Raw genomic sequence first — 249930 nt, 5'->3', positions numbered from 1 at the left:
CCATCCCTAGCCCCAGAGTCTGGGATACTCTGCCGCAGCTCCGAGACCAGCCTCCCAGCTTCCTGGCCTGGCCCTGCGCCTGAGCACTTGGCCACACTAGCCACTCCCTTGGCAGGCTTTTGCCAACTCCAGCTGCCACAGCCCTTCCCTCCCTGGCCCAGCCTCAGAAAATGCGAGCGTTCAGGCAGCTGCCCGAGCTCCCGGGAGAGGCCTGACAGCTGATGAAGTGCCTGCCGCTGGGCCTGCTGGGAACTAAGAATGTGGGCAGCTGTAATTAGGGCGCATGGGGGTCGGGGGGCTCTGGGTCTTTCTGGAAGTGTCTAGACACTGCCCCTCCAGGAGTCCATTTCCAAAAGCCCATCTCCTAGGCCTTCGGCTTCTGGCTGGCCTTGGGGTCACCTCGCCTCCATCACTGCTGAAGAGGTGCCAAGGAGGGGCCAGGTGGGAGGGCTGGGGACCCATCCTCCTACCCCTCCCACCCTGCTGTCCAGTAGAAAGAATCTATCTAGCTTGGGAGTCTGGGGACGTATATGTCTCTAACTCTGTGACCTTGGCCAACAGCCGGCCTCCGTGACTCATTTTCTTCATCTGTGCGATGAGACCATCGGACTGGATGTTCTCGAAGGCTCCTTCCAGCACTGGTGAATCAACAGTTTCTCCTCCACTCTCTACTCTCCCCCATCCTCCCACGACCCCCCACCCCACCCCAGGGATGTGTATATGGTGAGTCGACGCAGAGGATGAGGGGGGACGTGGAGACGGGGCATCCCCTGTGGTGGCCGTGGAGGTGGGAGGCCCTGTGGCTGGAGCACTCCGGTGCTGGGTGTCCTGAGAGCCTTTCTCAGGTGGAGGGGGGCTTGGCAAAGGAAGGGCAGGTGCCTGGTGATAAGGCCGGTTTGCTGAATATGCCCTCGGCTGAGAGAGGCGGGGGTGGGAGGGTCGGGGGAGTAGGCCAGGGGGCTTCCAAGAGCGCCTCAGAGAGGCAGGGGAGGGGGGTAGTCAGCTGGGACCCCCAAATTGGGCATGTGCATTTGTGACTTGCTACCCTGGGTCTGGGGCTGTAGGAAACGGATTAAGAAAAAGGGGCGAATTTGCCAGGACACGGGAAAGCCTTGTCCAGCCTCCTGGCTGCTGTGTGTGCGGGGAGGGGAAGGATGGAGGGGTCCCTGAGGCCCCAAGTGCAGAGAGAGAGGTGAGGAGAGGATGTCCTACACCCCAAATGCCACATCTTGCTAAGGTTCCCCCATCCCTGCCCCTGTCTCCCCCTCCTTGTTACCCGACATAGAATTGGAATTTCCTGTTTTCCTGCCTGCCTTCCAGTGTTTTTCCCTTTTCCCAAGGTAAGAGCAGAAGAGTTCAGTCTGAACCCTCCGTCTGCGGGAGGGACAGGGGCCTGGTTCCCTCCCTGTCCTTCTCAGCGGAACAGGCGCCAAGTAGCCAGGGAGGTGCTGAGGAAAAGAGCTTCGGGCTTCCAGGCTGCCATGGATCCTCCCCCAGGGATCTCTCCTCTCTGTCCAGGCCTGTTTTGTATCCCTTCTGGCGCGCCGCCAACCAGCAGTTTTTTTTCCTCTCTCTCTCTCTCTCTGTCGCCCTCTAGGGTCTTCCTGCTGCCACCATGCCTTTGGTCTCCACCCTCCCCCCACGGTTGCTGGAACCCCTCACGCCATAGTTGCCTCGTTCACTCCTTCACTCATTCAAAAAACATCTCAAGGGTGTCTGTTTGGGGAATGCAGAGATAAGAAGGGATGGCCTGGGCTCCAGAAGCTCACAGATTTAGGGAGAGAGAGACCCGCCAACAAATAACTGGATCAAGAGCTTGATACCCTAAAGGCAGGAACAGACCTAGGGCTGGAGGAATCCAGAGGCGGGAGTGGCCACCGCAGCTGGGGATCGGGAAGGCTCCTAGGAGTAGGAGGCAGCTGAGCTGCGCCTGGAACCACGAGCTCTCGGGAACCTGTGGAGGTGGAGAGGGGCCAAGGGGGGCCCGGGAGGAGGGTCCGCTGGAGTCAAGGACAGTGATGGGAGCGGAGGTTGGAGGGTGGCGGCGGGAGAGGATGGCAATTCCAGGTGGAGCCATTCGCCATTCGGAAGCCCTTCCAAGTGCTACAAGCTGGTGGACATGGTCATGGGATCCTCATGGTGGGGCGTTCTGTTTCCTTAATTCAATACTGTGTCCTCAGAGCCAGGAACTGGGCATGGCACATAGTAGGTGTTGAGTAAGCATGTATGGAAAGAGGGAGGGAATGGTCAGGTTTGAATTTTAGTTATGGTGGGAGGGACTGGAGGGGGCCAGACCCAAGCAGGCCAGCTGGTGAGCAGGTGGGCCTAGGAGGGGTTGTGGTTAGAGGCCAGGAGCGGGGGTGGGGCAGAAAAGGAAGTGGCACTGCCTGGTCACCTGGCTGCAGCCTGGCTGTGGGGTGCAGATGAGGAAGGCGGTCCGGCTGGGCAGTGAGGGAGTGGAAGGGGGGAAGGGGAAGGGGCAGCTTTGGGCTCGTGTGAGACAGGCTGAACTTTCATGCCCACCTTGGGGTATGTTTCATGCCCCCATCCCCTCCAAGAGGTGGCATCTCCAGAGCAGGGCCAAGTTTGCTTTCCCTATAGCCCCAAACCCTACCTGAGGCCCAGATGAGGACCTTCTGCCTTCTCCACACTCCCCAGGTACCCAAATCCACAGAGGCCTGGTCTCACCACCTGCCATCCGGGCACCAAGTGTTTTATTAGAGTCCAATTTTTATCCGCACCGCGGAGAAGGAGGGGGAAACAGAGGGGGGAACCCGGACCAGACCCCAGACCCCTCCCCCCACCGGAGCCCAGGGCATCTGCCCTGTTGGGCCGAGGAAGACTTCGTGAGATCCCTGAGGGCCCCGGGAGGAGGGGGCTGGGAGCAGCAGCAGAGGGCTGGGGGCCGCTGCTTCCCCATCCATGCCCCAGGCCAAGGCCCTCAGTCTAGATTCTACCCTTTCTTCGAAGGGGTGTAGCACCCCTCTCTGGAAGAGGAGGAGGAAGTGCTCCCTTTGGCTCCCTGCTCCCTTGGGCAGCCCCAAAGGGCACGTCATCCTAGGCCTGCTGCCATCCGGCCCAGGTCCCAGCCACTGGGCACACCGGGACCCCGAGGCCTGCTCAGTCCGCCGACTGCATTGCTCTTCCCCTCCCAGGCTCCTCCTCCATCTACCGCTTCTCTCTTCCACCTCCTGACCCGAACCCCTTTTGATCTCAGGGTCAGATGCAGCTGTGGTCTGTATATCCCACCTCTTGTCATGCAGAAGGCCTGGCTGGCGTGGCCTTGGCCCAGGGCATGGGGCGAGGGCTGGAGGGAAGAGCCTGGCCTGGAGAGGTGCGACCGAGGGTGAGCTCCCTGGCCCCTCAGGCTGGGGCTTAGGGGCCCACCCAGTCAGGGCACTCTTGGGCCAGGGAAGGGGTCTGGGGAGGCTCTGGGGCCAGCCTCCAGCCCTCAGCCAGGGTCCTCCTGCAGCCGGCTCAAAGGAAGTGGTTCCTCAGCCTGGATGGTGGTGCACCAAGGGTTAGGCCATTCTTCCTCCTGTCTAACTTAGCTCCGGCTTGCTGTCCCATCTCCGTGTCCGCCCAGTGGTAGAGAGGAGCTGAGGGTCCTATGGAGTGGCAGGGGAGGCTCCCAGGTCTGGCACCGTCAAAGGTGTCCCTGGGTCCACTGAGCTGAGGTCCCCAGCCTGGTGAGCTGGCATCAAGCAGGAAGCGGGGCAAGGTGATCCCTGTGTTCGAAACGGCTCTTTGTTCCCTGGACGTGGTGGGTGAGCAGGAGGTGAGGGCGGGGGCCCTCCAGAAGCAGCAGAATCCAGCTCCTCTTTGTCTTCAGGGCCCCCACCCTCAAGGTCTTCCCTGGACCCGGGACCTCTTTGCAGGCCCCCTGCAGCTCCTGGGTCCTGACCCCTCGCCTCTCCCTGTGCCAGGGGGCACGAAACTGGGTCGGCTGGGCTCAGAAGCCCCCGCTCTCTGAGCTGCTCCGGCTGTGGTAGCTGGGACTGGGGGTCCGGGAGGGGCTGCGAGTGCGGCTGCGGGTCCGACTGCGGCTGCTGTAGCTTCCATGGCTGTGGCCTGGGCTGGGGCTCCGGCTTGAGTAGTCGCTGCTCAGGCAGCTGGAGGAGGACGAGGGGCTGGGCCGGTAGTAGGGGATGGGACGTTTTCGGGCACTGCCGGGAGGGAAGAGCTGATTACAGGCCATCCAAGGCCCTGAGCTCTGCCAGTCCTGGGCCCTCACTCAGGCCCTGAGCCCCTCCCCAGCAGTGGCCAGGGCTTCCCTGCCTCAGTTTCCCCTGAGCCTTGACCTTGGAATTCTCCCTGCCTCCACCCCTGCCCCAGCAAGACTGGACATGCAGTGGTCCAATTTTATGTTGACCACTTTGTTTTTCCTCATTGTCTGCAGGGAAAGGGGACCAAGTCTTTGCTTGACTGGAGTAGGTGCTCAATAAAAATCTGTTGAATAAATGCAACTTTTAAGTGTAGACAACTCACATCAGCCAAGCTAAGCAGTGGCTTCTGTGCATGGGAGGGTTTGTGAATATGGCCCACTCCTGCTTCTTTGTTCTCCACAGGATGGAGGATTTTGGTTCTCAGGTCACTCAGAGGGAACAAGAGGAGCCCCCTGGCCACTGCTGCCCATGCCCAAGGCCCTGGCCCAGGCCTGCCGGCCCCCACTCCTTACTCAGCTACCTCCCGCTGGCCCGGAGTTAGTTTGAAGCCAGGAGACTGTGACCCAGAGAAAAGAAAAGAGAGTTAAGGGGGCGACAATGCCCCATTGCGTGGGGTTAATTCTGAGGAAGAAAACAGGTGTATGTTAGTGGGAGGAGGAGGAGGCAGCCTGGGAGGGGGCTGAAGGGGGTGCCAGGTGGAAGGTGTGGAGGCTGTCTTAGGACCCCCTGCTTACGGGGGTATCTGGGGGGGGGGGTGTCCCAAGTCTGGCAGCCTGGCCTCCAGCTCTGATGTGAGAACTGAGGCCCGGAGAGGCACGCTGACCTCCCGTGGCTGCCCAGCGAGGCCAGGGCAGAGCGGGGCTCAGGATTTTGCCTGTGGCGCTCTACCCCGTGTCGGGGGTCTAGGGCTGCAGGGTGACTTCCACAAATGCAGACCATCATCTCACCTGGAGACCCAGGCCCAGACCCTCCAGTCCCGGCAGACTGTGTGGGCAGAGTGGGAGGGACCGGTTCCCCTCACAGCTGCCCCAGAGACCAGACTGCCGGTGCCCCCTCCTCCAAATCCCCCAGGGGGCTGGGAAGTGAGCAGAGAGCTTAGTGAGAAAAGGAGAGGCAGACAGACAGCCGGACAGAGCCAGTCAGCTCACATGGGCATCTCCCCTGCAGCCTGTGGAGAGGGGGTCCACCCGGCCCCCAGGCTGGCCACAGGCCACTCAGCAGGCTGGACCTTGAGATGAAGGAGAAAAGGACACATCATTGCCAGGAGATGAATGTGGGGAGGGAAGGAGGAGGGAGGGGCTCCGAGAGGGATGGCTGGAATCTTCCAGAGCTGAACTCCTTGCCTGCTGCTGTACCCAGACCCCAGAACCGGGCCCCTCCCCTCCATGGCCCTCAGGACGCTTCCCTTCTGGAGGCCTCCCTCCCTCCCCGAAGTGAGCCTGCACCTCTGTCTCTCGGGTCCCAACCCCTCCCCAGCACCTCAGTCCTAGCCTGAGCGCCCTCTTCCCTCTCCCAACCCTCACCTTCTCTCCTTCGGCGCCCTCCCCTCCCCGCACCAGGTGCGCTTGGTCGAGGACCCCCCAAGGTCCCCGCGGCCCGGCCCCGGCCCCTCCGTACCTGGTGATGCGCCGCGGTTCCATGAAGCTGGGCGAGTCCCGGCGCCGCTTGCGGATGGGCGAGTAGCTGCGGGAGCGGCGCCGGGCGCGGGCGGCCTCGGCCTCGGCGTGCCTCGCGCGGCCCTCGCCGTCCTTGTCCCTGCGGGGCCCGGCCCGAGATGAGCGACGCGGCCCGGCAGCCCCGGCCGGTCCCGCCGCCACCCCTGGGCCCGCACTTACCGGCCCAGGGTTTTCTTGGGCGACGGCGAGCGGCTGGGGCTGCGGGCCCTCTTCTCCGCGGAGCGCGAGCGGGATTTGGAGGGCGAGCGGCTGGAGCCCCACGAGCGAGGGTGCGGGTCCGGGCTGCGCGACGAGCTCTTCCCCTCCGGGCCGCCGTGCCTGCCGTGCGCGCCCGGGGACGGGGAGGTGCTGGCGGGCCGGGCGCGCGGGGGCCGCTCCTTGGCCCTGGAGGAGGGGCACGGCGACAGGCTCAGCTGGGAGACAGTGGGCCCCGGGCAGGGGAGGAGCGGGGGGTGGGGGTCCCGGTGACAGGGAAGGGCTCACTTAGGCAGAGAGTGGGCGCCCCGGGGGGGAAAGGACTCAGGAGGGGAAGGGGTTCTATGGGGTTAGTGCGGAGGAGGAGGTTGTTGTGTTGGGGGTCGGGGAGAAGTTCCCGGAGGAGGGAAGGGGGCCCTGGTGGGGGGGAGAGGAATCGGTGAGGAAGACGCTGTTCCGTGCTGTCGAGGGAGAGTGATCATGGCGGGGGGGGGGGGCGAGTACGGGAGGAGGGCGCTCTGTTGTGGGAGGAGGATCTGGATCTTAGCGCGGGGGCGGGTGGACAGGTCGGCTGCGGGGAGAGGGGTCGGTGCTGGGGCGCTCAGTGCGCGGGGAGGGGGTATGACCGGGGAGGGGAGAGGGCTCGGGGGGGGGCGGGGAGGGGAGCCTGGTGCGGGTCCCAGGGGCCGAGCCCGCTCACCGTTTCCCGTGCCCGCCGTGACCTCGCTCGGAGCCGGGCTCGGGCCCGGGGCCGGGGTCGCCGCCGCCCGAGTCGCTGCTGGAGCGGGCCCTGCTGAGCGAGCGCGACGAGCCCCGGGGCGGCGCGGGCCGGGCGCGCCGGCGGCCCCTGCGGCGGGGCGCGGACGCCGAGGACCGCGAGCGCCGCCGCCTCCGCCTCCGCCTCCGCCTCCGCCGCCGCCGCCGCCTGGCCGCCCCGCCGGCCGCGCGGCCTCCTCTGCCCTGCGACGACGGCGCCGAGCGCGGGCTCGGGCTCTCCTTCCCACGCGCGGGCGGCGTGGCTACGCCGGCCTCCGCCTGGTCGCGGGCCCTGGGCGAGGGCGAGCTGGGCTTCTGACGGGGAGAGAGGCAGAGAGGGCACGTAGGGGGTGGAGAGGGGACGGAGAGGGCGACAGAGGCGGGCAGAGACGGAGAGACAGAGGAGACGGAGAATCCAGAGGGGGAGAGGCAGAGGCAGAGCCGAGAGGAAAGAGACGGGGAGAGGTTAGAGAAGCAGAGAGACAGAGCGGAGACAGGAAAGGAGAGACAGAGAGAGAGGACAGATCCAGAGAAGGAGCGAGAGGCCGAGGGGGAGAGAGCGGGCGGGCGGGGTGGGGGGAGAGAAGGAGAGGGGGCTTTCACCGGGCCCAGGCCGGGGGCTGCCAGTCCCGGAGCATCGCACACACGGTTCCCCGCGCCTGCCCTGCCTCTGCCTCTCCTGAGTGTCCACCTTCTGGCCTCAACAGTGCAGCTCATGCAAGGTTCTTGGCATGCAAAACACAAGAGGGACGGAGCGGTGGGGGGGGGGGAGTTGGGCTGTCAGGGAGGGGGAATCCAGGACGGGCACGGGGGCTGGCATTGCCCCCCCCTCGACGGGACGGAGGATCCCGGCAGAGAGAAGAGAGAGGGCGGGCACCGGGAGGCCGGGCCAGGGCCAGCCCACCAGGCCAGGCCGCCCAGCGCTTGGGGGTGGGTGAGGGGATGGAGGGGGCACACGGCACACAGATGGGGGTGGGGGCGAGGCGGGACAACTGAACTCAAAACTGAACCGAAGAAAGGGAGGAAAAACGAAATAAAAAACAAAATCCACAAATGTCATTAGATACCGAAATCAAAAACAATGTCTGAACTCCTGGGGAACTGACATTTTTCTGTTAACATTTTTTCTTTCTTTGTTTTCCGGCCCTGCAGAGATCTGTGGAGCTGTCAGTAGCACCCGACTGTCTTTCTGTTTCTCTCTTTTCTTTTTCTTTCTTTTTCTTTTTCTTTTTTTTTTTTAAGTTCTGATTTTTTAAGTCCCTCTTGGTTAACGTCCACTTACCAATAAAGTGGCACTTCCTCCTTTAGTAGGTAAGATGTGTAAGAGAAGGGAAAAGTGTGGTAGCGTAAGTTCATCATTAGATTCACAAAAATGCAAGAGAGATAGAGAGAGAGAGAGAAAAACGCAACCACCCCATTCTAGGCCGAGAGGAGGCCATGCCACCTCTGGAGGAAGGATTAGCAGTGCCCGGCTCCTCGGGCCTGAGCAGGCACCTCTTGGGTGACCACTGGATAGAGATGTCGAATGTTTTTCCGAAAGTGGAGTCAGGACACAAGCATCGGGCTACAGAAAACCAGAAAGGGCACCTGGTACCGTCAAAAGGGCCCTCCCTGGCTGGGAAGCAGGGGTCTGAGAGTCTGCCACAATCTCACTGAGTGACCCTGGCCAAGTCACTTCCCTAGTCTGGGCCTTAGTTTCCCCATCCACCAAATGAGACGGTCAGGGTCAGGCTTTGCTTCTGGATGTCCCTTCCAGAGCAAATATTCCAGGATTCCCTGACCACCCTCTCCATCCCCCTCCCTCCACAGAACTGACCCTTCCTCCTGTCCTTGGGCTTCCATCCAGTAACAGTTGACTGCCCTTGTCTGTCTGTAAGTCTGTCCCCCATCCCTCCCCACCCCCCAATCACCAGCACCAACTTGACTTTGAGCACCTCCAGGGCCAATGTGGTGTTGGATTCAGCTTTGTAACCTCAGTTTTTATCACAGAACTTGGCATCTAGTAGGGCCTCAGTGCGGTTTGCTGAGGAAGGAAGAAATGCCCTTACAAGGGCCAGGGCCAAACCAGGGAGTCCTAGGAAAGGGGCAGGGTCTGGGTCAAGCTCTTTTGGCAGCCTTTTTGGAGGAGAGAGCAAAACCAGCTGCCACGCCTCAGGGCACGTTGCTGCCAGGGACTGGAAAGAGTGTGGCTTCCTTGGCATGGCCCTGGGTGCTTCCTGGAGGGGGTGGGGGTGTGGCGTTAAGACCTCTCTGTGCTAAGCCTGAATCCCTAGACGAAGAAGTCAGCTCCTCCGCGGCAGGGCACACCTAGCTCTCGATTGGTGGCTGCAGGAGCCAGTGAACACCAGCCATAGCAGGGAGAGCAGCTGTCCAGAGCCAAATGGGCCATGAAGACCTGGGAGAGCCTTCTGTTTAGGGCAGCGGCAGAGGGAGACACAGGCAGGCAGAATGGATATCACTGGGTACCGAGGTGCCCCTTGAGTCCTCTGGCCTTCCTGATCACCAGCTCACCTCTGCTAGGAGAGATGGACGCTGGGCTGTTCCGCCATGGCCCCTCTGAAATGGCAATCCATTCTCAGTAGACCAGGAGACGCTTGTTCTCCCTAACACATAACCCCCTCCACCCCAGCAGGTGGCCAGTGCCTCACAGCGCCCAAGCCCCCAGAACTAGTTTCTGTCATCCAGCATCCTTTTCCCTCCAGAGGAGGCAAATGAGAAAGAAGTCTCCAGGATCCTGAGCACTGAGATCCAAGCCCCTGGGCCAGACTCCTTGTGCTGAGCCGGGTGCTTCCTGCCTAGCATGTCTTGAAGTGCAAGCTCTTCCCCACTTCCCTCTCACCTCCTTCAAGCCAAATGGCTGCTAGAGCCCCAGATGATAGTAATTGGCAAAGTGGACCACCCTGGGATTAGCTCTGATATGAGTTTGCTGTGAAACCTTAAGGAAGTGACCAACTCTGGGAAGCTCAGTTTCCCCACTGGTAAAGTGGGGGATAGCTGGGTCTCTGCTAGGTGGGCCTGTATAGGGGCTGAGAGGTTCGTTTCAGAGAACAACTCTTACTCATGGTCCCCTTACAGATGAATAGGGTCAGAGCAAGGCAGGAAGGCCTGGGGCCCCATGGGTATCTCCCAAGTGCCAGGATGGAGGAGGATGGGAGGATGGCTATGCCGGGTAGGGTGGCAGATAGCACCTCCCTGGGGAGACTTCTAGAGCCAATCTCACCCTTATCCACACATCCCTCCAGAAGCCCTGGAGAAAGAGTCGCTGTGATCCTGCCAGAGGGTGAGCCTCTTCCCCAGCTTGGGTCTCATTCTTCCCAGGAACTGAGGGAGATCCAAGTCCAGACACCATGGAACTTCATGGACGGACAGGCCTGTGGTGGCCAGGGACCCCCAAACATCCCCAGAAGCCTGCTCTTTGTGACTCTTGTCCCTCTTGCCTCTTTCCCCTGGATAATGCCTATCACCCCCCTACCCTAGCAAGAGGTCACCACCTCCAGGAAGCCTCTCCTGATCCTCACCCTGAGTCAGGTGCTCTCTTCTATGATCCCACAGACCCTTGTTCCTTCCCTTAGTATGGACTGTGCCATATGGTTCCTTCCCTTAGTATGGACTGTGCCCTGTGCCAGGGCTGGGGCTACCGTGACCAGCAGGAGCTCCCCATCCATGGTTCAGCTCTTCCCTCTCATCGTTCTGAGTGATCTTCATCAGTCCTCCAGCCTGACAGGCGGGGACTGTGAACCCAGGTCTGCCTGCCTCTCCCCTGGCATGGACACCAAGATGGGGCCTGGTACGGAGGAGTGCCAGCATGTGCTGGCCTAGTGTGTGCATGTATGAATGAATGAGTGAGTGAATGAAGGACCTCGCCTGCCTCTGAGCCCTGCTCCCAGGAGCCCCTCTGCTCCTTGGTACCACCTGCTACCTGACATCTTCTGCTTATGTAAGACATTTTTGAGGGGAAAGATAAGAGTAGCAAGGGACAGGGTGCTTGCCCAGTCCTGGTATCCTTAAGGACAAGAACAAGTGAGCATCTGGAACAGCTACACCCTCTAACTTAGCATGTGAAAATCCTATTTTGGGGGCCCTGGTCACATCAGGTACTCCTTGAAGGTGAGGCCTCCACTCCCGCATCAGGCTGGGACGGAGTCTCCTCCCTCAGACCGGCAGCACTTTCTCCCTCCCTGAACAATTTCCTTGTCTGCCCTCCAGCACCACCCAGGGATGAGGGATACTCTGGTGGGTGAGCTCCCCAGGACCTGCCCCTGGGACCAGCATGGGGGGAGGAGAGCATGAATAGCCAGGCTTTCTCTTTTCAAAGCTGAGGATGGAGGCCCACTGAGGCCTCACGAGGGTTGGGGTGTCAAACTTCTGCAGCGGCTCCCAGGTGGGACAGGAAACAGTTTAAAGGGCAAGTATGGGGAGATGGGGTCCCTGAGGACCTACTCCTGATGTGTACCCTCAGTGTGGCTGGATGAGCTCTGGGCTGGGAGTCACAAGTCTCAGGATCTAGGCCTGGTTCTCCATCAACATCTTGAGGGACCCTGGCCCCTACTGACTGTCCCTTCTGGACCATCTGCACTGAGGGACCCCATTTAGCCCACATTTGGAAGATGGAAGGATGCTGGGGGACTGAGGGAGCCCCTGACTGGGTTGGGTTGTGGTCCAGGCAGGGGGTGGGAGAGCTGAGTATCCCCTCCATCTCTTAAATTGCCCCCACAGAGACTTTACTAAGTAGGTCATCTACATCCGGTAGCTGTTCCTGGCCAGCTCACGTCACCCCTGAAGTTCAACTACCATTACGCCCAAAAGATGGAGCGGTGGGGTTCAGTCCTGGTGCCAGCTGCTGCACCTGCCACCAGGGCAGGACCGTGGGAGCCCAGCAGGCCCTGGAGGGTGGGACAGAGCTCTTTCCTCAGGCCTGACCTCAGCCAGAACTTCTTCCAAGATCTGGAGGCCAAGAGGCCCAGCACAGGCCCTTCCACCATTGCTTGTTGCCCAAGGTGACCCCGGGGACCGGCAGGCGTGAGGGTGAGGGGCTTAGCAGCTACTCCAGAAGACAGAAATCAAATTGGCTTCACCGCAGCATACAGTCCAGGAAGGGAACACAAACTCGGAATGCTAAACCACACAGAAATGCATTCGGACAACAAAATGAGAAAGAGAGGGCGTGAGGGAGGCTTGGGGGATGGGGGCGGGGATGGAGAGGAAGAAGAAGGAGAAGGGGAAGGTGGGAAAGGGGGGAAGAATGAACCAGAAAAGTTGTCAGGAAAAGTCAAGAAAACTAAAGGACAAACCAGGAAACACAGCTTTGTAGCTCATTTGGAGAAAATGCAAGTTACAAATGAGTAGTCATTAAAATAAAGAAAGAAAAAGGGAGGGGGAGAAAACCAACCAGAGCGAGATTGAGAGATTGAGAGAGAAAGAAAACCACATTCAAACCAAGCAGAGTGGCGGGGCTTATCTGGAGATGGGAGCGGCGCACAGCGGAGCTGGGATACCTACCTTCTCAGTGGTCAGGGACGGGAATGCAATAATAAAAAAGAAAAGAAGGTCTCCGCATTGGGAATGCAGAATCGGGGGAAGACAGTGTCTCTAAGCTGCGCTCCCCCTCTGAGTCAGCACAGGGCAGCCATGCGGCTTTCGGCCTAGTCCCCGGGATGGGAGGGGGCTCCTGCCCAGCCATTTCTGTTTGCTTCTTTTTTTTTTTTTTAAACCCACAGGCTCCAAGAGCCAACCTTTCCTTAACCTTCAAACAACAGAAAACCTCCAGAGGGCATGCAGGAAGCAGCTGATGGAAACAGAACCACAGCATGGGTGAAGGAGGGGCTGGCAGCAGGGGGAGAGAGGCCCAAGTCAGGGGAGAGAGATGGCCAGGAAGAGAGAGAGAGACACGGGGAGAGAGACAGACAGACGACAGAGAAACAAACAGAGGCAGAAGGAAACAAAGAGAGAGGCAGGAAGACAGAGGGGAAGGTGGACCCAGACAGAAGAGAGAAAAGCTGTTTAAACAAGGGCAATCAGAGTGGACAGATGGGGTGAAAGGGAATCATGCATTTAAAAGGGAAGGCAACCACAGATTGAATTTGGAGGATTGGCTCAGCCTCAAGTCAACTCCCCTTTCCCCCTGGCTTCAGCATCATTTTAGCAAAATTTATCCCTCCTGTCTTCTGGCTTCATCCTGGAAGAAATGCCAAGATGTCCCTTCCTGTCCTGACTGCCCCACCGCAGCCGTGGTCACTGCTCTTTCCTGGGGGTCGAGAGGGGGGAGGCTGGGATGAGGCAGGTCAGGGAGAGTCACGGGCACCTCTTCTTGGGGTCATTCTAGGCTCCCCATTAAGTGATGAGATTTGAGCCCAAGGCAGCTGCCAGAGAGAGCCCGGGGGCCTTGCTCGGGAACCTCGTCTGCCATCCTCACCAAACAACGAGGCTTCCTTCAACACTTCGGATGCTAGGGGCAGCTGCAGCCAAGCAGGTGCAAACCCTGCACAGCCTTTCTGGCCTATGTGCTGGGAGGGCAAAGCTAGCACCAGTCTGTGTTCTTGGGGGTGGGGGGAGGCAGGTGAGACAGGATGGAAGGGCTTGTTCCGTGAGGTCATCTTACTCTTCCGTCCCACGTTGTGTGACTTTGAGCCACTCCCTTTCCTCTCTGTGCCTCACTATTTATTTCCCTACATGTGTGTGAACTGTGAGGGCGCAGGGCTCCCTGGGTCTCTGAGGCAGCAATTGTGTAGAATCGGGAGAGTTGGGAGCATGCCATTGACATCTGGCGGGGTCATCAGGGGGAACCTAGGAGCTGAGACAACCAGCAGCCACCTCCCACGTCCTCCTCCCCTTGCTCAGGGCTCCTGGAGTGTGTTTTCTATTGACAACCCTCCCACATCTTGGGATCTACCTCTAAAAAGCTGTGTGACCTTGAGCTTGTCACTTGACCTCTCTGAGCCACAGACAGCAGTAAGCAGCAGAACCCAGAAATCCCTCTGGGGCTCGGCCCTGGCCTGGGATGGGACATCTAAGAGATGTGTTGGGAGCTAGCACCCCGCTGGCCTCAGTCTCAAGCCCAGGATGGACTTTTTCTCTTGCCCGGGAGTATCTGGCTTTGAAGCCCTCACCTGAGTTAAACTCTAATCAGGTGCCTTCAGCTCCCTGCTTTGGGGCCTCCCAAGGATCCGAGGCCTGGCAGGAAGGGGCTGAGCAGCCATCTTATTCTAGATGGAACTGAGGAAGTTCAGGGCTCTGGGAAGCAACCTGGGTGACCTGGGAAAAGTCTCTCCCCTTCCCTGGGTCTCCCAGCTTCTCTCCAAGGTTCCTCATAGACTGAGACACAGAATCACCATCTGCACCACTTTTGTTAATTTAAAAGCTGAAGCAGTCCCAGCTCGTGCCCCGGTGTTGAGGAGAGGGCTGGCTGCTGCTGAAGATTTGGCAGGAGCTATTGGTGTGGGAGTCGTGTTTTTAAAGTTATCTTCCCTTTTAAATTCTGATTACAAAGGGAAAAAAATATAGAGAGACATGTATATGACTAATGTTCACTTGAGATTCAAAAACCATCTCTGCATTAGGAGAAGTTCCCACAGTAACACGCACAAAAGCAAAATTCTAGAACAACATAGAAGATAGAAAAAACAAAAAACAGAGAGATACTTTGCATTTCTGTACGTTACAAAAGGGAATAAAAAAAGAAAAGAAAGGAAAAAAAAGGGAATACAAACAGAAACAAAATAACAGGAAAAGTTACATAAACTTCCCCACCCTCTTCCCTTCCGGCTAAACAAGAAATGGAATCACAATATTACCACGTTTCAAATGGGAGGCTAAAAAAAACAAACAAAAACATAGACGGGGTTAAAAAACGGTGAGCTTTTTCTTTTCCCGTTTGTTTCTCTCTCTCTTTTTCTTTTTTTAATGGTAGCGTCCAAGAATACCACCCCACCCTCCAGTACTTTTTCCCAAAGACATTTTTGGTTAATGGCCAAGTCTGTGACCCCAGCCCCTATCTCACCTCCCTGGAATGAGAACTAGTCTCATTTTGCTCCTCAGAAGGGATCTGCAGGCCAAGAGGGGATCAGGTGCGGGTGAGAGGCCTGGGATGTTCTGAAGTCCCAGACCTCTAAGGGCCCAAAGGGTAGGGAGAGGATTTGGGGAGCATGCTTTGTGAGAAGAGTAACAAAGTGCTGTCTTCTAGAAAACTCCCAGGGCGATGCCCAATTTGGTCCCATTTTTTGGGAGGGAGACAAGATGGCTGCCGAGGCTTCCTCCCCGAGGCCAGAAGCTAGGCCGCCTTCCCTGGCTGCTCTCTCCTGCGGTTTAGTTAGTCGCTATGCCATTTTGTCTGCGCAGGCCCTGGGCAGAGGCGGGGTTTCGGGGGGAGGGCCCTGACGGAGAGAACCTGCATTTCTGTGCCTCTCAGAGGATGTGGAGTTCCCACGAGAAGGTGTTTGGGGCATTGTGCTCTTCCCGCTCTGTGCCCATGGGGTTGGGGTTGGGGACGATGTCTTCTAGGTTTGCCCAGATTGGGCATCATCTCTGTGGCCTGTGGCACCAGTCCCTGTCCGGGCCGCCCTCAGCTACCTCTGTGAGCCCTCTCCCACTCCCAAGACAGGGCCAGGGGTATGGGAGGGATCCTCCCCATGTGGCCCAACGAGGTCCCTTGGAGCTCAGGTGCCTGGCGCGCTGTCCAGGTGGGGCAGTCTCAAGACAGGTAATGTCGTTAAACAAAAATTGATCTTGAGACTCAGAGCTTTTTGTCAGCTGCCCTTGACTTTCCTCCCTGAGGCCTTGAGAGTTAGGGTGTTTGAGAAAAGAAAGGGAGTGAAAGGAAACAGCCAGAAATCAAAATGAAACTGACCAACACGTACATGTTTGCTGCTGAGACCTGAGGTCTGGGGAGGGGCAGACTCCCCCCTTTCTGCTGAGGCTCCTGGGGCAGCCTGGAGGTCTGGGGGGGACCTGCAGGCCTGCTCACCCCCATTCCCCTGTGCCCATCCAGTGCCCCTGCCAGCACTGCAGTCCCCTCTCCCTGAGGGGACTCTACCCTGGACTCTAAGACTGACAGACAAAAGGGGATGTGGGCCACCCCCGCCTCCCACCCTGGCCCAGCTCATCTACCTGGGAAAGGCTCTGCCAGCTCCTACCTTCACCACACCTGCCTGTGGCTCTCCAGGAGTTTGTTCGCCTCCTGGGGCGGGGGTGGGGTGGGGACAGTATCCCTGAGGCAGCAGTGACTGCGCTGGGAGATGCCTTAGGAAGGATGGGCCATGGGAAGTGGAGCCCACGGGTTTGAGACACCTGTCCAAGTGTGGGCAGTGCCCGGGAAAGGACAGATTTTCCTTGGAGCAGGGACTTTAGAAATGCAGCTCTGTGGCAGCAAGGGGACTGAGATGGGGGAGGGATCTGGGAGGGGGAGAGGGGCTATGAGGGGCTTGAGGGAGGGCGGGCTTTCCAGCGAGGTAAAGGACTTTGTGGGGAGAGGGAGGCTCAGGGCCCAAGTGATGCCCCGGGGAGGTCCTGACTCTTGAATCCTGTTCCCGATTGCGACCCCTACCAATGTCCATGCTCCCTCCCACCCCAGTATGCCTGGGGGAAGGGAGGCGGGAGGCCTTGTTTCCTTTCCAGCTCTTTACCCAACTGGCTGAGCGCCCCTGTGGTCAACCTTCTCTGGCCTTCAGTTTGCCAAGGTCAAGGGTGCAGGCCCCCCTCACCCTGACACCAGCATTCCTGGCCGCTCGGGTGCGGGGAGGGCGCCTGGGATGGGGGAGCGGCCGGCCCCGCCCCCGTGACGCACTCACTGGCCCCTGCCCCGCGGCGACCCGGCCCGACCCAGCTCCGCCCCGACCCAGCTCGGCGCAGCACGCGCGGCGCGGGAACCTTCTGCAAAGCCAAGCGTACGTACATCGAGCGAGCTGTGCGCCGAGCCGGGGCGGCCCCCGTGAGCTCCGCTGCGCTGCCTGCTGCCGCCGTTCTGCTGGGGTGACCCCCATCCGCTGCCGCCGGACGGGGAAGGAGACCGGCTCCCGCTGGACCGCTGGCTGCCCGTCTTCCGCCCGTCGTCTCGGTGCTTGGGACTCAGCCTACATGGGGGGAGCCGGCTTGGGACGCCCCGTGTGCAAGCGGCCGGTGCCAGGCTCGAAAGGCAGCCCTACCCCCACCCCCGTCCCCTCACTGCGCCGGGAAACCCTGGCATGGAGAGAGCAAGGCCCCAGCCCGCACACTGCCTCGGTTTCCATTCAGGGCCTGGGGCGCCCTTGGGCGCGGGCAGCAGCTCAGCCCTGGTAAATTTCTACCCGCTGCTGGGCTGCTGTCTGTCAGCCCCGCTCCCCAGCCCTGGGGATGGGGGAGTGTTTAAACTGCAGGTCCCCTCCCTCCAGCGGAAAGGGAGCTCAGACCCACCTGAGCGCTCCCAGTGGCCCGCGGCCTACCTGCTGGGTGATCTGGAATCACTGTAATGGGAGGACAGTGAGGGACTGTGGGGGCTGCCGCTGCTGTGGCGATGGGACCTCCGGCCTGGGGACTCTGCATGTGGCCTGGGAAAGAAATCAGGCTGTACTCGAGTTCTGCCCCACCTCCCCAGGGGGGAACCCTGTGAAGGCCTGATGGAGGCCTCTGCTGACCTCCCTGCCCCCCGCTGCTGCCCCCATAGTCTCCCCCCCAGCCCCTCACAATAGTCTCTTACAAAAATAGCCTCATACAAAAATAACACAAACCCTGCGAGCTAGTCCATGTGGTCATTTGTCAGAATTAGGGAAAAGGCATCCTTTTCTGTAGACAGTTCCGGCCCCCCAAGACCTCACTCGCCCCTCAGTTGGTGTTCTTGTGACTGGGATGGGGGGGGGATGCGGGGGAGTCACAAGGACTGAACTTGAAAGGACCCTGGCCTGGGAGGCCACAGGTCTGGGTTCCACTTCCAGCTCTGCCACCGACTCATGGGGGCTCTTGGCTTCCTCTCTGGGTCTGAATTTTTCCTTCTGGGCAGCGGGGACAACATGAGCTATCTTCAAGGGCCTGATTCTGTGATTGTAGAAGGCCAGGTTTTCTGTGCGGTGTGGGGGAGGGACGGGAGCGGGCTGAGGGGCTGGAGAGGGGTGGAGGGTACTCACCTCTTCCTTTCTTTGTTCTTTTCTTTTCTTTTGCTCTTGGGGCTTCGAGATCTACAGAAAGCAGAGGCTACCGTGACAGCACAGCCTGAGCCCTGAGCTGGCCGGGGGAGGGCGGGGCCTTCGAGCTCTGGAGCTGGCTGTGTCCAGGTGTGGATCTGAGATGTGTTCCTCTCTCGTACCGAGACTCCCTGGCTGGCGTGGGCTTGCCCACCCCACCCCACTGCTTTTGTCCCTTTTACTGTGCCAGGCCTTATTGCCTCCTTCTCCTGTAAGTCCTGGCCTGGATCACCTCCTGCCTGGGCCCCAACTGCTGTTCCCTCTGGCAGTGCCATAGGAGATGTGGCTATGGCCCCAGAAGGAGGGGTGACCTGCCCTTTCCTTCTGGCATTGGTCTTGGGATAGGCCCCTCTGATGAGTTGCCGTGGTGGGGGTGGCCCCTCCACACCTCATTTGCGTCCCCCGTGCCCCAGGTTCCCTCAGATGGGGCTCTCTAGGGTAGGGTCCAGGCCTCCTGCCTCTCTGTCCCCTCAGATTGTGGCCCAGCCTCGGGCCAGCTCACCAGGGGTTTAGGAGAGAAATGCTTTCCCTTGGACAGGATGATCTTCCTGCTTTGGGGTTACTCAAACCCCATCTCATCTCATCCAGCACTCTGGGGCGAGCCCCACAGCCCAGCTCCTTCTGCCTTTGACAGATGGACTGAGAAGTTTCTGATCAGGCTTCTCAGGTCTCGCCCTGTAGGTCTCTCAGCCTCACCCCCCCGATGCCACCAGATTCCTGCTCAGTCCCTCTAGTCCTGAACAGATGTCTCCTTCTGACCAAACAATGAGGTGATGCTAAGAAACGCCAGAATGTGTTTCACACAAGAGCAGAGCTGGGTGGGGGGCAGGCCCAGGAGTCCAGAGGTGTGGGTTCTAGAACTCGTGCTGCCTGCTTCGGGCCTCAGTCTCCCCCTCTGGAGCTGGTCTGGCCCTAGCTCACCTCTAGGTCTTTCCCAGGACCGATGGGAGCGGGACAGAGGATCTGTGCAAGCGGTTGGTGACCACTGGGGGGCGGTAGGGGCCCACACTGACCCTGAAGGACCGGAGCGGGGGCACAATGGGGAGAGACGGGAAATTGGAGGGACAGGAGGAGGTGTTTGTTTAGGCTCCTCCCCCACCTTGCAAGTGGCCGTGGGCAAATTCTCACTGCGGGAATGGGATCGGGGACTCTGCCCCTCCCCAGGGCTGCTGGGAGGGGTTCTGGCTCCAGCGCCAACAGTGGGGATGTGACTGCCCCACATCGTCCTTTCCTCCATGCCAAGTTTTCCACTCCTTTCCACACCCCTACCTCTGCCCGGTTCCGGCCTTACACCTCCTCTCCCCTCTGCAATCCATCCTGAGCAAGCCACTGTCCTGCTCGGAGCCCCCTGCTGGCTCCCAGCCCCACCTGAGTGGAGGCTTCATAGCCTGGCAGCCAGGCTTGTTGGGGGCTGATACCTGCCCCGAAACTCCACCTGTAGGCATAGCCCGCTCACTCCGTCTCCTATCCACTGAGCCTTCCTAGCTCAACGTCCCTCTGCCTGTCATGCCCTTTCCCTGCAAGCTTGGGGTCCTGATGCTTCTGCCTTCCCGACTGGCACCTCCACGGCTGCACCCCTTGCACACTGGACCAGTATACTGTGTTGTCTGGGAATTCTTGGGGCCCCCAAGGCAAGGCTGACTCATGGGGCAGGCAAGGGTTGCAGTTGGCCTTCCTCCGCCCCCCACCCTCCAGTCCCCTGTCTGGCTCTGGGGAGGAGTCCCTGGAGTGGGAAGATGGAGCAGGACGGGACCCTGGCAACACCCCTCCCATCATGGCTTCCTTGGTCCCTGCAGGGGGGCACTGGCCTCTGTCCACATCCTCCTGTCCCGCCTCCAAAGGGCGCCACTCACCTGTGCCGTCTCTTCCTCCGGGACCCAGAATCGGACCTGTAGGGCCATAAAAGTGTTCTCTTGAGCATGCCTGGGGTGGCCTGAGGACAGGCTCTGCACAGCCTTGGTCATGGCAGGGGTGGGGCGGCGGAAGTGAGAGGAGGCCCCTGGGGAGGGAGGGTACCTGTCTCGGCGGTGTTTCTTCACATTCTTCTTCCTCTTGCGCAGGGGTGAGGAGCTCCCACAGCTGCGGACACAGTGGAGGTGGGGGTCTAGTGAACTGGGGCCCTGGGATGAGGGGCGGTGGAAATGGCTGGGGAACCCCGGGTGCCTGGGGCCTCAAAGCTGGAAAGGGGATTCCAGGGCTTGAAGCCAACTGCCATTGTACAGAATGAACCGAGGCCCTGAGGGTCCACAAGGTCCCTAAGGGTAGTTGATGGAGCTGCCTGTGTTGTCCCCTCGTCACCTTTCCAGCCTTCTGGGCATTGTGAGCGAGGACTGTTTCAAACCCAAAGGTTAGAGGCTCCAATGATGGAATTTCTGGCCTCTGTGGGGAAAAGCTGGCATGTTGGCTGTGTCCAGGGTCCAGGCCCTGAGGTGGCAGGTCTCCAGCCTCTGGGGGATGGCCTTGGACTCTCTCCCACCCACAGACATCCTCTCCAGGCCCAGCCCGTCCATCCCTGACCCGCCTTCATTACTGACCTGCACTCGGAGTCTAGTCTCCTCTTTTTGCTGAGGGCCGGGGGAGAAAGAAGGGGAGACAGACAATTGGGCGGTGTTAGCTGGGGCCCCAGACATTGGCCAGGGCCTCACTTAGCACAGGGGAGAAGGCACATAGAGACGGGGAGCCGCAGATGACACCAGCCAAACCCCTCCTCCCCTGGCCACTCAAGCTGGTGGTGGAGGCAGGAGCCCTGGGGAGGGCGCTGGGGGATGAAGAGCAGGTGGACCGAGGCGGGGGGGCTAGGTCAGTGTGTCCAGTTCTGGGGCAGGTGAGTGCCAGTGGTGGGGGTGAGTACTCAGTGGGGGGAGGGGCCTGGTGAAGGGGAGGGGTTCTTGGGGGGGCAGCGCAGTGAAGGGGAGGGATTCAGTAAGGGCAGAGGGATTCAGCGAGGGGCGGGGCCCACAGTGAAGCGTTGGTGCCTTGCCAGCCGAGGGATGGGCACCTGGGGGCCCCACCGTTCTCCTCCCGTCCCCCGCTGGCCGGTGGCAGCTCTCACCGGCTTCTCCGGTGGCCGCCTTTCTTTTTCTTCTTCTTCTTGGGAGGGGGCGACGCCGAGCTGCTGGACCAGTGCTTGGTCCTGGGTGAGAAGGGGCGGGGGGTGGGGGTGGGGCAGAAGTGAGGGGGGAGGGGTGGCCCCATCTGCCCCCCGCCTCCCCCCCGCCGCGGCGGGCGCTGACCTGTACCCCCGGTGCCCCCGGTAGCAGGCGGCCGGGCAGCCGCAGTCCACCGGGCCGTCGTCCTCGTCGAAGGGCGCGTACTCCAGGCCCGGCTCGGTGCCCTCGATCAGCCGCGGGGTCTCCGCCACGCTGCCGGCGACAGGGACGCTCAGCACCCGCCACCGCGGCCCGGCCTTCCGGCGGCCCCTTTCTCCGCGCGGCGCACTGGGGCCTGGCCGGGCGGCAAGGTCGGAATGCGCCGGCACCCGGGTCTGGGGCCCCGACCTTTAGAGGGTAAGGCGGGGATCTGGGGAACCCGACCGGGAGCCTCCCTTACAGGGCCCCAGCCTCAACGATGCTATATTTTGTCCCCATCCTCAACGATGCCATATTTTGCAAAAGAGAAAGAAGAGTACGGAGCCCTGCCCCCTCACTTAGCCCTCCTCCTTCTAAGTTCTCACCCTCTGGGAGCCCCCTCCTCCTTAGTGAGGCCCCTCCCCTCGCCGAGGCCCCTCCCGACACTGATTCTTTGTCCCTCAGTCCCATTCAATGCGCCCCAGTCCCCCCCACTGAGCCCCCTCTTCCCTCGTTGAGCCCCTTTCACTGATCCCTGCAGCCTTAACCCCAGCGTCCTATTTCAGAGCCCCCGTCCCCTCCCCAGCTCCCCTTTTCCCTCACTGAGCCCCGCTTTCTCAGAGAGCCCCTTCCCCCTGTCTTAGCTGCCCCCTCTCTGATATCTGTCCGTCCTTAATCCCGCGGTCCCTGAGCCCCCTCCCCTGCCGGAGTGCCTCCCACCGGCCCCTGCTGCATCTCTGAAATATTCATAGCCTCTCCTCGCCCTCCTCTCTGCAGCCTCCGGAGGCCTGGCGGCTCTTCTCCCGCTGCCAGGCTGTCATCAATCACTGCCCGGTGGCAGTCGGCACAGGCCTCTGCACTCTGCCCGTCCCCCATGCTCCCCATCCATCTTGCCGAGCTCTCCGCTTCGCTCAGCAGGGACCGCGTCATCTCGTCTCCGCTACCGGCTGAGGAGCCCCCAGCCATCTTCTGCCACAGATGTTTGCTCCCTGCGGGCACTTGGAAGAGTGGAGATTCTTCCTAAAGGCCGCTGGGCTTAAGGCAAGAGCAGGAACTTTGAAGCTGCAGATGTGCCCTCATTATGTGCTGTCCCTGAGTCACTGTGTGACCCAGTGCCTGTCACGCTCCCTCTCTGAGCCTCTTCTCCAAGATGAGAATGCTAATTAAGTCATAGCGTTGTTGGGACAGTTCACTGAGGTCCCAGATGCTGTGTAACTTTGTTTTTTATTGAACACGCCCGGACATAACCCTCCAAAGGCCCAGCTCCAGGGTGATGCCCGCCCCCACCCACATCTTCCATTTTTCATTCCGTGCTGGCTCAGACCGTGCCCCTCCCAGATGGCGGCTCAGCCCTGGTTTCACCGGGCTCATCTTTTTCCTGCCCAGAGCGAGGGAGGCCAGGGCTTGGATGGCAGAGCATTAAGAACGTGACATAAGCTTTGGATTCACACAGACAGGTCTGAATTCAGGCATGACCGCGCTCACTGCGCCTCCAGCTCCTTATCTATACAACGAGGAAAAGAATATCCCAGCTTTGAGGAGAGGATTAAGTAAGATTCTATGAAGCTCCTGACATGAGGCCTGGCCCGCGACTGTTGTCCTGCACACACGGTCACCATTGCTAGATGGAGGGACCTCTGTCAGACACTCACACACCAACACCTGCTCTTCCAGGGAGAAAAGCGGTTTTGACACATGAAAGAGAAACAGAGCAAGGAAGGTAGATCACAGCCACAAGGTGAAAGAATTTTCAGGGACACATCTCCAGCAGAGCACCCACTAAGCAGCTCTTTGAAGACTGATTTTTGGATTTGAATAAAAAAGAATGTAACCCATATCTGACAGGGTTCGCTAGCCTTGAGGCTCATGTCAAGAATGTCATTTGGATCCCGAACACTATCCTGGCCCTGGCAGCCTAGAAGTCACACAGGTGTGATGGGAGGTGTTTCTGGGGTGATGGAGGCTCACGTCATTCCCCTGCCCCTGCAGAGCCAAACACCCACACATCCCTTCATTCAAACTTCTCTGCTCTTCCCCGTGCTCCTCTTCCCGAAGCCAGTGGCCTCCTACTTCCTGTCCCTGAAATCTCCAACTCCTGGGCCTGTCCCAGGGCCCATTGCCCACCCCCCCCACAGCCCTCAGCCACACAAACGCCTGACACATAAAACGCAGTCTTTAGCAAAACTGAAGGGCACCACAAACATCGTGTGGGTGAGCCAGTGGGAGGAGGGAGCTTCCGTTTATCCTAACACAAAAATGATGAAGGTTATTTACAAAATAAAACAGCTCAGTTTGGGCCCTGCCTTCTGCAGGAATCCTTCCTTGCCTCCTAATATCCGAGGTGGGTTAGCCACTGAATACAGGCCCTCACTGGGCCCTCCTCATTGTGCTGGCTGCACCCCTAGAGACATCTTTCCTTTCTACCTCTGTCCCAGGGACAGCGCTCCCTCCCCTCTGCCCCATCCTCCCTCCCTGGGACCTTATCATTTGACCTCTCTCACTTTCCAGTCCTTTCTGGGAGGTTGATCTTGTCTGCTGGGAGCACTGGAAGACAGGGGTGGGGAGATCCAGGCTCAGGGAGATGCACAAGGTTTCAGAACCTTCTGGTAAGACTTTGCCTGGCAGTTCCAGGGGTATAAATGGGCCTATGCTGAGGCCTCTCTTGCTGGTTTTATGCAGCTGGTACCGTTATGTCCACTTTGCAGGCTCTCCCAGGGCTAGAACACTGGGTTCTCCTGTCCTGACCTTCCTGGCTGATAATAACACTAATAAGAATGTTCTCTAATGTTTAGATGGCTCTCCACAGTTCAAATCCCACTCAGAACCAGTTCCTGATTTAGAGAAATTTGCACGCCCCCACTTCACAGATGAGAAAACTGAGGCCCAGAAAGGGAAAGGAACATCTCCTATTTTGGGGGACCTTTGATTAAGAATGTAAGTTCACCTATGCAGTTGGCTTTGAGAATTCATGTGCAAACAGGACGGCCCTTGACTCTGCTGGCTGGGCTTCCCTGCTGTGGATGTTAGCTCAGCCGTCCCCTCCCTGCTCTGTAGACACAGTTGTGGGTGTGTGCACTGAATTCTAGATTTGTTTAGCATTTCCTGCTCTTAAGTTCACGTTTGTTAGTTAGTTTACTCCTCACCATGACTGTGGAATAGGCAGGGGAGGCATTCCTCCCCTGTGACAGAACGAACTGAACCCCACAGAGCTGACCAAAGTAAGCCCAGCTGGAGTCCACTGCAGAGGGACCAAGGGCAAATCGAGGTTGAACCCAGCACCGCATGGAACACCTGTTGGACAGGCTTCCCAGGAGGGGCTCCGACCTGGGAAGAGACTGCCAGCCACATGCTCTTCCTCCTGACAGCAGTTTCGCTAATTAACTGGTTCTGTTTCCCATTTGCCAGGAGCCTAATGGCCAATTGACAGATGAATGAATCCAGACAGAAGAGGAGGAGGATTCCAGGCAAAGGGGCTGCCCTCTCCGTTCACTCACTCAGCCTGTGTGCCAGGCCTGCCTGGGGCCGGGGGGAGGGGGCAGGGGTGGCAGGAACAAGGGCCTCTCCTGCCTCATCAGGCCTGGGGCCTCTCCTGTAGCTCCTCACAGCACAGGGCAAAAATATGACAAGTGCATATGATACTAATCTAAGGCAGGTGCCGCGTGCTGTTCTGAACACTTTACATATATTTATCTCATTCAGTCATTTAATACTCAACAAGCCTCTGATGTGGGTATCATCACTGATATCCTCATAGCAAAAATATGAGGCATGGAGAGGTCACACTATGTATAAAATTAGACACATGGAAAAAAAAAAACACTGGCATTTGCTCATTGTTTTAGGAAGTAGCATATGAATGTCGTTTTCCAGAAACCCTCTCTCCCAAACATTTTGTTATATTACATAACTATGAAAACAATTATTCTTTTTTTAAAGTATCCAGAGTAAACTTTAATGGTTCTGCGCTCTTACAAACCAAGATGCAATATAATCTTATGTCCATATATGGGATGTGCATTATATAGTGATGAAAACAATTATTCTTAAAGGTTGTCTATTAAAGTGAAAAAAAGAACAAAGAGCTGATAACAGACATAGAAGTAAAGAAAACATTGTATATATCCCAAAGAGGAGAAGATTTTACTTTTATCCCAGGAATAAAGTGGTTTTTAGAGGCAGCCTTGAATGATGGGGTATATTCGAACCCGTGCACAAGGGTGTTTCCGGCTGAGGGCCCAGGATGAGCAAAGGCGTGGAAGTGAGAATGCGCAGGACATGGCTGCGAGCTGCCAGCAGGTCGGGCTGGCTACTGCGTGATACTGGGAGTGGGAAGCCAGGCTGGGTCTAGAGTGTGGAGAGCCTTGAGTGTCAGGCCAGGGAATCCATATTGGATTGCCTGGAGGGTGGGGAACCACAGAAGTTTTCTGGGGCAAAATAGGACTCCCCACATGAATCAGTTTCCAGACAAAAGCATGTCCTCTCTCAGTGTCTCTGGGACCACACTCTCCATCACTTCTCTCCCAGATTAGAGTGCCAGCTGCCCCACTGTTTTCCTTGTAGTTTCACCCATCTGATCCATCTGCCAAAGGAGAAAGCCCCTGAACACCTGTCTGACCACATCATACCTCTCAAAAACCTTCCACCGGGCTTCCCTGGTGGCGCAGTGGTTAAGGATCTGCCTGCCAATGCAGGGGACACGGGTTCGAGCCCTGGTCTGGGAAGATCCCACATGCTCGTGGAGCGACTAGGCCCATGAGCCACAACTACTGAGCCTGCGCGTCTGGAGCCTGTGCCCTGCAACAAGAGAGGCCGCGACAGTGAGAGGCCCGCGCACCGCGATGAAGAGTGGCCCCTGCTTGCCGCAACCAGAGAAAGCCCTCGCACAGAAACAAAGACCCAACACAGCCAAAAATAAATAAATAAATAAATAAATAAATATTCTTAAAAAAAAAAAAAAAAAAAATCCTTCCACTGGCTCCTACCATCTATGGGATCACACCCAGAACACCGCAGTATGATGTTCTGGTGTCCAGGGTGGAGAGTAGACTGGAGGGGACTACTCCATGATCTCAGACTTCCAGCCTCCAGAACAGTGAAAAATAAGTTTCTGTTGTAGATCAAGGCACCCAGTTTACGGTGCTGTGTTATAGCAGCCCGAGGTGCCTAAGACAGTGGTGGTGATCATCCAGTGGTGATGCACGTCTGCTGTGTGCCAGCCACTACTCCTCACACTTACAGTCACTGTTTCAGTTAATTTCCTCTACAATCCTTTGAGGATGGTACTAATATCTGCATTTTTTAAGTAAAGAACTGAAGGCCCACAGAAATCAAGGACCTACCCAAGTCACACAGCTGGGGTGTGGTGGAGCTGGGATACAGAGCTCAGGGGGTTAATACTGAACTTAGAGGTTAAGACAGGTGGGGTGTCTGATGCCAGAGCACACACTCTCCCTCCACTAGCCTGTACTCTGAACTAAGAACTGAAGACCTGGTCGGATGGCAGGTCCACAAGAAGGCATATGACCAATCTGTTGCTAGCCCTCTGTCACCTCTCTGCCTCTGGCCTTGGGTTCAGCACCACAAACAACTCTTCCCAGCCCGGGAGTAATCCAGGCCACCGTCACTGCTGCAATCACTGTTTGCAACGCTATTTTCATACCATTTTGGCTGCCTGAGCTAGAAGAAGGCTTCTGGTCTCATCCCTTCCCTGTGTAAAGGAGGAAACTGAGGCTTTGGGGGAGATTGGGCAAACCACACTGTTTTAGGCACCAGGGATACAGCAGTAAACAAAACTGATAACGAACTTGTCCTCAATGTCTTCTAATATTCTAGTAGGATCCCAGGACCCTGCCAAGTCTATATTCTCCTCTGCTTCCAGAGCAGGAGTCCTCCTTGACTGTCAAGTCTTCCTGACACTGCCTCTTCCGAGGAACCCTTCCTGACCGACCACCCTAGCCTGTCTCTCTTCCCCCACCAAACATGCACAGAGCTTGAGACTAAGTTGTTCAAGTGGCCACCTTGTTGCTTCTTGTCCGTGGCTACCAGTAATTCCTGGTTTCAGGTTGGAGGTTTGTGTTTCCACCCAGGGAGCAGGGGCACTCTTTCCCTCCCCCCACCCCCGCCCCCCTCATAGCACTAGCGCAGGGTTCGGCATACAGCACAGACCCTCAAGGACATTCCTTCTGATGATGGACACTGCAACCTCTCCATGACATCCTTCCCAATGTGTCCCAGTTCTTAATTGCATCATTCATTCATTCATTCCAGGAAAGAGAAGATCAGGACTTCTGGAAAAGACTTGGGAGTCATCCACTAAGAGGAGAGCGTTCCAGCTGGGGGATGGATGAGATTCCCCAGGAAGAAGAGGGAAGGCAGACCTGGGGAAGAGACCTGAGGACATGACAGATCCTTCGGGGGAGCCAACATCTGAGAAGTGGGCAGGAGTGAGGGAGGAGCAGAAGGCATCAGAGGGGTAGGAGGAAACTCACAAAGAACTGAATCTTGGAAGCCAGGGGGAAAAGCAGGTTTCCACTGGGGAAGTACAGTGGTGGCATGTGCCAGAGAGAGGCCAGGCCTGCAGAGGAGCCCGGACCGTGCTCAGTAGGGCTCAGGCAGCCACAGCCCAAGCAGGTCACCGGAGTCATGGGGGCAAGAAGCCAGAGCTCCATGGCTTGAGGAAGTGGAGACAACGTGTACCACGTGCTCTGCAGAAATGTGGTGGAAAAAGGAGAGAAACATGTGGGCTGGAAGCTGGAGGAGACGGTAGAATTGAGGAAGGACACGGAGTAGATTAAGAAGGCGCCCAGGAGAGGGCAGGCAGGATGGCAGGTTTGGGCTGGAGGAGCGGTTATAGCTGGAAGGGCCCAGAGAAGGTGGCAAAGGTAGCTTCCGGACGAGGCCTCCCGCCCTCACACTGGATGGAAGAGGAAAGCGTGGCTGACTTTCCAGAGGAGCCCTGGGGGGAACTGGGGGGACACAGGTCAGAAAGGCAGGACCTGGTGGGTTTGGAGGTGGTGCGGGCAGCAGCGGGAGCATCTGGTTGTCAGGAGGTTTGAGAAGGGAAGGGAGGGAGGGATTCGCCCTGCTTGGTGGTGGTGGGAACCTTTGGGCATCAGTGAGGTGGGCACAGCAGTTGCTGAGGGGTGCTGTGGGTTCTGGGAAGCTGGAGAGAAGGAGGTGGTGGTGGTATGACTTCTTCCCACCTCCGGGGAGGAGAGAGCAGGCCCGCTGAGCCAGGCTCCCCCAGATCACCCATGAGCCCCCCACAAACCCGAGGCTGCCGTGACTCTGCTTCTTCTTTTTTTCTTTTTTCTTTTTGGCCGTGCTGTGCAGCACGTGGGACCTTAGTTCCCTGACCAGGGATCGAACCCGCGCCCCCTGCAGTGGAAGCGCGGAGTCCTAACCACTGGACCTCCAGGGAAGCCCCCCTGACTGCTTCTGCTCCTACTCCAGCCAGAGAGGTGAGGTTAAGCGGGGTTAGGAGGGGAACCTCCCCACCCCGGGAGCCCCCAGCAGTCTAGAATTTCTGCAGAAAGGGCTTCCCTGCTGCCCATTGAGGTCCATCTACTCCTGCCATGCTGTTTGCCCTCAAGACAACGGCAACAGGAAAATCGCTCAGAAGGTGCTGCTGTCGTTTTACTTTTGTGCCAGTAAAGGTGCACAGGGACTTAGGGACCCAGCAAGAGGCCATCAGCCAGCCATGCCTGGACACTTGCAATCCCCGCCCTCCTACAGCAGCTGCGCCATTTCATATGGTTTTGAGTGGCTGACGGTTCTCCTGTAATCTGAGACAAATTCGGCCTCCCTATAACTTCCCTGTTTGATCCCAAGCCCACCCGGGGGGCCACAGCACCCCGGTGCTCCTCCTGTCCTGTGACAGCTGCAGAGATGTGACTGCCGCAGAGCCCGTGCTCTCTGTACCCGATAAGCCTTTGGCTACGCCAGCAATGGCACTTGGTGCCTTAGTCCTTATTCTCCAGAGTCTGTGCTTGCTCTGGAGGCCACTTCATAGGTGGTAGTAGTTGGGGCAGAGAGACTAGCCTCTCCGCCACTGACAACACTAGGGTGAGAACATTTCTCAAGTTCCTGATCCGCAGCCCAGGATTCCCTGAGCTGAGATCTGGGGTGCCTCCCCTACCGCTGGGCGATAGATAGAACCCAGGACACAGGGGGAGGGCCTCGGGGATGCCCAGGTGCCCAGCGGCTCCGGCTAGCGCCCCGGGCCAGGCCAGAGCTTCCAGTGGACAAGACCCATGCCCTCTCCTCCTCCTCCTCTTTCTCCCCCGCTCCAGCCCCGACCAACTTAGGGAGCCCTGGGAAAGGCCCCTCTGGCCCCCCGCTGCTGCCTGAGCCTGCACTCTCCCTGTGCCCTGCCCCCACCCAGGCAGCACTCACACGTGGCCCCCAGGCCGGTCCTCCCTGGTGAGCATTCCCTCCTTCTCCATCAGCATCTGCCGGAAAGTCCTGACCTTCTGCCGGGTCTCCTCCTCTGAGTACCTGTGGGGCACAGGGAAGATGAGAACTGCTGTCTTGGCTTTGGTTTTCTCCCGACCTGCCCGCCCCCCAGCCCATCCCCCCAGCCCTCAGTCATGTGGGCACTTTCCAGCTTGCAACGACCTGTCCAAGGTCACACCACCACCAAGATTCTCAGTGCTCAAGGCCTACCCGTTTTGCACCAATTCAGCCAACCAATCAACTAAAACAAACTACCAGCCAAACAAACACATAAACTAAAGGAAGTGTTGTTCCCAGAAGTGGGGAGACCCACCAGGGGAGACAGGGCCCTTCCTCCTGGCCCTCCCCCACCCCAGGGCAGGCCTTCCTCCCACGTCCAGGCTGCAGTCATTCTCTGGAGACATTTTAGGGGACAAGTGAGACCCCTGGCCTTGACACATACATGGCCTTTTCTGCTTTCCTGGCCTCAAGGACCTGTGATCCTCACAATAGCCTGGGGAGATTCCCAGCGCATCCCCACCTCTGCAAGGTCTAGGCTGCCCGGTGGCTGGCCCAGGATCCCAGGGGTAGATCCATTGCTTCCCAGCTTGGGATGGGGGGTGGATGAAGTCTGGGCCTTGGATGGAAGCTCTCGACTTCTCTACTCCGCTCTCCTTCCCTCCCTGAGGCTAGGGACCAAAGCCCAGAATTATCTACCCCTCATCCTTGTTCCCACACCCTGGGCTTGGTTGTAACCTCTCTCACACCACCACTGTGACAGCTGCCCTGGTCTCTCAGCCCATGTCCATGCTGCTCCCGGGGTGGGGGGGCTCTGTGCTCACCCAGTCCCCCGCCCTGTGCCCAGCACACGCAGCTGTCCAGTGGATGCTGCTGATTGAGTCTTGGGGTCCCAGGCTCCCACCCTCTCCCCTTCCTGGGCTGCAGGTCGTTGTCCTGGACAGAAAATATGGTGACCAAATAGGAACCGGGGTCCCATCTTCTTTGTCATCTGATCATCCACCCTCTGTGCACACAGCAGGCCCAGCCCTCCCCACTCAGCCGTCCATGAAAATGGTACATTGTTCCCTCTCAGGGACCCCATCTCTTTTCTCCTTCCTTCCTCTCCTTCAGCAAGCATTTGGGATTGACCCCGCCTTTTTGGAGAGCAATTTGGCAATTCTTTTCAAAAGGCTTAAAGAAAAATGAATACAGCTTTTGACTCATAAATTAACTTCCAGGTTTACTCTGCGGAGGTAACCGTGGCTAAGCACAAAGATGTGACACACGGCATGTTTACAGCAGGATGGATTCCCACCCTCCCACCAGGTTAGGTGTCAGCGTTTGTGTTTCCATAGCAAACCGAGCTTCCCGGTTCTTGGCAGGTGGTTCGTGTGCTACTCATCATCCGTTGACTCCTCTGCAGCTTGCACTGGCCTGGGAGTTCCCTGAGGGCAGGGACCTTGTCTGTCTGAATTGCTGTTGTGTCCCCAGCACCTGGCACCTTGCCTGCCCCATGTGGCATCCAAAAATGTTTGATAAATGAGTAGATGGTGATGGAGAGGATTGAAGAGTTCGAAGGTGGAATTTTCATTTCGGGAAGATGGCTCTGGTGGCCATGTGGCTGGAGGAGAGGGAGGCTGGCCCTGGCCTACGGCAGGGGTTCAGGGGGCAGGTGCTGAGGTCAGAGCTAGAGAGTGGGCGTGAGGATGGAGGGGGAGACGTGGACGAAATACCATCTGGTAGGGAGAATGGCTGGGGCTCGAGAACCGATTGAATATGTCGGGGGTGGGGCGGTTAGGAGGGGAGCAATACCTACTTCTTAACCATGTGTTCCCTGACCCCCAGCTGGGGTGTCACCCTCTATAGGTTTGGCCACCTCTGTGGCCCACTATAGGGAGGATTTTTTTTTCACCATTTTAACCATTTTTTTCTTTTCTTATTTTTAATTGACGTGTTGTTGATTTACAATGTTGTGTTAGTTTCAGGTGTACAGAAAAGTGATTCAGTTATATGTACACATATATATATTCTTTTTCAGCTTCTTTTCCCTTATAGGTTATTACAAAATATTGAGTCGAGTTCCCTGTGCTATACAGCAGGTCCTTCTTGGTTATCTATTTTATATATAGTAGTGTGTATATGTTAATCCCAATCTCCTAATTTACCCCTCCCCATAGGGAGGATGGAGTCCGGCCTGGCAGGGGGAGGAACCCGTCTCTTCCAACCCCCCACCGTTTCCGCAGGAGTGTGTGTGTCTCAGGTCCTGCTGTGCTGACACCACTGACCCAGCTTCACCAGCCCTGGGCCTTGGCTTGTAAGTGTCCACCTTGGTCCCTGTTGAGCATTCAGCCGGAGGTCCCTAGGCCTTGCTTGCTGAGCAGGACAGAGCCCTCGGTCACCGGGCTCTGAAGGAGGGAATCCCTCCTGCTGTAAACATCCCCTGAGTCATATCCTTGGTCCTTTTCTGATCAGTGGAGGCTCAGAGGAACTGCTTCCATCTCACCTCCTCCTCAGGAGAACAGCTTGTCATTGTCACCAGCACAGAGAAAAACAGTACCGGCCCTTCAGCACTGCCGAGCCCCCAACTCAGAGACCCCTGGGAGGGAGACACCAGCTGGCTGGGCCATCAGCAGGGGGCCTGGGACCTGGCAGGGTTGGGAAGGAGGTGGACCAAGAGCAAGGCTGGGCCAGACCCCCAGCTGTATGGGAGGGGCTTCAGGCCAGGGTCCAAGCCGCATGCCTGGGGATCTACAGAGCATGTGAAGGCTGGGAGGTGGGAGCGAAGCCCAGGATTTCATGAAGACCTGGAGCAGGATGTGTGCAGGGACTTAGGGCTCATCCCAGAGCCGGCAGGTGTAAGGCGAGGTGACTAACGCCAGCACCTGCTGTTGGGGGGCCGCTATTGCTGGACTGACCTGACTCAGGAAGACCCCTCTATGCGCCGGGGTTTCTTGCTGGGAGAAGCTGGGACCCAGGGAGGACATCTGGTTATCGGGCAAAGTGGTCTCAAGTGTGACCACCACCTGGAGTCTCCTCTCCCCTCACACCTCTCAGCTGAGGCCACAGGCATTACGAGGAGAGGCAGAAGAGCCAGGCCGTCCTGTTTTCGAATCCCAGCACCCCCACTTTCTAGCTCTGTGACCTTGGACAAGTCCGCATACTTCTCTTAGCCTGAGCCTCTACATCTGTGAAACGGGATAGTAACCTGCCTTTCAAGGTCGTCACAGGATTAAGGGAGATGATGCATATAAAGCACTTTGCGCAGTGCCTGGCACGTAGTAGGTGCTCCATAAATGGAGTTGATTGAGGATTATTTGTCCCAGAGCTGTGGGGACAAAGGGTCTAGTCGTCCCAGGCTCCCTGCCTTTTTCTACCCTAGACCCCTCCCAGGTCAGCGTGGTCCCGGGTCAGGAGTCACCTGGGCCTCTCCCCTCTGCTCTCCCAGGAGGCAAAGGCTGAGGAGAGGGAGGCTGGTATCCAAATCATCCACTCCCTGCGGATGTGGCAGCACCTGCCAACTTAAGGCCACGCAGGAGGCCTGGCTGGCTAAAAGTTAAGGGCTTGGACAGGGGAAGCGGGTAGGCAGGGCAAGGCTGCCTTTCTCAGCGCCACAGCCTACTGGCTCCGCTGCTTCCCAAGCCAGTCTGGCTCCCTCATTGCCGCTTCACTCTTCGGGAAGGATGTGCCAAAGTCATTTTTGCTTGGGGACTTCCTGGGTTGCCCTCTGGGGCTGGGGTGGGGGGAGGGGACAATGCATTTCTTTTTTTTTTTTAAATTTGGCTGCGTCGGGTCTTCACTGCTGCACGCAGGCTTTCTCCAGTTGCGCGAGTGGGGGCTACTCTTCGTTGCTGTGCGCGGGCTTCTTATTGCGGTGGCTTCTCTTGTTGCAGAGCACGGGCTCTAGGTGCGCGGGCTTCAGTAGTTGTGGCACTCAGGCTCAGTAGTTGTGGCTCGCGGTCTGTAGAGCGCAGGCGCAGTAGTTGTGGTGCACAGGCTTAGTTGCTCCGCGGCGTGTGGGATCTTCCCGGACCAGGGCTCGAACCCGTGTCCCCTGCATTGGCAGGCGGACGCTTAACCACTGCGCCACCAGGGAAGTCCCGACAATGCATTTTAAAAGAGGGTCCCAGCGTTGAAAATGTTTCATTCTGCCTGTCTTTGCCCAGATCCGGCATTTCCTAGATAATTACTTCCTCGGTCATTAATTTGATCTTCACCACAGCTCTGAGGGGGGTGGGTGGCCTTACTATTCCCATTTTACAGATGAGGAAACAGAACAGGGAGAGGGGAGGATTCAAAGCTCCAGACCCAGCTAGGGGCAGAGCCGTGCTCTGTCCACCTCCAGGGTCCTCATGGGAAGGGGCATGGGTAGGATGTGGGGGGATGTTTGGGGCCGGAGCTGGAGCATCACGTCACAAAGGCTGGGGGCGCTGTCCCCACCGCCAAGGTGGTTGCCGGCTGCACGTGGCGGCTGCCCAGGAAGATGACTCCGAAGGCAGCGTCAATCACCAGTGAATTAGCCGCCATCCATCAACATTAAGGAAGGGATTTCTTTTTAACAGGGCCAAAGAGTGTGTGTTCCTGTGACTAGTGGGAATATTTGTCAAATGCCTGAGAAGCTGGTAAATAAATGCGAATGACCCAGCGTTTCTAGGAATGGATATTAATGGCTGGATTTTATAACAGAGCAAAGGTCTCTAGTGTTTGTGGAGCACTTTCTGGGGATTGGCTCCGCGTGCGGGAGCGCTGCATGTCCCTCAGTCCACAGGACACTCGGAACAAGTCCCCCCCCACCTTAAAAATTTTTTTAAATTCTTATTTATATTTATTTATTTATCCCCCCCCCAACCACCACCCCGCCCCGGCTTGCGGGATCTTAGTTCCCCAACCAGGGATGGAAACCCGGGCCCTCAGCAGTGAAAGCGTGGAGTCCTAACCATTGGACGGCCAAGGAATTCCCAGAACAACTCCCTATTTAACGGGCCAGTAGCTGTGACTTGCCCAAGGTCACAGGCCAGGGCTGGAAGCCCGGGTTGCTGGGCTCCAGAGTAGCTGTGCCCTCTACCGACCGCGCAGCCGCTAAGAGATGGGGAGGGGAGGTGGATGGTAACTTGAGAGCTAGCTTTGTGGGAGACTCCAGTCTAAGGACCACTTGGAGTGAGAGCTTGGGTGGGGGAAGGGCCCCTGACGGAACACCTGGAGGCCTGATGGGTGCTTCCTAGAGAGGCGTAAGTCCTTGATGCCAGGGGACGGACACCAAGGACACGGCCAAATGCCGTCCCCCTCCACCTGAGGCTGCCCTCGTCGGATAATAAGCCTCCCAGTGCAGGGGGAGATGCAACCGGCGGGGTGGGGCGGTAGGGGAGGGAAGGTCCATGAAAGGTTGGGGCTCTGTGAGGGGGAGGGCTTTCCGAAGGGGAAGGTTCAGTGAAGAGGAAGGGGCTTAGGAAGAGGGCGGGGCTCTGTGAGGGGAAGGGTCGGGGCTTCCTGAGAGGGAGGGGGCGGGGCCCTGTGACGAGGAAGGGGCGGGGCTCTGGGAGGGGAAAGGGGTGTTTTCCTAGAATGAAGCACAGAAGGCTGGTTTTCTACTGTCCCAGTCACCCTGTTCCCCAGCCACGCCCACACTCCCTCCACTCCTCGAGTCTCCCAATTCAGCAGGATTTGCAGGTTTAATTAAGGTCTGGGACTCTCTCTGCAGAAGGATACTCCATCCGCACCCGCTACTCCACCCTGCCCCTGTGGAGCTCATTGTCTTTGGCCACATCCACAGCTCCTCAAACCTGTTTTCATTGCCAGCTGGAAGCCTCCTTACTGTCTGTCTTCAGCAGCCTTCCACCCATCCGTCCCTCTCTGCAGGGACCCTCCCCACCCCCACCTGGTCCCCACCTGGAGGTGAACACCAAGTCCCCGTGCCCCTTTCTTTTCCTACAAGCGGCCCTGCCTGGCAGCCTTGGCCCTGCCTTCCTGAGGGCCTTGGGTGGTGGTGACTATCTCTGTCTGAGCCTCAGTGTCTTCTGGGCTCCAACGGGAGAGTGAGCCTTGTCCTGGCTGCCTCTTAGGGAGCCCAGGAGGCCTGGATGAACAGACAAAGATGTGGTTTGGAAGGACTGCTGTACACAGGCTGTCTGTCCCCATGTGGCTCCAGGCCCTAATGCACTGGGCATTTCTGATTTCTCAGCTCACTGACAGTGCAAGCCTGATGGGCAGGCCCTGCTCCCCACTTTGACTCCATCAACAGCCGGCCCAGTAGTTTCAAAGTACTCAGGGCAGATGCAGAAGGGAGGCTTGGGAGTACCAGCTTTCCTTGGAGCTGCACAGATGGGAATGGCTTTGTTCTCTGTTTCTTTGCCTCTAGCTCCACGTGTGAGGGCTGTCCTGTCTCCACTGGATTTTCAGGGGGAGGTCCCTAAATCCTTACTGATTAATGCACAACCCCTCCTTCTCAGCCTGACGAACTCCTACACGTCCTTCAAGGCCCATTCAAATGTCTTCTCTCATAATCTCACCTCTGAGCTCCTGAAGCACTTGACCCTCTCCTGTCCTGTCCTATAACCATGATTCTAATCTGTTTTATGGTGGAGTTGGTTGTTAACATGTTTGTTTCCCTTCTGAGATGGGGAAGGAATAGAGGTCGGGAGGGCGGTCTTTGAGGAAGTGACTCTGATTCGGCTCTGGGGTGCAGCGTTGCCCAGCACAGTGCCTGGCACACTTGTGTGCCCCTGCGACTGGTTCTGAACTAGATAGGGTGAAACCTAAGCTTCCGGGTGTGGCTGCTGGGTGGGATTCCTTTGCTGAAACCACAGGCAGCCCTCACACATAGTAGGGGCCCATTGCGCTTTCTTGCCTGGCTGCAGCATCTGCTTGGCAGAGACGAGGCAGCTCGATCCACCCATTTTATAGAAGGGGAAACTGAGGCCTTGATTTATCATTGATGTTTACAGCCCTCTCTCCTGCACTGGGCTGGATATTTCTGGAAGGCATGGACTGTGTCTCCTTGGCTTCTGCGAATCTGAGCCCAGGTCAGAGCTTGACGTAGAGCAGGAGTTCCGGACGGCTTATTGGTAGAATAAACTAATAAATGAATGAAAGTTCGGCTGGGCTTGCAATGGTTCAGATTCTGACCTTACAGGCTCCCGGGTCCCAACGCTGGCTCCGCCCCGGCGCCGCCCTTGGTTCCCTCCACGCCCCCAGTGCCCCGCCCCGGCCCCGCCCCCTGCCGACTCACCCTTGCTCCTCCATCATCTCCTGCAGCTCCATGCACTTGAGCTCCACGCGCCGCTTGCGCTCGTGGTCCAGAATCTCGCGGTGCGCGCGCTTCACTAGGCCGGGCTCCGCGGCGCGCAGCTCCTCCTCCGCCCGCGGCCAGGCCCCCGACGAAGCGCCCGGCTGCGGAAAGCCGTTCGCCGCGTCGGGCGGGGACGGCATGCTGGCCGCCCCGTTGTTCACTGTGGAGGACATGGTGGCTGCTCCCGGAGCTGCTGGCCTCGGCCCTGCGGGGTAGACACAGACACCCGGCGGGATGGTCACTTCTCGGCCACCTGCTAAGCTCCTCTCGGCGCGGGTTAATCCTGGAGATTTAAAGGACCGCTCACGGCTCTAATCCGCTTCCCCTCATGCTGCAGAGCCGGGCTGGTGGCAGGTTTGCACCTTTGGGTCACACCCCAGGGCATGAGGGGGAATCGGACACTGGGCTTTCCCCGTCTGTAAGGTGGGTGGATTCAGGCCGGACTAGATGGCCCCTAAGGAACCTTCTCATCTCCAGGGACCTAGTAACCACTCAGGACAACCCTCTCTGCCTTGTACCAATGCCTGGGCCTGCCTGCCTGGCCCCTGCCTGCTGGCAGCTCCCCAGGCAACCAAGTCGGTCTCTGGGAAAATTTGTTGGTTTTATTCTTGTTTTTCCTTCAGGCTCAGTTTAACACCCCCTCTCCCTTCCCAGTACCCATTCTCCTGGCTCTGGCCCCTGGAGTCACAGACCACGTGTGCTCCCCCCTCCCAGGCTGCTCTGGGTCAGCCCTGCCGAGACGGGAAGATGGACCCTTCTCCAGGCTCAACTCCATTCCCACCTCAGATGCAGTTTTCAGTTCCTACTTGGATTTGGCTAACTTTTCCAAAGTCCATTCCAGGTAGGCGCCTGATTGAAGCCCACAGGACTGTCCCCTCCTTTGTTCTGGGAACACTGCTTCTGAGGATGTGACCAAAAGTGGCACTGACATTAACTCTCCAGGCAGCCACATCCTCCTGCCGGCTTGGGATGGGGTAGGAGTCAGCATGGCTTGGGAGGTGAGAAGCTGTGGCTTCATGCTAGACCCAAAGTAGAGCATGTGCCTGCATGCACCCTGCGCATGTACACGCGCGTGTGCACACACACACACACACACCAAGGACTTATCTTAGCAGAGGGGAGGCACCTCCTGAGCTATTTCCATTTCATTTCTCCAAGGCTCTGCTAGTTGCTAAGCAACAGGGAGGCCTCCTTCCCAGGGAGTGGGATGGGAGGGAGGGAAGGGGTGGAGGGAGGTGAGAAGAGAAGGAACTGGGCATGTCTGGACATCCCAGATGGGGCCCTCCTTCGGTACAACCCCCCCGCCCAAACACATACTCCCCTCACTGGCCTCAAAGTGATGGGGGGGTGAGGGGTGTTCAGAGCCATGGAGTCTGAAAGGCCGAGAAGAGAGGGGGGCTGTGAAAGGAAAAAGGCTGTGAAGGGGACACTGAAAGGAGGTGACAGTGGTAATGGGAACACAAACTCCTTTCACACGTCCATCCCCCCACATGTCTGAGTTCTAGGTCAGGCTTCTCTACTCCTTGCTTTGTGACCCTGACAATGTCACTGCTCCTCTCTGAGCCTTTGTTCCCAACCTGTGCCTGGGAGCATCATCCAGATTCTTCAAAAGAGGAGGGCTTTTGGGGATTTACAGAACAAAGCTGTTCTTCTAACCCTGCTTCCCGTCTGTCCCTAGCCCAGCCCTGCACCCCAGCTCCACCAGGCCTTCTCCTAGGGTACCCCACAGGCATCACCCACTCACCAAGCGCCACACAAAGCTCTGGGATCCCTGCTTGCTACTTGCCTTGGCTCCGGTGCATAGCTTACGGCCTCCAGCCAGGGACACGCATGGAGCTTGGAGAACCCCATTGTCCTGGCCCACCACAGCTCACCAACATCAAGTTTGGTCCCTCATTCCCTCTTCTCAACTTTGCTCACATTTATCCATCTCCTCCTCTCTCATTACCGCCTCAGTTCAAGCCTCTCCCTCTGGTCCACTCTGGCCTCAGCATCCTGTCTGTCCCCCCATCCCCGACCTCTTTCTGTTCATCTTCCATCAGCAACCTGGGAGATTGGTCCAGGAGCAAATCAGCAAATCATGCCCTGATTAATAGCCTCTAGTGGCTTCCTGTCACTCTGGCTTCAAGTCGTGACATGGCCTGTCTCCTGGACTAGCCGTCCCCCTGCTGCGCCCACACAGATTCTCCATCCCTCTTGCATCCAGGCCTTTCCCCCTGCTGCTCCCTTTCCCTGGGGTGCTCTGCACCTGCCTCCTGCATGACCTCAAAGTCACTGCTCACAGGCCTCCCCACTTTCTGGAAGCCCCCACCCCCTCTCTGGCTAGTGCGACCCTCCTGGAGCTCTAGCCACTCACTGTGTCACTGTGGGCACACAGGTCTGGCTCCCCCTGAGGGCTGAGGGCAGTTTAGCCTCAACTCCTAGGGCCAGCAAAGTGCCTGAAACATGTGAAGCCCAGCGCCCCGGGGTGGAACAAGGAGGAGGCAAAAAGGGAGGTGGGACAGAGGAATGCTGGGCAGTCCTTGATACAGCCTGCAAGATCCCTTTGCATTTTGCCTTACACTATCTTGCAACTTCATCCTGTGCCACACCTCATCCTGTAGCCAACATCCAGCCCCTCAGCCTGGGTCATCTGTCCCCAAACATGTGCTCTCACTCCTTTGTGCCTTTGCCCATGTGGTTCCCCTGTGCTGGAATTCCGTTTCCTCTCCTCTCCACCTGGGGAACTCCGGCACATCCTTCTGGGCCCAGCTCAAATGTCACCTCCTCTGGGAAGCCTTCCCTGCTTTCGAGGAAGGATGAGTCATTCCCTCCTTGTGCCCCCACAGCTTTTGTCCTCACCTCTTTAGATACTGAGGCTCAATTTATTGTCTGCATCTGACCCCTGTACTAGCCCTTTGAGTGGAGGGGACCATCCCTTCATTCTGGCTCCCCAGAGCCTACCCAGCACCTGGCAACTCAGGAGGTGCACTGAGGGTGTGGGGACAAAGTGCTTGGGTCCCAGCGAGAGCCCGTGGAGCCAGGTTCTGAGTAATGCTGCTCTGCATGCTTTCCCTCTGAGGCTCCCCAGCCTAGAACTTGGCCTGAGCTCCTTGGCAGGGGAGGGGAAGCTGGTGGGAGCAGTTCTGAATGCACTCAGATCTCCAGACCCTGAGAAATCCTATCCCTGACACTGGGAGAATGCCTGGGTTAAATGGCTAGGCTGCTGAAGGCAATCTTTCAGGAGTGACTGAAGGAAAGGAGAGGGATGTGAAGACAGAGGGCAGATGCTGTCTGGATTCTCACTAGGACAGACGGTAGATTCTAGCAACTTCACCTGGTGATGGAGGATGCCAGGCAGGAATCAGAGGCACGCTATTGAAAGAATGACCCCTGAACCCCTAGAGGAGAGCCCAGGACCCTAAGAACAAGTCATTGCACACTGAGCCCACTTCTTTCCAAGTCAGGGTTGCTGGACCAGCAGACCAGGGAGTTAGTTACTGCAGGCACCGAGTCTCTCTGTGGGGTATCTGATATTATCTATTACGGAATCCTTGTGAGATTTCATAAGAAGAAAGAGACATTGTGCTGGTGGGAACTAACATTCTGTACTGTTTTATTTGGTGGATAGATTAACCTATGCTCAAAGGGAGCTGATTAATGGGTCGATGTCACATTAGATGGGGGTATCTAGTGGAAGACCACAGGGCTCTGTCCTCACCCATATCTGATCCGATATGTTCACCATTGACTGGATGGAACTCTGATAACCTGATGATCAGATTCACTGAGGACACCACTTGAGAAGGCTCATAAATTCAGAGTCAGAATGTGAAAGGACTCAACAGACTGAAAAGATGGAAGGAGTCTAAGAAGGTGAAACAGCATAGTGAGAAATGCCACATCCTGAAGCTGGATCCCAAATTAACTTTCTAAAATTGGAATGAGGTAGACATACTTTAGAAGCAGCATATTTAGGAAGGATTTAGGGGTTTTCGGCGGTCACAGGCTCAATTTGAGTCAGTATCATGGTGTGGCTGCCAAAAGTACATGGTATCTTAGGCAACATCAACAAAAATATGTCTAGAATGGTGCGGTGATAAGAATATACAAGCGGTCAGAATCCCAGTCTTCAGATACTTGAAGGATTGTAGAGGATTTAGGCCAAACCTGGCCGAATCTGTTGGGAAACTTGTTAGAAGTAGGTTGGGCCGGGCTTCCCTGGTGGTGCAGTGGTTAAGAATCTGCCTGCCAATGCAGGGGACACGGGTTCAAGCCCTGGTCCGGGAAGATCCCACATGCTGCAGAGCAACTAATCCCATGAGCCACAACTACTGAGCCCGTGTGCCACAACTACTGAAGCCCGCGTGCCTACAGCCCGTGCTCCGCAACAAGAGAAGCCACCGCAATGAGAAGCCTGCGCACCACAATGAAAGAGTAGCCCCCGCTCGCCGCAACTAGAGAAAGCCCGCGCACAGCAACAAAGACCCAAAGCAGCCAAAAATAAATAAATAAATAAAGTTATTAAAAAAGAAGTAGGTTGGGTCGCCAGATTTGGCAAATAAAAATACAGGATGCACAGTTAAATTAATTTGAATTTCATGAATTTCATATTTGGGACATCCTTATACTAAAAGAAAATTATTCATTGTTTATCTGAAATTCAAATTAAACTGGGTGTCTTGTATTTTATATGTGATTCCTACCTAGACCTACTGAATCAAAATCTCTGGGGGTGAAATTGTCAGTGTTCCCCAGGTGATTCTTTTTTTTTTTTTTTTAAATTTTATTTATTTATTTATGGCTGTGTTGGGTCTTCGTTGCGTGCGGGGGCTTTCTCTAGTTGCGGCGAGCGGGGGCCACTCTTCATCGCGGTGCGCGGGCCTCTCACTATCGCGGCCTCTCTTGTTGCGGAGCACAGGCTCCAGACGCGCAGGCTCAGTAATTGTGGCTCACGGGCCCAGTTGCTCCGCGGCATGTGGGATCTTCCCAGACCAGGGCTCGAACCCGTGTACCCCTGCATTAGCAGGCAGATTCTCAACCACTGTGCCACCAGGGAAGCCCCCCCAGGTGATTCTGATATAGACCATCTGTGGACGAGCAATTGGGAGCCGGTTCTACAGCAGCAGTTCTCAAATCTTATTTGGCAGCAGAGTCACCTGGAGGGCTTGTTAAACCATAGATGGCTATGGTCTACTCCTGAAATTTCTGATTCGGTAGATCTGGGGTGGGCTCTGAGAATTTGCATTTCTAACAAGTTTCACCTGTGCTGGACCTTGAACCACACTGAGGGGAGCAAGCCCCTAGCCAGTCTGGGTGGTTCCAGAAGACAAAGCCAGGACTCCTGCGGAGAAGTCATCTTGAGTGGACTTCAGCTAAGTCCAAGGTAGGATTTTTTTCCCTAACAATCAAAACTTTTAAAAAACTAAGCAGTTCATCCCAGGATGAGTGAATTCGCCATTACAGGAACTACTCAAATAGGAGATAAACTATTATATTCACTCAACAAACACAACAAACACTCGCCCAGCGTCTACTCGCCCCCTCCCCCAGCAACAAATGCTGGAGATTTGGAGACAAGCAAGACCCCATCCTGACCCTCTGGCAGCTCACAGGCTGGTTTGGGAAACCAGTAGTTATCGCGGTGTAGTGTGATAAAAGAGAATTTGAGGAGTGTCTGCATCTCCGCCTGGTTGGTCAGGGCAGGCTTTCCAGAAGGGGTGAGAGGGGCTGGAGACAGGGACACCAGAGCAGCTGGGGCCTGGCCAGGAGTCAAGAAATAGATGGACAGACTGGGCAGGACTGTTGGCGGACTGGGTGTGGGGTGGAGGGAGGCACCTTGGGTAACACTGGGTCTCTGGCTTGCATGGCCAGGGGGATGGTGCAGCCATTTACTGTGATGGGGAATATGGAGGGCAAACTGGGCTGTGTTAAGGGTGAGGGGCTTTTGGGGGTCAGTCAGGCAGCTATGAGGTCTAGAGCCATAACACTGACCCTGACCCTGACTTGTTAAGGTCCTTGGGGACATTGATGCTGTGTCTCTTTGGAGGCAGGGTGGCACATAGGAAGCCTTTTCTTGACCCCTGATTGGCTGTGAGACCCTGAGCGAGTCTCTTCCCGTCTCTGGACCCTGGTTTCCCCACTGGACAATGAGGGACTGGACTCAAAGACCCCACAGGTCTTCTCCTGCTCTGGAAATCTAGGTAATACTGACTATGTATGTATACCGCCAAGCCTTCAGCCCACCTCCTTCCTGCTGCTGTAGCCAGTGGCCAGGGCCACACCAGTTCCCCCCAGAGCTCAGCCTGAGGCTGTCCCCAGCACTGGGTCAGGTCCCAAGGGCAGGCCCAGATGCTGGGCCAGTCAAACGCATGTGCAGATTAAGTCATGAATTTAATGCTGTCTGACGGGGGCGGGGGAGGGGTGGGGGGGGCACATCTCCCCTTCTGACAGCCAGGAAGTGGTTAAAGGGCCATAGCCCTGACTTCCAAGCCTCACTGCTGAGTCCCTGGGCTTGCCTCCTTCCCTCAGTCCCAAGCCTGGGTCCCCTGAGCAGGCGTGGCTGAGGACAGGATGGAACGCAGTCTGGCTGCCGGTACCTGCAAGTCCAGTCCTGCTGGTGGAGATTAACTGAAGGGGAAATAGCCCATCTGTACTGAAGGGTCCAGCCTGCTGACAGGCACAGAGGCCTCTCAGCTAATGAGATCATCACTCACCCCGGGGCTCAGAGGGGTAGGATGCTAAGGGTGGTAGGGGCTGGACCAGGTCTGGGGAGAGGGAACAGTGGACCACATATGTGTCTGAGAAGGAGACTGGGTCATGCCGCGGGGAACATGGTTTGAGGCGGGGAGACAGGGCCGTGCTCTTTGGGAACTCATGAGCTGAGTGACCTTGATCATGTGGCTTAAACTATGTGCCTGTTTCCTTGCCTGTGAATTGGAACTAATAACAGCACCCTCCTCGTAGGGTCGTGGGAAAGGACTAATGCATGTGAAATGCTAGCACAGTGCCTGGCACACAATGAACGTCTCATAAGTGGTGATGATTATTTGTCAGTGGTGACTGTCCTCTTTTGGACATGGTGGGGGTGAGGAGTCCTTGGACATCCACATGAAGGTGTCTAGAAGGCTGAGCTCTGGGTCTGATTGGGGGATGTCATCACATAGCTGGGGACTGAGACCCAAGGGTAAGCACGGTTGTTGATTGTGGAGGGAGGAGAGGGCAGAGGCCGGAGCCCAGGGCAAGGATGACCTGGGCCACCTTCCCCCATCCCCACGGGCCTCAGCAAACCCCTCCCAACTCACTTTCAGTGTCTCAGCCTCCAGCCCCCATGGCACCAACCCAGGGGCCCCCTTTGCTCCTGGGACTCAGAAGCCTCTCTCCCCCAGGGGCAGCACTCACTCCCCTGGGGGCTCCTTTCCCCACCCCTGCCTGCCAGAGACCCACCTACCCGGTGATGTTGTCAGGACTCGGGGCCTCTGCACCCTCAAAGGTACAGGTTCCTACAATTTCAAGTAAACTCTTGACCTGTGGTCATACACAATTTAACCACCTTCTTGCCACTAAGGTCCTTTTGCTGCTCCCGCTGGCTCAGGAACAAGCAGCACCAGTTTGGAATCAGAAGATTTGAGCTTGAATTCTGGTTATACCAGTTCTCCCTGGGTGATCAGGGAATGTCACCAAACCTCCCCGAGCCTGAGTTTTCTCATCTGTAAAATGGAGCCAATACTCCCTAGCTCATAAGGTGGTGGGATTGTTCATTCTTTCAGTGACAAGCTTGTTATGAAGACAGATCCTGATTACCCCTCACCACCCCCCCCCCCCCCCAATGCTACGGGAGCAAAAAAGAGACCATGGAGGGTCTACCTTTGCCTGCGCTGGTCAGGGAAGGCTTCACAAAGGCAAGGGTGTTTACACTGGTCCTTTGAAGGATGAGTCTAAGGAAGGGGGAGTCCAAGCAGGGGACGGCACAGGCTGAAGGCAAGGGTACGGCGAGGTCCAGGGACCTGGGATTAAGAGGGTCAGGGTGGAGTGGGATGCATGATGGCGAACAGCCTTCCCGTGAAGGTGGGGACCACTAACACAGGGTGAGCCCGCCCAGAGAAAAAGCTCAGTGTGGGGAGAGGGGGTGGGGAGGGACGTGCCTCCGGAGTTTCCTGGAGGAAAGAGTTCTTTGTAACTGTCAGAAACGTGATGCAACTGACAAACACACATGAAACCAGGCACTTCGCTTGTGAAACTAAGTCTGGGTCTTTGTAAAAATAAGTGTGTAACAACAATGGTTTTGTCAAGATATTTTATGAAGCTGGCAAAGAAAACCCACCTCCACTGTGTCCAAGGAATCTGGGTGTGCCCCTTCCCCACCCCAGTCCCTGCCCTGAAGCCAGGCTGTACTCCTGACAACAGAGGATGTGTCCCCAGAGTACCCTGGGGAGGGGGCTCTCCTGTCAACCCCTCCCTTTCCCGGGGGGACCGTTCTCCAGACCTCCAGCCCGTGAACACAAGCGTGGGGAGGTGGCAAAGGTAACCAGGTCATGGCTGGAACAAACTAGAGTCCCTCCCTGTGCTCCCTGCCCAAGCGGGTGCGGCTGGTGAGTAAGGGCCACAGGACTGGGAGATGGCCCCTCAGCTCTAGGGGCGGGTCACTCATTCATGTCACAGCTATTCGGTGAGTGGCCAGTCTGAGGCTCACCAGAGGAGATGCAGGGGGAGAAGCATTGTGAGGTAGCAAGATAAGTGCTGGGATGGGAGACGTGCGGCAGAGACATCAACTGAGCTGCAGTGTGTTCGGGGAGGATCAAAGCTGGGAGGTCTTCCTGGAGGAGGACTCTTGAAGCATAAGTAGGAGCTGGTGGATGTAGAAGGGGAGGAAGGCTGTCTTGCACAGAGTGTGGGGCATGTGGGAAGAAGGCTTGGAGAGGAGAAAAGGAAGAGCATGGGCTCATGCACAGGCAGGCACAGTGGGCCAGGAGGGGCTGGGGGAGCTGGGACCATACCCTGCAGGCAGTCGGGAGCCAGTGAAGGCTGCTGAGCTGGGGAGGTCACAGTCAGCTTTGCATTGCAAAAAGATCTCTCTTGCTGCCTGGTGCCCTCGATTTTGGTGGCCTCTGCCCTGGAGAAAGGTCTGACTCTCAGGGACAGCCCGGTCCACATTAACCAAGACAGATCTGTACGGATCAGCAAGTGACAGAAGAGCCAGGCTGGGTTCAAATCAATTACTATGTGCCCTAAAGTGACTTGACCTCTGTGCTCAGTTTCCTCATTTGTAAAATGGGGTTAATATAAGTACCCCCACCATTAGGGGTGAAGGAATTAACATATGTACAGTGCAGCCGTGCCCAGGAATGTAGTAAGTTCTGTGTATAAGTGTTAACTGTTAGTACTACCCATAAACAATGCCAGCTAGTCTAAACCACTACAGGCATGAGTTAACCAGGAAGACGTATAGATCGGTATAAATCAGAACACAGAAGGTAGATAATGTACCAAATCAGTGCCAACTTGTGAAGACTAGTAGATACCAGCCCACACGGACCCGTAGAGACCAGTATTCGCGGGTCAGAAGATGCTGCGGGGCGAGGCCTGGGAGGAAGGCGCTGGGCAGGCCGGCAGAGAGGGCATTAGCAGAGCCAGCTTCCTCCCTGCCTTCTTGGAGTCTCCCTCAGGAGGCGCTGGCACTGCTGTTTGTTACCCAACCCTCGAGAAGACGCTGCAGTGGGGAGGGAGAAAGCTGAAAGCCTTCTTTTCAATTATTCAGCAGCCGGAGCTTCCTGCCGCCCCGATGGAGCCGGAGCCGGAGGAAGGCCCTTGGCCAGAGCCCCCGGGCTGGGTCTGGCTGGGCTGGGGGGAGGGCTGGTGGCAGGAGGGACAGGCAGCCTGGCCTGCACACAGCCTGGGCCTGCTCCTGCCCTTCCTCCCCGACGCCCCCAGCCCTGGGCTGCGGGGTTTGGCGGGGGGCAGCCGTGCCTGGGCAGGCTTGGAGCTATCCCCTTCCCTGCGGGCTCAGACTGTGCTGTGGAACGGAGGTGGGGGCGGGCTGGCCCAGTTCCCAGAGCCAAGGTGGGGTGTCTGCGGGTAGGCAAGGGAGGGGGGGCCTGTCCGCAGGAGAAAGCCAGGCAGCTTAGCTGCCACCTGCGTCCTGGGCAACCTGTCCAGCCCCCTGTATGTCAGAAACACGGCACTCGGCTCCACCCAAGAACATGCTGGCCCAGACTGCTCCCTTTGCCTGGAATGCCCTTCCCCTTCCGTTCATCTTGTAGTACTCTGCTCAAGCGTCACCTCCTCTGTGAAGCTCTCCCTGACCTCCACTGTGGGATGTGCCTCTACGCTGCTTCCAGAGCCTCACCCTCTGGTTACCACTCTCAGTGTTTACCTTGTTCTGCTGTGACTATTTGCTCCCTAGCCGAGTGAGGGCTCTCCAAGGGCAGCGACTGGGTTGTGTCCATCTTTGTGTCCCTACCGCCTAGCACAGAGCTTGGCACAAAGCAGCCATCTGTGAATATTTATTGAAACCCGGCTTGTGTTGGCACTGACGGGGAGCTCACTACTTATATTTTTAACTACCTCCATCTCTGGGGACCTCAGTGGGAAAGGTCCCTGGTTACCGCTCTCAATATGCCCAGACTTGATGTGTGTTAATATTTGCAAAGGCCACATTGTCATATACTTTGTAAGCCCTGGAGTCCAGCTGTGTCATTGAACGCATAGGAAGGACTCACCTGGCACCTAGGCTCCTGCCCATCAAGCCAGGGCCCTGTCTTTATTCCTGTTGGCTCTGATTTGGGTTCCCAGAGCAGAGGATCTGGATGGCAGGTCCCCAGGGACAAAGAGGCCTCAGCTGTCTGCTCCCTACAGAGGGGCCCACAGTATAGGCAATATAGCCTAAATGAGACCAGTGCAGACCACTGCAGCCCAGGACAGGCCATAGAGGAGCCAGGAATTCAGACTGGATACATCAGGGAACCCACAGACCAATGTAGACCAGTATTCTAGACCAGTGGAATAGAGCAGAACACACAGTACTGGTCATTGAAAATAATACAGACCAGTTTAACTCAGGAGGCAGCCTGTATAGACCAGTACTGACATCAAACAGCAAGCAGTGTTTTAGTCTCCCCTCCCCTGCGTTCTGGTGGAACAAAGGAATCCCTGCACCCACTCAGCCCACTCTGTTCCTTTTTAGGGCCCTCAGTGGCCTTCAGGGAGCTGTAGCCTTCCGGCTAGGGAGCAGGCAGCTTCCCTGTGGTTGCCTGAGCTCCAATGGAGATTTGGGATTGCAGGGAGAAGACGGAGAAAGAACGTTTTCATGGCTGAGCTGCCACTGATGGCCTGGGCTGCCAGGGAGGTGGTGATCTCTGTGTCCTGGGGAGGGTCCAAGCCAGACGGCCTTGGGGAGGTGTCCTAGAGAGAGCCACCGAGGTGTCATGCTCTCTGAGGACTCTCCCAAGCTGGCCTCTAGGGCTGACCCTGGGGTAAAATCAGAGGAGCCCTGTGCTGTCATCAGCTTCATTACGTCCTTTACCCGCTTCTCCTCCCGGAAAAGATCAGACCCGCCCAGGTTCACACCCGGGAGCTGGGCTGAGGAAGGGGAAGATGGGCTAGAAGCTGTATGACCAGATTTCTTTCCCTTTTCAGGCTTCAGTTTCCCCATCTGGACTAAGTGCCAGGGCCTGGATACTAGTGGGGTCAGGGTAGGGCTGGGCTCTGAGTCCCTGGCAGCCCAACACTTGGAAGAATCCAAGTTGGGTGGTGATGTGCCTGCCTTCCCAGGAGCTATCAGCAGGAAGGGTGTGTGCTGGACAGACAGACAAGCCCCTTCCACCCACTGGGGAGGGTGAAGTGGGGAGACAGGGCAGCTGCCTCCACTGCCCACACAATCTCATTATGGAAAATTCCCTCTATTGACTCAGCTTTAATCAGGCAGGCTGCCCTGGGCTTCCCCCCCACCAGGTTTCTGCTGGGCTGGGTGAGATCAAAGAGAGAGCCGGGCTGGGGGCTAGAGCCTCATCTGCCATACCCATCGATCCAGATGCGCCTCTTGTTGCTAGGCAACAGTCTCCAGTCTCTCCTGGTCCTTCCTCCCCCAGGGGCGGCAGGATCGGGCAGTAAAGGGGGAGAGAGACCCCACGTTCATTCTCTAGCTCTCCCCTTGCCTAGCTAGAGATCTCTGTCACCAAGCCGGGAGCCCTCCTCCTGCCCAGGAAGGGCCCCCCATCCTGGGAACTTGACCCTCCCACCGAAACAGACCTCTTTTCTCTTCTCACATTTGTATTCATCTCCAGAATACTCAAAATCCACACCTCCTATGTCCCATGTAAGCACTCTATCAGGAAGACAGGCCAGGGATTCACCAGAGAGGGGAAGGGACCCTTGGGGGTGTGGGGTAGGAGTCAGTGAAAAAGTCCAGATGGGGCTGCAGGCTACCGTCTTCCAGCCCAGCATTGGACCCGATGTGGGAATCATGTAATCTTGAGAGAATGGCACTGAAGACAAATTCACACTCCCAGTTTTGAGTGGGTTGGCTTTTTTTTTTTTCTTTTTCCAAAACGTAGGGTGCATTTCATAGTAGTTTTTTCTTTTTTGTTTCAAGTGCTATAATTTAAAACTGTAAGTTGTATTTTAAAACAGGCATAAAAATGTGCTGTGGGTTTGGGGGGCTGTAATTGACTAAATAATGCAGATCTGAGCATTTTATCACAGTTTAATATTTTGCATATTTGATCTACCCTATACTGCTCATCTTTCTCTTTTTAAAAAACTGAGTATGTGCAAGTCATCCCCACAGTTGTTATGTGGTGACCTACTTATATCGTGGCTTATTTGGGATTTTGAGGTCTCTCCCCTCTCTGAGGTCTTTACAGTCCTTGGGGATGGAAAGTATCTCACTCTTGCCTCTGGTCCCTCATCAGACCTTTTTTAAAAAAATGCAACTAAGGGATAGGAAGAGGTGATGCACTTCCCAAAGTGTAAAGACCCAGAATTCAGGAGTCCGAGGACCCAGCCCTGAGAGCTGCTGGGAGATGCACAGTCCCTGGGCAGCCGTCCTGGTGCCCTCGGTCCTGCCACTGCCTGCCACCTGCTCCCCCCAGCTCCACAGCGCAATGACAATTCCTCCCCGCCTCCTCTGCCCAGACCCAGTCACACACTCCAACTCTGAGAGGCACAGCTTTCTAGGGTCCTTGACAAATGGTAACCAATTAATGTCAATTAATCTGATTAGCCTAAATAGTTAATTAAGCAGTTAATTAACAACATCATTGACAATAACCTATGGCTCCCGAGGGATTGTGGGTGGGAGGTAGGAATGGCAGGGGGCGGGGGCCCTCCTTGCTCTGGGAAGAGGCGAGCCCCTTAAGTTCCGGTTGAGAGTGGGGGGCTACTCGTGCAGCTGTGGCCTCTCTGAGTCTCTGCCTTGCTCTGCCATCAGGCCCAGGATCTTCATCAGGGCGTCCGACCCCACCCCGGCCACAAACCCTTCCCCGGCCCCTGACCAGGTTTGAGAGGGTCTGATTTCTATAAGAAAGGCTGAATCTCAGCACAGCAGAGGAGGGAGAAAGGCCTCCTGTCTGGGAAGTTGTTCCACCCCAAAATCCTAGCGAGGAGTCCCTGCCTCTGCTGCCATCCCAACCCCCAGCCCAGACCGCACACCTCATAGCCTACCACCCCCACCAGGGCCATGGACTTTCCCAAGCTGCAGAGCAGCCCTGGAGGGGACTTGTCATCCTTAAGCCCGGATGGGGAAACTGAGCACCTCCCATATGCCAGGCCCTGTGCTTGCACTGAGCACCTGCAACGATAAACAGCACACGGCGGCTGCCCTCCAGGAGCTCCTCGTCTGCGGCGTCACAGAACAGTGCAGCCTACTGCATCTCAGCTGGGTGATGCTGGCGACGTTAAACACCTCTCTGTGCCTCAATAGCCTCTGCTGTGTCCTGGCTCCGTCATAAGATGTTGTGAGGACTAAATGAGTTAGGACACATGAAGCCCTTGCAGCGGTGCCAGTCACACGGGAGATTCCAAATGTTCGTGATGGTTACCGAGGGAGATGGAAGCGTAAGCAACCATCAGGACAGAGTATAAAAGCGGCTGAGAAAGAGGTGGTCCCAGGCACCTGGGGGCACACAGAGGGAGCTTGGAACGAGGCATCGCACAAAAGACGTGGGAGTAGAGGCTGAAGGTCAAGGAGGTAGAGGAAGAGGGAAGAAGGGCATCTAGGCAAAGGGAACAGCATCTGCAAAGCAATGAGGCACCAATTCTCCCCGCTAGCATGGGTAGTCACTGGGGAGCTTTCAAAAATCCTGACCTCCCAGGTCCTACACTCAGATTCTGAGTGGGTGGGTCCCAGGAACCTGCTGTTCATGGACTGTTTTGGAAATACCAAGGCAGGTAGGTACTCTGCACCTAGAGACCATGGCTGCCGTGGTTTCTGGGTGTCCCAGGCTGGGAGGAGCAGAGCTGCATCAGGGGAGGCCCCGGGCCATGTGACCCATACCGCAGGCCCCCCTGTTCTCTCCATCTGTCCAATCATGCTTGCCCTTCAGGGGTGACCTTCCTGAAACAGCTCTGGCCGTGTGCTTACCTGCTGGAAACATCCCTTGGTTTCTCTGCTGCCTTCAGGAGAAAGGCCAGACTCCCCTGACTGGCATTAAGGCCCCTCACGAGGCCTCCCTCTCCAGCCTGGTCCTCTGTTCCTTGGACTCTCCAGCCACACTATTCCCTAAGTGCCGGGGCTCTTTCCTCCTCCATGACTCTGCTCATGCTGTTCCTTCTGCCAGAAATGCCCTTCCCCTTTTTCTCCCCCTGGCAAACCTGTACTCATCCTATGAGGACCATCTGTGATGTTGGCTCCAAAGTCAATCAGGCAGGCAACTACCCACCCCCAACCACCAGTGCCCAGGCAGCCCCCAGGATGGTGCCACATAACCCATATTCCACCCCTAAATATTCACCAGCTCATGGGCCTTGCTCCCCACTAGACTGAGGGCGGCTCCTCCCTTTCTCCAGTGCTGAGCACAGGGCTTGGGGATGACAAGGATAACTGAGGTTTCAGTTCAGAGGAGCTGCTGAGCAAATGTTTGATGAATGAAGGAATGATCGTCTCTGCTTTCTGATGTATGAGGAGCAGAGGACAGAGGAAGAGAGAATTCGGGAGGCAGATAAGAGAGGTGTTCTGGGGACAGTAATGTATGGGTCACAGGGACCAAGAAGCACGTGCTAGACTATGCCAGGTAGGGAGGGGGGACAGGGCTGCCCGGAGGCAGGACCTGCCGAGTGTCCCAGCTTCCCTTCCATCCCAGAGGCCCCCTCTGGCCCCCTGTTGGGAGAAGAGGAGGCTGGGCCCCTCTGCCCGTCCTGAAGCCCACTTCCCCAACCTGGTTCTCTGGTGCTGACGGCTGTGCCAAAGCTGCCCTACCTCTCACCCTGCCCCTGCCCCGGGTGAGCCCAGCCTGGAGCACGTGCACATCCCCTGTCAAACCTCCCAGCGGTGCATCTCCGGTACCCGTCTCACCTGCAGCTGCGCCATCACCTCCTCCCTGGCCTCTCGCCCTTGGTCTCTTTCTCTTCATCCTCCTCCTCCTCCCAAAGGCAGCCAGAGTAGGCTTCCTTAAGTGCAAATCTGATCATTTCATGACACTGCTCCAAAGGCTACTTGACTCCCATCACTTTCCAAATAGACTCCCAGCGCTTACGGTGGTTTTCGAGGTCCTTCAAGACCTGCCGTGGCTCACGACGCCCCCAGGGCTGCGCTCTATCCTTGGGCACGCCCTCTGTGCCATGGCTCTGTTAGATCACTGACTATCCCCTTAGTTCACTAGGACTTTTCATACCGCTGTGCCATGGCCCACGCTGTTGTCTGGAGTGCCTTGCCTCTACCTTCTCTGTCTGGCACCTTTCCTGTCATTCTCCAAAGCCCAACTTAAAGGTCTCTCTCCCCAGTTTCCTCTGGCTGCCCACGTCACTGTGGACATCTTAGTCCTAGCAGAACATCAATGGTCATCACTGTCAGTTAACTCCCGCCTCCCTTTCCCACTAGTCTGGGAGCTCCTCAAGGTCAGGGTTGGTGTCTGATTCACGTCTATGTCCCCGGTGTTCATACAATGCCCGGAAAATCAGAAGCACTCAATAGATGTTAACGGTGTGGCCTCACACATTCAGATGACCGCCACCTCTGGGCAGTGCACTGGGTTTCATCTCTCCTTGGGTGTCTTCACACTCATTACCTGAATCACTTGTCAGCGCACACCTGGAGGTGGGTATTATTATGCCCATTTCACAGGAGGGAGAAACAGATCTGATTGTGGAGGTTGGGGCCTAGATGTGATCAGAGGCCAGGAGATTGGCAATCGCCTGATTCCCAGCTCTGAGCTCCTTCTTCTAAGGTCTGGGTTCGTCCAAGTTCTCACCCCGCGCAGGGGATGTATGACTCTCTCGTGCTTCCCCTCCCCTGGCAGCCTTGGCCTTCCCCACCTCGGTCCCTGGCAGAGGGGTGTACTGAGGAAGCAGGCCCACCTCAGTCCCCGGCTAACCCTGTCACAGGCCTCAGAGCCATCCTCTCCAAGGGAAACCCACAGCCCACAGCAGATCCCCAAGGTGTGCCCCTCCCAAGAGGGCAGCGGAGGGGCAAGTTCTCCCCCCAGCTCTCACTGGCTCCCTGGGAAGTTGGTCCGCCTGTGCCCAGTGTTCATATGGTCTTGAAAAGTATGCTTTTTGCAGAGTCTTTAAAGACATCAGAGAATTCTCACTATAGAGTAAAAAACAGCATGCCGACTTCCCTCAACAGGGTGTTCCCAGTTATTTAATGCTATGTATCTATGAACGCATGGACGAAATCCTGGTAGGAAATACCCCTCTGTGTTCACAGTGGCTGTCTCTGGGTGGTGGGACCACACATGACTTTTTTCTCCTTGGTTTTCTATTTCTCAAGTCTAGCACAGTGAGGATGTGCCATTCTTAAAAGCAAAAGAATTCAATGACCCTTACTTCTCTCCATCCTAGGGAGTTCTGGGGAATGGTGGTGGGAATGGGGTTCAGTATAGGGAGAGGTCTCAGAACCACGGGCTATTCCGAACACTACAAATAGGCAGGCCAAGAGCGCCCCAGCTCAGTAAGCTGCCAGACCTCAGGGTCTGGTTCCCTGGGCTCAGGCCCCCCTCTAGTCCTCACAGGCCTCGGCAGGATGCTGAGCGAGCTGTGGCCCTGCCCGCCAGCTCCAGCTGGCACAGCAGCCTCTGCAGTGGGCAGGAGGCCAGGGCGGGGGTGGCAGGATGCTGAGGCCAGGCTGACTGCCTAGGAAGCAGCACCACAGACGGATGGGCTGGCGGCTTTTAGCTGTAAGCGGGGAGACCCTGGGGGTTGGGGGCTGCTCTGGAGCGCAGGCACATGTGTCCGCTGAGGCCTTTCTCCCAGATCAGTGGGCAGCCTGGGCAGCCTGGGCCTGGCTCACCTGCCCAGGCCCCCTGAGAGCCCCGTTCTGGATGACACAGAGTCAACAGGGCTTGGCCTCTGGGGATGGAGCTGTCACCCTCCTGTGCTCATGATCCAGAAGAAGGTGAAGAGACAGGAACCCAGAGGTGTCAGCAGGCACTAAGCCACAGCGAAGACCTAGGCTGGGCCAGGCTGGGGCCTATTACTGTTGGTAATGGTCCCTCCCTGTCATGGGCTCCTCTGGGCCTCCCACGCTCTCATGAGCCTCTCTCTCCTCTCTAACGGCCTCGTCCTCTCTGAACTCACTCCCCCCTACTGAGCCCCCATCCCCTCTTCTAACTCCACTCCACTCATCCGTTGCCCTCCCTTCTCTGAGTACCACCTCCCTGAGCTCCCTCCCCTCCCGGAGCCTCCAAGACGCCACGGGGCCCCTTCCTTCAGCGAGTGACCTCTTCCTTTCTTTCCTTAAACGCGTCCCCCTCTCGCTGCGCCCAGGTGTTAGAATTGAGAAGGAACTTCCCCATTTCTTGCCTGGCTGCTCCTCTCCCAATACAGCCTGGACTAGTGTCCATACCGACCCCCTCCCGTGGCAGGGCCCTGATCTTCTCTTTAGAGCGTCAGCTGCAAAAATCCCTCCCTCTCCCCAAGACTCTATGAATAAGCCTCCACCACCTTACCGCTGCTGCTTCCCTGGATGTGGGACCTGAGCATATGTGTCCTGGGGGATTCCTAGACATTGCTGAACAACTCTGGGAGGTGTGTGGAGGGCATCTTCAGTGTCCCTGCAGGTCACCTTAAATCTTGGGCCAGGAGGGCTCAATCCTGGCTCTGCCACAGAGTCCTGGGATCTCTGGGTGAGCCACTGGGCCTCTCCAAGCCATATTTTCCCATTTTGAGTTAAGACCACAAGTTTGTAGTTAGGAGGGATGGGTGAATTTTAAATCTCAGCTGCAATTAATAAACCTAAGCTTCAAACATTGGAGGTGAATTCTATCTCTGCTGATGGAACCACAGGCTTCCTGACGCAGATTTATGGAGCAGAGAGATCTTAAAACCTTAATGCTGGCAGGGCCTTTGGGGGAGTCATCTGGTCAAGCCCCATCATTTTATGGTTGAGGACACTGAGGCCCAGAGACAGGAAGAGACCTGTTCAAGGTTACACAAGGAGCCAGGGTCAGAGATGGGCCCAGAAAGAAGGTCCTTGGACTCCATCACATGCCACCCCCCAACCCCTACTGGCCCACAGTGCCCTGGCTGATCCTCACTCGGGAGAGCCTGGAGAATCGAGGGCAGAGTGGTGCTGTGGAAGCCACACTGGGCCCCTGAGGCAGTGGGCTAGAGTTGCACCAAGACCTTGCTCTGTGACCTTGGGAAAGTCAGGTCACTTTCAGGCCTTGTTTTGCTCCCCTGTGAAAGGGAGACAGTGGCACCTTTGGCACCAGGTTATGTGAGGATGAAATGAGATACTGTATGTGAAGTGACAGGCCCATGGCAGGGGCTCAGAGTGTGTGTAGGAGTTAAGAGAGAGAGGGTGGGCTCTCCGCCGTCACCTCAGCAGCACCCATGGCTGGCTACTGGGACAGGAGGAGATGTGATTCTGCCCCACTGGCAGCAAGAAGCAGGCGGAGGAAAAGTCAGTAGGCAAGGCTGACCCCAGCATTGCTGGCGGTTGCTTGTGACCGTGGCCCCATCACAGGGGGTGAGGGCTAACTGCTCAGAAAGGAACAGGCAGTGACCGGCTTGCCAAGGTCAGCAAGAGGCTGGCAGGCAGAGAAGGTGAGAGTGGGTGTGGAGGTGAGCAGATGGGGCCTGCCAGACCCAGACTCCCCCCCTCTGGCAGGCATGGTGGTGGCGGGGGTGGGTTGTGGTGGGAGCACCCAGCTGGATAATTCAAAGCACATTCCACCTCCAAATATCCCAGTGACCTTGACCTTGGGGGAGTCAGCGCCTCACTGCACGGCACACCCTCACCCATATGCTTCAGGCTCCTCACCTGGAAAGCTGGCCTCATGAATCAAGAAACTGGCATTTAACTGGGTCTTGATATCAAGGGGCCAGGACAGGTTATCAGCTCCACAACTGCCCCAGGGAAGACAGCTTGGGTGGCTTCATGACCTTGGGAAAGTCATTCAAGTCTCATTTCTCAGTTGTGAAATAGGGCCATTGATGGCTTCCTTGTCACGTTTTCGTGAGGATGAACTGAGTTAACTGTAGCCTCATATGTGCCTATCGTGGAGCCTGGTATGAGGCCCTCAGCCAATGTCCACCTCCTCTGGGAAGAGAAAGACGTACTTCAAACAGTGCTGGAAACTTTTCCACCTTTGTCTAGCTCCTCCATAAGAAATTCTTACTTGTGTCTGATTTGCTAACACTTGCTCAGCATTTTACAGCTTACAGCTAGTTTCCTATCTAATAGCTGGATTATTTCTTTGACCACCAAAGTAGATACTGTTAACGCTATACCTGTTTTACAGATTGGGAAACAGGCTCAGAAAGGTTAAGTGGCTTACCTGAAGTCACATAGCTTAGATATGAACCCGTGTCTCTCACACTTCAAAGTCCATGACTCCCTACCCCTTCAACCCCACCTTTTAAAATCCAAACCATTCTTTATTCGCTCTTCAAGAATTCCTCCTCCATCCCTCATGGGAGAGTGGGATGGGGCATAAAGTTAAGGAACCAAAAAGCTGATGTGTGGGAGCAATTTCTTAGCCAGCTTGGTCCTATTTCTGCCTGGGGAAGGATCTGGCACATGCTGGGACCGTGACCTTAAGATGCCCCCTAGACAGAGAAACTCTCCAAACCCTGCCCTGCTCTCCATCAAAGTACCTGCCTTTTCTCTTGTCACAGGATGAAAGACCAGCCCAGGCCCCTTGATGCCAGAAGTGGATGAGTGAGTGAGGTCTTAGGAGAGTGAGAAGTTATGGCTGGGATAGAGCACAGGCATTAGAGTACCAGGTACTCCTGGTACCAGGGACCAGGTACCAGGGTACCAGTACTCCTCTTGCTCCCCCTCCAATCCATCCCCACAGTGGAACTGCTGCCAGGAGCAGGAACTGCAGGAGGCTTCAACACTGTCCAAGCAGGAGCTCTGGGATGGAGGGGGAGGTGGATACAAGAAAGAGGCTGCGTCTCTTCTCTAGCTCTCCTTTTTTTTTTTTTTTTAACCAGGAATTTGCTCTGGGGTTGGTTGGGCCCACTCTGAGCTCCAGAAACTCTCCCTGGGCATCCAGAGAGACCACGGAGAACCCCCCCTAAATTCCTAGTGGCTATCATCTCTTCTGTGCCCTCCATTCTCTCCCCAGTGAGAGAGTAAATGCCATCCTGTGTGAGACCCAGTTCTCGTTGCCAGCTTCTGCCTCCCCAGGGGCATTTGGACAGCTGGGAAAGGGGCCAGACTGTCCCTTATGCTGCCACCCTGTGCTGGACAGAAGCCCAGCATTCAGGTGGGGGCCTGCTCATTTCATCCCTCCCAGTGGCCAGCATCTCCACAGGGTCCTTCATTGGTCTTTCCCTTCCCTCGGGAGCAGGTCCTTCTCCTCAGTTGGGGGAGGGCAATTGGACTGCAGTTGGGTGCCTCTCTAGCATCCTTATGGGCCAGGCCATGGTCATTTATGCTCAGTGGAGTCCTGCCCATGACCCGGCAGGGTTCTCACTTTCTCCATCCCTCTCAGCGAAATGAAAAGCGTTTCTCATCTCTGTTCCCCAGGTGCCTCGCACCCACGACCAAACACACTAACAGTCCCCCAACCTCTACCCTCTGCTCTGGGGTCTGTGGACCGTGGGCCCCGGCCCGTCTGGGGAGGCCCAAGATTCAACCCAGCCGCAGCCCCTCTGGGAAATGCCCCCGCCCCGCCAGGGGCTCTCACCTCCGTGCTGATCGTTGCGCTCCGCCGGGCGCTGGAGCCAGGCCCTCTGGCCCCGCTTGTCTGGGCGGCCTCCGGGCCGCCTCCTCGGCTCGGCTCGGCTCGGCAGGGCAGCTCTGCCGCCCCCGCGGCCCCGCGCCCTCCGTCTCCCCGCGGGCGCCGCCGCCGATTGCTGAAATGCTGGACAGCGCACCACCATGGAGGCGGCCTCCCTGCCCGCTTGCCGGCCAGAGCGGCCCGGCGTCCACAGCGCCCCCCACAGTCCTGGAGGCCGACGGCAGCCAAGCCAAGGGACTGGGCGTCTGTCGGGGGCCGGAGCCTCCACGGCAGTGACCTGCTCCACGACTTACGGGTAGGGGGTGGGGGCAGGCGCCCGGGGCAAGGGATCCCGCTGGGATGCCCTCTTTCATCGTGCATCCTGGTGGCCTGACCGAGGCCAGGCGGGGTGGTGGGAGACATCCCAAAGGGGAGAGGATTTTGAGACTGGAATCGCTGGACCTTCTGTGGTGCTGGGTTGGCCGTCTGGAATCCTGAGTTCAAGTCAGGACCTTGGTAGCCTGTTGTCCCGCGGCTCCCGCCTCCGTTTCCTTGGCTGGACGGTGAGCCGGTGGAGTGAAGGGAGCTCGGCTGGGGCGGGCTCTGCAAGGAGCATTGAAAGCACAGAGACCTTTCTGTCGTAGGAAGGAGGCCAGGAACGACGAGCCCTTTGCTTGGAGCCACCAGTGGTATCCCTGTGCTGTCTCAGGAAGCAGGGCTGAAGTGCCAGAGCAAACCTGAGGCAGGGCAGGGACTAGGATGGGGCAAGCGAGGCACCTGGGGCACAGATTATAAGAAGGACTTTGCACGACCCTGGGAGCCATTCAAATGAATGTTTGTTATGAATCTGCACGTGTTTATGCGTGTGTGCACCCAGCTGTATATACGTGTGTCTGTTTCTATATTCCTGTCTGTGTGTGCCCTCCTCCCCTCCTCTCTCCTTTTCCCCCAAGTTTCTTCACCTACCTGTGTCCTTGGAGTGTATATTGGGGTCTGTGTGTGCGTGGTTGGGATATTGGCACTGCAGGCCCTTTGAGTCTGCAGAACAAAGCTTGGGGTGGGGGGAGAGGGCTGGGCTACAGCTGCTGCTGCCATTACTGCAGCCCCATAGCCCCAGGGGTGAGTCCTCTGCTGGTCTCCTGCCTTCTGGATGCATGAATAGTTCATGTGCTGGGGCCTTGAGCTGGCCTAGCACCAGTGTGTTTGCGCCCCCTGCCTGGGAGGGGCTGCCCCCTTTGCCTGGCTGGGCCTCCAGAGGCAGAGGGGTAGTAGGCAGATCAAGGGCTGGGAGAGGGCCCCCTGGAGGGCCTGTGGCCTCGCCTTGCCTGGGGAGCCTTGGCTGGGTGTGCGGAGGGGAGGGCGGGGGTGGGGGAGGAGGCCAGAGGAGGTGCAGGGAGGCGGCATCCTCCCAGAGTGAAGCCCATGCCTTAAATGAAGTCAAATTAGTTTTTTGAAACCTCACCGCATGATTTGGTTCCTGATCAGCCCCCGCCTCAACTCTGTTTGGGACTAGTGCCTGGGAACACTTTGCCCCGGCTGGGCACACCTCCTCCTGCCCTCCCCTCATCTGCCTCTGCAACCCCTGCTCCCTGGCTTCACAGTGGGAGCTGCTTTAGGGCAGAAGGGGAGAGGGGCCTGCGAGCTGCCTGCAAGCAAACCTCCACAGCTGCCTTGGGCCCTCTCTTCTACCAGACCTGGGACGGGGGAGCCCTGGAAGCCTAGGCAGCCTCTCAGCCCCAGTAGCCCCCTCACCCCTTGCACTCTTGTGCCCTGGCTCAGAGGAATAGACCTCTATCTTGGTTTCCCGACCAGCCTGCTAACTTTCCAAAAAGAGCTCCTTCCTTTGTGTTACTTATTTCAACAAATGGCATCACCATCTGCCCTGGTTTTTCTCCACTTGGCCCTCTGGTCCATTCCCATCCTTCTCGGCCCTTTTCTGGGTCTTGGGAGACTGACCTCTGCAGACTGATTACCCAGGTTCCCTTGTTCTTGGCTTCTGGTTGGGTTCATCCAAGGGGAAGCATCACCAGGAGAATGAAGGGCGGGAGGAGAAAGAAGTTAAGTATTTATTCTCCTGCCGAGTTTCTCTCCAGCTCTGGTCCAGTGTCCCCTCATCCACGGCTCCATTCTTCTAGTCAAGCTCTGGTATTAAGTTTCCTCCCTGTGACACTTCAGGCCCACAGGTGGTAATGGCTCCTGCTGTTATAAGTCTCTGGGTGCTTCTCTATCCCTTGGTGGTCCATTCTCGTATCCCCACCCCATCTCAGTGCATAATCCCTTCATCAGGCTCTCTTCTGTTAAACCTTTGGAGGTGCTGTCGACTTCATTCTGGGTCCCTGGCCCATGCACCCTCCCTCTCAAGTCCAGTCACCAAGCCAGAGCCCTGTGAGTCCTTGAGCCCTACAATTCCCCCTTCTCCCTGCAGACCTTCTACCTACTGGAACTGTGTTTCTTCTTCACTTGGTCCTGGACCCTGGCCTAGTGCCTGCTCCCTCCCCATTCACTCTCCGCTGAAACATACATCTCTGCTTGGATAGCACTCGATCAATGAACCCTTCCAATGAACCTCATAAAATAGCGTCTCCCAGCCCAGCACTCTTGTTCCCTCTTATTCTCCTTTAAAAAAATTTACTGTGGTAAAATATTCATGACATAAATTGGCCGTTTTAACTATTTTAAGTGTTTACAGCTTAGTGGCATTAAGTACATTCACAATGTTGTGCAACCATCACCCAAACCCAAGCTGAAACTCTGTACCCATGAAACTCCCCCAGCCCCTAGTACCCCCCCATTCTACTCTCTATTTCTATGAATCTGACAACTCTGTGAGCCTTGCGTAGGTGGAATCATAGAGTATTTATCTTTTTGTGTCTGGCTTATTTCACTCAGCAGAATGTCCTTAAGTTTCTTCCATGTCATAGCATGCATGTGTCAGAATGTCCTTTTTTAAGACTGAATAATATTCCATTGTATGGAAGGACTACATTTTGTTTATCCATTCATCTATCAACGGACCTTTGGGTTGTTTTCACTTTTTGGCTATTGTAAATAATGCTTCAATGAACATGAGTGTGCAAATGGCTGTCCGAGTCCTGCTTTCAATTCTTTTGGGTAATACCCAGAAGTGGACTTATTGGATTATATGGTAATTCTATGTTTAATTTTTTTGAGGAACTGCCATACTGTTTTCCACAGCAGCTACACCATTATAATTCCCACCGGCAATGCACAAGAGTTCCAATTTCTCCACATTCCTGTCAATACTTATTATTTTCTGTCACTGTTGTTGTTTAGGATAGCCATCCTAATGGGTGTGAAGTGGTGTCTCATTGTGGTTTTGATGCATTTCCCTGATGATCAGTGATGTGATCTTTTTGTGTGCTTATTGGTTATTTGTCTGTCTTCTGTGGGATACCCTCCCTTATTTTTTATCTTATCCCCACCCGTCGTATTACTCATCCACTTGTGTTTTTTCCTGTTGTCACACTCTGGGCCTTGAACTCCACAAGGGCAAGGCCTTTGCTCACTGCTGTCTTCCCAGCTCCAGCACATAGTAGATGCTCAATAAATATCTGTTGATCAAATGTCTAAATTCTCCCCTTGATGCTTTTCTCCATCCATTTCTGCCGAGCCTCACCAGCCAAAATTCTGTCTGTCTTCCATTCTGCCATTTGTATTATGAGAACAATAATGCTGTGAATAAGCTTTTTCAGACACGGGATCCAGGGTCTGATTCAGAGCCCTGCACCTGCAGCAGATTCATATTTTCCCATTCCCCACATAGCCAGACTCCCTGGCCTTCAATCTGTCACTGAATTTGACATTGCCCACCTCCCCATCAACCCTTGCCTCCCCCACTGGCCTTTATACTTGCTGTCCTCCCAACGGTAGCACCTTTCCCTACTTCCTCTGTCCTTCAACAGTCAGCTCCAGGGGGAGCTCCCCTTCCAGGCGCCCACCCTCCTACATGCCTGATCACCCCTCCTAGGGGCCTCATGCCCAGAGGCAAGAGCAGGAAAGACCCTGTGATGAGAGGCCAGGCTGGGCCAGGCTGGGGTGCTTCACTCATCAGAGTTCCCAGGCCCAGAGAGTGGCTTACAGTGGCTTTGACCTCAGAATTGGCCCTTCCCTTTCTCTCTTATTCTGCCCTGTCTCTGACACCCTCTCTCTGTGCCAACCTATGTCTAGAATGTGAATTCTATGACGGCGGGGATGCACTGTGCCTATCTCCCATCTCCCCCCCTAGCACGGAGGAGGCAAGGATCATTGCTTGTTGAGTTGAGTTGTCTGGTTTTCTGCCTGCCTCCAAGCTGTTCTCCGTTCCCCGTCCCCATCTCCCACTTTTTATTTTTTTTGCCTCTCCACTCCTCAAACAATCGACTCCTCCCTTTCTCTCTGGCTCTGTCTCTTTCCACTTATCCTTCTGTATGATGTGATGTAGACATGCACCTTGGGGCACTTGGCCTTGGAGTCAGCCCCTCTCTTCTGGCACTTCTCCAAGTGTTTCCTCTACCCTCTGCATCAGAACCACCTGAAGTGCTTGTTGAATGTGTTGATATCTGAGTCTCTCCAGACCTACTCTAATGGTGATCTACTGCTGCGTAACAGCAACCATTTTACTGTATTTCACGAGTCTGTGGCTCAGAAATGTGGGCTTGACTACGTGATTCTTCTGCTCCACGAGGCATTAAATGGGGTCACTAGGTGCTTTTCAGCTGATGGATGTGTTGTGGTCTGGAAGGTCCAGGATGCCAGGATGCCTTCTTTCCCATGTCTCAGGCCCTGGTGGGGATGGCTGGAGGGCTGGGCTCAGCTCCACTTCTCTCCTTCTCTGGGTCATCTCGGGGCTCTCCACATGGTGTCTCCAGAAGAGTCGTCCGACTTCTTACACAGCAGCTCAGGGCTCTGAGAGCAAGTGTTCCAAAAGAGAGGAAGTAGAAATTACCAAACTCCTAAGGCAGGCCGAGGCTCAGAAGGCACAGCACTTTCCCCGTTTTCTAGCGGTCAAAGCAGTTACGGAGCCCACTCCATTTAAAGTAGTGCTTCCTCACTCATATCCAAAGGTAGGGGACAGAGATGCTCTTGATGGGAGGAGGGGCAAGGAGTTGGTGGCCAATTTTTTTTTTTTAAATAAATTTATTATTTATTTATTTTTGGTTGTGTTGGATCTTTGTTGCTGAGCACAGGCTTTCTCTAGTTGCCACAAGCAGGGGCTACTCTTCATTGCGGTGAGCGGACTTCTCATTGCGGTGGCTTCTCTTGTTGCAGAGCACAGGCTCTAGGCATGTGGGCTTCAGTAGTTGGGGCACGCGGGCTCAGTAGTTGTGGCTTGTGGGCTGTAGAGCACAGGCTCAGTAGCTGTGTCGCACAGGCTTAGTTGCTCCGTGGCATGTGGGGTCTTCCCGGATCAGGGCTCAAACCCGTGTCCACCGCACTGGCAGGCGGATTCTTAACCGCTGCACCACCAGGGAAGTCCTGGTGGCCATATTTAATCAGCCATACCTACTGAGTCACATCTTTGGGGTAGACCCACAATCATGCCCCTGAACTTGAAGAACTTGAAGAATGCTATGGCCCTCATCTGCCCTAGAACTTGTACTCCTCATCCCCTGGGTTGTTCCTTTGCCTCACGGTTACTGGAACAACCTGGGAGGGAGAATCGAGCTGAATCCAAAGGGTGGGGAAGGTATGACTGACCCAGTGGGAGGAGTGGGTTCTGGAGTCAGGACCCAGGTCTGACGCCCAGATGTGCTGCTGACTAACTGTGGATTTGAGAAAGTGATTTAAGCCTCACTGAGCCTCAGTTTCCTCATCTGTAAAATGGGGCTAGTAATACCTGTCTCTGAGGGTTGTGCTCCTTTTCTAATTATTATAGATCATCTCGTGGTCATAGCTTGCAGCAAATTGGTAATGCAGGTGACAGGCCAGTGATGTTCTGCTGTCTTTTATCTGGAAAATGACAAAACCTGGGTGTCGGGGTCCTGATACCTTAGTTATTCACTCCTTTCCCCTGGTCCAGCCCAAAAGCGTTTCCCTACTGTTATCCTGTCTGTCTCCTCACTCCCTTCCCTGTCGCATGGGGGCCCCCTCAGAGCCCAGAACTCTGCTGGGTCCACTCTGCGTTCAAGGACCGCCAGACCTCTTTCTCTCGGTGCCTCTCTGCCTGGCCCACCCCAGGCCTCTTCCTCTCCATTTCCCTCCCCTCCTCGCAGCGCATCACTCTCATTTTCTCTGCAGAGCCTGGGAAGTTGAGGAGTCCCTTGTGGCAGACGGGCAGGGCTGACCTTGAAGCAGATCTTTAATAAAAAATGAGCAGAGACGGCAGCCTCCCCCATTCCTCAGCTTGCCTCCCCTGCCTCCCCTCCTCCCCTCCAGCCTGGGCTCTCCTCTCCTTCGCCTGTAAATCTACCATAAGGGGCCACTGCTCTGGGTTAAGCATCGCCTTTATCAGGGTCCTTTTAGAGGGTGCAAATCCCTGGGCTGTGGGAGTGCGAAGGAAGGAAGTTTTCGTTGGGATGGGGGGCGTGGGAAGAAGTGGTATAGGAGGGGAGGGGGCTATACTCTGAGGCTGTGGGCCCTGCCTGCCTCTGCCTTAGAGCTTTACACAAGAATCCCCCTCCCACCGAGGCCTCACGATTGTCTCAATGGTTCAGCCCCACCCCCCCGGCCCAAAGCCATCCTGGGCTGGAGTTGGGGGGCGTCATCAGCAGCCTAGGCCTCACCCACTTGGGTACTTGGAATCAAGTCCCCCACAGACCCAGGTCCCACTCAGCCTGAGCGCCGGAGTGAGAGGGACCCGCACTTTGAATACTGCCTTATCCCAGCAATTGCATTCAGCCTCATTACCTCTAATTGTCACAATGAGCTCCTGAGCTGGGGGTCACTGTCCCATCTCACAGATGACAACACTGAGGATCAGAGAGGTTCAGCGCTGCCCGAGCCACCCAGCCCATCGGTGACCTGGGCGATGACTTGAGCCACCATCTGTCCGATGCAGAGCCAAGCTTGTCCCCTGAACCACTGACCTCAGAGCTGAGCACAGTCTTATTGCTTCTTCCTGCTCCTGACCAGGGCACACAGCTCCTCCGCTTCCCTGAGGCTGCAACTCACCCTCCAGTGTGGGTCCTGTGGGAGGGACAGACCTCCCAGAGCCAGGTTGCCAATTCCCTGGCTCCTCAATGCGTCCCCCTTTCCCTCTGGACCTTTTGGGAGCCCAGAGCCTAAACCCACCCTGAGCTGTCCACATGGTGGGTGTGACTCTGGCTGGCCCAGCTACTTTGCCCCTTGGGGTCTTACAGGTGTACAGGAGGTGTAGATATGTGTATGGATGTGTGTGAACAGATGGGTGGATACAATGTGTGTCAAGGGCCTGGGGAATAGATGAGTGAGTGAATAACTTAGTGAATAAATTTGCAAATGAGTGAATGAATGAGAAGTCATTCAAATGGATCCGTGAATGAGGCACTGAGTCAGTGAACTCCATCCACCAGGCAAGGTCAGGGCAGGAGCAAAGAGATTGTGTCCTCTCTGGGCTCTGCCTCCCCATGAGGCCCACTGTGACAGAGATGCCCACCAAGCTGTCAATGGGATATGAATGCCCATCCAGGGACTACATCTCCCAGCATTCCCTGCATACAGATAGACTATGTGACCAGTTCTCACCAATGATGTGCAGGCAGAAGTGCCATTTTCCTGGAAGAGGCACCTGAGAAGCAGGTGTGCCCTCTCTTTCCTCTCTCCCCTCTCTTCCCCCATTTGCTGGCAGGTTGTACAGGACTCCAAGGCCCTGGGGGGAGGGGAGAGGGAGCCACAAGATGGAAGGAGCCTGAGTCCCTGTATCATCATGAGGAAGAGAGCTGCCTGCTGACCAGGAACATCAGCCTAGGACTGTTAGAGAATGAGAAATAATACGTAGCAATAAGCTACTGAAATTTTAGAATTTATTTGTTATAGCAGCTAGCGTTTCCTTAAGTGACACACTCACAGAAGCTAATTATTCATTGCCAAGCTATGGAACTCATCCCTGAAACACTTAGGTAGGGGCTGTGGAGACCCTCGACAGGCATCTGTGACAAGGGCCAGTAGGTGCTCCAGCCTTTGCCTGCTGGTGGTGGGGACAGACAGTGTGACCTCACAGCTTTCTTCTCACCTCTCCCATTCAGGGAGGAGTTAACGTTGCTCTGGGGTTGGGGGAGGGACTCAGGCAGGTACTGGGATTAAAAGTGACTATTTAGACAAAACTATAGTATTAGAAGTCAGGATAGCGGTTGTCCTTGGGGAGGGCGTGACTAGAAGGGGTATAGGAGGGCTGGTAATGTTGTTTCTTGATCTGGATGCTGGTCCATGGCTGTGTTCAGTTTGTGAAAATTCATTGAGCTGTGTATGTATGATTTCCATACTTTATGTATTATTGTATTTTAATAAAAAAATTTAAATGCCCAGGAGAAGGGAGGGTTAGGGTGAGGAGACAAAAAGAGTAAAAGAAGACAGGAGAATGTCAGCAGAGGGACAGGAGGGGTGCAGGTGGGCAGAGGGCAGCCCTGCCCCTTCACCCATCACTGTAGCCCGGGATGTACACCTCCCTTCTTTTCTTGGCAGGTCACCATAGACCCTCACCCAACACCAATCATCTCTCCATCCTACACTGGGCACCTACTGCATCCAGGTCCAGGAAGAATCCAGGTTGTCCCAATGGGCAGGTCCCCTGGCCTGGGAACCCCCACCCCAAGGAGTGTGCAGTGAGCTCTTCTTAAAGGCCTTGAGCGCCACACCTGGGTCCATGTGTTCTGATCAGGACAGGGCGGGCAGGGAGGGGATGCAGCTGCAGAGATGGCAGCTGAGGCTGTCTTGGAGGCTGTGACCCAGTTTCATCTCCAACATTCGTCTGCCAGCAGAAGTGATCCCAGTCACCTGAACCCACCATACACTAAGTCCCATACACAGCCCCATACACATGTCATATCCACTCATACACACACACACTCAGGAACATTGTTACATCTCTACACCTGGACGACTCAAACCTCAGACACACACAGCACACACACACTCCCGCATCAACATGGGCCCCACACATGTGCGTCCGTGCATAAATACACCCACCAACACGTCAGACCCTGGGACAGAGATGGCTATAGACGGCTTGTAGGAGGCGAGCACCCACACTGAACCTGACCCCCGAGGCACCAAGAGGCAGGAGGGGATCAACTGAGGGTCTCTTTAGGGGGTTCTTAACCTGGGCGCCATCTCTTTCATGGGGGCTTTCCTGACTGTTCAGTGGCCCAAGAGAAGCCCCCCAGCCCCACCCCAGCTGGAGTGGCAGCCAGAGTGAGCTGGGGCCAGGGCTGGAAGGCAGAGCCAGGTGGGAGCAGCTGGGGAACTCCAGGGTCCTAGACTGGACCAACCTGGGCCTGCCCACTCCGACTGCTCTGGGGAAAGGGCAGCAGGCCTGGGACAGGCTGTCAGGCGGGGATGGCGAAAGAGCAGGCTACTTGGGAGAGGCCTGCACCTGTGTGTGTATACACACGCAGAGATTGGTATAAATGTGATGCATTTAATTGCACACTACCAAAAAGCCTCCCTCTTTCTCTCCCCTGGCCGTGTTTAATGATCCCTCTGGGGACCCCAGCAGGCTAAATTTGCTTCCTGAGCTGAGGCCAGCTCAGACAAAGCCCAGGCTGGCCCAGCCCTGCGGGGTGGGAGGGCCCTGCGCATGTGCTCTGCCTGCGGCTGTCCCCAGGATCCCGGGCTTCCTTATCTCTGGCTCCTGCCTGGCCCCGCCAGAGCCCTCCTCCCAGTAGCCCTTACCCTCAGACCTGGAGCCCCAGCAGGGCCTGACCTCCAAGTGAGGAACATGGAAAGGATGGTCACCATTTATTGAGTACCTACTGTGTGCTGTGGACTTTATTTTTTTAAATTAAAAAAAAATTTTGGCCGCACCACGCGGCATGCGGAATCTTATTTCCCTGACCAGGGATCGAACCTGTGCCCCCTGCAGTGGAAGGGCAGAGTCCCAACCCCTGGACCACCACGGAAGTCCTTACTGTGGACTTTAGACACTAAATCCTCTCAGCAAGCCTGGGAATGGGCATAATTTTACTAGTGAGGAAGCCGAGGCCCAGAGAAGTTAAGTAATTTGCTCAAGGCTCCACAGCCTTGGGGGGTTGGGCATGGGGAGAAGGTCTGGGGTCTGGAGTGAGGTGACCCCTTGCTGGCCCTCAGCAGCCTCACCTCCCAGGCTGTCCTTCTAGACTACTCCAGCCCTGTTGGACTCCCCTTTTGGAAGGTTCTGTTGCACTGGGAAGCATGGAGTCAAATTTGTAACGTAGCACGGTGCCACTGAAACTTCCGCAATTCCTGTCCTGTCTCCACATTTCTGCTCCTCTGAGTACCTTCTGCGCTGCTATTTAACTCTTTCTTGAAATCAGTTCTTGTTTGTACTCAGCCTTGTCTGAGCCATGCTGCCCAGGGTGTGGCAGGCTTGATGAGCTCGTTTCCGACATTGAGACACTCGTCACAATAAACGTCCTAAGTCAGGTCAGGGCCCCTGGGAGAGGCCTGGCCTGGGTGGTGGCCTCCTCCTTCAGCCTCTCCCACACCTGCTGGGACAGTCCCCCCTCCAACAGCTAGCGGACGACCCTGCTCCTCCCCCGTGGAAAGTGCCCCGGGCTGGGGTCTGCTCAGGCCCCATCTGCCAATCACCACCCACAAGGTCACCTGACTCGAGCCTCAGTCTGTTAATTATCCTACACGTACCCGTGCCCAGGAGGTGCCTGGGACAGAGTAGAGGCGGCTGAAGCCGCACTGGGCTCGCATCGGGAGGGGGGAATGGGGGGTGCTCCTGGGCAGCCCCTCCCTGCTTTCCCGTCTGTAACAGCTGTGAGATGTGAAAGGTTCCAGGTGAGGACACGATGCTCTGTGATGCAAACAGGCACTGCCTGGTCCGCTCCAAGCGCTCAGTGGGCGGCGCCTGAGGGTCCCATTGCCCCCCACCCCTTTCCTGAGCCAGAGCTTTCCCCTCAGCCCGGGCCAGGTGCATCTGGCATCGGCCACCGCTTTCAGAGCTTACAGTCCCCCCAAACATACACCCCACATACACACACAGCCCACACATACACAGCCCACACACACACACACATCACGCAGAATCACCCCAGCCCGGGAAAGAAGCACTCCCAATCACCCCTACCCCAGCCGCAACCAGCCGACCTCCATCTCTGGCAGGAAGGGAGTTAACCTAATTACTGGCCTGCGTCTGCCTGGCAAGAGGCTGTCAGCCTGGCTGGGAGAATATTAGCATCAGCAGGAGCCTGGGAGGGAGAGAGCAGGGCGGGGAGGAGTTATTTTTGGGCAACGGAGGTGGGGTTTGTAGTTGAGCTGGGCTGGTGGCTTAGGGAGCAGGGGGCAGTCATCACAGAGTGATGGAGGGCTCAGGTCAGGGGCTGTGGCCTCTCCTAAGGGGGGCCAGGCCAGCTCTTAGGCAGGAGGGGAGGGGACAGAGAGAAGGAAAGAGGGACTTGCCAAGACTTCCTACCAGAGCTGTCCCACTGGGCTGGGTTGCCAGCTGGGAGAATGTGAAATGGCTCTAAAACGGGGAGAAGGCTCAGTGTGAGCTGACAGCCCCTCCTCCCACCCACAGACAGACACACAGGGTGGGAGCAGGGCGGGGCTTCTCCGTCAGGCCTTGAGAGCAGCTGGGCAGTGGCAGGGTCTGTGATTTCCTGAGGGCACACCAGCTCCTTTGGGAATGGCTGGTCCCCTCCATTCAGGCTCCCGATCTGGGGTCAATGTTCGCCCCATCCTCTATGGGGTGCCCCCAAGATCCTGTCTCGCAGTGAGGGGCACACGGGGCAACCCCCCAACTCCCAAAGCACATAAAACATCAGAGCGTGGTGAGCCAAGAACCTAAGAAATCCAAGGGTCTGGTTTCATGGCACAGAACCGCCCCACATTCAGACGGCCTTGCCCTCCCCAAGGCTGCAGGCACCTTGCTGACTGGGGCAGGGGAAGCTCTGCAGCCAGAATGCCTAGGTTCAAATCCCAGCTCCCTTTATCTGCTGTGTGAACTTGGAAAGTTACTCAACCTCTCTGGGCATCACTTCTCTTGCTAATGTAGCCACCTTAGCGGACTGTGATGAGGATAAAAGGGAATATGTGTGCAAAATGCCTAGGAGGGTGTACCAGTTTCCCATGGCTGCTGTAACAAATGACTACAAGCTTAGTGGCTTAAAACAACACACATTTATTATCTAACAGTTCTGGAGGTCAGACTTTCTAAAATCAAGGTGTCAGCAGGGCTGCTTTCCTTCTGGAGGCTCTAGGGGAGAATACTTCCTTGCCTGACTTTCTGGAGGCTGCCTACACTCCTTGGCTTGTGGGCCCGCCCTCCCTCCCTCCCTCCCTCTTCAAGGCTTGAAATGTAGCATCTTCAGATCTCTCTGGCTCTGACCACCTCTGCCATCACAGCCACTGCTTGGATTCTGACTTTGATTCCGCTCTTCCTGCCTCCCTCTTAGGAGGACCATTGTGATTACATTAGGCCCACCCAGATAATCCAGGAGAATCTCCCCATCTTAAAATCTTTAACTTCATCATATCTACAAAGTCCCTTGGAAGGTAACATATTCACAGGTTTCAGGAATAAGGAAATGGACATTTCTTGGGGCCATTATTCTGCCTCTACTAGGAGGCCTGGGAAGTAGTGAGCGCTCAGCAAATGTGAGAGAGGGAAAAGTGCTCACAGCCTGGACAGGGGGACACAGCTTGCACACTTGGGGGATGATTTAGTCGATAGGGGTTTCCAGGGGCTGCCAGGAAAAGTTGGCCCTGGTTCTTGGCTTCCCCCGGCAAAGCCTCAGCCAGCTCATCAAAGTCATTAACACCATCCACTCAGTCCCCGGGTTTTTGTTCCTTGCTGAGGGGGACGGAGTCGTGTGTCAGGAGGCCACCGGAAGGTGGGGATGACAGCCAGTTCACAGACTGGGAGGTGTATAACTGGAGCTTGAAATTCGGGGTGTGGTTAGTTTAACCCACGCTGCCAATGGGCTGATGGACTTCTGGGTGGTAGAGATGGGGCTGGGAGATACTGGTGTTTTCTCCATGTGCCCGTCATCCTTCCCTTCCCACTCACTGCCACCCCGCTTCCGGCCCTTGTCCCTTCTGCTGCCAAAGCGTCCCGAGCAGTCCCTGCTGCCACATCTTTCCTACTTAAGTGTGGCCAGCAGCAAGGACATCACCTGGACCCCTCCCCAGGCTCCTGGGCCACAGTCTGTATGTTAACAAGCCCCCTCCTAGGATCGTGTCACCAGCTTGCTCAGCGCCTTTACCCTCCCTGTTCCCACCACCCACAGGACAAGGTCTGAGCTCTGCAGCCTGCATTCAAGAGCCCCACCCCCCAACCCCAAATGGCCTCACTCCCCTCATCGTGAGAACACTGGCTATTCCTCAAACCCTCTCGAGCCCATTCTCCTAAGCCTAGCCTGATTCTGCTGCCTGCCTGCCTGCCTGCCGTGACCACATTGCCCTCCCGGCCGGCTGGAATCCTACCCCTCCTGCAGGGCCAGCTCAAATGCCATCTCCTCCTCCTCCCTCCTGGCTATCTTGATGGGGCAGTCTTCTCTGATCCTGGCCTCTGCCAAGATGTCCAGAAGTAACCTAGTCCTCTTCTGAGTCCTGTGGTACTTGATCTGCATTTTTCTGATTCTCTCGTCCGTCCCTGACTTATCTGTAAGCCCTGAAAGGCAGGAGGCTTATATAGTGAAAAGAGCTCTGGGGCAGCCAGTGTCCAAAGTGTGGTCACTGACTACCCCAATCCCCCTCAGCATAATCTGGAGGAATCTGGAATATTATAGGTTCTTGGTCCTTCGTCTCAAGACTGCTAGATCAGAACTTCTGAGGGGTGGGCACAGGAACCTGCATTTAAAAAAATTTTTTTTAAAAATTGAAGTATAATTGATTTACAATGTTGTGTTAGTTACTGCTGTACAGCAAAGTGATTCAGTTATACATATGTATACTTTCTTTTTTTAAAATATTCTTTTCCATTATGGTTTATCATAAGACATTGAATATAGTTCTCTGTGCTATACAGTAGGACCTTGTTGTTTATCCATTCTATACATAAAAGCTTACATCTGCTAACTTCAACCTCCCACTCCATCCCTCCCCCAACCCCTCCCCTTTGGCAACCACCAGTCTGTTCTGTTTGTGATTCTGTTTGTTTCATAGATAGCTTCATTTGTGTCATATTTTAGATTCCACATATAAGTGATATCATATGGTACTTATCCTTCTCTTACTTCACTTAGTATGATAATCTCTAGGTCCATCCATGCTGCTGCAAATGGCATTATTTTGTTCTTTTTTATGGCTGAGTAGTATTCCATTGTATATATGTACCACATCTTTATCCATTCCTCTGTTGATGGACATTTAGGCTGTTTCCATGTCTTGGCTATTGTGAATAGTGCTGCTATGAACACAGGGGTGCATGTATCTTTTGAAACTATAGTTTTGTCTGGATATATCCCAGGAGAGGGATCCCTGGATCATATGGTAATTCTATTTTTAGTTTTCTGAGGAACCTCCATACTGTTTTCCACAGTGGCTGCACCAACTTACATTCCCACCAACAGTGTAGGAGGGGGCTGCATTTTAAGCAAACCCCTTGGACGGGCCTTATGTGGTAACCACTGGTGTACGGAGACCGGCACCGACCTGACCACCCTAAACCAAGACCACTTGCGGAGTCATCACACTAGGTCCTGCCTGTCAGGGTTGTGACAAGGAAGCCAGGAGGCAGCAAATGCACCCCGAGCTGGCACAGTGCCTCACGTACAGAACCTCCAGGAGGCGTTAGTCCGACAGCACCGTGCCGTTCAGAGCCATGGTCTTCATAGTAGTGAAAACCTAAACCACCTAATGATCCAACAGTGGAATACGTTTTATAGTACATTCACCCTGAGGATCATCCAGCTATTAAACAAGCGATATGGGAAGACACGGGTACACTTAAAAGAATTGTGCGCGTGTGGTAGAGAATCTCCAGAGTTGGCTCCCAAAGGACCCTTGAGGCCCCTCCCACCATGGACCTGGGCTTGCCTGGTGACTCGCTTTAGCCACGAGGATCTGGCAACAGTGATGCTGTGCTGGTTCTGAGCCTGAGCTTTAACGCCTGGCAGCTTCTGCTTTTGCACTTTTGGGAACCCCAGGCCATCAAGTAAGAAATCTGTGCGCCCTGCTGTAGGGGCCTCGTGGAGCCCAGCTGTCCCACCGTCCCCTCAACAGCAGCCATGCGCCGGAGCCGTCATCTTGAACGTGCCAGACTGGCCAGCCCCCCACACCTGGAGGAGCAGAACCTTCCAGCGGAACCCTGCCAACCACAGAATCGTGAGACGTAATAAAACATTGGCTTAAAAACAACTGAATTGTGTGTGTTACACAGCAATAACCAGAAGGACAGGTTGCAAAATGGCACAAGAAGCTTTATCTCAACTTTTGAAATATGCAAAATTAGGAGCACAAATACTATTATCGGCGATAATTTCCTGCATTATTTGGCTACATTTTAGGTTTTAAACAATGAACATTATCACTTATATAAGAAAATAATGATGTCATACTTGATAAAATCCACTTCAGTTTTAGTTTAAAAGAAAAAAAAGCTGCAGATAAATGGGTCTCTGTCTACTGGGCGTAGCTCGATCACCACCTGCCCTTTCACTGGAAGGTCATCACCTGTTGTCAGAAAGTTCTTTCTCGGGTATTGAGCTCTCAGTTTCCACTTCAGAGGCCACGGCTTCTGGGGAGCAAACTGTACCCGAAGGGAATCAGGTCTCCCTTTAATTCCCCACGTGTATCCTAAGCCCAGCTAATGCAACGAAGTCCCTTCTGGCCACTGATGAAGACACGAAGCCACCTCCCCTGTGTCCTCAGCCCTGCGGCTGTAGCTGGTGTTTTGGTTTGGTTGTTCCTGCCCCTGCCCAGCCCTCCTCACAATTCTGGCTTTGACTAGTCATTGCCACTGAGTATCAGGGCTCGATCAGAAGAAGACGAAATCCAGCCAGTGGTGCTGTTTGCTTGGCCAGGAAAACCACACAGAAAGACCCCGGGACAGAAGACAGCAGCCCAGCGTCGGCCACTGAGCTGCCACCCGCACAGGCGCGAGGACACCGAGGAATCAGACCCAAGCTGGCCCTTCCTTCAGCTCACACACCTGAGGGACACGATGGTGCAAAGAGCAGGGCTGGGAGAAGCACTTACTGATGAAGATTACAGACTTGAAGCTACGGATGAGACCATGACGTTTCAGTCTACTTTTTAAATAACCCCTAGTTCTGACTCGGGGGGAAGAGATGCCCGACACACACTCTGCAGTCAGTTCCAACGGGGTTCTGAAAGCGCAGTATTTAATTGGAGACCTTGAAAAAAGAAAATCAAAGCCTGCTTTTATTGATGCACCGACAGACTGACCCGAGATTTGGAAGGGGTAGTTCGTTAATACAATACTCATCATCAAAGCAAATTGAAAAGACAACGGTGTCTGAAGTGGCTTTACGGTGACATGACGCCTTAATAAGTTACGGAAACGGCCTGCTCGTTAACCAACTTCTCACTTCATGTTCTTTACAAACTCCTCTCCTTTCTTGATGGAGGCTTTCAGCTCAGGAATGGCCTCGGCGATCATCTTCTCTTCGAAAGGGGAGACTTTGCCAATGCCTAGATTCTTCTCGATGCCCTTTTTCTGAAGGAGAGAGGGGAGGTGGTAAGATTTTACAAGGAAGTTTCCATGAATGGGTTTGTTACAGAAAATCCCTCTTGTAACTTCATCAGCCCTGCCTCGCCTGTCTAACCGGTGGCTTCTGGGCAGCCTGCTGAGGGAGCCGCACACCCCGGGGACGGGGCAGGACGGGACAGGATGGGTGTGAGCCGTGCCAGGAGCTCAGCTTCTGTCATTCAGCCCTGGGCTGGGAGCCGGGCTCTGGCACTCACTGTGTGTGCACCTGTCACGCACCCACCAAGTTTGTTTCCTTATCGACCCCACGGGAGGCTGTGAGGACAAATGTGGGTTGCTTGGCACACAAAGAACTCAATAATTAGTAGCGCCTGAGTTATTCTCCCTGACACAGAGTGTACTTTTGGGATCTAGTTTTTTTCCCAAGTTGGTGAAGGACTGAAGAAACACTTTAATAGCCACCTGAATCCAACGTAATTAAGGAGATACAGGTCGGACATTAGGAAAACAGCAGGCTGGCGTCCAGGCCGCCTCCTCGGAGCCTCCCTGACCGGGACCGTCAGCCTCGGGGGCCTCTCCTGCAGGCCGCACCAGGCTGCACACACCTGCACTCAGCTGCTTCTGGAGCTAACCACAGTTAGTTCTGGAGACTAGTGTCGGTCTCAGGGATCTTGGACACCAGGGTGTCTGTGGGAAGGGCTTCTTTCTGGGCATGAGAGGAAGGCGAGCACACATTTGCCTGATTCCAGCAGGTGCCCACAGCTAAGACGTGGAAACCTGCTCACTGAAGACTCGGTAGGAGTCAAGCAGACCAGAGGGCTGCCCAAAACCAGCCTGGCTGAAGCCAGCAAGGTGACTAGAAGGGCCCCGTCCCAGCGCATTTCAAGAAGGAAAACCAGTGGGATGAGGAGCAGGACCCAGGAATGCCTGAACTGGAAAGCCTACCAACTGCACACGCCTCGGCAGGCCCTGAGGTCAGAATGAGAACTAACAAGCACAGCCTAGTGCGGGGAAGCCTCTTCTGTGAGGGCTGTCCGTGGGCCGCCTCGGGACACAACGAGGGTCTCATCGGGGAGCATACCCAGGCGGCCGCTGCTGACCAGCTGCTGGAGCCGTGAGATTCCCGTCAGCCCCACAGACTGAGGTTTCTCCCTGCTCCTGATTCTGTGATGCTTCTACCCTCAAATATCCAAGCACAGGCCAGGCGGTGAGATGCAGTTACTGTACAAGGAAATCTGAATCATGGAGCAAATGCACGGAGCACAGCTGCTGAGTCTCAGCTACAGAAAATGCTCCTCCTTCCGGCCAAGACCTGGCCTCCAGGATACATACCCCCAGCAGCAGCGGTGTGGAGAAATACGGACAGTCCGTTTCTTGAGACTTAATGAAGGAACATTCGATAACTCCTTCCTTTCCGTTCATCGCATCCACGAGGGAGAAGACAAACCGGGCTCCAGCATACGCCATGGACAGGGTGGCAGAGCCTAGGAGGACAAAGGCAGGTCAGCCAAGCTAGCGCGGCGACCGTAAGATCCAGGTGAGCTTCCCCGCCAGCTAAAACCCCATCTGCATAACCTCCAGCTTTCCAGTCTCATCAGGAATTTAGGTCAGCATCCCTTGAAATGACAGACCCGCAAATGGCATGGAATTAGCTCTGCTGACCTCAAACACTACTCCACGGCCCCCAGCAAGCTGCGCTGCCCTCTGACTGGGGGGCTGCTTATCAAGCAGATGGACGTGAAACTTAGAAAAGGACCCGCTCCTTGCTGGGCCCTCATGAGTCTTCGGCTCTGCCTCTAAAAGCCCGGGGCTGTCCGAGAGCCTACCTGCTCCGGCCTTAGCCTTGACCACCTCCGTGCCGGCCTCCTGGATCCGCCCGATGAGGGTGGTCAGCTGGTCCTGGGGGAAGTCCACCTTGGGGGTGCACTGCAAGTGGAAGTCATAGGGATCATGTGAGCAGGGCCAGGATCCGGTCACCTCCCAGCCCCACGCCCGGCGAGGCCCGGCATCGCTGCCACGTGGGAGATCAAGACCTTTTCTTTAAAGAAAAAGCCGACTTTGTTGGGAGGTGTAGTGAGTTCTCTACTCATTTTAAAAAAACTTTCTCTATTTTGGACTAATTTTAGACTTAGAGAAACGTTGTAAAAATAGCAGAAAGATTTTCCTCACCCGGCTTACCCTGGTAACATTTTACATAACCACAGTGCAATTATGAAGAACAGGAAATTAACTAAACCACAGACCTTATTCAACTGTCACCGACTGTTCCACTACCGTCCCTTCTGTTCAGGGTCCTGCCCAGGACCCACCAGCACCCAGAGATCTCGCCTTTGACTGCTTCCGCAGTCCTCCCCTGGCTTTCAGGACATCTGTCAAGGGTACTGAATGCTCGCTTTGTAGGATGTCCACCAACTTAGATTTAAAAGGTGCTTCCTCAGTATTTTCTCCTGAGGTTATGAGGTGATTTATCTTATTCTCAGTGGTGTTTACCTTGTCTCTCCTCATTTTTAAACAAAGCAGCTTTGCCTGCTCTGACCTAATCAGGAAGGCAGTGATGTTTCCACCGGCAGTTTTCACTGTGTAGGAACTGGCCGTTTTGAACACCTTCTGACCACACTCACTCCCACAGCTGTGGACGCTGACCACAGCCCCACAGCAGGAATCCCTTCAAAATACCAACAGACGGTGAGAGCCTTGTCAGCCTGCTCCGAGGGCCCCAAAGTGAACCTCTGAACGGTGCTCGTGGTCTTGAGGCTTCCGGGCAGGGTGACACACACACCTGAGAGATCAGGGGGATGATGGTCTTCCCAGCATGGCCGCCAATGACAGGAACGTTGACGCGAGCCGGGTCCAAACCCTGGTCACCAAAAGTGTAAAGCTTGATTAACTTTTAACAAGCACTTTGAGTGTAACACATGTCATATGCACCTAAAGCACCAATACCGGAAAAATCCACAGAACCCAGAACAAAACCAGGCAAGAGGCCACCTGACTCCAGCCGTGCTCACGTGTCCCACTAGGCCCCCCTGCACGGCCTAACGTCAGTTTCAACACATGCAGTGAGTAACTTGGTGTCTGGTGAGGTCACTCTGAGGCTTTCCCTTCACAATGTGCTGAAAACTGCCTTCTTGAAGGGTCCCAACTGGTCCCCATCAGTCCCATAGCTTCTTGGAATCAGAGGATGACAATCCTCTTTCCCACACCTGATGTCATCCCCACGCATTAGCTCAGACTTATGTACCTACACTTTGTTACAGAGAAAAAATCCCTCGTATCAGAGCAAGATTCCAGAACACCCAGGGGTGAGAAGTCTGTCAACTCAAACAGTGATTCGAACAGAAAGAAGGAAACCAAGTTGAAAGGGGTCACAATGCCACGGTTCATTAAGCGGGGCTTGCTGGGACGGCTGATTCATTTGTTAAACCGGAGGCACGATGCCCCCAAGAATCTGCGAACCAGGTATTTCTTAACACAGTCAAAAAAAGAAGCTGGTGGGAGTAACGGGAGGGGGTGAGCAGCCCCAAAATGCTGCCACCTTCCCCAAATGCTGCAGCTGCTAGAGAGAGACACCGCGTAAGTTAGGAACCAGCCTTGCCTAGGTTGGGGAGCCCAGCCACAAGGGTGGGCAGACCCAGCAGCACAGAGTTAATGGACACGCACGGCAGTGTCTACAGGCCAGGGCACCACGCCGGTCACCAGGGACACAGGCACGAACAGAAAGGGCCCCTGCTTTTGAGAAGCTCATTGTCCAAAATGAGACAGATACAAACAGATGCTCCAATGTGATGGGTGAAGCCAGCCACAGAGTGGCTTTGTAAGGCACCTGGGAGAAGGCCTCCTGGGGCAGACCTAACTTCATCTGGGAAGGAGCAGGACTCCACCAAGGGAAACGTATTCTAGGCAAAAGGGGCAGAAAGAACAAAGACCTGGGGGTTCACAGAACATGTCCCATCAGCAGAGCATGAAGTGCAAAGGGCAAGCCCAGTGGAAGGCGGGGATGGAGACGGCCGAGGGGGGAGCCAGAGGCTGCGAGGTTAAGGTTAAGGGCAGCCTTTCATTCTCTGTGCAATTCAGGAACTTTTCAGAATGCCAGGCAGCCTGAGGTAAAGGGCGCATTCCTTAACTGACGCATCCAGCGCTAGATCCTCCGGCCAGGGCGGAGACATGCTTCCCCGCCTCACATGGCAAAGCTTCGAGGCCAAGCCTCCACGGTCTGACAGAACTCTCTGTGGGATCACAGCGGCCACGTGGGGCTCTGGAGCATCTCAAGTGTGGCTAGTGCAACAGAGGACCACAGTTTCTAATTTAATTATAATTAATTCAAACAGCCACAGGTATCTACTGTTGCAGCAGGATTAGGGGCCCCGGGGAAACGTGTGCTTCCCCCGGAGCTGGCAGCACCACGGGAGCCCTACGAGAACGAGCACTGCTGCTTCCAGGAACCGGGGGTGTATGCCTCGGGAAGCCGGAACCCCCGCCTCCCGGCCTGGGCGCGTTCAAACTCGGCTTCACCGAGACCCGCTCCGCAAAGCCTTTCCTGACTCAAAGACAACCACAGTCTAAACACACGTGCGCTGAAATGGTGATTCAGTTGTCTCTGGAATTAAAGTGTCTCTTTCCGCTTCACTCACAGAGCTCCCAGGCCCCGGGGCCACATCTCAGGGATCTGACCCCACTCGGAGAGCAGATCCTGAGGAACACAGCAGAGCATGAATCACAGCGGGGCACCGTACCGTCCACACCCTAGAAGAGAAGTGCTGGGCGCAGGGGAGGAAGAGGAAGGTCAACGGTCCTGTGTGCGCCCTTCTCACTAAGCTGTGTGCACGACAATTATTCCCAACGTGGGAGGACCCCCTCCTCCATAAGTTCACGAAAAATGGCCTGAAGCTCAGGAGGGACATGTATTTGGGCCAGAGGAAGTGGTTCTGCTGGGCCCATAACCCAACAGACTAGACAGCGAGTTGTGAAAGGTACCGAGGACTCCAGACCTGGCGCTGGTGCCAAACCCCGCCCCGGGACGAGCCTGGCGGCTCAGGAAGAAGCAGGCAGCCAGCGGGAGCAGAACCGAGGTAAGTCACTGCAGGTACCCAGGAAGGGAGTCAGAACACAGACCAGGGACAAGAATTCTGACGTGATTTCAGGGACTTTCCCAAGTTCTTCATGTTTGCTGATTTTATCGTTCGTCTAATGATTAGTGGGTAAAACCTGTTAGGACCAGTTTTCAGAGCCGAGCCGATGAACACGAAGAGCACAACCCAGCCTAGCCAGTGAGAAACCCAGGGAAAGCCGAACCCTTGATGCAGCGGGGAGAAGAGCGAGCTGGTCAACACGGAAGCTGGCCGGTTTCAGCCTGCAGGGGCCTGCTGTCTGCGTTCCCCAAGAAAACGCGCAAGCTGCTTCCCACCAAGGAGGCGAGCTATAAAGACATTTAAACCCTCCAGTTACATGTGACCTGTAAGGGCCCCGGTGTCTTCCATGCCAGTAAATGAGCCAAGAATAGCCAGAAAGGTTCAGAAAGGTAACTTGAAAGATGCCTAATGCAGCTCTTACCTTCAGTTCTGCAACAAAAGTGTTGGCTCGGACGATGTCCAGGGTTGTCACCCCAAATATTTTATTGGGGTTGTACACTCCGTGTTTCTTGAAAACTTCTGCTGTGATTGGGATGGTGGAGTTAACCTAGTAAATCCAAGAGAGAGGGGCACAATTTGCCTGCGTTCGGAGAGCAGAGCCATGCGACAGAAGGAAAAATCTTCTCGTCAGACCATTAACAAGCCCTAAGCTGTCACATTAAATTGCCCTGATAAGCGACCTTCATGATGGAAGGCCCCCTACTCTAAAAGACTGCTTCTTTTCCCCGCCATGAGAAAGAAGAAACCATTCACTGAGGGAGGCACTCTTCCCCTTGGTGGCCTCCGAGCCCAAAGTTCAAACATGCACGTGACCCTTCAACTATCAACTTAAAAATGTGATGAAGGCTCCACAAGGCACCTTCTGCTCCAGCTGGGACTTAGCCCGAATGGCCATTAAAAAAAAAAAGACAGCCTAGCAAGAAGCTACAAGCTACAAGCTCAGTCCCAGCTCTGTCACTCTGTGTCGTAACCCCGGCCAAGTTACCTCAACTCCTTAGAACTCAGTTTCTTAAAACGGGAGACAACTACCTCATGAGGTTGTTGTGAAGATTAAGTGACTTAATACATGGCAAGTGCTTTAACACATTACCTGGTACATAGAAAGAATAAAAACAAGACAAAAACAGCGAGATTTATATTAGGCACCGGTTAATCAGCCCCCCAAGAACTTCTGACCAGTTGCCCCCGAGGAAAGGTGAGCTGGTTGGAAAGGGCAGGATCCTCTTCTCAGAGGCCACGGGCACAAGCTCTGCGTGTTTATCAGCGGCCACGTTCCTGAGTCAACATCAGTGTCACTGCACTTTCACCCAGATCCTTCTTGTACTTGGGAGACCAGAGTCCAGATCAACCAGCAGGGAGGACCGGAGGAGATGCTGTCAAATGCAACCTGAGGCCCTGCTAGGGCGGGCGTGGGAGCCACAGCCGACTTCTCAGGAGGGACACAGCACCTGGAGTTTCTGAACTGGAGAACTAGCTTCCTGCAAAAACCAGCAAGCAGGGCCTGGGGGGCTGCGTACGGGATCATGTGTGAGTGTGAGGAGGGAGGGGACGCCAGGAAGCAGGAATTGCAAACCCCAAGTAGAACACAGTAAAAGGAGGTAACAGGCTACCACAATCAGGGCTGAAGCAGCCTCAGGAATGGGCTTATTTTCCAGGTGGAAAAACTAAGATACTGAGAGGGGAAACGATCTGCCCAAAGGCACACGGTCGATGGGAAAACCAGGTTAAAACTCACTTGGTCTATGCCAGAAGGAATCCTTAGGAAATAAATCTAAGCGCCTTTTATTAGCTCATCCACTTTATCCATTTCAGCACATGAACCTGATTGTTCTCCCTCTAAGCACAGAAGCACACTTTTGCTAACTGTGGACTTTCATGCGGCATCAGCAGCCGGCACTCACCGGATTTGAAATGATGCAGATCATGGCCTCGGGGCAGTGCTGGGCACAGGCAGCAGTCAGGGTGGCCACAATTGTGGCATTGGTGTTGAACAGGTCATCCCGGGTCATGCCTGCGAACGATCCAGTTCAAGGTGTTCATAAAGCACAGGACGAATTTCCAAACGTGTACCAAGTTGTGTGTGTTTGTTGTTATGGGAAATTCAAACATGGGTGAGGCAGGGTCCGTTTCAAGTAAATCCATCTTGTAGGGAAAACGGCCCAGTGTGACAAGTGCCAAGATAGAGGTCTGAGGGTGGAGCGTGGGGAGGGGAATGAGGGGGGTTATACCTGAGGAGGATCACCAAGGATCAGTACAGCTTCCAAGGTGGAGGCAGGTGGAGGGAAGGGCGTTCCATGCAAAAAAAGTGCACACAGAACACAATGAGACTGGGCGAGGGGACCCAGTGACAGGTGGAGGGCTTCATCCGTACCCCACAGGCACTGGGGAGCCTTTGGAATTTTTTCTGCAGCAGAGATCAGACCAGATCCATTTTTCATGGAAAACTACATCCTCAGCTGACTTGTGGGGAGATGCTAGGCAAGGCTTTCAACACACACCTGGTTTTCTTGGGACTCCCGCTGGAATCACCACCACATCACAGCCCTTCAGGCAGTCTGGCAGCTGCTCAGGTCCGAGGTAGCCTGGAAAAAACACCCACGTGAGCAATTTCACCACTTCCGACTTGGAGAGGCCAGCACGTCTGTGGGGACAGAGCCCGGGTAGGACGGGCCCACCTGAGTCCAAGGCCGGCCACAGGCCTCAAGACAGGCTGGAAGGCCCGCCCATGAAGGGGTTCCTCTTCTGGAGAACTACCACTGTGGGCCTGACGACACTGGCTGGCAGGACAGTCTCTTTCACTCCACTTTCCTCCAGCCTCACTGGCCCAGCCCCGATTTGGAACAGAGTAACCGCCCAAGTTCCCACAGAATCAGCCAAGTCGGCTGCTTTTCCTTATCCAACCCAACTCGCCAGCACTTCTAAGTCCTTCTCGGCTCCCAGTAAGGGCTGCTTATTCCACGTCACGGTCATCCTAATAAAAGCTCTGTCTCGGAGTCAGATCAGAAGGCACCGTGGAGGCCAGGAGAGAAAATCCCCGTGCTGATAAACGGGGACTAAATATCAGCATCCATTCTATTTACTCCTATCATCTGAGGAAAAGAAGGTCCACTTTCAAAGATCTCAGGGAAATCGGCCAAAATCTGCTTTGATTTGACTTCTCCCTTATTGCGGGAGCTTTTGGAAACTCAAATATACAGCCCAAAAGAAAATGAGCAAACTAATTCAGAGGGACCACGGAAGGCACACGAACAAATGAGCTGACAGTCAATCTCCTGTGTTGTCTACACCAAATGAAGATACATGCAAACACCATCAAACAGTCTCACACTGACAGCAGAGACAGAAAGCAGTATAAGTTTTCTGCACAGCAATCTGATACTTTATAGTAAAAGCTTTACAATGGTCATACCTACTCATTCTACTTTTAGGATTCTTTTTTTTAAGGATTCTAAGAAACAAGATGTAAAGATAACGATGTTTACACAGCTTACCTATTTACAGTAGAGCAAAACAGGAAACAGCCCAATGGTCAACAGTGTGGGTATAATAATAAATAAGTGATAAATTATAGTACATCTTTAAAAATGATTTTACCAAGAATTTGGTGACATGGAAAAATGCTGCTATAATGTGAAGGTAAAATAAGCAGGATATATATAATTATATGTAATTATGAGTGACTTCTTGGATGACATACCTAGATTTCCCTTGGATTTTCCTAAGGTGGCCCTGTTTTGAGGAAGCTGGCAAAGGAAACCCTGGGGTGGAGGGATGGCCCGGGGTGGGGAGCAACTGGCAGCATTTCTTACTGCCCCCGCACCCCTGCAGGAGGCTGCCTCTTCCCCATCCTCATATTACTTGTTAAATTATAAAAAATTAAAAATGGGAAGATGAGAGCACCGTTGTTATTCTCAAAGACACTATTTAAATTTTTATAGACCCAAGTCAAAAAAGGTGCAATAATTTATAAAATTTAATTGTAAAATGAACATGGAAACCCCAAGTCTCTGAACACCTAGTTTCACTTAAGAATCTCACTCTAAACCTGAATCCTGGCCTACGGGGGAGGAGAGATGTAAGTTCTCCAGGGTCGGCATGCTCAATACCTTTTACCGTCGCTCTGGTCTCTATGTGGCTCAGATCGGCGGCCACTCCGGGTGTATGAGCAATATCGTAGAGGGTCAGGCGGCTCACCAAGGGGCTGTTCTTCAGCAGAAGTGAAAGCGGCTGCCCGATTCCTCCGGAAGCCCCCAGCACAGCTACTTTAGCATTGTTCTAGAAAGAGGCAGAGAGAGAGGACTGTGAAGATGGAATCAGCATTAAAAGGATTCACATGGTAAACTGCAGAGTACTGCACTGGGTCTCTTATTGCAGCAGTACCAAATGAAGAGGCAATCGTATTCCTACCATTCCAAAGATCCCCTTTCCTTCTGAAGTTCAGAGGTTTGCCTCAGGAAAATGGGGGAGAACTCATGTCTCTAGATGCTGTGACAGTCAGGGGCATACTCCTGTACCCTCTGAAAGGGGAGCAAACTTCACTCAATCGCCACTTGGACTGGTTAACAGAAGCCGTTCCTTCAATGTGCAGTTTTATTTTTTTAAATAAATTTATTTATCTTGGGCTGAATTGGGTCTTTGTTGCTGCGCACGGGCTTTCTCTAGTTGCGGTGAGCGGGGGCTACTCTTTGTTGCGGTGCGCAGGCTTCTCATTGCAGTGGCTTCTCTTGTTGCGGAGCACGGGCTCTAGGCGTGCGGGCTTCAGTAGTTGTGGCACGCGGGCTCTAGAACGCAGGCTCAGTAGCTGTGGTGCACAGGCTTAGTTGCTCCGCGGCATGTGGGACCTTCCTGAACCAGGGCTCGAACCCGTGTCCCCTGCACTGGCAGGTGGATTCTTAACCATTGCGAGTGAGGCTGTTTCTAACCTAAACTCACAAATGAGAAGGGGAGCCTATCCCGGCAAGCAGGCAGGGAGCTGCCAGGGAAGAAGACAAGCCGAGAGAAGAGCAGCCACAAGAACTCAAAGCATGGCGTGCGGTCCTCTAGGGCAGCCGTGTACTCTGGGTCTTCACATTATCACTGCACGCTGTGTTCCACAGCAACGGATGCTAGTAATAATGGGCTTCTGTTATCAAAAACAAAAATCAAACCAAACAAACCAAAACTCAAGCCAAAACCAAAACAACCACACAGTGTAATCTGCTCGAGGAAACTAAAACTCTAAAAAGCATATATTACATCTAAGATTGGAATTCAGGTTTTGTTTGTTTGTTTTTAAGTTGGTGCTTTAAAGGTGGACCCTTGACTTCACAGAAAACTAGCTGGACCAACCCAGAACCTGAGGTCTGGCAATCTCACCCACCTCCAGACCTTCAATAATCACTCCCACATCCTGTCCCGAATCCTAGGAACTCCCAAATTGCAACTCCACGTTCCCAGTTCTGTTAGGCAGACCACTGGTCCCACAAACCCAACTGTGTAAATAAATTTGTCCTTACTACCTCTCCCATCCCTGTTCCCAAATGGCACGTGTGTTCAACCAAATTCAAAACTTTAGAGCTATCTTCTGCTTCCTCCCTTATTGGAGACACCCAGTTAGGACACGAAAGGACTTGGCATCTCAAACATCTTCCCAACCTGCCCCTGATTTCCATCCTGATGCCATTATCTAACTTAGGTCCTCAGCTCCACCTCTCAACCACCCTTCCAAAAATTCAAAGTTTTAATCATTTCCTTGAGTAAAAATCTTGTCAAGTTCCTCATGCCCAGATTACTCAGCCTGGCTGCCAAGGCCGACCAGGGCTCCAATGTGGGGCGCATAAGACAGTTCCCCTGGTGTGCAGGATGTCAATGTCAAGGCTGTGTCTTTATTTTTATCTATCAGGTGAAGAATTAAACTCTACCAAGAAACTGACTGACCTGGTGCTCTCAACTAGGGTCCTGAAGTGAATCAGTCCCATGTGACACACAAGATGAACACAACACAGGGAGAGGGAAGAGGGGATTGCTTTCAGTGTGATGAGGTGATGTTATTGTTTGTATATTATAAGGTTTCATCAACTTAGTTAATATTTATAAAAACATAACTTGTAAGTGGTGATATCTTTACAGTGAGATGAGAAGAATCTTTGGTATTGCAGGTTAGCTCATGATCTCTTTGTAAACAAGCTGTTTCCAAACTCCATATCTTTTTCCACGTTGAGGAGTGGCTGTCAACAGCACACTGTTTAGCAACGGGGCTTTGAAAATGGATATATAGTAACACTTCCTTCACTTGTAAGTTTGCTTTTTTTAATCTGTTATGGTTTTTAAATTTCTGTTTTTTGTGTCATACATATTAGCACATTAGTACATACGGAGAGACATAAATACACTGAGGTTGAAGTCTCCCTAGGCCAATGTACCATCTGGCTCAAGCTCATCTTTCTGACTTATACACTTATATACTTCAACAACTCCACCTGTATGTCCAATAGGCATTTTAAACTCAACATATCCAAATCTAAGCTCCTGATACCCACCCCACTACAATCACTCTCTTCTAGCAGTATTTCCCACCTCAGCAAATCTCAGCTCCAAAACCCAAAGCCTTGGTTTTCTCCATGGTCCTCTTTCTCTCCATACACCTCATGAAATCGTTATCAGCAAATCCCAGTCTTACCTGCAGTTAATCCCCCTTCCCCCACTACTCAGCATCAATCTTCATCACCTCCACCTGTCCTAAGTTTGTTTACTCACTGTTGGCTCAAGTGCCACTTCTCACTCATCCTGGTATCACCTGCAGCACCCAGCACAGTTCTGGGCAACACGGATACTCAAATGTACTCATTCGTATATTTATTTTTTCGAATGAACTGAATGCACAGGAAACTGATCTAAAGAACAAAAGCTAAGTAAGAAATGTGGAACCTCATTTAATAATCACCTCCCTTTTGGGGTGTGGTACTCTAAGAGGCAATGTGGGCATCTCCTGGGTTCTAACTTTGGTTGTATTAGAATCACTTGGGGAACTTGGTAAAAAACACGGAGGCCCAGGTCCTACCCTCCTTCAATGAGCCTCGGCCTCTGATCTTTACCAGCTTTCAGGTGATTCTGACACACCAGCGTTTGAGAATCGCTACCCTAGAAGACAGCTAAAAATAGCTTAGGCTTAAGTAGTCCCAGGCCAAGCCGCGCAGTTAACAACACCCGGGGGCAGGCCCAGTCCGCCCACCGCAGGAAGGAGCCTTCAAAAGGTCCTTAAGAGGAAGCAGAGTCTTCAGGTTCTTAGAGCAAAGGCTTGATGATCCAAAAAAGTCACTCACAGTGGTCAGGAGAGCTGAATTTTAATCCTCTGGCCAAAACACTGTGTAACCTTGGACCAGTGCTCTGCCCTCGGTATCTCTGCCTGTCTGCACTATGGAGTTAAAAATTACACAGTGCTTGTACGGACGCTGCAAGAACAAGGTTAGTCTCTCAAAATACTACGGAAAATAAGTTACTTTCGGCCCTAGAGCCCTGGCTTCTCCACCTTGAAGGAGCACAGGTCAAAAGCAGACCCTCTGGGGGGTCCGGGGGCGAACTGGGAGGCTCGGAGAAGCGCCCCGGTCCTGGAGCTGGACTACTTCCCCACCCCCCGACTCCTGGGCTTTCTCCCCCGCACCTCCTGCCCGGTATCAGGGCCGGCCCAGGACGCCACAGCCGAGGACCAGCACTGGGCGGCCCTGCGGTCCAGGCTGGCCCGGGGGTCAAGGCTGCTCGCGAGCCAGGAACACACGTGGCCTAGGTCGGGGAGCCTCCACCTGCAGGCAGCCCCTCGCAGGACCTACCTGGGCCGAGGTGCTGAAGCTGCGGCGGAGAGCGGCGCTGGCAGGCCGGGCGAGGGCGGAGAGCATGGCTGAGACGGGCGGGGCGCGGACTGGCTGGCGAAGGAGCTTGCAGCAGGACACTGTCTCCAACGACCTCCACGCTGCACCGGACCTCCCGGCTCTGCTCCGCCTGGCCTCGCGAGAGTGGCCTGGCTTCCGGCGCCCCACCTCCCAGATCTCGCGGTATCTCGGCCGCGTCCGCGCTGTCGCGGAGGCCGGCGGAGGGACGCTCCCTGTGCGCAGTTTTGGGGTGGGTCGTAGTGCGGTGAGGCTCCGTGCGGCCTGTGGGGGAGACGCGGTCGGAGTGGGAGGGAGAGTCCGCACCCTAGAGGTGGAAGAAGACGAGCTTTAGGCTGGAAGAGCCTTAGAGGAGCGATTTTGCAGGTGGGGGCTCGAGGCTCTGACAGGGAGACCGGCTGAGGTCGCGCCGCAGGCCCGACAGAATGGGTGCGGCCCGAGCCCCCCGAGCTCAGCCCAACTCACCCCTCCTGTCCCTGGAGGCGGGAGGGGCTCCGAGCTGTGGAAAGCTCTGGAAAGGAAAGGGGGAGGGGAGGTTGAGAGTCCCGGGGTTGGGGTGGAGGATGAAGGCTCCTCTAATCAGTCGCTCCCGTGCACCCTCCCCCCCCCACCCCGATCGCACACACCCCGTCCACCCGCCAGTGTCGTCGTCCCTCCTGGTGCCCAGGACCTTCTAGTAGAGTTTACAAAGCTTTAGAGACACCCCTACCAAGAATGGCCGACCCTGAGACACTGTTCTACGAGTTTACAGGAAAGCAGTTCCGCGTTACAGATGAGGAAACAGGTATCCAGGTGATAACCTGCGAAGTCACTCAGTCCCTGCCCCTCAGGTCTGCCCAGCCGTGCTGTGAACCCGGCCACACTGTTTCTGCTTTAGGGACCAAGAAACTATGGCTGAGGTCAGTTAAGTGGATTCGTTCAGAGTCTACCAGAAAGAAAGTAAAGATACGGTTTCTACTCACAAGAAGCTTATTTATCAGTATCCTTATAAGCTTCATTTGCCCCACTGCTGTTTTCTGGGCATACAGAGAATTCCTTGCCCACAAAAAGTTCAGGGTCACGTGGGACAGGTAGGTGTGTTGCAGGTTGTTAACCTTAGAGAAGTGTACAAACCCAGTGGGGGGACCAGTGACCGCCTCCCTGGGAACAGTGGTCGGGGAACCAGCGGTGAAAAGAACAGTTAGCACAGGTGCTGAAGAACCTATCCATAGGAGGGAGTGCATGGTGACTGGCTTACTCTTTCCTCCCTCCTTTTTTTACCTTGTTTATTGAGCTACTAAGATGTGCCAGTCCAATCTTGGAGCTGGGTGTTCAACTATGAACGAGATGCAGACATTTTCTGCCTTCCGGGAGCTCAGAGTCTAGTGGGGAGACAGGTAAACTGCAAGCAGCATGATATGGCCAACACTAGGAGAATTATGAGGGGCTGTGGGAACACAAAGGAGGTCCATCTACCCCAGATTTGGGGTGGAGGTGGGGGCCGTGTGAGAGAGGACTTTGGAGGATGAAACGTCTAAGCTGAGATGTAAAGGAAGAGCAGGAGTTTCTCAGTGGGACCATTCTCCTCCACAGGAGGGAGAGATCCTTGCCTGGGCTTTGGATCTCCCAAAGTGGGGGCACTAGGAGTTGGGCGTTTAACAATGGGAAGTGTCCAGATGAGAAAGAAAGGGAAAAGAGCGCAAAGGAAAACCTGGAGGAAGGGACGGTGAACAGATAATTTCTGTTGGAGAGGGGACATGAGGACAAACAGTGTTCTTTATCTTATCACTGACTGTGTTCTCTCTGATTATTTACCCCTCTATCTTACCACTAGACCTGAAAGCATCTTACAGTCAGGTTCTTTCATCTCTTTATTGTCCAGCACCTGACCAGGCTGAGAGTGGGTTTCTGAATTTTGGGAGAGTTGAGTGGTTTTAGATGCGAGGCTGGAAAACCCAGATTGTGCAGGACTTAACGAATGTTAGCTGAGAAGTTTGTATTTTATTCCTCGGGAAGCAGGTGTTTATCAAAGGCTTTTGTGATGCCACTAGAACTGTGTTTGAGGAAGATTAGACTGACTTTGGTGTGTTAAAGATTCCAAGGGAAAAATGTGCAGGGCAGGGAGATTGTTCAGGAGGCTGTCTAATGAGATGATAAATATCTGAGTTACGGTGATGGTTTTAGAAATGGTGAAGCGGGGCCAAATGAGGGAGAGGGAAGAATTGATAAGCGTTTGTGCCCATCTGGGTTTAAGAAACAAATGGAAGTGATGTGGGAAACCAGCCTGAGAGAAGTATATGTGTACAGAAACAGGGAATTCAGGGGTTGTGTGGAAGGAGAGCTGGCTGGAGAAAAATAAAGAGCTCTGTTTTAGATGGGCTGCATTGGAAGGGATGGGGAGTTGTCCATATAGAAATATCAGTGGACACTTGGGGAATTACTCCAAGAGGAAATACGGGATTGTGAAACCCCCCGAGAGAGGCCAGGGCTGAAGTCATCCCTATAGAGGGGAGAGTTGAGGCCAAGGGAGAGAAGCTAGAGTCACATTCTCATATGCTCACTCCCACATCTGGGGCTGGAACTCCTCCCCATCCCTGCCAAGTCAGTCAGCCCCTGTCAGCATCTCCACAGCCGGGAATCACTACCTCCCAAGTCCTCTACTTGGGCCATCCCAGCCACTTGACTGTTAGAAAAACGTCCTCACATTCAGCTCCTAGTTGCTTCCCTTTAAATCGCAAAATGGTTCATAACGCTCTTAGCAGCTACTGTATCAAGCATTGACTTTGTGCCAGGCACCATGCCCTGCTTTGCAAGTGTAACTGTTACAGTGAACATGCACGGCCTCATTCAGGAAGCCTAGTGCAGTCAGAAAATGGCTGTATGTCTTCATCCCCGTTCCTCCTTTAAATCTTTGCTTGCCCTTGGATTACATCTAGCCACTAGGACAGATTTGTTGCAATAGCCTAAATGTCCTGTTCACGTTAATAGTCAAAACTCTGAACTTTAATTCAATGTTAAGGCTTCTCCCCTTCCCCTCTTGAGCTTGCTTCAGGCTCCCACCTTGGGAGTGGAGAGTGGTTGACTTCTCCATTTCTCCATCTTACTTCCTCACTACCCCTCATCCCTGAAGACTGAGGCTTCAGGCCCATCAGTGTTGGTGGAGGGGGGTTGTGAGAATAAAGATAGGGGTAGGAAAGGTCCATTTGGCATTAGTAAGAATTCTCTGAGCTTGACGGGAGTTTGTGGCTGACACTTCCATGTGGTGCTTTTGTGGGTCTCTCTTACCTGCAGTTCCCTTGACCTGGGTGGTTACACCTCAGCCTTGCTGTTTCCAGTTGCTCCCTCAACCCCTGTTTTCTGGAATCCTCCAGTACCTGGGATTGGTCCATTGTCTGTCCAGTGGCCCTCTTGGGCAAAGTCCCTTTAAGATTGCTTCGGGCTTCCCTGGTGGCGCAGTGGTTGAGAATCTGCCTGCCAATGCAGGGGACATGGGTTTGAGCCCTGGTCTGGGAAGATCCCACATGCCACGGAGCAACTGGGCCTGTGAGCCACAATTACTGAGCCTGTGCGTCTGGAGCCTGTGCTCCGCAACAAGAGAGGCCGCGGTAGTGAGAGGCCCGCGCACCGCGATGAAGAGTGGCCCCCGCTTGCCACAACTAGAGAAAGCCCTCACATAAGAAACGAAGACCCAACACAGACATAAATAAATAAATAAATAAATAAATAAAAAGTTAAAAAAAAAAAAAAAAAGATTGCTTCTAGTTGGCCCTCTCTCCTGCCTGGCCCACATCTGGTCTACAAGAGACACAGGTATCCTTCACCCCAACAAATTCTGGGGGTGTAGGCTGTTTCAAATGCAGCTGCCGCTCTTTGCTAACAGCTAACCAGCCTCCGATTTTTCCAGGCAGGGACCCACCACCAGCCTCTGTGCCTGCACAAGCTTCAGAGGGCACAGGCCAAGCTATTCTAGGGGTTTTCTTTCTGGTTTCGTGAACTGCTTCAAGAAAGCTGAGACTTGTGAATATTTGAAATCAGGGAGAAAGAGGCTGTGATAGAGGTGAAGAGCTTTGAGATGCTAAAAGTCAAGAGAGAAAAGGATTAGGTGGGAAAAGATGAGGTCAGAGGACACTTATCCCTTTGATTTTGGGAAGAAGCTTGAAGGGCACCCAGTGGGCAGTTGGTGAGGTAGGGCAGTTTGCGTCCCGTGGCCTTAGCCTTCCCAGGCAAGACCTAGAAAATGAGAGAAGTTGCTGCATGGTGAGGAGGTTTGGATAACAGTTGTAGTCATTGGGGAAATGCTGGGAAAGTCAGGAACGGTGAGAAAAGGATTCGTTAGCGGCTCTGGGGGCCCAGCTGAAGGTCTGCAGTGTGTCCTTTCTGTGTGCCCAAGCTCATGTGGCTTCTCACAGCCCAGACCCCACACCAAGTTCATGGATGTACAGGTGGGCCACACATCCACACATTTGTATCCTTGAACACATAAACACATGGTTCTATACGGGGGATTAAAAACAATTATTGCCATATAGTTTACATACAGTACAGTATACAGATCTTCAGTGTGCAGTTGGATAGTTTTGACAATTTGCAGTCTTCTAACCACCACCCAAAACAAGCTATAGAAGCATTTTCATTATTCCAGAAAGTTCCCTTATGCCCCAGTCCCCCAGACAGCTACTTCCTGACTTCTTGTCATCATAGATTAATTTCAATAGTTCTTCATTGCATGTTTTTATACACAGTATAGAAATACATCGATGTCCTCCTTGCCACACCCCCATACAAGCCACACACGTGTGCCTATACTGACCATTTTGTTCCTTATAATAGGCTGAGGCCACAGTCGAGCCGTCAGATTTTTGCTCTTAGGTGCACATATTCTATGCTAACCTACCTTCTCTTCAACCCTAAAATCGTACCTCAAAGTGCAGTATTTCAAATCTTTCCTTTCAGATCCCTGGAGATAAAATGAAGAATTAGAAAGGTGGTAATCATCCCACCTGCATGAGAGTTTTCTTTATTTTCCTCTAGGGTCTCTAGAATATCGGGAAATGGGGACATAAAATTTTAAAACAGAACTGTTTAGATATATAGCTTAACTTTCAGTTGTGGCCCCGCTGGAAGTCAAAGGGTGTGGTTTTCCAAGATACGTGCCAGCAGAGCAACTAGGAGATGGTGCACTGGTGACAGCAGAGGCAGCAAGAAGCTGCTGGCAAGGAGCTCCCAAGAGCTGAGAGTCGCCGATGGTGGCAGATCTGAGTCGGGAGCAAAGCCTGCAGTCCTCCAGGCCAGCCAGAGGTCAGGGAAGTGAGAACAAAGCTGAGTCCAGAGGTTGGTCATGTCCAAGAACCCATGTCAGGTGCAGAAGGTGGGGCACTAGCCCAGTTGAGCGGAGGAGAAACAAGTGCTGGAGACAGAGTTGGAGGAGGTGAGACCAGACCTGGTGGCCACACAGCCTTTGTGTAGCAGTTCGCCAGCTGCTACCTTTGACATGTGAATTACTGCATGGGTAGGCCTGTCACCCTCCCAGGACCACTAAGGTACCTCTTGGGGGTGTAGTGGGCCTAGGTTTGGGGCCATGGGAATGAAGGCAAGATAGACAAGGGACAGGGATGTGGTGGCTGGGTCTGGGCCTCTGGAGATACTGGTGCTCACTAGCCACAGGACCTGGAGCTTCTCTGAGCTGAGAAATGGTTTCAGGACCACTTCTGCAGCCTCCACAGCTCTGGGGTGCTGCGGCCTGTGACTGTGTCCTCTGGCTTTGTCAGGGTTCAGGCCACAAGGAAGGTGTCTGGTTGGGATTGAGGAAAGACTATACCAGATCCCTTAGGAGGCTGACCCTCAGGCCGCATCACTGGATCCCCCCTGCTTACAAACTTGGCCAGCTCCCGCTCTGGTCTTTGGCCTGAGATTCTCTGAATGGTGCTTTCTGTCTACTGGACATCCGGAGGCTCCTAGACGAAATTGAAAAGAGAGAGAAAGTAGGAGTAAAGGAACTTGTTTCCTAAGCTCCTGCTCTGTGCTGGGCCCAGTTCTGGGCAATTTATTTTTGTTATTTCAACATAACATTCCTACAGCCTTTGCAGTGTGTATTATTGCCTCAGTTTACAGGTGAGAGCATTGATGCCTGTCACTGTATTTAAGCCTGGGTCATCCTGGCACAGCCTCAGTTTCCCACACAGGACCAGGGCATAGTGGGGTTGGCTGTGGACCCTGACTCATACCTGTGCAGTCCTCTGGTCCCTGCTCAGCCTGAGCCAGGAACCCAGAGTAAAGCTTACGGTCTGACTTCTCCAGGAGCGTTGAGTGATGCCTCTTTTCCACTAGAAGCAAATGCCCATCAATTGTGTCCACCTGGACTGTCTGGGCCTGAGCACTAGACCAAGCTCTCAGTACCCTGGAATGCCTGTGAGAAGGATGGGGTCAGGCCCAGCCTCTGACAGTGACGCCATCAGTCAGAATGGAATTGGTCAGGCACAAGGAGGCAAGAAGGCCTGGATCTGGCCAGTTTCCCCTTAGTCTCAGGCTATGATGACCCCTAATGAAATATCCATTCTCAAAGGTAGACACGGTCTTTCACTGGAGCTGAGCTCGCCAGCCCAGCTGTGTCTGGACCCGGAGAGAGAGCCCCACACAAGCCCCCTAGGTTGAAGTTCAGGCCAGGTCATTACAGGGAGGGTGAAGAACCTTCCTGCTGGTGGGTGTCCAGTGTGCAGAGACGAGGCCTGTGCTGGCACCCTGCTCTTCTGACAGTAGGTGGCTCCTTGCCACCCAAAAATCTGTGTGGATTTCCCAGATGGGTCAGTTCATAGGAAGATTGGTATCCTCTCACCCTATTAAGCCAGATCCCCAGGAGGTGCTCCCTTTGACCTCCCTTCCCACCTGCCTGCCCCATCACCCTTGCAAGAACTATTGCGCTAAATGCCCTGAAAGTGTCTTAAGAGCTGTGCTGTGCTAAAAGAGCCCAAAGGGGGATGTCTTAAACTTGCCATCCTGGCTCCACTGTTTTGAATAGATCACCAGGGAATGAGACTTGGTAGAAATAATCATTACAAATGAAACTCACAGTGGCAGAAACCATACTCGGTAAAATCCGATACAATAAGAATCTGATTAAGGAATCAGATATTTATTGTAAAATTCACAGGGAAACAAGACTTGATCTTGGGAAAAATAATTTTGGCTAAACAAAATTGAAAGTGAAAAAATTGGAATTGGTTAACTGTGAAATATAGAAAATCAATTAAGGGATTAAATTAGCTTAGTGGAATTCATCTAAGAAAAATATTTTTTGCAAAACCTCATCAACATTTGTTTAATGGTTCTATATAAAAGCTCAACATCAAAATATTCTTAGGGCCCAAATGGTGGAGCCAAGAACATCTTACACCTTTTAGAATTTGGAGTAGTGCTGAAAGGGCTGTTAGCTACGTCCAGTCCTCCACCCACCTGGGCTGGTGGCCCTCCTCATCACAGCTCACAGGGATGCGTCTTCTCTCAGAAGTGTGCCATTAGGTTCAGGACTGTACTTACCCTCCTGAAGTTTACCAGCAGGTGAGGCAGCTCTTTTTTTATTTTTTATTTTTTTAAATAAATTTATTTATTTATTTTTGGCTGCGTTGGGTCTTTGTTGCTGCGTGCGAGCTTTTCTCTAGTTGCAGCGAGTGGGGGCTGCTCTTCACTGCGGTGTGCGGGCTTCTCACTGCAGTGGCTTCGCTTGTTGCAGAGCACGGGCTCTAGGCGCGTGGGCTTCAGTAGTTGTGGCACGCGGGCTCAGTAGTTGTGGCGCGTGGGCTTAGTTGCTCCATGGCATGTGGGATCTTCCTGCACCAGGGCTCGAACCTGTGTCCCCTGCATTGGCAGGCGGATTCTTAACCACTGTGCCACCAGGGAAGTCCCAGTGAGGCAGCTCTTGCTTGACAAGGGAGAGTGCCCCCTTTGGGAAGGAGATGTCTGAAGGAGTTGATTGCTGGGGCTGGACTGGGTTTTTTTTTGTTTTTTTGTTTTTTAAATTATTTATTTATTTATTTATTTTTTGGCTGTGTTGGGTCTTCGTTTCTGTGCGAGGGCTTCCTCTAGTTGTGGCAAACGGGGGCCACTCTTCACCGCGGTGCGCGGGCCTCTCACTATCGCGGCCTCTCTTGTTGCGGAGCACAGGCTCCAGACGCGCAGGCTCAGTAGTTGTGGCGCACGGGCTCAGCTGCTCCGCGGCATGTGGGATCCTCCCAGACCAGGGCTTGAACCTGTGTCCCCTGCATTGGCAGGCAGATTCTCAACCACTGCGCCACCAGGGAAGCCCATGGACTGGGTTTTTACCTGAACGCCCAGAGACAATCCCTTGGCTAGTGAATAAAGAGATGGAGGTTGTAATGGGAAAGCGGGTGGGAGTGTGAGGATGGGCTCTGAGCAATAGACCAGATAGTTTAGGAGCCAGCTTTTAGGTTGGCTTAACAAAGTTGTGGGACTAGACACAAAACCCATCCTCTCTCCCCTATGCTCACCACCTCCAGAATGGCCTGAGACCAGGACTTTCAGAGGCAGAGGACCTGGGGGTACGAGTTGGGATGTCCTTAGGAGGGATCTTTATGTAGCATCTAGAAGTATGGCCTCAGGTCAGGATGGCCCCATTGGTGAAGGCAGGAATGGTGACTAGTAATAATGTAGTCATTCAACACATGCTTACTGAGCACTAGTCTGCATCAGAAATCCTGGGCACTGGGTGAGGACACAGCAGTGAACAAGAAGGGCAAGGTCCGCACCCTCAGGAGCCATATATTCCACTGTGGGGAGACTGATGATAAAACAAGCAAACAAATCAGTGCAATAATGCAGGTGAAGATAAACTCATATTTTGCAAAGATCACCCTGACTGCCATGTGAAGATTCGACTGTAGGGAGAAAGCAAGAAGCCCAGTTGGGAAGTATTGCATCCTCAGGAGAGAGATGCTGGTACCTTGGTCTAGGATGCTAGCCCTGGAGTTGGGTTTGGAATATATTTAAGTAGCAGAGCTAATAGATTGGATGTGAGGGACTGAGGGAAAGAGAGATTAGGGATGTGACCTTGAGTAACTAGGTGGCTAAATGGTGCTGTTTACTGAGACAGGGAAGACTAAAAGACATATTGGAGGTATGGGCACGTGTAATTTAAACATTCTCTTTTGACCATGTTTTATTTGAGATGCCCATCAGGCGTCCAAGTGGAGCCTGGAGCTCAGTGGAGAGGTCAAGTAGGGGCCATAGTTGGGGAGTCGTTATTATACAGGGGGTATTCAAGGGACTAGATGAATCACGTAGACTCTAGGTCTTAGATGCTTGTTCTCAACTGACAGTGACTTTGCCCCTCTTCCAGGGGACATTTGGTGAAGTCTGGAAACATTTTTGGTGGTTATAATTGGAGGGTGGGGTTGCTACTGGCATCTACTGGGTGGAGGCCAGGGATCCTGCTGAACATCCTACAATGCACGGGTCGGCCCCACGACAAAGAATTATCTGGCCCCAAATGTCAGTGGTGCTGAGGTTGAGAAGCTCTGTCCCAGGGTGAGAGTGTAGATAGAGAAGAAAAGAGATGACTATGCCCAAGGGCATTATCATGGAGAGAGTTAGAGCAGCAACTGTCTGAGAGGTAGGAGGGAAGCCTGGAGAGTGGGGTGTCCTGGGAGTGGAGAGTGTTTGGGGAAGGAGGAGCGCTCAGCTGGGTTACTGAGGCTGCATGTTTGAGCACAAAGAGAAATGACTAGTGGCTTAGACAAGATAAGTATTTTTGATGACCTTGATAGGAGCAGTTTCTGTGGTTTGGGGTCAGAAGTTCCAGGGGAGAAGGTTGTACCAATAGCTAACAATTACTGAACACTTCCTCCCTGCTCAGAATGTCTTACATGTGTAATTATTCCACACACAACAAGTACTATTATCCTTGTTTTACCGAAATGGCAATACTATTTTTACCCCCATTTTACAGAGGTGGAAACTGAGGCACAGAGAGGCTAATTATTCCCCCAAGTCAGGCAGCCAATAGTAGGTGGCACAGCAGGGGTTTGGACCTAGAGTTTGGAGGTGAGGAAATAGAGGCAGTGTCAATACCACCCTTTTGAGAAGTCTTGGCTGTAAAGGAGAACAGAGACTGGTACAGAGGATGTTTGCGTGCCACTAGGAATGACCTGTATGGAGGGTGAAACTGATGATGCTGGAGGGGAGGCTGAGAGCTGAAGTCCTTGAGGAAGTGAGAAGGATCCAGGGCCCAAGTCCAGGGGTTAGCCTTTCTGGGGAGCATTGTTCTGGTAATTCTGAAGGGAACCCTAACTATTTTGAGCAGGATTACCCCCGGACTTGACTGGCCTTCAGAGGGCTTCTGGCTGCCCCCACCCCAGCTAAAAGGTAGCCTCTGTGCTGGAAGCTGCTGCACAGGCCCAACCTTCCCCCTCAGTGTCCATGGGGCACCAGAGACAGTTGTGCCAAGGAACCAGTGTCCCAAGAGCAGCCCTGTAATCAGGAGCCAGAGCCCAGGCTGGCTGGGCAGTTCTGTCAGTACAAGTGAGCCATTCTCCTCCTTCCACAGACCATCATGATCTTCATCATAACCCTACAGGCCCCTCACAAGGGCACCTGCGTCGGCCTCCCCAGGGTCTTCACTCATTACTCTCTTCCCACTGTTGCCACACCAGGCTCCTTTTGAAATCTCTCAGGTGCTAAGTTCCCTCCTGTTCTCAGTTCCTACCTCCTCCATCCTCTCTCTCTCCTCCACCTGCCTAGGTCTTGCCTAACCTCCTGTCTCAGCTTAGCAATCACATCTCAGACAGCCCTTCTCTGATCCCAGCTAGGTGAGGCCCTCCCATTAGCACCTCCCATGACACTGGATGCTGACTCTTTTATAACGCTTTTCCTACTTACAATGTATTTTTTTGTCCAATTTCTGCCTTCCATGCTAGACTGTAACCTTCATGAGGGTAGGTCTAGTTTACCACAGTTATTTCCAGTGCCTGGCATGTGGTAAGTGCTCAGTAATAATTTACTGAAAGAAAGAGTGAATTGGTGACTATTTTACAGCCTGCTTTGTATTTCTATGGTTCAGATATGTTGTGTGCAATGTTTATCTCCCCTACACACATTTCACTATAAATTTTGGAATTTTCCCTGATCACGTTCATGATTATTTTCACCTTTGTTTGAAGGCATGTTAAGAAAGAGTTTAATTATCTTACTTTGTGATCATTCATCTGAAATAGAAAGATGCACTAAGCTTTTACATGATTGATTCTTCCCTGTAGGATGACTGGTTTGGTTTTGTGTGAACCAACAGAGCTTTACAACATCTTGAATCAGGTCACAAAACTATCCAGATTAACTGAACCCAACTATCTCTGTTTATTGGGTAAGTACTTTCAAAAATGTTGTGAACAGTGTCCTTCAAAGATTATTTTTCATGAATTAACAAACTTTGAAGGGTAATAAATTACTTTAGAAAACTATTAAACTAATTAGGCATAGCTCAAAATGCTACTATTAACTGTAACATGACTTGGAATATTGCCAGATTAAATAAATCTAGAAGAAAAGTTCCCGGAAGACTCATGTTTGAGTCCTCTTACTATTGTTTTTAGTGAAATATTTTAAACATCTAACAAACACATAGTAATACACATAAACACTTATGTACCCACCATTCAGATTTAACATAATAAAAAGTTACACAAATGTACCCCTCTTTTGTACTCCATCCTGATCCTCTTCCTTTCTCTCCCCGAAGATGACTGCTTCTGTATTTTTACACGTTTACTACATAGGCAGGCATCCCAAAGTAATGTATGGTTCAAACATTTACATAAACAGTACCATAATGTACAGTGATTCTGCAACTTACTTATTTTTTAAATGTAATTTTATTTATTTTTTTATACAGCAGGTTCTTATTAGTTATCCATTTTATACACATCAGTGTATACATGTCAATCCCAATCTCCCAATTCATCATACCCCCCCCCCCACCTGCTGCTTTCCCCTCTTGGTGTCCATACGTTTGTTCTCTACATCTGAGTCTCAGTTTCTGCCCTGCAAACTGGTTCATCTGTTTCCCCCATTTCTGTATATGAAGATCTAGTTTATTTTAACTGGTAGTTGCAATATATATCCATTCCTAATTGATTGTGATGTGTTGCTTGCATTGTGTTGCTATTATGAACAGTGCTGCAGTGAACAGTTTGTATCTCTCTCCCTATTCATGTGCAAGAATTTTTTCAGGATATATTCCCAGAAATGGAAGTACCAAGTTGCACATTCACCTTCACTACATTATTGTCAAATTGCCCTCCGAAGACATTGTATCAATTTTATACTCCAATCAGCAGTGAAAGAAACATACCTACCAATACCTGGTTTTGTCACCCTTTAAATTTTTTGCCCTCTGATTGGCGTGAACTTGTATTATGATGTTTTCCCCCACAATTAAAAACATCGTGATTAAAATACACATAAAATTTACCATCTTAACCACTTTTAAATATCCAGTTCGGTGGTACATCATCACCATCATCTCCATAGCTCTTTTCATCTCGTAAAACTGAAACCCTATACCCGTTAAACAATAACTCCCCATTCCCTCCTCCCTGCAACCCTGGCAACCACCATTCTACTTTATGTCTCTGATTTTGACTACTCCAGGTGCCTCATATAAGTGTAATCATACAGTATTTGTCTTTCTGTGACTGGCTTATCTCACTCAGCATAATGTCCTCCAGGTTCATCCATGTTGTAGCATGTGTCAGGATTTCCTTTATTTTATTTTATTTTATTTTTCAAAATTATTTATTTTTGGCTGTGTTGGATCTTCGTTGCTACGCATGGGCTTTCTCTAGTTGTGGCAAGCGGGGGCTGCTCTTCATTGTGGTGCGTGGGCTTCTCATTGTGGTGGCTTCTCTTGTTGCGGAGCACGGGCTCTAGGCGCAGGGGCTTCAGTAGTTGTGGCACGTGGGCTCTGGAGCGCAGGCTCATTAGTTGTGGCGCACGGGCTTAGTTGCTCCATGGCATGTGGGATCTTCCCGGACCGGGGCTCGAACCCGTGTCCCCTGCATTGGCAGACGGATTCTTAACCACTGCGCCACCAGGGAAGCCCTTCCTTTATTTTTAAGGCTGAATAATATTCCATTGTATGTATATACCACATTTTGCTTATCCATTCATCGATCGATGGACACTTGGGTTGCTTCCACCTTTTAGCTGTTGTGAATAATGCTGCTATGAACATGGGTGTACAAAATATCTCTTTGAGACCCTGCTTTCAGTTCTTTTCAGTATATACCCAGAAGTGGAATTGCTGGATCATGTGGTAATTCTATTTTTAATTTTTTGAGGAACCACCATTGTGTTTTCTGTAACAGCTGTACCATTTTACATTTGTACCAGTAGGTACAAGGGTTCCAGTTTTTCGAAATCCTTGTCAACATTGTTATTTTTCTGGGTTTTTATCTTTTTTTAGTAACCATCCTAATGGGTGTGAGGTGGTATCTCATTGTAGTTTTGATTTGCATTTCCCTAATGATTAGTGATGTTGAGCATCTTTTCATGTGCTTATTGGCCATTTGTATATCTTCTTTGGAGAAATGTCTATTCAAGTTCTTTGCCCATTTTTGAATTGGGTTGTTGTTGTTGAGTTTTAGGAGTTCTCTATATATTCTGGGTATTAATTCCTTACAAGATAAATGACTTGTAAATAATTTCTTCCCTTCCGTGGGTTACCTTTTTACTCTGTTGATATTGTCTTTTGATATGCAACATTTAAAATTTTTCACGAAGTTCAATTTGTCTATCTCTTCTTTTGTTGCTTGTCATATCCAGGAAATTGTTGCCAAATCCAATGTCATGAAGCTTTTGCCTTATGTTTTCTTCTACAATTTTTATACTTTTAGGCCTTACATTTAGGTCCTTGATCCATTTTGAGTTGATTTTTGTATGTGATGTTTAGATAAGCATCCAATTTCATTCTTTTGCATGTGGATATCCAGTTTTCCCAGCACCATTTGTTGAAAAGACTGTCTTGTTCATGGTCCCTAGGGAGTCCACATGAATTTTGAATAGATTTTTCTATTTCTGCAAAAAACATCATTGGAATATTGATGGGATGGCATTGAATCTGTAGATTGCTTTGGGTAGTATTGACATCTTAACAATATTAAGTCTTCCAGTTTGTGAACACAGAATTTTTTTTTTGCCTCTAATTTCTTTCAGCAACATTTTGTAGTTTTCAGAATACAAATCTTTCACGTGCTTGGTTAAATTTTATTCCCAAGTATATTATTATTTTTAATGCTATTGAAAATGGAATTGTTAATTTCCTTTTCAGATTGTTCATTGATAGTATATAGAAATACAATTGACCCTTGAACAACGTGGGGATTAACCTGTGTATCACTTATAGTCAGCTCTCCGTGTCTGTGGTTCTTCTGCATTCGTGGATTCAACCAACCATGGACCGTTTAGTATTGTAGTAATTATTATTGAAAAAATATCTGCATGTAAGTGGACCCATGCAGTTCAAACTCATGTTGTTCAAGGGTCAACTGTACAACTGATTTTTCTGTGTTGGTTTTCTGTCCTGCAGCTCTGCTGAATTCATTTATTAGTTCTAACAGGTTTTTTGTGTGCGGAATCTTTAGGATTTTTTTGCATATAAAATCATATCTTCCGTGAACTTAGATGATTTTACTTCTTCCTTTCCAATTTAGATGCCCTTTGTTTCTTTTTCTTGCTTAATTGCTCTGTCTAGGACTTCCACCACTCTGTTGAATAGAAGTAGTGAAAGTGGGCATCCTTGTCTTGTTCCTTAAAGAAAAGCTTTCAGTCTTTCACCATTGAGTATAATGTTTGCTGTGGGTCTTTCATATATGTTTTTTTATTATGTTCAGGTAAGTTCCTTCTATTCCTAGTTTGTCAAGTGTTTTTATCTTGAAAGGGTGTTGAATTTTTTCATACTTTTTCTGCATTGATTGAGATAATCATGTAGTTTTTCTTCCTCCTTCATTCGTTTGAAGTGGTAAATTAAATTGATTTTTGAATGTTGAGCCATTCTTGTCTTCCAGGAATAAATTCCACTTGATCATGATGTATAATCCTGCTGAATGTGGTTTGCTAGCATTTTGTTGAGGATTTTTGCATCAGTGTTTATAAGGAATATGATCTGTATTTTTCTTGCTGTGTCTTTGTCTGACTTTGGTATCAGGGTCGTGCTGGCCTCATACGATGAGTTAGGAAGTGTTCCCTTCTCTTCAATCTTTTGGGAAAAGTTTGAGAAGGATTGATATTAATTCTTCTTTAAATGTTGGGTAGAATTCACCAGTGAATCTATCAGGTTCAGGGCTTTTTTATTTTCAGCCTAAAACATTTATATTTTAGTAAACACATGATAATTCCCTCTGAGAATGAATAGATATCCAGGTCATAAATTTCAAGAAGTTTATTATCATTTTTCAAGACAATAAATGATACACTGAATTCTTAAGTGTTATATTCCCAAGGAGTGGTGGATGAGATCCTTTCCTGAGAGCAGCTATTGGTTAATTAGATGTGGGAAAGGCCCTTTCAGGGTAACAGATTGGGGAGGCTACAGAGAAGGGAAAAGCCTCAGTGCCCATACTATATTTGGCTTATTTTTATTTTATTTTATTTTTTGAATTTTATTTTATTTATTTTTTTATATAGCAGGTTCTTATTAGTTATCCATTTTATACACATCAGTGTATACATGTCAATCCCAATCTCCCAATTCATCACACCCCCACCCCCGCCCCACCACTTTTGTTCTCTACATCTATGTCTCTATTTCTGCCCTGCAAACTGGTTCATCTGTACCATTTTTCTAGGTTCCACATATATGCGTTAACATACGATATTTGTTTTTCTCTTTCTGACTTACTTCACTCTGTATGACAGTCTCTAGATCCGTCCACGTCTCTACAAATGACCCAGTTTCGTTCCTTTTTATGGCTGAGTAATATTCCATTGTATATATGCACCACATCTTCTTTATCCATTCGTCTGTCGATGGGCATTTAGTTTGCTTCCATGACCTTGCCATTGTAAATAGTGCTGCAGTGAACATTGGGGTGCATGTGTCTTTTTGAATTATGGTTTTCTCTGTGTATATGCCCAGTAGTGGGATTGCTGGGTCATATGGTAATTCTATTTTTAGTTTTTTAAGGAACCTCCATGCTGTTCTCCATAGTGGCAGTATCAATTTACATTCCCACCAACAGTGCAAGAGGGTTCCCTTTTCTCCACACCCTCTCCAGCATTTTTTGTTTGTAGATTTTCTGATGATGCCTGTTCTAAATGGTGTGAGGTGATACCTCATTGTAGTTTTGATTTGCATTTCTCTAATAATTAGTGATGTTGAGCAGCTTTTCATGTGCTTCTTGGCCATCTGTATGTCTTCTTTGGAGAAATGTCTATTTAAGTCTTCCGCCCATTTTTGGATTGGGTTGTTTGTTTTTTTAATATTGAGCTGCATGAGCTGTTTATATATTTTGGAGATGAATCCTTTGTCCGTTGATTCATTTGCAAATATTTTCTCCCATTCTGAGGGTTGTCTTTTAGTCTTGTTTGTAGTTTCCTTTGCTTTGCAAAAGCTCTTAAGTTTCATTAGGTCCCGTTTGTTTATTTTTGTTTTTATTTCCATTACTCTAGGAGGTGGATCAAAAAAGATCTTGCTGTGATTTATATCAAAGAGTGTTCTTCCTATGTTTTCCTTTAAGAGTTTTATAGTGTCCGGTCTTACGTTTAGGTCTCTAATCCATTTTGAGTTTATTTTTGTGTATGGTGTTAGGGAGTGTTCTAATTTCATTCTTTTACATGTAGCTGTCCAGTTTTCCCAGCACCACTTATTGAAGAGACTGTCTTTTCTCCATTGTATATCCTTGCCTCCTTTGTCATAGATTAGTTGACCACAGGTGCATGGGTTTATCTCTGGGCTTTCTATCCTGTTCCATTGATCTATATTTCTGTTTTTGTGCCAGTACCATACTGTCTTGATTACTGTAGCTTTGTAATATAGTCTGAAGTCAGGGAGTCTGATTCCTCCAGCTCCTTTTTTTCCCCTCAAGACTGCTTTGGCTATTCGGGGTCTTTTGTGTCTCCATACAAATTTTAAGATTTTTTTTTTCTAGTTCTGTAAAAAATGCTATTGGTAATTTGATAGGGATTGCATTGAATCTGTATATTGCTTTGGGTAGTAGAGTCATTTTCACAATATTGATTCTTCCAATTCAAGAACATGGTATATCTCTCCATCTGTTGGTATCATCTTTAATTTCTTTCATCAGTGTCTTATAGTTTTCTGCATACAGGTCTTTTGTCTCCCTAGGTAGGTTTATTCCTAGGTACTTTATTCTTTTTGTTGCAGTGGTAAATGGGAGCATTTCCTTAATTTCTCTTTCAGATTTTTCATCATTAGTGTATAGGAATGCAAGAGATTTCTGTGCATTAATTTTGTATCCTGCTACTTTACCAAATTCATTGATTAGCTCTAGTAGTTTTCTGGTGGCATCTTTAGGATTCTCTATGTATAGTATCATGTCATCTGCAAACAGTGACAGTTTTACTTCTTCTTTTCCAATTTGTATTCCTTTTATTTCTTTTTCTTCTCTGATTGCCGTGGCTAGGACTTCCAAAACTATGTTGAATAATAGTGACAAGAGTCCTTGTCTTGTTCCTGATCTTAGAGGAAATGCTTTCAGTTTTTCCCCATTGAGAATGATGTTTGCTGTGGGTTTGTCATATATAGCCGTTATTACGTTGAGGTATGCCTCTATGCCCACTTTCTGGAGAGTTTTTATCATAAATGGGTGCTGAATTTTGTCAAAAGCTTTTTCTGCATCTATTGAGATGATCATATGGTTTTTATTCTTCCATTTGTTAATATGGTGTATCACATTGATTGATTTGCATGTATTGAGGAATCCTTGCATCCCTGGGATAAATCCCACTTGATCATGGTGTATGATCCTTTTAATGTGTTGTTGGATTCTGTTTGCTAGTATTTTGTTGAGGATTTTTGAATCTATATTCATCAGTGATATTGGTCTGTAATTTTCTGTTTTTGTAGTATCTTTGTCTGGTTTTGGTATCAGGGTGATGGTGGCCTCATAGAATGAATTTGGGAGTGTTCCTTCCTCTGCAGTTTTTGGGAAGACTTTGAGAAGGATGGGTGTTAACTCTTCTCTAAATGTTTGATAGAATTCACCTGTGAAGCCATCTGGTCCTGGACTTTTGTTTGTTGGAAGATTTTTAATCACAGTTTCAATTTCACTACTTGTGATTGGTCTGTTCATATTTTCTATTTCTTCCTGGTTCAGTCTTGGAAGGTTATACCTTTCTAAGAATTTGTCCATTTCTTCCAGGTTGTCCATTTTATTGGCATAGAGTTGCTTGTAGTAGTCTCTTAGGATGCTTTGTATTTCTGCAGTATCTGTTGTAACTTCTTTCTCATTTCTGATTTTATTGATTTGAGTCCTCTCCCTCTTTTTCTTGATGAGTCTGGCTAAAGGTTTATCAATTTTGTACATCTTCTCAAAGAACCAGCTTTTAGTTTTATTGATCTTTGCTATTGTTTTCTTTGTTTCTATTTCATTTATTTCTGCTCTGATCTTTATGATTTCTTTCCTTCTACTAACTTTGGGTTTTGTTTTTTCTACTTTCTCTAGTTCCTTTAGGTTTAAGGTTAGATAGTTTATTTGAGATTTTTCTTGTTTCTTGAGGTAGGATTGTATTGCTATAAACTTCCCTCTTATTACTGCTTTTGCTGCATCCCATAGGTTTTGGATTGCTGTGTTTTCATTGTAATTTGTCTTTAGGTATTTTTTGATTTCCTCTTTGACTTCCTCAATGATCTCTTGGTTATTTAGTAATGTATTGTTTAGCCTCCATGTGTTTGTGTTTTTTATGTTCTTTTCCCTGTAATTGATTTCTAATCTCATAGTGTTGTGGTCAGAAAAGATGCTTGATATGATTTCAATTTTCTTAAATTTACTGAGGCTTGATTTGTGACCCAAGACGTGATCTATCCTGGAGAATGTTCTGTGTGCACTTGAGAAGAAAGTGTAATCTGCTGTGTTTTGGATGGAATATCCTATAAATAACAATTAAATCTATCTGGTCTATTGTGTCATTTAAAGCTTGTATTTCCTTATTAATATTCTGTCTGGATGATCTGTCCCTTGGTGTAAGTGAGGTGTTAAAGTCCCCCACTATTATTGTGTTTCTGTCAATTTCTTCTTTTATAGCTGTTAGCAGTTGCTTTATGTATTGAGGTGCTCCTATGTTGGGTGCATATATATTTATAATTGTTATATCTTCTTCTTGGATTGATCCCTTGATCATCATGTAGTGTCCTTCCTTGTCTCTTGTAACATTCTTTATTTTAAAGTCTATTTTATCTGATATGAGTATTGCTACTCCAGCTTTCTTTTGATTTCCATTTGCATGGAATATCTTTTTCCATCCCCTCACTTTCAGTCTGTATGTGTCCCTAGGTCTGAAGTGGGTCTCTTGTAGACAGCATATATATGGGTCTTGTTTCTGTATCCATTCAGCGAGCCTGTAGCTTTTGATTGGAGCATTTAATCCATTCACGTTTAAGGTAATTATCAATATGTATGTTCCTATGACCATTTTCTTAATTGTTTTGGGTTTGTTTTTGTAGGTCCTTTTCTTCTCTTGTGTTTCCCACTTAGAGAAATTCCTTTAGCATTTGTTGTAGAGCTGGTTTGGTGGTGCTGAATTCTCTTAGCTTTTGCTTGTCTGTAAAGCTTTTGATTTCTCTGTCAAATCTGAACGATAGCCTTGCTGGGCAGAGTAATCTTGGTTGTAGGTTCTTCCCTTTCATCACTTTAAATATGTCATGCCACTCCCTTCTGGCTTGTAGAGTTTCTGCTGAGAAATCAGCTGTTAACCTTATGGGAGTTCCCTTGTATGTTATTTGTCATTTTTCCCTTGTTGCTTTCAGTAATTTTTCTTTGTCTTTAATTTTTGTCAGTTTGATTACTATGTGTCTGGGCATGTTTCTCCTTGGGTTTATCCTGCCTGGGACTCTCTGTGCTTCCAGGACTTGGGTGGCTATTTCTTTTCCCATGTTAGGGAAGTTTTCGACTATAATCTCTTCAAATATTTTCTCTGGTCCTTTCTCCCTCTCTTCTCCTTCTGGGACCCCTATAATGCGAATGTTGTTGCGTTTAATGTTGTCCCAGAGATCTCTTAGGCTGTCTTCATTTCTTTTCATTCTTTTTTCTATTCCACAGCAGTGAATTCCACCATTCTGTCTTCCAGGTCACTTATCCATTCTTCTGCCTCAGTTATTCTGCTATTGATTCCTTCTAGTGTATTTTTCATTTCAGTTATTGTATTGTTCATCTCTGTTTGTTCTTTAATTCTTCTAGGTGTTTGTTCTTTAATTCTTCTAGGTCTTTGTTAAACATTTCTTGCATCTTCTCGATCTTTGCCTCCATTCTTTTTCTGAGGTCCTGGATCATCTTCACTATCATTATTCTGAATTCTTTTTCTGGAAGGCTGCCTATCTCCACTTCATTTAGTTGTTTTTCTGGGGTTTTATCTTGTTCCTTCATCTGGTACATAGCCCTCTGCCTTTTCATCTTGTCTATCTTTCTGTGAATGTGGTTTTTGTTCCACAGGCTGCAGGATTGTAGTTCTTCTTGCTTCTGCTGTCTGCCCTCCAGTGGATGAGGCTATCTAAGAGGCTTGTGTAAGGTTCCTGATGGGAGGGACTGGTGGTGGGTAGAGCTGGGTGTTGCTCTGGTGGGCAGAGCTCAGTAAAACTTTAATCCGCCTGTCTGCTGATGGGTGGGGCTGGGTTCCCTCCCTGTTGGTTGTTTGGCCTGAGGCAACCCAACACTGGAGCCTACCTGGGCTCTTTGGTGGGGCTAATGACAGACTCTGGGAGGGCTCACGCCAGGAGTACTTCCCAGAACTTCTGCTCCCAGTGTGCTTGTCCTCACGGTGAGCCACAGCCACCCCCCGCCTCTGCAGGAGGCCCTCCAACACTAGCAGATAGGTCTGGTTCAGTCTCCTATGGGGTCACTGCTCCTTCCCCTGGGTCCCAATGCACACACTACTTTGTATGTGCCCTCCGAGAGTGGAGTCTCTGTTTCCCCCAGTCCAGTCGAAGTCCTGCAATCAAATCCCACTAGCCTTCAAAGTCTGACTCTCTAGGTATTCCTCCTCCTGTTGCCGGACCCCCAGGTTGGGAAGCCTGACATGGGGCTCAGAACCTTCACTCCAGTGGGTAGACTTCTGTGGTATAAGTGTTCTCCAGTTTGTGAGTCACCCACCCGGCATTTATGGGATTTGATTTTATTGTGATTGCACCCCTCCTGCTGTCTCATTGTGGCTTCTCCTTTTTCTTTGGATGTGGGGTATCTTTTCTGGTGAGTTCCAGTGTCTTCCTGTCGATGATTGTTCGGCAGTTAGTTGTGATTCCGGTGCTTTTGCAAGAGGGAGTGAGAGCACATATTTCTACTCCGCCATCTTGAACCAATCTTCTATATTTGGCTTATAATTCTGCTTTGTGTCAACTCTGTCAGTAAGAGAGTATATATTTGAATTATAATAATAAGGTGGTCTGCCCGCCCCCTTGTTAGTGCTGTGTGCAGGGTACATGTGTAGCACCCTGCTTTTGCTCCCAACTCCTCAGAAGTGGCAATTGGGTTTTTGGTCTTTTTGTATCTTGTTGTTCATAATTTTCCCCAACTGGGCATGCATGTAGTTATTTTTAGTCCCTTATAGTTTCTTTGTATTTATTGCTGAGGAGACTTTTGTCCAGGTGCAAGTACTGCAGCAAAGGGTCCCAGGTTCCAGCCTGTCTCAATGGGACAACCAGGACACGTACTAGTTTGTGGAGATCCCTGGGAAAGGGTGGATTTTTAATCTAGAATGTACTTGAGTTTCACTAGTCTTTTTTTTTTTTTTTTTTTTAAAGAAATTCACGTTCTTTCTTTCTTTCTTTCTTTCTTTCTTTCTTTCTTTCTTTCTTTCTTTCTTTATTTATTTATGACTGTGTTGGGTCTTCGTTTCTGTGCGAGGGCTTTCTCTAGTTGTGGCAAGTGGGGACCACTCTTCATCGCGGTGCGCGGGCCTCTCACCATCGCGGCCTCTCCTGTTGCGGAGCACAGGCTCCAGACGCGCAGGCTCAGTAATTGTGGCTCACGGGCCCAGTTGCTCCGTGGCATGTGGGATCTTCCCAGACCAGGGCTCGAACCCGTGTCCCCTGCATTGGCAGGCAGATTCTCAACCACTGCGCCACCAGGGAAGCCCCCTCACTAGTCTTTTTTATTGTGTTCAGAGGAAGTTGCAGCTGGTCTGCCAGCAGTCATACTGTCTCTCTTATCCTGAGTTTGTTGTGAAATTCTGAAGCCATAGGTAGCTATTATACAAGTGAGATTCTGTGTAGTTTGAAGGAATAATCATGTCTCATCATTCCAGGTTTGCACTTTCCAAATATCACTTAGAGTTCTTTATTCAGTTGAGTAGCCATATAGACACCAACCATTTTTCTCAAATATATGACTTAACACTGTCATTTAGGAAGTAGCTGTACCAAAACAGGCGAAAAAGAAACAACCAAAAAAAAAAGAAATTACTGATGGCTGGTATTTGAGATGAAAATCCTTTCACTATAGAGCCTAGGGGTTGAGTTATTGCAAAATAAAAGCTGAGAGCTGTGAATTTACTACATCCATTCAAAATAAGTAGCATACAAAATACAGACTCTGGCATAGAGAAAAGATGTGAAAATCAATTCAATGGATTGAACTTGCACATTTCGTGTTTCATTGCTCAAACTTGCACACACTAATATTCTGCAAAAGATAATTGCAGCAAAGAAAAATGACCTTTTGCAAATAAGGCTAAAAGCATTCCTCCAAAGAGACCAGAGTAAACATGTGTATATAGGTATAAAGTGTTACTGTTCAACACATGTTATTTCTAGAAAAAACTACATAGGTTAAAACTATGACAATGTGCGACATCTTAAGCCATTATAGCAGCAACAACAGCAAAAATCTATCAAAATCACTGTTTTTATGATGATTAACGTACCCAAATAAGAAATATTGATCAAAACTCAGGAAGTAAATGCCTAGTCTGATACAATGTCAATTGTTGGAAAAACTTTTTGATGACATATTTAAGATCATTTAAAAGTGAAAATGGAGTATCTATGGTTCAGGCATCCAAAATGGATCTGGGTGGCCACTGTGGATGTGGTTTTAGACATGTTCCTACATCACTGAGAACTTGAGTTTTCTGAACCGTATAAAACTCACGGATACCACCAGCATTTTCAAAACAGTATCTGCTAGCAGCTGCTAGCTTCAACCTTGTAGTGTCAAAGTCTGAGCCCCCTCTTCCCGCACTGAAACTATGTAATCATCTCAATCCCAACCAATCCTTGCTTAACAAGCACCCTTACTTCTTGCCAACTCCAATCCTAATTCTTGACAAACAGTGTATGTAACCTTGTGAAGTTTTTTTGCCCTTTATAAGCCCCCCCCATTTTGTAATCTGGTGGAACACAATTCAAGCGCTTCTTGAATCGGTGTCTCTTGGGCTGCAGTCCTAACAAAGCCCAAATAAACACCTTTTTGTTTCAATCAGGTCTCCATTACTCACATTTTGGTTTACGTTTACTTCAATTTAAATGTCTTATCATCTCTAAAAATTTTTTTAAGTGCTAAAATTATATAAAGCAGGCAAATTCTTCAAATAATTTGCTATTAAGTATGCCAATTTTTATAGAGCTAAACAAGGAACTGAGAATAAGTCAAAGTGAAACAGGAAAAGATAGACATGGGGAAAAACAAGTTGTAGCTGCACAAGGCAATAAAATGCCATCTTGGCCTTCTCATTTCAGTTAAACGCATGAAGCTAACAGATTAGATGTCTGCTGGTTTAGCATACTAACTCCCTTGGATTTGCTAAAATTTATACAACAATCAATAGGTATACATAAAGTCCTAAGGAAAAGAGTACCACTTAAAAATCAACATCGGAAACTATCAAAGCAGTTTTCAAAATAAAAGATTGTCTATTACTGTGAATGAATATAAAATGTAATAGATTTACAAACTAGGAACTAAAGCCTTGTCCAAAGTTTAATTACTTCTCCCTTGAGCTGCTTTTTCAAGGACGTGTACACTAACCAAAGGATGATTGAAATGTTTGCTGTGATCTTTTTCTTTTCTAAAAAAAGGAGCATAAAAGATACAAACAAAATCTCCTTCAGTCCCTTAGACTGCCAAGACCTCCTTTGCATTTCTTCTACTAGTTTCTTGTGGAACTGGCTGAGCCCTGTGCAGTCCAGAATCATCACTACCCTCTGACATGTTGTCATTTAGGTCACTTCCATCATGACTGTGGATGCATGCATCTTCATCAGTATCCTGAGACTCATCTATTGACATGGTAGCAGGAGGTGATGCCAGTGTAGTTCTAGACACTGCTCCACATTTTTCTATTGGTGGGAGAAGAAGCAGTGGTGAAACTGGTTCTCCACCTGCTGAGTTTTTACCTGGGAGGTTCTCTGTTGTGTTCTGATCATTTTCCATTTTACAGCGCATAATGTCAGCCTGATGTTAACTATCTGAAATTTCACCCCCTGGGTGAAATTCAGGTTTTATTCAGAGGATGAAGTACCAGTAGATTCCTTTATACTGGCAGCAAAACCAGCAAGACTCTTATCTGCCCCTTCTGCTGCTATTTTCTGAAGGGGAGCCTGTTTTCTTCCCTTTGAAGAGTAATTTTTGGTCTTTTGACTCCTCCTCTTTTAAGTTTTCCTTTGGCTGCAGTGGTAAGAGATCGTGGTAAGAGATCCTGTGCACCTGCACTTTCCTAGAGATGCTGCATTTTACTTTAGGTTCACTCTGCATGTTGGACTTTTCCTTTTTATTATCTTTTTGGAAAGGAGACATTTTTGGGAATTGGCCCCATGTAAAGAAGAAGATCTGTAGAAGGAGTTGTTTTCACCCGAGTAGGCCCCTTCTGAGCAGTCTTGCTGCTTTTTTAACTTGATTTACTTTCCAGAGTTATCATTTTACTTTTTTTTTCTCATGCAGGTGTTTTTCTTTTTATTTTCCTCTACTTTGCTGTCACCCTTTGGCACTTCCTGACTATTTTGATAGAAACCTTTTCTTTTTCTTTTTTGTCATAGGTTTTTCATCATTCACAGGATCATTTATGGAATGGGCTTCAGCTTCTATTTTCTTGTAACTTTTCTTGGTTTTACAGGATTTCTGAATCATTGCCGGTATGCACATCCATGTCTTTAGTCTCTGTTGCTGATTTGCAAGTTTTGGTAGACACTTGGATCATTGAGACATTACTACAAGCCTTTTTCTCTTTTAAAACATTCTCTTTTTTCTCCACTTTCAGACCATTATTGATTTTTAAAATATATTGTATCTAGCAACCTTGATGTCCTCTCCTACTAATTCTAATTGTTTGTGATTCTCTTGGATTTTATGTAAAACAATCATTTATCTGCTTATAACAAAAGTTTTATTTCTTCTGTTTCAATTCTTATACTTATTTTTTTCTTATCTCACTACATTGCTATACCCTTTGCCCTCCAGTGCAGGGTTAAAAAGGAACAGTGTGTTATAAAGCGGAAACTAACACACCATTGTAAAGCAATTATACTCCAATAAAGATGTTTAAAAAAAAAAAAAAGGAACAGTGATGATACCAAGTCCAAGCTCGTACTGCTCACTGCACCACAAGCCAGTAAATCAAGAGATGAGTTATTGGGGCAAGGAATAGTGACTTTATTTGGAAAGCCAGCAGACTGAGAAGATATTGGACTACTGTCCCAGAGAACCATCCTACTTGAGTTAGAATTCAGGCCCCTTTTATACTAAAAGGGGAGGGCATGTGGCTGGTTATTGCAAACTTCTTGGTGCTGGCCAGACTCCAGAGGGGATAATAATAATAATAGTTATTATTAATAATAATCCTTTCTTCTTGCAGCTGTCCACATAGGTCTGGTCACAATGTTCCTGTAAACCTCCAACAAGGCAAACGTTATACCTTTTAAAGGTCAAGCCTGGGAGTCAGAACCTTGAGAAAGGGCTATTATATATATTTCATGCTATAGGCAACATTCCTTTAGAAAGGTGTAGAGCCAACGTGACTAAGCACAGGCAACAGAGCACAAAGGTTAGAGATAAAGGAATAGATCCAATATGGAGTCAGGTTTGTTCTTCTCTGTTACAGTAATAGCATTTTGTCTTGTTTCTCACTTTATCAATCAGTATGATGTTTACTGTAGATACTGAGTAATTTACCTATCACGTTAAGGAAGTTACCATATATACCTAATGTACTAAGAATTTTTTTCATGACATGAATTGAAAATTTTCTTAATCTGTTAAAATGAACATAGTTTTTCTCCTTTAATATCTTAAAAATAATAATTTATTTATTTATTTATGTTTGGCTGCTTTGGGTCTTTGTTGCTGCACGCAGGCTTTCTCTAGTTGCGGTGAGCAGGGGCTACTCTTCGTTGTGGTGCGTGAGCTTCTCATTGCGGTGGCTTCTCTTGTTGCGGAGCATGGGCTCTAGGCGTGCGGGCTTCAGTAGTTGTGGCACACAGGCTCAGTAGTTGTGGCTCATGGGCTCTAGAGCTCAGGCTCGGTAGTTGTGGCGCACAGGCTTAGTTGCTCCACGGCATGTGGGATCTTCCCGGACCAGGGCTTGAACACGTGTCCCCTGCACTGGCAGGTGGATTCTTTTTTTGTTTTTTTTTAACTTTTTGACAGGCAGATTCTTAACCACTGCACCACCAGGGAAGTCCCTTCTTTAATATCTTAAAGATTTTCTAGTATGATTTTCTAGTATGACAGGGTTCCTACTAGATCATGTTATATTATTTTTTGTGAACACTGTTAGGTTTAGCTTCCTATTCATTTCAGATTTTCCCATCTATATTTATGAGTGAAACAAGCTTATAATATACTATACTCAGTTTCACTTGTTTTTAAGCCATATAGACCATGTCTCTGACTTCCTTTGCTCAAAATTATGATTAAGATTCGCTTATGTTGGGGTATGTAGCTATACTGTAGTTTGTTCATTTTTGTTGTTAAATCATGTTAAAGATAAACAAAGCCAGACACTAGTCAGAGTGGTGAACACAGAGTTTAATCGGTAGTATACTATTGCCCTAGGGAAGAGTCCAGTGTGAATGGAACTCCACCTCAATTTGCACAGAGGCAAGTGGGCCTTTTAAAGGGAGAGTGAGGGAGTAGGGAGGGAGATGAGTGGAACTCAGTCAGGGAAGTGAAAAACTACAAAAAGGGATGGGAGTTGGACCATGTGAAACCCAAGGGGGTTTGCTAACTGGTGCTTATCCGAGTTAGGTTCTTACCCTCCACAGGGCCTGGGAGACAGGGGTCCTATCTTCAGGTGTTGGCTGGAATAAACAGTAAGTTCTTTGGAAGCCTTGAGTTTCCTCAGGCAGGCACTTTACTGGGCTGGAGTCAGCCTAGGGATGTGGTGTTCAGCTGTTTCTAAATGTGTCTCATAATACAGGTATCTTCAAATAAAGATATCTTCAGATGTCTGAATTTTTGTAAGTTCTTTATAAATTCTGGATACGAGATTTTCTTAGTTATTTGTATTAGGGATATTTTCTCTCAGTCTCTGGCTTGCCCTTTTGCTTTCTTAATGTGGTATTTTTAAATTTTTTATTTATTTATTTTTTGGCTGCATTGGGTCTTCGTTGCTGTGTGCGGGTTTTCTCTAGTTGCGGCAAGCGGGGGCTGCTCTTCGTTGCGGTGCGCAGGCTTCTCATTGCGGTGGCTTCTCTTGTTGTGGACTACGGGCTCTAGGCGTGTGGACTTCAGTAGTTGTGGCGCGTGGGCTCAGTAGTTGTGGCTCGTGGGCTCTAGAGTGCAGGCTCAGTAGTTGTGGCGGACGGGCTTAGTTGATCTTCCCGGTCCAGGGATTGAACCTGTGTCCCCTGCATTGGCAGGCGGATTCTTAACCACTGTGCCACCAGGGAAGTCCCCTCAATGTTGTATTTTAATGAAAAGAGAAGTTTTTAATTTTAATAGGATTAGGTTTATCAATGTTTTCTTTTGTGGTTAGTGCTTGCTTATGTCTTTTAAAAAAAATAGACGTTTTTTAGAGAAGTTTTAGGTTCACAGCAAAATTGAACAGAAAGTACAGAGAGTTCCTATATAACTCCTGACTCCCCCCACACCCCATAGGTACAGCCTCCTCAACTATCAGCATCCCAGACCAGAGTGGTATAGTTGTTACAGTTGTTGAACCTACATTGACATCATTATCCCCTAAAGCCCACAGTTTACATTAAGGTTGATGTATTGATACATTCTGTGGGTTTTGACAAACATATAATGACATATGTCCATCATGATAATATCACACAGAATAGTTTTCCTGACCTAAAAATCCTGTATGTTCTGCCTATCCATCCCTCTCTGTCACTAACCCCTGGCAGCCACTGATCTTTACAGTTTTGCCTTTTCTAGAATGTCATATAGTTGGAATCGGACAGTGTGAAATGAAGCCTTTTCAGATTGGCTTCTGTCACATGTATGCATTTAACTTTCCTCCATATCTTTTCATGACTTGATAGGTCTTTTCTTTTCAGTTTCATTAATATTCTATTGTTTGGATGTACCACAGTTTATTTATCCACTCACCTACTTAAGGACATATTGGCTGCTCCCAAGTTTTGGCAGTTATGAAAAAGCTACTATAAGCATCTGTGGTCATACATTTTCCACTCATTTGAGTGAATACCAAGGAGCACAATTGCTGTTAAGAGAATGTTTGGTTTTATTAAAAACTGCCAAACTGTCTTCCAAAACGGCTGTACCATTTTACATCCCCACCGGCAACAAATGACAGTTCCTGTTGCTCTGCATCCTCACCAGCATTTGGTGTTCTGTGTTTTGAATTTTTGCCATTCTCATAGGCATGTAGTGGTATCTCGTGTTTCAGTTTGCATTTCCTTGATGACATATGATGCGGAGCATCTTTCCATATGCTTATTTGCCATTTATCTTTGGTATGCTGTGTCTGTTCATATCTTTTGCCCATTTTAAAATTGAGTTGATTGTTTTCTTGTATTTTAAGAATCCTTGGTGTATTTTGGATAACAGTCCTTTTTAAGATTTATGCTTAACGGTTCTTTTTAGGATTTATGTTCCATGATCCTCCCAACTTAGAGGACATCAATACCACAACTTCTGTCCTCACAGGGGCATTAGAACCTCAACTCCTAGGTTCTAGAGTCTGACTTTGGGTCTAAAATTCCATGGGGCATTTAGTATGAGGCTACCCTGACTTTGATTTCTCTTCTCCCTGCTTTTTTCGACCTCAGAGAGAGCGCCCCCTAAATCATAGATGCAGAGTCTCACTGTTCCTTACGGGGGATATGGGTGTGGATATGAGGGGGTAGGGGAGTTATGTGGGCAGCCTAGAATAGGACAACTACACGCTTTGAATTTTAAATTCGCGACAACTGTTGCCTAACTGCCAAACAAATATACGTTAATGCTGATGTAAGTGCTCTAGTTTGGTCATGTGTTCCTTTGCAAGTGCAGTTATTAGTTAAATACTTTTCCTTTTCAGATGTGCGTTCCAAATGGGAGTATGATGAAAGCCATGTGATTACAGCCCGTCTCGTGAAGAAGGTATATGGGCAGAGTCAGAATCTGGGGCTACCTTACAGGAGGGTGGGGAGAATGGGAGATTGTGTCCGAGGTCCAGGAGGCAGCAGCTACTACTGGACACTGTGGGCGGCAGAGACAGGACTGCCCTTGTGCGTCCACCATGAGGGTCTCCTACACTGTTTCACACTCCTTAAGGTCTCCCCACTGCCCCCCACGGTCAACAGCTTCATTAAGCAAATGTTGCTTTAATTCCTTGACTTGCCAGGCAATGTTCCAGACCCTGGGGATACAACAGAATACAAGATGCCCTTAATTCATTCTCCCTGCCTCATGGAGCATCTCTCCTACTCGGGCAACAGACAACAAGCCGTAGAAATAGTTAGTATAACCCAGAGACGGAAGCCCCTTCCCTCCCCTCCCTTCCATTTCCATCCTGTCTTCCTATTCCCGGTCCAGCTTTTATAATGACTGGGCCCTGCAGGCAGTCACCGGCCTCGCTCCTGCAGGGAAGCCCTTCCCTCCAGCCCCGTGGGGAGTCTTCTCTCTCTGGTCACTGCTGAGACTGGCAGCCTTCACTTGGGCTCCACCTTGACCCCTCCCATCCTGACCCCATTCTCTGCCCTTGACTTCCAGGTTCTCCCTTGCTTCCCTGGTTTCTTCTCTGCCTCTTTGGTTCAGCTTCATTTTCTCCTGCTGCCGCCTGAAGAAACCACTGCTCTGTTCTTGTATATCTGTCGGTCAGTATACTTTCTTCAGAGACTTCATCCAAGCTTACAGCTTCAGCTGTTCACATGCAGTTAGCCATCCTGTCAGTTTTACTGCCAAACTTCTGTCTTGCAATACTTCCGCCTTCTCCCTGTCCCCACTGCCACCGCGCTGCTGTGCGCTCCGCCTCTGGCCCTTTCCCACACAACTTGCCAGGGAGCCTGTGCCCTGCCTCAAGTATTGTTCTGGGATGAGCTTGCTCCTGACACCTCCCTTTCCCCACCCTAGCGTGTCATTATCTGCTTTTTCCTCTCTGGATTTTCAGTTTTCCGGTTCCATACTCTAGCTCTTCATCTCCATTTCAGGCCTTCCTTGGTGTTTTGCAGCTGATTCAGAGCCCCTTCATCCCGTATGGCTTTCCGCTTCCAACTCACCTCTCAAATCTGTGTGTTCCTTTGATTCTGGCAGTACCCCCAGCTCTGGAAAAGAGGCATTCCCTCTGCCTCAGCCCCTCAGCCAGGCTGACACCTCACACCTCCCCTCCCCTACTTTCTGGCCAGGAGGTTACAGGCCTGAAGGCCGGAAGGGAACCCCAGCATCAGCAGGACACACAGCCCCCCCAAGTCGGTGTTCACACACCGGATCTGGTTCCACCTCCCTCTCCAGCCTCATCCGGCATGCTTCCACTCTCCCCTGACACCTCCACAACCTTGTCCTGCCGTTGTTTCCTGGGTTCTAAGATGCTCATTTGTCCTTGTATTTTAACACTTCTGAGGTTGGAATATATCCTACAATTGATTTGCACCTTAAAGTGACAAAGTCTTTTCTCCCAAAAGTGAATGTGGCCAACATCTGTTGGTTTTCTGCCTGGCACTTCCACTTTTTTGAGGGGAACTCCTCCTCTCTCTGCTTAAATCATGGGGGTCTAGTGGTGCTCCCTAGAATAGCATCCAGACCCTGGCCACGGTGATTGGCCTGGGAAGAAAACAGCAAATCAGAATTGGCATTAGGAAAGGCTGCTCCTTCTACTCTGGTGGTGGAGTTTGGAGGATGGGAGTCTGAGCGTCGCTGGTGGTCGTGACTCAGGCTTCAGGACAAAGTGGTCTGAGAAGGTGAACCCAGTGTGCAGGGGACACAGAGAGCAACAGGGCCCAAGAGGGAGGTCTGGGCTTTAGATCACCAGTTCAGGTCTTCCCAGGACCACTTGCTCCCCGCCCTGCCTGAAGTAGCGTTATGTGCCAACACACCTCTCCTTCTGTGTACACTCCTGATTGCAGATGATATGACATTGGTGGTGCATCTTACAACCAATGGTCTCTTACAATCTAGGAAATGACAATATGTGTGGTCCCTCGGACACACTGCTCTCTGTGACCCAGGGACGTGTATGCCTTGTTCATCATTGTATCCCGGGTGCTCACTCTGGTCCCTGGCATCTGGTAGGTGCTTGGGACCTATTTCTTAACTAAAAAATGAATGATGGGTATCTGTCCCTTCAGCCTGGAATGCTCCCCCAGCCCTTGTCCATCTGGCAAACTTCCACCTGCCCTCACAGCCTCATCTCAAATGCCTCCTGTCCCATGAGGCCCTTCTGAGTCCTCCAGGCCAACTCAGGCATTTCCCTTTTTGTTTTTTTTCTCTTTTTTTGTATCTCCGTATTTCAGAACCTAGCACAGTGTAAGTGCAAAGTGAGTCCTCAACGAATGTTTTTTAAGTAAAAATGGATGTTCGGCCACAACTGTCCTGTGCTCCCACCTGCTCAAGCCTCTAGGGGCTGTGCTCACCTTTCCCCTTTTGCTCATGCTCTCCTCCATACCCAGAGCCTTCTACCCCCTCATTATCACCTGTCTAAATCCTGCTCATCCTCTGAGCACCATCTGTCTCCCAATTCTGTTAGACGAATATGATTTCTCTCCTTAGAATCCTGGAGAACGTCCCGGGTCTGTACTTCCAGGGGCCTTACCGCTCTGCCTTGAAGTACAGTAGATGCACACTCGTCCTATCCCACCTGAATGTCCTCTGTCAGGGCCTCTACGACAGTCAGCTCAGGTCACAAGGGACAGAGCCAGGCTCAGTTTCCCCTGAGTAGTGGGGGCTTTCAGGAAGCATTGCGAACAAGTGAAGACTCACCTCTCTGCTGCTACCAGCTGGGCCTTCCCGAGCTCTGGGACAGCCTTTGGAGTCCTGGGCAGTTGTGGTACTGGGAGAGGTCATCACCTCCTTGGCAGAAGGCACCTGTTGTTCCTGCCCTTGTGGTCCAGCATAATGCTGACTCAGCCAGTCCCCAGCTCCTCCTCGCCCATTCCTTCCTTTAACCATATTTATGGCCTACTGTGTGCCAGGCACTGTGCTGGAAGCTCAGGATACATCAGTGGCGATAAAGGGACAAAAGTTCCTGCTCTCTCAGAGCTTCCATTTGAGCTTACAGTCTGCCTCATTATACCTGCTTGCTTATGACTTCTGTCCATTCAAGGCTTCTGCTTACTGCCCTCTTCATGGCAGATTTTGGATTCGGTCCCCAACACCAACACTCTCCCCTAGACAGGAATGTCATTAGTTAAGGTGGCCACGACTGCTCTCAGAGCACTCATGCCAGGGCACCTAATGGGCTGTGGGCTGGTCAATAGACCACTGTTCTTTGGCCAGGCAGTTATCTCTGGCCCAGTGAGCTGTGGTCAGCTTCCCCCAGGAGGGAATATGGGTGTGGCAGATCCTTGGAATTCAGCAGACTCTCTGGTCCACTCAGTGCTTCCGTGCCTGTGTGCAGTCAGGGAGATGGACACCGTCCTGCCTCCGGCTCCTCCCAGTGCTGGTGTACAGGGAATATGGGTTCAGCCGAACCCACCCGCCAATAGCCTTCTTTTGTGGTTTCTTTAGAGGGCAGGTGAATATCTTGTCCCGGAGTCTGTGGATCTGGAGTGTGCGGAATACTGTGTGGTGTATGATAACAGCACCAGCTCCCTGAAGGGAACCCTAAAAGGTGACAGTGGTGATGACAACACTGATGAAGGCGATCAAGGTGGGCTTTTCCAACAGCAGCAAGAATATGAGCTAAGTTATTGAGCACTGTGGTCACAGGCCAGGAGCTCTGCCTGGGTCACCTCATGCCATCTGCAGAGCAACCCGATGAGGATGGCAGTGTCAGGAACTGGGAAGGGTCTGGGATTTTCCCTTCCTTGCAAGATGACAAGTGAGCCTGCCATGGTTTCATGGATACTGGCAAAAGACATGAGGCTCCTGGGTCAGAGACAAAGGGCTTTATTTCTCAGAGCAATAAAAGTAGCCAGAATGCAGTGGGTGGTATTATGGAGAACTCTGAGCTTAGGGGGCCTGAATCTTTTTTAACAAATGGGCAGAAAGCCTGCCCACCCTTGGCTCTGGAGGCAGAAACTGTCTCTATCATCCAAGGCTGTTTGTTATACACATATCCTTGAAAAGCCAGTGCCTTTGTTCAGAGGATATGTAGAAACATGAACGACCATGGAGAATTATGCCCTAATAGGTAACATCCCCACTTTATCGATGAGGAAATTGGGGTCCAGGAAGGTGAAGTAACTCATTCCCCAGGTGTGGGACCATGGGTATCTATTGCTGTGTAACAAATTACCCCAAAACTCAGTAGTTTAATACCGTAAACATTAATTATCTATTTGTTTCTGTGGAATTCAGGAGTAGCTTAGCTGGGAGGTTCTAGCCTGTCCTAAGGTTGTAGTCATGACGTCAGCCAGAACTGCTGTCATGTGAAGGTTTGGCCAGGCCAGGATAATGTGCCTCTGAGATGAGTCACTCACATGGGAATAGCTAGGAGTCCTCAGTTCCTCACTGCATGGACCTCTGCATGGGGCTGCTTAGATGGCCTCACGACAGGGCAGCCGGTGTACCCCAGAGCGAGTGATCCAAGAAAGAGGGAGAGAAAGGGACAGCCGTGTACCCTTTATGACCTAGTCTTGGGACTTAAACAGCCACTCTTGCCACATTCTATTCATTAGAAGCAAGTCACTGAGTACAGCCTACCCTCAAGGAGAGGGGAATTAAAACTCAACTTTTTTTTAAAAAAAATATTTATTTATTTATTTGGTTGCACCATCTTAGTTGTGGCATGCGAACTCTTAGTTGTAGCATGCATGTGGGATCTAGTTCCCTGACCAGGGATCGAACCTGGGCCCCCTGCATTGGGAGCCCCACCAGGGAAGTCCCTAAGCTCAACCTTTTAAAGGGAGGGATTTGAAAGAATTTGTGGAGAGAGTTTTTTTTTTTCTATTCAAACGGAAAGTCACAAAAATTATAATCATCCTCATCAGTTCACTCAGTCCCATGTAATTAATTTTTTTTTCATCTTGATCTTTTGTTAGCACTTTTATGAATTCATCAGTTTTCCATTAGAGTTCTGAAAATGCTTATTCATTCAGTTCAGCAGTATAGTCAGTTACCAGAAACCTGTACTTGTCAGAGTCTTTTCCATGAGTTCCTTGAAGATGAAACCCTTTTATAGGAACAATTTTGCAAAAGCATCAGAGTATACCCAGAACTGTCTGTAAATGACAAAAGACTTAAAAATGACCACGGTTAAAGATTTGATGAAAGTTCATAATAATGCAATTGACAAGGAAATTTAGTTATTTCTGAGATATACATTTTAAAGTAATAACTAGAATTATGACTTATAACATTATACCAGAACATATAAGATTTTTAGGAATTTCATGTAATGTCTGAAACATTTATATTAACATATTTCCATACAAATAACCCAAAGAAAGTTTAGTATTAGTTTTTTTAAAAAATTTTTTTGAATTTTATTTTATTTATTTTTTTATACAGCAGGTTCTTATTAGTCATCAGTTTTATACACATCAGTGTATACATGTCAATCCCAATCGCCCGATTCATCACACCACCATCCCCACCCCCCAACGGCTTTCCCCCCTTGGTGTCCATATGTTTGTTCTCTACATCTGTGTCTCAACTTCTGCCCTGCAAACCAGTTCATGTGTACCATTTTTCTAGGTTTGTGGAGAGAGTTTTTAAACCACCACACCTAGTAAGTGGTGGGGCCAGGATTCAAACCTGGGCAGTTTGGCTCTGTCTGGTCCCTTAAGGCCAGGGTAGTGATGCTGGAGAACAGTGCAGTCACTCCAGCCACACGCTGGAACGTGGTCAGTTCTAATCTGCTTCACTGAGGCTCCACTGCATTCTCCATTCAGCCCCTGCTTTGGGCTGACCACCCCTTGCTGCTGCTTGTGGCTCAGTGACTAATATGTATGGGTGGAGTTCCATGGGTTGGGCATTCACACCAGCGGTCACTGGGTGGCGCTAGGCTTCCACCTTTAATAAAACCAGTCTTCTCAGGAGGTCCTTAGCCAGGAAATTGTCCCCTCCTCCCTAAGCTCATCCTGTTGGGCTCCAGTCTGCAATCCTAGGATTGTCGGCTGGACCCTGAAATCCTAGGAAATGTTGGTCAGTAAAGACAACGCCCTCTACAGTCTATACCTGACCTCACTTTAGTGCTGTGGAGCCCCCATCCTCACTCGGTAAGAAATCACAACCACAGAACAACAAAAACCAAAAACCACACGCGTATAATTTGCCCGCTCATGGCAAATTGCACAGTCGGGGGCAGCTGCAGTGGCTGATGGCTTGATGGCCGCAGCATCCTTTGTTTACTGATATGGCAAGCAACATTCTTTGTCCACAGTATATACCAAGAGAAATTAAACATGTGCACACAAAACCTCGCACGTGGATGTTCATAGCAGCCTTATTCATAATAGCCACAAAATGGAAACATCCAAATATTCATCAATAGATGAATGGGTAAACAAAAGGTGGAGAGCCATGCAGTGGAATATTATTCAGCTATGAAAAAGGATGGAGTGCTGACACTTGCTGCAACATAGATGAACTTTGAAAACTTTATGCTCAGTGAAAGAAACCAGACACAAAACGCCACGTATTGTATAATTCAATTTCTATGCAATGTCCAGAATAGGTCAATCCATAGAAATTAGATTAATGGTTGCCTAGAGCTGGATGTTTGGAGGGAAATGAGGAATGAAACCCTATAACTGGTACATGATTTCTTTTGGGGGTGATTAAAATGTTCTGAAATTGACTGCAGTGATGGTTACACAACTGTGAATATATTAAAAAACATTAATTTATATACTTTAAATAGATGAATTGTATGGTATATAATATGTGATGTTGTATATATACATACACATTCCCCTCATGTTGAATCATCCTTCCTTGCGACAATATGAAAAAGAAAAAAGAAATCTCGGAGTTTACAGAAAAAGATCAGCTTACTTGGTGGTGAATTGCTTTTTAAATTTTAATTGTAACATTCATCTCTATTTATATTTGCTTCAGCTTTCTAGACAATTGCTTTTCAGAATGGAGTGCCTATCCACTGGGCCTTTAGGCAAATGGTGAGCACACAGGGGACATTCATCTCTTTGGTCTCTACTCTTAGGAATTGTGCTTGGAGCTGCCATTGAGTGTGGCAGAACCCTGACTCACTTCACCCGCCACCCCATCCATATCCTGAGAGGAGGCTACGAGAGCTTCTCGGCCATGTACCACTTCTTCCGGACACAGAAGATCATCTGGATGCCTCAGGTAGGGCAGGGTGCTGAGCACAGGCAGGCTTGGATGGGAGCATGGCCTTCCCCTGGGGACTGAGGGGCAGGGAGCAGGGTTGGAGAAAGAGAAGAAGGAGACAGATGACATTGAAAAGATGGAAGAGATGTCAAAGATGGCTTGGGAATGAACCTAGGGCAGCCAGGAGGTCCAGTCCAGTATGATGAATTTATAATCGCCAGGTTCAGGCAAAATCCAGGGCAGTGTTTAATAGATGAAGTTGGTTCAGAGGGCAGGGATCCGGGGCAGGGTGTTCTGGATGGTGGGTCGTAGTCAAAGTCACACGGGCAGGCAGGGCCATCATGATTCGAGGCTGCCTCGCCATCCTTAGCCGTCTGGCCACACAAACCCTGGCTGGGTCCAGAGGATACAGTAAAAAGGGGGAGACAGGGGTTGTAATAAGGTGTGGCCAAGGGATGTACCAGATGTCTGGAGCCCAGAGGAGCACTTACTTCCTGGAGCCAAACCAGAAGGGAATGGGGTGAGGGTAAGGCAAGCACTGGGTGGCAATGATAGGCAGGCAGGGACTGGTCCCTGGGGGCATTTTATAGTATCTGGTTTCTTGAAGGGTCTGAATGTAATGGAATGTGAACCTGCAGAGGTTTCATTCTTTCCAGCAATTGCCTTCAACTGTGATCTCATTCTTGCCCTTTGCAGCATCATGGGCAGATTCCATACTTTCTGGCCACTTCCGGTTATGGAAAATTTCAGTCTAGTCATATTATAAAACAACGGGGGAAATGTGCCTATGAACTGGAATTTGATGATAGTAAGGAATTATTGTTATATATTTCTTAAGGTTGTGATGACATTATTATGGCTATGTTTTTAAAAATATGAGTCACTATCTTTTAGAGATACATAGTGAAATATTTATAATTAAAATGATATGATGTCTGGAATTTCCTTCAAAATAATCTGGGGAAGGTTGGGAAGTCAGGGGTATAGATGAAACAAAATGGGCCATTAGTTGATAATGCTTGCAGAAGGGTGATAGATCCAAGGTTTGTTATACTATTCTCTCTACTTTTGTGTGTTTTTGAAGTAATTTTTTGAAAAGGGCATAAAAACAGTCCAGTACAATCTAGGCTACTTTAACACTCCAATCTCAACTCAAATCTCCTCTCTTCTCATCTTCCAGAGCTGGGCAGCCTTCCATTTGCTGGGGGCTGAGGGCTGGGAGTAGGGAGGGGTGTGGGATAGCTTTATGGACATCTCCTTACGTCCCCTCTTCTGGGTCTGGTCCCTTTGGTGCTGGGGGTCCACTGTGGCCCTGGCTATTTGTCAGTGGTGGGGAAGTGCCGCCTTCTCATTCTGCCCCAGCCAGGTTCTGTGTGCTGCTGCTGGCCTTTGTTGCTGGTTTTCTTGGGGCTGTGTTCAGGGGGCCCTGACTGTTACTGAGCATCCTTCAGAGAGAGCCAGCTGAGAATTCCTGACAGGAGTACCCCCAATGCCCTTCCCTTCCCTTGGTAGCTCATGACCTCCTACCGCGTCCACATTCTTTCACCTGAATCCCAGAATGAGCCACAGGGGAGTGTGACAGTGGGGAAGGAGGCCCCTTCTTGCCTTGCTGGCTTGGCTGCTCCAGTCAGCCTGTGTGAAAAGGTAGGGACCTGTGTCTGGGGTCATACCTGTTCCCAAATGCAGGGTATATATGTCAAGTTCCCCAAAGGCCTTCTTCTCCTTCTTCCACTGAGCTATGATGTTCAGCTCAACAGGTGTACAGCCAGCCTCCCCGTCCTGCCAGGCACGCCTCCTCGCTCCTAGAGGAGCACGCTTACTGGCTTTGCAGTGATGGGAGGGAGTCTTTCTGGTCTGCAGACGTCACATGCTGGTACCTCACCTTCTTTATTTTTCTTTTAAAGCTTCAGGAAGGTGGAATTGGCATAGGGTGAACTTCACCTATTTAAAATGTACAGTTTGGTCAGTTTTGACGTGTATACACCTGAGACTTGTCCTTGCCCCCAGTCTTCTTAAGTAGATTGGGAAGAGGGGTAGGGTGGTGGCTGGTGGTATCTAGCAGGGCCTGGATGGGTGAGTTCTACTCTGCTTGTTCCCTCTTTAGAATGTACGTTCCAAGCATTTGCCACTCCCTACTTTGGGACCTTTGTTACTAATTCAGGGGTAAGAGTGAAAGCCCCCTCCCTTCCTCTTACGTGTTCTGACACAGTGTAAAGCAGGAGTGTCCCTACTGCTCCCCAAGGAACTCCTGCGAGGGGAGGTGGAGGCACAGAATTTGGGCTCTGAGACTGCCCCTCTCCTTTAGGCACAGTAATTTCTAATTTCCCGTTTTATATGTGGCACCCCTTAAATAAGATTTCACTTTGAGCAAAGGGGTTCTGTGACTAGGGCACGTGTGAAGACCACACTAGAGAGAGATGCTGGTGAGCCACCGAGTGCTTTTAAGTCCGGGGAGGGGCACCTGGTTAGATTGCCCTTTAGAAACATCAACTGTGATTGCGGAGCAGAGCCCAGACCAATGCGGGCAAGGTGGGTCTGGGGAGACCTGCCTGGAGGCAGGGATGAAGAGGAGAGGACAGATTCAAGAAATACTTAGGAAACGGCTTTGATTAGACATGGGGCGGGGGGCCTGGGAGAGGGAGGAGTCTAGAATAATGCCACAGTTCAGGTGCGGGTGACAGGTGGCCAGTGGTGTGGCTCATTGAGAAGGGGACACAGGAGGAGGTGGTGGTAGTGTCGGGGGAAGGCAGTGGGCTCGGTTTGGGCATGTTAATTTGTGATACCAGTTTCTTTTACATTTGTCAATGTGGTTGTCAAAATCGTGTCCTCTAGAATTAACAGCAGAGCATGTGTTATCTGTCCCACACCCTCTCCCCCACAGCCATTACAACCACAGGAAAGGAAGCTGGGTCGAAAGCATCAGGAAGAGTTGACACATTTGTGGTGGGTATTGCGTGAGATTTTCCGAATGAAACCAGGAGGATTTCATTTGGCCCCCCGCAAGCTGAGCGTCCTGGGCGGGGTCACCCTGAACCCTGGGGAGTGCTTTGGGTCACATCCGCAAGTAGTGGGCCTGCCTGCATGTAGAAGGGCCGTGTGTCTCACAGACTTGAGGGTTGGCGCAGCGTGGTGTCTGCTCATTGATAAAGGCTTTTGAGGCTAACAGTTTGGGAGGAATGTGGGCTTGTGGTAGGTTCACGGTGAGCGGAGGTGTGCTGAAGCCAGAAGGCTCTGAAAGGCTCAAGTGGACAGCAAAATAGCTTGAGGTACTTAACATGTTATTTCTGAGTCAGGCTTGGAGCCAGAGGCATTTTAGAGCTGGTTTGACCTTTGAAATTATATAGGTTAACATTTCCCATGGAAAACTGATGGGAAAAAAGGGGTCTCTAAACAGATCATATTAGAAACATCAGTTCATACAATGTTAGTGAATTTCTTTTTTTTTTCTTTTGGGGTTATGCCTAGGTTTTATTTTACTAAATGTAACAGGTAAGTTTTCAATCCATGCCAACAACAAATATGTAGCCACTCTTTTATTACAGACATCTGAACTGTAATAGGTCACCCAAGAAACCGTTAGGGGAATTTTCATTAGTTCTCAGTCTCCTGGAGGCATGCTTTGAGAACAGTCTTAGACTGGCATGCTTTTCTGGCTGTTTTCCAACTTGTTTATAAGATTAGTCTTATTATTTGATGATAATTGTTTCTAAACACCTGATTGGTGCTCTAATAATCTTTCCTTGGAAACGATCAAATTTTGTAATTTTCCCCCTGGCTTTGATATATAATTGACATATAACATTGTGTAAATTTAAGGTTTACAACAAGATGACTTGATACACATATGCAGAATGATTACCATAAGATTAACACATCTGTCACCTCACATAATTACCATTTTTTTTGTGTGTGTGAGATGAGAACATTTTTTTTTTTTAACTTTTTTAAAAAAAATTATTTAATTATTTATTTATGGCTGTGTTGGGTCTTCGTTTCTGTGCGAGGGCTTTCTCTAGTTGTGGCAAGTGGGGACCACTCTTCATTGCGGTGTGCGGGCCTCTCACTATCACGGCCTCTCTTGTTGCAGAGCACAGGCTCCAGACGCGCAGGCTCAGTAATTGTGGCTCACGGGCTTAGTTGCTCCATGGCATGTGGGATCTTCCCAGACCAGGGCTCGAACCCGTGTCCCCTGCATTGGCAGGCAGATTCTCAACCACTGCACCACCAGGGAAGCCCATGAGAACATTTAAGATGTACTTTCTTAGCAACTTTCAAGTACATAATACTGTTTGTTTTTTTTTTTAAATAATTTTATTTGTTTATTTATTTGTGGCTGCGTTGGGTCTTCGTTGCTGTGCGTGGGCTTTCTCTAGTTGCGGTGAGCGGGGCCTACTCTTCATTGCGGTGCGCGGGCTTCTCATCGCAGTGGCTTCTCATGTTGCAGAGCATGGGCTCTAGGCGCGCTGGCTTCTGTAGTTGTGGTTTGCGGGCTCTAGAGCGCAGGCTCAGCAGTTGTGGCGCACGGGCTTAGTTGCTCCGCAGCATGTGGGATCTTCCCGGACCAGGGCTCGAACCTGTGTCCCTTGCATTGGCAGGCGGATTCTTAACCACTGCACCACCAGGGAAGCCCTGTGTTGTTAACTGTTGTCACCATGCTGTACGTTAGATCCCCAGAACTTATTTGCCTTATATCTGGAAGTTTATAACCGTGACCAACATCTCCCCATTTCCCTCACCCCCACAGACCCTGGCAACCACCACTCTACTCTTTGTTTCCATGAGTTTCGCTTTTTTATTTTTATTTTATTTTATTATTTTATTATTATTATTATTTTTGGCCACGCCGTGTGGCATGTGGGATCTTAGTTCACTGACCAGGGATAGAACCTGTGCCCCCTGAATTGAGAGTGTGGAGTCTTAACCACTGGACTTCCAGGGAAGTCCCAACTTTCACTTTTTTAGATTCTACATATGAGTGAGATCATGCAATATTTGTTTTTTTCTGACTTATTCTCTTAGCACAATGGCCTCAAGGTCCATTCACGTTGTCACAAATGACAGGATTTCCTTCTTCTTTATGGCTGAACAACATTCCATTGTATATATATGCCATATTTTCTTTATCCATTCATCCATTGATGGACACTTAGGTCATGTCTATGTCTTTTGTGAAAAATGCTCAAATGATCCTGGGCGGGCGGGGGTTGGGGGCGTGTGCAGATATGTCTTCAAGATGGTGATTTCATTTCCTTCAGATATATACCAAAAGTGGGATTGCTGGATCAAAGGGTAGTTTTGTTTTTAATTTTTTAAAAAAGCTTTATTAATTATTAATTAATTTACTTATTTATTTTTGGCTGTGTCGGGTCTTAGTTGTGGCACGTGGGATCTTCGTTGAGGCATGAGGGGTCTTTCGTTGGGGCGTGGGCTGTTCGTTGTGGCGCACGGGCTTCTCTCTAGTTGTGGCATGCAGGCTCCAGGGCGTGTGGGCTCTGTAGTTGTGGTGCGCGGGTTCCAGAGTGCATAAGCTCTGTAGTTTGTGGCACACAGGCTCTCTCATTGAGGTGCGTGAGCTTAGTAGTTGTGGTGCTTGGGCTTAGTTGCCCCGTGGCACGTGGGATCTTAGTTCCCTGACCAGGGATCGAACCCGTGTCCCCTGCATTGGAAGGTGGATTCTTTACCACTGGACCACCAGGGAAGTCCCTGTTTTTAATTTTTTTAATTTAATTTTTATTTTATATTGGGATACAGCTGATTTACAATGCTGTGTTAGTCTCAGGTGTACAGCAAAGTGGTTCAGTTATTCATATACATATATCCATTCTTTTTCAGATTCTTTTCCCATATAGGTTATTACAGAATACTGAGCAGAGTTCTCTGTGCTATTCAGTAGGTCCTTGTTGATTACCTATTTTATATATAGTAGTGTGTATATATTAATCCCACCCTCCTAATTTATCCTTCCCCCCTCTACCTTTCCCCTTTGGTAACCAGAAGTTTGTTTTCTATGTCTGTGAGTCTGTTTCCGTTTTGTAAATAAGTTCATTTGTATCACCTTTTTAGATTCCACATATAAGTGATATCATATGATATTTGTCTTTCTCTGTCTGACTTACTTCACTTAGTATGATAATCTCTATGTCCATCCATGTTGCTGTAAAGGGCATTATTTCATTCTTTTTTATGGCTGAGTAATATTCCATGTGTTATATGTACCACATCTTCTTTATCCGTTCCTCTGTCGATGGACATTTAGGTTGCTTCCATGTCTTGGCTATTATAAATAGTGCCACAATGAACATTGGGTTAGTCTCATTCACTGTCCCAGTTTGTCTTTCTAAGCTTGTTTGCTGAGCCACATTTCAAGAGACGAAACGAAAACAGCTTCTTCTCTGGGGATTATTATCATAGCAGCCTTTCTCCTTCTCCACCTCAGGAACTGGATGCCTTCCAACCGTACCCTGTTGAGATAATGCCAGGCAGGATCTACCTGGGAAATTTCAGGCAAGCCTGCGACCCTAAAATTCAGAAGGATTTGAAAATCAAAGCACATGTCAATGTCTCCATGGAGACAGGGCCGTTGTAAGTAGAAACACCATTTTTTTTTTTTATTAGTATCATTTATTTATATAAGATTCCTAGTGGCATGCATTGACAGAATTGAAAGGGCTTTTAGAAGTCAGCATACACTGGACTAGGGTCTGCATTTATTTTCATCTATTCCTGGCCTGCCCTTCATTGCCTGGCATGGCCATGGCGTCCTCTGCCTGTGACTGAGACCCCACACTTGCCCCATACCCCATACTTAAATCTTACCAAAAGTAATACTTTCTTGGTACTTAACATTCTGATGTAAAATATCCTGGTTTACCCTGCTTTTCCTGTCTCAGGCCCTCTGAGAAGTGACCCCTCTCTTGGTCCATCTGGGCTGCTGTAACAGAATACTGTAGACTGGTGGCTTATGAACAACAGAATTTTTCTCATGGTGTGGAGGCTGGGAAGTCCAAGATTAAGGCACTGGCAGATTCAGGGTTGGATGAAGGCCTGCTTTCTGGTTCATAGATGGCATCCTCACGTGGCAGAAGGGGCAAAGCTCTCTAGGGTCCCTTTTATAAAGGCACTAATCCCACTCATAAGGGTTTCAATTTCTATCCTCATGACCTAATTACCTCCCCAAAGCCCCACCTCCAAATACCATCACTTTGGGGATTAGGTTTCAACATATGAATTTTGAGAGGACAGAAACATTTGATACAGCAACCTTTATGCCTCAGATTTTCCTTGGTGCTAGGAACATACATACACAGACACACACACACCCTCACTCATCATTGTTCAAAGAGCAGGAAAGTTCTGCACAGCCTTGCTTGTCAGCCTGTGTCTTCCCAGCTGTGTCCAGTCATGATCACCAAGGCCCCGCACTGTACAACCTACCTCTTCTAGCTCCTGATCAAAGCTAATAAAATTCAGCTCAGAGAGAATTTATATAAATAACACAAGAATTCAGTAAGGCATCTGGTCATAAAAAATACTATATAAAAATCAGTAAATCTAAAGAAAATCACGTCTAGGCACTTAGTGAGACTGCTGAAAACCAAAGAAAGAGAGAACATATTAAAAGAAGCAGAGGGCTTCCCTGGTGGCGAAGTGGTTAAGAATCCGCCTGCCAATGCAGGGGACACAGGTTTGAGCCCTGGTCCGGGAAGATCCCACATGCTGCGGAGCAACTAAGTCCATGCGCCACAACTACTGAGCCTGCGCTCTAGAGCCCACGAGTGAAAGCTACTGAGCCCGTGTGTCACAACTACTGAAGCCCACGCGCCTAGAGCCCATGCTCCACAACAAGAGAAGCCCCTGCAATGAGAAGCCCACACACCACAACAAAGAGTAGCCCCCACTCGCCGCAACCAGAGAAAAGCCTGCATGCAGCAACGAAGACCCAATGCAGCCAAAAAAAAAAATTAATTAATTTAAAAAAATAAAAATAAAAGAAGCAGAGGGACTTTGCTGGTGGCGCAGTGGTTAAGAATCTGCGTGCCAATGCAGGCGACACGGGTTCGAGCCCTGGTCCGGGAAGATCCCACATGCCACGGAGCAACTAAGCTCGTGTGCCACAACTACTGAGCCCCTGTTCCACAACTACGGAAGCCCGCGCACCTAGAGCCCACGCTCTGCAACAAGAGAAGCCACTGCAATGAGAAGCCCACGCACCGCAATGAAGAGTAGCCCCCGCTTGCCGCAACTAGAGAAAGCCCGCGCTCAGCAACGAAGACCCAACACAGCCAATAAATAAATAAATAAATAAATATTTAAAAAAAAAAAAAGCAGAGAAGTAAGACATTACTTTCAAAGGAGCAATAATTAGACTGACAGCTGACTCATCAACAGAAATCACTGCAACTAGAAGGAAATATGGAATGTGTCTTTGTAGTCGGTAGCCTTTCTGGTGATTCCCCACCTCCTGCCATTCACAGCATTGAATGTGGGCTAGATTTACTGATGTGTGCTAATGGATAGAGTAAAGCAAAAGTGATGGGCTGTCACTTCTGATATTGGGTCACAGAAAGACTGTGACATCAGTATTGCTCACTCTCCCTTGCTCACTCATTCTGAAGGAAGTCAGCTACCATGCAGTGAGCTGTCCTATGGAGAGGTCCACGTGGCAAGGACCTGACAGTCTTCAGCCAACAGCTAGTGATGAACTGAGGCCCTCAGTCAAAAAGCCTTTGAGAAACTGAATCCTGCCAACAGTCATGTGAATTAGCTTCCAATTGAGCCTTCAGATGAGACCAGATGACAACAGCTTGTTATAACTTTATGAGAGATTTTAAGCCAATGGTACCCAGATAAGCTGCTCCCAGATTCCTGATCCATAGAAATTGATAGATAATAAATTTTTTTTGTTTTAAGCCACTGAGTGTTAGGATATTTTGTTATCCAGCAATAAATAATAGAATCTTAAAGCACTGAAAGAAAATAACTGCTAACCCACAATTTTGTACCCAGAGAATATATCCTTCAATAATGTAAGTGAGAGGACTTCCCTGGTGGCACAGTGGTTAAGAATCTGCCTGCCCATGCAGGGGACACGGGTTCGAGCCCTGGTCCAGGAAGATCCCACGTGCCATGGAGCAACTAAGCCTGTGTGCCACAACTACTAAGCCTGCGCTCTACAGCCCGCGAGCCACAACTCCTGAGTCTGCGTGCCATGACTACTGAAGCCCATGCGCCTAGAGCCTGTGCTCCGCAACAAGAGAAACCACTGCAATGAGAAGCCCACACACTGCAATGAAGAGTAGCCCCTGCTCACTGCAACTAGAGAAAGCCCACGTGCAGCAATGAAGCCCCAGTGCAGCCAAAAATAAATTTAAGAAAAAGGATGTAAGTGAGAAGAATTTCCATTTCTGGCCATGATGGAGTAACTGGCACCAGATTTACAACCCCACCTTAAACAACTAAAAATACTCAGACAGAGCATCTAAAACAAGGGTTTTTCAGACAATGGCCAATAGACAGCACAGGACAATGATTCCTGAGAGGAAAAAAAAAAGGTGGGCTCCACAATCGAACCAGCTTATTGCTTGGAGATTGTTTGCAGGTCACAGTACAGGGAAGGGGCCAAAACAGATCCTATTATTCTTTCTGAGTTGAGGGTAGAGTTGAGGACTCAGAGCTGTTGAGTTGGCTAGAATTTGCAGGAGACCTGCATGAAGAATAGAGAGCTGAGTACAAAGAAAGACTCTGGACATCTGCAGAGAGTCCTCCTGTGTCTTCAGCTAAGTACTTATAAGCACATGCATGTGAGAAAACTACTCAAGGCAGGGAGAAAAACCAATAGAAATGAACAGGTGGTACAATCCCCAGAGATTATGTGGGACCAGGAGTAGTTTGTGTTTCCACTCAGATTAAACAAAACTCACAACATACAGTGCATCATACAGAGTACTCAGAAGACTACTGCTTCAGTAGTGAGGAAAAACTTAGCCCTATATTAGGGATGAAAAGTACAGTCTGAGATGAAAAATATACTGGATGGAATTAAAAGATTAGACACTGTGGAAGAAAAGATTGCTGAATTTGGAGACATAGCAATAGAAGTATATAAAATGAAACATAGAGAAGAAAAAGACTTAAAAAAAGAAACTAGAATAGAACTTCAGTAAGACTGAGACAGCTTCAGGTGGCCTAACATGTGTAATTAGAATCTCCAAAGGAAAGGAGAATGGGGAGACAGAAAACACGTTTGAAGAAATAATGGCCAAAATTTTCCAAATTTGATAAAAACTATAAATGATCATCTACACTGATCTCAATAAAATTTTTAATTAAAAATAGAATAATTTGGAAGATTATGAGCAACTTTATGTCAATACATTTGAAAAATTAACAATTTCCTCAGAAGACTCAAGCTACCAATGCTTACTTAAAAAGAAATAGATTTATAAAAACTGACAATATGATAGTCCCTAAAACAAGATTCATCCAATTTCAGGAGATTCAAATCATATAGAGTTGGCCTTTAACCACTGTGGAATTAATGTAGAAAGCAATAATTTGAAAATATAACTAGGAAATTCCTAGAAGCTTAGAAATAAATTTTAAAACAGCTCATGGTTCAAAAAAGAACTCACAATGGAAATTATGAAATAGTTTCAACTATATGATTATGAAAATAGAATATATCAGAACTTGTGGAATGTAGCTAAGCTGTGCTTAGAGGGAAATTTATAGCTTTAAATGCATCTATTAAAAAGAAGAAAAGCTAAAAATCAACTAGTTAAGCATTTATCTCAAGAAATTACCAAAGAAACAGCAAACTAAACTCAAATAAGGAAGGAAGGAATAATAAAAGCAGATAAAATGAACTAGAAACAATAAAATAGGATCTAGAAAGTCAAAATAGTTTTACAAAAATAATAAATTTGATAAACCCTTGGCAAAAAAGAGAGAAAGCACAAATAACCATCTGTAAAAGGGGATTCTACCATATCCTACAGATATAAAAAATATCTTGAGGGTATTATAAAAACTTTATTGTGATAAACATAAAAATTTAGATGTATTGAACAAAAAAATACAACCTATCAAACCTGACATCGGACAAAACAGAAAATTTTATTAGGATCAATAACTAATATAAATTTTTCATAGAGAATACTCCAGGTCTAGATAGTTTCAGTGATGAATTCTACCTAATATTTAAGGAGGAAATAAACCCAATATTAAAATTTTTTTTAAGAATAAAAAGGAGGAATAATTTTCAACTTGTCGTATGAGACCAGCATAAACTCTGATTTCATAACCTGAGAAAGACATTATAATACAGGAAAATTATAGGCTAATTTTCTTCATGAATATAGATGTAAATATCCTAAAGTAAAATATTAGCACATTGACTACAGAGATATATAAGAAGGATAATGCATGATGACTAAATTGGGTTTATTCCAAGGATGCAAGGTGGTTTTAGCACTGAAAAATCCATCCATGTAATTTACCACATCGATAATGTAGAGGAAAAATCAGGATTATCTCAGTAAATGCAGTGAAAGCATTTGATAATATTCACCATACATTCATGATTTAAAAAAATCTTAGCAAACTGGGAATAGAAGGGAACTTTGATCTGAAAATAAAATTCTACAGAAATCTCTGTAGCAAACATCACAATGATGAAATGTTGAAAGTTTTCCCTCTGAGCCCGGGAACAAGACAAAGATGCAACTATCACCACTTCTATTTAACATTGTACTGGAGGTTCTAGTTGGTGAAATATGGCAAGTAAAAGAAATAAAATAGGAATCAAAAGGGAAAATAACCTTTCATTATATACAGACAGTCTAATTGTATACACAGAAAAGCCAAAACAACCTGCAGATAAATTATTGGACTTAAATAAGTTTGCTGAAGTTTTAAAAGCATATAATTTACAATAGGACAAAAATATTAAATATCTAGGATTATACCTATTGAAGGATGTGCAAGATCTCTACACAGAAAAGTATACAGCATTACTGTGAATTACTAAAGATTATCTGAATAGCTAGAGGATGTTAGTAAAGATCACCTGAATAAACAGAGGATGTACCGTAGTTGTGGATTAGAAGAATCAATTTTGTAAAGATGTTGATTCTTGCCCAATTGATCTATAGATTCAATGGAATGCCAATAAAATTCCAATGGATTTGTGGAAATTGATACAGTAATTTTAAATTTTATATGGAAATACAAAGGGCAAAAATAGCTGAATAGTGAATAACAACAAATGGGAAAATTTACTTGACCAGATACCAAGACTTAAAAAAAAACCACAGCAAGTAAGGCATTGTGATACTGGTGCAGGATAGAAAACTAAACCAATGGAGCAAAATGGAGTCCAAACACAGACCCATGCATATACGGACACTTGAATTATGCAAAGATTTTCTCCTATATTTTCTTCTAAAAGTTTTGTAGTTTTAACCTTCACGTTTTGCGATACATTTTTAAAAAAATATTTACTTATTTATTTTGGCTGCTCCGGGTCTTAGTTGTGGCATGTGGACTTCTTAGTTGTGGCATGCATGCAGGATCTAGTTCCCCCACCAGGGATTGAACCTGCGTCCCCTGCAATGGGAGCGCGGAGTCTTACCCACTGGACCACCAGGGAAGTCCCTTGTGATACATTTTGAAATCAGTTTTTGTATATGGTGCCTGATATGGAACAAAGTTCATTGTTTTGCATGTGGAAGTCATCACTGTTGAAAAGGTGATCCTTTTCCTGTTGAATTGCTTTGATACCTTTGTTGAAAATCAGTTGACCATACGTGTACAGGATTATATCTGGATTCTTTGTTCTTTTTCATTGATCTATGTTTTTCTTTATACCAGTTTCCCACACTTGTTTTTCTCTTTTAAAAAAAATTTTTATTAAAGTATAGTTGATTGGGGCTTCCCTGGTGGCGCAGTGGTTGAGAATCCGCCTGCCAGTGCAGGGAACACGGGTTCGATCCCTGGTCCGGAAAGATCCCACATGCCGCGGAGCAAATAAGCCCGTGCACCACAACTACTGAGCCTGTGCTCTAGAGCCCATGAGCCACAACTACTGAGCCCACATGCTGCAACTACTGAAGCCTACGTGCCTAGAGCCCGTGCTCTGCAGCAAGAGAAGCCACCGCAGTGAGAAGCCCGCGCACTGCAATGAAGAGTAGCCCCCGCTTGCCGCAACTAGAGAAAGCCTGCACGCAGCAACGAAGACCCAACACAGCCAAAATAAATAAATAAATTTTTAAAAAAAGGATAGTTGATTTACAATGTTGTGTTAATTTCTGCTGTACAGCAAAGTGACTCAGTTATAGATATACTTTTTCATATTCTTTTCTGTTATGGTTTATCACAGGATATTCAGTATAGTTCCCTGTGCTATACAGTAGGGCCTTATTATCAGTTCCACACTTTTGATTACTGTAGCTTTATAATAAATCTTGAAGTCAGGTAGTGTTAGTCCTCTAATTTTGTTGTTCTTTTTCAAAGTTGTTTCCTTTGAATTTCCATATAAATTTTAGAATCAACTTGTCAGTTTCTATACAGAAGCTTGTTGGAATTTGGACTGGGACTGAATGGATTCCATAGGGCAATTTGTGAAGAATTGACATCTTAAAAATGTTGAATCTCCTGATTCATTAATATGGTCTATCTTTCCGTTTACTTTGCTCTTTGGTTTCTTTCAGCAATGTTTTATAGTCTTCAGTGTACAGTTCTTGCACATCTTGTATCAGATTTCTTCCTAAGTATTTGATATTTTTGATGTGATTATAAATGGTATATTTAAATTATAAATTTCTTGGGAATTCGCTGGTGGTTAGGACTCCGTGCTTTCACTCCTGGGACCTGGATTCAATCCCTAGTCGGGGAACTAAGATCTCGCAAACTGCGCGGCATAGCCAAGAAAAATCAAGTAAAATTTAAATTTCTGATTGTTGCTAGTATATAGAAATCCAGTTGATTTGTATATATTAACCTGTATCCTTCAGTCTTCTCCACCCAGATGTCTCCTCCATTGTAAGGCTTTCCCCAGCTCCCTCGACTTTTCCCTGCCCTTCCTCTTCAGTAGCATGTGCAGGTCTTTATCCTAAAACCTAGCCAGTTGGATTGGGGCCATTTGTTTATGTGTCTGCCTCCCGCATCAGACTGGGAGCTCCTTGAAGCTGGGAGGGGCCCTATTTGATTCATCTTGTGTCCACTAGGGTCCAGCTCAAGGTCTGGCACACAATAGGCATTGAGTGAGTATCTGAGGAAAGAATGAATGGTTGGGGATAGATGGATGAATGGATGGTGGATCGGTGGTCAGGTGGGGAGGGAGAGAGGGATGTGGCGGAAGGGAAGGATGGATGGATGAATGAATGAATGCAGGGTGAATTGCGCTTGTATTTGTCACAGCAAGTGCTCATGCAGAAACTAAACCAGGATATTTTCATTTCTGAATCTACTGCAACTTTCTGCATACCACAGTGAATGAATGTCACCAGTAGGCCATAGTCTTCATAAATAACATTTACCAAGTGCTCACTGCACACTAGACATTGTGCCAAGATCCTTGCGGGCATCTTCTCATTAAACATGCCACATGCCTCATCTCCCTCCTCTTTCCCCCTTGTTCATAAAGCTCTAGCCACTCTGATCTCCCTATTGTTTCTCAAACATATGAAACATACTGCCCTCAGGGCCTTTGCACTTGTATTCTCTACCTGGAACATTCTTTCCTCATATACGTGCCTGGCTTGTTCTGTCACCTCCTTTAAACCTCTGCCCAAATGTTACCTCCTCAGTAAAGCCTTCCATGACCATCCTATCTAAAACAGCAGGCCCACCACTCTCCATCCTTCTCACCTTGCTTTCTCCATTTAACATAGCAGATTCATTCCATATTCCTTTCCACCCTCACTATCTTCACTGTATTCTAGAAAAGCACCAGGTTTGTTTAATAATAATGTCACACTTATTGGGCACTACCGTGTGCCAAGCAGATTGCTGAATGCTTTACATAGATTAATTGACTTAATCTACACAACACCCCTATGAGGTAGGTGCTGTTTTTTTGAGAGGGGTTCATTTATTTGCCCACGTCTCCCTGATGCTAGTTCAGCCTCCTTCCCCTATGACCCCATTGCTGTGGGTGAAGGATGCCACAGTAGGGCTCTGTGTGAGTTTGCCTGATTACCTGTGCTTTTCTTCCGTTTAGTTTTGTAGGTGACGCCGACAAGCTTCTGCACATCCAGATAGAAGATTCCCTGGAAGCCAACATTACACCCTTTTTACGCCACCTCTGTCACTTCATTGGTAAGGAGCATTCTTTAACCAGGCAGCAACTGGTCTGTGCCCAGGGAGCAGAGGGGCTGTGGTACCTCATCCACATGCCTATTGCTGACTGCCACTCCCAGCACTCAGGAGAAAAAGGGCAGGGCCCAGCACATGCCCAGCCAGGCGTGGCCAAGCCCCGGGACAAGCCTGCCTCCCGGGGGGGTCCTTGGCAATATGGGCAGCCACGCGTTTACCTTGGGAGCAGTGGGGACAAATGAGAGCCCCAGACTGTGGATTGAGTGCCCTGTGCTCTGGCCCTGGATGGGTCGCTATGCCCTTTCACGCCTGGCCAAGCTCCAGTCTCGGCATCACTGCCTGTTGTGAAATGAGGGTGCTGGCCCATCCTGGGTGCATATGTTCATGAAGGCCTGCTCCAGGCTAGGCTCTGGTGACCTGCAGGTGAATCTCACTCTGTCCCGGCCCTCCTATCTGGTCAGTGTGGTGGGGTAGAAGGAAGACTCCAGAGCCCTTCCATCTCTGAATTCCATGGTCCCCAGTGTGTGGGCCCAGTGCCCCTTCTGTTCTCCTACCTCACACAGCAGTGCCCACCAGCCGCTTGCCTCACTGAGGGTGGAGTTTTCAGTCATCCTAAGGAGAGCAAGATCGCTGGAGAGAGCAAGGTTGTGTCCGGTTAGAGGCCCACCCCAGGACGGCCTGCTCAGCACCAACACAGCCCCCAGCCCGAGAATGGCATTTTGGCCCAGACTTCCTGTATTTTTCTGGGAGGTTGTAACTATCACTTGCCTAGGACCTGAGACTGAGACTTGCCCTGGGTCCCATCATGGGGTGGCAGAGCCCTGTGGCCCAAAGAAGCCCCCTCTCCAGCCCCACCTCACTGGGTGGCCCTGAGCCAACCCTTAACTTCTCTGTGCCTCAGTTTCCTTATCCATACAATGAGGCAGTTGGCCTTAATCATCTGAGTCCTCCTCCAGCTCTGACAGTCTGTGATTTTGCACTTGGTATATTTATCTTCAGTTCTTGGGGGTTACCAACCAGCCTAAGATGCCAGCTTAGATTTCCTTCCCACCCCTCAATGGGTGAGATTGACAGTCCCAGGGGCGTTATTGAGTGTGGTTAGCTGACATTTGTGTGCCAGGCACTGGGCTAAGCACAGTGCAAAATCTTATCAGGTAGGTAGTATACTGTTATCACATTTTCCAGATGAGGAAACTGTGGGTTAGAGTGCCCAAGCCCGACAGCCAGTACTTACTGGTTGTGATTCACATTCAGGCTACCCTGCCTCTATCAGCACCCAAGTGCCCTTGGGGTACAGTCCTTTTATCCCCACCTGGGGAGGTCAACTGGTAGCAGACCTTCCTGGGATGGAAGGCTGCATAGCCCAGAAAAGGCCTTTGCATGATAATGCTGAATGCCCAGGTGTGATTCTCGTGAACTGCCAGCTAGGTCTGAGGATCCCCGTTTGCCAGGCAATGAAACAGTATCCTAGAGATGTCACGTGACTTGCCTAGACCATGGTGTGCTGGTTCTGAACCTACTCTTTGGACCCACTGAGGCCAGTCATCTTACAGACCCACAAGGAAGGGGGCCACGCACGACCTCACACCTTTCCTTCCATTTGCAGAAGTTCACCTGGAGCTTGGCTCTGTCATCCTGGTCTTTTCCACCATGGGCATCAGTCGCAGCTGTGCGGCCATCTTGGCCTACCTTATGCACCAAAATGAGCAGACCCTGAAGGTATGTATTCCCTGGTCCAGGAGGTGGGGTCAGAGCTGCACCTCAGAGGAATGGGTCTCCAGCACCGACTTGGGGCCTTAATTGGGGGTGGGGGGTTTGGGAGGGAAGGGTCAGGGAGGGGAGCCCCAAGTCCAGGGCTTTACCCAGCATACCACATCCAAGGGAAGGAACCCGAGATCTGGGTTAGAGACCTGAGGCTGGGCACACAGGGCAGGCCCAGGGACTCAGGCTGGGCAAGGCTGTGGCCAGCAGCACCATCTGTGTGTCCCCCAATGCTGTCAGTCTGTGTACCAGTGTTTGTTCAGGGTTCTCCAAGGGAGGTGCATTTTGGCTGTTGCCATGCACCTGTTGGCCATCTGTATGTCTTTGGAAAAATGTCTATTCAGAATCTTGGCCCTTTTAAAAATCAGATTTTTTGTTTGTTTGCTATTGAGTTGTATGAGTTCTTTATATATTTTGGGTATTAATCCATTATCAGTTACATGATTTGCAGATATTCTCTCCCATTTCTTAGGTTGCCTTTTCATTTTTTTTTTTAAATTTTATTTATTTATTTATTTATTTATTTATTTATGGCATGTTGGGTCTTCGTTTTTGTGCGAGGGCTTTCTCTAGTTGTGGCAAGTGGGGGCCACTCTTCATCGTGGTGTGCGGGCCTCTCACTATCGCAGCCTCTCTTGTTGTGGAGCACAGGCTCCAGATGCGCAGGCTCAGCAATTGTGGCTCACGGGCCTAGTCGGTCCGCGGCATGTGGCATCTTCCCAGACCAGGGCTCGAACCCGTGTCCCCTGCATTGGCAGGCAGATTCTCAACCACTGTGCCACCAGGGAAGCCCCTACCTTTTCATTTTGTTGATGGTTTCCTTTGCTGTGCAGAAGCCTTTTAGTTTGATGTAGTCCCACTTGTTTATTTTTGCTTCTGTTGCCTTTGCTTTTGATGTCAAATCCAAAAAATTACCACCAGATTGATGTCAAGGAGTTTACCACCTATGTTTTCTTCTAGTAGTTTTATGGTTTCAGGTCTTCCATTTGTGCCTTTAATCCATTTTGAGTTGATTTTTGTGTATGGTGTAAGATGGTGGTCCAGTTTTTTTTTTTTTGGCTGCACTGTGCGGCTTGCGGGATCTTAGTTCCCCAACCAGAGATTGAACCTGAGCCCCTGGCAGTGGAAGCACGGAGTCCTAACCACTGGACTGCCAGGGAATTCCCACCAATTTCATTCTTTTGCATGTGACTGTCCAGTTTTCCCAGCACTACTTATTGAAGAGACCATTCTTTCATCATTGCATATTATTAGCTCCTTTGTCCTAAATTAATTGACCATATATGTATGGGCTTATTTCTGGGATCTCTATTCTAGTCTATTGATCTATGTGTATATATTTTATGCCAATACCATACTGCTTTGATTACTATAGCTTTGTAATATAGTTTGAAATGAGGAAGCGTGATGCCTCTAGCTTTGCTCTTCTTCCTCAAATTTGCTTTGGCTCTTTGGGGTCTTGTTGTTCCATACAAGTTTTAGGATTGTTTATTCTATTTCTCTGAAAGATACCATCGGGATTTTGATAGGGATTGTGTTCAATCTGTAGATTGCTTCAGGTAGTATGGACATTCTAACAATATTCCTCCAATCCATGAGCATGGAATATCTTTCTATTTATTTGTGTCTTCTTTAATTTCTTTCATCAGTGTCATAGTTTTCAGTGTACAAGTCTTTTGCCTCCTTGGTTAAATTTATTCCTAGGTATTTTACTCTTTTTGATGCAATTGGGATTATTTTCTTAATTTCTATTTCTGATAGTTTGTTATCAGTGTATAGAAACAGCTGATTTTTGTATATTTTGTATCCTGTAACTTTACTGAATTTATTAATTCTAACAGTTTTTTTGTGAAGTCTTTAGGGTTTTCTATATATATGTTGTATGTAAAGAGAGACAGTTTTACTTCTTCCGTTCTGATTTGGATATCTTTTTCTTACTCTGTCTAGGACTTGAAATACTATGTTGAATAAATGTGGTGAGAGTAGGCATTCTTGTCTTGTTCCTGATCTTAGAGGAAAAGCTTCCAGCTTTTCACTGTTGAGTATGATGTTAGCTGTCAGCTTGTCGTATATGGCCTTTATTATGTTGAGGTACATTCCCTCTGTACACACTTAGTTGAGAATTTTTATCATAAATCGATGTTGAATATTGTCATATGCTTTTTCTGCATCTCTTGAGGTGATCATATGGTTTTTATCTTCTCTAATTGTGGTGAGCGGGGGCTACTCTTTGTTGCAGTGCGTGGGCTTCTAATTGCGGTGACTTCTCTTATTGTGGAGCACAGGCTCTAGGCATGTGGTCTTCAGTAGTTGTGGCACAAGGGCTCAGTAGTTGTGGCTCGTGGGCTCTAGAGCTCAGGCTCAGTAGTTGTGGCGCATGGGCTTAGTTGCTCCGTGGCAGGTGGGATCTTCCTGGACCAGGGCTCGAACCCATGTCCCCTGCATTGGCAGGCGGATTCTTAACCACTGCGCCACCAGGGAAGCCCCTGTCTTAACCATTTTTAAGAATATAATTCAGTAGTGTTAAATACATTCATAATGTGCAGCCATCACCACCACCTAGCCCCATGACTCTTTTCATCTTGTAAAACTGAAACTCTATATTTATTAAACAATAACTCCTTATTCTCCCCTCCCCCTAGCCCATGGTAACCACCATTCTTCTTTCTGTCTTTGTAATTTTGACTACACTAAGTACATCATATAAGTGGAATCATAAAATATTTGTTTTTTCATGAATGGCTTATTACACTTAGCATAATGTCCTCAAGGTTTAACCATGTTGTAGCATATGTCAAAATTTCCCTCCTTTTTAAGGCTAATAATATTCCCTTGTATGTATATACCACATTTTGCTTATCCATTTATTCATTGATGGACACTTGGATTGCTTCCATGTTTTAGCCATTATGAATAATGCTGCTGTGAACATGGTTGTGCAAATATCTCTTTGAGACCCTGCCTTCAACTCTTTTGGGTATATACCCAGTAGACGAATTACTGGGTCATATGGTAGTTCTTATTTTAATTTTGGGGGGGGGGATCTCCATACTGTTTTCCACAGAGGCTGTACCATTTAATACATTCCATCAACAGTGCACAAGGGTTCTAATTTCTCCACATCCTTGCCAACAGTTGTTTTCTTCCTTCCTTCCTTTCTTCCTTTCTTTCTTTCCTTTTATAGTACCATCGTAATCAGTTTGAGGAAGTATAGCATTATAGTTTTTTTTTTTAATTATTTTTTTTAAACTTTGGGTTTTTATTTATTTATTTATTTATTTATTTATTTATTTATTTATTTATTTTTATGGCTGTGTTGGGTCTTCGTTTCTGTGTGAGGGCTTTCCCCAGTTGCGGCAAGTGGGGGCCATTCTTCATCGCGATGCGCGGGCCTCTCATTATCGTGGCCTCTCTTGTTGCGGAGCACAGGCTCCAGACGCGCAGGCTCAGTAATTGTGGCTCACGGGCCCAGTTGCTCCGCGGCATATGGGATCTTCCCAGACCAGGGCTCGAACCCGTGTTCCCTGCATTGGCAGGCGGATTCTCAACCACTGCGCCACCAGGGAAGCCCAGCATTATAGTTTTGATTTGCATTTCCCTAATGATTAGTGATGTTGAGCATCTTTTTGCCTGCTTTTTGGCCATTCATATATCTTCTTAGGAGAAATGTCTATTCAAAGTCCTTTGCCCATTTATTAGTTGGGTTGTTTGTTTTTTGTTGTTGAGTTTTAGAAGTTCCTTATATATTCCTCATATTAACACTTTCTGCATTGAATAGTTTTGGCACCCTTGTTGGGATCATTTTACTATATATGTGAGCATTTACTTCTGGGCTGTCTGTTCTATTCCACTGGTCTTAAATGTCTGTCTTTATGCCAGTACCACATTCTTTTATCATAGTTTTGTAATAACTTAAAAGGTTTGAAATAAGGTTGAAACATAAAACAGGTATATGATTTGCAAATGTTTCCTTCCATTCTGTCTTGCCTTTTCACTCTGTTGATTTTGTCTTTTGATGCACAGAAGGTTTTTTTTTTTTTTTGATGTACAGAAGTTTTTTATTTTGATATAAACCAATCTGTTTTTTTTTTTTTATTGCCTGTGCTTTTGGTGTCACATCCAAGAAATAATTGCCAAATCCAATATCATGAAGCTTTTCCCTTATGTTTTCTTTCAAGGGTTTTATAATTTTAGCTCTTACTTTATGCCTTCTATCATCTTGAGTTAATTTTTGTACATGGTGTAAGGTTACACTAGTTTCATTCTTTTACATGTGGATATCCAGTATTCCTAACACCATTTGTTGAAAAGACTCTCCTTTCTCCATTGAATAGTTTTGGCACCATTGTTGAAATCATTTTACTATATATGTGAGCATTTATTTCTGGGCTGTCTATTCTATTCCACTGGTCTAAATGTCTTTATGCCAGTACCACATTCTTTTATCATAGTTTTGTAATAACTTAAAAGGTTTTGAAATAACGAAGTGTGAGACCCCCAACTTTGTCTCTCTTTTTTCACAATTGTTTTGGTTATTCCGGGGTTCCTTGAGATTCAATATGAATTTTAGGATGGATTTTTCTATTTCTGCAAAAAACGCTGTTGGGATTTTGATAGAGATTGCATTAAATCTTTAGATCACTTTGGGTAGTATTTGCATCTTAACAATATTAAATCTTCTATTCCATGTACCTGGGATGTCTTTCCATTTATTTTAGTCTTCCTTAATTTCTTTCAGCAACATTTTGCATTTTTCAGGGTACAAGTCTTTTACCTCCTTGGTTAAGTTTATTGCTAAGTATTTTATTCTCTTGATGCTAGTGTAAATGAAATTTTCTTAATTTCCTTTTTGGATTGTTCATTGTTAGTTAGATACACAACTGATTTTGTATCCTGCAACTTTGTTACATTTGTTTATTCTAACAGTTTTTTTGTGTTTAATCTTTAAGGTTTTCAACATACAAGATCATTAAGTTCATATCATCTGCAAACAGAAATAATTTTACTTCCTCCTTTCCAATTTGGATGCCTTTTCTTTTTTTCCTAATTGCTAGAACTAATTGTTCTAATTTCCTAATTGTCTAGAACTTCCAGTACAGCGTTGAATAGAAGTGGTGGAAGTGGGCATCCTAGCCTTGTTCCTGATCTCAGAGGAAAAGCTTTCAGTCTTTCACCATTATGATGTTACCTGTGTACTTTTCATATATGACCTTTATTATGTTAAGATAGTTTCCTTCTATTCCACAGTTTGTTGAGGAACTGCTTTTGCCTTTTCCTTTTTCCTCTATCCTCAATCCAGATGGAGACCAGCTGGTCACCTTCCTTCATGTAATAACCTTTCCTGCATTTTGGGGTGGGCACCTAAAAGAAGGCAGCTTCAGTTTTTCTTCTTCAGAGAATCTGCCCAAGTTCTCTTCCCCTTTCCATTCATTTATCCACTTACAATGCAAATCTTCGTTGAGGCAGCACTGAGTGCCAGGCATGGGCATAGTGCTTTCCTGTCCACAGGAGGTTTCACATATGTTTTCTCAACCTTCACAGGAGCCATCTGACATAAGAATGATTTCTGTCTCTATATTCAGAATGCAGAGGGGCTTGCCCCAGGCAGAGCCAGCTCCTACAACTCCTTGCCCTAATCTATTAACCCCAAGCTGCTGCTGTTTCTTTGTCCTGCCCTTAAGCTATGTTGCTGACCCCTGGGCAAGTGCCTTCTGTCCCTCCTGAGCTGGCTGTGATCAAGGTGGAAAGGGCCCAGGTCCAATCCTGAAGCCTGCTTTTCTCTCCTTGGGTTCACAGAGGTCCTGGGCCTACGTCAAGAAGTGTAAAACCAACATGCGTCCAAATCGGGCTTTGGTGGCTCAGCTGTCAGAGTGGGAGAAGGTTGTCCTTGGAGACATCGTCACAGACATCTTGGATCCACTCTACTGATTTTCTCTGTGGCTCAGCTATGGGTCCAGAAGAACCTGCCTTGGGAGCTTTTTGTGGGTAGTGGGCCAGGGTGTGTAACCAGTAATGAGAAGGCCTTTGCTGCCTGGAGCCTTGTGTCAGCCTGCCTCAGTGGTTCTTCCCAGGTTCCTCATTTGTGCCAGCACAGGAGGTGCTCAGACTCAGCGAGAACCCCCATCCCTGGGGCATCCTGGACCCACCCCCACTGCACTCCTGAGGCTGCTTCTGGAGGAGCATCTGGCTGCCAGAGCAGCTGCCGCTCATGTCCCCCATAACGTGGAACCTTTGGAGGCTGCCTGGTGGGAGCTCCAAGGGTTCCCCCAGCCTTGTGTTGCTCCACAGGGGATGTCACAATGCCCATCCATGGGTGGAGATCCCCCAGCCCCAGAGATGCCAAGCTCAGCCTTGGCTCAGGCTGCAGGCTTCACAGCTTTGAGAGGCTCCTGGCACAAGGGCATACCCTTGCCTCATCCCCAGTTTCAGCACTCCCTACTGCTCCATCACCTGTACAGATGTCCTTTCCTTGCTCCTCACTCATTTTTGCCTGGCTGTGTTCACCAAGAAGAGATTCTCACCCTCCCATCCCTCACAACCAGGTTTCTAGAAATTCCTCCGGTCTCAAAAGGAATTTTCCTGTGACTGTGCTTCTGAGTGCTGGCAGCGCCCACAGAACGAGCCTGGAGTCAGGAGACAAGGGGACTGATGGAGAATTTAACATGTCGGTCCATGTTCATCCAGCAAACATTCCCTGACACCTGGGCAGGGCTGAGGACATACAGGTGAACGCCATGTTGCCTCCTAGGACTCTTTGCAGAGGGTTAGAGTAGCACTCCCCCGTGCCCCAACAGGAGCCCACGCCCTCAAAGAGTGGGGTTTTGCAGGAGGGGTAAGGGCTTTTCAGGCAGTGCAGGCTTTAGTTGGGACTTGAACCGGGTGAACTGGGGTGGCTGCAGAGCGATGGCTTAGGGACCTCCTGGCCGGAAGGGCAGAGCCATTGGAAAGTTTTCAGCAGGGACATGGTGGGGAGTCGCTTTGTGTTTTAGTCAGGGCAGTCTGGTGGCTGTGGGAAGGGACACTAGCGGTGAACTTGGAGACAGGGAGACAGTAAAGGGGCCCTTGTAAAAATCCAAGCGAGGGCTTCCCTGGTGGCGCAGTGGTTGAGACTCTGCCTGCCAATGCAGGGGACACGGGTTCGAGCCCTGGTCTGGGAAGATCCCGCATGCCGCAGAGCAACTAGGCCCGTGAGCCACAACTACTGAGCCTGCGCGTCTGGAGCCTGTGCTCCGCAACGAAAGGCCACGATAGTGAGGCCCACGCACCGCGATGAAGAGTGGCCCCCACTTGCCGCAGCTAGAGGAAGCCCTCGCACAGAAACGAAGACCCAACACAGCCAAAACTAAATAAATAAATAAATAAATAAATAATAATTTAAAAAAAAAAAAAAAAATCCAAGCGAGATAAGAGGCTCGGAATTCCCTCCCTGCCAAAGAGCAGCTTCCCAAGGGAGAAAGTGAGGCAGGTGGCACCTCCCTGGGCCTTGGTTTATTCCCTGCCTGACAGGCAAGGACACTGCTGGCTGCACCACACAGTTGGCGCCACCGGGAGTGCCCCGGTTGGGGGCTGCCACCGCCCTCCAAGCTGGGAGCAGCCGGGAGAGCGGCCCTCGGAGCACGTGGTCTCGCCCCGGCCCCGCCCCTGTCCCGGATTGGCTCCGACAGGGGGCGGGGCCAGCGCGCTCGCCGCTCCAGGCTTTTCCGCATTGGTGGTCACTGCGGCTCGAGCCCGGAAGCTGACGGGGGCGGAGGCGGCGGAGGCGGCGGAGGCGGAGGCGGAGGCGCCTCGGGCCCGCCGGGGTTGCGGCTCTGTCCTCGACTCTCGGCTCGTCCGGCTCACGGCCCGGCAGCAATGCATCCCCCGCCTCCGGGCCCGTTGGGCGACTGCCTGCGGGACTGGGAGGAGCTCCAGCAGGACTTCCACGGCATCCAGGTAAGTGCTGATGCGGGCCCCCATTGGTTCCGAGCCATGTCTATCTGGCTCTGGGTCAAGGGTCGGGCAGCCCCGGGTCGGGCAGCGGGGAGCTCGGGGTCAGGGGTCGGGGACCCTGGTGTCGCTCCCGACGGCGGCGAGGCCCCGGGTCCTGGTGTCCCCGGTTGGACCCTCCTCTCGGCCTCAAATGAATGTTCGGCGGCGGTACCTCTTCCCCGCGCGGCCGCCGCGACCCCGGAGTGACCCCACTGACCCAGGCGGACCTCCGGCCTCCCTCTGAGGCCTCGGAAAGATGCCCCGACTCCGACCCGGTCCCCTCCCAGGAGAGTCCGAGCTGACCGGGGCCAGTCTTGTGTCAGTCACTGAGCAAATGCGCCGTGGGCGCCGGCCGGGCCGGATCGGCGAGCAGCGCCTTCCCCGCCCTCGGGCCGCGCGGTCTGGGCTGAGTGTGGCTGCGGAGCAGTCCGGGAGGCAGCCTGGCCTAGGTCGGGGGAAGTGGTGTTCAGGTGAAGTCCCTGGATGGGGGCGGGGCCCATCCAGGGTGAAGGACAGCTCCCACCGAGACAGGACCACGTGGCTGCTGCAGAGAGTGAGGGGAGAAGTGGGTGGGCCAGACCCTGCCAGGAGACCTCACGGGCTCGACAGGGATTGGAGTCTCTCTGAGACCAGTGGGAAGCCAAGGGAGGGATCGTCTGGACCTGGCTGGTATGGGCCACTGTGCTGTTCTGTGGAAAGGCAGACGGGAGAGTGTGGTGGCTGGGGGTAGGCTGAGGTGGCCCCTCCTGGGCATGAGAAACAAGACCCACGCAGGGTAGAACCCAGGTCAGCTGGGCACTTGATCAGGACTTTGCCTCTCCTGGACTGGTTCCAGCCCTTTCCTGTCCACGTTGAAGCCTGACTGCCCCTGGCCCGGCCAAGCTGCTACCATTAGTGCTTCCCAGCCTGGTCACCACTGTCCTGGTCTCAGCCCCTGCCTGACCTTCCTCACACTGCCCCTTGCCCCATCTCTAGGCTGTTCCTTCTCAAGACTTAACCCACTGGGGCAAAGTGCTCTGGGAAGCCTTCGGTTAAAGGTGTTGGGGGAAGGGTAGAGGAATGGTCTTATAGCAAGAGGTCCAAGGGCTAAAGCCTGATGACCTTTACTCTGGGAGGAAGATGCTGGGAGTGCCAGAGCAGTAGGCATCTTGGACAGCCTCATTTTCCCCTGCACTTGCAGGCTATCTAGGTAGGAGGATCTGAGAGGGCCAGGGATGGCTTTAGGTAGCCTGCTTGGTCCAGAAGGTAGACCCATGAGCCTAGAATCCAGATTCAGGATAGGCCAGAGAGGGGTGGGAACAACTAGTAGATGGGCTGAAACTAAGAAAACCTTCAGAGAACTCCTGTTTCTGGGAGAGGGGTACTGTGGGGGCTTCTGGGCTTACAGGGAGACCCCTGCCTCCTTGCCTGCCTTGGAGAGAGAGTACCCTCAGGGAGTTCCCTGGGCTGGCACAGCTGGCTGTCTCCTTTCCTGCTGAGACCCTCCCAAGGAGCCCTGGAGGAGTCCATGCCCCACCTCCTTCCCAGCAGGCTCTGGCTCGGGAGCCCCCTAGCCAGCCTGTGCCTTACCCCAACCTGGTTCTCAGGAGACCCACCGGCTGTACCGCCTGAAGCTGGAGGAGCTGACCAAGCTGCAGAACAACTGTACCAGCTCCATCACTCGGCAGAAGAAGCAGCTCCAGGAGCTGGCCCTTGTCCTGAAGAAGTTAGGACCTGTCCCCATATACTCCCTCATGCCCTCCCATACCTCATCATACCCACCCCCCCCATGCCCTGTGGCCTCGGACTGGGGGTGGGTGTCTGACCTGGTGGGGTAGAGAGCTGGCACTGACTCCCAGATGTCCCTGGGCATGGCCTTTCCCCTCTCTGGGTTGCATTTGCTCTCCTGCGGCGCAGGTGTCAGGTGTGATATCACACGTGGGGGTCCCTTGTTCTGACTCTGGCTTCTGTGGCCGCACCTGCAGATGTAAACCCTCCCTCCCGTCAGAGGCCGAGAAAGCTGCGCAGGAGCTGGAAAACCAGATCAAGGAACGACAAGGCCTTTTCTTTGATATGGAGGCCTACTTGCCCAAGCAGAATGGGTGAGATTCCTCCCCCAAGCTCAGTTCACAGCCATTTCTGAGAGGGAGGCCTGAAGCACCGTCTTCCTCTGCTTGGTTTCCTGCACCCACTCTGGGCTGACCAGTCAGACACAGTCCTGTCTCAGGGACAGCCTGAGTGACAGTGACAGCTCACTGCAATGAGTGCTTTGTGGGGGAAGTATAGGGAATGGGGGGAGCACAGTGAGGGGTACCTAACCACTTGGGAGGTCGGAGAAAGCCTCCTGGAGTAGGTGGTGCCTGAGCTGAGTCATAAGGATAAAGAGGAGTGAGCCAGGCAGACATGGGAAGGCAGAAGTAGTAGGTGTCATGGCCATAGCTCACAGTGGGAGGTAAGAGGTTGCAATGAGACCAGAAGGGGAGCCAGCCTGCAGAGCTTCCCTCTGGCCCAGTGGGCAGGGGAGAGTGACAGGTCAATCATGCACTTAGATCAGCTGCAGTCACAGCAGAGGACATGGCAGAAGCCTAGGCTTAGGGAAAACAATCCCGCAGAGACTGCAGGCAGCAAGACAACTGGGAGAGAGCGTGTCCCAGAAGGCAAGGAAGGAAGGACTGGCCAGTAGCCTCAGATCAGTTGGCCCGGGGCAGCGTGGGAGGCAGTCAAATGCAATACAGAAGGGGGAATGTTTCCTGGAAGTCAGGGTGACCTTGGAGAGAACCGCTTCACAGGAGGGTAGGGGTGGAAGTTGATACTGGGGATGACAGAAGAGCTGAGGAGACAGCCAAGTTTAGGCCGTGCTTCAGAAGCTTGGCTGTGAGTGGAAGGAGAAACTGGTAACTAGAAACCAGTGACTAGAACTTGGCATGAGAGTTGAGTAGTGGCTTTTGTTTGGATGTGTGTGTAACTTTGTACATAGGAAAGACTTGAGCATATCTACCTGCTGAGAGGTGGGCCAGCAGAGGGAGAGACCCAGAAGAGGTGCACTAAGCAATGGAGGGAAGTCCCTGGGGAGGTGGGAAAGGGTGGGTGTAGGCCCTTGTTGTCTGGGATGAGGGGGGTTGCAGAGATGAGGGTGAGGAGGCAGCGGAGATGTCACCTGCCCGGAGGGAGACAGGATGGAGGATGTGGGAGAGGGTTGGACAAGGCCACGGCTGAGCACAGGAGAGGGAGCCCGGCCCCAGCCCCAGCTGTGCCCCATAACCTCTTCACTGCCTCCGGCAAGTCCCTGAACCCCTCTGAGCCTGTGCGTACGGCTCGAGTGTGAACAAGGGCCCATATGGGAACAGCTGCTTAATACGACTGTAACCTACAGTCACCTCACGGAGTTCCTCTGGCAGAGGACGAGACAAGCTTAGATGGTGAGGTGATGGCAATGCAAGGATTGGCAAGAAAGTGGTTCCGTGTTAATGGAGGAGGGCTTGGTGACTCAGCTGGCTCGGGAAGGGAGACCAGGGTCAGGAGGGCCTGGGAGCGTCAGTGAGGGAGAGGGTCCTTGTGGGTGGGAGGCTGGGCGCTCGGGGGTCAGAATATAGCCAGGGTTTCCGAGGAGGCCCTTTTGGGTTGGGAGGAGGGTGGTGTGGTCACAGGTGTGGGTTGCTGCAGTGGACCTGGGGCTGAAGGCTACCTCTCCTCACCTGGTGTTCCCTCCCGCAGGTTGTATCTGAGCCTGGTTCTGGGCAATGTCAACGTGACACTCCTGAGCAAGCAGGCTAAGTAATTTGTTGTCGTGGGCGGGGTCTCAACCCTACTCCCCGTCCCCTGCCCCAGGTCCCTTCCAGTCTGCCCCAGCTTCCCTGGCTAAGCTTGGGGTTCAGGGGCTGCTCCCCCATGCTGGCCCCATGCCACAACAGCAGTGTGTCCAGAGGCGTGGGTGGGCCCTGCCAGCATCCCAGCGTGTCCCACGAGTGTGTACCCCTCCCCCCTCCCCCCTCACCAGGTTTGCCTACAAAGACGAGTACGAGAAGTTCAAGCTCTACCTCACCATCATCCTCATCCTCATCTCCTTCACCTGCCGCTTCCTCCTCAACTCCAGGTGGGTGTCCTGCTGCACGGGGCTGGACCCTGTGCCCTCTCCAGGGTCTGGCACCAACCTTCTGTACCCCTCCCTAGGGTGACAGACGCTGCCTTCAACTTCCTGCTGGTCTGGTATTACTGCACTCTGACCATCCGCGAGAGCATCCTCATCAACAACGGCTCCCGGTGGGCGCGGGCCGGAGCCCGGCTCCCGGGGATGGGGGTGGGGGTGGGGTGACACTGGAGCTGCCCTAGAAAGCGGGGGTGGGGGGGCGGTGGGTGCCGTGGCCCTCTGAGAAGCGGGAACTGGCTGGGGTACTGGTTTCTTCCCACCTCCTGTCCCGGAGCACTGATCCTGGGGGCTGAGGGGACAGGAGTGATGGTGGCTTCCTGATGCAGGATCAAAGGCTGGTGGGTTTTCCATCATTACGTGTCCACGTTCCTGTCAGGAGTCATGCTGACCTGGTGAGTGGGCCGGCTTGGTCCCAGGGTCTCCGGGGGAGCCGGGGCAGGGAGAGGTGGCATCCCCGAGCCCCGACCCCTCCCTCTGCTCTCTGCCTTAGGCCCGACGGCCTCATGTACCAGAAGTTTCGGAACCAGTTCCTGTCCTTCTCCATGTACCAGAGTGAGTGTCTCAGAGGTCCTGCTGAGCTTAGGACTGGCCCCCCTCGGGAGGGGCGGGAAAGGGACTTGGGACTCCAGCCCAGTCCTGATGTCCCCCTGCCCTCCAGGCTTTGTGCAGTTCCTCCAGTATTACTACCAGAGCGGCTGTCTGTACCGCCTGCGGGCCCTGGGCGAGAGGCACACCATGGACCTCACTGTGGGTGAGTCGGGCGTGGCCGCCCCTCTCTGGAATCCTGACGGGGGAGCTGGAAGGGCAAAGTCCTTTCCTCTTGACCTGGGTCTGAGTGATGGGGTCGTCTCTGTCCTGGTTGTGCCCCCCGCAGAGGGCTTCCAGTCCTGGATGTGGCGGGGCCTCACCTTCCTGCTGCCCTTCCTCTTCTTTGGACACGTAAGTTGTACCTGTGTCCCTGTCCATCGGGCTGTCCGTCCCCGGCTCTGATTCGAGCAGGGACTGTGTGTAAAAACCGCCCTCCCTCCCAGTTCTGGCAGCTTTTTAATGCGCTGACGTTGTTCAACCTGGCCCGGGACCCCGAGTGCAAGGAGTGGCAGGTGAGCCGGGCCCCTGGAGAGGACGCCGGGAGGGCCGGGCCTGGCTTCTGTCCTGACCGCGATTCCTCCCCCAGGTGCTCATGTGTGGCTTCCCCTTCCTCCTCCTCTTCCTCGGCAATTTCTTCACCACCCTGCGGGTTGTACACCAGAAGTTCCACCACCAGCAGCACGGGAGCAAGAAGGAATGAGGCTGGGCCTTCCCTGCCTGCCGGCACGGCGCTCTACGGCACCCCTGGCCTGGAAGGGGCTTCTGAACGCCGCATGTTAAGGGGGTGGGGGCTCCTCTCGTCTGGGAGGGTCTGTCTGCTCTCCCCTGGGTTTTGTGGGCTCTGTGGGCCCTGAAGGCGGCACTGGAGAGGAAGACCCGGGCCTGTGTCCCCGCCTGCGGGAGCCGGGGGCCAGCGGCCTCAATAAAGGGCGAGAGGCTCAGAGAGGCTTGGTGTGTGTTCTCCTGCTGGTAAGACAGGGGTCTGGGGGTTCCTGAGGTCTCTCTGGGGTCTGAGTTAAGGAGACCCAGGTGGAGGCCCCAGATCTATGCAAGCAATACCAGGCAAATACAGAAAACAACTTTATTCCAAGGGCCAGAGGTTATTTAAAATTATTTACACTCATTGAAAATCACGGGGAGGGGCCAGGCCCCACTCAGCTGAGAGGAGGCGCCCCTTCTGTTCAGCCACCGAGGGCCCGAGGTGTCCGCGGAGCATCGGCCCGGGTCACCCTCAGCCACGCCCCCTGGGGCCGGCGGGTCCGAGGGTACACCTCAGGCCTGGAGCAGTCTCTGTCAGTCGCTGGGCCTGCCTCCTGTGGCAGGGCCCAGCAGAACCCACCCAGGCGACTGGCAGAAGGGAGTGAGGAAAGCGATTACATGGGGGAGTAAGTCTGTAGGGCGTGAGGAGCAAAGCAGGGTGGGCCCGGGTGACTCTAGCTCCACACGTCCAGGGAGTAGCGGCCCTTGGTCATCAGCTTCTTGACATAGTCCACGGCCTGGGCGTGCTCCATGGCCCCCTGCTCGGCCACGATGTCGTAGAAGGTGTTCTGCACGTCCCTCGCCATGTTCCGAGCGTCCCTGTGGGCGGGAAGGAGGTGGCGCTGGGGGCCGGGCAGGGGCCCCCCCCCCCCCCACGGGCAGGTAGGCCCTGTCCCCGCCCCGCCTCTGCCCTCACTCACCCACAGACGTAGATGTGGGCGCCCCCGTCGTGGATCAGCTTCCATAGGTGCTCCCCGTCCCTCTTCAGCAAGTGCTGCACGTAGACCTGGGGGTGGGGGCGCCTGTGAGGAGGGCTGCTCACACCGCCCGCCCTCCGCCCCGCGGGGGCCTGCCCGCGGCCTCACCTTCTGGGGCTGCTCCCGGGAGAAGGCCACGTTGAGCTGGGTGAGGGCGCCGTCCTGGTGGAACTTGGCCAGCTCCGCGCGGTACAGGTAGTCCTCGTCAGAGCGGCGGCAGCCGTAGTAGAGCAGCGTCTCCCCCACCTCCTTGCCTGGGGCGGCAGCAGTCGGGGACGTGGAACCCCAGTCCCAGCCCTGCCGCCCGCCCGCCCGCCCAGGGCCCGTACACTCACCCTGCTGCCTCAGCCAGGCCCGCTCCTGGATGAAGCCTATGAAGGGGGCCACCCCGGTGCCCGGGCCCACCATGATGACAGGCACGGTGGCCTTGAAGGGCAGGCGGAACTGGGACTTGCGCACGAACATGGGCACCAGGGCCCTGCGGCCGTTCTCCCCGGCGGGCTCCTTGGCCCGCAGCCAGCTGGTGGCCACGCCCTTGTTAACGCGGCCCGACTGGGTCTCATACTCCACGGCCACGGCACAGATGTGCACGGAGTTGGGGTGGACCTGGCGGGGCGGCACGGTCGGAGTGAGCGTGGCGGTGCCGGAGGCCCCCTCCCTCCTGCCACCCACCCTGCCGCGGGGGTCCCTGCTCAGCGCCTCTTTACACCCTTCGCGGCACCCAAACCTGTTCAAAGGCCACTTCCTGGCAGCTCTCCTGACTGGCTCTCGGCACTGGGGCCGGAGAGCAGTTTGCAGCTCTGGACACACAGCCCAGGAGTCTCAAGTGAACTGCCCTGGCCACGGGGAGCAGAGCTGGGGCTGTGGCCCAGGGACCCCGGCCCCTCCAAGGAGCCAACACTATGTCTTCTATAAGCGGGCAGGCCTGGAGCCCACACCTTGGAGGACGAGGCGATGGAGTAGTAGCGGGCCTGGAGACGAGGCAGCAGCTCACACAAGTGGTCGATGGGGGGCCGCAGGGACGCGTAGTCCTGCAGGATGGCCAGGATGTGCCTTCGAGCCTCGACCACCCAGCTCAGGTACAGCTCCTGGGGAGAGGCAGACGTAGGTGAGACACGGGGACCTAGGGGACAGGGCTGAAGTTGGGCCCAGGCAGCTTGGGGAATGGCCTGGGGGTGCTGGGGTGCGAGTGGCAGGCCCACCTTGCCCTCGCCCGAGGAGGAGACCATCTTGCGCAGCTGCTCCTGCTCCGAGGGCTCTGAGGCGTACTGGGCCAGCTCGTAGAGCACGTTGGTGCGTGGCGGGTTGGTGATATCCAGGTAGTAGGTGAGGGCCGTGCGGTAGGAGGTGGGGCAGGGGAAGGGGTGCTTCTTGTTGGAGTCTTCTGTAAGGAGAGGGCAGGCAGGGTTCGGGGTCAGTGGCCGCCCCCGGGATGGGCGCGGTGCCACGCGATGGGGTGGGCAAAGCCTCAGGCCTGCTCTCAGGAAGCGGGCAGCCCAGGGAGCACTGGAAGCAAGAGTGGCTCTTTCTGGTCCTTCCCTGACTTCGGGGGCAAAGCCTCAGGCTTCGGCCCCCCTCGCGCGTCACGCTGGACAGGCGGTCTTCATCAGAAGCAGGGCATTGCCGGGGCAGGCCTGGCAGTCGCTGGCCCCACCCAGGAGAATCAGCTCCTTCGGGGCCCCTTCCCCTGCCAAGAGCTGCTCAGAGAGAGGGCTGCAGAGGGGGAGCTCCCCACGTGTGTCCTGCCTGGCTGCGGGCTGGACCTGGTCCACTGTCGGGGGGGCTCCAGGCTCATGACTGTGCGATGCCAACACCGGGCCTTCAGCTGTGACAGCAGAGCCCCCTCCGGGTCAGTTTTTATGCTTGGACACACGTGGAGGTCTGTGCATGGGTCACCCAAGGGCCAAGCTCTGGGGACAGCATCCTGTACACTCAGGGGCAGCTGCTGGCACAGACACCCCGCCAGCCCTTGCCAGGGGCCTTCCATTACCACAGTCAACAGGCTGGCTTTACTGACAGCTCCCCACAAGCAGGCTAGAGCTGGACTGGACCCAGGAGCAACTCCATCTCTTAGAGGCGTGACTGCGGGGGCGTTTATTCCTGTGCACCAATGAGCCCCGTGGCACCGCGAGGCTGCCGAGCCGCATGGAGAGGAGAGGGCCTGGCCCAGGACGGCTCGGCCTGTAGGGGTTTGGGTCTGTTTTTGGGAGGGGTTTGAACTTGGTACTGAAGTATGACCTACGTACCGTGTACAAGTCACAGTGCAATGCTTGATGGGTTTTCATGAACTGAAAGTCCTCGTTACCCAGCACCCACATCAGGCAGCAGGTGTTCCCTGCACCCAGGCACCCTCTTGTGTGAGCCCAGAAAGCAGGGCTCAGGCCTTGCACGACAGGGGCAGGTGCGGCACTTCCTCTGCAGCCCCACTTGTGCCTCTGGTTCTGAGCCTCCGCAGCCCTCTCTCTAAGCAGCTCTTGGCAGTGAACGGCTCTTCACAGGGGCCCGGAGTCTCCTGGGGGAGGGTGAGCACCAACACCCCTCCTGACCCCCAGCAAGGTCCGGCCTCGGATGGCGCAAGAGCCGTGCCCCCCCCGGGGAAGAAAGGCGCACGCGTGCACTCCCGTGCGTCCACTGCCGGCACGATGAATTCTGACAGAAATCAGCCCCCTTTCAGCAGCTCCTCTCAAGGCTGACTCGAGCTGCTGAGAAGGAGCAGCCCAGGCTCAGGTCACTGAGGACAAGAGTGAGTGGGGCAGGGCCAGGCCGAGCTGGGCCCCAGCTCAGTGGACAGTGGGGGCACTGGGGGCATTCACAGGCCGGGCAGCCCTGCCCCACGGTAGTGCCCCTTGCACTCTGAGCACCCTGAATGGACCTGGAGGGCCGTCAGGATTGTTGACTCGGATCCCTGGGTTCACAGGTGAGGAGACCCTGGAGCCAGAGAGGGCCTTCAGTGGCCAGTTGTGGCTCTCTTCCCTGTAGGACACGGGGCTGGCTCTGTCTCCAGGCACCCACTCTCCCTCAAGGGAGTATGGCAGTAAGGGGATGGGGGAACCCCAGAAGGGAGAGCGCCAGCCCCTGCAGCTACCTTTTCCCCTGACCCCGAGTTTGTTCTACAACCTGTAACTGGGGTCTTGGTTATGAGGGCTTCTAGGGCACCAGGCTTTAGCCCTAAGCAGAAGCTCAACCTATGGACCTTGCCAAGGGGCCCATTCCCACCAGCCACCTCAGGCCCAGGTAGGTAGGGAGGCCTGGATCCCAGGACTCACCGTCAAGATTGTTCAGGGACATGATAACGTCCAGGTCGGCACCCAGGATCTCGCCGAGCTGGTTGACCAGGGCAGAGTCGTTGGCTGGGTAAACAGCCACGTGGTCCCCAGATTCATACCTGGGGTAGATGCGAGGCTCAGGAGGAGGGTGGAAGGCAGCTCTGCACCCAAACAGGAGGCCTGAGTGAAAGGTTTGAGGGGGTGGGGGGTGGCAGCAGCTGATACCTGATTTTGGAGTCTGAGATGTCTAATTCCAGGTGCATGAGGTGTCGCTCAGTTCCCTGGTTCAGCTTCCGGTTGGTGGTGACGACAGCCAAGAAGGGGTTCTTGGCGTCGAAGGGGCTGGGTGGGGAGAGCAGCTCAGTGACTGGCCAGGCCTTCAGTCTGAATCTTCCCACCCCAAGGGACACTTCTAGCCACACAGGACACAGGAAACATCAGAGCTGGCCTCCAAGGGTCACGAGGAAACCTCTCCAATTAGGTAATGGGCTTTCCCAGCCTAATGCACAGCGGTGCTCCCGGCACCCCGCAAGGGGGTAGAGCTAGGTTATCAGTGTCGCCATTTACAGACATGGAAACTGAGGCTGGTCCCTAAAAACCTGGGGGACCCTCCACACTCTGTACACGTTGGTGAGCAGAGCACAAGGAGGGCCAGGCCCTTGAAGGTGGCTCCCCAAGACGGACGGGGCCTGGGTTCCGAGTGACGGTGTGGAGCAAAGCCCCCTCCGCCCAGGTGCCCAGGACTGTACGTGAACAGGAGAGACGCTTTCACTCTGTGAAGTCACTGAAATGTCGGGCTTTCCGGCTACAGCTGCAGCAGGGCTGCTGGTCGCAAAGCCTGGTGGTTCTAGGAGGTCTTTCCTGGGCGGCTCCAGCAGGATTCTGGGTGGCACCCACGGGCAAGTCAGGGACCCCAGAGAGGAACACTATGTTTCTGGACAAAACGTCCAGACATCGAGGCAGATTTTAAGGACGCGAGCCCTTTTGCCCAACCAAGTTCCACCTCGACCCAGAGCTGAACTCACCGTCCTGGTCCAGGAACTGGCGGGTACCCCCCTCCCCAGGGTGTCTACAGGGCAAATGAAGTACAAGCTGAGCAAGGGCCAGTCCCCCCGAGGCCACGCCCTGGGCGGAGGGACCGCTGGGAGCGGAGGGGAGGGGTCCCCAGGGCCCCGGGCTCAGAGCAGCCTCCCATCTCTCTCTGCTCCAGGCCTCACCCCCTCCTGTGCGGTGGAGATGGAAACACAGGTGCCCTCACCCAGGCCCACTCCTGGATGTGGGGGTAAGGAAGCCCCACAGGACGGGGCCTGGGAGGACAGGCCCTGCGGGGACGCACGGGACGGCCAGCTGTCCGGCCCCAGCCACGCTCTCTACTCACGGTTTCTGGTTCTCGTAGCTCTTCAGGCGGCCCATTTCGCCCACGTACACCTTGGCCGCGTCTATGTCTGTGTGGACCACAAGCTCATACTGGCGAATGCTGCAAAAGGGAGACACAGGGTGAGGCCGGGGGCCGGGAGGGGGCCGGGTCCCAAGGAGGGAGTGAGGCTGTGAGGCGATGGGACGTGCAGCGAGGGCTGCGGGGCCAGACGTGACCCACGAGGAAGGAGATGCGTGAGCGTGGGAGGCAGGAGGGGCCAGCACGGCACTCGGAGGGCGGGGCGGCCCGTCAGCAGGCCCGAGGCTCTGCCCAGAGGAGGCCAGGAATCCCGCCCTGACCGTCACCTGCAGGCACAGCCCAAGCGCTTGGGCCCGCGCCCCTCCCGCACCCTGATGGAGCCTCCTCCAGCGCCACCACACCCGCCAGGCCAGTCCCCCCATCAGCAGGCAGCACCCAAGGCCCCGGCCCATCTGTGCACACTCACCTGGACTCGTCTCCAGTGGCTTCCACCCCTAAGTGCTCGCACACGGCCGGCCAGAACTGCTCTCGCCACGTGATGAAGTCCTCCTCCAGGCTGGGGACGAGAGGGGATGAGCCAGGCTCCAGATGGGGCTGCCGGCAGAGCTCGGACTCTGTCCCGTCGCCCCTCCGAGCTGGAGGGTTCATTTCACGCCAGCCCGCCCAGTGATGTAACCCAGGGCGTCAGGAAGCGTCCAGAGGGTCTGCAGTAACCACGGGAGGCCCCATCTGAGCCGGGTGAGCCGGGAGGGTGTGGATGAGCAAAGAAGGTGGGGACTGGCGATGGGGGGGTTGGCCTTCCCTCCCCCGTGGTGAGGCGGGTCACGGAGTTGCGCTGACATCATGGCTCTGTCCTCCCCTCCTGTGCCCCGGCCAGCCCTAACCTGTGGCTCCTGACACACGACAGCCGGGGCGGAGGGGGGGTGGGTTGCAAGGGCGTGGGCCCTGGAGGGGTCACTCACTTCCCGTCGTCGTCGCCCAGCCCCAGATCAAAGATCCGCTGGGCCCCGAGCTGCTCCAGCCGCTTGTCCACATACTTGCCCATGGCGTTGAAGTGCTCATAGGTCTTGTTCCCAAGGCCAAACACCTGTGTGGATGAGGGGCCAGTGGTCAGCGGTCCCTGCCAGACCCCTTGCACTGTGAGGCCCCAGAGGCGGCTTTGTTTTGGTGACCTGCAGTCCAGGCCCCTCCTCAACCACCTTGGCCTTGACCCTGGCGGCAGCAGGGGGGTTTCACCCCGCCCATTCAAGATTCTCCTTGCCCAGCAGAATCTTGGTCAGCCCACCGCTCCTTTCTTGCCTTCAGTCTCCAGTAGCAAATGCTCCCGAGCAAAGCGGGGCTGGGGCTGGGGCATGGGAGGGGGAGCTCTTGGGCCAGGCCCGGGCGGAGGACAGGGTCGCCCCATGAGCGGCCTTCCTGGGATTCCCTGCCCTTCGAGCTTCAGCTCGAAGCCCCTGTCCTGGCGCCTGGGCCTGCCCTAGCTGATCAAACGAGGTGAGAACTGGAGGAGTTCCTCTTGGACACGGGGCTCCGGAGGTTGCATGAGCTCACACGGGTGACTCACCGCGTACTTGACCCCAGCGAGGTCCACGTCCGTCTCCTGGAGCCAGTCGTAGAAGTCCTGGGCATTGTCAGTGGGGTCCCCCTCGCCGTAGGTGGCCATGCAGAACACTGCCAGGGCGTTCTCAATCTCTGACAGGCTGCTCAGGTCGCCCTGGGGAGACAAAGGCAGGGCCAGGCCCAGCAACCAAGACTAAGCCTGCTCCCAGCAGGGGTGCAGATGGGCGAGTCCAAGGTTCAAGTGGACGGGGTGCATTTCAAGAGCAAAGGGAACAGCAGGCCCAGAAGAGCACAGGTGAGGGCCTGGGGTGTTGAGAGAAGTATGCTGGGTTCCAGGCCACGGGCTGGCACTTGGAACATGGCGCCCTGGGCCACCTCCGGAGAACCTCATCATCCCACAAAGTCCCTGGGGCACAGCAGGACCTGCGCTCGCGCTAATTCCTAACCAACTGTCCGCCAACTCGAAACCCAGGTCCTAAGACAGATGGGTAGTGGTGCTCGTTCCCAAGACCGAAGGCAGGGGCGTGGAGTAGGTGGGGGATGGTTTGGTTTGGGAGACGGAGTGGCACATGTGGGAAGCAGCTGGCCCTCAGAAGAGAGTGGTTCTAAGGGAAAGTTCATTTATCATGTTGTTGGAGCAGCAAGAGCCCGACACTGCCTCCCCCGCCCCGATGTCTGGCAATGACCCTTCAGGGGAGAAGCAGGAAGGCAACTCCCTGGGGCATCTTCCCAGGACTGCCTGCTCCCTGCCAGCCCTGCCCCTCCTGGGTGCCTAAGGGCCACTCCCCCCTTCCCTGCCCACTGAGTCCACCTGGGGCCGCTGGCCTGGCTGTCTCAGAAACAGGCAAGCAGACTGCTGGAAGTTTCCTGCCCTTGGAGAGCCACGACTGGCGAAAGAGCCGATGCGCGGAGGAGAGATAGCAAGGTGAGCGGGTCCCCACCGCCCTCAGAGGCAGGCTGGGTGCAGCTGGGGCCAGGAAGTGGGGACCGTGTCCTGCAGACAGTCCTGTGTTGGCCCGGAGGAGCCCCGTGCCAAGGATGGCTGACAGGAGAAGGCGGGGATCCTGCAGCTCCAGATGGGGGCCCTTCCCTCAATTCCTGGGCTCTCTTGGGCCCTCCCCAAGCCCACACATGCGAGCATGTGTAAAGCTGAGGCTTTACAGCCTCATTTCAAAGCCCAGTTGAAGGGTTCCTGGAGATGGCTCACCCAACACCCTCACCGCCTCTCTGTAGACGAGTCAAGGAAGGCCCTCGGTGGGCGCTCGCTCAGGGTCACACGGGCAGTCAGGGCAGAGTGGCACTAGAGCCCAGACCCCCCGACTCCTCGGTCCAGCTCCCCTGGAACTGCAGTTCTCGGGTGGGGGTTGAGGGGAGATGAGAAACGGTTCCCCTCCTGACTTGCTGAGACCCTTTCATCTTTTAAGCCACAACCAATCCACTAGGTGCCCGAGTCCCTTCTGCTGGCACCTGCCCAGCACTCGCAAAGCCTGCAGCGTGGAGGGCTTGGAAGGCTGAGCGTGAGCGCTGCTGAGCGCGTATGCGCTCACCTGGGCCAGGTGTTCTTAATGTCCTTACAACTGGGGCCACCTGGCTGCTGGAACAGATGGCAGGAGACGCCTGTTCCTGTCTGTCCCTTTGGCTAACTCAGCCCTTTAAGCGTCTCCACGATCCAGACGCGACTTCCTTGACGCCCTGGACTGAACTGCATGGGAGGAAGGGGGCAGGGCGCGGCGAGAGCTCACCAGGTCATACTCCTCCGGGTCTGCCGCCATGCCCCGCATCCCGTAGCGATGGGCGTCCTTGGACAAGCGGTTGGCAAACTCCTCGGCGGTCCCCGTCTGGGAGCCGTAGAACACGACGATGTTCCTGCCCTAGGGACGGCCAGACACGCGGAATCAGTGGGGGGCCAAGGGCCACAGGCTTCACTGGAGGCTCTAGGTGACCACAGGGGCAGGCAGGTCCCTCAAGGGCACCCTCTTTCCTGCCTGCTTCAGGTCCTTTCTAAGTCACTCTGGGGCTAGCATCTCACTGCCACAGCCACTGCAGCGGATGGGGTCAGAGGCCACCTAGCTGACTTCAGCTGGAGCCATCAAGATAATCCTACACACACAAGCTGCTCAAAGTCACACTGTGGGCAGATTTGTAAAGGACATGTGTAAAAATGCAGAGATGACATACAGTAAAAAAAAAAAAAAAAAGTGATCAAAGACTATGTATAGCATAATCCAATTTTGTTACATACCCACTCCACATATATGTGTGTGTTTATACATATAAATGCACAGGGAAAAAGAATGGCATGAAATAAACCAAGAGTCTCTAAATGGGGAATCATGGGTGAGTTTTTCTGGATGTTTACAAAAGTAACGCATATGCTTTATAAAAATCTAGACAATGCGGAAAGGTACCATATAGACTGGCTCACAGGCTCTTCATGCCACCCTCCTACTGTGCCCACTGCAGCAGCTCTGGGAAAGCTGGAACTCCATCCCCCAGACTCCCTGCAGCCAGGGATGCAGCAAATTAGGTCCAGCCAACTGGACGTGCTTTGCAAGATCTGGAAGGTGGAAGCAAGGCACAGGCCACCTCCCTGGTCCCTTTCTGTAGACATGAGGTTTCTCTGCGGCAGCCTTCCAGTGCCCAAAATGCCTAGAGGGGTCTCTGGCCTGGCACAGAGCCCTAACTGACAGGTACAAATGACAAAATAAAACGGAGGGACTACAATTGCTGTAAAGTGTTCTCATACCTTTTACATTGCCTGAATTTTCTACAAATCATTTTAAAATCATTTAAAAAGGTATTTTAAAATAATGCTTATGATGTCAAGGGAGCAAAACAGGATATAAAACAGTAGCTAAATATTTATGGTAGCATCAAAATATATAAAGTACCTAGAAATAAGCCATACAAGAAACATGTGAGAAGCTACCGAGTGATAAAGGACTCAACCAAGTGGAAAGGCACTGATTTTGCACAGGAAGACTCAGCGTACAGGATGTCAGTTCTCCCTCTATCAATACAGAAATGTAACACGATCCTAATAAAAACTTGAACAGCTCTTTTTTCATCAACGATTTGATCCTAAAAATCCTGTGGAAAAATAAGTGCGAATCCATCCACTGGAACATCGTTTGGCAATAAAAAGGAATGAAGAGCTGACACATGCTACAGCATGGATGAACCTTGAAGACATTACGCTAAGTGACAGATGCCACAAAAGGCCGTATACTGTATGATTCCACTTACATGAAGTGTCCAGAATAGGCAACTCTATAGAGACAAAAAGATGAATAGTTGCTTAGGGCTCAGGGTGGGGGAATGGGGAGTGACTACTACTGGGCATAGGGTTTCTTTTGGGGATGATGAAAGTGTCAGAATGGATTGTGGTGATAGTTTGTGCAACTGGGAATATACTAAAAATCACTGATGTGTAAACTTTAAATTGGAGACTGTATGGAATATGAATTATATCTCAATAAAACTGTTACCTAAAATAAATGAATACGTATGAAGTAACAGCCAGGAAAACTGAAAAAATAAGAGTGATGGGGGGGAGGGAGGAAGTGCCTAGTGCTACAGATATTAAAACAAGTTATAATAATTATACAACATTAAAATAATTAAACAGTATGATATTGTTTATACACAGACAGCTAGATCAAAGTACCAGAACAGGAAAATACAGAACTACACTCAAATACCCATGGGAATTACATTTATGATAAAACTAGTGGGGAAAAGATGGACTTTATTACACGGAATTTAGACAGCTGTGTAAAAAATTGTTGGACCCATACCTTACATCTTACACCAGGATAAATTCCCAACAGATTGAATTTTAAATATGGAAAACAAAATCATAAAAATACTAGAAAAAAATATGGAAGAATTCCTTTATCTCTTTAGAGTGGGGAAGCCTTTCAAATGATGACTCGAAGTCCAGAAGTCACAGAATAGTTAAATGGACTAAGGAACTTTAACATGGCAAAACGAACAAGCAAACACACAATAAGCCGAATGATACACAAACTGTTACCTGGGAAAAATATTTTTAACTCATATCACAGACAAGGGGTTAATCACTCTAATAAGTTTAAGGAGTTCCTTGAGAAAGATCAATCCCAACAGAAAAGTGGGCAAAAGATCTGAACAGAGAATCTGTAAAAAAAAAAAAAAAGAAATGCCAGCAAAACATGAACATTCGCTTAAATTCATTCATAGGAAAAATGCAAATTAGAACTCCACAGAAATATCTTTTTTGTAACCTAGAAAACTGGCAAAATCCCAAACTTTGATAGTAGACTCTGTCGGCAAAGCTGTGGGGAACAGGTGTTCTCACACTGTTAGTGACGGTCCCGCGGCGTGACCTCTACGGGGGTGGGGCACAATCTGGCAGTTTCTATCACAAATGCGTATATCTTTTGATCCAAAAATTCCACTTCTGGGATTTTACTGTATTTGCAAATATGCAAACTGACCTACACAGTCACAGCAGCACAGTCTGTAAGAGCTAAAGATTAGAATTTTCCAAGCGCCCATCAACAAGGCAGTGTTAAAACAAATTATAGTACTTGTGGCCACACATGGAATCATCACGCAACTATAATAAAGAATGCGGGAGGTATCTTTGAACTGTTGTGAAAAGAGCTCCAAGACATATCATTAAGTGGGAAAAAAATGAAGGTCTATAGCAGTGTATGTAATATGCCACCTTTTGTGTTTAAAAAGTATAAAAGTCTGTATTTGTTTTTATTATATGTGCATAAAGAAGCTCTAGAAGGATCTATAAAATACTAAGGACAGTGATGGGTGACAGGGCTAGGAGAGAAGCTTTCCACTAAATAGTTTATGTTTTGGATTTTCACCGTGTGAATGAAGTACCTGGTCATAAAATTCAACACTTAAATAAACAAGAAACAAACACATAAAATTGTAGCTGTGCTAGGACCACAGCTATGTGAGGTTTACATATGCTCATGGACACAGCCTGGTCTGGGAGGGAGGAGACAGGGCGGCATCTGAGTCAGAGGGAGGGTCTGTTCTTACAGTTTGGTTTGTTCAAGAAGTAAACGTTCAAAAAGCGGAGTAAACTGTCCCAGCAACAGCAGAGCAGCCTCGAGGCTCTGGTTAGCCCAGAAAGTACACACACAGGGGGCTGAGCCGGGTTCCCGCCCGCTTCTCCTCCCGTCCAGTGAAGCTGGCCTTCTGGATGCCCCCGCACACCCACCAGGGCCGAGCACAAAGAGAAAACTCACCGTCTTCTTCATCTTTTCCACGAAGCTGCTGTCTTTGACAGAGGAGGTCCTGAAAGATAAAAGTGTCTGATGGGCACGGGAGGCACATGGCAGCAGCGAGGGGCATTTCCATCTCCGCCTGCTCCACTCCGTGGTGCCCCCGCCAGCAGCCGCCTCTGGTCCAGTGCCGGGGCTGGAAGAGGCAGGACCCAGGCTCCGGGGCCTGGTAAGTCCAAATCCAACGCCTCGCAGGGCCAGGGCTGACCCACCCGGGTACATGAGAACACGAGAACGAAGGGTCAAGCTCACTCCCCGGCCGCTCACCATCCACAGCCAATGGTCCCCACCTCAAGGCAACCAGGAGTTTCCCAAATAAGCTTCTGACCGTGCTACTGCTGCGCTCTGAAACCTTCCATGGCTCCCATGACCCACAGGACCAGGGGTGCACAAGTCCCGTCAGAACCTGTCCCAGCCTCGCCTGCCACTCCCCTCCACACACCAGCCCTCCATGATGGTCCTTAGAATTCTGTCAACACCACTGTCTCCGCCCAGAGCGTCCTCACTCCAGTTCCTCACCCGACAGACCCCTGTTCCCCACCAAGGCCCCACTTGAATAGCAAGTCCCTTGGGATTCCCAAGACACGCCCCCCCCCCCCCCCAGTCCTCCCCTGCCCTGGAACCACTTTTACCTGCTCCCCTCTCTGTGACCCTGTCACCTTCTAAAGCCCTGAGCTGGACCCCGTCGCCTCCGGAGAGCGGCACCACTGCCCCGCACGCCCGCCCGCTCCCCACCTCCTAGCTCCGGCCTCCCGCCCCTCCCTCTCCACTTCTGGTCCTTTCCCTTCTCTCTGTCCTTGCCCCAGGCCTGCACAGCCACCTAAAGCAACCCAGTGAGCCTCCCCAGGGACTCTCAGCCTAAGACAGCAAGGTGATTTACCTCTGGACGGTAACTATTTAGGATGTTTGAAATATGGCCAGTCTGAACCAAGCGACAAATCTGAACACTAAGATACCGTTGTTTCTGTTTAAAATGACACCATTAAGGGAATGAAAGGCAAGCCCCAGCCCGGGAGAAGGTCCCTGCAATGTACACGTATCTGACTGACGAGGACTAGGGTTGAGAATATAAGAAATCCCTACAAATCAATCAGAAAAGACACATACTGCGACAGAAATATTGTCAAAAGGCTTGAATGGGTACCTTCTTAAAGAGAGCATCTAAACAGCCAAAGAACGTAGGGAAGGGTGCTCGACGTTATTAGATACCGGAGAAAAGGAAGTTAAAACCACAGTGAGATCTATCATACACCCAGTAAGAATGGCTAAAACTGAAAAGACAGACAAGATCTCAAACAGGTGAGGTTGTGGAGCAATGGGAATTCCCACACGCAGCTGGGAGAGGGCGATATGGCACGGCGACTTTGGAACGCGGCTTGGCAGTACCTCCTGTGACTCTACAGCCCAGCAATTCACTCTCTGGTACACGCCCCACAGACTGCATTCATACCCAGGAGCGAAAGACATACATTCTTTGCTCTTTCCATTGCCTCCTGTGCACAGTAGAGTGTAACAGAGTGAAGTGCCAGCATGCACGTGCGTGTGCACACGTGCGCACGCACACACACACACACACGCGCACACACACACACACTCATCACAACAGCATGAAGCAATGTCTGTCAGAGCTACAGGTCTGGAGTCCGTGGAAAAACTTTCGTAAGTGAAGGTTTCTTTTAAGGATGCCCCTGCAAAGCTGTTCAGACAGGTATTTCGTAAACATAAAGGTATCAGCAGTTTCATGTCTAGGCCCCCGCTGGGTTTTTCACTAGGTCAGTAGGTACAGGACTAATGCTATTTTCAGGGTCTTAGCATTAAATAACATCACAGTAGGCCACAGGGGGAGGTGAGGCCCGGTGCCCGGCTTGGCCACTTCCAGCCTCCCTCCTCCGTCCCGAGGTCCCTTCGGTGCAACAGCCCCCCGAGGGGCAGCAGGGAGACAGCAGGGGGCTGGCCACCCAGCCTTTCCCACCCAGCGAGGGCCCAGCTGCACAGGAACCCAGAGCAGGCCATCCCCGACTCCCCATTTATCCCGGCATCCCCGGGCTGGCCCATCCCTAACCTCAGCAGGGCCAGGGCAGGAGCACGAATGAGCAGAGGCGCTCAGGCCTGGCCCCATCTTCCCACGCCCAGCTCCAACCTGCACTTCAAAGGGGTCTTGTGTCTAGCATCTTGGCCACACGTCCAACTTCTGCCCGTGCCCAGCCACGTCTTCACTAACCCTCTAGTTGTGTGCAGCCTAAACTACAACATAACCTACAACCCTGTCTGTCTGTCTGAGCACTAACACGGCGTGCTCACCAAGACACACCATTAGGAAAGGAGGCAAGGCGCACTATGACACGAATTCCACCACTGAGTAGCTTTGAATTCTGAGTCATGAGAATATATTACCCACTAAACATAAGATCAGATGTAAATTTAAACTGATGGTTAAATACCAGCAACCTAGACAAATGTTTCTGATGAAAAATCATGAGAAAAAAAGCAGGTACAAAACTAAATGCAATTTCCGTTTATAGGAAACGTCTGGAATAGGCAAATCCATAGTGACGGGAGGTGGACTTGTGGTGCCAGGGGCTGGGGGGAGGGGTGGGGAGTGACAGTGTTTCCCTTTGGGGTGATGAAAGGTTTTGAATTAGGTAGCGGTATGCTTGTACAACACGATGACTGCACTAAAAGCCACTGAATTATACACTGTAAAATGGTGAAAGCCGTGAATTTTAAGGGGTGTGAATTTCACCTCAATTAAAAAAATGAAAACAAAGTAAATGCATTCAGTTGACACCTAAAAGGGGCCAGGCTTGAGTTTTGGAATATTCACTTATATGGAACTCTTCTTCATCAATTTCTTGACCGTTGCCAGTTCTCCGTGTGTGGACGGGCCACAGCGGACGCTCCGGGAGAAATTTAGACGACGCAAAGCCAAGCGAGAAACAAGCCAGCAGGGTAACCAATGCATCTTCCCTCACACTTGCCCTCTTCTAGGAAAAGCAGAATCTGTGTCCTTAGAAGTGGAACGCACATGATTAATTGTTCATAGAAAAGTGGCCTGAAGAGAAACACACCAGCATCTCAGACAGAGGACACGGGAGCGTTAGGATAACGGGTGAGCGGGTTTCCCTAATTTTCCAAATTTTTGTTTTCTGTTACTTTTATAATTAAAAATACATTTTATATTCAAATACACATTCAGACGTCTGAAGACAGGGGAGAGGCTGAACAGCCTAGTGCCTTGTGACGCACGCCGCTCTGTACCGAACAGCACAGACCATCACCTGACCTTCCTGTCAAATGGGAAAGGCAGGCTACAAAGTAACACAGGTGACACAATCCCGTTTTTGTGTAAAAGCAAGGTACAGAAGGGTAGTGCTGATGTGTTAAGAGCTGTTCTGTCCTCAGGTTGAGCAATTATGAGTCTTTTTTGTTTCTTTTTCTCACTAATTTCTATTCCCAACTCCTCCACTCTTTTCTTTCCTGCAATGATAATGTAAGGCTTTTGTACTAAGAAGATACAAATTACTTGCTATTTTAAGAAACGCTGTGCGTGGATACAGATGGATTGATTTGGAAGGCTCTGGGGAGGATGACTAGAGTAGCTACACCCTGGGTAGAGACCCACATCAGAGAAGCTATTCTAAGTAAGAGAAAGGGGCCCACCGGTCCAGAATCCACCCCACTCCACCTTCCAAATGCTCTGGCCACAGTGACCAGCCCGCCGTTCCCTGGTTCCATCGTGCCCTTGGACCTACCACGCCTTGGCCTAGAATGTCCTTCTTCTAACCCTTTGCCACCAACTCCTGCTTATCCCTGAAGACACCAGGCCTAAGCTCCTCTCCAGAGCACCTTTCCCTGCCGCTCAGGCATAAGGCTGTTTGTCACCGTCTTCAGTACGTCTTCAGGCCTCCGTCCAGGCACTTGCCTCAGCGTATTCTCATTGCTCAACTTGAGGTCTGGGTTTCACAATCTGGGGGGAGCTATCTGTGTATCTCTTTGCAATCAGCACAATGCCCGGCACTCAGCACATGACGTTTTATGGGCTTCTTGGGGGGTCAGTCCTGAGTCTCTGCCCAGCAGAAGGTTGGCTGAGGTGGCCTGGAGGCCTTTGGAGGCCCCCCTACCCACCTGAGAGGGTCTGACGTCAGTAGAGAAGCTCTCTTTTCTCAAAGGACAGAGGTTTCCACAGAAGCTACATCTGAGCAGATTTGGGGCCTTGCCGAAGAAAGGGACCAGAGGGACCCCACCGCCCAGGGAGCGCCCGGTTGCCCTTTCTCCATCTCCGGGTGACGTGTGCTCTGGGCGGTGCTGAGGGCGTGAGACTAAACGCGAGGCAGCCTCCACCTTCCAAGGGCCCATCGCCAGGCTGGAGAAAGAGCCCAGGAGAATCACGGAGGAAGGGGAGGGGCCACGCACCAGGAGCAGAGACTTGGGTTCAAATTCTGGTTCTGCCACCAAATGGGCCTATGACCGGACAAGTCGGGTCCCTTGAGGCCTCGGGTTCCTCTATGGAAAACACTGCATCTCGGCGTCTGCAGCCACCCCACGGTCTCGCTCAGCACCTGGAACTTGTCTAACTCTCGAGGATAAGGAGGGCAGAAGAAAGCTGTCTGGGTCACTCTGTGATTTCAACAGGGTGAGGTGTGCGAAGACCAAATGGACGGAGCAGACGCCATGCCACGGGGCTCCTGAGGGAGCAGGCACTGTGGCCGCAGAGCCCAGCAAAGGCCCCGCGGAAGGGCTGCGCTCTGTTCTCAGAGAGGAGGGCGGCTCCCAGGAGGGAAAGCCGTGGCAGCGGCAGCCGAGGGGCTCCTGGATGAGACCCAAGCAGTGGGTGGGAGCTGAGCTCTGGGGAGGAGGGCCGGGGGGCGCCCACGCAGCTGCACAGGGCAGATGTTCCGGGCCGGCAGCAAGGGCTGGGGGGGGCCCTCCACGCGGGTCTCGCTGGGGGTGTCGGAGGGCGGGCAGGAGGTGCTAGGGCGCCCGCCCCCAGGGGAAGGGCGCTCCTGAGAAGGGTGTGCACTTCTGAAGGCAGCACCAGTCCCGTCATTAGCTTCGGCCCGTGCGGAAAAGGAGGATCACGCCCAGAGCCCCTGAGGGAAAAGGGAAACCCGTGGAGGTGGGGGAAGACACTGTCCGTGCCTCTAGTCACTGCCCGGCGCGGGGCAGCTCCCCACGTTCCCACCGGTTACACCAGGCGGGTTCCGCCGCTGCCCACCGCGACGCCCGGCTGCCGGGCCCCGAGCAGGTCCACACCTGGGCGCCCTCGGCTGGCTTCACCCCTCCTGACAGCTTCGTGCCGGATGTGCACTCGGAACCCGATCTTTCACAGGCCGAGGAGTGGGTGATGGGGGCCCTTCTGGTTTCCGGTCTAAACTCCTTCCTCTGGAAGCAGAGAAATGCAGCCTGCAAACCGGGACCGAAGGAGCCAGGGTGGCCGCGCCTGGGCGAGCGCCCCGGGACTGGCCCCGAGTCTGCGGTCAACTCTACACAGCGCCCTCCTCGTGCCTCCGGACATCCCTGCCCGGGGAAGAAGTTCCAGCCACACTGAGTAGGGGTGCCCGCGGGCCTCCACGCCGTCTGCCCGGACACTGTCTGGAACTGACCTTCTCAGGATGGGCTCGTCCTGCAGAGATGAGTACGTGCACCCCATGGTTTCTTACTCTCACCTCTGGACTGGAGGGAAAAGGCAGCGTGCTGCTCTCCTGGAGACGGGCGGGGAGCCAGCAGCTAGCGAGTCGGGCTCTGTCCATTCTCCGCCGGTGCTGGCAGCGGGCACACCGGCCCGCGGACACCGAACATCCTCCCGGACACTCCGGTCCTCTCGGAAGCCCTGCTGAGCCCCTGCCTGCCTCGGTCCCCGCAGCCTGGGAAAGCTGCTGCGTCTGGCGGCTCCAGCAGGGAGGAACCAGGACTCTGGGCTGGAACCTCCCGTGAGCCCCTGCGTCTGGCACACACCCCTCCTCCTTCTGTATGGACCGAGGGAAGGAGGAAACCTCTCCAACCCCGGCTCGGGTCTCCTTGGTAACTGTTTATATCAGAGCCCTTTCTCCCCACATCCTCCCCCTTTCCCATTAAAAAAAAAAAAAAAAAAAAAGTAAGTCGTGCAGGCGGAACAAAGCTCCTCTGGACACTGGAAGGCGGTGGTGCAGGTTGCTATGGCACGGCCGTTTCCCCATAAAGGGAGCGCAGCGAGCCTGCTGCCGGGGCGCCTCAGGATCACATTGAATTAGATCTGGTTCCCACCTCCCTCCCTACAAAAGAACTGTGGGTAACAGAGCCTACGATGCTGGGTCCAGTCACCTGGGGGCAGAGTGCGCTGTGGAACCAGCACGTGTCGGCCTCCTGTCGCGCAGCGCGGGGAACACCCAGCAAGGTGGGCACCGCATTCGCTGCTGAGACGTCTGCAAGTGAGGAGCCCCCTTCGAAGGCATCCAAGTACAAACGGCCCATCAGGAGAGGCCGCAAACGGCCCATCAGGAGAGGCCGCAGCCGACCCAGGCACGGAGCCCAGAGACCACGCGGCTCCAGAATGGAGCACAAATGGTTCCAATTAGGGCTCTCTGCTCCCAAATTGGGAGCAGGAGTGTCTCTGGTTCAGGCTTCGGAAGTCAACTGCAGCCCGCCGGGTGGGGAAGCGAGAGGGAGGGTGGACAAAAGCACTGAGTCACTTGGACAGAGATGAACCACGATGGCCCAGCGTGATTCATTTTGTTTCCAGTCCCAGGCAGGGCTCAGAAGGGTTATTCTGAAATTTAAATTTTCTGCAGAGCGGAACTGATTTCTTCTGAGACTTTCCCCTGCCCTTGGCGACACACAGGGCAGTTGCTTTTGAACGGCTCCCTTCCAGAGCCTAGCGTGTGGCGACAAGTTCTCTGGTCCCCAGGGCAGCACAACGGGTGAGGGGACGAGAGCTGAGCAGGCAGCTGGAATGGGGCAGAGCCGGCCCGGAGCCTCGTGGCAGAAAGCTAATGCTCTGGAAGAGCTGCCTTTGGTGAAGACAAAGTGGTCCGCTGGAGCTTAAAGAAAAAACAGCAGCTCTCTCCACTGACGGGGCCAAGAACGGGAACCAGCGCCAATGGAGGCCAGTGAGGACAGGTGGGAGCTTGAAGCAGGTGTGAGAGGCCGCTGGTCAAAGACAAAAAAGGGAAGAGGAACTACGACTTACTGAGCGCCTCCTGTATGCTTTTTATTTTACTTCATTTAATTGTCCCCACCCTGTGAAGTGGCAAAGGATTCTACCCCATTTGACAGCGGAGGGGAGTGAGGCTCGGGGCTGAAGCAGCAACTCCAAGCCTGTGAAAGCCCAGGGCCCCCGCGGCTTTGCATCTGCTCCCACTGTGCAGAGCACGGCCGCACCTGCCCGGCCACCCCATCGGTCAGGAGGCTGACACAGCAGTCGCCGGTCCCACTTCACTGCCCTTCCCAGGGAGCCTCCTCCCTGTCACTTAGGGTGCTCCAAGGCTCGAGGGGGCTGCTGTTCCCCTGGTGGACCCCCTACCCACACGGCCTTCAACACGTATTCACCACCGTGCCCGTCGGGGCTCCACAACGTGCCGTGGCCCGGGTGGCCTGCCCTCTCTTGGGCCAGTTGGGTGCCAGGCAGGGCTAGTGCTACTGTGCAGAGACCGAGGCCCAAGAGACTGCTCAGGGTCACCCAGCCTGTCCAGGACAGAGGAAAAGCCACGTCCTCTGACACTGGGATGACGTGGCTCTAGTCACAGACAAAGTGGCCCTGAAAGGACAGTGGGGTGGGAGGGGCGACGACGACAGGGCCAGGGCGGGGGGCTAGCAGGAGTCGGGGCAACGGCATGGGGAGTGAAGTCCTGCTCCGGGGCTTATTCATTCTCAGCCCTGGGTAAGCTACTCACCTCCCCCCGAATCAGCTTTGCCTCTTGTAAAACAGGGGTGCAAGAATTAAAGTGTTAGAAAGCCCCAGCACACATCCTCTCTCTGGGCCACTGGCACTGCTGCTCTCCGTGCCCTGCTTGCCATCTGTACCGTGGGCCCTGGTCAGCGCCAACGCCTCCCGACGACCTTCCTCCAATCCACTCCAAACTGCATTCAGGAATGGCTGGTCTTAGGGCTGCCCTGGCACCAGCCCTCCCGTTGGCTCCCCACGAGGGTCAGATAAAACCCCAAGGCCCTGTAGATCCATCCTCTGGCCTCTGCTCTATCTCAGTTCCCTTCATGACCCCTGACTCCCTTGGCGACTTACACCCAGGCTCTACCAAGACGCGTCCTTCCCAGAGCAGGCCCTGCTTTGCTTGCCCTGGGCTTCTGCACACACAGCCCTGGCCCAGCTTCCTACTCAGCCTCCCAGACTCAGCTCGGGGGGCACCTCCATCCTGACATAGCCCCCTCCCCGGTGGCGCCCTGGGCTGTTCGAGCATCGTCACTGCACCATCCTCACGTGCCCCAACTGCATGTGAGCCCCCGAGGATGCCGCATGTCCCTGTGCCCTGGTGCCCGGCCCACAGAGATGGAGCCACCAGCACCGAGTGCCCTGGTAATGCCCAGAGAGGTCAGAAGGTCCGATGACACTCGGCTCTGCATCACTTTCCCAGACAGGCCACGTTCAAGATTTCGGGCACTGGCTAGAACGGCAAAACTACCCCAATCTCATCAAGGGACAGGAGAGGTCCCTTGGTGGTCAGGTGGCATCAGAAAACCCACGCCTGTGCTTTCAGGGTGGCGTGAACGTCCTGAGCCCACAGCCTCGCCATTTCCACGGATGCAGGACACTTCGGGCACTGTCCACCCTCCACGGCCACAGGGGCCTTTCCTTGCGCTCTTCTCTTTGTAAAACCCATTGGTGTTTCTATCGTCGTGCTCGGCAGAGCCAAGGACCCCTCTCTAGAAAGAGTGGCCCTGAGCTGGGTGTGGAAAAAGGAGATAAAGATGGATAGAGATGGGGCTTCCCTGGTGGCGCAGTGGTTGAGAATCTGCCTGCCAATGCAGGGGACACGGGTTCGAGCCCTGGTCTGGGAAGATCCCACATGCCGCGGAGCAACTAAGCCCGTGAGCCACAACTACTGAGCCTGCGCATCTGGAGCCTGTGCTCTGCAACAAGAGAGGCCGCGATAGTGAGAGGCCTGCGCACCGCGATGAAGAGTGGCCCCCACTTGCCACAACTAGAGAAAGCCCTCGCACAGAAACGAAGACCCAACACAGCCAAAAATAAATAAAAATAAATAAATAAATAAATAAATAAATGAGATTTGTGCATTAAAAAAAAAAAAAAGATGGATAGAGATGATGCCGGTAGCCTTGACTCCTGGCTTTCCCGGCCCTTCTGGGAAGAGCAGGCCGTCAAACGAAGGTCACGGTGGAAAATGAGCTCTTTTGTGGCTTCTCAGAAGCAACCCCCAGTGGGATGCAGGCAGCAAAATTCTAGACTGTGGGAAACTTTGGGAAACAAATGATCTGGGTTCTTCAACAAAAATGCCGCGAGGGAATCACAGGGATGGAAGGAAGCCCACGGACTGAGAGAGACCTGACATTATGTTAAGGGGAAGCAGCCTGGCACCAGAGGCTGTGATGACATAACCCCGTTTGCATGACAGTCTGGAAAAGGCAAAACTACAGGGACAAAAATCAGATCAGTGGTTGCCAGAGGTGGGGCTGGGGGGTGGCGACTGCAATGGGACCTGGGCGGGGGGGGGGCGCTTTCTGGGATGTGGCGTGTCCTGTATCTTGATTGCAACACTGGTTATACAACTGCACACACCTGTCAGGATGCATCAAACTGTACACTTTAAAAAGGTGAATTTTACTGCATGTAAATTACACCTCAATAGACCTGACCTCCCAAAGAGAGACTTGAAAGATTCGGTAGTCAATTGCAATGTGTGGGTTTAGATACTGAATTAAAAAAAAAAAAAGGTTAAAAAAAATTCATCAGTCACTCAGGGAGCTACGAACAATGCCGGCTGAGTATCCAATGATACTGAGACATACTGTGAACTTACAGGGGTGGGAGGATAGCTCTGTGTTAGGTTTAAAAAGGGGAGTCCCTGAGTTTGAGAGGACTGAAATATTCTCGTAGTTCATATTTCCACATAATTTCATAGGAAATATTTCCAATTTCCTAGGAAATCATATGATTTCTTTATTCATAATTCATATGAATTATAGGGTTAATTATGAAATTACATGCTTGCTTTAAGATAATCCAGCAACAGTGGGGAAGGGGAAGGAAGCACGACTGGCCAGGAGCGGATAGTTGTTGAAACTGGGTGACAGGTGCATGAGTTCCCTCTCCTATGCTCCATGCTTTGGTGTTTGCTTGCAGTGTTCCATAATAAAAAGCTTTGTTTTTCTTTAAAGCACTCAGGCGCTGCAAGTGAAGCAGACTGCAGGGGGGTGGGGGGCTGTGAGCAGAGCCGAGGAGGAGCGCAGCTAGGGCTGGCTGGGGGGCACAGGCTGTGGTGCAGCCCCCATCTAGAAGGGTGGCCCCGCTCAGCCTCAGCCTCTGCTGGCAGGTGTCACGGTGGGCTCCGTGGGGTCAGGTCCTCTGTTTTGTTTTGTTTTTTTTCCAAAAGAAGCTATAAGTGACTTTTATGTGGAATTGCCAGGGTTTTCAATGTTCTAATTTAAAAATTAAAACAATTTTAGCATAAGCCACTCCCAGACTGTGAGCTAGTTTGCCTTAGAGGCAGACACACATGCAGGTTTAGCATTTACTAATTCAACGGCCTTTCTCTGAGTATCTTCACTCCGACAGGCCCTGCACAGAGCGAGGGACCCAGACAGGAAAGGGATGCGCCCTCTGCATTATGGGAGACAGAAAGAGAAACAAATTCCCACCCAGCCAGAGGGGTGTTGCATTACATGCACGAACAAAGCGCTTGGGGGCACGGAGAGGTTCCCTGAGCTTCAGACTCCTCTGGGAGCCACCATCCCCCCTGGGCTCCCTTCCATCAGGAGCTGCCCTGGCCCCGGTGCTCTGCCCAGAGGTACAAGCTGAGCAAAGGCTGAGGAGCCAGTGGGAGGAGAGATGAAAGAGCGACTTTTAAAATGATTATGATTAAGAGAATGCGCTGCTCGTAACTGCTCCTCTTTAACCAGTGTTTAATTGCTATTATAAACCATTCAAAAGACCTCCCCGGGGGATAAAATCATGTTCACTGATTAGAAGGCTCAATACGGGAAGATGTCAATTAATTTATAGATTCCACCCAATCTCAACTAAAATCCCAGAAGGTTTGTTTGTTTGTTTTGGTGGACTTTGACAAGCTGATTCTAGAAGTTATATGGAAATGCCCAGGGCCCAAAAAAAGCCAAGAGAATCTTAAAAGAGAAGAACAAAGCTGGAGGACCTAGACTACCAGTTACCAAGTCAAGAGTTACTATAAAATCATAGAAAGCAGAACATGTGGTATTGGCAAAAGGACAGAAAACAGATCAACAGAACAAGTAGTCTAGAAATCAACCCCCATCTATACGGTCACCTGATTTATATCTACAGGGATGCTTTAGTGCAGTGAGAAAAGAATAACCCTTTTCAATAAATGGTGCTGGGTCAAGTGGATGGATAACCACAGGAAAAAATGATTTTAGAAGCGCCTTGACAATTTGCTGATACCAAAATCAATTTCAGCTTGATGGCAGATCTAAGGATAAGAACTACAAGAGTGAAGCTTTTAGAAGAAAATACAAAAGAAAAGCTTCATGACCATAAGATAAGAGTTCTTAAACTGAACACAAGAGCATTAACCATAAAGGTGAAGGCCAACCAAAAGGTTGACAAACTGGGCCAGTTTAAGGCAACAACTTCTGATCACAAAAAGACACTATGAAGAGAGTAAAAAGGCAACTTTACAGAAAGATATTGACAATACATAGATATCTAACAGAGGACTCAGATCTAGAATATATAAAGAACTGTAACAAATCAACAAGTAGGCCAATAGCCCGACAGGAAAAAAATGGGCCAAGTCTTGAATGTACCGTCACAAAAGATACCTCAGTGGCCAACGAACATATGAAAAGGTCACTGGACATCAGAGAAATGCGGTTAAAACAATTACCACCACATGCCCATTAGAATGCCTAAAATTTTATTTCATTTCAATTAAAAAAATTTTTTTTTGGCTGCACTGCATGGCTTGTGCGATCTTAGTTCCCTGACCAGGGATCGAACCTGGGCCCCTGACAGTGAAAGCACGGGGTCCTAACCACTGGACCACCAGGGAATTCCCTAGAATGGCTAAAATTTTTTAATTGACAAAAATAAGTGTTGGTGAGGATGGGCAGCAACTGAAACCCCACATGCTGGGGGTGGGACTGGATGCTGGAAAACTGGCTATATCTAACAGAGCCGCACATGAGCCTTCCCTCTGACCCCCAACTCCACACCCAACACACACCCAACAGAGCTACGTCCACATGGGAGCCACATCCACACGGGAACCACATCCACATGTACCAGGATGTTCCCTGCAGGACTGTTGGTAATAGTGCCCCAGGCTGGAAGCAATCTAAAGGGCCATCATGATGGGAATGAATAAATTACAGTTTATTCCCACAACAGAACACTGTGCAACAATGAGAACAAGAGAACTATGACTACACACGACATGGAGAAATCTCAGAAAGAATGGCCAAATACTACACATCCCGGGACACAGACAACACTCGTCTATGTCACGAGAGGGCAGGAGAGTGGGTGACCTGGGGGTGGTGGGATTGGAGGGGGAAGAGGGGCCGTTTCTTACATGATTCTATCCGTTTTGTGATAAATAATCAAACTGTGTGCTTATGATCTGTATACTTTTATGTCTGCCTGTTATGTACTTCAGTAAATCGTTTATGAAAAAAACCCAGGAGGCCTTCCAGAACTGACCTTCCCTCTAAGCCCTCCCTGGGCTCCTGAGGTTCTGAAGCCAAATCCGGCCTGGTGGTGAGGGCCCCAGAGGCCAGCGTGCCTGGGAGATTCACCTGTGAACACAGGGACTCCTTCTGAATCCCCTGCACCTGTAAGTCCAGGGTCAGGGGGCTGCAGGTGTGTGTCCTGTGCTTGCTGCTCAGACACAATTGTTCCCATTGGCTTGGTTTTTAAAAAACATCCATGCCCCAAGGTTTGGACTCACCATCCCAGGTGGTGAAGGCCTGAAAAGGCCTTAGAAGACCAACTAGAAGCCACTGGGGGTCGTGGTGAGAACTCCTGGTACAACCCTGGGCGCGTCCAGTCCCCACACTAATCACCCTCCACTGACCTGGTGGGGTAAGGGAGGCACCGTGCCGTGGCCAAAACCACCTGTGTTCACTGAAAGTACAAGTGGGCAGGGACAACAGTGCGGGATTTCTAGCAGGAGGTGGCGGCCACCATCTAGCTGGTGGCCCAGATGTATCAGCTAAGTGACCTCTCTGAGTCTCAGTTTTCTCATCATTGAAATAGGGATATTAACTACCTCTTAAGAGACGGAAGGCAGCATGGCAAAGCGGGGAAAACAGGGGGTGTGGAGTTTGTAGATCTGGGTTCAAAAGGCAGCTCTGCTACTTGTGAGTTAGGTGGCCGCGGGCAAACTCCTCAATCACTAGTGCCTCAGTTTCCTCCTCTGCAAAATGGGGTAATAATGGTGTCCTTGGAGGGCTCTTGTAAGACTGGAGATGGTATTAATAATAAGAATAGGGACTTCCCTGGTGGCACAGTGGTTAAGAATCCGCCTGCCAATGCAGGGGACACGGGTTCGATCCCTGGTCTGGGAAGATCCCACGTGCCGCGGAGCAACTAAGCTCATGAGCCACAACTACTGAGCCCACGTGCCACAACTACTGAAGCCCACACACCCTAGAGCCTGTACTCTGCACCAAGAGAAGCCACCACAATGAGAAGCTCGCGCACCATAAATACATACCATTGGAGGGCTTCAGGACCTGGGCAAAGAGCTCTATGACGGTTTATGCCGTTAAATTTTTACAACCCTATAAGGTAAGTTCTATTATTATCTCCAATTTACAGTTGAGGACATGGACTTCAAAAGATTAAGTGAGGGCAAATGTCATATGGCTAATACATGGTAGAGTCAGGACTCAAACCTTCATTACCCAGTGTCAGGGCCTAGAACCTAACCACTGCACTATAACAGTTTCCCTGTACAGTGTACACGTAGAACCCCTGGCCATGGAGTATTCAACATGATATAATAAGGGATGAGAAGGGGATTTAAACATATAGGGTTAAAATTTTAGGATTATGAAGAGGGAAATATCGCTTCAGCATCCTGGCAAAGAGAAACAATTAGAATCCACACGATACAAGTCCAGGAGTTTTGTTTCAAGTCCATCTTGCGAGGCCAGAGATCTTGGGGACGGGGAGGCTGGCGGCCCCACGCTGTCCCGCGGCTCAGCCTCACTCGGGGATGGGGGTGGGGACACACCTCCATCCTACAGACAAGGAAACGCAGGGCTACTGTAAACTGGGCCCTGGGACACTGGTCCCCTTATCCCGAGTGCCATATCTTTTCAGCAAAACTACTTTGCCACACCAGGAATGGGCCTGTCCAGCCCCTAGGGAACAGGCTGGACCCTGCTCACCTGCCCAGCCTCCCAGCTTCCCTCTGGCCCTCTGCTGACAAAGCCCTCGAAGTCTCGGGGTGTGGCCCCCCTCCAGCAGCACACCTTCCCGATCCCTCCAAGGGGACATTCCTTCTTGGAGTCCCCAGAGCCTGTGTGTCCCTGCGCCTGGCCTCTCCCTCCATCATGAGCGATGAGGCCGTCCCCCCCCACCGAGCGGGCACTGCTGTCACAGAGGCCCTGATTAGATCATACACGCGAAAGCATTTCATAAACCATTTTTCAAAAAGTATCTTTCAATGTCCTGACTTCTTAGCCTCTTTAATGTAAAGGCCACCTTTGCATACTTGTAGCGCCCAGCGTACTGCTTGGTACGAGATACTTGCTGACACAAACACTAAGCAGCTGCCTTGCGGCAGAACCAGTGCTAGGTGACGTCATAAACGTCACCCACAAGAGCCCGGTGAGGGCAGGGTCACTGCCTTCATTTAGGGTTACTGACCTCCGGGGAGGGGAGAGGGCCTGGAGGCTGAATTAATCCCCAATGGTCAATGATTTAATCAATTAGCCTACATAACAAAACCTTCATAAAAACCCAAAAGGATGGGGTTTGGAGAGTTTCGGGGTTGCCGAACACATGGTGGGGCTGGGAGGGTGGCACCCCAGAGGGGGCACGGAAGCTCTGTGCCCCTTCCCCACACCTTGCCCTACGCTGATGACCTTTAACGCCCTGAGCCTCAGGTTACCTGTCTGTGCAAGGTGCCTTCTACTCTGAATGGTTCCTGTGAAGCCTGAATAAGAAACAGGTATCAAAGGACCCTGAACACTGTGAAACGCAGAGTAAACATAAGGGATTATGAAGGTGGATCCAAAGCAGAGCCCATCAATAAGGCAAAACCCAAGACGCAGCCCGACACGATACGAGAGACCCTGCATCTCTCAGCCGGCTCGCTCCTGCCCAAGCACTGCCGGGATGGCAGAGATGTGCTCTCGAGGGATCCTGAGGGAGTCACTTACGTGGTCTGAATTTTGGTGAACTCGGGGACTTCGTCTTTCTTCTTCCTGAAGAGGAACCAGTATGTCAGGAGACCCACAATGAGGGAGAACATGATCACGTCCGTCGTGCTGAAAAGGGACACTTCTTCAGCCACCGTGTCAGATGCGGTGGCGCCAGCCTCCACACTGGAGTCTCCCATGTTGATCAAGAAACTGTTGGGAGACAGAACGACAGACGTCAGCAGGGTCCATCTGAGGCCTGCTGGGAAGCCCCCTGAAGGCTTTGGTCTGGGGCTCACGCCCCAAGGGCTGCAGCAACTAGCAGAGCCTCGGGGCAGCAGCTGCAGCCTTGGACCAGGACTAAGAGGGCACGTGGCCTGCACGGTGCCTGCACAGCCCTGGGCACACCTGGGTGCAGCCTACAGCTGGAACTAGGACTGGGCCTCCTGCGAACACAGGGAACGGAAGCCACAGACTCCCTGTACCAGCATCCTCCGGCCCCACAAGGACACAGCAGAGGCACTGCTTCCACACAATAGAGGGGCCGCTTCACAGCAAACCCTTTCCCCAGCTGTGTGGCAGGCCCGGCAGGCCCTAAACCCTGCACATTCCAAAGGTCTTCAGGACTGGCCCTTGGATGGCTCCAAGGAAATAACCCCTGAGGCCTCGGAATGTGCCGCCTGATAAGATGTCTCCATATGCCTGAGACCTTGGGTCACGCACATAGCTTATGCTAATGATGTGATTTAGGGGAACACCTGGGGCTCTGAATCACATCATACTGGTGTCGCCTCTGGGGTGCTGGAGACTGAGGAGGTGAGCTTAGGCACTTGGGCGCCCGATGCCTCCAAGACTGACCCCCAATAAAAATCCTGGACACCAAGGCTCGAGTGGGCTTCCACACGTGGCTGCTGGGAGAATCAAGCACTGTCACGTGACTCCACTGGCAGAGGACAACTGGAAGCTTCTGCCTGGCTCCTGCTAGACTCTGTCCTAGGGAGTCTTTCCTTTGCTGATTTCAGTCTGTTTCCCTCTGCCGTAATAAACCGTGACTGGGAGTAAAACAGCTTTTCTGAGTTCTGCAAGTCCTGGTGAATCACTGAGCCAGAGGGTGGTCTTTGGGACCCCAGCACACCAACCTACTTAGTTCCCTTGAAAGGTGCTCAACTGGTCCTTCCACCACTGAAACCTGACGGGTATGTAGATATGAGTCAACAAAGGCCGAGGTGAGAGGACCTAAAACCCCAGCAGCGCATTTCTGCCTCTTATCACCGAGGCCAGCTCGGCTCCTGGAATCGGCATTGTGCCCTGTCACCGAGTGGGTGGCCCTCACTGCAACCACAGCTCCAGACTCGGTCAGGAATGCCTTAGTCACAGCTCGGCAACCTGGGCAATGGGAGGTTACTTCACATCTGACTTCCCTTAGCTGTCACCGCCTCCAGGAAGCCACAGGGTGGGCCCTGCAGCCGAGCACCCTGTCATCGGAGGGCCGGGCATCAGCCCTGCTGACCTGTGCAACCCGCCGGGAACGGGCCGTTCAGCACGGCCCTCAAGCCTGGTTCTTGGCTTCGTTATTAATCTGAGGGGCTTCCTCATGCTGAGTTCCTGAGTCATCTCAGCTTACCCTTTTCGATATCCGACGTTAAAGGACAATCTAGTGCTCAGAGAGTACTGTTTATATTTAAGCATTAACTTATAAACACACTGAATATTTATTCAATGTTAGTCACATCTTTCTATCCAACCCTGGCGGTGGCACTGTCATCTGGCCCACAAGCCTACTGCCATGGAGAAGCGGAGGGGAGGGGACCTGTCCCACATGATCTCAGAGCCCGGCTGGAAACCTGGGGGTTCCGGGCAGGGCGGATGTGCTGACTCCGGAGAGCCCCCAGCTGGCGCCCCTCACATCGCAGCAACGACCGCCCGCTCCCTGTCCGGCCACCTTTCTGACTCAGGCCGCCCGGCCCCCTTACTTTACTGAGGGGGGGACTGATGCCCACCAAACGAAATGACTGTTTCTTGACACGCGCGCCAGTCGACCGCAGCAGTCAGAAGAGAAAGCGCAGCCCTGGAGGAGGTGTCTAAAGCGACCGCGCGCAGAGCAAGGGGAGCTGCGTGGCGGCCTTCCCGCACGCCCGACCCTGCGAGAGATGCCTAACAGGCCGTTCTCCACACAGTAGCCAGAGGGAGGCTTTGAAAAAGTAAGTCAGACTCTGTCACCTCCTTAATCAAAACCCTCAAATGACTTCATGTCATACTCAGCACAAAATCTAACGTCATTAACCTGGTCGATTAGTCCCATTCGATCTCGCCCCTGGGTACCACTCCCACCCCAATTCTCACTGCTCTCCCCTTTCCTCGCACTTCACGGTCACGCTGGCCTCCTTACTACTCCTCAAGTCTCCAGGCCTGCTCGTGCCCCAGGGCCTTTGCACATGTTAATACGGCTGCCTGGACTCTCTTCTAGTTACCTGCAGGGTTCTCTCCCCCGCTTCATTCGGGTCTCCGCTCAGAGGTCACCATCTCAGAGAGACCTGGCCTCGCTATAGTATCTGGTCACTCTCCCTGCCCTTCCCCCATCGCAGCCCTGATCACTACCTGACATCATATTATACGTTTTCCCCACTGGCCATCTCCCTGACTACAGGGTCAGCCCACAAGGGCAGATAATGAGCATCAGGTATAGCAACTGGGTAGAACTGTTCAATGAATGAGCATCGGATTCTAGAGTAGCTGGGCTGGCAAAGCGTGGCATACAATTATGGAGCGGTTTTAGATTCTGGAAAGCACAACACACACACGTGATTACAATGCAGTTTGTGAGGCTATGTTCACTCTTCTCCCCTCTCCCTCTGTCTCGAACACCTGACTTGCTGCTTCCTTCAGCATCCCAGGCCTCTCCCTTTGAGCTCAGAGTCAGGACACCACGAATTCCTGCCCCACTGCGGAGACGACCAGGCGCTGCGCACAGGGAATGTGACTGGCCCCCTGCAACAGGCCCTCACCAGCATACTGGACACGGCCAGCACTCAGACCTGAGGTCTCCACAGACCTGAGAATGTCCCCAGCAGCGTTAACTCTGAGGTCAGACAGACAAAAGCTGCAGAAGGGCAGTGGAAAGGACCCTGGAGAGCATCTGATCTACAACCGGGAGTCGGAGGGTCCAAGGGGTAAGCAGCTCACCCAAGCGGCAAACCAGAAAGGGGCGCCAGCTTCCCAGGGGAGGGCTGTGCTCGCTACCCGTTTAAGTGGGGAGACTGAGTGGACACGTGTATCTGTGTCAGAGGCACCTCTGCATCTGGCACACGGTGGGAAGGAAGGATTGGCAGGCTGGCAAGAAGGAAGTCAACCTGGGAGGAAAAACCTTCACCCTACACTTCCCACTAGGAGCGGAGCAGCGTGCGTGGGGGCTGAAGCCGAGAACAAGCTGTTAAACCATCATCGTCACGTTGAAGGGCACACGAACACGCCTACCCATCTCTCCAGCCTGCGCCACTGCGTCCCTGCCCCAGGGCCTTTACACGTGCCTGGCATGCTCCCCCCTCTACTTGCTTCCTATTCAGTCTTCAGACCTCGGCTCGACCGTCACTTCCAGGCGTCACACTTTCCTGGCACAGTGCTTGGCACATGATCTAGTGCTCCATGACTCCCCATGGAATGAATGAAGGGAGTCGGTGAATTCACTACGACACACAGAATGTAAAATTTGCATGAACCACTAACGTGAAGCCTGCAGACTGAAAAGAACTTTGGGACTGGGAGCGTGCCCGTGTGGCAATCCTCCAGGACGCTTTCTCAGCTCATGGAACCCCTGGCGTTTCAGTGAAATTTTCATGGTATCCCTAGGCCAAGAGAAATACCTAATCGTTCCATTTAGGAGTAGTTGGATCCAAACAACCCCTGAAAACCCAGCTTTGCAAAGATACAAAGTATCAAAAGGAATGTAGAAGATCAAAGGAATGTAGAAGATCCCACCGTTGATACTGAGAATCACCCCAAGCTGCACCAACGAGGACAGATGTGGACTTTCCCTGAGAACCTCTGGGCGCCGGCTATGGTGCCTTGAGGCACCTTGATATAGTCTGGGAAACAAGACCCTGTGACATAAAATCACTCTCTTCTGCTGTGTGAAATATTCTGATGGGAAAATTTTGACCATCCTGCTTGGTGAGTGTCCCTCCATTTCAGGTGTGGTAGGGTGACCATGAGACAGTCTGAGGTCCCCACAGGCCCTCCAAGGAGCCTCTGGGAGCCCTGTGTGATCTTTCTGCCCATTAATCATCCATTCTTTTACACTTAGTGGAAAGGAGGAACGCCAAACACTACAGAGCTCATGGGGCCAAAAGCAACATTTGTCAGCAACAGAAAACAAACAAACAAAAAAACCCAAAACGGCCGTGAGAAAATAGAGTACGTTCTTAAGTAGACCAGGCTCTTGCCAAAGCTCTGCCTCCAGCTGTGCAAATCCCTTACTTGGCAGTAGGCGTTCATGTCCTCATCTGTAAGGTTAGACACAGAAAAAGGGGGTACATCAAAAGACTAGCCAAGTAGGTCTCGCCCACCCCAAATAGAGCAGGTCTGATTCAATCTTTTATTACAAAGTAAGTCTGTACGTAAGTTTTCACTTTTATCATAAAGACAATGTACATTCAGAAACGGGCATAGATAGATACCTAAGATAGATAGAGAGACAGGCGCTATTCCTCCTGAATGTCACCAATTAGCCAGTTCCCACTGATGCTGAAGGTCAAAGGCAGCCACTCCAGTCCCCAGGCAGCCAGACACCCTGCAGAGCAGGGCGGACAAATTGCTGGCCGCCCAGGCCAAGAACATGGTGGGAGCTTCGCCAGCTTCTGAAAGGGCAAACGAGGCAAGAACAGAAGGGCTCTTTCTCCATCGGACTGTTTACAACACCAGGGGCGTAAAATCATCCTCCAGGGAGTATCTGTGGCTTTGCCTTCGCTGTACGTAACTTCTGGTCAGTAAATGACTGATCAACCAAGCTGGCGCTGACATCACAGCGAGCCGGCCATGGATGCAGCAACAGGAGGGAAGGAAGCCAGCGAGTGAGTCAGTCGGCCCCTTTAGCAAGCACAGAGCCCAGGCGAAGAGGCACTGCCACCTCCAGGCAGCCCAGAGCCCCCCAGCTGCAGTGGGAGCAGGGTCTGCTCAGAGTCACAAAACCCGTCCATGGTTCAGTGGCTCTAAGACAGGGGGAAGGGGGCTTCCCTGGTGGCGCAGTGGTTGAGAATCTGCCTGCCAATGCAGGGGACACGGGTTCGAGCCCTGGTCTGGGAAGATCCCACATGCCGCGGAGCAACTGGGCCCGTGAGCCACAACTGCTGAGCCTGCGCGTCTGGAGCCTGTGCTCCGCAACAAGAGAGGCCGCGATAGTGAGAGGCCCGCGCACCGCGATGAAGAGTGGCCCCCACTTGCCGCAACTAGAGAAAGCCCTCACACAGAAACGAAGACCCAACACAGCCATAAGTAAATAAATAAAATTTAAAAAAAAAAAAAAAAAAAAAAAAAAAAGACAGGGGGAAATCCTCCGGGAAACCAAGCCTGCTCTTGCCTAATAGCTCATCCTGCAGGGCCTGAGAGATACTCAGGGGAAAGTGCCTCCCCAAGGCAGCCTGCTGAGAGCGCTGCCGCCGGCACACATTCCCCTCTGGCTACAGTGTCCACCTCGTCAGTCACCTAAACCGAGACAAGACAGGGCGGCTTTCTTTAAGTTTATCCTGTCTAGGATTCACTCAGCTTCTTGAATCTGTAGGTTTAGGAACTCTTCAGCCATTATCTCTCCAAATACTTTTTCAGCCCCACCCTCCTTCTCTTCTCCTTCTGGGACCACGATGACATAAATGTGTTTTGTTATTAGTCCCACAGGTCCCTGAGGATCTGTTCAGTTTTATCAGTCTAGTTTCCCTCTGTGGCTCAGACTGGGTTAATTTCTATTGTTCTATCTTCAAGCTCACTGGTGATTCCCTCTGCCGTCTCCATTCTGCCGCGGTGCCATACACTGAGTTCTGGTTTTCTTTTCTTTTTTTATTTTTTTTTTGTTATAGTATTTTTCAGTTCTAAGATGTCTGTTTGGCTCTTCTTTATATCTTGTATGATTGTCTTTTCTCACTCAAGTTGAGATTTTCCTAGTTCTCAGTATGGTGATTTTTTAAATTGTATCCCGAACATTTTGGGTATTATAACACTCTAAATCTTATTTAAACTCTCTCTTTTGTCAGGCCTCTTCCACCGTTGCGCTGGTGGGAGATGGAGGGCACCAACTCATTGCTGTGATTTGTAGGCATATCCCAATGGTTTCAACACCATGGGGAGGCCAGGCGTAGGGGAAAATGGAGCTCTGAGGAAGAAGAAGGTCAGATAGTCCAAACAGTCAAAGAAGGGTCACCCAGGGGCCAACCTCTGAGCCGGGTGGTGAAAAATGACCAGGGTCCAACAGTCAGGTAAAGGAGGTAAGAGTCGGGACTTCCCTGGTGGTCCAGTGGTAAAGAATCCGCCTTCCAATGCAGGGGACGTGGGTTCGATCCCTGGTCAGGGAACTAAGATTCCACAAGCCGCAGGGCAACTAAGCCCGCGAGCCACAACTACTGAGTTCACGTGCCTCAACGAGAGAGCCCGCGTGCCGCAAACTACAGAGCCTACACACACAACTAGAGAGAAGCCCGTGAGCCACAACAAAAAGATCCCGCATGCCGCAATGAAGACCCAATGCAGCCAAAAAAAAGAAAAGGAGGTAAGAGTCGTTCCAGACAGAGGAAGCACATGCCAAGGTGTAAATGATAAAAGAGCAGTAGTTACAAGAATCTAGTGTGACTCAAGAGTGGTATGATGAGATGCATGTGTATGTATGGGTAGAAGTCTGGTGAGGAAGAGAATGACCTTTAAAAACAGATTAAGACCAGTTTGCAAAGGGCCCAGGAGCCCTCTACGTGTCTAAGGTCTTTGAGCCCTGGTTGGAGATGGTGACAGGGCGAGGGTGTGGCATGATTAGAACCATGTCATAGGGTGGTAACCCTGAACAGTGGTCACACCCAAAGGATCAATGCAGACATGGAGCTATGACCAAGGCATCCTAGACTAGAAGAACACTCTCAACATTCCATGCAGATGCCCAAATGCCCCAGCTGACGACCTTTCCCCCACTTAACAGGGCTTACGGGTGGGATGTGGAGACGCATGACTGGCACTGTGTCTGATGCAATGACGTGAAAGAGGAAGGCAGCCAGGCGAGCTGGATCTGTGAAAGCATGACTCGGCGAGAAGCAGGCAGAAGACCTAGCATCACTCAGCACAAACGGGGCTGACAAAGCCCCACAGGCGCTGACCACAGGAACTGCAGCCGGTCGTGGACAGCCATGTGGGCTTGTTTCTATCAGCCTCTCTGGGGCCTCGGCCACCTGGCCTGAACTCCAAGTGGGGCAAACCCACAGATCCCCTAAGGCAATGTACTCTGGGGCATTCTGAGGGTATAACTTAGTAACCCTACTAAAAGTTAGCACAAGGCAATTTATGGGTACAAGAGACTTCACAGGAGTTCTGTGAGATAATAGAAAAAAAAAAAAAATATATATATATATACACACACATATATATATGTATACACACACACACACATATATATATGTCTCTGCCCCCTGTCCCTGGCACGGAGCTCCTAAAACTCTTGTAATTTCCTAAGTGATAAGAGCACTTGGAGCATCTTTTGTTCAAATGCAACTCTGGGTAGGCTCCTGCGCAGGGGCTGGTTACCAGAAAGACCAAGCCATGAACAGAAGCTTGGAATTGTCAGTCCCTGCCTCCACCCCTTTCTCTAGAGAGGGGCGAGGGGCTGGAAGTGGAGTGAATAACTGGTCATGACTACATGAGGAGACCTTCCTAAAACCCCAGAAGTGTGGGGCTCAGAGAGCTCCCAGGTTGGTGAGCACATCCATGTGCTGGGAGAGTGACCCTCACTCTACAGGGACACAAACTCCTGGGTTCTGGACCCTCCCAGACCTCACTCTATGTATCTTTTCATCTGGCTGTTCATCTGTATCCTTCATCATATCCTTCAATAAACTGGTAAATATAAGTAAATGTTTCCCTGAGTTCTGTGAGCTGCTCTAGCAAATTCATCAAACCCGAGTAGCCGGTTGTGGGAATCCACATTTACAGCTGATTGGTCAGAAGCACAGGTGACAACCTGGACTTGTGACTGGCATCTGAAGCGGGGTGTGGGGAGCAGTCTTGAGGGCCTGAGCCCTTACCCTGTGCGGTAACGGAGGACAGAGGTTCACACACTCTCCAAGAAGAACTTTCTGACAAAAATATGTAGAAAGAAAATGAGCTGTTGTGAGGCGTGGCCCCCCACCTCCATCACTGGAGATGTGTCAACACAAGGCTAGGTAAACTGTGCTTAATGACAGAGTGCCTGCCACCCCAGGGGCCTGGGACACAGACCTGCCAAATTAATGATCATTAAACTGAACTGGCTGATTGGTGACGATGCCAGGAGGAAAACCCCTAGTCTCTGACCTGAGTTAATACTTCAACACTGATTCCTGGACCTTCTTTCCCTGAGCGCGTTGAAACACACACACAAACACACACACACACACACACACACACACACACACACACACACATACACACGCTTCTAGTTCATGTTAAACAAGAGCAGCTATAGAAAGCGAAAGCGGACAATGAAGCTGTGACACGTGATCCACGGCACATCCTAAGGGCTCAGGAAATAGGAAGAGAGACAGGGAGGCACAGGGCAGACTCTGAAAAAAGGGGGAAGTACTAGATCTTCCGATTAAGAAACTGGTCCCAAGAACAGTCCGTGCTTCCCACAGAGCCGGGCTTTTGGCTTTTAAGGAGGAGCATCTTCAGGGGTAAATGAGTCTCTCAGCCCCCAAGCACACCGCCATCATGTCTGTATGACATCTTTTCAAACCCAACTCCCTCTGCACAGACACAAGTGCTGCTCCCTGATGGGACTTCACTGCTCCTTCTGGCCCCAAGAGGAAGGACTTGGTAAACCGTGGCGGGGAAGGAATGCCTGCCTCAGGCCTCCCGGACCAGGCACCTCAAGAGCCCTTTGTGCCCTGCGATTCCAGTGATTCCTTTTGTGCCTGTACAGCCTCTAGCGACAGGGGACTCAGCACCTCCCATCTCAGTCTCACCCCGCTCAAATGGTTATCTTAAAGGATGAAAGGTCAGGCAGAGGCTGACTACCCACAGGGCTGTTTTCTCTCTAGAGTTTTCTTTCATTTTTTCCATATATAAATACATTATACACACGCATCTACATACACTCATTTAAAAAGTAGATAAAACGTATTCTACTTTGTAACACAGTTTTTCACGTTGCTAAAGAATCCTTTATAATGATATTTTCTTTGGCTGCCTGATGGTCCACTGATTTGACGTACCATTATGTAATGACTTTCCTATTCTGCGTTTATTAAAATATTTTTGAGCACTTAAATCTATATGGGCACCAGAGAGAAAAGATGAGAAAAACATGGCCCGGCTGTGCAGCAGTGCGCAATCTGGTCAAGGAAGCACAGAAGACACTGCGGTCAAACGTGAGAAATGCTATAAAACCACTGTTTACAAAGTGCTGTGGGGACAGAGGGGAGAAGTGAGTAGCTGCTCCAGGGAAACGCGGGCACACTGCACGCAGGGGTGATATTGGCAGGGTTGTCTCCAACTTCTCTCTCTGAGTAACAGATGCACGGGTGCCCATGTAAGCAGGCACGGGGCCTGGCACTTTTGGGGTGTACGTCAATGTCTCAGCCACTCTACACGGAAATTACTATTTTCTCCTTATAACGATGACATCAGTACTCAGGTGGGTTTGAGTGGTTTGCCTGAGGTCACACAGCTGGTGAGGGGTGCAGTTTGAATTAAAATGTGTGTCTGTTACTGACGTCCATTCTGATTTCTTCCCTACATAAGATTAAGAAAAGTATCTTTAAACAAACATCTTTCTCTTTAAAAAAAAAAAAATCCTTGGGGACTTCCCTGGTGGTCCAGTGGGTAAGACTCCATGCTCCCAATACAGGGGCCCGGGTTCGAACCCTGGTCGGGGAACTAGATCCCACATGCATGCTGCAACTAAGAGTCTGCATGCCGCAACTAAAGATCCCACATGCCCCAGTGAAGAATTCGCGTGTCGCAACTAAGACCCGGCCCAGCCAAAATCAATAAATTTTAAAAATTAAAAAATAATAATTAGGGCTTCCCTGGTGGCACAGTTGTTAAGAATCCGCCTGCCAAAGCAGGGGACACGGGTTCCAGCCCTGGTCCGGGAAGATCCCACATGCCGCGGAGCAACTAAGCCCATGCACTACAACTATTGAGCCTGCGCTCTAGAACCCGTGAGCCATAACTACTGAGCCTGCGCTCTACAGCCCACGAGCCACAACTACTGAGCCTCCGTGCTACAACTACTGAAGCCCGCACGCCTAGAGCCCGTGCTCTGCAACAAGAGAAGCCACCGCAATAAGAAGCCCGTGCACTGCAACAAAGAGTAGCCCCCACTCGCCACAACTAGAGAAAGCCCGCGCGCAGCAACTAAGACCCAATGCAGCCAAAAATTAAAAAAAAAAAAATTAATTTAAAAAATCCTTAAATTCTTGACTAGATTTGAATTCTTAGAACTCTTGACACATACATTGCTCTCAAATAGATCAACCTCAGGCAGAATGATCAGGAAGAAAAGAAGATATAAATCACCAATATAGGGAATGAAAAAGAGGACATCAATAGATTCTATAGACATTAAAAGGGTAATATGGGAAATTATGAACTTTATGTCAACATTTGATAACTTAGATGAAATGGACAAATTTCTTAGGCACAAACTGTCAGAGCTCATTTGAGAAAAACAGATAAGCTGAAGAGCTCTCTAAAAGAATTCAAATTACTAGTTAAAACCTTCACCAAAAGTGAACTCCAGGAGCAGACAGCTTCACTGGTGAATTAAATCAAACATTTAAGGAAGAAATTATACCAATTCTGTACAAATTCTTTCAGAAAATAGAAGACTTCCCAACTCTTTTATGAGGTGTGTATTACTCTGATACCAAAACCAGACAGAGACAGTACAAAAAAGAAGGCTACAGACCAACATGCTTCGTGAACACAGATGCAAAAATCTAAAATATTAGTCAATCGAATTGAGCAATATGTAAAAAGGATACTATGTCATGATCAAATGGAGTTTTCTCCAGAAATACAAGGTTAGTTCAATATCCAAGCATCAATGTAATTCACTATATAAACAGGTTTTTAAAAAACCCACCTGATCATCAATGGATGGAGAAATTCAACATCTATTCATGATGAAAAAATTCAGTAAACTAGGAATAATAGGGAACTTCTTCAACCTGATAAAGAGTCATGGACATGTTATTATAATAATAGTAGTACCCACTTCACTGGGTTATTGTGAGGATTAAACAAGCTGAACTTGTAAAGGGTTTAGAACAGTGCCTAGCACAGAGTATGTGCTGTAATAAATGTAGCTGTTACTACTATGAAAAATTCTTTGAACGACAAGAAGTAAACAAGAAGAAGTATTAAGTACCCATAGACATGAAAAAGAATGAACTATTGCACGCAGTAACACAGATGAATCTCACAGACGTAACGCTGAACAAGGGAAGCTGAACAGAGGAGAGTACCTTACTGTAGGATTCCATTTATAGTTGAACTTCAAGAAAAGGCAAAACATCTATGGTGACAGAGGTCAGAACAGTGGTTCCCTTTGGGTCAAGGGTCATAAGTGGAGGAAGAGGCACAAGAGAAGGTTCTGGCATGCTGGACTATGTGCAGTATCTTATCTGTGGTGGTAGTCACAGGGGAGTTTATCTACGTAAGAATTCATCGTTAAAGATCGTACTGTATATAAGTCACACTGCAAAATAAGTATCCACAATACAACAGCATAGGTACTATGCCCCAATGATGTAAAAATATTTATGTATGTATATACATAAGATGATATGTGAAAGGATTACCAAAATATTATCTCAGGGGTGAGATTTTAATTTTATCCCCCACTTTATTTTTATTTTATCATTATTATTTTTAAAATAAATAAATTTATTTATTTATTTATTTTTGGCTGCGTTGGGTCTTCGTTGCTGTGCGTGGGCTTTCTCTAGTTGCGGCAAGCGGGGGCTACTCTTTGTTGCAGTGCGCACGCTTCTCATTGCAGTGGCTTCTCTTGCTGCGGAGCACGGGCTCTAGGCGTGTGAGCTTCAGTAGTTGTGGCACGTGGGCTCAGTAGTTGTGGCTCAAAGTCTCTAGAGCACAGGTTCAGTAGTTGTGGGCGCACAGGATTAGCTGCTCCGCGGCATGTGGGATCTTCCCGGATCAGGGCTTGAACCCGTGTCCCCTGCATTGGTAGGCGGATTCTTAGCCACTGCACCACCAGGGAAGCCCCCCACTTTATTTTTAATGTATTACTTGCTTCTTTTAAAATAATGGCTATTTACCTAATCAGAAAAATATTTTTAAAGCTGTTTTCTTATGCGGAAAAAAAAATGCCCAGATCCTTGGGTCTGGTGACTCTCTTCTTGAACTGTGCCTCTCACTGAGCCCAGCACTGCTTGTACCAGCCCCAAACTGGATGCTTACGTTTTCCATTCCAAGTAACGGAATGCTATGCAACAGTTAAAAAATAGTTACGTGGAGCTAATGGTACTCTCATTGCAAGACTGACAAAATATATTAAATAAAAAAGAAAGTTATATTTTCATTAGGAAACCGTTAATGAAATAAAAGAAGAATTAGGTATTTCTCCAGAAATATGATCCAGGAAGATATATACAATAGTGATTTCCTCTAGGAAACACCTAGAATGTTTTTGGGGTGTCTAAAGGGACCTTTGCTTTGTCTGTTCTTTATAAGGAGATGGTTGGTATTCACATGTTACTTCTGAAATTAAATACATGGGAGCTGGATTTCTTACTGCTGAAGGAGGGAGGTACAAATACGGGAGGAGAGACTGGGGAATGAACGCTGTGGGACTGGACTGAAACTGGAGATACCAGTATACACAATGGTTTCTTAATATATAAAGATGCACATAGAAATGCATGTGATTTGTGTGTATTTCCTACTTTTGTCTGCTGAGAGGGCCTAGAAGTAATGATACCCTAGGGGCAAGGAGCCATCTAGCACCCAAATCTTGGTTTCTAAACATCATTCTCCATCCAAAGAGACCAGGGCTCCTTGGAGAGATGGCTGACTCGAGAATAAGGGCAGGAAAAGTAGTGGATGAACCTGGATCACCTTGCTGTGTCAAAGGGTAAGGAAGGGCTTGAAGAATGACAGGGACATGGCTAAAGAACACAGGAGTCTACATGAGGGGGTTCCCACTGGGAAATCTGGGACAACTTGAGCATTAAAATAAATACCGTCAGTGACAGACTATAAACCAAAGGGTCAAAGAATAATGCAAGAGTCAATACTGATATAAATACATAAATGAATAAATAAACACATAGGTGAGAAAGGAAAGTTCTTCCTTAGAGTAGAATGTGAGCTAACAAATGCAGAAAGAATGAAGGGCTTAGAAAATCACCAGTTGGCAACCACCATAGTAATAACTGTTTCAGACAAGAATCATGAGTACTAAAACCTGTGGGTAAAAGTCTGATGAGAAGCTATTGATTCCATCCGGAAAAAACCAGAACTTCCTGGTGGAGAGCCTAGCTAACACCACCATAACCAAGGGATCAAAGTCCAATACTGGGACAAGGACAAAATACCATTTCTGTGACATTCCCCAAAAAACATATAATCTGAATCTTATCACGTGGAAACATCAGACAAATCCACACTGAGGGACATTCTATAAAGAGATGGCCTGACTTTTTGAAAAATGTCAAGGTCATGAAAGATAAAAAAAGACTGAGGAACTGCTCCAGATCAAAGGAAACTGAAGAGTGGCTACAGTTCAGTGCAATCTTGGACCAAGAAAAAGAAAAAAGTTTTTTTTTTTTTTTTTTTTTGCTATAAAAGACATTAGTGGGAAATCTGAATAACTGCTATGATTAGACAACATAGTATATCAATGTTAATTTCCCGATACTGATTATTATACTATGGCTATGTAAGAAAGTGCCCTTGAATTTTAGAAAAGAAACACTGAAGTACTTAAGAGTAATTCATATGTCCATATGTACAACTTATCCTCAAAAAGGTCAGGAAAAGACATGATAAAAAGAGAGAGAGACACGCATTGGCGAGGATGTGGAGAAAAGAGAACCCTCGTGCACTGTTGGTGGGAATGTAAACTGGTGCTGCCGCTGTGGAAAACACTATGGAGGTTCCTTAAAAAACTAAAAATAGGACTACCATATGATCCAGCAATCCCACTTCTGGGTATTTTCCCAAAGAAAATAAAAACACTAATTTTAAAAAATATATGCACCCCTCTGTTCACTGTAGCATTTTTTACAACAGCCAATATACGGGAGCAACCTAAGTGCCCATCCATAGATGAATGGATAAAGAAGAGACGGTATATGTATAAAATGGACATTACTCAGCTATCAGAAAGAATGAAATCTTGCCATCTGCAACAACATGGATGGACCTAGAGGGCACTGTGCCAAGTGAAATAAGTCAGACAGAGAAACAAGTACCATATGATTTCACTTTTATGTGGAATCTAAAAAACAAAACAGAAATTGACTCAGATTCAGAGAACAAACAGGTGGCTGCCAGAGGAGAGGGCGGGTGGCGGGGGGATGAATGAAATAGCTGAGGGAAATTAAGAGGAACAAACTTCCAGTTACAAAATTAAGGAGTCACAGGGATGAAATGCACAGCATGCGGAACAGAGCCGATAATATTGTAATGTCTTTGCATGGTGACAGACGGTAATTAGACTTATCATGATCATTTTGTAATGTATAGAAATATTATGTAATGTATAGAATATGTCGTACACCTGGAACTAACACAGAGCTGTAGGTCAATTACACTTCAATTTTAAAAGACAGAGAGAGAGAGAGTATAAGGTAAAATGGTAATATTTGGGGAATGTGCGTAAAGAGTATTCAAAAATTTTTTGCACTAATTTTGCAACTTCTCTGTAAATCTGAAACTATTTCAAAATAAAAAAGTTAAAAATAAATACATGTGGGGCTTCCCTGGTGGCGCAGTGGTTAAGAATCCGCTTGCCAATGCAGGGGACACGGGTTCGAGCCCTGGTCCGGGAAGATCCCACATGCCGCGGAGCAGCTAAGCCCGTGCGCCACAACTACTGAGCCGGTGCTCTAGAGCCCATGAGCCACAACTACTGAAGCAAGCGCGCCTAGAGCCCATGCTCCGCAACAAGAGAAGCCACTGCAATGAGAAGCCCGCGCACCGCAATGAAGAGTAGCCCCCGCTCAACACAACTAGAGAAAGCCCACATGCAGCAACGAAGATCCAACACACCCAAAAATAAATAAAATCGCTTCTTTAAAAAACAAAAACAAAAAAACCCCTACATATAAGAATCAATAAGCACTCCAGGGAGGCCAGAACACCTGTGCCCCAGAAGGATACGCAAAGAGAAGAAACTGGAGAGATGGATGTACAGACAAGATGGGCCCTCTCCACCACGGAAACCATACCTGGTAAACGAGACCCTGTGTGGTACTAAGTGGGAAAGGTGTGCAGCGGGAGGTGCTGGCCCAGGGTCACAACCACACACCAACCTGGGGACCAGAGCCTGGAGACACACTAGTTCCACCTCTCAGCTCTCCTCCTGCTGTGAGTTACTCATCACCTGCTCCTTAGTCCCCTAAGCCCGCCTCTGTGTGAAGGCTGGAGGGGAGACCGTCAAGGCAGGGCAGTGGGGGACTCGGTAAGAAAGAACCAGAGTCCTGGGAAAGCACATTTCAATAATCATTTACAGATGATTTGTGTCTAAAAACAGATCATACGTTTAAACTCCTTACGTCATGACATTTACACACACACACACGAATCTTAAAATCTCTGTGAGCCTCAGTGACTTCATTTGTAAAACAAGGATAATATTACTACTTCATAGGGGCTGTTGCTGAAATTATATAAGACGATACACGTGCCTGGTGCAACACCTGCATAAGGAAAGACGTTGTTAACTATTGTTCTGTCCTGCGCCTCGTGTTCTGGATTTGCTACACCCAGGAGGATGCGAGTAAATGCCAGAACACGTCAGCTCTGCCCCTGGAAGCCAGTCTGGGTGACTCCCAGAAACTCCTGGATTTCCTCAAGAGTTTAGATAAATATGGTCTGGAGACACCCAAAAGCTCTGGAGAAACCCGACCTTTACTGAGAGGAAAGTAAGCATCTGGGTTCTGACGTCTAGAGCTCCCAGAGTCTGCCCCGTCCCGCCTTTCAGGGAACCTGAGCCATGAGAGGACTCGTCCAGAGACCTGCCTCAGGCTGAACTGCAGTAGAAGGACCACCACCCCTCCCTCCCCCACTGCCCTCCCCCAACCGCTGCCAACAGGAGCACGTTGAGTTTCAATTCATCATCTTTCAACCATTCTTGATGCGCTCACCTTCACTTACATCTGGGTCCTTATACCTGATGCAATACAAGTCCTCTAACTAAAGGGATGGAAGGTGGTGGGGTGGACACAGGCCCCAGAAGCTACCGTGAGGAGACAGGAGACGGTGCCTGGCAGAGGGCAGACCAGAAGAGAGCTCGGAAGGTCTGAAATGACTCAAAAAGGCCCAGCAACAGCACTTCTGGGCTTTAAGAACACACAGGTTAGGACTTGGAACCCCTGCCAAACCCCGGTGCTCCTCTGTCCGCATTTTTCTACCATCAGCAGACAAGGTCAGCTTAGTCTTTGTCAACTTCCACCGGCCAGAATGGAAAGGTGATGGCACCTCTGTCCAAACTCACCTGTCTGCTCTGGCGTGAAGAGTAACCTGTCCTTGTTCCAAACCATCTTCACAGGAAAATAAAACAAAACAAAATAAATAAAAACCTACCTACCGTTATTTATTTATTCCTTCACAATGACAGTATTACATCAAATTTCCAAATGCCTCCATTTAGTATCCCCTAGAGAAAGGGAGTAACTACTTTTCTTTAATCATCTATTGACTCTGGAAATATGACTCTATTTTTCAGTCATATCATAGGAAACCAAGACCACTTTCCGAAAGTAATATTCGAATTTCAACTAAAAATCATGACTTTTCTAACTAGAAGTGGTTTGACAGAGAAGGGACCATAACATTGAGGGGAACCAAACAGCCCCATCTTTTCTCTGATTTCTCTCCAGTCCATTGGATTATAAAACAGAAAAACTGGGTCAGGGGGACATAGTGAAAAGGGTGTGGGACTTGGCAGCAGTTCAGAGAACCAAATTTGGAGACTGGCTTGACCACCACCTTAGCAAATTACTTCTCACTGAGCCTTAGCCAACAAAGTGGGCTTTTTTTTTTTTTTTTTTTTTTAATTTATTTTTGGCTGCATTGGGTCTTCGTTGCTGTGCAGGGGCTTTCTCTAGTTGCGGAGAGTGGGGGCTACTCTTCGTTGAGGTACACGGGCTTCTCATTGCGGTGGCTTCTCTTGTTGCGGAGCATGGGCTCTAGGCACTCGGGCTTCAGTAGTTGTGGCTCACGGGCTTAGTTGCTCCATAGCATGTGGGCTCTTCCCGGACCAGGGCTCGAACCCGTGTCTCCTGCATTGGCAGATGGATTCTTAACCACTGCACCACCAGGGAAGCCCACAAGGTGGACCTTTAATCCTTGTTTGGCTTTTGCACAAATAATGCTTGTGGAAACATTCCGCAAAGTACCATAGAAATATTGATGGTAATGTTGATTTGAAGACAACTGTCCAAAGTGAAATTGTCTTGAGGAGAAACACTCCACTCATATCAAGAGTGGCTCTGGGACTTCCCTGGTGGCACCGTGGTTAAGAATCCATCTGCCAATGCAGGGGACACGGGTTCGAGCCCTGGTCCGGGAAGATCCCACATGCCGCGGAGCAACTAAGCCCGTGCGCCACAACTACTAAGACCATGTGCCACAACTACTGGAGCCTGTGCGCCTAGAGCCCAGGCTCCACAACAAGAGAAGCCACCGCAATGAGAAGCCCGCGCACCGCAGCGAAGAGTAGCCCCCGCTTGCTGCAACTAGAGAAAGCCCGTGTGCAGCAACAAAGACCCAACGCAGCCAAAAATAAATGAATAAATAAATTTATATTAAAAAAAAAAAAAAAGAGTGGCTCTTCCACGTCCATCAGGTAGGTCACGTGCCCAGCACCCTGCCAGCTAAACAGGCGAAGACAAACTAGGTCAGGGGATGTCCCCTGCCCTTCTATGGAAAGAGACAAGACACACAGTTACTTCCTTGCCAAAATGAACAGTACAGATTCTGGCCAGCGCAGCTCACGGTTGGACAGAGGCTGGCTTAGGATGGCTTCTTGATGGGAGAAGGTGCAAAATGGCAGTGATGGGGGCGGCGGGGGGAGAAGAGGATCCAGAAGGGCCTAAAGGGAAAATGAGGGCATAGGTCTAAAGAAAAATAAAAACGAGTTCAAAATTGCTATGCCACTTACAGTTCTATGACTTTGGGCAACACTCAACTTCCTTCAGCTGCTTTCTTGTCTAAAATGGAGAATCATCATCACTGATAACTCTGAAAGGGCCACTGGGAGGATAATATGGGTAAAACTGCACAGAGTGCACCGTAGGCACTCGAAGAACCTTGGTGGATTACTTCTCTCTCCCATTCGTATTCTTCAGGGCAGAAGCAGATTAAAATAAGCCATGTCAGGACTTCCCTGGCGGTCCAGTGGTTAGGACTCCGTGCCCTCACTGCCGAGGGCCTGGGTTCAATCCCTGGTTGGGGAATTAAGATCTCACAAGCTGTGTGGTGTGGCCAAAAAAAAAAAAAAAAAAAAGCTGTGTCCTCTCTGCTGCATCTACTGCGGGGATGAAGCCCAGTTTTAGCAGACTATTAACACTCCAGAAAACGTGGACATCACTCTGAAGGGACACACGGTTATTGTGAAGGGCCCCAGGGGCACCCTGTGGAGGGTCTTCAATCACATTAATGTAGAACTCGGCCTCCTTGGAAAGAGAAAGAGGCTCCGGGGTGACGAATGGTGGGGAAACAGAAAGGACCTGGCTATCGCTGGCACTATCTGTAGTCACATACGGAACACGATCAAGGGTGTCACACTGGGCTTCCGCTACAAGATGCGGTCTCTGAACTCTCACTTCCCCGTCCACACTATCATTCAAAAGAATAGCCTTCTTGTTGAAATCCAAAATTTCTTGGGCAAAAAATACATCCGCAGGGTTTGGATGAGGCCAGGCGTTGCCTGTTCACTATCTCAAGCCCAGGAAGATGAGTTAGTTCTTGAAGGAGGTGGCAGTGAACGTGTATCAAACTCGGCTGCTTGGATTCATGAGCCATAACAGTTAAAAGCAAGGATATCAGAAAAAGTTTTGGATGGTATCTATGTTTCTGAAACAGGAACAGTTCAGCAGACCGATGAATAAGATCTAAGTTATCCAGCTACAGAAACAACAAGTCTGCATCTAAGCTCAGGCTGCCATAACAAATACCACAGACTATGTAGCTTATACAACAAACATTTACATAGTTCTGCAGGCTGGCAAGTCCAAGATCAGAGCATCAGTAGATCCAGTGTGTGGTGAGAGCCCACTGTCTGGCTTGCAGACAGCTGCTTTCTCGTATCCTCACATGGCGGAGAGCAGAGAGCAAGCAAACTCTCATGTCTCTTCTTTTAAGGGTACTAATCCCATTCACAAGGGTTTCATGCTCATGATCTAATTACCAGCCAAAGGCCCCACCTAATACCACCACATTAGGGGTTAGGATTTCAACATATGAATTTTAAGGGGACACAAACATTCAGTCCATAACAGTCCAATTTATCTGTTTGTTTTTTTTCTTTTGCTGCTTGTGATTTTGGTGTCATACCTAAGAAACCATTGCCAAATCCAAGGTCATGAAGATTAACCCCTATGTTTTCTTCTAAGATTTTTATAGTTTAGCTCTTACATTTAGGTCTTTGATCCATCTTGAGTTGATTTCTGTATACGGTGTGGGGTAAGGGTTCAACTTCATTATTTTGCATACAGATATCCAGTTGTCCCAGCATTATTTTTTCCCCTATTGCATGGCCTTTGCACCCTTATGGAAAAAAAATCAATTAACCATATATGTATGAGTTAAGTTCTGGATTCTCAATTCTATTCCATTGACCTATCCATTGTCTATCCTTATGACAGTACCACACTGTCTTAATTACTGTAGCTTTGAAATAAGTTTTGAAATTAATGAGTCTTCCAATTTTGTTCTTTTTCAAGATTGTTTTGGCTATTTGGGGTTCCTTGCAATTCCATAGGAATTTCAGAATCAGCTTTTCCATTTCTGCATAAAAAGCCATTGGGATTTTGATAGAGATCGCACTGAATCTGTACATTGCATTGTGGGGGTGGGGAGCACGAGGATAAGGCCATCTTAACAATATAAAGTCTTCCAATCCAGGAAGATGAATGTCTTTCCATTTAAGTCTTCTTTATTTCCTTTCAGCAATGTTTTGCAGTTTTTAGTGTAAAAGTCTTGCACCTCCTTGTTTAAATTTATTCCTAAGTATTTTATTCTTTTTGATGCTACTATAAATGAAACTGTTTTCTTAATTTCCTCTTTGGATTGTTCACTGCTAGTGGAGTTTTTAACCACAGAACAAATAAACATCTATGAGTCCAGATATAAATAATGAAATAAATAAATGGGAGAAAAAGAACAACTCTTCCTCACAGTAGAATTCCAACGAATAAATGTAGAAGGAAAGAGGAAGATAGAGAATTACCATTAGACAAATACCACAGTAAGAACTGTTGCAGACAAGATCTACCAATGGATGTGTTAAAATCAGTGGGCAAAAAGTCCTGAGGCGGGGTAGGGTGGGGAGGACAGGATTTACATAGTCTCAAAGTATTTCCTCCAAGATACTTATTAACTACAAAGGGAAAAATAGAAACTTCGCAGTAGAGAAACCCTGCGGACACCAACCTAACCAAGAGGTCAAGGCAGGCATCACCTGTAATGAACCCCTGAGACAAGGCACTGAGAAGGACACACCACCAGTTTTGTGGTGTTCTTGCCACAAATGCATAACCTCGCTCCAATCACAAGAAAGCACTGGTCAAACCCAAAGTGAGACTACCAAATGTAAAATGGATGGCTAGTGGGAAGCAGCTGCATAGCACAGGAAGATCAGCTCAATGCTTTGTGACGACCTAGAAGGGTGGGATAGGGAGGGTGGGAGGGAGGCTCAAGAGGGAGGGGATATGGGGATATATGTATACATATAACTGATTCATTTCGCTGTACAGCAGAAACTAATACAACATTGTAAAGCAACTATACTCCAATAAAGATGTTAAAACAAACAAAACAAAACCAAACCCAAAGTTAGGGGCATTCTACAAAATGATGGACCAGCCCTCTCCTAAAGCATCAAGGTTATGAAAGGGGAAGGAACTGATACAGACTGGAGGGGACTCAGGAGGCATGACAACTCAGTGCCAGGCGGGGTCCTGGGTAGGATCCTGGAGCAGAGAGAAGATGAGAGGAAAGACTGGTGAAACTCTAATGAGGGGCAGGGTTTCGTTCAGGGGCTGGTAAACTATGTTTTGCAGGCCAAGCCTAGCCTGCTGACTACTTTTATTTATTTATTTATTTTTGGCTGTGTTGGGTCTTCGTTTCTGTGTGAGGGCTTTCTCTAGTTGGGGCGAGCGGGGGCCACTCTTCATCACGGTGCGCGGTCCTCTCACTATCGCGGCCTCTCTTGTTGCGGAGCACAGGCTCCAGACGCGCAGGCTCAGTAGTTGTGGCTCACGGGCCCAGTTGCTCCGCGGCATGTGGGATCTTCCCAGACCAGGGCTCGAACCCGTGTCCCCTGCATTGGCAGGCAGATTCTCAACCACTGCGCCACCAGGGAAGCCCCCCTGCTGACTACTTTTGAAAACAAAGTTTTAGGAACACCGTCATGCTCATTCATTTACAGATGATCTATGGCTGCTTTCTTGCTAAAACAACAGACTTGGGAGCTGTGACAGAGACCTTCTGGCCCCACAAAGCCTCAAGTGCTCACTATCTGACCCTTTACAGAAAAAGTTTGTCGACCCCTGGTGTATAGTTAATGATACTCTACCAGTCTTAATTGCCTGTTCTTGCTAACTTTATTATAATTTTGCAAGATGCTAACAAGCTAACCCAGCTTTAGGGGAAGCTGGGTGAGAAATGTAAGAAAACGCTGAACTATTGGGGCTGGCCAAAGAGTTCATTCAGTTTTAAGTAAAAATAAAAGACACGGGTTTCCCTGGCGGCACAGTGGTTAAGAACCCGCCTGCCAGTGCAGGGGACACGGGTTCGAGCCCTGGTCTGGGAAGATCCCACATGCCGTGGAGCAACTGGGCCCGTGAGCCACAATTACTGAGCCTGCGTGTCTGGAGCCTGTGCTCCGCAACAAGAGAGGCCGCGATAGTGAGAGGCCCACGCACTGCGATGAAGAGTGGCCCCCGCTTGCCACAACTGAAGAAAGCCCTCGCACAGAAACGAAGACCCAACACAGCCATAAGTAAATAAAAATTAAAAAAAAAAAAAAAAAAAGAACCCGCCTGCCAGTGCAGGGGACACGGGTTTGAGCCCTGGTCTGGGAAGGTCCCACATGCCGCAGAGCAACTAAGCCCGTGCGCCACAACTACTGAGCGCGCGCTCTAGAGCCCACAAGCCACAACTACTGAGCCCACGTGCCACAACTACTGAAGCCCTTGCGCCTAGAGCCTGTGCTCCGCAACAAGAGAAGCCACCGCAATGAGAAGCCCACGCACCGCAATGAAGAGTAGCCCCCTTTCGCTGCAACAAGAGAAAGCCCGCGTACAGCAACAAAGACCCAATGCAACCAAAAATAAATAATAAATTAATTAATTTAAAAAATAAATAAAAGACACATTTTTCATTTTCGCCAAGAATTTCACTGAACAATGTATTCGCTAACTGAATGAACTTTTTGGCCAACCCAATATTTTTGCAATTTTTCTGTAAGTCAAAAATTGGTTTAAAAAAAAAAAGTTTAAAAAAAAAAATCCAGTAGCATCCTTATTGTGAGGCCTTCCTATCAGCCCCCCTAGACACACCTCATACACTGCTGCCTGTTTCTGCTTCACTGTTCTCCCTCCTAAGAATGTTCTTCGCTTTCTTTCCATAGCCATCAAAGCTATATCTTAACGGGTTAACTCGAATGCTACGTCCTCCATAAAAGCTTGGCTGCCGGCTTCACGCTCACACTCAGCTCCGGCACCTGGCAGCCTCTGCCTCGGGTTATAGTCAGTTACCTCCCCGTCCGCTTCTCTGACCTGATTATGAGCTCCTGAAGCTCAAGTTATGTCTTACTCGTCACCTGAGTAAGGACCTTGGTTCTCAAAAACCCAGCACTGAGCACTGCAGGAGAGAGAGGCTGCAGTCCTCATCAGCACCTCGTGCACTGCCTACTCGCTAAGCGGGGGGCGGGCACGGGGACAGCACCGACCCCGCGGCCACCACGTGCTGAGCACCGCGCTAGGTGCTTTACACAACCACTTTCTTTTGACTCTTATGATTAGCCTGTTTAGATAAATATTTCACCCATTTTTACAGACACGGACTTGAAGACCTAAGGAACCAGAAAATCACTGAAGATCCCACAGCCAGCAACTCAAAGAGGGAGATTTAAGGGCCATACAAGACCCTCTCTGTCACTTCCTGTCACGGCTCTAGTCATCATCTACCTGCAGACGAGCAAGGGGGTGGCCCAACTCCTGGCTCATCTTCGTCCCAGTTGGTTCCCAGGCTGGCCTGTCACCCTAGGTTTGGCCAGCAGGAGACGGTGCCCTTCAGCGAAGACGGAGTCTCTGCCGGGGGTGGGGTGGGGGTGGGGACGAGGACAGGAGCCACACAAGGCTGTTGCGGGCAGCAGCTACACACGGTGATGGAGGCGCTGACGGAGGACGGCAGATAGACATGTGGCCACGCACTTCCCAGGGGCCAGCTTTTATCACGAGGTCAGGCCAGACCGCCGTCAGGCTCGGGCCTTGGATGGCACTGTTTTGATCCCCAGCTCTGCCTGCATTTCGCCTTGACATTAGGCCACTGCCATGTGTTAAAGGCTGGTGTCAATCAAGTGTGTCTGAGCACCGACTGAAGGTCATCTCCGCGATCTCTGCCTGCCGAGTCACACCATGCTTTTAAATGGTAGGATGTGGGCAGTGGGGTTATCGAAGGTCACAACAGAACAGCATGAGCGAGTCAGTAAGAACCAGACCCCATGGGGACAGAGGACTGTCTCACGGCGTCCGTAAAAGTGTCCACGATTATTACGCCACCCGCACTAAACCAGGAGCTGCTGAGAGTTTTTGATTGCCTGACCATGTTCTCTTAGGGGGGGAGGCAGACAAAATGCTGGCCTGACATTACACCACGCTGTCACTCGGGGCAGGAACACTCAATCACTCGACATGCTCCCAGAGGCTGAGCTGAATGCTCCCGCTGACAGGCAGGGCTGTGAACTCGGCTGCAGCCAGCAGTGGGGACACAGTCGGGTTCCAGTGCATCGGCTGTGGCTTCCAGTTAGAAAAGACCCGCCTCACACAGCACGCGTGAGGGAGGGGCTATGAGGACACAGGCCACAGCACCGGGGAAAGGTGTCCCCCTCCCAGCCCTGCCCTATGCCCCAAGTGATGTAATGCATAAGTTTTCACGATGTCCAGTGGAGGCCAGGTGTCTCCGCCAGGCTCTTGGCCTCCTTAAGGGGACTTGGTGCTTCAAGCAGCTTTTTCCTTGTGATGCCACCAACTCAACACGTAACTTGCAGGGCTTCTGTGATGGGGAGAAGACTGGGAGGGACTGGTCCCAGACTTTAAATGCTTCAGGGCAGAGGGGACACACCACGCTCCCACTCACAGGGCGTTAGCTGAGGTTAACTTCCAGAGGGCTAAGGGATGGGAGGGTGGGGACACAAATAGGCCGTGAGCAGTGAATGTGTCTGCCGCAGGTGTGCACAACTCGCTCGAGGTGATGGGGACTCAGTAGCAGAACTAGTGAGAGTCTAGCTGCTCAAGGACTTGAGACCGATAAACCTGATTTTAAAAAATCGAGATATATTGGGACTTCCCTGGGGGCGCAGTGGTTAAGAATCCACCTGCCAAGGCAGGGGACACGGGTTCAAGCCCTGGTCCGGGAAGATCCCACATGCCACAGAGCAACAGAGCCCGTGCGCCACAACTACTGAGCCTGCGCTCTAGAGCCCACGAGCCACAACTACTGAGCCCACGTGCCACAACTACTGAGCCCGCGTGCCACAACTACTGAAGCCTGCGCGCCTAGAGCCTGTGCTCTGCAACAAAGAGTAGCCCCCACTCGCCGCAACTAGAGAAAGCCCGTGCGCAGCAATGAAGACCCAACGCAGCCAAAAATAAATAAATTATTTTTTAAAAAATTGAGATATAATTCACGACCCCCCCCCCCAAATTCACCATTTTAAAGTGTACAATTTAGTGGTTTTCAGTATGTTCACCCATTACGCAAGCAGCACCACTAGCTAACTCCAGGACATTTTCATCACCCCCCGCCCCCCAAAGGAAATCTCTGTACCCATCAGTAGACACTCCCACCTCGGATGTGTCTCCCCCTCTTTGCTCTGGACATCAGGAAACTCAGGACAAATCCAAACAGCCTTGAGCAGCCATACGCTATCTTATCCCTAGGTCCCCACCTGCCATCGTATCTATTTTTTTCTAAATAAATACTAATTGTAACAGCCGTTACCAGGTATGAAGCATTCACACTATGACTTTCTACTACTTAATGTCCTCCTTACAGCAACGCTCTGAGGTACAGGAGCTGTAATTAGCACAGAGATTAGAGTGCCTTGTCCAAAGTCTGGGAGCTGATAGGCGTTAGAACCAGGATTCAAACCCAGACCCACTGGCGTCAGAGCCACTCAATCATCCACCTGCATGCCCTTCACCACCTTTGTAGAACAAGGCAAAGCTGTAGACAGAAGCCGCCTCACTGCCTGGCCTGGGGTTCACCTGGCAGTTTAATATCCTGACTATACCATCAGGTGACAGCACTGCTGGGCTGGTGTCTGGCTGGCGCTGCCCTGCATTTCAGGAGCCCTCGTGCTCAGGAGGCCTGGCATGACACAGAGCTCACCATCTACCCGCTGCGTGACTGAATCCACAAAAGCTCCAGCATCTCTCTCGCTCCCCACTCGCTGGTACAGGATGCTGGCCCTTCAGCCGGGAGCACTGAATCACAACCAGTGCTGCCTTCTGAGAACTCCCGGCTCTGCCTACAGTCACCCGATAAGGGGCAAGAAGCCAAGCCAGGCTTTCCAACTTCCACGGCAAAATAGCCGGACACAGCGTGGAAGATGCGCTCAGGGCCTCCACTGTGGACTGCCTGCCTTCCATCTCTGGCGAAGGGTCTCTCCGCGCTCGCTCTCCCAGATCCCCCCGCTCTACCCCTGCCTGATAAAATACACCACTCTGGGTCTATTCTCTGGCTCCCATCCCCCAAAGCACTGCCCTGACAGTATTATAAGGGAGTGTGAAGTTCGCTGCCTTTACCCCAGTGGGTCCCAGAAAGGGTGACCTGTGGCCACACTCCTCTGTTCTTTAGAACATTCCCTCCACCCTGGCCTAAGCCATCTATCTAATCCTGTCGATCTTGTCCACGCACAGTGCAGTCCCAGCACCTCACAGGGGGCCTGGTACACACGAGGGGCTCTTCAAACGCCTCCTGAGTACGGAGGCTGCTGCCCCCTGCCTTACTCCGTGACCGTTATATGAAGCCCCAAGGACAAGTGCTTCTTGTGATAAACTGATGCGCTTCCTTTTTTCCATCATGTTTGCTGTGAATCCTGTCCTTCTTTCCTTGCCTTCCACGAAGCTCTGAGATGAATTTTGTGCTCCATCACAATGACTTCCCTTGACTGTCTTTTGGTATAATTACCTGCCTCCTGGGGCCTTCTCTCAATAACTAGGTTCTTTCCACGGTTCTTGGTTTTGCTGAGGAGGGTGTGGGCCTTGAAATTCAACAAACCTAAAATAAAACCCTGTTGAGCCATGAAAAGAACATGGGCCTTTTCCATGTTCTTCATGGGCCTTCCATGTAGGTAGACAGACCTTGGTTCAAACCCCAGATGTGCCACCTACACGCCACGGGACCCTGGGCACATTGCTTATTCAGCCTCGGTCTCCTTGCTGACCACCCTCACAGTGTTATGATCATCACATGAGATATGAAACACCTGACATACAACAGACACTCAAAGGTTAGATTAGATCCCTTTTATTCATTTCATTAGAATTTTTTAAATAAACAAATTTATTCATGTTTTTGGCATCCAGGTTAACTGATCTAGAAATATCCAGAAAGACATAGAATACTATGATGGAGGGGCAGTACACAAGTCATTTCTTTCCTTCAATTAAAAAATAATTATTGAATAAACTATCAATGGCAGGAGGAACTTGAAACATTTAAAATTTCACACCTAGATGGAAACTAAAATCCTACAAAAAGTTCATATTGCATCTTAGAATAATCTTAAAAAACACAGATCAGACCCAATATTGGCACCTCAGTCAATATGCAGGAGAAAGCTCGGCAGTACACGCAGGAGAGAGAAACCATAAGCACTCATCCGCCACTCATCTAGGTAGCATTTCTGAGGGCCTGCTTCATGCCCGGCACTATTCTATGTGCTGGCCTACACTCGTGGAAATGATGGGGAATTCTCTGTTCTCAGTGAATCCACATTCTTCTCCAACCCCCATATTGCCATTAGGGATAGGGAGAATGAGACTCCTTTTAATATAAGCCACTTCCATATTCTTGGTGGAAGCAGACGGAGAAGAAGGAAAAATAAACAGAAAACAGTAAGACAGTGAGAGTGACTGTAAATTCTTGAGCAAAGGAGGGTTGATAAGAGTTGGGCTTCATGAGCAATGGTACCATGGACAGATCACGAGAAGTGATGGGGTGGGGCGGGGAGGGAGAATTATGGACTCAGGGAGGCCAATTCAAGAGCTGGCGCAGCAGGAAATGACAGGGGCCACAATAAGACCACAGCAGTGGAAGGAGATTCAAAGACTAAAAACTGTTGGGACTGTGTGGTGGAGGCACCCCAGAGTGAAGACAAGGGGAAAGTGGAAAATGTCTTTTGTCCTTAGAGCTTCGGGGACCAGGGGACGGTGAGGTCACTAGCAGGGTGGGGGTTTCAGATAGGCGGGACGGTCTTGCTCAATGACCTTTTAGAGTTTGCAAGTCACATTACATAAGGGACTGTGTCCAACATGTCCAGGTAATGCCATGTGGTTTCCTAATCGCAAAGGTTCTGAAACCCTAACTGAAACCAACAAATGCCCTTCTTCACAAGACCACAGTCCCACCCAAAACCCCACCTCTGAAAGAAGCCGGGCACAACTGGCTGATCCATTCTCCTGTGTTTTTGAGAACCGCCAGCCCTGTTTTCAGTGTTGAAAACTGACCCCAAGTGACCTATAGATACAGAGTCAGCACACCGGGTTCAGGGAAGGCGAGCATGAGTTCATGTGTTCCTACCCAGTCCTCCAACCTTTGTACAGACCCAGCCTACCCAGGGCAACGATGGTGTGTGCCATGAGGATCAAAGTTACCTCGGTCACAGTGCTCTTATCTAAGCGTCAAAGGAAGAAGTGATATGAAAGGCTGCTCTGGCAAAAGGAATGGGGTGCACAGGACCACAGGAAAAGGCACTGAAGACAAAACTAGGGGAGATTTTTTAAAAAAATGACTAAACACCATTCTTGATTTTCACCTAGAAGCAGATTACACAACCCCACATCAGAGTGTCCTTACAGAGTCCATCTTCCTCCGTGATTACAACCAGGGGACAAAACTCAGCTTTTTCCATCCTATTTTCCTACTACAGGACATCTCCCAAAGAATCCAGTTCTCTGAGAAACAGTCTACGGCCGATGGCACCACAGTTTGGCTCATCATTTTATTCTAGTTTAGCTTTGAAACAGATTAATTTCAGGGAAGCACGTGTACAATTCTCTCAGCTGCATACAGACCAGAATGCCTCACCCTCCAGCACTCCAAGTAAAGGATAATTCTTAGATGTTCCCCCACCACATCACCTCTTTATAAGTAAAACAAGTAAGCCCCCTATGTCAGCAGCTTTCTCCACAAGCCACCCAGAAGAAGGACCAGGTCCCCCAGCTGCTTTGTTCACGACATCCCCGAGCGTGTTGCCATGCCAACCAGCATCAGGCATAACAGAGGCTGATGGATTTGGCTCCAGTGGACCCAACCAACAGGAGCCACCAGTCCGCAAAGAGCCATGGTTTGCGCCATGGGACTCCTCCGCCACCTTCACACACACACATCCCAGCAGGCACACAACTAATGTAAACACCTCACTTGGGGAGGGGGCTGGGGAAGGAAACACACTTTTAGGATGTAGAGCTCTGAAATGGTATGACACAGATTTAGGCAGAGTAAGATTTCTAAATGATGAATTCATCCAGAGAGAAGTAAGAAAGTCCGCAAACCTAAGAAAAGAATACACTGTTCCGTGCTAGTCACGTCACAGACCTATTGAAAAGCCTTCCCATCACATAGCATGGTTCACAAGACCCCTTCAGATAAGCCCCAGTCATTTCCAAGCATCAGGCAGCCTACACCCTTACACGCCCCAGAGCAGGTGTGTCTTGGTGGGATCCGTGAACTCCTAGCTACCCTCCAAGATCCAACTCAAATGTCCCGTCTTCCGTGGAGCCCTGCAGGACCTGCCCTCCCCAATAAAGTCAGCTCGTCCTGAGTGCTTCCCAGTGCACACAGCAGGCTCAGCGCCGAGAGGACACGCCTCGCACGCGTTGTCTCAAGAAGGAACTCGACACACTCTGTCATCGTTGTTCACTTTTGCTTGGTCCTCTCCCCGTCAGTGCTTGAGTGCTAAACCAGGCCCTAAACACAGAAGTTTAGACCCTAAAGGCCAGAAATGTGTTTTAAAATGTCATTTCTCAGGGATGGAAACATTTCCAAGAACAAAGAGAATTCACTACCGAAAATAAATACCTCTTGAGCGGTTCCAGGAGGCAGGTGGAGCAGGGATTCTTTCCTACACTTGACGGATGAAGAATGTAAGGCCGGTGTGGACCACTATAAGCTGGTGCCTGTACAAGCTAGAAAGCTACCTCTGACCCAGGAGCTTCTCCCCACCTGCTCCGTGAGCCTACATTTCTATTACATGCCAGATAACTGCACAAGATAACAAGTTTTGTCCTGTAGCTTATATAATCATGGTGATGATAATAATGGTAATAATAATAATAATAAAAGAATTGGCTTTGTCTATCTCTGTATAAGATACTCATTTAAGTTTCTTACACTGTAATGAAATGTACAGTGAGAGATACAAGATAGACATCCTTGTGCACCACGGTACTGGAAGCGAGGAGGAACCATCATGTTATTAAGCAATTACATGTATTAGATTTCCCTCTCCCCCCATCCCCCCCCCAAAATCCTCTACAGTCAGAAAATGAGATAACCTTGCACAAAAAGAGGAGGGAGGGCTCTGAAAGCAGACGGCCCTATGTGAGGCCTTAGTTTCACCCTCATAGACTTGAGCAAGTGATTTCATCTCTGAGACGGCCTCCCCAGCTGTGAAGTGGGCATGGAAACACCAGCCTTTGGGGTCATCAGAAGACCTTAAAAAATATATATATATTATATTATATATATATATGTATATATATTTACATATATATTATATATATATTTTATATATATATATATATAAAATATATATATATATACCTAATACAAACTTAGCTCAGCGTCTCACATAAATTTTCCTGAAATATAAGCATCTCTGGGCTTCCCTGGCGGTCCAGTGGTTAAGACTCCGTGCTTCCACTGCAGGGGGTGAGGGTTCGATTCCCTGGTCCAGGAACTAAGGTCACATGCCGCTCACGGTGTGGCCAAAAAAAAAAAAGCATCTCTGTCATTAGCAGTTAGCAACTGGCCCTAGAATTATGAATTAAAAAATGACGAGTCTTGGGCTTCCCTGGTGGCGCAGTGGTTAAGAACCCACCTGCCGATGCAAGGGACACGGGTTTGAACCCTGGTCTGGGAAGATCCCACATGCCGTGGAGCAACTAAGCCTGCGAGCCACAACTACTGAAGCCCGCGCACCTAGAGCCAGTGCTCTGCAACAAGAGAAGCCACCGCAATGAGAAGTCCAAGCACCGCAACGACGAGTAGCCCCCGCTCGCCGCAACTAGGGAAAGCCCACGTGCAGCAACCAAGACCCAACGCAGCCAAAAATAAAATTAAATAAATAAATTAAGAAAAAAAAAGATGAGTCTCTGCTGGTGGGAACATAACAAGATTATCAGTTTTGGAGGGAAGTTTGGCAATATCTATTGACGTTTAAAGTCACCCCATTTTTACAAACACACATACTCCTCTGTACTATTTTTCTCCATCTGGAAACTGTCTCAGTGTAAGGCTATGAAGGACATTCGCTGTCTATATTGCACATTTCTGTAACAGACGTTTTATAATGAGCACTTAATAATTTTGTAAACAGAAAAAATACATTTTTATAAAAAACAGTCATTTCTCCATTTCAATTTTCAAATGAATCTGCCATACAGTAAAAAGTTAAATCTGAAATTATATCATCATTTGACAAACCATGTGTCAGAGCCGTGGTGGACTTGTGTGTTTTGTTCACTGCTATAGGCCCAACACCTCAAATAGTGCCTGATATATCATAGGTAATCAACATCTGTTAAATGAATACATTTAAAAGCTCATAAATGTCCCAGTTCTTCCACTTCTAAGAATTCATTATGCAAGAATATTTGTCCAATCGCTGAAAGATAAAGAATAAGGCTAATCATTGTAGCAGAATTCATAACAGTAAAAGGCTGCAAACAACATACATTTTTTTCAATAATATTGGTTACTGGGATATTGTCATTTTTAAAAAGAATGAGGTTTTAAAAAAGGAATGAGGTGGATCTTTACATAGTGCTATAGAAAGACATCATGTTAAGTAATAAAAAGCAAGACTCAGAATAGCATGACTAGTTTCATCTTAATTCTGTGTTTTAAATTTAAATAGTAAAAAATTCCTGCTGTTTTAAGTAAAAAAAAAAAAATCTAGGTAATACATGTTTTTATTTGTGAAGAAAAATTTCTGGAGAATATATACTACACCACTAGCAGTAATTTTTTTGTCTCAGTGTAAGGCTATGAGGAATGTTCACTATTATATTGAGTATTTCTATAAGAGTTTTTTTTTTTAACATCTTTATTGAAGTATAATTGCTTTACAATGTTGTGTTAGTTTCTGCAGTGTAACAAAGTGAATCAGCTATAGGTACACGTGTATCCCCATATCCCCTCCCTCTTGTGTCTCCCTCCCACCCTCCCTATCCCAGCTCTCTAGGTGGTCACAAAGCACCGAGCTGATCTCCCTGTGCTATGCAGCTGCTTCCCACTAGCTATCTATTTTACATTTGGTAGTGTATATATGTCAATGTTACTCTCTCACTTCATCCCAGCTTACCCTTCCCCCTCCCCATGTCCTCAAGTCCATTCTCTACGTCTGTGTCTTTATTCCTGTCCTGCCCCTAGGTTCGTCAGAACCATTTTTTTTTTTTAGATTCCATATATATGTGTTAGCATACGGTATTTGTTTTTCTCCTTCTGATATGAGTATTTTTAAAAATAATGAGCACTTAGTAATTTTGTAAACAGAATAAAATCTATTTTTATAAAAAGTCATTTCTCCATTTCACTTTTTTCTCATTTTAATTTTTAAATGAATCTGACATGTAAGTTAAATCCCATAGCACTAAACTGAGGTCCCCGGGCCTGGGGTGGTTTGGTGAAAGGCACACAGTGCTAGTGCCCGAGCTAGGGCTCAGGTCCCCTGACACCCCACCCTCCACCCCATCCAGGGCTCTGCTCCTTCCTAAAGCATGAGGAAGCAGATGTTGCCGGGGCAGCTGGGCCCTCTGGAACCACGAAAAGTCCCACAATTACAGAAGCCTCTATTAGGAAAAAAAAAAAAAACGTTGCTTAAGAGCTACATTTTTATGAACTTGAAATGTTCCATGAGTTTAACAAGTAAATGTTCTGGATTTGCCAAGCAGTTCTGATTTCAAATAGTCTATCTCCTAAGTACACGTGAACTTTATTGAACTCAGATCCTGATGTTCAAGGGATTAAGGAAGGATCATTTCAGAGTCACTGGCATGTCCTAAAATTTAAGGCTTGTCTGGCAACAAGCACCTCATACACCTCATGATTGTTTGCAAACTCATACCACTCAGGAGTTTCACCTGCCTTACTCATGCTGACTGCAATCAAGGTTGCTATTTCCAGGTGCTCAAACCTATCTGTAACTTTTTCAAGTGCTAGACACGAAGGATTTGGGAGAGTTAACGATCACTCTGAAGTTTTCAACACTACAACCCAACTGGAAGCCAATATTCTATTCTCTGAAATGCAGACCACTTTTTTAGACTTGATTAAACTAGGTGGTATGAAAATCATGAGAAGCTCAGGAACTGACCATTCTCTCAAAAGGAAAATGAGAACTCCGTAGAGGGACACAAAGAAAAGAAAGTGATTTCTTCTGGGTTCACTGCTTTACTAACTGGGACTTTTGGACTTTTTTCCTGATCAAGCCAACCCCACAACCACTCAAAGGGGACTTGTGTAGACAGAACTTGTGAGTGGTTGATGAATCAATGCTTTCTCCCCAAACAGGTGGGCCTATGAATTACAGCATTGCACAGTGAGGACACTGGATCCCAGAGGGTTAGTTAACTGCTCAACTTACATGGAATGTCACAGTTCTCAATGTCACCCTCCGAGACCCTCTCTTCTGAGCCTCAGAACCTCAACCCTGTGGGGGCCTACAGGGTGGGCTGTATCACTATCTGGGCTACTGAGTAGGAAACAGAGGCTCCAAGAAGTTGTGTCCTGCCAAGATGCCAAGGTTCCAACCGAGGACTACCCATTCCAGACCCGTCTCCCTTGGTCTTAGCACTATTCCCTACTTCGGCCAAGCTCAGAAGGAAGGCTGTATTTTGTCGGTCCAAGAGAGGAGGCAGCCACGTTCTTTGAAATGGCCCCAAACTTCTCAGTACTGGTCACCGGCTCACACAGTGGTGACTCTCATCGAGAAATGAAAAGCAAAAAGTCGAGGTCAAGTGCCCCCGCCGCCCAGAAGACCTCCACCTCTTTCCCAATTGCTCCCATGAGCTAAGGGTATCACGGTTGCCCAGCAAAGCCCGGCAAAGCACCTGCCAAGGCACCTGCCCGAGAGGAGCACTGTCCCCCAGGGATGCCGCCGGCACGCAGACGTTTCCCAGGAGAGGCAGGGCTGGCGGGCTCGACTGAGCCCACCTGATGCTGCGAGGTCAGATTCGGGTCCCACCCACACTCAACGAGCCCGTCCTACGTGAGTGAACCCAATAACTGGCCGCCTCCTGAGGCCCACTGTACAGACGGGGAAGCTGAGGCTCGGAGAGAAAAAGCGGCTTAGCCCAAGGGTGGCGGCGTGGGGGATGGAGCCCTCTCACGCCGAGACCCGATCCTCCGCCGAAGGGCCGGTAGGGCGCCTTCGGCCGTGGAAACGATGACCCTCAAGCCTCCGCGAGAGGTCAGCTCGAGGGGAAGGGCCACCCTAAGAAGGGCCGAAATGGGAGGCGCGCTTTCCGCGCCGGCGTCGGGCGAATTGGGCAGCGAGCCGGCCCAAGAGCCCGCCCCCATGCCAAGGGCCCGGGCGGCCGAGGCGGCCAGAAGGCGTCGGGCCCCGGAGCCCGGGCACCCGGAGTCCTGGCGACCGGACCCCGCCAATCCAGCACCAGCGAACGCACGTACTCACCACGCTCGGCCGGCTGCAGTACGGACACCTGAGGAGGACGCAGGCCCACACCACTGAGGCGCTACCACCGCCCGCGCCGGCTGCGGGGGTGGGAGCGTGGCCGACGGCGGCGCCGCCCCGCCCAACCCGGCCGTGCGCTTGTTTCTGGGGCCAGGCCTCCCCCCTGCGAATCCGCGCTCTTGGTACGGCCCTGAAGGCCACGCCCCCTCAGCGTCCCAGCTCAGCAGAGGGACCTCGGAGCCCAGCGTGTAGTCCGGGAGGGGGCGGGAGTCTCCTCACGCCTTTGACAGTTCCGTGGGGGCAGTAGCCGTGAGCCGCGCCGTCTGGCCTCCTGCTGCCGGCCGCCGCTCGCGTGTGTTCGCGACTCTTTCTCCTCCACGATCCTCAGTGCCCTCGCCTGAAAATGGCGAACCTGCATGAACAGTGTCGGGGTCCCTCCAGCCTGGGACTGGAATGCTGGCCTGCTTGGGTCGGGGGGCAGGAAGTGAGCAGGCAGGGGGCGAGGACTGGACCGAAGAGGCAGGAGGGGGCAGAGGGCACTTCGGGTTTGGAAAGATAGGCTGTCTTGGTCGGGGGTAAGAAGCCCACCTCTTCCTCCTGCCGTGGTTCCTATGTTACAGGATTATGAAGATTAGATGATATAACTCATGTTCATAAACAATTTAGCTCAGTGCGATAGTAAGTGCTCTAGAAATGTAAGTTGTTGTTGTTGTTGTTGTTGTTGTTGTTATTATTACAGGCTCTGCTGGGAATTCCTTTTGGAACAGTGGGCAACTCACTTCGTTCAGAACCCGTTCTCCATCTTTAAAAATGGGACCCACCAACGACAACCAATTACTTTGAAAATACTAAAGGCCTATATAAGGAGAGGATTATTCCCGTGGCCCCAGTTTTAGGCTTCCATCTTTCCAGTCTGTCAGGAACATGTCTGATTCACCCCCATTGAATCAGTCCCTCCAACAGGTTGGATGAATGCAGTAGCCCTCAGGGTGGGGCGTACCCCTGTCTAACTAAGGGACGGAATGTGTAACTCCTATGCTAGGCCCTCAAGAGAGCAGTAGGGAAATTCATCCCCCAGATCTCTGATACTCCCTCTCGCCTTTTCACCACCTTGCTGAACAATCTTCCCTGCGTGTCCCAGAGAGGCTTCAAACTTTGCCTCTGAATCCTTGCACCCTGCTTCTGTGAAGCCAGAACACATACCACTGAATTCTCTCTCTCTGCTGATAGCATCTCTGAGGCAGGAGACAGGCATCTTCTTTTACTTTTTCCCATTAAACCAGTAGCTGAGTCCTAGGGATTCTATCTCCAGAACCACCCTCCCCCTTTCTCATCTTTCCTGCTCTCCCTGCCCTAGTTTAGGCCTACCTGGGTTCACCTTTCACCTGGATGATCTCAGCAGTTCCTGACTCGAATGCCACCTCTTCTATACCTATACCAGGGAAACCTCCTCTTATACTGCTCTGCTCAGTGCCCTACCTTCCTGTCCCTTAAACTTTCCTCCTCAAAACATACTCTCACTAGCCAGCTGGGGAAAAAAATGTAAGTTGGAGACACATCTCACACCTTACACTAATATAAACTCCTGATAGATAAAAGATGTAAACAATTTTTAAAAAGAGAAGAAAAAGGAAAAGTTCTACAAGAAACCATGGGAGAATTGTGTTACTCTCCAAGAGGACTTTCTGAGTTAGAAGCCATATATGACTGAGAAAACCACTACATAAAGATCAAAACTTGGGACTTCCCTGGTGGCACAGTGGTTAAGAATCTGCCTGTCAATGCAGGGGACACAGGTTCGATCCCTGGTCCGGGAAGATCCCACATGCCGCAGAGCAACTAAGCCCGTGCGCCACAACTACTGAGCCTGCGTGCCGCAACTACTGAAGCCCACGTGCCTAGAAGCCCGTGCACCACAAGAGAAGCCTCCGCGATGAAAAGCCTGCGCACTGCAATGAAGGATAGCCCCCGCTCGCCACAACTAGAGAAAGCTTGCGCACAGCAACGAAGACCCAAAGCAGCCAAAATTTTTTTAAAAAGGTAAACAGATTTAAAAAAATCAAAACTTAATGTGTGACAAAGACCTACAGGCAAAGTCCAAAGGCAAAGGACAAACCAGGAGGAAATATTTGTCTAATAAACAGCCTCTACTAGTTAATAAGACTTATTAATATAAAAGGGCAAAAGATAGGAATCATCAGTTCACAGAAGAAAAAATACAAATGGCCCTTAACCATATGAAAAGTTATTCAACCCCACACGTAGAAAAAATGCAAATTAAAAGTTGACCAAGATACTGGTTTTCACCTACAATGATGACAAAATCTGAAAGTTTGATGACACAGGGTCAGTGGAGCTGTGTGGAAAAAGACACTGTCATTTATTGTTTCCCCATCCAAACATGAATATCCTCCAGCTATAAAGAAGACAAATAAGGAAGCTCATTGCTGACACAGAACAATCCCTCAGATAAACTGATGAACGAAAAATACAAGGTGATGGCCAATAGGCAGGGAATGCTACTGTTGGTGTTTTTAAAAGCATTGCAGTGGGGGAAAGTGGAGGGAAAAAATGTACATACTGTGGATATATATTTGGTTGTATGTGTATGACCTCTGTGGAAAGAAAAAAAGAGATAGCATTGGTTGTCTCTAGAGGAATGGGAGAACCGGGACCAAGGGCAAAGGAAGCGTCACTGTACACCCTTTGTATCTTTCACATTTTGTGCCTTATGAATGTTTTATTTATTCTAAGTCAAATACGTAAATACTTTTAAAAATACTCAAACAACCTTGTCACTGGCCAAAGAACCAACTATTTTACTGGCTCCCAATAGGTAAAGAACAGTGTCTATCCACTTCATTTTTCTTAAATCAAAATTCAACACGTGTGGGGTTACAGACAACAGTTTCCTGCCAACTCCCCTCTGTTGCGCCTCATCTTCACTGCCCGGAAAGAATCACTTCTTACCTCGTTTCGCACTTGCTTCTGGTCCTTATTTCCATGCTGGTAAATAAATGTTTGTGTGGCTGCCTGTTGTCCGAAATATTAGGTGTTACCTCTAGAGTCCTGCTAATGGTGAGTTAGGTTATTAAAACCACAGCCCACCTCCCCTGCCCACATGTCAACATAATTATTTATATACCTATTTTACTTCCTCTGTTAATCATTTTGATAATTGAAATAGTAGCCTTGGACCGTTATTTCTTGAGCCATCCACCGCAAGCAGTATCTTTTCATGCCGTACCATGAAGCTCTCAGCATCCTTGCCCTTCCCTTTGCTCTGTACCCCCGCCTCTGTCTCCCCACTTAGCTGTCTGAACTTCCATATTTTCATTATTGAGCTTGACAACATTTGCATTGGACATAATATGTTCTTTGCTTTGTCCCTTGAGCCTAAAAGTCAAGTCATCAAGCAGCACTGACTTTGTTGTGACATTGTACAGGGGATGCACAGCCGAACCAACCACCCCTATGATTACAGGGCTCGTGCTGTGTGTCCTCTTTCTGAAAGTTCATTTTTTCCCCCCCGGCACAATTTAAAAGAAACAGATCCTCAATCTCTCCAGGGATCTGGTGTATCAAGCTTTTTTCCTGAGACTCCCTCCAAGGTTCTCAGGCACACCCAGCCCCCATCCATACTGGTTACTGTAAAGGACGAGGCTGATTCCTATCTGTGTTTCGGTTCTCATAAAGGGGCACAACAGTTTGTGGAATGAACGGATTGCCTTAGTCTGGAATGCAGAAAGAGCGTTCAAAATCTGGCCCCAACGTATCTTTCCAGCTTGATCTTTATAACGTTTGTCCACAAATTCTACACTGTAGCAAAACTGGATGAATCCAGTTTTGTACATGCTGTGCATTTTTATTCCTCTGAGCCACTAGGAATGTTGTTCTCTTCCATGTTTATATGTCCATCTCCTACCAATGCTTCCACCTCTGGAAGATGCCCTGATCCCTCCAGAAGTGATGGCTCCTTCACTACTGTCCAGCTCTCCAAGGCCCAGAGTATTTCCTTCTTTAAATCATGTCTCGTCAGTCTTGAGTGTCTCCAGGGCAGGTCTGTCTCAGAAGCCTCTTCTCTCTCTGCCTCCCAACCCCCAGGTTCTGCCAGATGCAGGCAGCATGGAGGCATTTGCGGGATGAGCCACAGAGGATTCAGGAAAGGCGGCCTGGAGTTAAGGGGCTTGGGCTTGGGTGAACGAGAATGAGGGTCCAAGGGGCAGGGGTGCCAGAGCCAAGGCTGGAATGAGAGGGAGACAGGGAAATGGACTGCGGTCAGGGCAGAACAAGGACTTTGTGACCTGTCCAGGCCACTGCTTTGTTGCTTTTGGAAGGGCTGTGCCCTTCCACTGAACAGAATGGAAGAAGGTTTGTCCAGGTGAAGGTGCGGGTACCACTGCATTAAGGACTCATCAGGAAGATGTGGTCTTCTAAGGGAGAGATGGGGGCCATCAGGATAGGGCCTTTCTCTGCCATCCCACACCCTTTTCCCACAAGGTTCTTCTGAATGTGAACAAGCTGAAAGCTCAGAGCACCTACAACAGACAGAAAGCTCAGGGGCTGGGGGTCCAGAAACTGACCCCTAAAGCAAAGCTTCTCTCCACAGCAGAAGCTTTTACACGTATAACATCCCACAAAGCTAAGGACTGTACCCTGTATCCATACCTTTTGATTGCCATGATCCCTTGAAGCCTTTCCTTGCTCTATAGAACCAAACGTTCACTGAGCACTTGCAATGGGCTCCCACTTGCTATGGGACAGAAGGGAGGAGCTAATTACCATTTATTGAGCACCAACTAGATCCCAAGCGCTGTGCTAAGTAGTCTATAGGTGTTACTGCAAATCTTCTCTCGAAAGTATACACTATGATTCCCATTTGACAGATGAGTAAACAGAGGCTCAGAGAGGTGAGGGGATGTGTCCCAAGCTCCCCAAGATCCCACAACTAGTAAGTGTTTAAACTGTGACTGGGGCCTGCTACCCACCTGTGAGCGTGTCAAGCACATCCAAACCCTTCCCACTTCACTCCAACCCTGGGAGCCGTCCTTTCCCCTGGGGGAACTCACCCAGACTAGGAGGGGGGCTTTGTGCCACTCTTGCTTCGGAGTGGTACCATTTCTCACGCTGGTGGAGGCTCCCCCCAGCCCCACCCAGGGCAGTTCTGCCTTGGAGGGTTCAGCCTCTCAGGGCCCCTGTCCCAGTCAGCCTGACTCTTCCCTGCTCCCTCTGACTCCGGCTTCCTCCTTCTCGGGTGCACAGTCTTACAGCCTCCGAGATCCACTTCACAACCCCTTGCCTTGAGCAGGAACTCACTCCAGGTGTGTTGAAAGGGGCTGCCCTGTCTACTTATAGAGCCAGGGATGCGGCAGTCACCAGAGCACAGAGGCACAGAACCTCCATCTGGAAATCAGGAGCCAAATTCTGCTTTGACTGCTAACCAGATGCACGGCCTCCCTGGATAAGAAATCAGTTTCTTTATCAGCAAAATGGGGAGAAAAACCCTGTCCCGCCCCACCTCTTCTCCCAGGTGTTCTGAGGTTCGTGGTGATGAGCAAAGGATGGATTTGTGACAGCAGGGCCGAAGGCAGGGACGCAGGTGAGCCTTATTGTCAAAGAGGAGCAGGCGGAGGAGCCTGAAGACACACTTCCCCGACCTCTAAGCCTCTGGCCAAACCTCATGCCTGACCTCGTGCCTAGGGGGACTCTGAACTTCCTGAAGTTCTCCGATGAGCACTTGGTCTTGCCCCCATTTTACAGATGAGGAAACTAAGGCAACGAAATAAAGCAGCTCCATCTGGCTGGTGCACCCAAAGTCTATTCTTTCTCCATTGATGGGATGGTTCTCTGCCCAAACCTCCTTTACAAAGGGCAGACATCCTAGTTCCCTCTGATTTCAGGGGCAGCTGGCTCAGCCTGCCCAAAGGCTCCCTGGCTGGTCAGGAGCCAGGTCCTTATGAGAAAGAGCAGAGGCCCTGGCTGCGGGGCTTACTAAGCCAGTTGGGTGTGTGTGGGCCTGCTGGCTGCAGGGTGAGCTGGCCAGCGGGGGGCAGCTGTGGATATCCTGTCTGGAGACAGTGTCTGGCAACGATGTGAATTGTTGCCAGGGAACAGCTGAGAGGACGAGAGGGCAGGGGCAGAGGGAGCTAGAATGAGAAGTCACTGAAACCTGGGGGCTTCCAGAAGGGACGGTGAAAGTACAGGAGATAGCGGAGGCCCTGGCTGGATGTCTCAAAGGGCAGTTCACAGGCCCCATACATCAGAATCATCATGGGGCCTATTAAAACTGCCAATTCCTAGGGCATCCCTACCCCCAGCTGTTGGACCAGACTCTCCAGAGGCAAGGCAGAAATTGACATTTTAAATAAGCTTCACTCTTATCCACACTGGAATATGAGAACCACTGCCTCATGGGGCTCACTTGGCCAGAACAGGGGTGAGGGTGGCATGTCCACGGCAAGGCACACCTCAGGTGGATCCAAACGCAAAAACAGATAAAGAGGAGGGGGTGGTTGCTTTGAAGGAGAAGCTCAGGTGATGACTGGCCTAGCTCCCCGGGGTGTGAAAATTTCCCCAGACCTTCCTCACAGCCTCCCTGCCACCCCACGCTCCTAGTCCTCTAACCTCGTCCAAAGTTCAACAATTTCAGAGGCAGCCCTGAAATGAAAGAACAAACATAGCCTTTGGCAACAGCAGGTCGGATTCCCAATCTGGACGCCTCCAAGGCCCAGACAGCTGTGTAACCTTGGACGGGTACTGTGGGTCCTTGTAATGCGGCCCCTTGGGGTCTGGGTGAGGAGTAAATGGGTTAGTGGGCATGAAGTAGCCAAGTGTCTGTTGGTTTTCAGGGACCAGGGTTCCTTCCTCTTTCCTGTTTCCTACATATGAGCCCCTCCCCCGCCCAGCCCCCTTCCCTTTGTTCCTTTCTCTGTTATGCAACGAAGGTTTAAATTATTCCTGGGTTTGGGGCCACTGCAAAGCCAATGAGAGGGAGACTCTGTAACGGGAGGTTTCGGAAGCCACGTCTTCCCTGCCTACCTCCCTATTCTCGTCCACAGTGCTGCTAGGTCAGGCCCTCGGCCCCTCTCCTCACTATTGCAAAGAGCCCCATGATTACGTTCCCCGTATCGCCCGGCTGCAGCAGCTCCAGCTGTTGACACGGCAACAAGAACCCAGTGACAGCCATTGAGAAAGAGCCTCTGGGGGCAAGGCTGCTTGGCTTCCATCTACATTCAGTTCAACGGCACTGCCTGGGAGCACCTACCGTGGGCCTTAGCGGAAATGGAAATGAGTTAGAGCTGGTCCCTGGCTTTAAGGGGCTGGTGGTCTCCCGGCCAAGATAGAGAATCTACTGGTCTAGTTGAATGATTCTCAAAGTGTGGTCCCCAAACCAGGAACATCAGCATTACCTTTGAATTTGTTCGAAATGCCACATTTCAGGCTCCTTCCAAAGTCTACTGAATCAGAAATTCTGGGGGAGAGGGGATCCTGAAATCTGGCTTTTAACAAAAGCCCCCCAGGTGATGCTGATGCAGGCTGAAGTTTGAGGACCACAGATCTAATTAAAACCTCACCCAATCCCGAGAGCTGGGGTCTGTTGTTCCCGAATCACAGATGAGGGAACGGAGGCTCTGTCCTGCTCTGTGTGCAGACTAGCTGACAGCTTATGAAGGGTTTGGATTCTCAGGTCCCTCCCGGTGTCAAATTCTACCTCTGCAGCACCTGTGATAAGGTAATGAGCAGATATACTTTTTCCTGGATCCTGGCTGGAGAAACATAGAGGTATCTTAACACTGTGTCCAGCAGGGTCGGGGCAGAGTGACAATGCAGGCAGAAATGAAAACCTCACAACGGGAGCAGAGAAGAGCTGGGAGTAGGGTCAGAAAGAACAGCAGCCCTGGTGACAACCACCTGCCCCAAATGTGGGGACACTGAGCTGACATAATGCCCCCCAGCCGAGGCCATCCAGGCTTCTAAGCCCGACCCCAATCCTGAGACCTTCTCTCCTGTGTTCACTCACCTGCACGCTAGGTTGGTCTCTTCCCGCGCTTTTGCCCCCGCAGACTCTCAGGGTCCCCTCTTACACAGCATCTGCCTGAACACCCGCCTCCCTAAATTTGGAATCACCTCTTCGGCAACGAATGACTTCCAGCCTCTCTTTGCCCACATCCCGTGACTGGGCACTCACTGCCTTTTCAGGCAGCCCATCCATCTGTGAAAGCTCTGACGGGCTTAAGTTTCCCTTTGAATGAGCTGACATCCATCCCTGTGTAATTTCCACCTTTTACAATATGAGTGAATCTAATCCCCCGTAACAGAGATTACAGGCTTATTTTAAAGTAAGAATATCTATCCCAATTATTTCCCATGAATCTACCACCCACCTTTGCGGATAAACAAGGCAGGTAGAACATACCAACCCATTACCTTGAAAACAGTAGGAACAACAAGATGAGGTGAAAGTAGAAAGGGGCAGGAGGAAGGGCAGGAGGTGGTGGAGGGAAAGATCGCTGACTTGGAGCCTCCGTCTTGCCACTTCCTCCCCAAGAGACACTGGCAGGACCTCAGCAGTTTTCACAGGAGTCCCCTTCGAGAAAAAGAATACGATATTACAAATACGATCTTCCAGAACTTGTTTCATTTTGTTGAATAAAGTCACAGTTGGATGGTTTGTAATGACAGAAAAGGTAAAACTCACTTAGTGCACCTTCAGTGATCATTTCACATATATTATTGTTTTCAGCAAATGGGGATCTTGAAACTTAAGCGACTTCAGCTTCGCGGAAATCTGCCTCTGACTCTGGGCCTCAGTTTCTCATCTGTAAAATGGGGGTGACCCTAGCCACCTTCCAAAGTTGGTCTGAGAATTAAACAAGCTAACGGAAGGGGAAATCATCTGCTGAGATACTATTATGTTCTCTGATTTCTGAAGATGAATGCTTGGAGTCTGGGTGTGAGGGAAACTGGTTGATTGTTTCTATTGAGGGAAGAGGAGGGGAAGAGGGGCAGAAGTGAATCCCAGCTTAGCATTCTGCCTGGGGGAGACCACAGCTGGAGCTCTGGGACAGAACCAGTAGAACCAGTGAGTTTGGAGGACAGCTCTCTAGAAAAAGACAATGGAACATCCCCTTGTCTCCCATCACTGTTTTTGGGTTTTGCTTTTCAGGCTTATTTTTCACAGGATTCTTTGCAAAGTGGGCCTCAATGCAATTTCTTGGGGGAGGGGCTTTGCCCACATTTGGGATCAGAGAGACTTTTCAACCCCAGAGGTAGCTCTCCAGGGCCTGTGAGAGACCCTTCGCTTCTGGGGGGTCATGTTCCACAAGGAAGGAAAGCCTCTTGAGTGGAGCCAGGGGGATGATAACAGGATTATTTTAATCATTTTAGCAACACTGGCTCTGCCAAGTCTGCCAAGAGAAAAGGATGTGGTAGGTCAGGAAATTAAAACAACTCTGGCCTCTTTCCCCAGAATGTGTTTTTCAAGAGGGATGAGTGTTTAGCAGGAGAAGGAAGGAGCCCTAGAAACCCCTCCTTGCCTTGGGCTGCCCAGCCTGCACATGGTCACCGGCCCTGCTTTGCAGAGGGTGCCTCCTTTGTCGAGGTCATCCTCCTCCCCTTTATTTTTTATTTATCTTTTTCGATCAATATTTATTGAGCACTTATTCCCCTTTATTTTTATTTTAAAGATATTTTTTCCTTCGGCCATGCCACGCAGCATGCGGGATCTTAGTTTCTCGACTAGGGATTGAACCTGCGCCCCTTGCAGTGGAAGCGCAGAGCTTTAACCACTGGACCACCAGGGAAGTCCCCTCCTCCCCTTTTTAAAAGGTCTCCAGAGAACACCCTAACTCCTGGCCTAAGCCGGGTGCCTGGGGGCCCCCAGTTCCAGATGCTGCTGGTGCCCACCTCCCGGAGAGTCGAGGAGCCTCCCAGGCTGCAAGTGTCACCCCCATCCATCTCTGTAGGGCTGCTTTCAGAGGAGACTCAGTCTCACTACCTACCCCTTCCTGGGTCTTCCAGAGCAGTGACTTCCAAACTATTCTGCAGAGGAATCCCCCAGGCACCGTGCATGCCAAGGAGTCCCATTCAGGAGGCCAGGGGGCAGGTAGGTGCACACATTTGCATGCTGCTGGTGGTCCAGGAAGCACAGAGCTAGAGAAATTCGGGGTGGTTCTCCAGGGACTCAGCCCCACGTCCTTCACAGGCCAAGCCTGTACCTCCCCAGCTGTGCAGCCTTGGGCATTCCGCTCCCCTTCTCTCCGATAAAAATGCCTGCCCAGCCTGCCTCCGGGGAAGAGAGAAGATGACCATGAAGATCTGGGCCCCACAAGGCCCTGAAAAGTTACCCAAAGTCTCCAGTCCTTGGCCTGGAGACCCAAGGCTGGAAGTCACAAATGGCTGCAGGATGGGATGAGGGTGAGAGCAGATGAGGCGGAAGATGGAAGAGGGCGGGTCACCCACGTCCAGTCCCACCACAAACTTAAAGCAGAGATGGTCAGCCCTGAAGAGTCTTCAAGATCATCACAGGCAACCTCCCCATGGTACAGATGAGAAAACTCAGCCCAGAGAGGTTGAAGCACTTGCCCAAGGTCACATAGTAAATGAATGGCAGGGCTGGGACTAGAGCCCAGGACTTTCCCTGCTGCACCCCTAGATCTGGACACAGGTGGGGGATAGGCCCCCCACCAGCTCCTTCCTCCCCCCTTTCCTTACCCCCCCCCCCCCACAGACTGGGACAGGACAGAGGGCAGGGCAGAGCCCAGCCAGCTACTCTGCCTCCTCACGCCTCCTGCCTTCAGCTGCTCTCAGTCTCAGTTTGGGTTGACCTGCCAGGAATGGGCAACCTGCTCTCTGCCCTCCTGGCCCTGAACCTGGCTTCCCAGGAGGGCCAAGGAGGGGTGGAGCGGCAAGACTGCCACCTCCAGTGCTTAGCCTCTGGCCCCCTCCCCCTCCCCCCTGCCCTGCCGCATGCTGCGAAAGCACCTACCTGGGCAGCTGGAGGTGTGGGCGCCCTGGGCAGGGCCAAACAACTGGGGCAGGTCCTGGGCTGAGGACCGTCCTGCCTTCCCAGGGCTTGAGCCCATGGTGGCCTTTTATGGGACAGAGAGGTGTGCTGTGAGGGATTAGGGGTGGAGCCTGGTGTATCGGTATCTGTACCTGAGAAATGCACCCCTCCCCCTCCCCCTCCCGAAATGCACCCCTCCCCCTCCCCCTCCCCCCTCCCTTTGCCCTCCCCTTCCCCTCCCCCTCCCCTCCCCCTCCTCCCTCCCCCTCCCCCCCCCCCCTGCCCCGAGTGCCCCTGCCAGGCACTGGAAGCCGCAGCTGAGGCTGGAGCTGATTCCCAGACAGCTTCTCCCCTGGCTGAGGCCCTGGCCCCTTACAAACAGCACAGAAGCCCCATCCAGCCAGGCCCGGGCTTCCTGGGGGGCTGGTCAGGGCCTAGAGGAGTGAGGCCCATTCGGGACACACACACGCTCCCCAGCTCCCTGCGGTCCTGTCTTGGGGGGGACTCAGACCTTTGCATCAGGAGCCAGACAGATATGGCAATTCCCACATACTCTGGGAGCTTGAACAAGTTATGCCATCTCTGGGCCCAGTTTCTTCACTCTAAGATAGAAATAACAATACTCACTTCATAGGATTGACCCAGGACCTAGCACATAGCTACTCAATCACTATTGAAGGAATGAATGAATGAATGAATGAATAGAAAGATGACTAGGTTGGGAGGGGTCTGGAGACCCATCCTTAGCAACTTTATTTCTTCAACATCTCACCTTGCTTGATCCAAACGTGCCAAAGTCTCTCCCCATTTCCCAGCTCCATCCATAAATGTCCCCCACATCCTCTCATGGTCAGGCTGTGACTCCCTCTTGGTCTGGCTGGTTGCCTCCCAATAGCCCCTGTGCCCAGGTGGTTTCCCTGATGGCAACTGGCTTAGGAGTGACACATGACCTGGCTCTGGCCAATGAAGCAGGAGGGGAGGTCTTCTGGGAGGCTGCAGGGAGGGAGTTCCTGGCTCCCAAGAGAAAGATACTAGAGGAAATGGCCCCTTTCTGCCTCTGGATATTGTCATGTCCACTGGTGACATAGGAACTCGTGCAGCCTTCTTGTGGCCATGAGGGGAACTGGCCAGAGGACAAAGCCAATGATGGGGATTGTACAGCAGAGGGTTCCTGAACTGCTGGTCATACCACACCAACTGCCCACCTGCCTCTGGACTTCTCTCTGTGTGAGATAATGAAGGTCCTCATTTGTAAAGCCAATTTGAGTTGGGGTTTTGTTACTCACAGCTAAACGTGTCCTGCCTGATGTTCTCTCCAGCCCCTACCTGCATCATTCCCAGCACTAGTCAGCAGATGTGCCCAGTCCTGGGCTTTGTTATAAGGACCCTGAGATGAGCCAGACTCCGTGCCTCCCCTGGGGAAGCTCATAGTTGTGAAGGGAAAGCCTGGCAGGTAATTATCAATAGATGGTTGCAAGCTTGTGAGCAGAGGCTGAGGGTATCTGGGGAGGGACAGACTAACTGTCCTGGGCAGTTAGAGAAGGGTTATGGGATATGGGTTTTGAAGGATGCCTAGGGGTTTTACAGACAGACAAAAAGAATGTGAAACAGGCAGAGCTAACAAGGTCAATGAAGGGGTACCACTTTGCTTAGAGAACATTGGTGAAGCTCAAGTTAGGTCCATTGAGGAGTGGTGAGCAGGGGCTGAGTGTCTCGCCCAGGAATCTGTGTATCCTGGGGAGCCAACAGAAGTTTTAGGCAATATGTACATTTTGGATTAGAAGAGCCTGGGTGTTCAGGAGTGAAGTGACAAGGATCTTACCCGGGTGGGAACAGAGGGGAGAAATGGGGGAACTGGTGAAAGAGGTATTGTAGAGCCCCAATCCTGGGCCTTGGTGACTGAAGGAGAGAGTGAGGGTGAAGGGGGAGGGGAACGTGATGGCCAGATTCCTGGTATATGAGGGAAAAGGGGAGGTTGTATAAATCTTGGAGCAGGGGACTGTGGTAGCCAGTCTCCAGGATGGCCCCCAACGATCCTGCGTCCTGATATTCACGTCATTGTATAGTCCCCACCTACACTGTACCAGGACTGGCCTACGTGACCAGTAGAATATGCAGAAAGAATGATTTGTGACTCCCAAAACTGGATCATAAAAGACATCATTGGGCTTCCCTGGTGGCGCAGTGGTTGAGAGTCTGCCTGCCAATGCAAGGGACACGGGTTCGAGCCCTGGTCTGGGAAGATCCCACATACCGCGGAGCGACTGGGCCCGTGAGCCACAATTGCTGAGCCTGCGCGTCTGGAGCCTGTGCTCCGCAACAAGAGAGGCCGCGATAGTGAGAGGCCCGCGCACCGCGATGAAGAGTGGCCCCCACTTGCCGCAACTAGAGAAGGCCCTCGCACAGAAACGAGGACCCAGCACAGCCATAAATAAATAAATAAATAAAATAAAATAAAATAAAAATTAAAAAAAAAAATCTTATAAAAAAAAAGACATCATAACTTCTGCCTTACCCTCTCTTCCATCACCAGCTCTGGGGGAAAAGCCACCTGGCACATTGTGGGTACATTCAAGCAGCCTCATGGAGAGACCTGGGTGCTACAGGATGGAGCCCTCTGCCAACAGCCAGCAAGGCACTGGGCTCTCCCACCAACAGCCATTATGAGTGGGAAATGGAAACAGATCCTCCGGCCCCAGTCAAACCTTCAGATGACACCTTGGCTATAACCTCAAGAGAGGCCTTGAGCAGAACCACACTGTGAAGTTGCTCCCAAATTTCTGACCCACAAAAACTGTGAGATAATAAATATTTGTTATTTTAAGCTGCTAGATCTGGGAGTAATTTGTTATACAGCAATAGATAATATTGGGACTTTAAGCCGTCAAGATCTTATTTTCCTACCTGTCCTTCCTAGAGTGCGGGAAGACTATTATTATCAATGGGCGAGGCACTCCCCAGCCCACATGGTCCACGCCTTCATCCACCTCTCTTTACAGCTTACAGACGATTTTTACATGAGCAAACCTTCCACTGTTGCAACCAACCCCAGGAGGTAGTTATAATCCCTGTTTTACAGAGGGGGAAACTGAGGCTCAGAGAGTTGGAGTGACTTGCTGAAGATTATACAGGTTGTCAGTGGCAGGGCCTGGACCAGAACCAGGTCTGTTCCCAGGCTCTGAGAGGATCCACATCCTACCTGATGTAAAACAAAGAATGTTGCCCGCCATCCAGTTCTTCAAGGATCAAGTCATTAGCCAGTGCAGTCACTGACCTACAGTGCACCCCAAAAGGAATTCAACACCAAGAACAGGATGAGGCACTCTGTGCTTTGAAAAAACAGGCCCCTTAGATAGTTAGATACATCTCAGGAAGAATTTTAATGGACCCAGATTCTTGCACCTTCCCATACATAGAAAAAGCACTAAAATCATTAACTGAGATATCTGTTTCTTGTGACTAGCAGTGACCTTTTACCCAAAGGTATACTTGATTGCATGTATTCTGCAGCCAGAATCCTATATACATGTGTCCTGGCTTCTTCCCCACTACCCCTTCGGAGCAGTCTCCTCAGAACTACGGAGAGGCTGTCTCCTGGGCTATGGTCTTCAGTAAGCCCCCTGAATAAAAACTGAAACTTACAACTCTTAGGTTGTGTGTTTTTCTTTTGGTCAACAGTGAGCACACAGTAGGTCCTCAGCACAGCCTGGGACCTGACTGGCCAGGTGAAAAGGCTGGAGAGCCCAGCCACAGGAGCCTGCGCTGAGGGAGCTGCTCCAGCCTCCCAGGACATTTCCAGGATGGTGGCTCTATCAGTGGTGGCCCTGGCATTGACAATGATCTTGGAAGGCCTGCCTGGGTCAGATGGCACCCCCTGTATTATTAGGTGGCTCTTCAAGGAACCCAGCTTCCTCTCCTTTCTGAGACTCAGCTCCAGGCCTAGGAGCCCTTGAGGCCAGGGACTGAGGGGCTGGTCGCATCCTCTGAGAACCGCATGAGCAATGAAGGAGTCAGGGAAGGAGCCCAGGAGCATCCTTAGCTGGGGCTGAAGGAAGCTGGCACTGCATCCCTTGCCTTGGCCTCAAGTTCCACATTTCATCACAGAGCACTTTATGCTACACCAGATGGGGGGCCACGAAGAAAGAACCCTCAAGTGACTTGTGGGTACACAGGGAGACAGGCAGACACCCGGCAGCCTGCTGGTCAGGACAGGAGGTGCTGTGGGTTGTATGAGAGGCCCTGGAGTGGGAGAAGCAGGGTGGACCCGACACCAACTCGTCAGTACTTCCAACCCACAGGCCAGTGTGCTTGCCTCTGCCAGTGGACATGAAGGGCTTGGTCTCAGCACTGCCCTTCTGGAAAGTCTGCTCCACTGTTCCAAACATCTCCATATATCCCACTGGTCCTCCTGATAATGGCTGTTACTCACAGTGGGGCTTCTCTCCAGCCTCACTCTTACTCATTCTGCAGCCAGAAAGCCGGTGAGGCTCCCAGAGTCATCTCATCCCATTTCGTCCAAGCTCTGGCCCCAGGAATAGCCTCTCCCCTTGTGGATAAGGCCCCGCTACCCACGCCCACTGAAGAGCCGCTGAACACAGGTGAGGGTGCTTTGTGGAAAACAGCCCTAAGTAGATTTAGCAAATAAAAATACAGGCTACTCAGTTAAATGTGAATTTCAGGTAAACAATAAATAATTTTTAGTATATCACAAATATTACAAGGGACTTACTTATACTTAAAAATTATTCATGATTTATCTGAAATTCAGTTTAACTGGGTATCCTGTATTTTACCTGGCAACTCTAGTACTAAGCCTCTGAAGTCACTGCTGTTTCCACCTCCACCTGGGAGTGGTTTTGGTCCTCAGAAATCTTAAGTTAATGGACCCTTACCGGGCTCTGACTCACTGCCAAACACCCTGCTAAATTCGAAGGCCCTGAAGACAAACTGGGCAGGATCCCTTCTCTCAAGTAGGGAAAGGAGACATGCAACCAAATAAATTGTAAAGTACTGGGTATCAGGGAGGTACTCAGCTGCCAGCAACAGAAAACCCAATCAATAATGGCTTAAATGAAGAAGGCTTTCTCACACAAAACAAGAAGTCCAAGTATGTCTGCTGCTAGCTTTGGCTCAGCAGTTCAATAGTATCAGAACCAAGATTTCTGTAATGTCCTTGACTTTTCCCTCATGGTCTCAAGATGGCTGCCATGGCTCCAGCCATTATATCTGTGTTCAAGATGGAATAAAGAGTGGAAGGCAAAGGTTTTCCAACCCTGCCTGCTGCAATAGATTTATATTCATGTCTTATTGGGCAGAATTGGGTCATATGGCCACCTCTAACTGTAAGGGAGGCTGGAAAAGTAGACCATAGGATTATCATAATTGGATTAGATCCATCCCAATGTACTGCTGGGACTGAGACCACTGTTTCCCCAAAGGAAGATGAGGGGAGAGGGCATTGGGCAGGCCCAACTGGTCTGCCATGTGTTCCAACAGAGGTTTGTACTAAGTGCTAAGGGAACACCCAAGGATGTAGTGACATGCTCTACCAGAGGGGTGGTAGTCAGGGAAGGCTTCACGGAGGAGGTGGCTTTTGAGCTGAGACTTGTGGGATCACTGGGCATTTGCCAGGAGGAGAAGGGAATTTCAGGCAGGGAGGACAGTGCAAATAACTGCAAGGTAGGCACAGTAACTGCTGCAGCCAGGGGTGGATGGAGCTCTCAGTGAGGCCATCCTGAAGGGCCTTGATGGCCATACTAAGAAGTTTGTGCTTTACCCCAAGGACAGTTTTCTCTCATCTTACTCAATGTCTCAGCGGCATTTGGCCCCTTTGAATGCCCCTCCACTCTCGCCTTCTGTGGCTTGTGACCCTCTGGTGCTCTTTTCCTCATCTCCTGCTCAGGGTCCTTTGTGAACTCCTGCTCCTCTACCTGGCCAGCCAGGGTCCTCGGTTTAAACGCCCCACTGAACCATGTTCCTTTACCCCAGAGCACTTGCCGCGGCTGGTAATTAGATACTCATTTGTGTGGCTGTGTGATTACTGGCTTTCTCCCCTCCAGCCTGTAAGCTGATCCTGTGCACCCACGCCTGGCACAGAGCAGACCCTTCCTGAACATCTGTTGAATGAGCTGATGAACAAAGGCAATGTGTGTGATGGCGGGTGGGGGGGGGGGGGGAGGGGGACAGCATCAAAGGGGTGTGAGCTGGGTAGAGCTGTGGCTTGTTTCCTTGTGTTCTGGTCACTCCGTTGGCCACTGATCAGAGGGGACAGGAATGGGGGATGGGTACAGGCAGGCTGGAAAGGGGAGACCAGATAGGATGCTTTCAGGTCTTTGGTTCTGCCTCTGAGGACCCCAGACCAGTACGGGTGGGCCCCCATTGAGGCAAAAAGAGATCTGATTCCCACCTGGTGTTTCTCATCTCTGGGCACCTGGCTTCTTCCTTGCAGGAAGAGGATGGTAACATGCAGCCGCCCCCTCCCCGGCCAGCTTGGGGCAAAGGCGGCCGAGAAAGGGACAGCATGGTTTTCGAGTGGGCCTTCTTCCTGTGTACACAGCTTTCTCATTGCACCGGCTGGTCCAGGGTGGGGCCCACTCTCCATCCTCAAGACCCAGCAATTCCCAGCAAAGCCCTGAACAAGGGACCAGAGCCTGAAGAAGCGTGGCACCTTGCAGCTGTGTTTGCTTCCGAGCAGTGATCCAGACCCCTGGAAAGGTGAGGTCTGTTGACACCACTGCCCCCATCACCTACCACCCTCCCAGAGCCCTCAGGGAGGTACAGCCCGCAAAGGATGACTCGGGTGTCGTTGTCCGAGCGGAGGGTTGGAAAAGAATTTCCAGGCACAAGGCAGAATGTAAAGAAGATAGAGTTTATTAAAGAGAAGGGTCGCTGCAAGAACAGCGGGCCGACTTCCTGGTAGCCAGGGAAAGTCGACAGTGAGCATGGGTTGCTGGTCTGTTTTTATAGCCAGGGAACCTGCAAGTCATCTGCTGACTGGGCAGAGTATGTATACTTTCAGTGTGCTGAGCGGGAGAAAAACACGGCAAATGTCTTTCCTTATATGGGATGGGAAAGGGACAGGACATGCTGCTTGGGGGGGCTCTGGGACATTGCAATGGTCACATTGTGACAGAGTGATAGGAGTCATGTAAATCTTTGTTCCAGCAATATTCGCCCCTTGAGTTTATCTTGTTCTTTGTCCTTGGAGCACACCACATCGGGTGTAGGGCGGGGAGGGAGGAGAGGAGAGACAAGGCTGGCTCTAGGTGTGGTTCACACAGTAGGGAACAGACAGAAGCTGAGCAGTGGGGAGAAATGCCCATTATGTGGACGAGGCCCAGGTAGACTGTGATCTGCCCCAATTCTGCCCAAATTCTCAGAGAGTTAATGGTCTTCAGGACCCTGCAGCACCTCACATTCAGCCTCCACAGCACCCCTTGTCTGCTCACCTCGGTGACGGGTCCACACTGTCTCCCAAGGCAGCCTGTTCATCCTCAGCTGGGCCCCCCTGGCCGCTGTACCAGCCCACGCAGCTCCCAGAGCAGGCTCTGCGGTGGGCAACATGACCTTCGTTCTGCAGTTGAGTGACCTGAACTGGGAGGCCAAGGTCACACAGTGAAGCCGGCCTCCTGAGGACCATGCCGGTGCCCCCCACACCCGAGAGCGGGCAGCACCCCCGTGGTCCCTCCCTCTCCAGAGCTCAGCCCCGCCTGGTCAGCCCCCTCCTCCACCTCTCCCAACAGAAGACACACACACACACACGCACACGCACGCACACACACACGCACACACGCACGCACGCGCACGCACACACACACACACTTCCAGCACCAAGTTCTGCTGCAGAAGGAGCAGACACCCTGGCGGACCTTTCTGGTTCTCCCTGTCCTGTACTAGAAGCTGGCCCTTTGCCTTCCACAGGCTTGCGAGGAACCTTCTGGACTTCTCCCCAGGACTTTTCCTTTTGTCTCTCTGTGTCCCCATCTGGGCGCAGCCCTCTCCACTCTAAGGGGGAGCACAGCTCGGCTCTCACTGCAGAGGAGGGGTGAGACCAGGAGGGGCCCGCGGACCCTCAAGAGAGGCTCAGCAGGCTGGGCTCCAGCCAGGAATTGTGTCCCCAGCTGATGACGACACTCCCAGCGCCGCCACGTGGCAGCCGAGTGGACCCCGGCCGTACCCAGCGGGCTGGCACAGAGGTTAGAACCCAGAGCTTTTGCATCTGCCTCCTGGGTTCAATCCTCGCTTCTTAATTGTATGACTTTTGATGATTTACTTTGCTTCTCTGCGTGTCGGTTTTACTATATGACAACAGCGATGAGAGTCATTCCTACCTCATAGGAGCGTTGCAATGATTAAACGAGTTACTACATTTATCCAGCAAATATTTGTTGAGTGCCTGCCGTGTGCCAGGACTGGGAGAACAAGAACCGTTCTGGGCACGGGGGATAACGTTGGGAATAAAACCAAGGCTCTGATCTCATGGAACTTAATTTTTTTTTTTTTTTTTTTTGGCCATGTTGCACGGCTTACGGGATCTTAGTTCCCCGACCAGAGATGGAACCCATGCCCTTGGCAGTGAAAGCACGGAGTCCTAACCACCGGACCGCCAGGGCAGTCCCTCATGGAACTTTATATATATATGTTGGGAAGGGGTTCTGTGCGAGGGAGGGGCTCCTGAGGGGGTGGAGGGGAGGGGAGTTCTCTGACAGGGAGGGGGAGCGAGGTTCTGTGAGGGCAAGGGGGAGAGTGGGCTCCATGCAGGGGAGGGGTTCATGGAGGAATCCGGCCCCCCACCCCATTCACACGCATACATGCATGTACACAAATGCACACAGAAACACGCGTACATGCACACGCATGCCTGCACATACACACACACAGAGCTCTGAGAAGACCCAGGCCCGTTCTGCCACATCCAGCAGGCATTTTGGCCACCCTCTCTGCAAGCCCCCTTCCTGGCTGTGAGCAGGGCAGGATCAGTGGGCTGAAGACCTGGGTGCTCAGCAAGACTCTGCTTTTACTGGCCAAGTGGCTTCCTTCCCAGAGCCTCGATATGCTCATCCATAAAATGGGAGCGAGAGTCCCTGCCTCCCAGTGTGGGGTGCCAGGCTCAGGGACCCTGCAGGGTAGCGGGGGAAAAAGAAGCCAGGTCTCACCGTCCTCTGCCCTCACTCTGACCTAGCTCAGCCTCTCAGGACAGGTGAAGGGGGATGGGCCCGGCTCCCGAAGGCTGGAGAGGGCTGGAACTGTTACCTAATGCCACCCGGAGCCTCCCAGTGCAAGTCGGAACCTGACCCCGTCAGACCTTGGTTCTCAGGAAAACTGACCCTCTCCCAGGTGCAGAAGCCACCAGAAGGGCCTGGCACCCTTGAGAAGGGAGGGGTCCAGGCCCTACGGAGAGGCCCGGGCTTCTTCCATCAGGACTTGGGACTGCAGCATGAAGGCTTAAGGCTAGACTCCAAGCAGAGAGTTCCACCTCAAACATCCCAGAGGGCTGGCTGAACACCAAGGGGGACTGAGCCACACTGGCTGGAGAGGCCTGGGTGGAGGCCGACGCAGGGCAGGGCAGGACCCGGGCAGTTCTCACTCATGGGAGAAGGTCTCTGGGGGTGAATGGGATGCTGGGGTGTGGGATTTGCCTCTACTCCCTGTGCAGCCCTGGGAAAGGCTTCTTTCCTCTCAGGACCAGAGGGGATCTAAGGGCCTTTTCCGCACGACCATCAGTGCCCCTAGGCCGAACCAGCCTGGGAAAGGACCTTTTCCACTGGAGAAATGTCTAATAGGCAGTGTCGCCCGCACCTTCAAACTTACCCACCTGCTCCCACGTTGAACACACACACGATGCATCTACCTTCCACCTGCCCAAGCCGCCATGCTCATACACACACTCAATTGCTCCTCCGCCCATCCCTGGGCTCCTCCAGGGAAGGAAGAGTGACGGGGAGGGGATGCTGTTACTGGGGCCTACCACCCTCTCCCGCAGGCCCCAGGGGAGGCCCTGGTCTCTCCTGTCCCTCCTCACATCCCAGATAAGGAGAAGGGATACTAGATTAGCAGGATTTGACACTTGCAGTTGAGGCCAGCTGATTTCTCTTACAGCTGGGGACCAGGAGGGACGTGGGCTCAGGGCTGTCCCAGCAGCCACGGCCAAGATGGCGGAGAGTTTGCCTCACCCTGGCAGAGCCCTCAGGAAGTGAGGGCTGAAAAACCCTCCTTTTCTCCATCTGCCCACTTCCTCAGACAGCGGAGAGGGGAAGAACTTGGGGCAGGTGGGATCTGGGGAGTGGGACACCTGGGCTCCATCCTTCCGTGTGGGGAGTTTGGCTCTGCCCTACCTCACCTGGAATGGCAGGTAACACTTCTGTGCACCTGGAGCCCTGGGCGTTAACAGAAGAGGGACCACACCTGGGAGTGGAGAACAACAAAGGACAGACAAGAAGGCTCAGGGGTTTTAGATTTCTTCTCTGCCAGCCACAGGAATGCCCTGACGGCATGGGGGGGTGGCATGGGGGAGGGGCTGGCCCATCACATGGCCAGGGAAATCCAGAGAGCCGGCTTCGGCAGACAGCTCAGGCACGTGGAAGGGCCAGCTCTGCCCATCCCTGAATGTCCTCCTCCAGCCCCGTGAGCCCTGGGTACACGAGGAAAGCAGGGGCAGCCCCAGGGGAGAAGCCCGGCTTCCGCCACGTGAATTTGTGCAGCTCCCTTCAGACCCCTGCAGAGTAACCCAAGCAGGGAAACCCACAGAGGTCTCCACCGCCCACAGGATCCAGTCCAGACGCCTTAGGCCGGGCCTCAGGGCCCTTCTCACCCTGGCCACCACGGCCTCTCCACATCGATCTCTCGGCGCTGGCCCCATGGGCCCTTCCATACCACACTTTCTGGGCTGGCCCAGTATCTTGGCCCAGGCTGTCCTCTCCTCCTGGAATGCCCTTCTCCACGTTCTCTTCTGGGGAGGCCTGCCCTCCAGGCCAGGTTCGGGGATCACCTCCTCTGGGACACCTTCCCTGGGTGCTGTAGGGCTGGCTGCTCCCTTGTTTGTGCTCTGCAGGGGGTGAGCAGATGTCTCTCACAGAGCTGGGGCCTCCCGGGGTTACCGTGGTTTCTCTCTCCCTCATCAGACCTCGATGGGAGGGGACCGTGGTCCTCTTTGTGCCCCAGCCCCTGGGATGAGGCCCAGGATGTAGCAGATGCTCAGTAACTATTTGGTAAGGGAATGAATGAATGAATGAATGAATGAATGAAATGAATGAGTGAGGGTGGGCACTGTGAAGGCTCAGGCTCCCAGGATCTATGGCCCCTGACAATGAGCTCTCTGTGGGCCAGGTGGACAGGTCATCTGGGCTCAGAGAACCAAGCAGTGAGCATGGGTGTGGCCTCCCCAGCCCAGGCTGCCCACATGCAGATTCCCAGGGCAACAAGCATCAATTGAGCGCGTACTGTGTGCATCACCCCAGGCCATTCTCCCTCATGCTCCGCCCTTCCCACCTGGCCCTCTGCTCTTGTCCCTCTGTCCGCCTGGAATGCTTGCACCCTGATCCTCTCATGGCTGCTCCTTGGATTCCATCAAGTCTCAGCAGAAAAGTCACCTCCTCCAGGAGGCCTTCCTTGATCTAAGGTTACCCCTCTCTATGCCTCATTGTCCTGTCTTAATGCTCTGCACCACCCTATCACTAGCTACTATTTTCTGTTTATTTTTCTGTTTGCTAATTGTCTTTCTCTCCCTCCCTGACCCTGACACACAGATTATTAAACTCTTTGAAGGCAGGCGTTTGGCCACCTTGCTCTCTGCTGCATCCCCACACCTGGAATAGAGCCTGGCACCTAGTAGGTGCTCAGTAGATGTTCAGTGAATGAGTGAACGCAGACTTTGGGGATGAGGGCCCAAGCCAGACAGTTCCCGTTTTCATGGAGTCTGAGGTGCAATACACAGGCACCTGCTTGGAGAAGGCCACCTGAACTGGTGCAATTTGCCACAGTTGATAAAAGCCTTTTCCCCACCCCTCGAAGCTGCATTCACATCACGTCAGGTGCCTCTGACAACCTCCCTGAAGATAGGGATGACTGTTTCCACTTGGCAGGTGAGGGAAGGAAGCTCAGGTGAGGATGTGTGCCTTGCCCCCAGGTCAAACACCAGAAAGAAGCATGGTTTGAACCCCCTTCCCTCTTTATTACCTATATAATCTCCCTGTGTGGCGCAGGCAATTCTCCCTGAGCTCAGGGACGGCAGGTGACTTGCCCAAGGCCTCACAGCCAGGAGAGGCTGCTGGAGCCTGGAGGCCCCCCCTCTGCTTTCTGATCAGAGCTCCTTCCTCGGGCTCAATTTACAATTCCAGCTCTCCCTTCCCTCTCCCTGGGGTCCGGGGCTGAAGTCTATATTCTCCAGAATCTGGGTTCTAGCACCATCTCTTTCCAAGGCCTCAAGCCGTCTCTGCCTCGTGACCTCGTGACTGCAACATCACACGGCCCTAAATGGCACATCCACTCGCACCCCTGCCCGCAGACCACCTCCCTCTTCCGGCCTCCCTGTTTCCGGCAGGGACTCAGTCACCTGAGTTCAAAATGTCGTTTCTCTTCTACTCACCTCCCCCCGTTCCTTGCCACCGAATGAGAACAGGATGCTGTGCAACTGACCACGTTGTTGGTGGAGAGACGGCGAGGGGCGGGGGCGGGGGCGGGGGCGGGGAGCCCGCGTACGGGCGGAGGAGCCGGCTGCGAGGAGCTCCTGGGATTCTGCGCTCTTCGGCAGAGAGCCGAATGCAGCCGAACGTGCTGAACGCAGCCATCTGGGGAGACACCCTTGCCCGTATTAGCTTCCTAGGGCCACTGTAACAAAATGCCCCAAGCTGGGTGGCTTCAAACCACAGACGTTTATTCTTTCACAGTTCTGGAGACTGGAAGTCCAGAATCGAGGTGTCCAGGGGGCCATGCTTCCCCTGAATGCTCTAGGAAGGAACACTTTCTTTCATCTTCTCGGCTTCTGGTGGCTTCCAGTGATCTTTGGCGCCCCTTGGCTGATAGACAGACACACCCACCCCATCTCTGCCTGCGTCTTCACACGGCTGTCTTCTCCCTGTGGGTCTCTGTGTCCCTGTGTCTTTACGTGGCCTTCTTATAAGGACACCAGTCATTGGGTTTAGGACCTACCTGAATCCAGTATGGCCTCATCTTAACTAATTACATCTGCAAAGACCCTATTTCCAAATGATGTCACATTCACAGGTACTGGGGTTAGGACTTCAACATATTTTGGTGGGGAGGACACATTACAACCCACGACCCTAACCAAAGGGTGCACGACGGAGTGGGAGGCCCTGGGGATGACCGAAGCTGGGCCAGGAGGCTGCCGCCCCGACTGGGTAGGGGCCGAGGTGTGAGCCCTGGGGAGGGGCGATCGCTCTCGGAGCTGTGCTCCGGGGTGCAGCGCGGGCGGTGGGCTCGCTGCTGTGGCCGCGTGTGTGGGTGCTGTGGGGGGCCACCTTGCTGGGGGCTTTCCTCGTCACCCTGACCCGCTTCTTCCCGGGTGAGGCCCGGCGAGGCCTGGCCACTGCAGAGGGTAAGGGGGCAAGGGGCTGCGCTGGGGTTTGTGGGGGGGAGCGTTTCTCCTGTGCCCTAAAAGCCTCCCCCGAAATCTCCCTTCAGGAGGGTGAGTGTATGGGGGTGTGGTCCCGGCGAGGGGAGCTAGAGGTGGGGATGGTAAGCTTTTTTTTTTTTTTTTGCGGCTTGAGGGATCTTAGTCCCCCAACCAGGGATTGAACCCAGGCCTGTGGCAGTGTAAGCACCAAGTCCTAACCACTGGACTGCCAGGGAATTCTCTAGAGGTGCGGATGGGATTGCAGGAAAGGTGGAGGTCCGTCCCGTCCAGCCCTGGTAGGGGCGGGTGGGGACTCTCTGCTCTCCTCTCCCCAGGAGACCCCAGGCTGCAGCTGAGGCTGGGAGGGGGTCCTGCGTGTCCTGCCTCCAGGGCCTGGCCCAGCCTGATGGGAGAAGGGGTCTCACCTGCTCTTCTGAGCGCCTGATCTCTCCGGAGAGGTGCCACCGTCCTGGAGGGGTTCGGAGAGCTCTCGTACACCGAGGCCACCCCACCTCGGCAGGAGAGTCTGATTGAAGGGGGGCTTCAGGACACCCTGTGAGGACCGAGACGCCATGCCACCACTCCTGGCGTCAGCACAGCCGAGTGGGCTCAACTGGGCCAGATGAGCGCCCCTGCCTGGGCCTGCTTGTGATCCCAGCTGCCCACCAGCCCACTCCTCCACCCACCGACCAGAACAGCGGAGCAAACAGGCGTTAGGAGACCCGGGTTCTGTGCTGGCCCTGTCATGGATTCACTGGGTGTCCTTAGCCAAGTAACTTCCCCTCTCTGGGCCTCACGTTCCCGAGTGCAATGTGAGGGCTGGACTCAGGATCTTTTCCAGGGTTACCTCAATGTCGGAGGAGCCGAATCCACAGGAATGGCTTTGATGGTGGAATTCCGGGCAGCGTGTGATGGGCGCTTGGAAGGGAGGTTCAGCCCACTGGGCTTTTCCTGTTGCCCTGCTCACCACCCATGCCTGCTCCTAAAGATTTCACTCATCTCCAGAAGCTTCCTGCCAGCTGTCTGGTCACCTCACGTAGTGCCAGCAGCACAGTCTGTTTGGGGAAAGCAGGAGGGTGGTGGGAGATGAGATTGGGGAGGAAGGCTAGGGTCACGTCGGGTAAGGTTGAGGAGGGGGGGTTAGGGGTTCCCACCCAAGGGCTTGCCTTGCTCTGTGACGTGTCAGGTGCACATGCATGTCTGTACAGCATGTACTGGGGCACAGACCAGCCTATGCGTGATTTTGTGCGTGTACGGGTGCGAATACACATAGGTGTGTGACTTAACCACATATGTGTGCTTTTTTGTGGGTGGGTACCTACCTATTTGAACTTGAATTTATGTGTGGGTAAGGGCCCAGGTATGTGAGTTCAAAGTGTCGTGTCTGTGTTTACATGTGCCTGTGTTGGTACGTGTGTGTGTTTGTGTGTGTGCGTATTTGTGTGGGCCCTCTGTGTCCCAACTGCCCCGGGCCCTGGGAAGGCCTGAGCTGTCCCAGTGTCACCTCTACGGGTAGCCCACCAGACCCTTGGCTCCGGGGGTGCTGAAGCCAGGCCCTCAGGAGGGGGAGTTCCATTAAGGAAGCAGCCTTGGGATGTGACTTGGACAGGCAACCTTTCTTGGGGAGGGGCTCCAGGCTCAAAACAGAGCCAGATCCCTGGTGGCCTGGGATCTGGAGACAGTGTGGAGGTGCCTCAGGAGCCGAGCTTTGGGTCCAGGTGGGGGGACGCGGCTCCCGCAGCTGGCGGTTGTCCAGGCACAGATGGGCAGAGCAGAGGCCAGGGAGTATCCTGGGATGCAGACTAGGGGAGGTGTCCCTGCGGGTCTCAGGAGTCCAAGGTCCAGTACCCAGCTCCGAGGCCAGCTCTGCCCTTCCCCAGTCCCCTCATTGCACGCTTGGGGGAACCTCATCCTACGGGACTGTCCTGCCTCCACCCCTACCCGGGGCCCTCCCCCATCCTACCACCTGAGGGCGAGTGGGCGCCTTCAGGCAGGGCAGGAGCTCTGGACTTCCGATGGGAGAGCTGTGCACACGCTCTCAGCTCGGCCACACGCTTGGTGTGACCCCGGAAAGTCACTTTGTGTCCTAGGCTCCGTTTCTGCCTGTCCCACCCCTCGGCCAGGGCCTCAGGACGGACTCCCATCACGTCCAGCTCTTTCCTACCTGCCCTCCCAGCCTCCGGGCTCACATCTCCGCCCTGCGCCTTCCCTGCCTCGGCTCACACTGTCACCCCCCGTCCTCCTCCGGGCCCTGCCCTTGCTTGTTAACTCTCCTGCTCCCGGAAGTCTCCTCTCTGACACCCTCACCGCAAGCTGGGCTCACCTCACCTCTGCACCCAGCTCCTCTCTCTCTCTCTCCATAGAGCACGTCTCCCTCAATGGGCTGTGAGCGCGCTGAAGGCTCGGCTCGTTCTTCTCCATCTTCACGTCCCCAGAGCCAAGCACAGGCCTGGAACTCAGCAGCTGCTCACAAAGCATTTGTTCAACGGAAGAATGAAGGAGCAGGCGTGTGAAGGAGGGAGGCCTCGCAGGGCAGGGCGTCCATGCCTCTCAAGGCCCTTAACTTGAGTCGCGGTTAATCACAAAGCTGGTTCCCTCCCGGGAGGGGCCTCCTCAGAGGACGGGAGCCATCCCTCTTCCTCCTGTACCCCCAGCGCCGGCCCCAGGGAAGGTTTCAGAGGTGGCCAAGGGGCTGCTTCTCTGCTGCCCCCTGCTGACGAAAAAGGGGAAACTGGATGAAGTCTGGAAGCTTCTCTGGCTACAGTGGCTCCCGCCTGGCCTGGGGATAGGAGAGAGGTTTCTGGCGTGCGGGGAATAATGGCCTTCCTTCTGCCAAATGTGCTGTGTTCTTCATCCTCCTAACAACAGCCAGTGGTTAGGGTCTTCCTCTTTCCCTCCCTCCAAAGTCATCCCCCCGCCCCCGTGGAAGGGTGTGCGCTGGGCATCCGAGACCGACCCCCAGCTCTCCAGGCTGGTCTGGGCGCCTCCTGGGAGCGCCTGAACAGCGTTGCTGAATTACAGTTCTTTAATCGTCCACTCCCCCCACCCCCAGAGTGAGCTCCCCAAGGGCAGGGATCCCAGTTCATTCAATTGCTCAACAGATCTTTACTGCGCGTCAGCCCCGTGTAGGGGGGGTTCTCTGCCCTCACGGAGCTCACCTTTCCGTTTCCAGGCCCAGCCTGAGGCTTGACACACACTTGGTGTTTGCGGAAGGGGGCACACTGGCGGATCATTCAACAGGCAAGTTGGGGAGGGGTTTGGGAGCCCCTCCAGGTCCTCTCATATGCGTGTTCGGGGGAGAAATGCCCCCTCTGACCTGGCTCCAGGCTGCCTGCTGCGGCCCAAGCAAAGTCCAGGGGAACAGACTAAGGACCAGTCTCAGCGTAGCAGCTGTGGCCGCAGCCCAAGGCAGGCGCTGCTGTCAGCTGCTCTGCCAGACCCATCCTGCCTCCCTGGAACCCCGTTAGGGAAAGCAGGAGTGAAGGAGACGGCTGAACAGAATGACCTCTGAGGGCCCTTCAGCTTTCTACTCGGGATCGCGTGAGGGCCCTGGAGCCTGACCATCCCCAAGGCCCAAGGCCTCCGCAGCTCCAGCCAGACAGCCCAGCAGGAAGGCCAGACGTGAGGGAGGTGACTGTGCCACACTGGGAGCAGGTGGCCACCTCACCTGCTTCTGGATACAGGCTGGGACTGGAGGGAAAATGTCTAAGGGACACGCAGCAGCCTGCACTCAGCGAGTGAACACTACGGGAAAGATGCTGGGTGTGGCTGGAGACACCAGGCTCTGGGGCTGCAGATGGGTCTCAGCTGCAGCCTGGGCCCCCAGCTCCTCGGCTGGTGAATCCTATTCACAATCCCGCTCAGGAGCCATCCTCTCAGCTTCATGCCCTGCCCCCCGCCCCGGTGCAGGCCACTCACTGCTCTGTCCACTGCTGCGGATTTGTGGGTGTGTCTTATCCACCTCTATATACCCAGGGCCTCTCAAAAAGCCAGCCCTGAGCAGGCCATCCAGCTCCAGGAGTAAACGAAGGCCGCGAGCGCTGGTATCTGTGAGGACACCTGCATGTGGCGTGTTTTCTCAACGTGAGCCCACTTCAAAGAGCTCAGCTGAAGGCTGATCAGGAGCCAGGGGCTCCCCTCAGCCTGGCCGGGCGCCTGTTGGCTCAGTCACATCCCTGTCCCGCCCTGAGTGGTGTGTGGGGGGCCTGACCCCTGCAAACTGCATTTCCTGGGCTCACTTGCCAAAGGCTTCCTGGTTAATATGGCCCACAGGAGACCCTGCGGGTAGATCAGGCGACAGGCAAAGAAGCCAGGGCTCTCCTCCCCGCCTCTTGCTTCAGAGGCCACCGTGGCCGGTGCCTGTGCCACTCCCTGGTGTAAGGTCCCGCAGGCAGCCCTTCTCGTGGTGACCCAGCCTGGAGCCCTGGGAACACCACAGCGGCTCCCCGCTGTTGCCAATCTCAGGGGTGCCAAACCTTCCCGTTTGTCCTTTCAGCTCTCTGGGGACCTTCTCAACTCACGCCCTCACGTCAGCTGCCCGCTGGGGAGTCGTCTGCCTGACTTGACCTGGATGTGCTTCTCTTCGCTGCCCTCTGTATTGCTCGGCCAGACCACAGAGACACCACACACCGAGGGCAAGTTGGAGGCTGTTTCTTTATACAAAGGTAATCAACACTACGGATCCACAAGCATGCTGCTGCGGCTCACGCTGGCCCGTCTCACCACTTCCGGGGCAGAAGTCTGGGTGTGGGGCGGGGGGGTCACCGCAAGGGAGGAACACTGCACAGGCCTGGGGACTGGCGAGCACACCAGCTGGGAGCCCCCAAAGGGCACGCGCAGACACACGAACACGGCATAACCACGGGCACGACGTACGAGGACAGGAAGGAAACAGAGAGCTGAAACGAGCCACTGACCACCAACGCCCTCTTCTCCCAGGTGTCCTGTGGGGGGCGGGACAGTGGGTGGGCGGGGCCGGGGCCTGGAGCCAAGCGCCCCAGCTGCGCCACTACAAGGCCACGTGACCTCACGTCCTCACAGAGCGCTGCGCTTTCTGCATCTGTAAACTGGGGACGACAAGCTGTACTTCACCAAGTTGTCATGAGGATGAATGAGACTGAAATAGGGACACAGATCAAAATACTCAACACAGAGCCTGGCACACAGAGGTGTTCAGTAAAGTAACTTTTTGTCAAGAACGTCTCAGCTCAGAGGACCTTCCTCGGAAGGCCGAGACGGGAGGTCGCTTCCCTGGAAACTCTCTCAGGGGATCAGGACCCTGGAGCACTCCTTGGAGCCGGTAGCCGCTGAACTGGCCAGGGCCCCGGAATGCACTGTGCCGGGGCAGTTGAGGGGGGCGGGGGGCTGGACCCCCAGGGAGGCACCCGCAGAAGCCGGGTAGACACCAGAGGAGCTGGGGACTGTGCCAAAATGGTTCTGCACGTAGCACAGGCCGGACGTGGGCTGGTATGGAGGCAGGCTGGCCGTGTGCCCAGGGACCCAGGATGGCCAGGGGGCCAGTTTCTGGCCGCTGGTGTGCTGCATCTGGGCCACAGGGTGGCTCGGGGCCAGGTGAGGGTGGCCGCTCTGTGTGGGGTAGGAGCCAGGCACAGGGTTCAGCCTGGAAAGGAACAGAGAGAAAATGGTCACTCAGCCACTCATGCCGGGGCACACAGCAGCCCCAGCGGTCGATACGCAGGCGCGAAGCGTGGGTCACTATACTGCTTTCTATTACAACATGCTGTGGATGGTTCCTATAACCAGCTGTAAAAGTGCCAAGTGGGGAGGAAGGTCAATCTCAACTGGACAGAAAACATATGCCCAGAGGGCGCAGGGCCCACTCACGGTCCTGCAGTAAGCCAGCAGGAAGAAGGGGTATCGGGCCCATGCCTGAGACACCCTGAGGTGTAAGAGGAGCTTGCAAACTGGATGGACCGGATGGAGATGGGGACCAGATCACAGCAGTCAGTGTGTTTGTGGTCGGCTCAGCAGCTGGACCCAGAGAGAACGGATCGACCTCTGTGGGAGGGAGGAGGGGAGGGCTCTAATGGGTAACACAGGGCTTGGGCCCAGGCCGTGTCTGCTGGGAGATATTCTACCCGTGTCTTCAGGAATAAAGACTCACAACTCAAAGTCCTGGCAGGCAGGAATCGACGTGACAGATGTGGGGAGCTGTGTGTGCTGAGGTTGGAGACCCCACCACAGACACGTGCGGCTGGGACCACAAAGGGGGACACATTCTAAGGGTTTTAGCCTGTGACCTTCGTGCAGAGTTCCAAATATGAAGAACAAATGTCAACACCACTGATACCTGTGTTAGGTAACTAGACTAAACCTGTATACATTTCAATCCAAACCTAAGCTTACAAATCAGCTGCTTAAGTACAGATACAGGACACTTAACAGCACTTCTGGCATTTTAAAAATATAGAGGTTTTGGCCGATAAGAAGCTTGACAAGAGCCTCCAGGGAGGCAAGGCTGTCCAGGCAGTCAGGTCTGCTGCCGAAACAAACATGCGTGTTGTAATACCACCTGTGTCCTGTTGTCAGGTCATCCGAAACATCACGTGCTGTTCCGGGTGCCTACAGCAGGCCAGGATAACGAGGGATCGAACACCACGCCATGCAAGGGACACAGAAGGAGCTGAGAGAGCCACCGTGGCCTCTGGCCAGATCTGCGCGTCATGGTGAAGCAGGATCACCCGGCACCACGGTGTCACAGTTACAGAGAGGTAACTGCGATTCAGCGTGGAAGACCTTTCTCATCAGGGGCTGCCTTGGAGAGCCAGCCCCCAGCCGCCAGGGGTGAACATCGTCAGCTGTCTTAGAGGGGATTCCTTCACGGGACAGGGAGGGGGAGAGCGCGTTTGCAAAC

The 249930-nt window shown here is 51.4% G+C and overlaps 7 protein-coding genes and 1 pseudogene across 20 annotated transcripts in view; 3 read left to right on the top strand and 5 right to left on the bottom strand.

Moving 5' to 3' along the window:
• Positions 1-2684: 2684 nt before the first annotated feature.
• Positions 2685-37115, bottom strand: SRRM3 (serine/arginine repetitive matrix 3). Its single transcript, XM_059895925.1, is given in 16 exon segments — positions 2685-4166; positions 5315-5347; positions 5349-5394; positions 5784-5921; positions 6002-6226; positions 6738-7108; positions 16680-16857; positions 17206-17310; positions 17884-17934; positions 19794-19829; positions 19957-20019; positions 20475-20504; positions 20993-21073; positions 21174-21302; positions 29622-29723; positions 36883-37115. Coding segments are annotated over 16 exon segments (2379 nt in total). The 3' UTR covers positions 2685-3608.
• Positions 37116-74675: 37560 nt separating this feature from the next.
• MDH2 (malate dehydrogenase 2) lies at positions 74676-88077 on the bottom strand. The gene is made up of 9 exons (XM_059897112.1): positions 87914-88077; positions 84215-84383; positions 82607-82690; positions 82010-82119; positions 80530-80655; positions 77759-77836; positions 76806-76905; positions 76312-76463; positions 74676-74988 (listed from the first exon to the last, which is right to left on the bottom strand). Exons 1-9 carry the CDS (start codon positions 87977-87979, stop codon positions 74857-74859), a joined length of 1017 nt encoding a protein of 338 aa, XP_059753095.1. The 5' UTR covers positions 87980-88077; the 3' UTR covers positions 74676-74856.
• Positions 87289-149366, top strand: STYXL1 (serine/threonine/tyrosine interacting like 1). Of its 10 annotated transcripts, XR_009497614.1 has the most exons (10): positions 88208-88336; positions 99214-99317; positions 117605-117666; positions 121228-121369; positions 124826-124971; positions 131390-131535; positions 140174-140271; positions 141875-141987; positions 147826-148754; positions 149157-149366. XR_009497614.1 is itself a non-coding variant. In XM_059897114.1 (9 exons), exons 2-9 carry the CDS (start codon positions 99215-99217, stop codon positions 147955-147957), a joined length of 942 nt encoding a protein of 313 aa, XP_059753097.1. In that variant the 5' UTR covers positions 87289-87551; position 99214; the 3' UTR covers positions 147958-148810. The 10 variants fall into 10 exon arrangements, 9 of the variants coding, with proteins under 9 accessions (XP_059753097.1, XP_059753104.1, XP_059753099.1 ...); XM_059897114.1 differs by lacking the exons at positions 88208-88336; positions 149157-149366 and adding an exon at positions 87289-87551 and having other exon boundaries at positions 147826-148810; XM_059897116.1 differs by lacking the exons at positions 88208-88336; positions 149157-149366 and adding an exon at positions 88146-88202 and having other exon boundaries at positions 147826-148810.
• Positions 112099-112872, bottom strand: LOC132349394 (RE1-silencing transcription factor-like; annotated as a pseudogene).
• A 375-nt stretch (positions 149367-149741) lies between the features above and the next one.
• Positions 149742-155654, top strand: TMEM120A (transmembrane protein 120A). 3 transcript variants are annotated; one of them, XM_059897110.1, is made up of 12 exons: positions 149742-149961; positions 151584-151702; positions 151962-152078; positions 153691-153750; positions 153974-154069; positions 154147-154236; positions 154450-154515; positions 154614-154675; positions 154782-154874; positions 154998-155062; positions 155155-155223; positions 155373-155654. In XM_059897110.1, exons 1-12 carry the CDS (start codon positions 149881-149883, stop codon positions 155409-155411), a joined length of 957 nt encoding a protein of 318 aa, XP_059753093.1. In that variant the 5' UTR covers positions 149742-149880; the 3' UTR covers positions 155412-155654. The 3 variants fall into 3 exon arrangements, with proteins under 3 accessions (XP_059753093.1, XP_059753094.1, XP_059753092.1); XM_059897109.1 differs by having other exon boundaries at positions 149743-149961; positions 155298-155654; XM_059897111.1 differs by lacking the exon at positions 155155-155223.
• Positions 155655-155778: 124 nt separating this feature from the next.
• LOC132349028 (NADPH--cytochrome P450 reductase) lies at positions 155779-218578 on the bottom strand. Of its 3 annotated transcripts, none has more exons than XM_059897108.1 (16): positions 218479-218578; positions 183495-183686; positions 167925-167973; positions 164412-164540; positions 162674-162823; positions 162072-162196; positions 161576-161665; positions 161092-161190; positions 159939-160055; positions 159714-159832; positions 157650-157831; positions 157386-157535; positions 156783-157053; positions 156556-156701; positions 156391-156476; positions 155779-156289 (listed from the first exon to the last, which is right to left on the bottom strand). In XM_059897108.1, exons 2-16 carry the CDS (start codon positions 183671-183673, stop codon positions 156145-156147), a joined length of 2037 nt encoding a protein of 678 aa, XP_059753091.1. In that variant the 5' UTR covers positions 183674-183686; positions 218479-218578; the 3' UTR covers positions 155779-156144. The 3 variants fall into 3 exon arrangements, with proteins under 3 accessions (XP_059753091.1, XP_059753089.1, XP_059753090.1); XM_059897106.1 differs by having other exon boundaries at positions 157650-157828; positions 218479-218557; XM_059897107.1 differs by lacking the exons at positions 183495-183686; positions 218479-218578 and adding an exon at positions 173564-173831.
• LOC132349085 (large ribosomal subunit protein uL6-like) lies at positions 195307-202915 on the top strand. The gene is made up of 2 exons (XM_059897219.1): positions 195307-195327; positions 202445-202915. Exons 1-2 carry the CDS (start codon positions 195307-195309, stop codon positions 202913-202915), a joined length of 492 nt encoding a protein of 163 aa, XP_059753202.1.
• Positions 218579-247690: 29112 nt separating the features above from the next.
• RHBDD2 (rhomboid domain containing 2) overlaps positions 247691-249930 on the bottom strand; it is an 11129-nt gene continuing 8889 nt past the window's right edge. Inside the window, exon 4 of the mRNA XM_059897868.1 lies at positions 247691-248676. Coding sequence (XP_059753851.1) covers positions 248319-248676 — 358 coding nt within the window. The 3' untranslated portion in view covers positions 247691-248318. The remainder of the gene's footprint in view (positions 248677-249930) is intronic.

This window comes from Balaenoptera ricei, chromosome 15, assembly GCF_028023285.1.
Source record: "Balaenoptera ricei isolate mBalRic1 chromosome 15, mBalRic1.hap2, whole genome shotgun sequence".
Lineage (NCBI taxonomy): Eukaryota > Metazoa > Chordata > Mammalia > Artiodactyla > Balaenopteridae > Balaenoptera > Balaenoptera ricei.
Note: the sequence above shows the minus strand (reverse complement) of the source record. Positions and strands in the feature narration are given on the sequence as shown.

Bases quoted from the DNA above. Each gene is read 5' to 3' on its own strand.
- MDH2 (XM_059897112.1), bottom strand. From the start codon at position 87,979: ATGCTCTCCGCCCTCGCCCGGCCTGCCAGCGCCGCTCTCCGCCGCAGC. The intron at 80,656-82,009 runs GTGAGTGCCGGC...TGGATTTACTAG, and splicing joins TCTGCATCATTTCAAATCCG to GTTAACTCCACCATCCCAAT. The intron at 74,989-76,311 runs GTATGTATCCTG...TCTCTCCTTCAG, and splicing joins CCACACCGCTGCTGCTGGGG to AAAAAGGGCATCGAGAAGAA.
- STYXL1 (XM_059897114.1), top strand. From the start codon at position 99,215: ATGACTGGTTTGGTTTTGTGTGAACCAACAGAGCTTTACAACATCTTG. The intron at 131,536-140,173 runs GTAAGTAGAAAC...TCTTCCGTTTAG, and splicing joins TCCATGGAGACAGGGCCGTT to TTTTGTAGGTGACGCCGACA. The intron at 141,988-147,825 runs GTATGTATTCCC...TTGGGTTCACAG, and splicing joins AAAATGAGCAGACCCTGAAG to AGGTCCTGGGCCTACGTCAA.
- LOC132349085 (XM_059897219.1), top strand. From the start codon at position 195,307: ATGTGCAGTATCTTATCTGTG. The intron at 195,328-202,444 runs GTGGTAGTCACA...GCCCAGTTTTAG, and splicing joins TGTGCAGTATCTTATCTGTG to CAGACTATTAACACTCCAGA.
- TMEM120A (XM_059897109.1), top strand. From the start codon at position 149,881: ATGCATCCCCCGCCTCCGGGCCCGTTGGGCGACTGCCTGCGGGACTGG. The intron at 149,962-151,583 runs GTAAGTGCTGAT...CCTGGTTCTCAG, and splicing joins AGGACTTCCACGGCATCCAG to GAGACCCACCGGCTGTACCG. The intron at 151,703-151,961 runs GTTAGGACCTGT...CCGCACCTGCAG, and splicing joins CTGGCCCTTGTCCTGAAGAA to ATGTAAACCCTCCCTCCCGT.
- LOC132349028 (XM_059897108.1), bottom strand. From the start codon at position 183,673: ATGGGAGACTCCAGTGTGGAGGCTGGCGCCACCGCATCTGACACGGTG. The intron at 160,056-161,091 runs GTGAGTAGAGAG...CTCCCCACCCAG, and splicing joins AGCTACGAGAACCAGAAACC to CCCCTTCGACGCCAAGAACC. The intron at 157,536-157,649 runs GTGGGCCTGCCA...GCCTCTCCCCAG, and splicing joins CCTCCTCGGGCGAGGGCAAG to GAGCTGTACCTGAGCTGGGT.